At 36.0% G+C, this 288,358-nt stretch overlaps 1 long non-coding RNA gene and 1 pseudogene across 2 annotated transcripts; both read left to right on the forward strand.

Moving 5' to 3' along the window:
* The first annotated feature begins 29,913 nt into the window (after window positions 1-29,913).
* LOC306648030 (6-phosphogluconate dehydrogenase, decarboxylating-like) lies at window positions 29,914-32,238 on the forward strand (annotated as a pseudogene). The gene is made up of 2 exons: window positions 29,914-30,315; window positions 30,877-32,238. The product of its transcript is annotated as a 6-phosphogluconate dehydrogenase, decarboxylating-like (transcript).
* Window positions 32,239-80,501: 48,263 nt separating this feature from the next.
* On the forward strand, window positions 80,502-205,506 carry LOC306648175. The gene is made up of 4 exons (XR_013760325.1): window positions 80,502-80,705; window positions 130,019-130,162; window positions 194,247-194,372; window positions 205,094-205,506. It is a non-coding gene; the product is annotated as an uncharacterized lncRNA (long non-coding RNA).
* The last annotated feature ends 82,852 nt before the right edge of the window (window positions 205,507-288,358 follow it).

Here is a 288,358-nt window from a genome sequence, read left to right on the forward strand (position 1 = left end):
GCAGTAGGATCCAGACGTGAGGAAATGAACTAGTGTGCTTCCAGGTTCCTATTTTATTATAGGGTCCCGAAAGATCATCTCTTTCTTCAAAGAAAAATTGGCATTAAAGATAAAAAGAAATCAAAAATTAATAGGTGCTATTTAAAAAGTATTTTCAAGTCCCCAAGACAGCGGTGACCTTCGGCCCACAATCAGACTCTGGGACCAGGGCAAGGCAGCCAGAGACCTCTCCAGGCGGACCTGCTCCCCGGCCCCCCGGCCGCAGGCTTTTTCCACAGGGCAATCCAAGATGGCGGACTAGAGGGTGACTGCATCTCCAGTCGCTCCAGAACCCAGGATTCAAGAAGGGGAGGCATTGAGAGACTCGGACTAAAATAGAGCCTCGGGGTGAGTCTCCCCCACCCAGTGAAGCGCTGCCCGGGCGGCAGGCCCAGATTTGGGTGGCTTACTAGAGTAGGGCAGGGCAGCTAGAGTCCTCCCCAGGCAGCCCTGCGCACTTCTGCAGTGGGCTCCTCCCACAGGGCCAGATTCTCCAGCATCTCCAAGCAGGATCCCCAGTGAGAGCCTGCCTGCACAAAACCAAGCTTCAATTCCCTGAACCAGGGCGGTGAGTTCCTGCCCACGGGTTGCTTCAGGGACCAGGACAGGGCAGCCAGGGACTTCAGCAAGCAGCCTGCAGCCCAGCCCCCTCCGGCGGGAAGCGCCTTTCCAGGCTAGCTTCTCGGAGCAATCCCCCTGTGAGAGCCTTTCCACACAGAGCCAGATCCAAGTCCTGGAACCAGTAGAGAACTAGGGGCAGCTTTCCTTGGAAGCACTGCATTATCAAGTTACTCCAAGACTTCAGGCTACTGAAGGCAGGAAGGTGATACACTGGAAATCTACAGGGACACTATAAGCCAATAGAAGAATTCTGCAATATCACAAAGTCCCACTGACATCTGACCAATATGAGAAAACAAGGGAAGAAAATGTCCCAAACAAACCGAGATACGATATCAGTAAAACCCAATGACAGCACAGCAGAAGAAATGTCAGAAGGGAGTTCAGAATGTACATAATGAAAACAATCAGGTAAGAAAATGAGGAGATGAAAGAGCAAATACAGGCATTGAAGGAGGAGATGAAAGAGCAAATGCAGGCATTAAGTGATCGCACCAATCAACAGTTAAAGGAGCAAGCACGGGAAGCAAGAGATCATTTCAATAAAGAGTTAGAGATACTGAAAAAAATCAAACAGAAATCCTTGAAATGAAGGAAACAATAAACCAAGTTAAAAACTCCGTAGAAAGCATAACCAATAGAATAGAACACCTGGAAGACAGAACCTCAGACATTGAAGACAAAATATTTAATCTTGAAAACAAAGTGAGCAAACAGAAAAGATGGTAAGAAATCATGAACAGAATCTACAAGAATTATGGGATATCATGAAAAGGCCAAATTTAAGAATTATTGGGATTGAGGAAGGCTTAGAGAAACAAACCAAAGGAATGAACAATCTATTCAATGAAATAATATCAAAAAATTTCCCAAATCTGAAGAATGAAATGGAAAACCAGGTACAAGAGGCTTATAGGACTCTAAATATACAAAATTACAATAGACCCACACCAAGGCACATTATTATGAAAATACCTAACATACAAAATAAAGAAGAATTTTAAAGGCTGCAAGAGAGAAGAATCAAATTACATTCAGGGGGAAACCAATAAGAATATAAGCAGATTTTTCAATCCAGACCATAAAAGTTAGAAGGGCCTGGAACAACATTTACCAAGCCCTGAAAGAAAATGGATGCCAACCAAGAATCTTATACCCAGCAAAACTTACTTTCAGATTTGACGATGAAATAAGATCCTTCCATGATAAACAAAAGCTAACGGAATTTACAAAAAGAAAGCAGGCATTGCAGAACATTCTCAGCAAAATATTCCATGAGGAAGAGATGAAAAACAACGACGCAAATCAGCAACGGGAGGAACTAGCCTAAAGGAATAGCCAAATAAAGGGAAACCAAATCATGTCAACAACAAAAATGAGTCAAATGACTGGGAATACAAATCATATCACAATAATAACCCTGAATGTTAATGCCCGAACAAATCAATGAAAAGACCTAGACTGGCAGATTGGATTAAAAAGAAAAATCCAACAATATGCTGCCTGCAAGAGACTCATCTCATAGAAAGAGATAAAAATAGACTAAAGGTGAAAGGATGGGAAAAAACATACCATGCACACGGACACAGCAAAAGCTGGAGTATTCATCCTCATTTCAGATAATGTGGACTTCAAGCCAAAACTAGTCAGAAGGGATAAAGAAGGACATTACATACTGCTTAAGGGAAGCATAAATCAGCAAGACATAACAATCATAAATATCCATGCTCCGAACATTGGCTCATCCATGTACGTCAAACAAATCCTTCACAATTCCAGAAATCAAATGGACCACAACACAATAATACTAGGTGATTTTAACACACCTCTCTCACTACTGGATAGATCGTCCAAACTAAAATCGAATAAAGAAACCATAGATCTCAATAACACTATCAACAATTTAGACTTAACCGACTTATATAGAATATACCGTCCAACAAAGAACGAATACACTTTCTTCTCAGCAGCACATGGATCCTTCTCTAATATAGACCATGTCTTATGCCACAAAGCTACTGTTAGCAAATACAAGAAGATAGAGATACTACCTTGTACTCTATCAGATCATAATGGATTGAAATTACCAATGAATGACAGAATAAAAAACATAAACTTCTCCAATACCTGAAGATTAAATAATACACTATTATATGATGAATGGATAACAGAAGACATCAGGAGGGAAATAAAAAAATTTTTAGAAGTAAACGAGAACAAAGACACATCATATCAAAATCTCTGGAACACTATGAAAGCAGTACTTAGAGGAAGATTTATTTCATGGGGTGCATTCAACAAAAGAAGTAGAAATCAACAAATAAACAACTTAACACTACAGCTCAAAGCCCTAGAAATAGAAGAATAGACCAAAACCAAAAGAAGTAGAAGACAGGAAATAGTTAAAATCAGAGCCGAAATCAACAAAATTGAAACAAAAGAAACAATCAGAAAAATTAACAAAATAAATAGTTGGTTCTTTGAAAAAATAAACAAAATAGATAAACTCTTAGCCACACTAACAAAGAGAAAGAGGTAGAAAACTCAAATTACTAAAATTCGGAATGAACAAGGAAATATCACAACAGACACGAGTGAAATACAAAACATAATTAGAAACTATTTGGGAAATCTATACTACGACAAAACAGAAAACCTCGAAGACATCAACAAGTTTCTAGAGACATATGAATTACCTAAACTGAACGAGGAGGACATACACAACTTAAATAAACCAATTTCAAGCAATGAAATAGAAGAGGTCATCAAAAGCCTACCAACAAAGAAAAGTCCGGGACCAGATGGGTGTTCAGCCGAGTTCTACAAAACCTTTAAAGAAGAGCTCATTCCCATACTTCTCAAAGTATTCCATAAAATAGAAGAGGAGGGAACCCTCCCAAACTCATTCTATGAAGACAATATCACCCTGATACCTAAACCAGACAGAGACACTTCGAGGAAAGAAAATTTCAGACCAATATCCTTAATGAACATCGATGCAAAAATTCTCAACAAAATTTTAGCAAATTGCATACAAAAATATATTAGAAAGATAGTGCACCATAATCAGGTGGGTTTTATCCCAGGGATGCAAGGTTGATTCAACATCCAGAAATCAATAAATGTCATTCACCATATCAACAGACTAAAAGCTAAGAATCACATGATTATTTCAATAGATGCAGAAAAAACATTCGATAAAATACAGCATCCCTTCATGCTCAAAACACTGGAGAAAATTGGGGTAGTGGGAACATTCCTTAACATTTTAAAGGCCATCTACGCTAAGCCCATGGCCAATATCATTCTAAATGGTGAAAAACTGAAAGCATTCCCCCTAAAAATTGGAACAAGGCAGGGATGCCCTCTTTCACCACTTCTATTCAACATCGTTCTTGAGACTCTAGCCAGAGCAATTAGACAAACCAAAGAAATTAAAGGGATATGAATTGGAAAAGAGGAACTCAAACTATCTGTGTTCACTGATGACATGATTATATATTTAGAGGAACCTGGAAATTCCACCAGAAAACTCTTAGAACTCATAAGTGAATTCAGTAAAGTAGCAGGTTACAATATCAACGCTCATAAATCCAATGCATTTCTATACGTAAGTGATGAATCTTCAGAAAGAGAAATTAGGAAAACTACCCAATTCACAATAGCATCAAAAAAAAAAAAAAATACTTGGGAATCAATCTCACAAAAGAGGTGAAAGACCTCTACAATGAGAACTACAGAACACTAAAAAAAGAAATTAAAGAAAACCTTAGAAGATGGAAATATCTCCCATGTTCATGGATAGGAAGAATTAATATTGTCAAAATGGCCATACTACCAAAAGTGCTAAATAGATTCAATGCAATTCCAATTAAAATCCCAATGATGTACCTTACAGAACTAGAGCAAGCAATTATGAAATTCATCTGGATGAATAAGAAACCCAGAATAGCTAAAGTAATCCTCAGTAGGAAGAGCGAAGCAGGGGGTATCGCAATACCAGATCTTCAACTCTACTACAAAGCAATAGTAACAAAAATGGCATGGTATTGGTACCAAAATAGACAGGTAGATCAAGGGTACAGAATAGAGGACATGGACACAAACCCAAATAAATACAATTTTCTCATCCTAGACAAAGGGGCCAAAAATATGCAATGGACAAAAGATAGTCTCTTCAACAAATGGTGATGGGAAAACTGGAAAACCATATGCAACAGAATGAAACTAAATCCCTATCTCTCACCCTGCACAAAACTCAACTCAAAATGGATCAAGGACCTCGGAATCAGACCAGAGACCCTGCATCTTATAGAAGAAAATGTAGGTCCAACCCTTCAACTTGTTGGCTTAGGATCAGACTTCCTTAACAGGACTCCCATAGCACAAGAAATAAAAGCTAGAATCAACCACTGGGATAGATTCAAACTAAAAAGCTTTCTCTCCGCAAACGAAACTATCAGTGATGTGAAGAGAGAGCCTACAGAGTGGGAGAATATCTTTGCCACTCATCCTTCAGATAGAGCGCTAATTTCCAGTATCTATAAAGAACTCAAAACTCTACACCAAGAATACAAATAATGCAATCAACAAATGGGCTAAGGAAATGAACAGACACTTCACAGAAGAAGATGTACAAGCAATCAACAGATATATGAAAAAATATTCAACATCTCTAGTAATAAGAGAAATGCAAATCAAAACTACCCTAAGATTTCATCTCACCCCAATTAGAATGGCGATTATCAAGAACACAAGCAACAATAGGTGTTGGAGAGGATGTGGGGAAAAAGGTACACTCATACATTGCTGGTGGGGTTGCAAATTAGTGCAGCCACTCTGGAAAGCAGTATAGAGATTCCTCAGAAAACTTGGAGTGGAACCACCATTTGATCCAGCTATCCCACTCCTCAGCCTATACCCAAAGGACTTAAAATCAGCATACTACAGAGATACATCCACATCAATGTTCATAGCTGCTCAATTCACCATAGCCAGATTGTGGAACCAACCTAGACGCCCTTCAGTTAATGAATGGATAAAGAAACTGTGGCATATATATACAATGGAATATTACTCCATCATGAAGAATGATAAAATTATGGCATTTGCAGGCAAATGGATGAAATTGGAGGATATCATGCTAAGTGAGATAATCCAATCTCAAAAAACTAGAGGACGAATGATCTCGCTGATAAGCGGATGAGGACATATGGGGGGGTAAAAGGGGTTAGCGTTAGGGTTAGGGTTAGGTTTAGGGTTAGGGATAAGGAGGGTGGTAAGAATGGAGGAAGGAAGGACTGTATAGAGGGAAAAGAGGGGTGGGAGGGGTGGGGGTGAAGGGAAAAAATAACAGAATGAATCAAACAACATTGCCCTATGTAAATTTATGATTTTTAATTAAAATAAATAAATTTAAAAAAATTAAAAGTATTTTGCAAATCAACACAATGTCCTTTAACAGTACTTTCATATTTATTATTTTATTGTAAGTTTTCCAATAACTTGAGATTGAACAGATTTTTAAAATTTTGGATAAAAGGAACAAGTCAAATATTAAAGACAAGAAGTATGTATGCTATGACTGAAAGTAGCTTGCTGCTCTTTCAGAAGGCTCTTCCTTGGCAGTGGTCCACCTTCCTGCATTGATGGACTCAGGACTCACGTGATTCTTAGAAATGAGTGATGGCCTTCCCAGCACAGGACACCATGGTGGCCCGATGTTGCTAGTGCATGTTCCAGGGAATGTTCCAGGTCTCTGCACCTTTCTTAGTGTCTAAAATCATTTTAATGCAAAGCTTCTCAGGGTCAAAATGTCAGATATGAACTAATGAGTTAGAAGTTGGATTTGATTTTAAGGGTAGATATAGTCAATATGTAATGCTCACATTTAAGAATTTTCAAGTCTTTGTAAGCAAATCTTATAGGCAAAAACTGTTAGATAAAAGAATAAGATTTTTAAAAATTATATATGTATATATAATATATATACATATATATATTTATTGATGATCCAAGCAAAATTCAAGCACAATATTAGCACTGATAGACTGATTCTAGCCCAGTCCCCAGGTACCCAGGACTTCTATTATTCTTTTGGGATTTTTGTTTCTGTTATGAAACCAACCTGGCTATGGCTTACTTCGCTATGCCCTATGTGTGGGCAGAGTGCCAATATGCATCTACAAACACTGCTGCTGGATGTGAAGGAGAACCTGACACAAAGTCAAGTGCAATCAACTGCAAAGCTTAACTGGAGCATAGCTACTTCTCTCTTCCTCCACTCCCTTCCTCAGCAGAAGAAATGGTCATAAATGACTTCAATCAAATGAGTTGGTATTCTGTTTAGATTTCCCCAATGGTCTTCATTAAATTCTTGATCTTTGCCATCAAGAAATAGGACAACAAAATGTCAGTAAATATGACTTTCAGATTGTACATCATATACTTTTATAAATATAGAATTAACTCCATTTTTTCATGATGTTAAATAGTGAAAATACTGATGCCACATTACTAGATATAAAATACACACTAATGATTTTTAAGGCTGACATTTTTAAAATTTTATTAGTAAAGAGGATTTTTAATTTAAAAAATAAATTATGAAAAGTTTTAAATAATCAAAATAAGACTTTTCATTCATGTACCTGACCAAAGGACACCTTTAAAAGAAACATGGGTGCTACTTCTTTATGTTATGGGGTCATAAAAATTCACAAAATTGCACGTGATGATAGTGTCTTGGAGGAAAAATAATAACTCATATTTTGTTCATTTGTTTGTTTTGGGGTTGAGAAACTCGGAACCAGGGAAGGCCTATGATTTGTCTAAGTTAGCAAAGCCTGCAAGTGGCAAATCCAGAGCTACTGTCCAAGTCTCCTTTTCAGAGTACAGTGAATGGGAAAAACATCATTGTCTCAGGAAAGTAGCATTTATGTAAGGAACACCTTCTGTATTCTAGGCTGTATGCTGGGCACTCTCAATGTGTCATGCTAGTGGATAATTGCTGTAAATCTAGAAGCCAGTTTCTTTTTTTTTTTTTTAATTGTATTCACTTTGCAGATAGAAATCTAAAGCTCAGAAAATGCTCAAAGTGCTGGGAGGTGTATATGAAATTGGGCCCTTTGCATTCCAAATTACATTCACTTATGCAAAACACATTTATCAAATGTCTCCTATATTCTCTGAAAAATAGGAAATGAAAAATAAAGCAGTTCTCTGAAGACGTCCAATAATATCCAAACAGGATATAATTCAAAAACATACAAATAGGCATGGGTAAGTGCAGTAATACTTTTTGTTTCCTTCTAGACAGAGTCTGTCCTTAAAGAGACACTAATTTAAATCTATTTGTCTGGAAATTTTCCCAGTTCTGTCACATGGTAGCAAGCTGCTGCAGTTTTCTAAGTCTGTTCCCTTGCCATTAAAACAGACTATTGGGCTAGCGAAGTGACTTTCTAAGTGAAATAGACAAAGATTTAGTGTTCCTGAAAGCTACTTCAGCAGCCCATGTAAGGGAAGGGAGAGGACCAATAATTTGGTTTTTTGGTCTACCTCTGTAGTTTTAGGCACATTATCAACTTTTATATAGTAAAGTTCAATCTAATATACATTTATAAAAGCTTTTATTTCAAAATAGTGTGAAAAACACATGAATAAATGATCACAGTAAATTTAGTTTGAACATATATTTCCAATTGTATTAGATACATAAGCACTTTCCCTAGAGACTGAATTTGTGTGGACCAAAAAATAGAAGCTAAAACTTCAATGTTCTGCTGTGGTGGCCTATTCTTGCTACCCAGTGTCCCGAGAGGGAAAACCTGGAACACCTGTACTTCCTGTGGCCTAAATAAGCCTGGGTGCTGCTTTCCTATTCTTCCTGGATACTCCTTGGATCCATTCTCCAATGTTTGAAACTGGAAAAAGGAATGATATGTTAAGACCTGGCGCTGGTGTTATCTTCCTAAGGAAGAGTGGGGATCTTCAGTCTCTTTGGGGGAGGACAGGACCGGATCCTGCAAACATTCTTGAAGATACATATGCACTCTATTTGGTAATAAGTGACTTTTCTGTGTCTTCTAAGCCATCTTATATCTCTATCATACTGAATAGGTGTAATCCTTTGAACCAGAGGCATACTCTTTTGACTCGTTCCTATGCTTTTAGGGATACACCATATAAATGATTTTCTATAGGAAAAACATGTTAAGAAAACATTAGCTTCCCTATATCTTTTTCAGCACATTCACAATTATAGAATACTAGTAGTATAGAATACTAGTAGTATAGAATACTAGTATTATAGAATACTAGTGTTCTAGTGGGGAAAAAAAACTTTCTTGGAGTGAGATGAAATCTTAGTTTTTATTTGCATTTCTCTAATTGCTAGAGATGTTGAAGTTTTTTTTATATATTTGTTGATAGATTGTATATCTTCTTTTGTGAAGTATCTGTTCAGTTTCTTAGCCCATTAATTGATTGGGTTATTTGTTTTATTGGTGTTAAGTTTTTTGAGTTCTGTATATATCCTAGAGATTAATGCTTTATCTGAGGTGCAGGTGGTAAGGAATTTCTCCCAGTCTGTAGGCTCTCTCTTCACATTATTGATTGTTTCTTTTCCTGAAAAGAAGCTTTTTAGTTTGAGTCCATCCCATTTATTGATTCTTGATTTAACTTCTTGTGCTTTAGGGGTCTTCTTAAGGAAATTAGTTCCTAGGCTGACATGGTGAAGATTTGGGCCTACTTTTTCTTCTAGTAGTCACAGGGTCTCTATGCTAGAGTCTAAGTCTTTGATTCACAGTGAGTTGAGTTTCGTGCAGGGTGAGAGAAAAGGGTTTAATTTCATTTCATTACATGTGGCTTTCCATTTTTTCCACCACAATTTGTTAAATAAGCTATCTTTTCTCCAGTGAATGTTTTTGGCACCTTTGTCTAGTATGAGATATCTGTATTTATGTGGGTTTGTCTCTGTGTCTTCTATTCTGTACCATTGGTCTACATGTCTGCTTTGGTGCCAATACCATGCTGTTTTTGTTACTATAGCTCTGTAGTATAGTTTGAGGTCTGATATTGTGATGCCTCCCGCTTCCCTTTTCTTGCTAAGGATTGCTTTGACTATTTAGGTTCTCTTAGTTTTCCAAATGAATTTCATGATTGCTTTTTGTAGTTCTATGAAGAGTTTCACTGGGATTTTAATAAGAATTGCATTAAATTTGCATAACACTTTTGATAGTATCACCATTTTGGCAATATTCTGTCTATCCAGGAGCATGGGAGATTTTTCCATCTTCTAAGGTCTACTTCAATTTATTTTGTTAGTGTTCTGTACTTTTCATTGTAGAGGATTTTCACCATTTTTGTTAGATTGATTCCGAGTATTTTATTTTTTTGAGGTGATTGTAAATGGCATAATCTTCCTTATTTCTCTTTCAGTGGATTCATTACTGATATATAGGAATGCATTTGATTTATGGGTAATGAAATTCTGGCATTTGCTGGTAAATGGTTGGAGTTAGAGAAAATTACACTAAGTAAAATAAGCCAAACCCAGAAAACCAAAGGCCAGATGTTTTCTCTGATATGCAGATGCTAATTCACAATAAGGAGGTGCCAGAGAGGATAGGGAAGAATAGAGTTACTTTATATTAGGTAGAGGGGAGTAAAGGGAGGAGAAAGGGCATGGGGGAAGGAATGAGTAGTGTGAAACAGACATTATTTCCTCATGTACATGTATGATTGTATGACCAATATGATCCTACAATATGTATAATTAGAAAAATGAGAGATTAAACTCCATTTATGTATGATCTATCAAAATGTGTAAATGCATTCAACTGTCATGTACAACTAATTAGAACAAACGAAATGTGAAATTTTTAGAAAAAGATGTAATTCAATAAAAACTTAATCATCTCAAAAAAAACTTCTTTGGTATCATCTTAGAATTTGAATTGAATCATGATTTCACCTTTACTAGCTATGAATATTTTTGAAAATCATCTAATCTCTCATAACTGCAGTTTCCTCATCTGTAAGATGGGGAAAAGGTGCAAATTATTATATATATAGAATACTACATATAGAAATTATATGAAATAGTTTACATAAAAATCCTTTCAAGGATTTTACAGACAAGAAAAAGTACAGATAGTGTCTCTAGAACAAAGAGTAGCTTGTTTATCATTATAACAAAGTTAATATTTCCTTTTAGAGAAATGTATGAAAAGGTTTCCTTATAGTTCATTTTAAAAGATTTTCACTCTCTCAGCTTGAAGCTCATCAGATAGGATGTAAATCCTTTCAATGCACAGCTGACCTGGGCCCCTCTGGGTGACTTTGTGGAACTTGCAGCACACAAACAACTGTTGAAACATAACACTTTGTCCAATTGTTGTGCTGTGTGTAATAAATTCCTGTGTCTCTAACTAGGAATCTCATATCTTCTGTCAGCATCCCTGAAATTGTGGAAGGCCCAATTGCTAAAGGGTCAGAAAGATAAAATCTCCAACCTGTCACTTGTCTTATGACATTCTGGTCTGATTATATTATTAGAAAACAATCTAAGTAGAAAATGGATAAACAAATGTGGTGAATCCATACAAAGAATGTTATTTGACCATAGAAGGAAATGAAACACTCTTTTATGCTACAACCTGAGTGAAGTCATGAAAACATTGTTAAGTGAAAACAACGAGAAACATATTGCATGATTCCATTTGTATGAAGTTCTTGAATAAGCAAATCTAGAGACTGAAAGGAAATTAGTAATTGTCAGGATGTAGGGAAAGGGAAGAATTGGTTCTGTCTGCTAATTGCTACTGGGTTTCTTTTTTGGGTGATGGGACTGCTCTAGAATTAGATAGGAGTGAGATTTGTTCAACATAGTGAATATACAAAAAAAAAAAAAAAAAAAAAAAACCAGTAAGTTTTATACTTTGAAATGGTAAATTTTATATTTGGAGAACTATATCTCAGGAAAGTTTTCTTTTTTCTTTTTGTAGTACTGGGGATTGAGCACATGGGTGCTCTACCACTGAGCAACATGCTTAGCCCTTATTTATTTTATTTTATTTTATTTTATTTTATTTTATTTTATTTTATTTTATTTTATTTTATTTTATTTTATTTTGAGACGGGGTCTTACTACGTTGCTCAAACTGGCATTGAACTTGTGATCCACCTGCAACAGCCTCCCAAGTAACTGAGATTATAGGATTATATGTGCCACCACACAACTTTAGTAAAGTGTTTAAAAGATAGGCAGAGAAAGAGAGACTTTTTGGTGTTGTTGAAAAAATTATGGATTTAGAGGTAGCAGACAGAATTTCAGCTCTGTCTTTTTATCATTAGCCCTAACTGCATCACCTTTCTGATACAATCAAGGGCTCACCGCACAACATGCATAGAATTCAATATTATGTCATGGGGTTTTTGCACTCTCCATTAAGGAGACCAGGAGCTAAAAGCTCAGATCTTTCTCCCTGATTGATAGGAGGTTAGTTTATAAGAAAAAAGAGGGGAGAACTGGCTTATTGATTGTATGGAGATAAGCAGGAGGTTTAGGGTTCTTTGTACAGGTGAAGGTGGTAACCATGCATCTTCCACAGGTCATGAGTTTCTTTGGGGGAAAGTTATCATGTTTTGAACTGGGGATTTTAAAACTTGGGATGCCAAAATGCCATTGATTGGACAAACTATATTGGAAGGGGGATTTCAATCAATCCTTCAGTGAATTCTGAGGCTTTCCCCTGTCCCCCCAAAATTAAACATTTTGTTATTTACAAAACTGGGGTCTGAGTGAGTCAAAGCCTTAGCTTATTTCATTGCAGTGCCTCATCCATAGACCCACTGGTAGATTAAAGGAAACCTTGAGTGAAAATGCCTTTGTGACTGATTCAGGGGACATTGATTAATTAGTAACTATAAAACCAAAAATGACAACAACTATTTTTCAGGAAAGAAAAATATTTTAATGAAAAAAATTTAAAAAGCAGATGCAACAGGTCTTCAATGCATCACTACACCCTTACAGAGACACACCCAGGGGTACTGTGAGTCTAGTATATTTTGCAGAAATATTTTTATCAATATTCAAATATATACATTAAGATGTTGTTTAGATTCTACACGAGTTTGGAAGTGTCCTTTTTCATGCATAGTTCTATAGTAAGAATAACATACTGTCAACAGAATTTATATACAAATAACTTTTTAGTGTGCTTTAGTGGGGAGACGTTGGATAATTTACTGAGAATACATTTCTAATAGGTTCTCTGGCTCTGGATCATTCTCATTTTAAGGAGTGTTAAATCTTTGTGTCATCAAGATGTTAAGATTAGAAAGCCTTGCTTCATAAAAGTATGTTTCATTATTTTTCCCTAAAACAATGAAATTCTTTCATTGATAAGACTGAGCTATCCTAATAGAATATATTTCATGAAGGTCAAATATGGGGAGAAGTGACCGGAAACCATAGATTGGTGGGTATTATGTGCTGGGATTTTTAATAAAAGATACCTGAAGACATTAAGATGCTGGCACTTCATACAATCTCATCCTAATTGAAGTAAAACCAGCTTTTCTGGCCTTCATTCCAAATAAAGTACATTTTTGCATAGCTATGGAAATCCTATATGGTCTTTAGTACATCAATAACTTTAAAATATCCAGATCTTACTTGCAAGTATCGAAACTGGTAATTCTTGGGCTGGAGTTGTGGCTCAGTGGTAGAGTACTTTCAGAGCATGTATGAGGCACTGGGTTCGATTCTCTGCATTGCATATAAATAGCATTTAAATAAATAAAATACAAGTCCATTGACAACTAAAAAAATATTAAAAAAAAAAAAGGAACTGGTAGTTCTTTGCAGGATTTGGAGAGGAATTTTGGGATCCGCTTCTCTTTCACTAGAGAACTCTAGAGAAAAGAGTAAGGTAGAGGTGGCAGAGACAGAGGTAAGAACAGGGCCTACATTGTTAAGGAAGAGTGGGATACAGGACTATAGAAGGTGAATAAAGGCCAGGAGAGATCAGCATGTGAAAGGAGGCTATGGGAAAAGAATCAACATTTTTAAAAGGTAAAGCATATCTTTCTATTTCCTCTGGCTGTTCTCATTCAAATCCCATTTGTCAAGATCCCTCTTCCTATTCATCCCCTGTCCTTTACCTCTTAAGTATTTTCCTCTCTCCATTCTCCCTGGCAACCATCTGCTTCCCTTGTTTCTCCACATAAGGGTTTTTTCATCATCCAGTCTCTTCTCTATATTCTGTGGTGATGACTTTAAGTCAATTTTCCAAATTGGATCCAGGAACCCAATTTCTCAACACCTCACTTGGGAGTGTCCAGGCAGGGATCCAAGCTGGCAACTGCTAGCACTGAGGGGCTTGGGCAGGGGCTTCCAACCTGATTCCACCTCAGTGCTTTTTGGATGCAAGCAGTCCTCGGAGCTGCAGGAAGGGTCCTTGGAGAGAGTTGCACTGTGCCAGCTATAAATGCTGCCTACGCACTGGTGTTTTAGTCCCTCATACAATGACTGCAGACCCTGACACAGTTCCACATAGAAGGAAGGCAATGTCAGAGGGAGGAGCAGCTGCTCGGGGAAAGACGTCGTGGCCTTGATGCATGACTCCGACTATGAGCACATACTTGTTTTCTTAGATGATCTTCCAAAGCCCAGTTCATATTTAAAAAGCCTGAGATGTGGGACTATATGTTCTAAAGTCCTTCAAGGTACTATTTAAAATTTTACTAGATTCATATTTATTTTTAATAATTTTTATATTGCAAGTAGAAATGATTTTTTGCCAGTAGAGCCAAAGTAACAGACTCGGTAGTTTGAACAACAGCAATTTATTTTGTCTAAGTAAAGGTGTAGGCTAGAAGAGCAAAGGAGATTCCTTCTGAGGTCATGAGGGAAGGATCTGTCTCAGGTCCCTTTTTTTGCTGAGGATGAATTTCTTCTCCCTGTGACTTCCTCCCTCTGTGTGTGTCTATGTCAGCTTTCCTTTCCTTAAAAAGACAGAGAAGCCTTCCTAGTATTCTTATGTAGTTAATTATCTCTATAAAGACCCCACTTCCAAGAAAGGACATATTCTGAGGTACTGGGGGTGAGGACTTCACCTTACCAACTTGGTGATGGACACAATCCAATAATAGCTAGTGATATACATATATATACAGATGTATATATATGTATATACATGTACATATATACACATACATATATGTACATGCATGTACATATATGTATGTGTATATATATGTACATGTATGTATGTATGTACATGTATGTATATATGTACATATGTATACATATGTATATATATATGTATATCTTGTGTAAAGGTGTGCTGTCTCTCCATGAAAGCTTCCCAAACCAGTGGAGGAAAAATAGCTCTGACAGCAGTAACACAGGGCATGAAGTTCATACTTAAGTAAAGATTTCTATCCAATAGAAAAAATAAGACCCAGACTCAGTTCATGGTATAATTTTGCATTTTACACCCATGGTCAATGGTGAGTCACACCAAGGGGCACCTGTACTTAGGGTAGCAGGCTTGCTTTACCTTCTCTGGTTTATTGCCTCCTTACCCACCTTTGTTTCTCAAGCACATCCTGATTTAACTAGAGGTACTACTTCACATCTTCACTTTTATTCCTCCCTAAGACTCTTTATAAATATATTTTTTACCATTCCTATGTAATGTGTGATTATCTCATTTAAATGATACCTACTGATAACATGTTATATATCATATATAATTTTGCATATCATATTTATATCTATATTGTTCACAAACGAGATTTTAAAATTGATTCTCAGTCTTCTACAAGTGTCAGTGAGTTTGTAACAAATCTAGAATCTCATGTAACCTATTTCTTTTTTAAAATTTTTTACTTCATTACCCCATGTACATGTATGATTACACAAATGATATGAATCTACATCATGCACAACCATAGAAACAAAATGATGTACCCCATTTATGTCCAATGAATCAAAATATAGTCTGTAAAAAGTAAAAAAATGCACAATAAATAATTTTTAAAAATAAAGTTGAAATGACAGAGAAAAATTTTTTTTACTTATTTTTTATTTGTTCTAATTTGCTGTACATGGCAGTCGAATAGCTATTTCTAAATTATCTAAATAATCAGCATTTCAGTGAAGGGGAGACTGTAATAATGCAGTAGGTAAATGAATATATGATAAACAGCAGGATTTTCAAATGTCCACTCTAAAGAGAAACTACTGTGTGACTCCATTTTTTTGGACTTCATGTAAGGGCAAAAGTGGTTGACAATAAGTACAGTAACGCTTATGGATTACCACTGCAGTTTGGATTTTAAATTTTCCGAAGACCCATACGTAAAAGATTCAGTCCCAAGCTGATGCTATTGGGAGGTGGTGGAAGCTCTGATAGGTGGGATGTTGTAAAAGATCCTTAGGTCACTGGGGTGTGCTACCAAAGGGGACCATGGAAATCCAGTCCTTTGCTCTTTCTCTTTTCTGGCTCCAGATGTGAGGGGTTTTGTTTTGCCACATGCTTCATAATATGGTGCCTGTCCCTAGGCCTGAAGCAGCAAGGCTAGCTGAACACAGACTGGAACCCACAAATACAGAAGCCAAAGTGAACCCTTCCCTCTGTAAATCTGTCATCCCAGGAATTTGTTATAACAACAACAACAACACAATTGCAAAGGGGCATAGAGAATTTTCCAAATAAAAAACTGTTCTATACTTTAACTGTGATCATGTTCAAAAACTCTGAGTTAGTTAAAACTGACCAACTGGGAAGTAAATAGAGTGAGTATTTGCCTCAAATACCTGACTCGAAATAATTAAAGAACAGAAAATATCTAGAAAGTAAAATATGAACTCTTCACATGTCCAAAGATATAAACAGGGATTTCACAAAAGAATAAACTAAAAGAGTAGTAAGGTTGTTTAACCACATTGGTACCTGAATAAACTCAAAATTCAAAATGATAGTCTGATTTAATTTAACCTAAAATCTGATTTATGTCCCAGAAAGTATATTATTTTCATATACTGACCATGAAATTTTTAAATGCTTAACTGGGATTGTATTACAATATGCATCTTAATTCTAAATTATATAGTTGTTTAAATTTAACAGATTCACTAAGGGAAAATCAGAATTAAATGTTTAAAAATATACTAATAAAGATATTCATTCCAATAGAAAACACATAGACAATTCAAAAATAGGAAATGGAAAAATATTTGAATACCTTTACAAAATAGTATAAAATATGGAAATCAAAGTGAAAGGGCAGATATTTAATTTTGTTGATTTGGAAAGATTTTTTTCAGGACACAAGTAAAACTTCAGGAAAAAAAAAGAATATGCACCTTGTGAGCACTGGCATGAATTTTAAATGTATGAAAAGGTCTATATTTATCTAACTGTCTTGAAGTGGATATATACATAATGACTATTTGTATTTTATGACCACCTCTATTTTCCCATACACTTCCAATGTATACTCCCAGAAGCATTCAAGTATCACCAACTGGGAAGTATATTATTATTAAATACTATGTTATTTTTCTTAATTTTGACTTTCAATGTGCTTCTGAGTAATTTCTTATATTATTTAAACTATATGTAGGGTACAGAATTAGATCTCAACATATAATCATAACTATGTAAACTGAATAAACAAAATATGCCTAAAAAGAGAGCAAGAGATATTTCTTCAATAACTTAGTTCTGAATGATAGAATAAAGAAAACATTGCCTATACCTTATGGACATGTGATAAGTGAACACACACACACACACACACACTCACGCACACTGACATGTTCTATGGAAAGAAATATAACATGATGTAAAGACCATTGCAAACGTTTTATTTTCTTATACAAGATCTGCAATGCAGTTACCAACTTCCAGAAAAAATTCCTTTTAGTTCTACTTAACTCCTGTGACTGCAGGTAAGTTCAAGTTCATCCCAGTTACCTGCGAATTCCATCACTATCAGTTCCTGGTATTTTTATGGTCACTCATGGACATAAACAGGTGGTGAAAATTTTTGTTGCCTGAAGCCTACATTCCCAATTGAGGTTGAACAAAGAGACACTCTGCCTTATTGTATCTGTTTTCAGTTTATAAACCAGCATTCTTCTCTTTCTCTATTTATTGCCAAATTTTCAAAATGTTGTGTCTTTTATTGGTGGTTAAGCTATTTAAAATGTGCTACAGGCTTAGTGTTAAAGTATTCTCTGGTATTTCTAAGTGCTGGAAGGAAATACGGGATGTGTCTTTAAAAGAGAGTATATATATTAGTTAAATACTTTCAGGCATAGGTAACAGTGCTATTGGTCCAATGTTAATGAATAGACAATAATAAAAAATATGCTGACTTTAAACAAGTGAATACATAAAACAAAGTTATGCATTGATTATTTGATTTCAATATTGTTACCAGGGGCTTGAAAGAGCTTAACCTTATATTTTCCCTAGTCATAATGTCTCAATAGTCACACAATCAATGTTCTTGAAAAACTTTGGAGACCATCACTACTGCAAAGAGCATGGATTGACGGTTTTCTCCCTGTAGCACCTCAATTTCCTCGATGATGACCATAGCAATGTCCTCATGAGTAATAGATGATGCATCAGAAGCATAAGATTTAATTATAACTCATATTCTGAGGATGAAGATGCAGGTTGTGATGACTACATGTGATAATTGCTACTTTTTAGCAATTGTGTCATTGCAGTTGTAAATATCCTACAAGGGAAACGGGGAAAAGAGAGAGAAGCTGAAAATGCCCTCTTTAAAGAGGAAGGAAAGAAGCAGAGTGAATCATGTGACTTGGGATAAAATCTCATTAGAGTTTCTAGTACAGTGGTTAAGAAAATGACTAGACTTTTCTTTTTATTTCTTAGGTGAGAGGATGAGGAGAAGGAGGAAGAGAAAGAAGGAGAAGGACAGGGGGAAGGAGAGGAGGAAGGGAGGGGGAGGGGAAGACCACCATCTGGGCAGTGCACTTGTGAAATCAAAAGTACATGTTTGTAGAATAGAGTACTAATCTCCAAAATTTATAAAGAAATCAAAAAACTTAACACCAAAAATACAAAGAACCCAATTAGTAAATGGACTAAGGAACTGGGCAGACACTTTACAGAAGATGGACAGGTAATGAACAAATAAATGAAAAAGTTTTCATCATCTCTAGCAATTAGAGAAATGCAAATTAAAACCACCCTAAGATTTCATCTCACACCAATTAGAATGGCTGCTATCAAGGACACAAGCAATAATTAGTGCTGGCATGGATGTGGAGGAAAAAGGTACATTCGTACATTGCTGGTGTAGTTGCAAATTGGTGCAGACACTCTGGAAAGCAGTGTGGAGAGTCCGCAGAAAATTCAGAATGGACCTACCATTTGACCCAGTTATCCCACTACTCAGTTTATACCCAAAAGACTTAAAATCAGCACACTACAGTAAAGCAGCCACATCAGTGTGTATATTCACAATAGCTAGATTGTGGAACCAACCTGGATGCCCTCCAATAGATGAATGAATAAATAAACTGTGGTATGCATACACAATGGAATATTATTTAGCCACAAAGAAAACTAAAGTCTGGCATTTGCAGGTAAATGGATGGAGTTGGAGTATATCATGCTAAGTGAAATAAGCCAATCCCCAAAAACCAAAGACCAGATGTTTTCTCTGATAAATGGATGATGAGATATAATAGGGGTGAGATTAGAGAAGAATGGAGGAATTTTGGATTGTGTAGAGGGAAATGAGGTGGGGAGAGGTGGAGGAAGGAAAGAAGGTGGAATGAGACAGACATTATTACCCTATGTACACGTATGACTACACAAATGGTGTGAATCCACATCGTGTACAATCATAGAAATTAAAAGTTGTACCCCATTTGTGTACAATGAATCAAAATGCAATCTGTAAAAATAAAGAAATTAAAAAGCACATTTATAGAATGTGAGATTACTTAATCAGTCTTAAAATCATGGCATTGGGTTGCTTTGGCAGGTTTAAGATAACACTTTGATTTTTAAGCAAAGAAAAAATAATACAGTAACAAGAGAAAGAAAATACTGTAATACAAAGAAGACCTTTTAAGTATCTTGCACTTATAGAACCAGTCAATTTAAGGTTAAATCTTTTCCAAGATCTGTGATAGATGCTATTATTCTACTAAGATAGAAATTCTAAATCTGAATTTTGTAAGCTTTTCAAGCTACTTTTAAAGAGCAAAGTTTTAAAACCATGAAAAATGTGGAGATAGATGCAGAAAGTATAATACAATTATTTTAAAATGAGAATTGTGATATGACAAGGTTTCAACATGATTTTGAATGAAGCTTTGTGATAAGGGTATGATAAGAATGATCCTAATAAGCTATAAAAAAAATGGCTGTGGTGTTCAAAAAAAAAAAAAAAAAAAAAAACAGTAAGGAGAAAAAGGCAATAATTCTTGAGTTGACTCTTGAAGAATTAATAATACTTGAATTGATGGGAAAATACTGAAAAATACTCAAATTGATGGGGAAATACCAAGAAATGTCCACAGAGACAGAACACTTTTTCTTGAGGTCTAGATAATGAAGGAATTTGTCATGTTGATGGTAATGAATCATTGACCCACTGGAACATGGGGTGGAACATGGAAGTCTTTGAAAGATGATCCTAGAGAGAAAGAGAGAGTAATGAGATCAGAGAAAGTGCTATGGGAATAAGAACTTGTTTGCATTTATTTATCTTGTAGGTATTAAATACTTAGAACATATTCAATAGAATTCTATAGTATTCTAGCTTAGAGTTCAAGGACAATTACCACCCCTGTCCTCATGAAAAGACACAGATGTCAAAGGTAAAAAGTAAGATACAAATTTTTATAATACTAGGAGTGAAACAATGTTATTTAGAGAAGATATAATGAATCCCGAGCCACACCAACAGTAAAAGTTATTGCATAGGTCTATGGAATAAGGTTTAATATGATGCGGACCTAGAATGGGAACATCAAGCTTGGTACAACCCAGATATCACCTAAACAATGTTCAAGAGATGGAAGGAAAAGGACCACACAGAATATACTCTGGCTACACCTCCTCATGCAACATAGAAATTGTAGAACAGAAGAAAGTTACCTTATAACATCAGAAAAGTATTTGCCTTAGCAAAGGCACATAAGGGAATCATGTTTCCCCTTTCAACACAATATCTGCGTTACTGGGAGGGATACTTTTGGGAGATGTCAGTTCCTAGTCTTTCCTATGGGAAAAACTTCAGGAAAACAAATTGCTATTTTTTTAAGAAACTTGAAACTTAACTCCATTTTTCTCTTCATATCTCTGAAGGGCAATACCTAAGAATGAAAATGCATATTTTGCATTGAATGTGAGAGTAAACTGGTACTTATAGCATCAGCAAGTTTTATGTTATTAGTGTAAGGAAGCATACTTGATCTTTTTTAAAATTATGAATTTGACCCTTACAGTCAGTTACTGTGGTTCTTAGATTTATAATTCTTTTTTCTTCTTATAACTTGTATGCATCAGGTTGTGTGTGTGTGTGTGTGTGTGTGTGTGTGTGTGTGTATCCGTGAACAGATTTCTTTCAGTATCTGACAAGGTGACAAGAAAAGGTTTTGCTGGGCATGGGGGCACACACCTGTATCTCAGTCATTCAGAAGGCTGAGACAAAGAAAGGACACAAGTTCAAAGTCAGCCTCAGAAACTCAGCAAGACCCTGTCTCAAAATAAAACATATATGGCACCTTCCAGCCACATTTTCTTTGGCCACAAATAGTAGTGAACATTTTCTGAATACTACTGTATTGTTCATATTTTGGAAAGAAAGTCTGGAAAAAATCTACACAAAATTTACCACCTCACCACCTGGTTGAGTTATATCCATAATTGGCTCCTTAGTTTAATGTTAATAATCTGTAAGTGACGGTCTTAATACCAAAGAGTCTACATTCAAATTTTGTGTCAGACACTTTGTGTGACACAAGCATGAGCAAATTTTGATCTTTTTGGATGTTGAGCTCCCAAACTCTCTCTCTCTCTTTCTCTCTCTCTCTCTCTCAGTTTCTTTCCTCCATCTCCATCAGTGGAAAAACTATAGGGGTGTAACTAGAATAAGACTCTAGAGAAAGACATTGAGTCATGATACAACATTCTAAGGGTTTGAGGACTTAATAGAAAATGAATTAAGGAAGAGTCTTCAATTACCCAATTCGTTGGTTAAGTGCTAGAATATGCCCATAGTTTTCTAGATTATGTGCACGATATCATCCTTTTCTCATAGAATAAATTTGCTTTAAATTTATATTTGTATGCATGTTTATGTGCACACTATATACACATATATACACAGGAATGAATGAACCTGGAGATCATTATGCTAGGTGAAAAAAGACAAATACTGCATTTATATGTGGAATTTAAAAAGGTTCAACTCATAGAAGCAGAGTGGGTAGAGGGAATGACAGTTATCAGATGTGGTAGTGTAGTGAAGGAAAAAATAGGGAGTTATCAATCAAACAGTACAAAGTTTCAGAAAGGAGAAATAAGTTTTGAAATCTATTGTACAGCAGGATGATTATAGTCAACAATAATGTATTATATATTTTAAAATATCTGAGTAAATTTCAAATGTCTCATCATTAAAAATGAGAGGTAAATGAGGTGATGGTTATCTTAATCAGCTTGATTTAATCATGCCACATTGTATAACATAAATGTAAAGCACCACATCGCATTCCAAATATATACAATTGTAACTTGTTATTTTAAATAATATTAATTAGAAAGAAATGTGAACTTCGCAGGAGTATAATTTGAGGAACTTGGTGATCAAATAAAGTTTTGCTAATTATGCAATTTGATATGAACTTTTAGTAAAAACAGAGACAGAGCATTCTGGGTTGTAGGAAGCTCCTGTTGGTGGTGGTATGGCCAAGATCACGACTTGCAGTTACTGGTAAGGATTCCACTTCTGCCACTGTCTTACAAAATTAATATCACATCTCTGTGTTTCCTCATCTGAAAAAGAAAATAAAAAGTAAAGCAGGTGTCATCACACAAGTTATGAAAATTCTGTTACCTGATTACACTTACTTACCATGAGTTCTCAGCTTAAATATTCTTTACTCAAACAAATCTTCTTTGAACAAGTAAACCTTAGGTGTTCTGTTTTGTATTTGTTTCTTTATGAATATTTTTGCTATGAAATTTCACATGATAGCAATTATGCATTTATTGTCTCCTTTCCTGATTAAACAATGAAGTAATATCAATGATGGCTCATGTCTGTCTTCATAAAGGCTTCTGGGCATGGGTTCAGACCCTGGCACTTTAAATCACTTGTTGCTGACCAGCTGTCCTTTGAGAGCATTTAGTAGGCATGCCACATTTTCAGAAGGGGAACATAACTATGAGCAGAGTTGGCCTAACTTCCAGGATAAATCAGCATAAAATAGGAAGCTAACTGATTTTTTCAGTGGGAAGAGCAATAAAGAATTATCTTATGGAAATTTCTAAGTGACACTAGTAGTTGTGAAATAAATTCTAGTGAGGCATTATGCAAACCTATTAAAAAAAAAAGATCCTCAACTACCTTCTCCAATAGCCTTGGAGAATTACAGATAACAAATCAACAAGTAACACTATTGAAGGAAAAATTTGTGTCCCTACAAAGATAAATATATTGCAAATCACACTGTCTTTCAATTGGACTCTATGAGGAAAATGGCTAACACCCCCGAAACTAGCAAGATTAAATAATGAAAAAGAAAAAGAAATGTGTTATGTATCTTTTTCAGGTAGGCTTTATGATATATAGCACAGAGATAGTCATATCTGTCTAAATATATCAGAGAATGAAGCTTAGTGACATTTTCATATTGGGGGCAATTAATCACTACTCCCCTGCAATACAAGAACACTGTGCCATTGGCAATAGAAATGTTTTAAAGACTTGAGAGATTGATTTATGGTAATAACAACGATTAAATGTATGGTAGGAAAAAGCTAAGGTGCATAACTGTCTAATGTCTGAAGTTACACATAGTAAGAAATAGGAATTTTTTAAATGATCAGGGTGTGAGAAAGAGTAATGGATTAAATTGAAAGGTTAGAGATACTTTTTTTCCTTTTTTAACTTTTTTTTTTTCTTTTTGCCAAGGTTTGAGTCCACAGGCACTTATCCACTGAGCACACCCCCAGTTCTTTTAAAAATATGTATTTTATTTAAAGACAGGTCTTGCTGAGTTGTTAAGGACCTCTCAAATTTCTGAGGCTGACTTTGAACTCACAATCCTCCAGACTCAGTCTCTGGAGCCACTGGGATTACAGGCATACAAAACCATGCCTGGCTTAGAGACACATTTGCCTGGGAACTTAGTCCAGCAGCTGTCTTCCTGGTTGTATTAGCTTCCTAGGATGGCTATAATAAAGTACAACCAGCCCTCCACATCTGTGTGCTCTGCATCTGTGGATTCTATTAACCACAGATCAAAAACATTCTAAAAAAAATATTGAACATGTATAAATTTTGTATTATCATTATTCCTTAAACAATAGAATATAAAAGCTATTTACGTAGTACCTACATTGTATTCTGGAGATGATTTAAGTGGGATTTATAGGAGAAGATGTGCACAGTTCTATGCAGATACTATGCTATTTTATATAGGGGACTGATTTGTGGATTTTGGTATCGGCAGGAGATTCTGGAGCCAATCCCCTATGGACACTGAGAGATAACAGTACAACAAACTGGGTGGTTTAAGACAACATAAATTTATTGTCTCTCAATTCTGGAATCTGGAAATCCAAAGTCAAGTTGTCAGCACAGTCAGGATCTCTAGGGTGGGCCTCTTGGGGGGAATCTGTCCAATACCTTTTCCTTAGATTCTGGTGTCACCAGAAGGGCTTGGCATTCTGAGTGTGCAGCTGCATTATCTTTTTTTCCAACGACATTTTTTTCTCTGTGTGTGTATGCATTCACATTATTCTTTTATAAGAACATTGGTTCTATGGATTAGGGGCCTACCTTATTTCATTGCTGCTTCATCTCAATTAATTTCACCTACAATAGCACTATTTCTATATAAGTTCACATTCTTAGATACTAGAGGTAAGGAATTCAAATAATTTGGGGGAGGTAAAATTCACTCTACAAAAGTAGCATGTGAGTCCTCCTGGTCACCCCATGGCCCATACCCAAAGTCATGGGTATGGATCCAAACGGATAAACGGTGTCTCATAGCTTTTGCTATCTCAAACTACATTATTTTATGTATTCATTCATAAATGCTTTACATATGTCTTGAGTTGTATTGATTACAGACTTAACTGGTAGTAAAAAAAATCACAGGAAGGATGCCAACTTTTTGGAGTGTATCTCCTACTTGGAGACTGAAATGATAAAAAATAATTCAAAAAAATAAACGTAATGGCTCAGTGATGACATGCAACTGTGAAGAATACACCAAGGTCCTGTATTGAGAATGGACACTATTAGAGCTAAGCTCAAGTCTAAAGAAGTAATATTTCAACTGACACTAGAATGATGACCATCACCATGAAGGAAACACTTCTCAGGAGAAGGAAGACAAAACGCAAATGCTAGTTGTATATGTGCAAAAAAAAAAAGGACTAATATTAAAAAAAAATGACCTCATCATGTTTCTCTAGATGGTTTCTCTGTGTCTTACACATGCCAGTATATACCATATGTTCAGTGAGAGTAATATTTTTTAAAAGGAGGTATTTTAGATGCTATTGCAATAAGTTCTGGGATGGAAAATAAACCTGGTTATTTATCTCCAGACCAGACCTGGTTAAATATCTCAACACCAGATATCTGGGTTGAGAGAAAAATGAACATCAGAACATGAAAACTGAATTAGGAGAAACACAGGGTCTAGAGGAATCATTATGAAGAAGGTCACTGAAAGAGTAGACCTGTGTTACAGAAAGGTGCCAGAGTGAGACTTTGTGTTACTTCCACTTTGAGACTCATTCTTTCTCTGTAAATGAAACAGCCAGGAATTGTGGGAAATTAGCATAGACCATGGGGGGAAAGTGAATAAGAAATCTAAAAGACCTCATTAGTTATGACTTCACTGACCAAGGAAAATTGCGACATGTCATGGTGAATGGGAGAGGTCAAATTTTCTACCTTTCTTCTCACAGATGATAATTATATGTCACAATGCATATTGTAATATGGAAGTGCCAAGCTAGATGACCTAGTAGATATTTTCAATTTGTAATTTCTTTGCTGCAAAATTAAAGTATTAATCAAACTAAAAGCCTGCTAGGCTGGTTGAAGGTTGACGCTGCACGGAATGGCCAGAACTCATAGGGCTGCCTTTCTCTTCTATTTACTGATGCCCTCTGCACAGTTCCCCAGAGGGCTTGTGAGACTGTCAGCTCAGCCAACCCTTCCCTTTCCCCCTCTGGTGGTGATAGCGAATCTTGCAGGGACATGAAATCAATGTGCAGTGCAGTGAGAATCTATGAGAAGACAATTGAAAGTAAAGTTTTTGATCAAAACAAGCAAAACCACCGAGGACAAGAAAGAAAAGAGTTGTCACTTCTTTTGAATTTGAATTTATCAGTTTTGGTTATATGTAGTAGGTTTGTTTTGACAAACCATACAGGCATGGAATTGGATTTCAGTCCCCATTCCCTCCACTTTTCCGTCTCTCCTTCCTCTGCCTGTTCTCTTTCCTCTACTCTGCAGATCTTCCTCTTATTTTTATTTATTTATTTATTTTTATTTATTTATTTATTTATTTATTTATTCACTCATTTATTATCAAACGTTGTATATAGACACAGAGATAACATTGCCTGTGGCATATTTATATATGAATAGAACATGGCTTTGTTAAATGTATTCTATTCTCTATTGGTTATTCTTAACAGGAAGTTATTTTGTTTCAATTAATTGTTAAACATCAAAAGACAGCTATCAATATTTTTGTTTCCTCTGTTTTCATTTGCTCTTCATATCAAGCCATAGAGTCTAATTCTCCTCTCCCCCTCTCTCTTTATTTATATATATATATATAGAGAGAGAGAGAGAGAGAGAGGAGAGAGAGAGAGAGAGAAAAGATATATATATCTTTTCCACAGATATTTATATGTATTACAGAATATATATATATATATATGTGTGTGTATATGTATCACTGAATGTGGACCAGTTTTAATAATGCACTTATTCAGTAGAAAGCTGCAAACATGATGTTTGGGAAACCTGAGGTTATGTCTTTAAAACAAATGAGTAGCTTCTGTTTGGGTCAAACTTGTGATTTTTCCCTCTACAAAGCTACCAGCCATGCAATGAGTAACCCAAGACTCAAAGAGGCTAGTTGTGGACACTTAGGTTGACAGCAGGAGCTGATCCCTGAGTTGACAGGAAGCAACCCAGTATATAAGGAAAGATGCCCCTGGTGTTGAAAACCAAGCAACCCTTTAGGTGATTGTGTCTAGGGTGTCAACCAACTCCAATTACAAGGGAGATCCCAAATAAACAATCCCAGTTGAGCACAAAGATTGTTCAGAACTTTTTAGAGTGATAAAAACATTATTGTACTAAGCTACTACATTTTATGATTCTTCAATATAAGCCATATAAAGCAAAACATTAAATAGAACTAACTGTGGCACAGGATCAAAAACTTTCTATGAGATAGCTAATTTAATCCTGTTATAGTGCCATGATTAGATACCATTATTATCTTCATTGTACTGATGAAAAAACAGGGGTTAAAATTAATGCTAAAAGTTACATGGACAGTGTATGAATCTAGACAATGCTCTTGGTGGCCTTGAAATCTCATTTTATATTATAGAGGTCAGATTCTTTCCACTTTCACCCATAATCATTACCCATTTGTCTAGTTCTAAGTTGGAGACCAATTTTTTCCTCATTATCAGGGAAATTTTCCAATTCCTCATCTTTACTGAGAAATCTGTCTAGCATCTTGTAAGGTTGTCCAATGTGGCAAGTAGGTAATGATGTAGACTTGCATCACTGAAAATCCAGTGGGAAATGGATCTCGCTGAGCCATATAATGGAGTTAGGCTTCTTTTCCTGAAATAATGAGCATCAGGATAAACGTAGAAAGAAAAGGAAGAGAGTGGGAGAGATCCAGAAATCTTTAGAACAGTAGGTGAGAAAATGAAACTTCAAAGTCTCCCACAGGTGAATATTTATCAACCTTCAGAAATAAGACTGTTTTTGTCCCAGATGTGATGTGAAACTACATTTAAACAGCCAGGAAAGATAATATCAACTTTAGGAGAGTGGCATCTCTCCTTTTTTAAGATACTGTCCTCTTCAGTTTAAATAAACTCAGATGATTCTCCATAAGGTATTTTCTGGACCTACCATGCTTCTCCTAAAGCACATGCAATATAAATCAAATCTTTATTTTCATTAAGTTGATCTGTTTCCTTTGTGTCAGGAGGAACTTCATGTTTCTGAATTTCCTACAATCTCCCAGAATAAGCTTAGAATTGATTTCACTTCCTCCCAGTATATTTCATCAAGAAGTCCTTGTCCTATCAGACTAGCCTATGATCAGATTTTCAAGCACATCTTCCACCAAGAATTTCTCTCAAACTCACTATCTTATTCTATTGGGATAAGCTAATCAGTGACTAGAAAAGCTTGTAATGAAATAAGGAGATCTCTAAAGAGTAAGAAAAATAGAGATGGGAGGCTGGCCACTTACCTTATCTCCAATCTTTAGAAGAGAATCTAAGCAGGGTGGCCCTGGTTGCAAAGTTAAAGAATGTACTTATAAAACATCTGAGGAAATTCACCTGTGCAAGGTGTGTGCAGCCTATCCTACATATCCCCTCTGCTTATGGTCACAATTCAGCTCTCCACTGTACCCTAGCCTGCCGCCACCCATGTGTGAGTAATAAAATGTCCCACACCTCTCTTGAGTCCTCCAAGATCTTTCTTTGGGATTAATAAACAGTACGGTTGGGGTATGTGTAAACCTGAGACTGAACGACTGTTGCACTTAGCAGGATCAGGAAATCCCCTCTGGCAAGCAGTGCAACGAAAGGCAGATCTAGGGGAGACAGGTAGGTTGTGGCAGAAAGCAGGAGTCCGTGAAACCTAGCCCAACCTGGAAGGACTTCTCCAAGTCTCCCGTAGATAGATGTGGGTATATTTTAATTGCAGCAGGAGTAGATGAAAGGAAAATAGGTAAAAACCTTATGCCACCCTGGGACCGTTATGGAAGCAATGGCTGATAGACAAGAGGCTTTAGCCATTACTTTTCAGTAAGGAAACAAAACACACTCAGAAATGTATAATATCTCCAGAAGGAGACAGAGACAAGCCTCTCCTTTTTCAAGATGGAATAGAAGCAGATCCTGAGGCTCCCCCTAAGGAGTTTTTGAGTCATTGGATGTGGGGGCAACTAGAGTAAAGGTCAAGATTTAGGGTCTGAGTGTGTCTTTGGACCGGAGGCATACTTCAGTCTTCAAAAGAAAGTCAGAATAACAGCACTGGTGGACGCAGGAGCTGAATGAACATTGATGTGTGGTAATCCTGATAAATTCTTAGGCAGATTTTCTGCTGTTGATGAATTTGGGGGGCAGAGGAAACAGTGAGAGTCTGAATCCTAACAGTGACTGTGCGGCTTGGACACCTGCCACTAACATCCTACCTGATGTTCGCAGCCCTCATTCCTGAATATATAATAGGTGTTGATATCCCACAAACCACCTTAGGGCAGCTCTGGTTGTGCTGCTGGGAGATTAACCATGTCTCAGCTGTAAAGCCAATAGTTAGAGGGCTTGCTAAACACCCCCCTGTTGTTCCACTTGAGTCCTGGTAAACCGTTGCCACCAAACAATATCAACACCCCCATGGCCGTCAAAAGATAGCACAGACTATATGTGAATTGTCTAAAGTGAGTATGATTTGTCCAACCCACAATCCTTTTAACTCTGTTGAATCCTCCAAGTTCTTTTTTTAAGGATCCATAAGCAATATGCTTAGGACATTCACAGCCCTGGGACTGAATGCATTCAAGCAGGGATTGGGAGAGACAGGCATAAAATACAAAAATGAAATAAAATAAACTAACAAAAGTAAATTCCTGCCAGTGGGAGCCAGACCTTGCTGCACTTGCCCACCAGCCATGAGCTCTCAGCCTCCCCTCTTTGCTTCTGTCTGTCGCTGGCCATGGTCCAAGCTGACATTGCACTGATTGGATCGGCTGTCATGGGCCAGAACTTAATTTTTTGAACATGAGTGACCATGGCTTTGTGGTCTATGCTTTTAGCAAGACAATCTCCCAAGTTGATGATTTCTTGGCCAACGAGGCCAAGGGAATCAAAGCTGTGGGTGGTCGGTCATTGAAGGAGATAGTCTCCAAAGTGAAGAATCCCCAGCGCGTCATCCTGCTGGTGAAAGTTGGCTAGGCCGTGGACGATTTCACTGAAAAACCGGTACCATTGCTAGATGCTGGTGGCATCATGGCGGAAATTCTGAGTATCAGGATACCACAAGAAGATGTTGAGACCGCAAGGCCCAGGGATTTCTGTTTGTGGGGAGTGGAGTGAGCGGTGGTGAGGAAGAGGCCTGGTATGGCTGTCGCCAGCGGCAGAGGCAAGTGACTAGAATTTGGTTCCAAACAAATTGGCTTTATTTGATACACTCGGGATAACACAAACCTTAATTTTTCTAATATCACACATCAATCAAATCGAATGGCAAATAAACACACCTCAATGAAATAGTTCGAAGTCCTCTTTGCCTTGTGGGTTCCGACGACCCCGAAATGCGACATTATCTTAATCGGAGAGAAGACGACGGCTGGTCTCGGAACTCCCTCCGGCCGATGGTCTGGGAATCGAGGACCACGGGCTCCGCTGGTCGTAAAGCTGTCAGAGCAGCGGAGTCTCGGCGGTCTTGACGGATCGGTGGGGCTCGGGAACCTGGCTGACGGGGATTCGTCAGATCTGGGCTGAGCCGAGGAGCTGTCTGAGCGGGGAGTTTATATACCCTTTTTCTTCTTGTTTCCAATTTTGGTCCAGATGGTGTCTTATCTCCCTGGTGCGGCGCTCTTGTGACACTTATGTCTTTTTGACTTGCTTCCACTAGGGGCTTATCATTTATTCATTAGACATCCAAGTCTGCTCCTTTCAATGGCCCCTCACTTATGCCAGGAGGGAACAAAGAAGCGTAGCAGCACATCAAGACATCTCCCAAGACGGGGCTGCAAAAGTAGGAACTGGAGAACCCTGCTGCGACTGAGTGGGGGAGGAAGGAGCTGGACACTCGTGAAGACGGTGCACAAAGGCATAGAGTATGGGGACACGCAGCTGATCTGCCAGGCCTACCACTTGCTGAAAGATGTCCTGGGCATGGGGCATGAGGAGATGACCCAGGCATTTGAGGAATGGAACAAGACAGAGCTGGACTCATCCCTGATTGAAATCACTGCCAATATTCTCAAGTTCCAAGATACTGATGGCAAAAATCAGGGACAGTGCAGGGCAGAAGGGCACCAGGAAGTGGACGGCTATCTCAGCCCTAGAGTATGGCATTCTAGTCACCTTCATGGGAGAAGCCGTCTTTGCTCGGTGCCTATCTTCTCTGAAGGATGAAAGGATTCAAGAGAGCCAAAAGCTGAAGTGTCCCCTGAAGGCGCAGTTTGCAGGTGATAAGAAGTCATTCCTGGAGGACATTTGAAAGGCCCTGTACACATCCAGGATCATCTCCTATGTGCAAGGCTTTATGCCACTCAGACAGGCAGCCACTGAATTTGTCTGGACCCTCAATTATGGTGGCATTGCCCTGATGTGGACAGGTGGCTGCATCATCAGGAGTGGATTCTTGGGAAAGATGAAAGATGCCTTTGATTGAAACCCAGAGCTTCAGAACTTGCTGCTAGATGACTTCGTTAAGTCGGTTGTTGAAAACTGCCAGGACTCCTGGCAGCGGGGTGGTCAGCACTGAAGTCCAGGTGAGCATTCCCGTGCCCTGTTTCACTGCTGCCCTCTCCTTCTGCGATGTATACAGACACAACATGCTGCCAGCCAACCTCGTCCAGGCTCAGCAGATTACTTTGGGTTTCACACCTATGAACTCTTAGACACACCAGGACCATTTATCCACACCAACTGGACGGGCCACGGTGGCAGTGTGTCCTCATCTTCCTACAATGCCTAACGGGATGTTCAGCTCATCTCCTGATTCTGTGCTCCAGGACATTCCAGGGGCCACCCGGCACTCCTTACCTGGCCCTTCACCCTCTTCTCTGCTCAGACTTTCAGCCCAGTGTTTAAACAACTCCTGAAAAAGTCACAGGGTTTACTTGTAAAGTAGTTCTGAGAGCCACTGTGCCTTCTGTCCTTGCTCTTGGGACTGCCCAGGAGCTGGTCACACGTGTGGTAGTGTGAACCTCTCCTTGAAGTAGCTCTTGCCAGCTGTGCCCTGGGTTGGGTGAGGCGCAGCTCTTGGCACCCGGAGGGAAGGGCCTGTGGGGTTTGCTCTGACCTCTGTGCCCTGCGGTGGACTTTTCTGTTTTCCACTCATTAGGAGCTGCTGGCATTCATGCTTTTTCTCACTCTCAGCCTCACAGTGACCCCCTGAGCCATTACCTATTTGGCAGAAAGCTTTGCAGTGATTTTGTTACATTTGGATCAATTTTTTCCTTATAGCCTTGTTAATTTTTCCTCTTTCTTCTCTTAAAAATAAAAGACTCCAGAATAATACAAGAAACACCAAATCAAGGGTGACGATCAAGTGTAGAGGGAGGAGGGCAGGGCCTTAAGTGCCCCTGTGGCCTTTCCTTCTTGCCTTGAGCAACAGGTACGTGGATGTTATTGAAGAATTCTTTTAGTGCCTTCTTGCCGTCACATGCTTCATAATAAACTTTTTAGAGAATTGCACTTGGAAATAAAAGTAAATACATTAATTAAAAATAACAAAAATATACTTATCCTTAAATTGCTTTCCATCTTTGAAAAACTTTATATCATGTTTAGAGCATAATATCCTATTGTCTGATGCTCACAGTCATGAAGATCAGGGATCAGCAATCTCCAGCCAGCATTTATTCTTCCATCTGTTCTGCATTTTTTAGTAAAACTCTACATGGAATTATCTACCCTGGTGCCCCAATCCTTGAAAATACCTATGAATGGTCCCTATGAGGTTTTTAGAAAACAAAATTATTTTTAATCCTAATTCAGGGATTTATGCATAAATTTACTATATGAGAGTCAACACTTGTAGTTTTTTTTTTTTTTTTTTTTTTTTCTCTTTACATGCTATGAGGACAGTAAAAGCTAATTTCCCTTAAGGATGTATAAATTAAGCAAACTAGTAAGTAAACAAAGAAGGGCAGAGAGAAATGCAAAACCTTCCACAACACAGAGACTATTTATAGTTTCTCTTGCAGATAATATACCTAATCTTTTTCATTGTACTTTGGAATTTCTAATGCAATTGTTTCCAAAATATAATTTTCAAGTTATGGATGTATGACACACAATGTTTTGGGTAAATATAGTCCCCACTGTGATGGCCTATGAAGAAACTCATTCTATTTATTTTCTTCTTTTGTGAATAAGTAAAATGTTCATGCCCGGTAATCTAGACATGACACAAATGCAAATTCTTTAATAATAAATATTCTGACAAAAAAAATGTATTTTATACTTCACTTCAGTGTTCATCCTATACTAACCACTGACAAAAATTGATACTGGAACACTTACTATGTTCACATGATAACAAGAAGCAACTTTTTTCTAAATTTTAAAATTCTATTATTTCTGTTACATTCAAAACCACATGAATTCCTTCTTTATATATTTACAAAGACCTCTTCCTAGAACATCTTTAGCTATCTCTCCCCAATTTCTTATTAAAGTTAGAATTTGAGCATCCTTTTTCTGTTTCACAATTATAAAGATGAGCATGACCCTTTAGGGAATAAGTAGTATCTTTGTTCATAGGAGCAGTAATCTCTAACAAGGTTTCTCTTTTATCAAATATTATTAGAAACCAGAATTAAAGAGTTGTAATTATATACTATGTTGTTATGTAAGTAAAAGAACAGGGGTGGAGGGAGAGAGAGGCAGGGAATCAATTTGTCATTTCATTTTCAATATTATATTTGAACTCACTTGTCATGCAAATCTGGATTTTCATTTTTCATAACCTAGGATCCATTTGGAAACATGACACTTATCCACACATGGAAGGAAAGAGGGTTTTCATTTGTGGCTGTTGGATGAAAGGATATTGAAAAATGGCAAGACCCCTGCCAGCAACCTCATAGTGACATATATATTCAAATATATTATCAGAAATATTACTAAAGCCTTTGAAACAACCTCTCATTTTAACCAAGTAGCTAAGGAGCCTGTCTGGTGGATCACTGATTCTCAGCAATTAATAATGTTTCAAAATTCCTTAACATCACAATAGTATAATCAGTCCCTTTTAGTTTATGCTACTGAACTGAAGGTAAAAATAAGCTCTGAGATTTAGAGTACATTTATGCCCTTTAATTTTCCTTATTGTTCCAATAAAATATTTAGGTGCATAGAATCCTTTTGTACTTAAGTATGTTTGTGTTCTCTAGAGAAACAGAACCATCAGGATGTCCCTATTATGATTATAAAAAAGACATTGATTAGATTGGCACACGTGATCAAAAGCTAACTATCCCTACAATGACTGTCTGCAACAATAGAGAGTGGAGAGCTGGAGGAACCAATAGTTGCTTGGTCAAAAGGAGCCAGAAGCCTCAGAACAAGAAGACCAATGATACATCCTCAGTCCAGGACTGAAGGCCTGGAAGGTCCCTAAAGAATTAGTGGTGAGAGTCCACATTGGAACACTGAAGAATCTGGACTCTGATGTCCACAGTTGATGGCAGCAGCCATAGACTCTACACCCACTCAAGCGTTGAGCTTCCTTCAGCTGCAAAGTTCTTGTTCTGCTTTTGGTTCCACCTCATCCCAATCAAGTTGACAATCCAGACTCACCATCACATGTCCACTGCATTCACAGTACCAATTTTCTTTGTTAGTCAGTTTTCTAATTATATTTAAGGGGAATGAATGTAGCTGTGAGAGTGAAGCCAAATCTACGATGAAAAGTCTAGGAAATTGGAGATGTCAGGAATGTGGAACATCTGCCAAGGAAAGATGAAGGTAGAAAGTAGGAACAGTCCAAGAGAGAAGCCAAGTGGGATGCAACTGGCAAGGCCATCGGGGCAGAGCTGCCTCAGCCCTTTGGGACCCACATCATGCAACCATGTATCCTGGAGCCTGGATATGGACTACAGGATTTCTTGTCTTCCCTGTTGGTTTTCGGTCTTGCTTTGGTCCTCTCTCTCTATGACCCCATTCCTCCCTTTTGGATTAGTAATGTTTGTCTCATGCCTGTCCCATCATTGTATGTTGGAAGTATGTAATTTGTTTTTGGCTTTACTGTTCTTGTTTGTTAATCAGGGCTCATAGCTAAGAGTTTCCATTGAGTCTCAGAGGAGACTTTGAACATAGGTTTTTGATTAATCTTGGAATCAGTAAAGACTATTGTGATACATCGAGATAAATTAAATGCATTTTTCATTATGAGATGGACTCAAAACTTGGGAATCCAGGGGCAGAATATTATAATTTGAATCTATAATGAACCACAGATGCTTATCTGTTAAAGGCTTGGTACCCAAGGCAACAAGTGACTGAGGGGGTCTGATCTCATAAATGGATTAATCCACTAAAAGATTTAAAATTTTATGACATTATTTGGAGGTGGTAAAAACTTGGTGGTGTGACCCAGTTGAGGAGAGTGAGACACTCGGTATTTTCTGAAACGTTATATCAGGTCTCCTGCCGTGACTTTGCTTGTCTCTCTGCTTTCTGGTTTTCATGAAGTTGCTTTGCTCTACCATACCCTCTCAGCTATGAATCTCTGCCTCACTACAGGCCAATAGCAATGGAGCCAGTTGACAATGGACTGGAATCTCTGAAACTATGAGCCAAAATAAACCTTTCCTCCACTAAGTTGTGCTTCTCAGTTATTTTTGTCACAGTGATGAAAAACTAACACACTTTTCAAAATTTAGCATTTCAATTGACAGGAAAATCATTAGTGTGACTTTGTTGTAAAGGTCAAGAAGTAAATGGGAGAAGGAAAAAATGAAACACATAATTGTGTGATAAGTCATGAGTCTTACTATAAAACCAAAATTAAATTAGAAAAATAATTTTATTATGATCCTGCATCTGGGAACTGTAATCTTTTTCTACCATGTATGTATCTAGAGTGGTTATCCTTAATCGTATGGCTCTGGTTCCCAAAATATACTCTAAAAAAGCTTACAAGTTCACAATATGCTTCTGCAAGGAAGTTGATTCACAGTTTTCATTAGACTGTCAAAGGAATCTTTTATAAAGAAGGACAAGAATCCTGGCAAGAAGCCCTGTGGCAGAACCTCTTTGGGTAAAGCCTTTTCAGGGGACTGAAGAATGTAACCTGTGGTTTCAGATTTCATGGACTTATGTCCCATTCATGGTATTCCTAAAACATGACATGACAAGTTACTTCATTGTTCCTTGATCTCCCACTTATCCAATGTAAGGCTACCAATAACACCTTTCATGGTGATGTAGAAGAATAGCATGTTGAAATAGTCAAAGTTCTCAGATCTGTGACAGATAAGTAGAACAAGTAGATATTCATTCTTATTAACAAATACATCTTCTTTTATCTGTTATACCTATTGGACAACTCTGTGTATCTTATCTATATTATTCCCATTCTTTCCCTCTACTTCGGATGGGGAAGCTTTGGCTATCACTTTTAAGAAACTAAAGGGAGCACATCTAATTAGGATGAAAATTTTAAGAGACCTATTTAGGAGGCTATTTGAAATTTAAACAAATTAAGAATATCTTTTGTAGCTACAGGCTTTATATTTAAATAACCTCTGATTGAATTGCTAATTTCTTTCATATAGCTATATGGCCTAAGTCAGTAATTTGCCTGAATGGCATTTTATTTTCTCATCAATAATCAATATATCAACAAATGCTTACAGTAGCTATAGGAAGTCACTGATACTTAGTAAGATTATCAATAAATATCTAACCACTCAACAAATAACTGTCTAGGGTCTCTTATGTAGTGAACCATGAAAATACCCTTGAACTTGCCCCTCTCCGTTCTTCAACAGAGGGTGCTTTTCTCTTAATTCCTTATTAGTGCTAGTTTCCTGTGGCTACTAAAATGGATTATTAAATCCTGGTGGCTTAAAACAACACAAATTTTAATCTTATGGTTCTGTATTTCAGGATCCCAACAGAGTCTTAGGGTATTGGCAGGGCTATGTAGGCTCCTGCAGAAAATGTTTCCGACTTCCCTGCCACTGCCTTTCTTGGCTCCTGTCCTTCAGCTCCAAAGCCAGAAACTCTGTATCTCTCTGACCATTTTTATGTTATAATGTCTCTTTCTGGTCACAGACTTTAAGGATTCTTCTGATTATATTTGGCTCCACCATAAAATGCAAGATAATCTCCCCATCTCAAAGTCTAAAACCTTAATTGCATCTGCCAAGTCCCTCTGACAATGTTCCAGAGATTAGAGTATGGGCATCTTTGGAATAGTCATTTGTCTGCTTTCCACATGTTGTTGCTCAAGTTTAAGAGTTTCTGTAAGTGCATTTTCTGTGAATTCAGGAGACTTCCAGAGTACTTACTGCTTAGTCGCCATTATGGAAAGCACCTTCATTAAGTCAGCTTAAATGCTTTATAGAAATGTCAGCTCTGCCAGGGCAAGGTATATTTTTTTGTTTCAGTTTCTCCTTAACCCCCACTGTGAAAAAATTATCTCTACTGTTGATGTGTTTAATTACCCAAGTTAAAGGGCATTAGGCAATGATACTCTGTAATGCTTGCCATAAGGAAGGCCATCCTTTATCATTAGCAAACTGCTTAGTGGTGGAACTCACCATTGTACATCTTACCTAGCAGATATTAGGAGCCCACTTATCAGTTTTTCTAATGAGATGAATCATGAGGTAGAGATGGGGTTGGGAGGAGGTAGCTGGGTTAATGTTCCAAGGGGACTAATTAGAATCAGGTGAGAGCTAGAGAAAGCAACCAAGGTGATTTCAGTCAGAATCCACATGAAAAGCTCTAATTAACAGGAGTGATGGACTCTGCTTTAAGATCACTGGAGAATACATGATGCCCAATTTAACTTTCCTGACCTGGTGGCCAGATAATGTCAAGTCTCAATGTATTATTTTTTAAGTGAGGGTAGAAAAATACTCTCTTTTTTGTGGTGCCTTAGCCATAAGCCTGTGTGCAAACCAAAAACCTTAAAAAGATATACTGAGCATAGAAACAGAGCAGAATGATGTTTGCCAAGGGAAGGGGTATAGTGACTAGGGATATATTGACCAAAGGGTAAAAACTTTGAGTTATAATTATTTTCTGGGAATATGATATACAGCACACTGAATTTAAATAATAATATGTATTGTTTGCTTGAAATTTGGTGAGAGCAGATTTTAAATACCCTCACCACCACCCCTCCACACACATCCAGTGACTAAGAATGGTAATGAGCGTGGGAATTAATTTGACTGGTTATCAGTATATAATGTAATAGCACAGCAAATCATCACATCAGACACCTTGAATATGTGCTCATAAATATGTTTTAAAAGACAAGAAGTTGAAAGCATATTTTTTAAGAAAAAAGATTTAAAGGAACTTTGATTTTTCTATTTTGCAACAATTGTACATGATGAGACATGTAATTAACATAGACAGTTAAGTCATTAAAAAAAAAAAAAAAGATGCACCAAGTAGAGCAGGAGGTCAGTGATAAGGCAATTTAATTCAGAGTATTAATTTCATTGGAACTGATAACGGGCAGTAAGCTTAACAAAGAAGGGGTTAAGACAGAGAGAGTGGGACTGGTACCTTCTAACATGCATGTCATTCAATACACAATCCAATTCAGGAGTAATTTGGCTGAGGTGCCATCCTAAAACCACACAAGCTTTAAATTTATCACTTCAGCAAAGTTATTGTTCCTTCAAAAAATAAAAAGGTATATAAGGTATTTTAGCTGCAGGGTGCATAACTAGAGAAAGTGTCTCCTGCAGCGATTCTCTGCCTTTCTACTAAATTAACCGCACAAGAACCGACCATGTTACAGTATGACATTTAGTTTTTCTAATCTGTTTAATGCCATGGTTTGCACATGAAGTATTCTGATGTGCTTTTATGTTTTAGATACTAAAAAAGCACATTAGAAGTGCAGTAGGGATTCTTTTACAGACAATATAGCTTGTTACAAATTGCATTTGCAGAAAAATTATACCGAAAAATTCAATCTTATCTTATGATTTTTCCCTTCAAAATTACATTTTACCTCCTGCTTGTCTTCTGTCTCTTGTGTCTAAGCATCTTCACTTTGAGATCTTCCTGATTCATTCTCCTTTCCTCTGTGCCCTGTGGTAAACGAATTCAAATCTATTTTTAAGAGAAAAATCGACAGCATTTGGAGATGCAGTCAGCATTTATACGATGCTAAGATGTTCACAGATACTGTGGGGAACGTTTGAACACATTTTTGACTCCAGTATAGATTTCAACTCTTTAATCTCTTCTTGTTTCTAGCAAAAGTGGACTCTGACCTTTAGCTCTCTGCACTCAGCATGTGTTTATAAAATGTCAAATTAGTAACAAAATAGTTCATGCCCATTCTTCCATATTTTCAACAAGCTTATTTGTGAAATTATGATAAAATAAAATTAAACCTCCCAGAAAAGCTTTGTAATCTGAACTGCATGCTCTAATATGAATATATTGTGTATATCTGCTGTATATACCTGTTTGCATCTTACATTATACATACACACATAAAGATATGTAATTACACTTGTTTTGATTCTCTATATTTCTCCTCTCCTAGAAATCATATCCTGCTGAAGATTCTCATATTTTAAAGATTGTATCCAGTTTGGGGGTTTTAATAATAGTCATTTTGCTTTAATTACAAAATTTTTAATTGTGGAATTTAATTCTATAGAATTCTCTTGTTTTTACTTTCCTTTTTTCTTACTTTTTTGCTTTTTGCAATTGATTTCCAGTCTCTTCTCCTACTTCCGATAATTAGGTTATGTTCAGCTACCATGCAATAACTTGGAGGATGTACAAATAAATAATACAAATGAAACACCTATATGAGTGACTACTTGATATTTTAAAATTAAAGAATAACAGCCTGTGATACAAATATCTCTGTACATCGGCTGACAAGGATACTTAACCAGTCAGAAATCAAGGTCCTGCTTTCAGCTGGAATGGTATTAAGACTATTAAGGAATTACACTCTACACATCTGCAACCTTAAGTAATTCTAAGGCTGTCTACATACCTATATCAAGAGATCAGACTCTTGCCAGCAGCTTTATAAAACCAGATGAATTTATTCTTTAAAGTGACAAATTAAATAGATCACTGTACTTGGCTTTGCCTGATGACTCTGCGACTTAAAAGAGCAGGTCTGCCACATCATTTCCTCAGAAGATCACAGGAATGACACAATTGGGTGGGTTTGCAGGCTTTATTTACAGGTAACAGAAGTCAAGGTCACCCTCCAATTTCTCCTGTTATTTAAAGGCTTTTTAAAATTTTATTTATTTTTTTAATCTGGGTGTGTGAATTGATAAGTATTGTAGGGGCAAGTATTGTAGAATCTTTTCTTCCCCAGCACAGGAAGTGCGACCATCTTTTCTATAACCAAAGACAGGTTAACAGGAGAAAAGAATACAAATTTATTTAGTCAAAATTTTATATGACACAGAGTCTTGAGAACTTAATTTGCAAAGACTCAAGGAAAAATATTTATTTTTATGATTAGGTTAGGCAAAGAAGAGTCAGTCAACTATGTTGAAATGTGGTTGGACAAACTTGTGTTATTTTCTGGAAGGAACTGTGGAAGAAACCCAGCAAGGCATGTCTTCAGATTTCTTTTGGTCTCTGTGTAGCATTTCTTTCTCCCAGGTATGGGGCAGAACCTCTCTGGAATGAGGGTCTTCAAGGGAGAAGAGAGAGAGCTCGACCTTTATAGGTTTGAGGAACTGCTCAGGGACAGAGAAGTTCTGATTTCTGCAACCTGCCTTGGGGAAGAAGAAAACTGACTGCTATGATTTAATTCATGGAAGAAAGAAGGGCAGGAGACAGGAGGGCAGAAGAAAGGCAAGGGCAAGTTGCTTCTGAGGCCCTTCCAGTCTACAAAGTGCACAGCATGCCAAGGTGACATACTTTGGAGTATATGTTCTGTGCCCTGACATTATACATTTTGGAAACATAAACAATAGTACACAAACGAAATCAAGGAATTAACTGAGATCAATGGAACTTTTTAAAATTTTAAATTGATATGAAACAACAGTCCTCAAAGTATAATTAATCCAAATTCAAGATCATTTCTTAGAAAATTATAAACTTAAACCTATGAAAATATAAGGAAGGAAGGAATTTTTTTTTTTTTTTTTTTTTTTTGTCTACAGATGCTAAACCAGTTCTACTGTGCATGTTATAGCACTTGGGGACAAGCATGTAGTTGTGGCATAACCAGGTAAGCATAAATGATGTTTGAAACTAGAAGGTCCCCAGACTTTCTGGATCAAAGTTCCTTCTTAGAGACAGGATTTGTTTGGGATTCATCTTCTTATAGAAATAGGAAGATAGTATCTGTAAACAGAGATGGCCATTAAACTTCTTGTAGAAGCAGGTTTGAGGAAGAATCACCAACTGAACTTGACTGTAGAGTAAAACTTGTTGACAGGAACATCATCAACTAGCTGATCATTTGTCACCAAGAGGCAGAATTACTAGAAGAAATCGTCTGGGGCTTCCATTAGGCCAAAGCGGCTGTCTTGCTCACACTTCAACCTTAAAATCTACCCTAGTACTACTTCTATGAGAGACTTCAGCAACAAATTAGGGATGTTTACTGAAATTTTAGATATTAAAAAAATTAATCAAGACCCTAAATTGCATAATGCAAAGTGATTTTACATATAGACTATATGTATTTCAGGAAAGAAAATGAAAACAACACCGAGTTTCTAAAAAGTGAAATTTCTCTTTCAGATGTCAGAGGAGATGTACATACTTCCACAACCAAAACGAGTTGTGTTGGTGCAAAGTTCATTTTGAATATGATATTCAATTAGCCTGGTATTAAGAATGCTTTAATTTCATCACCAATGCCTGTCACCTGACCATCAAACATTTTCACTAAAGTTAAGACTCAATAAATAACAGGAATATAATTTTTAATTCAGCATCAGCTTATAAGTCCAGGGGATATAAATGCCAGAGGAATTGTATCACTTGTGATTACTCCCTCTAACCAAATACTAAAGCTTTAAAATAATGACATTTCTTCCCTGTGTTGCAAGTATAAATTTTGTAATGCTAATTTTCCTGGTGGTATTTCTTTGAAATGCAGAAAGTATAGCTTGGTGATAAAGGCTCTCTCCTTCCCATGTGTTGGGGTCAGTGAGGAGGGTCCCCTGCTTGGATAAATTATTTTCCTAAGTTGAAAACATTTTAAAGGGAAATGCCTCATTTGCAAGTTGTCATTTGGGGACAAAGCACTAATCATACGAGAGGTTTCTTTGAAAGAAAATGAATATACCGTACAAGGTTCTTTAGAAAAATCATTGAAATTGTTAAAGTAATTGGAAACCATGAGGAATTAATCTTCCTGCTAGTATAAACATGTTACTTATCAGCCCGCTATGAATGATTAGAAATAGGTTTTCATAGCATGAATTTCAGAGGTTGTTGTTTCCTAACAACAACCCAAAGTGCAGTTATTCAGAATAATCCATATTAGTGGAAAAAATATTACCTCCTTGGTCAGCATGTTTACTGACATGTAATAGCTGTGTCACTTGAGAATGTCAGTTGCTCCAAACTGTTGCTTCCTTATAGCCTTAATGGGGACGATTACACCCACTGCATGTTAATATAGGCCATACATATGTATAAGATAATTATGGCTACGAAATTAAAGTATGATTCCAAAGTCCCTTATCTGAGAGGTATTGTGGTGTAGTATGTAATTGCATAGGCTGTGAGGTGAGACTGAGTTTGAACCTTGTTTCTGTCCAGTGTCATGTGACTTGTACAAATTGTATATCCTTTAGTTCCCTCTTCTGTAAAATGGGTATGATACTATAAAAGGAACTTAAGGATAATGTTTCCTGAAAACACCGACTCTTCACTTGGGCCTTCGGATGTCCAATGGGCAACTAAAACAGGACAAAAGACTGGCATCCTTGCCTTCATATTGCATGCATGTCTCTTTTGCAACCTTAAACTTTAGGTCAGATTTCTGCTCAACTTTGTGCATGGACATGCCCATTTTTAAGAGCAACTGTCTAAAATTGGTAATGCAAGTCTTAAATTTACCTAGTGTTCCTCCTCCATCTTCAAGTTAGATTACATAAAGATAACAGTAACTAATGTATCTCCAATATTTACAGAAACATCATAACAGACTATCAATTACTGTATTTTACAATGTTCTGTTCCACACCACCAGAGCAATGTCTAGAAATCGACAGTCATTACACTGCAGGAGGACACAGTCATTGCACCAAATAATGACATTTTGCTACTCTGACCTGCTCTTTCTCTAAATCATTTCTGTCTACCTGCTTATCTCAAATTCCAGTGAACCTTGCAGCAGTCTTGTCCCCTGGAAAGACCCCACAGACCTGAGATAGCAATGAACCAGAATTTAAGGAACATTGGTTGACTATGCATAGTTTCTTCTCCCAGTTCTAGCTCCTCCCACACATAACCTTTGAGTTACCTCAAAGACAGTTTTCTTTGGAGGTCTCAAAACTCATTGTCTTACTTTTATGGCCATCATGAAAGTAAATGCCTTTCCTGTTTCATTTCTACTTGGCTCTCTGATTAGACCATAAAGGCAGTGGGTGGCCCACTCTGGTCCCTTGGGATTACCAAATTCAGGCATCTGGCTCAGGAATCCAGTAACAATGTATGAACTTTTCTCTTAAAAATGTTAAGAAGAAAACATTAGAAAATATATGAATAATATTAAAACAGGACCTTGTGAATATCAATAAAGTTTATCTGGTTTTATTTTATACATTACTTCTTCTCAACAAATTTCCATTATCATTTGCTTGGCTTACATTTGATACCCATAACTCGAGGTAAATATTATGCACTCAATGTCAGAAATACAACTTTGCTACCTTACTTCCAGACTTGCCACAGACATTTTAATTTATAATTTTAAGTGTTGTACTTTTCACGTGTTTTCTCATTTTAAGGAGAAGTGATTTTTGCCTCTGGCTTCCCAACGGGCATTTTCTTAGCCACTGTACAGATTTCCTTTGAAATGGCTAGTGATAAAAACATTGGTAAGCAGAAAAGATAGCTAGAGGCTTTATTTTACCAGTAAAGTTTTCTGTCTACCATGTCTGTGAGGACAAAAAGCTTTGCAAGTGCACAGTTAGTTGAATGGAAGATGATCATTTCTGTCTGAGTAGGGTTAATAGAATAAGAAAATAGCTACGGAATTTTAATTTTTTTCTCCAACTGTTTATTTCAAATTAGCTCTTGGAAACTTTTGGAAAACATGCATATATTACAGTGACTGAAAAATAATAAAGTATTCCCCTTACATATATTATTTGATTAATAGAAAATAGCAGTGTCGCAATTTTTTTTTTTTTAAGAACTCAAGCAAGACATGGTGGTGCAGGTCTTTAAACCCAGTAGCTATGGAGGCTGAGACAGGAAGATTTCAAGTTCAAAGCCAGCCTCAGCAACTTAGCAAGGCTCTAAGCAACTTAATGAGAACTTGTCTCAAAATTAAAAAAAAAAAAAAAAATTAAAAGTGTGTGGTTCAGTGGTTAAGTACTCCTCTGTTCAATCCCTGTGACCAAAATAAATAAATAAATATAAAGAAATAAATAAATAGACTTAATATGCTAGAGACTTTGTGATGCCAAGGTCTATATGATTCCAAAGGTAACTTCTTTTATCATGGTGTTCTTCTGACTTTCTGGTTTGAAGATGCAATAATAAGACAGTAATGACATTTCATAATACCCTGATTTTTCTATTTTTGGACACAATGACCCCACTATTGCTCACTTCTCTCCTTTGAAAGATAAGGAAAATAATGACAGTTACCTTGAAATTTTGATCATGATAGAAATGATAGAAAGATGGTAGGAGTGTATCTACCTCCATTAGAGGAAACTAAGACATGCTGGATATCAAGATATTCTCCAAGGAAAAAAATATAAAAAGAGAAACAGAATTTCTGGTACCTAGCCCTGAGTCATTTATACTATCATTTTGCTATCCTTGATAGCAAGGATCTCAAGTCACTGTCAAGATAGCAAGAGTATCAATGATAGCAAGATTATTAAGACCCTATAGTCACTGCCAAGATTATATTCTCAGGCAGGAAGTTGTGAGTTGAAAACAAATTGATGTATTACAGCTCATTTTCAGGTTCCACATGACTTAGGTTAAACAAATTCATATTTAAATAAGTCACATAGGGAATTTGTTGATATTAAAGATCAGTCAATATCAAATTTTGTTTTACCAAATTATGGTAAATCTTTTTTCCCCCCAAAAAAACAGACACCTGAGAGGGAGTTCTATGTTGATCAGCTTTCTGTTACTATAATGAGTACCTGAGGGAGTCAAATTAAAAATAGAAAGGTTTATTTCAGCTCACAGTTTTATAGGTTTCAATCTAGGATCAGTGGACTTTGTTGCTTTGGGGTCTGTGGCAAGGCAGTATACCATGGGTAGGCATGTGTTGTGGAGCAAAGCCACTCACTCAATGACCCGGATGGGAGAAAGAGAAGAGGCAAGGCACCCACTGTTCCCTTCAAGGTGTGCTGCGAATGACCTGACTAGGTAGAAGGCCTCTGACTAAGGCTCTCTCTTAAAATTTTTCACCACCTCCTCAAAGAACCAAGCTGTGGACCAGGTCTTTGACACATAGGTCTTTGGGGGACATTACAAATCCAAACTATATCAGGGTCTAGACACATAGCCTTCAGAAAGACCTGTGGATACCTTCTTTCATCATTGTTTCTACTCTCCAAAAATTCAGTAAATATTGCTCCCACTCTTTTGATTAATCCATTTCTGTGATATTGTTCCTACTTGCTTCCCCTTGTGCCCCTGAAGCACCATGCCCTGACTAAATGCACAGTCATCTACAACTGAAAGAGGTCCATGACAGTTGAACTCACCTGGAGGTAAGGGTGCAGAGTCCACTATGAAACTTAATTCTTTTTTTGGTCTGTTTTTCTAACCAGGATGTCATTTCTTAAATCTTTCACTTGACTTCATTGTCCTTACTTCTAAGAGGAGCAGGAAGAAGAGCAATGATGGTGACCATTGTGCTCATTAAGCCTCCAGGCCAATGTTAGTGTTGGGGTGGTTCCTGTGTAGGAGCAGAAGGGGGTAATCCCTTTCTTCCCCATCATAAGGATCTTGGATGACATCCTTATGACAAAGTACAGGATAATAAGAACATTGATTCATGTGGCACAGGACTCTCAGAAGGAATATCCAAAGATTCCAGGCGAGCTATCCATTTTTATGTTCAGGTTTGATAAAACATGGATAGCCATGGAAAAATACGATTGGCCAAAATTGGTATGAACAAACATCAACAGACTGGATTGGGCCAGGGGTGTCAGGGGGACCAGTAAGGACTGTCTGTTCAGCCTCTTTATGGTATGGCTATGTAGAACTCCTTTCTCTTAGGTACAGGTAGGGACCTTGTCTGGAATGGGCATCTTATGACCCACAATCAAATAACATAGGTGAGAGAATTCCTTTATGACCAGCTTTTACATAGAAAGTTGGGGGCACTTTAAAGTGATCTTTTTAATGATATTTATGGCTGGCTTTGAGGAATAAAGGGTTCTATTTTCTATGACTTAAGTTGGGGAAGAGAAGTTCTAGTTTTTGAGGTCTATCTAGGAAGAGAACAGGAACAAGAGACAGAAGAAAGGGAAAATTCATAGAAAGGTAGTTTCTGAGGCACTAAATTTGGTGTACCATTTTCTGAGCACCAATACCTACATGCTCATTCATTCCTAATGCTCAGCTATTTACCCTCAATTTAAATGATTCCCCCTTGACAGCCAACAGAAGCCCAATTTGCAAAGCTTTCATTAAACCCACAATATGAACTCATTCCTTGATGCCACTAACGTTGAAGAATATCTTAAATGAGGAAGGAAGAGAAGAAAGAATAAGATGCAGGGATGAAGGACCAAAGAAAGAAATTTGTAACGTATTCTGAAGTAATCTTTACTTTCAAATGCACAGCATGTCACTAGACTCAGCATTAAAATCTCTGTTCTGTCACTTACTTACTTTGTGACCTTCAGTGAATTTTTTTTTTAAATTTTCCTGGACATTAGTTCCTCCATAGGTTGAAATTTTTGAAAAGACCAGAATAAGAATATGCTGTAAAATAAACCTCATACCATAATAGTGGTCACAGGTTTGGTGGTCAATAAATTACAGTTATTTTTATCATTACTATTAATAATAAATAAGGGTAAAAATATCTTTTGCAGTGCTTGGAATTGTCCATATATGCTGTGTTCTATCTTTGAGTGCAGAAATAATTCTTAGCTCATGTGGAAATTTAAAAAAAATGAAGAAGAAACAATGCTAAATCATGCAGCAAGAGAATTGGGAGAACATAAGTGCTTGCACACATGCACTTTAAAAATATTCAATAATTACTCCAGCTTCTCTAGGTGCTTTAGTTTTACTTCTGGGAATAAAACGTTGTGCACCTAAGTCTCTAACTGAACACTTAACATGCACATCGTGCAAATTTCAACCAACAAGCATAAAATGAATAAACCGATAATGATTCAATAATGGTTGTGTTATTTTTATGATTATATTAGTACCACATAAATGTCAAAGCACTGTAGAAGAGAGTGATGATCACTCTTACCATGTGTCTTTTTAAAAATTCCCTGTCTATATTCAGAATGTAAGTACCTGGGACTCTTTATATGAGAGAGAGATACAGAGAGAGAGAGAGAGAAGGTGTTTCAGAGAGAAAGAAAAATATTTGTAAGGGTACTTTTTCAAAATTAGTTGTGGGGGTAGGATAAATTAAAAAAAAACAGAATAAGACATATTTTCTGCCTTAAGGAACTCACAGTAAAGAAGAAAAACATTAAACAAATAATCTTTAAGATATGTGCTCATAATAAGAAATTAAAAATAGTACAAGTAGAGATTGCTAAATAGTTTTGGACTACCACTTGTGATAAAGACATAGGTAATTGTAATAACTATGGTGAGGATGATGATACTGAGCTTTCATTGAAGAGTTATGTGTCAGTAGTATTGCCATCTTTTTAAATTCACTTTTGTTACATATGGGGGAAGCGTCTCTATCTTATATTTTCAATTTGATGAAGTTTTAAAAGCTAGACATCTCTTTCTAACCAGAATGCAGACCAAGAATTGGACAATTACCACACACCATTAGTTTCACATTCTTGACTAATATGAATGAGTAGTTTATGAATATTTTAGTGTATGTCTTATGGTGAATATATTTAATGGATATCTCCTTCAATTCATAATGGTGCTCTCCTGCCTCTTCCTCTGAACTCTTCATGATTCCATCATTCACATGTAGACATGCAATCCATCCAACACTGAATTTTGAATATGGTAACAAGTTATATATTTTTTCTTATAGGAACATCTAGTAGATGCAGTACCATTTATTAAAAATATCAAATAATATGTTTCACAAATTTTAAATATTTAAAGGTAATTCCAAAAAAATAGTTACATGTATATACACCAAAGATTAGTCATGGGTAGTAGACTCTGAGAGAAGCCCAACTTAAAGGAAGTGTCAATCATTGATAACCCAACTATCAGTCAGTCAGACCACACTGTATCACATCCTTGGAAAAGCTGAAAGCATTAACTCAAAAATAAAGATGACTAAATTTTGGATTGAAACTTCATATGTAAAATTATTTGCAGCCATTCGCAGTCTCAATTTCTCTTCTTTATTTTTTCCTGTTATTTACTTGCCTCATTTCTCTCTCTTTTGAGCTTTCTGTCCTTCTGGTTGTTGACCTTATTCTTCATCCCCTCCCCTTTTTTTGTAAAGGTACATCATGTACAAAACTCATGTATTAAAAACCCTATTAAATATTTCAGTCATCCATTTGTATTTTGGTATACATCTCTGCCTGGGGTGGTATTTTGGTATACATCTCTTCCTGGGGTGGTATAAGGGGAAAAGAAATTGGAATAGATTAATAAAATTCTGTTCCAAAATTTATGGGTGTTCATATTTAATCAATTCTGTTATGTTATAAAATGCCATAAGAAACTGCGTCCATTCAAATGGTATAAACGGTGGGTTTGTGCGGATGTAACAGGCCCATAGAAGCAGCACCACATTCAATGCTGACAACATTTGCCTCACCTCCAAATGTATTTTTCACATCTTCCCAGTCAATTCAGCCTCTGTATATTTATTTGGTATAAGAATTACATTCGATATATAAGTCCCTTCTTTCTTCTTCCCTCTCTTTTACCCTTCTTTCCTTCCTTCTTTCCTTTCTCCTTTTTCCTCCACCTGAGGGAACATACAACATGTTGTTAGTTCATTAAACTTGAATACCTTTTTTGCTGACTAGAGTTCTTAGTTATTGAGGATTATGCTATTGTGATCATCAAGTACAAGACTAGTCTGGACATTTTCTTCCATTCCTTATTGGTAAAACAGGTAATATGATGCTTAGATATTTTAAAAAAATCACCGGTTTTCAAAAGTTATTATATTTATATTAAAAGTTATTATAACATCTTATATTTCTACCAACATTTATCTTGCCAATATTCTTTTTACATTTTTAATGAACATATAAAAATTGTGCCCACTTACAGAGTCCAGGTGATCAATCAATACATGTATACAATGGGTAAAATGATCAAATCAGGTAATTTATATTTCCAGGTAATTTATATTTCGTCTAGCGGTTTCAACTTTCTTTTCCAATTGGGTGGCCATTATTTGTTGCCTAAGTGCCCTGGCTGAGGTCCCAATACAATGTCAAATTAGAGTGGCAAATTTGGACCTGCTTGTCTTGTTCTTGATTTTTGAGGAAACACTGGCAGCTTTTCTTCATTAAGTATAACAGTGGCTGTGAGCTTTTCATATATAACTCTCTTGGTGTTAAAATATGTTCCTTCAATACATCTGTTGTTGAGGGTTTTTATCATGAAGGGATGTTGAATCTTATTGAATGCTTTTTCTGCATCTATTGAAATGATCATGGTTTTTGTCCTTTATTCTGTTAATGTGATGTGTTGTTTATTTATCTGTGTAGGTTAAACCATCCTGGAATTTCTGGGACAAATCCCATTTCATCCTGGTGCATAATCTTTTTAATGTTTTGTTGGATTTGATTTGCTAATACTTTGTTAAGAGCACATCTATGTTCATTAGGTTCATTAGTCTATAGTTTCCTTGTTTGAATGTTCTTATTTGGTTTTGGTATCAGAATAATGCTGGCCTAATAAAATGAGTTTCAGAGAGTTCTCTTATTCTCAATCTTTTCCAAATTTTGAAAAGAATTGTAATTAGTTCTTCCTTAAAATTGAACATGGAAGCCATATGTTCCTGGGTGTCTCTTGTTTTCTTGAGGAGCGGTGAACCAGGGACTGAACTCAGGAGCGCTCAACCACTGAGCCACATGCCCAGCTCTATTTTGTATTTTATTTAGACACAGAGTCTTACTGAGCTGCTTAGCACATTGCTTTTAATGAGGCTGATTTGAACTTGTGATCCTCATGCTTCAGCCTTCTGAGTTGTTGGAATTACAGGCCTGTGCCACTGCATCAGCCCTGGGCTTTTTTTTGTTGTGAGATTTTTTGGTACTGATTCACTTGTTGCTTATTTCTGGTCTGCTCATGTTGTTCTTGATTCAAACTTGGTAGGTTATATGCTTTAGAAATTTATCCTTTTTTTTTTTCTGGGTCTTTCAATATTTGTTCATCATAGTCCTTAATGATCCTTTGTTTTCCTGTTGTTTCAATCATAATGTCTCCTTTTTTGTCACTGATTTTATTAATTTGAGTTCTCTTTTTTTTTTCTTTGTTAGTCTAACTATATTTTGTTTGATCTTTTGAAAAACCAATTCCTTACTGCAATATTCTTTTGCAGGTTTTAGTCTCTACATTTTTATGCTATGATATATGATAGTTTTTAAAAATTTTAACTTATTTTTCTCTTTATTTTCTCATTTTTTGAGTAGCATAATCAGGTGGTTTATTTTATACATAAAATAAGTACTGGGGATTTAATTCAGTGGTGCTTAACAACTGAGATACATCCCAGTCCTTTTAATCTTTTTTTTTTTTTTTTTTTCTTATTTTATTTATTTATTTTTTTGAGACAGGGTCTTGTCAAGTTGATTCGTAGGGCCTCCCTAAGTTGCTTATACTGGTTTTGAACCCGCAATCTTCCTGCCTCAGCCTCCCTCCCACTGGGATTACAGGTGTGCACCATTCTACCTGGTGAGATCTTTATATTTTTTATGTAGCTGCTTATCACTATAGATTTCCCTCTTAGTACTACTTTTGCTTTATCTCATAGGTTTTTGAATCTTGTGTTTCCATTTTCATTTGTTCAAAGAATATTTAAAAATTCTCTTTTGATTTATTTGTTAATCCATTGGTCATTTAAGAATATGTTTAATGTATATATTTGTATAATCTCTATTTGTTTAATTGTGGTCAGAAAAGATACATGCTATTAATTTGTTGTTTGTGTTTTTTAATTTAGTTTTTTTTTTTTTTTTAATTATTGTTCTTGGAGCTTCTGCTATGCAGAAAGTAAGACTTTCAAAAGTGGGTTTTGAAAAATAAATGAGAGCATTCCAGCTAGTATTTATTAAATCATATTAGACCTGTATTTAAGAGTCTTACAAATGATATTATTGGAGTAATGTAATTTTGCTGTTTTCTGCGTCCTTACTTTATTAATAAAGGAAAAATGTTAAGAAATAATAAGTTTCCAAGTCAAGTCTGGCACTCTCAAAGCATTATTTGACCATAAATTCTGTATGTTCTTCAGTGAACTATGTGGATTTTTATTTTATAAGTTTATAACCCCAACAGTGGAGGTTCCTAGCAGGAGAATTGAGCTTTTTATAAATAAAAATTAGCATCAGCACTTATAAAATTCAAAATAAAAGTATAGATAATACTCCATGTGATTTTGGAGAAATAAAATATTAGCTATGGACTAGCTATGGACTCTGAAGAAAGACAACAGTTTTTTTTGGGCATTAACATATCTGCTGTAGTACATCTCTATTTATTGTACATCGTACACTGAGCTTTACCAAATGATTAATTGATTTGATGAAACTAACATGAAAATATAAATAATTTTTTAAAAATTAATTATAATTATTTAACATCATGTGTCTTACTATCAAAACTTCTGGGATTACAAGGCAAAATAAATAGGTACAAACTATCATCTTAGTAGAGCTGACTATCTAATAAGTAGGTCAGACTTTTTTAAGCCAAAATAAATCACAAAAATGCAAATTAAATTACAAAGTACATTGCATTCTCTGAAGGAATTATACACAGTATCTCAACACTATGTAAAAGTGGATAATCTGGTTTAGAATGAAGAGTCAATTAAGACCCTGTTTCAAAATAAAATAATAAAAAAGAGGTGAACTCAGTGAAAAAGCACACCTGGGTTAAATCCCCAGTGCCAAAATAAATAAATAAATGATTAACTAATTGATTAATTAATTAATAGTAAAATGAAAACATATTTTGCACTCTAATATGTTGACTCCTCATGACCTCTATCTCCTACTAGAGTTTCATATGCATCAACTTATATGACAAACAAACAAATGTGTTGTTTACTCCTACAGAAAATGTTCAGATTCATAGAAGTCCATTTTCTGTTGGTCTCTTCAAGAAGAAGCAATATTGACAGATGTTGGGTATCTAGGGTCAGGTAAGAGCCCAAGAAACTTAGTAAACTTTATCTGCTAAATGAAAGCAGGTGCACTCAGTTTCCAAAAGTGTGGAAGAGCAAAGATGTGAGCATGTCTAAGAAACTTCTTCTTTGTTTTAATAACAGGCATTTATATATTTGGAGAACAAATCACTGTCATCATCACAAATGTTCATCTGTCTGATATTAAACAGTTTACTTCTATAATAAAAAAATATTCATAAGAATAATTGATAGATATCTTTTTGTTATGTAATTCATCTAGAGAAATTTGTTCAGATTTGTTCAGTGAGCTGGATCTTAAAAGACCTTGGTTACTTCTGTGACATCTGTAGATCCCAGTACACAAGGTCATATGTTATATTTTCTGAGTTAGACTAAGTTTATATCAATAGTAAATCCTCATCATTCCACCGTCACAGCAAAGAATTAATCTGAGTCTATTTGGAGCTTTTTTTTTTTTTTTTTTTTTTTTTTTTTGGCAGGAATGCTGGGTATCTGAGTCTCAGCTCTATAGCTTAGTTTAGGATTGGGAAGACAGATGGCTCTTATCCTCCAGTTTGTGCACATAGTTCCCCATCCAGCTATGCCAGAATCTTTAATCCCTCACCTTTAGTTCTGAATGTTTTCTTCAGTACACAAGTTTTCCACTTGGAGGCACTAGAATACTGACTTGTTTCTGTGTCCTGCTGGGACACCAGCATTTCCATCTGGGTAATCTTGTTCCAATTTGCCCAGCCCAGCCATGCAAGGGTTTCCTTTTTGATGTCTCTGTCATCTCAAGACACTATCCTGGAGGCAATAAGGAAGTTTGTGTGTCTACCTGCAGGACTTATTGATGTCTCCGTTCTAACCTGTTTCTATAAACTACCTTAGCAGAAAAATATTGTTCTTCACCATTCAAGCAAATCAGTGTGGGGCTGGGGTAGGGGTGAAGGCGTTATCTATTAATTTGTTGGTCTATTTATTTTCTTTCAATCATATCTTCTTTTCATCAGTGTTCACAGTTTTCTTGAGCTTTCAAATCAGAAAATCTAGAAACACCACTGTTTTTACATTTTTTGAAACTTTTACTTTTAATATTTTTGTCTAATGAGTATGAATAATAACATTATATCTCCTCTCCAAAGTGAGAGAAGGTGGGGGATACCAGTATTTTATGAGATTCTTCACTTTCATCTCACTTCAGCCATGTTATATCTCTTTCTTGCCTTGTTCCCTTTTTGTACTTTAACTTAAGATGGGGGTAAAGTCAACACTGAGCTTGAAGAAGCAGGAAGAAAATGCAAGTTTTTATAGCAGGAGCAAAGAAAAAAAATTGGGATTCAGTTTGTTCTTGTTCCAGCCTGTTCTTGCCATAAACTACCTTGTGTGACTTTGAATAACTCCTTCTCTATCCCTTTCTTCATATTTTGCACAGATAAAATGAAGGCTTGGTAAAATGGTGTTTTGTAAAGCGTTAGCAAATCTACATTTCTGATAACCTCCAAGGTCTTTGCCAATTACTGGCTCAGATTTACACTTTCATGTCATATTGCCATTTATGTTTTTTTTTTTTTTTTTCCTAACACCACTGTTTTGAGTTTGAATTTGCAGAAAGAAGAGACACTGTCAAGTAAATTTCATATGTAACAGCAACTGCTAAGCCTGCCCAACTTGTTCTTCATCAAAACACAATGTTGTATATAGGAGCACTGAAAGACAAATTTTAGATACTGATATATTTTATTTTGTTCTCTAGCATCAATTTCTCCTTTTCTTGTTCCTGTATCAAAGAGCCATAAGCCTGAGGAACACCTAACCTATAGGTTTTTGGTTACAGGATTTATAAGGGAACATTAGAGTTGATTGAAATGTTCTCTCATTTGCACTGAACAGACTTGCTTGTGCCATTACTTTGCATCCTTTATGGATACCTTCCCTTCCAGCCTGTCCTCTAAGGAAGATATTGGTGATAAGATGGCCCAGATCTTTTGGCCAAGATTAATGAGTGGAATTATTAACTCTGAAAAAGGGAAAACCCTAACCTCCAACTCCAGCCTTTCATGGACTCCCCCTGCCCCATCCTTAAATAAACTGTCACTTTAGGTCTTAAGCCAACAGAGCACCCTGGCCAGTTCTGTTTTCTAGGGTCCAAATGACTCATGTATTTGAATACTGATTCTAAGATGAACCTGTCTCTCCTCCTCCTGTTCCTTTTTGTTTCCTATTCGCCTTCATTTATAGCCAAGCATATTATCCTCAATTATTTAGAATCTGGAGAGGAAAAAAAATTCTATGTAGGTTTTATTTCTAAGCAAAGTTTCTATTTGGTCTTTTTAGTTGGGGTCTGAATGGTGCTATTAGCCATTTAGACATACATAAATAACTTTTATTTTTGTTTACTCTTGTTTATTACATATATTCCTTTTAATGGAAATAAGAACTGAATTCCATGACGGGATTTAGATTTTATTTATCTTACAGTTATAACAGAGCAGAAACTACTTTTAGCTATGACATTGTGAAGGAGATATGAAGTACATATAGCAGTCTTTTAAGATACACAAATTCAGCTTCAATTATTTTTAATGCTGTATGTACACATGCACACAGAAATATACATATGATATTTTTATGCCACACAAAGAGTCTTCATTACAGGTGGCACAGAGGTAGAATAAGAAGCAAAGATTTGACTTTAATCAGATTATATTTTACTGGAAGATAAATAAGTATCTGAAAATTGGTTTCTTATAGTAATACATTCAATTAAGAAGAAGAGCTATTTAATAGCTGCATTAATTTAAACTATTTAACTTCCTTGTACCTCAGCTTTGTCATAAGTTAAAAAATTAACAATTGAAATGACATTTGAGTTACCTTTTTATAAGATAACATTGGGATAAAACTACTTGAGAAACATAAAGTATTGTTTGATAACTATAATAGAATGTTCTGTCGGGAGAGAAAAAAAAAATGTACCTCTTACCACATACACATTGCAAATGTCCAGGAATGTCAGATTGCTTGTTTTTAACCATCTGTTCCATTTCCCTCAATATGGGCTTCCCTTTGTCTCCCCTTTGAATAGGTAGCTTGTAACAAATCCCAACAAATGTTCGCACAGATTTTTAATAATTTTAGCAATTCATTTGGAAAACCTTTGTGTTGCAAGCCCAGACCTCAATACTTGGAGTTGGCAAGTCTGGAAAACCGGAAAGGAAGCGCTGAAAATAGGTACAGGATGCACATATTGGTCACCATGAAAACCCAGGCCCAGGCCATTGGAGCACACTTGAGCAAGTGAGAGTTTCTGGCAAATGCTTAGAGAAGTACATACTCCACAGGCTTTGTACTTTTTGAGACTTTATCAATGAAGATATTTGGAAATCTCAAAGCCAATGATACTTTAAATTGTGCTTTCATTTCTTGAATGTAAAATTCATTTTTTTTTTAATGGTTTACTCTTTTTTGTAAGAAGTGGATGTTTTTATAACAACTTTATTTAATTTTGCATGGGGTGCTAAGGATAGTACCCAGTGTCTCATGAATGCTAGGCAAGCACTATGCCACTGAGTCACAATCCCAGCCCTGTAAAATTATTTTAAAGTTCCTGCATACTAAAAATTTATAGTAGGTATAAACTATGTGCAATCCCTAGTACAAAAAAAAAAAAAAAAGGAAAAGGAAAAACAGAATAATTCTAAACAAATTTCTCACTGGTTTCCACAATGATAGCTATGAAAATTAACTAAAGTAACTAGTCTTGCCTTTCTCAAAGAAAAGTGAATCTTAAGAATATAAATAAGGCTCTTCAGATTTCCTATCAGTACTATCAATGCAATGGTGTATTTTAAAACACCTTTTGAGAAATTTCTTTCAGACTGTAGGAACCCATGCAAACATGAAGTTCTCCAGAAACCATCTAGTTTTTATGGCTATTACTAAATATAGGTAGAAATTTTAAATACCTACTCTTTCTTAGCAATTACACATATAATTTGTGGATGGGGCGATCCAAGATGGCGGACTAGAGGGTGACTGCATCTCCAGTTGCTCCAGAATCCAGGATTCAAGAAGGGGAGGCATTGAGAGACTCGGACTAAAATAGAGCCTCGGGGTGAGTCTCCCTGACCGGGTGAAGCTCAGCCTGGGCAGCAGGCCCGGATAGGGGCAGCTTATCAGAGTAGGGCAGGGCAGCTAGAGTCTTCCCCAGGCAACCCCTCGCACTCTGGCAGTGGGCTCCTCCCATACCACCAGCTTCACCAGCTTCTCAGAGCAGGCCCCCCAGTGAGAGCCTTTGAGCTCCAACCCACAAGCAGCCTCTGGGACCAGGGTAGGGCAGCTAGAGACTTCTCCAGGCGGCCCTGCCCCCTCCGGCCGCAGGTTCTCTCCACGGGGCGATCCAAGATGGCGGACCAGAGAGTGACTGCATCTCCTGTCGCTCCAGAACCCAGGATTCAAGAAGGGGAGGGACTGAGAGACTCAGACTAAAGTAGAGCCACAGGGTGAGTCTCCCCCACTGGGTGAAGCTCCGCCTAGGTGGCAGGCCCAGATAGGGGTGGTTTATCAGAGTAGGCCAGGGCAGCTAGAGTCTTCCCCAGGAAGCCCTGGGCACTCCGGTGGTGGGCCCCTAACACGGGCAGCTTCTCCAAGCAGGCCCCCCAGTGAGAGCCCTTCCACACAGAGCCAGCTCCAAGCCCTGAAACCAGAAGTGGGCAAGGGGCAGCTTTCTTCGGAAGCATTGCATTATCAAGTTACTCCAAGACTTCAGGCTACTGAAGGCTGGGAGGTGATACACTGGAAATCTACAAAGACACTATAAGCCAATAGAGGAAATCTGCAATATCTCAGAGTCCCACTGACATCTGACCAATAAGAGAAAACAAGGGAAGAAAATGTCCCAAACAAACCTAGATACTATATCAATAAAACCCAATGACAGCACAGCAGAAGAAATGTCAGAAAGGGAGTTCAGAATGTACATAATTAAAACAATCAGAGAAGCAAACGAGGAGGTGAAAGAGCAAATGCAGGCATTAAATGATCACACCAATCAACAGTTAAAAGAACAAATACGGGAAGCAGAAGATCATTTCAATAAAGAGTTAGAGATACTGAAAAAAAAAAAAAAAGAACAGAAATCCTTGAAATGAAGGAAACAATAAACCAAGTTAAAAACTCCATAGAAAGCATAACCAATAGGATAGAACACATGGAAGATAGAGCCTCAGACATTGAAGACAAAATATTTAATCTTGAAAACAAGTTGACCAAACAGAGAAGATGGTAAGAAATCATGAACAGAATCTATAAGAATTATGGGATATTGTGAAAAGGCCAAATTTAAGATTATTGGGATTGAGGAAGGCTTAGAGAAACAAACCAAAGGAATGAAAAATCTATTCAATGAAATAATATCAGAAAATTTCCCAAATCTGAAGAATGCAATGGAAAACCAGGTACAAGAGGATTTTAGGACTCCAAATATACAAAATTACAACAGACCCACACCAAGGCACATTATTATGAAAATACCTAACATACAAAATAAAGACAGAATTTTAAAGGCCATGAGAGAAAAGAATCAGATTACATTCAGGGGGAAACCAATAAGAATATCAGCAGATTTTTCAATCCAGACCCTAAAACTACAAGGACCTGGAACAATGTTTACCAAGCCCTGAAAGAAAATGGATGCCAACCAAGAATCTTATACCCAGCAAAATTTACTTTCAAATTTGACGATGAAATAATATCCTTCCATGATAAACAAAAGCTAAAGGAATTTACAAAAAGAAAGCCAGCATTGCAGAACATTCTCAGCAAAATATTCCATGAGGAAGAGATGAAAAACAACGATGCAAATTAGTAATGGGAGGAACTAGCCTAAAGGAATAGCCAAATAAAGGAGAAACCAAATCATGTCAAAAAACAAAAATGAGTCAAATGATTGGGAATACAAATCATATCTCAATAATAACCCTGAATGTTAAAGGCCTGAATTCATCAATCAAAAGACATAGACTGGCAGATTGGATTAAAAAGAAAAATCCAACAATATGCTGCCTGCAAGAGACTCATCTCATAGAAAGAGATATCCATAGACTAAAGGTGAAAGGATGGGAAAAGACATACCATGCACATGGACAAAGCAAAAAAGCTGGAGTACCCATCCTCATTTCAGATAATGTGGACTTCAAGCCAAAACTAGTCAGAAGGGATAAAGAAGGACATTACATACTGCTTAAGGGAAGCATAAATCAGCAAGACATAATAATCATAAATATCTATGCCTCGAACATTGGCTCATACATGTACGTCAAACAAATCCTTCTCAATTCCAGAAATCAAATGGACCACAACATAATAATACTAGGCAATTTTAACACACCTCTCTCACCACTGGATAGATCTTCCAAACAAAAATTGCATAAAGAAACCATAGATCTCAATAACACAATCAACAATTTGGACTTAACTGACATATATAGAATGCACCATCCAACAAAGAATGAATACACTTTCTTCTCAGCAGCACATGGATCCTTCTCTAAAACAGACCATGTTTTATGCCACAAAGCTACTGTTAGCAAATACAAGAAGATAGAGATACTACCTTGTACTCTATCAGATCATAATGGACTGAAATTAGAAATAAATGACAGAATAAAAAACAGAAACTTCTCCAATGCCTGGAGATTAAATAATACACTATTATATGATGAATGGATAACAGAAGACATCAAGAGAGAAATTTAAAAATTCTTAGAAGTAAACGAGAAGAAAGACACATCATATCAAAATCTCTGGGACACTATGAAAGCAGGACTTAGAGGAAGATTTATTTCATGGGGCACATTCAACAAAAGAAGTAGAAATCAACAAATAAATGACTTAACACTACAGCTCAAAGCCCTAGAAAAAGAAGAGCAGACCAACTCCAAAAGAGTAAAAGACAGGAAAGAGTTAAAATCAGAGCCGAAATCAACAAAATTGAAACAAAAGAAACAATCGGAAAAATTAACAAAATAAATAGTTGGTTCTTTGAAAAAATAAACAAAATTGATAAATCCTTAGCCACACTAACAAGAGAAAGAGGGAGAAAATTCAAATGACTAAAATTCGGAATGAACAAGGAAATACCACAACAGACACGAGTGAAATACAAAACATAATTAGAAGCTATTTTGAAAAACTATACTCCAACAAAACAGAAAACCTCGAAGACATCCACAAGTTTCTAGAGACCTATGAATTACCTAAACTGAACGAGGAGGACATACACAACTTAAATAAATCAATGTCAAGCAATGAAATAGAAGAGGTCATCAAAAATCTACCAAAAAAGAAAAGTCCAGGACCAGATGGGTTCTCAGCCGAGTTCTACATTTTATACATAAGTGATGAATCTTCAGAAAGAGAAATTAGGAAAACTACCCAATTACAATAGCATCGAAAAAAATAAAATACTTGGGAATCAATCTCACAAAAGAGGTGAAAGACCTCTACAATGAGAACTACAGAACACTAAAGAAAGAAATTAAAGAAAACCTTAGAAGATGGAAAGATCTCCCATGTTCTTGGATAGGAAGAATTAATATTGTCAAAATGGCCATACTACCAAAAGTGCTCTACAGATTCAATGCAATTCCAATTAAAATCCCAATGACGTACCTTACAGAAATAGAGCAAGCAATTATGAAATTCATCTGGAAGAATAAAAAACCCAGAATAGCTAAAGCAATCCTCAGTAGAAAGAGCAAAGCAGGGGGTATCGCAATACCAGATCTTCAACTCTATTACAAAGCAATAGTAACAAAAATGGCATGGTATTGGTTCCAAAATAGACAGGTAGATCAATGGTACAGAATAGAGGACATGGGCACAAACCCAAATAAATAAAATTTTCTCATACTAGACAAAGGGGCCAAAAATATGCAATGGACAAAAGATAGCCTCTTCAACATATGGTGCTGGGAAAACTGGAAAACTATATGCAACAGAATGAAATTAAACCCCTATCTCTCACCCTGCACAAAACTCAACTCAAAATGCATCAAGGACCTTGGAATCAGACCAGACACCCTGCATCTTATAGAAGAAAAAGTAGGTCCAAACCTTCAACTTGTTGGCTTAGAATCAGACTTCCTTAACAGGACTCCCATAGCACAAGAAATAAAAGCAAGAATCAACAACTGGGATAGATTCAAACTAAAAAGCTTTCTCTCAGCAAAGGAAACTATCAGCAATGCGAAGAGAGAGCCTACAGAGTGGGAGAATATCTTTGCCACTCATACTTCAGATAGAGCGCTAATTTCCAGAATCTATAAAGAACTCAAAAAACTCTACACCAAGAATACAAATAATCCAATCAACAAATGGGCTAAGGAAATGGACAGATACTTCACAGAAGAAGATGTATAAACAATCAACAGATATATGAAAAAATGTTCAACATCTCTAATAATAAGAGAAATGCAAATCAAAACTACCCTAAGATTTCATCTCACCCCAATTAGAATGGTGATTATCAAGAACACAAGCAACAATAGGTGTTGGCGAGGATGTGGGGAAAAAGGTACACTCATACATTGCTGGTGGGGTTGCAAATTAGTGCAGCCACTCTGGAAAGCAGTATGGAGATTCCTCAGAAAGCTTGGAATGGAACCACTATTTGACCCAGCTATCCCACTCCTTGGCCTATATCCAAAGGACTTAAAATCAGCATACTACAGAGATACAGTCACATCATTGTTCATAGCTGCTCAATTCACCATAGCCAGATTGTGGAACCAACCTACATGCCTTTCAGTTGATGAATGGATAAAGAAACTGTGGCATATATATATACAATGGAATATTACTCCGCCATGAAGAATGATAAAATTATGGCATTTGCAGGCAAATGGATGAAATTGGAGAATATCATGCTAAGTGAGATAAACCAATCTCAAAAAACTAAAGGACAAATGATCTCACTGATAATCGGATGAGGACATATAATGGGGGGTAGGAGGGGTTAGCGTTAGGGTTAGGGTTAGGTTTAAGGTTAGGGATAAGGAGGGTGGTAAGAATGGAGGAAGGAAGGACTGTATAGAGGGAAAAGAGGGGTGGGAGGGGTGGGGGTGAAGGGAAACTAATAACGGAATGAAACAACATTGCCCTATGTAAATTTATGATTACACAAATGATATGCCTTGATTCTATGTAAAATAGAGAAACAACATGTATCCCATTTGTTTAAATAAAAAAAAATAAAATATAATTGACAAAGAAAAGAAAAACATATAATTTGTGTTAGTCAGCTCTTTGTCACTGGATAAGACAACCTGGAGGAGGGAAGGATTCGTAGTTTCCTTGGTTGGCCAGCTCCATTCCTTTTTGCCTACGGTGAGACAGAACATGATGGTAAAAGGGTATGGGGGAGGAAAACTGCTCAGCTCATGGCATGTGGGAAGCAAAGAGCAAAGCAGCTGCCAGGGACAGATATAGTCCCCAAGGTTCTGCCCCAGTGACCTACTCTCCAGTCATGCCTCACCTCCCTATAGTCATCACCACCTCCAAGTAAGTTCATTCAAATTTTTAATCTCTCAAATGGATTAATGCACTAATGAGTTCAGAAATATTTTGATTCAATCTCTGCACCTCAGAACATAGCTTCATAGCCGATTCCATTAGCTTTGGGAGGAGATTCCAGATCTGAGGCAATCATTACTGCATGTACATAATTCATGAGTGGCAAGAGAGATCTTCAAGGTAAATCTGTTACTGACAACTAAAGAAATATTGATCTAAATAAGGCATGCATTTATTTTTCTCTGACATAACTAAAAGAATAGAAGTAGACTTTCTAAACCTAATATGGCAGATCTTCAATGTCTATGGGTCCAGTCTTTTACTCTATTATCCTGAAGATGTGACCCTTGTCTTTATGTTGTAATATGGCTTCTAGTATATCAGTTGTCAAATTAATGTTTAGGGCATGAAGGAGAAGTGGAGAAACACATTCAAGAAAGGTCCTACCATTGAGTTTAGAGAGATTATATGAATGTCCCACTTAATGATGTTTTATTATGTATAACAGGCCATACAATTAACTGGCAAGGTTGAAAACTATTGAGATAGTTTTTATTGGGATAAATTACCTCCCATAGCAATACAGGTGATCTTTTATTATTCAAAGAAGAGAGAATATTACCAGTTTCTGTTATGGTACAATGGTCCCCATTTCACAATAAGGAAATGAATGTATCTTGTGTTGATTTAAATGTTTTACACACCATGGATCTAACATATCCAGAAATCTGATAAGGTCACTTTTTTAATTGATCATATCCCTATGGGTGAATTTTATTTTCTCTTGTTGCGGGTGTACACTACTGTACAGAATAGTGGCTTTCATTTAGACATAGTTGTATATGCACATAATGTAATATTTGAAGAGTACCTATTTACTCAGGTTCTTTCTTGATGGATCTTACTAATCCTTCAAATTATACTCAAATGTATTCCATTAAGTATGCACCAATTCTTTATGCTCAACTGGTTAATAACAACTTAAGTTATTACAAAGCCATTGAAATTTATGTATTAGTGCTTATTCTATATTTTAATATTGTTGGATAGACAAATGTTTCCATCTTTTTTTAAGACCTTTATTTTATTTATTTATATGTGATGCTGAGGATCAAACTCAGTGCCTCAAACATACTACGCAAGCACTCTACCACTGAGCTACAACCCCAGTCCCAAATATTTCCTTTTTTATAATACTGAAACTTCTTAAGGTCTAAATCACATTTTATACATTATTGTTATTGTATTTCTATCTGATCCTAATGCCCTCTATTGGTTATTAAATATTTATTTTCTGATCAACATTGAATCTCAAACAAGTTTATAAGCCATGCTAGCAAATATAATTTGCTAAAAATAAATATATGATCCCATAGGAATAAATGAATACTGCCCAATTGGTTGATATTCATGATTATAATCATAAATTTGTTCAGTATTTTCCAACATCTGATTTATTTCTAATGAGTAAATATTTAACTGTAGCTAGTTTAATTCCTAGATAGTACATACAGGAATTATTTCCTTCTCCTCAATGTTTTTGAAAAATGATATGTGGCACTCTTATTTTACTGTAAAAAGTTTGCTAAATTCCAAGAAAAACAGATTTATAATTTTATTTTTTCTGTGCTCAGCTCTCCAGCATCAGAAATGGCAAACCTAATAGCTAGCTTAGCTACTTTTTCCAAGATGGTTTTATTGGTCTTAGAAGCAGTGGTGTATGCAGTTTTGCCTAGTAAAAATTGTTTCATGTCAGCGACACTTCTTATTTATTGTTGTTGAATTAGTGACTGCTAGGAGCTGCTGGACATATGTTCTTAGTCATTGTGTTACTTTCACAATCAACACTGGACATTAAAATCTGGCCCTTGATTTTTTTTTTTCCCCTCCGTATGCTATTATCAATGCCTAAATTTGGCATATCACTTTGACTGATGTCAGAAGTACTTTTCGTCCTTTATATGATCTTAGACTTTAATCAGTTCATGTTTTCTGGCAAGGATAAACACCACCTATAAGGGTAGTATACAATAAATAAATGATTTTTAATGGATTAATTTATCATCACAATAGTATGATAAGAATTAATACTATTTCCAAATAGTACTTTTCACAATAATCTTATTGAAAGTTTAGGATGCTTCAAAGAGACAACTCTAATATAATGACACATTTTCAAATATTTGCTAAGCACTTAATCTTATTATTTTGTAGTCCTGCCCCACTGATACTGGGATAATCACCTTTAGGGGAAATCACTTTCACTTTCATGGCTGGAGTTGGCTAAAGGGGCTGTTCCATGATATAATGCCAATAAACAAACATGTATGAATGTCTGTCCCTTACTAGATACGGATGAGAATCAATAACCATGAACACAGCCTGGTTTCTAATAACTTCTTGATAGTATGCCCAAGGCACCTTTGCTAAAACTATTATGCTTCTTTATAAAGTTGCTGTGCATACATTATGTTAGAAGAGTCAGCAAGACTCTGGTCTCCTTGTAGTATTTAAGCTCTAAAGAGTCCCAGTAGTTAATGTAAACAAGAAAATTCAAACGAGGTAAATTGCATGTAATATTTGACTATAATATGTCCTAGGAGAAGCTTTCTACTGAGACCTGTCAAACAGGATCTATTTACCACCAGTGCTGCTTGCAGATTTTTGCTAGATCTTCAGTTTACAAACTTGATTCTAAAACTTTGTCTTTTCTTGAATATTTGAATAACTAATTTTCCTCTGCCAGACTGCTTCACTATCTTGTTCAACAACAAAAAATGTTAAAACAAACACACCCACATGCCTAGGCATGCATACATACAATGTGTGTCTCTAATGTCTATTGCTTTTCAAACTATGAGTCTGTGAGTATAGTTAAATGGTTTCAGTTTCTGTTTTCTCACTTGGAAATTATATTTTCACTACCCAAACAGAATGAGATTGATTTCCTACACTACCTATCATAGTCATGAAATTTTAGGATTTGTTCTTATATGGTAGAAGAAAACAAACTACTTTCCACTATTGTACTCTCAACACTAAACAGAACACTTCTGTGACCAGATTTGTGGATTTTTCCCACACCAAGCAATTCTCTGACACCAGTTGAGTGTCCTACAATTTAATTCAATTCTGACACTATCTACTGGAAATAGTATCAGGTCCTACAGGTTAAGCGCTCAGTCCCACAAGATCGCTCCCCCTCTGAAATTGTCAATTTCAAGTTGTAGGTTCCCACATAATCCACAATGTCTCTCCAACTTGGTTACAAATTGAAGGAGCATTTGCTGGAGCTCATAGAATTCAGCAGAACAGTTTATATACTGGATCGCTGATTCATAAGAAAGGAAAAGTAGAATAAAACAAAGGATATGAATCAGGGACTGTCAGATGGGAAGAGCTAAATCCAGCCAGATCTGAGGGAAGTAGGGCAGAGCTTCTCTGCTCTCTCTGAACTCCAGAAATCTCTACAGGTTCCTAACTGGGAAAGTCTCCTAAAGTAACCTACTTTTGTTTTTATGGAGGCTTTATTGTGCCAGCATGACTGACTAAATCTTGGACTTGGCCATCAACTAGACCTTCGGCTTCAGAACCACCTTTCACCCTGAGCCTATCCAAGATGCCACAAATTGATTCTTATTCTTGGTACTTCAAGGTTCCAAGGGTGTACGGATGCATCAGTTCCAAGGGCGCCTGCATATATGTTTCAATCTAACTGTAACACAGCATGCCAGCTGCACACTCCTTTCCAACTGGGAATCTTCCTAATTTTTCAAATACTCCTTTAAATCCACTTTTATTCTTAGATTTATTTTTCTATATGATAAGAGCTAATGCTTCTGTATTCCATACAGGATGTTATGAGATATAACATGGCATTGTTTGTAAACAGCCTGGGCCATGTTAGTCACATGGTCAGCTCTCAGTGTTAAGTTTCCAAGGTACCTATATGAGTATGTATGTTTGTTCTTGTAAATGGACGTTTGCATGTGCATGTAAGAATTTGCAAGGGAAAGCTCAATACCTAAACAGGTTTAAAGAAGACCTGGCTTGCCTTGAACAGTTCTGTATTTAGTTACATGATTTCATTGTCCTTTTGAATAATTAAGTACATTAGCTACAAGGGAGTAAAAAAGATTTTATTGGATTTTTTTTTTACCTTAGCTAATGAATAATAGAGTGTGACATGAATTATCTGTAATCCAGAAGAGATGGACGGTATGCTTTCCTTTGACCATACTTCCTGGAGAAACTCTGAAGGAGGTTGGAAGTTGGAAGTAGGCTTAATCACACAGGATGTTACTTACTAAGTTTCTAAACTCTTTAGATGCTTCATCAGGCTAAATTTTCTCAAATATTTCCCATTTAAAAATTTAAATGAGGAATATTTTCTGGTAATCTTGTTCTTTTCAAATAATCACCTAATGACTGTTGATTCATATTTCAATTTTTTGTGTTTTCTTGATTTTAATAGTAAACATGTTCATATAGTATTCATTATATATTTAAATACTCTAGTTCCAGTTTAGTCACCAACTGGCTGTGTATATTTGGGCAACCACTCGAAAGGTTAAATTGCATTAGTTTCTATAGTTCAGCAATGCAGAAGGCTTGGGATAAAAGATATCTAAAATAAATGAATGAATGAATGAATGAATGAATGAATGAATGAATAAATCAATAAATAAATAAATTATACCTAATGATGCTCTACCACTCTCCTTTAAAATCCCATGGTTCCTGCAAACTGGAGGGTGACACTTACATATATTTGCAGTTTGTTTACATGGTCACCTCTGCTTCCTCTCCATTCTCCTGTGCTTCCTTCCCTCACTATCTTCAGACTTCAGCCCCCTCACAGGCAGCCTTCTTTGCTCTTGCTACTTCTTTTGACCATATAAATGTCCTCCAAAGTGCTTTCAAACTGACTTTTAATATTTTGCCTGTGTGTTCTTATTAGTTTGTTGCCCTTCCCTAGAATATAAGCCTCATGAAGTTAGAATTTATTTTACTTAACCTTAGATCTTCAGGGTCACACAAATAAAGGCCAGTCAAAAACTTTAAATAAATGAGTGCATTTAGTAAGCTTTTAGTCTCAATGTATTTTTTAAGGTTATCAAAGTGTGGGGTCAATAAGCCCCTTTGGGTATTACTTAAAAAAAAAAAATAGATTTAGGCAATGAAGAACAGTAACCAAATAGTGTCATCGCAGCAACACCGTTGTGCTGATTGGGTGGATGCTGAAAGGGCAATCCAAAACATCAGCAAAGGTTAAAAATGTAATAACTTCAATTAGAATGGTGATTATCAAGAACACAAGCAACAATAGGTGTTGGCGAGGATGTGGGGAAAAAGGTACACTCATACATTGCTGGTGGGGTTGCAAATTAGTGCAGCCACTCTGGAAAGCAGTATGGAGATTTCTCAGAAAGCTTGGAATGGAACCACCATTTGACCCAGCTATCCCACTCCTCAGCCTATATCCAAAGGATTTAAAATCAGCATACTACAGAGATGCAGCTGCATCAATGTTCATAGCTGCTCAATTCACAATAGCCAGATTGTAGAACCAACCTAGATGCCCTTCAACTGATGAATGGATAATGAAACTGTGGTATATATATACAATGGAATATTACTCAGCCATAAAGAATAATAAAATTATGGCATTTGCAGGCAAATGGATGAAATTGGACAATATCATGCTAAGTGAGATAAGCCAATCTCAAAAAAACCAAAGGAGGAATGATCTCGCTGATAAGCGGATGATGACACATAATGAGGGGTGGGAGGGGGGCAAGAATGGAGGAAGGAGGGACTGTATAGAGGGAAAAGAGGGGTGGGAGGGCTGGGGGGAAGGGAAAAAATAACAGAATGAATCAAACACCATTACCCTATGTAAATTATGATTACACAAATGGTATGCCTTTACTCCATGTACCAACAGAGAAACAACATGTACCCCATTTGTTTACAATGAAGAAAAAAATTTTTTTTTAAATGTAATAACTTTATAGTGGTGTCTGAGGCCAGTTCATACTGGTGATGCCACCAATTACAGGGGATAATGAGTTCGTTTCCCCAGATGTTGAAGATAGAACACAGTAGAAGAGCTGAGATATGCTTAGAAAACAAGAAAACCAGATTTATTTTGTGTGTTTGTTTATTTCATTGTTATTTTTTGCTGTTATTTTTGAACCAGGGATTGGACTCAGGGGCACTTGACCACTGAGTCACATCCCCAGTCCTGTTTTATATTTTCTTTAGAGACAGGGTCTTACTGAGTTGCTTAGCACCTCACTTTTGCTGAGGCTGGTTTTGAACTCATGATCCTCCTGCCTCAACCTCCCGATCCCCTGGGATTACAGGCATAGTCCACTGCACTGCATGGAAAGCAATTTTTATTTAAAGAATAGAAACAGACTTCTCTGCAGAGAAGGGGACCCAGGGTTGGTATCCAAAGAAGTGGAAGTGTCCTCCTCCTTTATAAATTTTAGATTCTCTTTGTTCTCCTGCTTCTCTCCCCTTAGTTCTCCCCATCCTGAGTAGGTGATCAGTGGCCAGGGAAAGGTCAAAATGTGAGAATCACCTGAAAACCAATTGTTAAATTTTCAAGTATTTTGCCAACTGATCGTTAAAACAATGGTAGCTTGAAATCAGCTATGCCAGAAATGTCTATCTCCCAGACATTGGCAAATACCTTGAAGTGAGTTGCCCTCCCTCCTGTTTCCCAGGGACCAGATGTTTAACATTCACAAACACAACACTTCCATCACACAAAATTGGAAGCATCCACCTGAGTAAAGATTAGACGGTCATGAGATTGGGAAGGAGCCAGAGATATCTGGGACAATGGGGTAAGGAAAAGAATATTTTCTAGACATAGCAAATGAACATTAATTGATTATCATACATTGTTTTTCATAAGAAAGATTCATCATAGCCTTTGATATTACCTTTATTGTTCTCACCGTCTCTAAGCATCATAACAAATATGCACTTCAGGACAATTATTACCTGTATTGCATGGATTATTAATCAGAAACACAGCAAAATTAAATCACTGACCCAGGGTCAGGAATCTAGGAGACAGCATAGCTTGGAATTATGCCTAAGAATTCTGCCGTCAAAAATAACCACACCATCAAGGTAAATAGGCTTCTATTGGTACAATTAACCCACCTTCAACTTTGAGGCTTAACCTGCTGAGATATTGTAAAATGTATTTGTCCTTCATCCCCATTTCCTGCTCACAACTCCATCCCCAAGGCAGGTCATGAAAACTAGAATTTCTCGAAGGCAGGTCATAGAAATTCTAAACTTCCCAGGCATTTTGGTCTTGGAGCTGGTAGTAAAGAAATTTCCTAACCTACCTTTGTGTGATAGTAGCTTCACACACCCTCCATTATAGAGCACTCCTTCCCTGAACGCTAGAGGGGAGACTGTCTCAAGAAGAATTCTAAAGCTAGCAGTCTATCTGGGTTTCCCACCCCGTCTATTAGCATTTATTGCCTACACAGGGAACTCTCCATAAAAGCCCCAAATGATTAGATTAGTATACCTTCAGAATAGCTGAATATGCTGAGGTTGCTGGAGAATGGTGTGCCCAGAGAGGGCAAGGAAGCTAATCCCTTCTCCCATACATCACGCTCTGCCTCTCTTCATCTGGATCCTTGGTAATGTCATTTATCATAAACTGATAAATGTTTCCCTGAGGTCCGTGAACCACTCAAGCAAATCAAAGTTAAGGAGGGGGGCTTTGGGAAACCCTATTTGTAGCCAGCAAGTCAAAAGCTCAGGTAAAATGACCTGAGAATTGCAGTTGACATCTGAAGGAGAGCAGGCCATCTTGGGGACTGAACCCTCAACACTGTCCAGGTAGACAGTGTTAGAATTGAATTGGATGAGAGGACACACATCTGATATCCAATGTGTAAAATTAATTGTTACTTGCTTGTGAGGAGAAATCCCCACAATTTTTAGGGTCTTCTGTGTTGGTTGTGTGTGAGTTTAGATGGAAAAATAAAGACATTTTTTACTCTTGGTATGGACTTCCATAGCCAGAGTTAGAGTGCTTCTTTTATGTTATATCTGCCATATATTTCTCAAAAGTATTGGAGTAGAGGGTCTCCCCACCAGGCCATCCAGGCTAAACGTCTATCACATGATATTTTAGTTCATTTGGATTGTCCCAGACCTGAATAAGAAGCAGAATCTTCTAAAGAGTTCTGTGTTATTAAAAAAAATAACAACAATAAAACAGGAGTCCTCCTAGGTATCTTCTGCAAAATCAGACCCACTTAGAACCCAAGTTTCATAAAAGGGTTTTCCCCTTGTTGGAAAAGGATTGTTTTAAAAGTAGGCCTAAATGAAGCTGTTAGGAAAATAAAAGTAAAATAATGGTGGCATCCATCAAGAAGTATCCTGGAAACAAGTTTTCATTATTTTTCCTGTCACTCTGCATGCCACAGGTTTCTCAAAATCTGGATTACAGTCCTAAGGAAACATGACAAATGCCATCAACAGAAATCACATAAGTGGAAAGATCAATTCATTTACCTCAGGAAATTGTATAAGCAAGTAATCTTAATAGCATTTTTGCGACCTACTATCAGTGTATTATGAGCTGAAATGAAAATGGATTACAGAATGTCCAAAATTAAAAATGGATCTGTATACATATTTCCCAAGACAGTTCCCTGTCATGGAGTACCTAATCATTCCTCAACCATCTTTTATTGCTATTGATGTGAAAGAACATTATCTCAAAGCAACTGATCAATATTATCATAATCTCCTAAAATGTTATCTCTGACTATTGGCATTTGGAAACACATCTTCCGTTACCAGGTTTCATAATTGCTTTTTTTTAAATTTTCCTTTTCAGTTTTTTCAGCCCTTAGAATATTTAATAAGTTTCAGGAAAACATTCCATAAATATAATAGTTCCCTGAATATCAATGCTGTTTTAAGTTAACATTAAAAATTGGCAACTAAATTAAAATACTGTAATATCAATTGTATACATATCCATGTTTACCTGAATTCAAATAATCATTACCATGAGCCACATTTGTTTTAACATATGTGTTACATACCTGTAAAGATATTTGCCAGTGTACCATTATGGGCCCACAAACAGAGTCTTCAACCTATCTCATTTATCCTACAGTTACACATTTATATTACTATGATAGGGAAAGTACCACTTGAAAATAATTTAGAGCCGGACACAGAATAATTACTAATATAAATGCAATATTTTATGCAAAGATAGTAAATGTTCATAGGTGTATGACTTCAGAAATATTTTTCCAAAGTCCTTGAAATAGAATTTCTTTAATTATCAGCATCTATATTACAGTGCCTCATAAAAAGGGCAGAAATACAAAATTGCTATCACATATATAAAATAGAGTACCTCTGTATAAATTAGTGTCTATCTATCTACCTATTCCCATAAGAAACAAGACAGCTACAGGAATCGTCTTTCAAACAATACTATTAATAAACATATATTGGGTACCTTGTAAATGCCAAGCACAGTGCTAATCACTTTCCAGATACCATACCTTTTCCTAGTCTACAGAACTTTCGAAGTGGATGACATTCTTCTAAATTGAGAAATGAAGTGGCTTCAATTTTCTGAAGTTGACTTTTGTAGAATAAAATACTGAAAATGAAATTAAACAACATAGATTGAGGACCAGTCATAATTCCTATAAGCTACCTAATGACACAAATATTAACCTGCCACTCTTGTACAGTTATTTTCATTTATAAAATGAACTTCTTGAAAATCATTCTCATTGTTAAATGATATTTTGAATGAAAACTCATATAAAACACTTCCGGCCTTGTTTGTTTATGACCAAAAGTGGATTAACCTGTTGCAAAATATGTTTTGTTCACTATTATTTACATACATATATTTCTATCTATATATTCAATTTCCTCAGTTGCATTCATCTTAAAATCAGAGACACATTTTCATTTGTGTATTATTGGTGAATGCAAGGGCAGGGAAGAGTATGGGTGTTAAGATAGTTCTCTTTAATTTGAAACCATTAAGAAAAGAGAAAAATAATAAAAGAATATTACTTATTAGTAAACAGAATTACATTTTCTCTTTTGACAAGTGGTATAATCCAAAAATTAAAATATTTTTAGGCCCATGGCAGATATTCTAAATCATGTTTAAAAAATAGATGTGTCTTGGTCTAACTTTGGGCTTATTCCTCATGCAATGATTAAAAAGAGAAATAAAACCATGTTTGAATTATTGACAACCAGTTGATTCTAACAGTGTTTTTAATGTAAGGAAGAATGACTAAGAAGGAAATGAAATACTCTTGATACAGATATATGTGATAAATATAATACTTGTGCATCAAATACATACAATGTGCTTCTATATAGACAATACATTGTCTTCAGCAACAATTAACTTTTTCCTTATTATTTTCTTATCACTCATTGATAACTGGGGTGAAGGTGCTGGGAACTGAACCCAAGTTCTTGTATTACTAGACAAGTGCTCTATCTTTAAACTACACCCCAGTCCTAATACCTTGTTAATTGCAAAAATTTCGGAAACAATACATTCATCACATACTATATCATTTGCATGTCATTTTGCATCCTGGGTGAACTTTCACATTTGAGTCGGAAACATTTGTGAACAAATGTAATTTTGTCTTTCTGTGATTAAATTTATAAGCTACTTAATTTGTGAAAACTTTTTTCTTAGAATTTTCTTAATTGTGTATTATTTGCTTTTGATTTGCTATTGTTGTTACTTTAAATAAAACAGAAAAGATTATTCTCCACAAAATGAACTATTGCTTACTCTGTTAATTTGAATCATATAATTTTAATCAGATACTTAGTTTTTATTAGCAGCAGTCATCATTTCAATATATTTTATTCTGTTTTGTTTTAAATTTTCCAACTCACACCATTCATTCTTCTGGTCACTCTTCCACACCATACCCAAGCAAAGGTTAGTCAGTGATAACAACTTAACCCATAGACCTTGATTAAACTAGCACTCTTTCTACCAGAATTGGTAGCTAGAGAGGAAGGAAAGAGATTAAGTATGCCTGGATGTGTGCCCCAGGGACTTCTGAAATTAACAGAGTAAGCAATAGTTCATTTTGTTGAGAATAATCTGAAATGTCAAACCAAGGTAACAAACTAAGCCCTCAACAACACGGTTGGTTCATTTGCTGTGAGTAGAATTTAAAACAAATGTATTATCTTAACCTTTGTCATCTTGTTTAGAAAAATAGAATGTTATGGGAAAAATCTGAAAAAAATATAATTGATAAAATTTTACAACTTAGCCTTCAAAATTGTTGAGATCAGAGCTTCCCAAAATGTCCTTGGGCCAGCAGCTAAGGTTAACATCTGAAAACTTGCTAGAAATGTAAATTATCAAGTCTCACTCCAGACTTATTGAATCAAACTTTTAGGAATAGGGCCTTAGATTCTTTGCTTTACCAAAATCTCCAGGCAGTTCTTGGGCACACTTGAGTTTGAAAAGCATTATGAACCAATGGCTCCCCAACTGTTGCTCTTTGTCTGGAAGCATCAGACTGACTTGATACTAAAAATGGAATTTCTTAAAAATGTTAATCTCTGGACTTAACCCTAGGTAGGATAAGTAAGAAACTGTAGGGTAGGACCAATCATTTGTATTTCAATAAGGCCGTCAGGTAATTCTGGTCTACGGTAAATTTTGAGAACAACTGGTACAGAGGAATATTTTACTTCCTTTGGTGGATAGGAGAATCACAAGGGAAACTAGTGAAAAATGCAAATATCCAGGCCTTTCCAAAAGATTCTGTTATTACCTTTAAGGGTATGGCCTGGGAATCTGCATTTCTAATTATGGATGATTTTTCCACAGGTTGTCCATGAATCACAATCTAAAACCTCCTGATACATGTCTCTAGATCAGACAGAGTCTGCATATTCAATCAAAAAGAAAAAGAAAAAAAAATGGACTTTCTGGGAGAAAATTCTGTAGGAGAAAATTAAAAACAAACAAACAAACAAACAAAAAAAACCCCTGTTACTTAAGTAGTGCTCATTTTACAAAAGTTTTTAGGTGTTTGAATTAGATTAATTATCTCATGTTTTTCTCATTTTCTCAGATTCAATCCTTATAGCTCAGAAGAGATAACCCCCCTGTTGGTCCATTAGTATTCTGGATGCTGGGAATAATGCTGTAGATACAGTTTTTAACCTCATTCATGACACCAGGAATACAATCATAGCATTATGAGTATACTAGTTTCAGTGCCTCCGGGAGAAAATACAATTTCTGCCTCATCAAGTTTTATTGATAAAACACAGATGTAGTTATATTATTCGTATGACTTTCTGAATTTGTTTTTTGTCTTTTCCAACTTTAACATAATCTTTATGTTCTTATGGGATAAGTAATCATTTGAGATACATTTAAATGAGTAAAAATTGGATTTTTAAAAATTTATACTCAGCATTTGAGGAAAAATGGAAAATAACAACAATAAAAAAAAAATACTCTATAGTTTTCTCTGACAGTTACTTGGAGAAGACTCATTTACCTTTTTCCACAGTGGCAGAAGTTGCATCATCCAAGGGTATTGTTGACCCATCCCTTGTTACCCATGTGAAGTGAAGCTTTAAAAATTCAGTCCCTTGAAGATGACCCTAATAATCACCTTGGGAGGTCTATTCTATGGATAGCTCATGAGTGTCTGCCAATGATTAAGGAAACCTGAGCCACTAAAAATCAAATAAACACTATATAGACACAAGTTGATTTTTATGAATATAGGAAATAAAAGTTCAATGCCAATATATGCTTTCATTTCTTTGTTAAGCAACTGCATACTGAAACGATCCAAGTTTTCATGAAGCCAGTCAACTTTTAAACACAAATCTGAAAGCTACATTTGATGTGAGCACTGCTATATACCATATTAATTAACTGAATGCTTACCAAACGTGATGTTTTCAAATGCATTTCTATGCATTGGCTTTCAAACTTCTTTTTGATCATAATTGTTGAGAAGGAAAATTTCATATTAGAAATACTAGAGCTAAAACTGATGTACTGAGTGCTTAAACTAGATTAATTAATTAGTTTCACTGGTAATAGTAATTGACTGCCTATTTGTGGCAAGCATCTTGTTGTTCATGGGAACAAAAGGTTGTAAAATTACTTCTAAAATGAATTTCTGAATGAAATTTTTATTGACCATTAAGATCCACTTCAACTCTTGATTTTTGTTTGATCCAACAGAGTTCTCTACAGCTATCTATATCAACTTTGCATACCCATAGAATCTTCATGAGGCCAAGTTTTTGATAGCATCCAAATTTACTTTCCATGGAAGTTTTCAAAGACATAGTGTTCTTGAAGCTGTAGTCTTTAGCATTAACCTAATTAAAATAAACCATATAAGTAATCATTTCTAGAATTCAAGTAGAATTTCAAAGAAATCAAGTCATTCAATGAAAACCATTATCTAAATTAAGACAAACCAATTTTGCTTATTTTTAACCCAGTAGCTTTTTTAATTCCTTTATAGAATAATACTTATGAAACCTCTATAGATGCCTTTTTTCAAATCACATTGCAATGAGTCGTGAGATTCTTTTGTGTTCTTGTTGTTTGGAATTTATTAAATATACGGTACTATCACTTTCCTATATAGTTCATGTGTGCAAAACCTTATTGTCAATTCCAACTACATTAGGATACTCCAAAATTTCAAGTGTCCATATATGCAAGGCTCTGAATTTGTATTTTCTAGTTTCAAACACCTACACCTCTACACTTGTAGTTATATTTTATTGACATAATAACTATAAATAAATATTATGGCACTTATTTTCTCTATTCTTTCTATTAGCTACTAACATGTTCTCAGCCTTTGCATCACTATATATATAATAGAATAACTATTCAAAAATGTTTATTCAAATTTGATTGAAATTTGGTAATGATTATAATTTTGACACTACTGAAGCTTTACAAGACAGATTCAGAAAGAAGCAGATTTTGTACCTCTCCATTTCTTTAATTTCTTTAAAATTGTGGAGCAGATATACAGAATATAAGATGTATCATTTTACTCATTTCAAGTGTTCAGTGGCTTTAAGTGTTTTATTGTCATGAACGCTTTAACTTCTTCCACACACTTAATTGGTTTTAAAAATATTTTTCTTGTATTTTAATTTTAATGCATGAGACTTTTTTGTAGATAGAGTCTGAGTAGTTAATATTCTGAATGGTATTGCGAAATTTATTTTAAAATTTTATTTTCCAATTGCCAGAAAATTGGAAATAATCTCCAATTAATTGTTTTAGGTTGATATTTATCAATTTTGTCAAACTCATTTATTAATTCTATTAACTGAACTCTGGGTTATTTTGAGCTTCTTCAGTACATAATCATTGTATCACTTCTTTCCACTTTTTAGTTCCACCATTATTTGGACAGTTAAAAGTGAAAATAAATAAAAAATACAAAGAAGAAAAATAAGCTGGGCACAGTGGTGGAGGCTCAGGAGGCTGAGGCAGGAGGATCTCAAATTCAAAGCCAGTCTCAGCAACTTAGAGAGGCCCTAAGACCCTATCTATAAGAAAATGTACAAAAAGGGCTGGAGATGTGGGGCTTAGTGGTTATGCCATTGTGCTCAATCCCTGGTACAAAAAATAATAATAATAATGCAAAGTGCTGACAAGAACACATAACAATCAAGATACTCATAGAATGATAGTTAGAAGTTTAAATATTAATATTGGAAAAGTTTGGCAGTTTTTAATAAAGTTAGACAAAAGTCCCCCATAAAATCAAGCACATACAGTCTTACTTAGCAATATTTCCAATAGAAATGTATAAGAATATATGAGAATTTTGTTTCAAAGATGAAAACACATACATGAAAGCTTTATTAAAACATCTAACTAGCAATGACTGGTGTACATTAGCAGTAGAATAAAATCATTAAGGTATATTCAGACCATTTAATGTGAATGAATGAACTTCAATTGTATAGGAAGCAAAGATGCATTGCACAGTTATAATGTTAAGCAAAATAACCTTCCTTCAAGCATAAAAACATTAATGTGTTGTGTGATTCATTCATATTGAGTTTCTAAAAAGCAGGCAGAAATAATCTGAACCTAAATGACAAGAACAGAGATTATTTGGCTTTGAAGATAGGTCGCACAGAAAACCAGGCACTGGAAATCCATTTTCTCAGGATCCATGTGATCTGATGTCAAGTACTATGCCGGTGAGTAACATTGGCAAGTGGAAGGTTTCTAGATTTTCTTAAAGTAAACAGACAAGAGTCATCGAGAAAACTAAAATTATTTGCAATGCCCAAAACTCAGGCTAACACTTACACAATTAACAAAAATTGGTTTGCTTGTGAGTTTAATCTTCTGGCAGTTGAAGAACTTTTCATGAAGCTTTCCAAACCTTCATTCATGAGGAACAGCACTAGAGTGCATTTGTCCTATTCTGATGGGGTTTGCTTCCTTTGCGTTTTTTTTTTTTTTTTTTTTTCTCTCCATCCCCCGCACGGTCTTGCATGCTGTGTGACTGAGCTGCTTGAGCAGTTACATTACCATCTGTATTAAAACCTAAGCACAGCCTGGTGCACCTTCCTTTGCTTTCTTGGTGACCTTCCGATTGGTGGTAACAAAACTGTAGATACAATAGAGCATCAGCCTGCTTTTCTTCTTATTTTGTTTCTATTTCTTTCTCCTAAATCCGTGTAATAGAATTTCACTTGTTTTATCGACTCTGCTAATTTAACTCCTTTCTCCCACTCTTTTAACCATCATGCCTTCTTTTCCCTCTACAGCAAGTAGTTTTTCTGAAATGAACAGAATAAGGCATCAAGGGGTTGGTTTATTATATTTTTTTTAAAGGACAGCAAAATGATAGCATTCTAAACTGAGAGACTTTGGGGAGGGAAGCTAAAATAAATATTTGTTTTCAAATAATGAGTTAAATCAGTGATGACTTTTAAAAAAGCAGGAGATATTAAATGAGTGTTTCTAAATCAGATGACTCATTGAGCCGGGACAGATTAATACCTGGAAAGCATCATTATCTCATCTCCTTCTTCTGTATTTTCCCTTGGGATATAAGTTATGGGCAATTTTCACAATTATGAATTGACATACTTGTTTGGGCATAGTGAAATAAGTTCATTGGCAGTTATTTTCTTTTATACTTATTAAAAAGTTGTGGAAAATGAAGTTGAAATTAGTAAACTGATGTGTTGTCACTCTGTGGCAGAGAATCTGCTTAGCACGTGTGAGGGCTAGGGTTCCATCTCCAGTACTGAAAAAAAAAAAAAGAAGAAGAAAAGAAAAAAATCATCCATTAATGTGGCGATCAATATCAAAATAGGTGCTACTGTCCTGAAAGTCAGCAATCTTTCTGTAACATTCATTATATTTTCTTTCATTTCCTGAGGAGGAAAATGTTATCTAAAAGACTATCTGACATTTTAAAAGTATTAGCAATTCTAAATATTATCATTATCAATGTTGCCATAATTATACTGCAGATTTTAAGTGTTTTACTTATGTTGTCTCATGGACTATTTAAGCACCTGGGAGGTAATTGTTATTATGATCACTGTTTTGCAGATGGGCACGGTAGAAGTTAAGAAAATTATTAAGTCATTCAGGTAGCAAGAAGTCAATTTGGAATTGGAACCCAAGCACTCTGGCAATTTTAAGAAAAATGAATTCCAAGTTTTACATAAAACGTGTTCTCAAGAATGTAAAACTGCATGGAACCAAGGAACTGAGAATAAATAGCTTCACATTATTAATAATAATTGAATTTGCATTAAGGGGCTACAGTATGTATACTTTGCTTATTCCTCGTTTTCTCTACATTGCCAACTGTATCTAATAAGTCTTGCTAATTTTATTATAATAAAAAACATACTTATTTTTAAATCATGCATAAGCAAAATGAAACTTTCATCTGCAATACAACCTAAGGAAGAGAATCTCAATTATAGCCATCCTGGAGCTGTTTACTATAAAAAACATGTTAAAATATGAGTTTGCCACATTGCACATATTGAAGAGAAAGCTGGTCAGTTTTCAGGGGTGGGGGGAACAAAATTTTGTGACAAGAAAATAGAAGAAAAAATTGTCAAAATCATCTGTACATTTGTCTTGATCATAAGGGGAAAAGAAGGAGCAAAGAAACAAGTAACAGGATTTTATAAAAATTAGAATCAAGAGCTAACTTTCACCAAATGGTGTCCTTCATCCTCAACTAAATTATAGACCTCGAATTACCCCCAGCTAGAAATATCCATGATAATTTAGCAATGAAACTTTCAAAGGAGGACTAAATCAAAAACTTAAATTGACTAAAATCTGCTAAGGACATCTGGTTCCTAAAAGCCGGGATTTTATAATCGGAATATTCATGGGCAATGTCAGAGTCCAATGCAGGTGCTTCTGCCAAGGAGGATGTCGCTGTGTACAGGAAGTATACGGAGATCTGCATACGCACAGGCACACTTTTAGACACTGCATTTGCATGACTGCTTTTTTAGTATACGGAATCTGAATTTTCATTATCAAATGTGAGTCCTTCACTTTTTCTCAGAGTAAATCTTCTGGAGTCAGTGTCCTCTTTCCTCTGCACATTATGATTCACTTGGTGACCATTTCCTCAGTACTGATTGAGAATTTGCAGTGTATGAAGTGCCAGAAAAGAAAAAAAAAAGTTGCTAAACATGAGAAACACTGTGACACAGACAAATAATGACAAGTGATCATAGCAGGATCTTGCAGTGATGGAATGGAGTACCAGGATCTCTAAGAACACCCTGCAGACCACAGAACCTAGCCTTTGCACAGGCCTGGGAATACTACTGGGGAGGGTGGCCAGGTAGTTGCCTTAAGGAGATGTCACTTGAATTAGCTTGTTGGAGGGGTAAACATTATCCAGCTGAAAGCGGGCAGAGGCACTGGGGGCAAAGTTTAGCAGATAGAGGGAGCAACACGTCTATTTCTTAACAATACAGTTCCAAAGTGGAAAGGACAGGATTCCTGATGTTTGCTAAAGTGTTATAACCCATTGGAACATGCTATTTTCCATCCTTGGGAAAGGAAAGCATCGGGGCAAGATTTACAATTGGAGCTGTCAGTTTATCAGGCTGGAGCAGGTGTCAGGAGCAGCAAGAAATCAAGTCCAGAAGGAATAAAATCAGAAATAGAGAGATGAGCAAAAGTGGTAAGTAATGGCGATGGCAAAAGGCCACCAAGATTGCACAACAAAACTCCAGCATGAAAATGAAATCCAGACCTTGTATTAGAGGAAGGGCTGTAAAAAACTCAAGAGCGATTAAAGATCTCTGCAGGTTGGGCACTGCTTCAGTATTGATATAAAAATAGCAATTGATTTCCACAAACAGCAATTGCTAGACTGGTGAGTATAGAATGCACATCCCAGTAAATAACTTTTAATATGATAATAACAACCAAGGCAAAATATTGCTATTTTATACATGATCATGGCAAGTTTAAGAGATCAACATTTTTTTCTCTTTTTTTTTTTTTTGGAATCCCAGTTGAGGAAAATAATCATGAGATTTTTGTCTAAGTTATATTCAATCTGGAGATGGTTTGAGTTTCCATCACTTGAACTTACTTCCATTACTCTGTAATAGAAATGCTTCTCTCTACTTTTAACATGCTATTCTCTCTCAAAAGCTTTCATGTTAAAAAGGAAATTTAATTCAATATGTTAATTGCCAGCCTAAACAATCAGTGTCATTTTTAAAAAGTTATTATTTTATTTATTATAAATAAGTAACATGCCAATTATAGGAAATGGGAAAATGCATATAAAAATTAATATCAACCATAATCCTATCAACTAACCAATTATAATCCTTGTTAACATTATGAAATATGTCCTTTGGTATTTTTTCATATAAAATCAAAATGGCAAATACAGCATAATTGAAGCTACATGAAATTTATATCTTGCTTTTTTCACTTTAGCATTTCAAAAGGTTTTTTCCAAGTCATTAAAATAATATTTCCAAATGCAAATTTGAAAGCTTGCATAATGATTAACTTGAGATCACCCATAAATAACTTAACAATTCTCCAAATGTTGTATATGTATATTGTAGTAGAAGAAATGGATCCAACGAAAGTACATTTACAAATAAAATTTGCAAATACAAGTCTGTGTGCATCTATGATATTTTTCTGTGTAGCAGTTGCTAAATATAGAATTATTGAATTTAAGCATGCAAAGATTCTAAAGCAGAAAATAATCCTAGTTTGCCTAAATCATATACCATACTGGGTTTTATTACTATACAAGACAGATAAAATTTTCAAAAAGTTTGAAAGATAAAAGGAATTGACTAAATAACCTTAACTAAATTAATTACTTATATTTGGAAAGAGATCTAAGAAATTAATAGGTTCCAATATTTTTCCTACTCTGAAATTTTAGAAGAGACGTGGCATAAAAGGCCCTGAAATATTTGCACATTTGGTCATGCATTCTATTTAAAAATTTAAAATTCCTTGAAATGGTACTAAAATTTAAAAGACATTGCCTTCCTATTTCTATTGACTTTAGATCTTATACTTTAGAAGGAATGAATGGTCCTAACAGCAGCAAGGCCACTTGATGCTGAGTTTTATGAGCTTAAGTGAAAGGCATTTGTTAAGCATTTTGATTTTCTCTGAGACCCCTAAAAGGATCATCATTATCAGTGTTGAGTGTTTTATAGCCCAGCCCATTGGTCAGTGAATTTATTTTACAAGTGAGATGCTTTAACATTTAAGAAAGAAAGTCAATGGTTGAATTGCATTTATAAATTTTTTTTAAATGTTATATTGGCTTTAAAATTAAAACTAAAATATAATAGAAATTAATTAAATTGCAAACATTACACTTTGAGTTTTACATGTAGGTTTTAGTCCTCATGACAATATGATAGCAAGAAAAAAAATTTTTTAACATTTTCCTTCATAAGCAAATTAACTGAGGCTTAATGTATTATTATTAGCAAGAGATTTGTGAATAGAATGTTTATGTTTAGTCAGACATTCATGAAATTGCTACATTGTGCCAAAGATTATGTTTAATGCTGTGAGTAAATAATGTGTCTTGTACAAAGCTCAATGTCTTGCTCTGGAGTTAGAAATACAAAGACTTATTTTCCAGCGTAGACACAAATGGCTCCACAGGAAACCAAGAAATGCTTTCTGTGGGTTGTGATGAGAATTTTGAATTTTTCTGTGTTAGTAGAATTTAGCTAGATGAAATTGACTTGAGTGGATGAAGATCTGTGCATGTATGACCCATGGTATGATTCCCAGGAATTTGCTCTTTTCTCTTTTTTAATATAAAATATTTAAATGACAAATAAAGATTGCACATATTTAGTGTGTTAAAAGACAATGATTAGATATACATATGTATTATGCAATAAAGTGTGTAATAAAAACCTAATCTGTGCTCCGAGCAGCATGCTAACTCCTTCACAAGACATATAACTCACGAGATCCCTTGATGGTAGGAAAGGTTTACCACATTTTACAGGTGCAGAAATGGAGCCTCAAACACATTCAATAATTTAACCATCTTCACTGAGATGTGCCATGAATTCAAACTCAGATCTGTTGCATCCAGAAGCCCATGTACTTAGCATTGTAAGAAGCTGCCTGGACCACACAGAATATGTGATAATTGTATAGAGGAACATCCTGCTAAGGGCTCTTCAGCCTCTCCTCAGCACAAAGCCTGAAGAATTGCTCATGCCCACTGAAGAGTCATTACAAGAATGAAAGTCAGAAGTGGTTCAGACAAGGAAAGGAGGTGGAGGGATTGGGGAAATGGTAGGGAATGTGATGTCAGGACTCTGCCAAGGAACAATTCCTTATAAGTTCTAGACATCTTACTCTTTTGTTGCCTGTAATGAATAAATCCCTTATTTTTAAAACTATTGGTGTAGGGTTTCCATTTCTTACTTGTGCCAGATGGGATCCCAACTGAAGCAAACTCAAGGCCATGAGTGATTAGAACAAGGAAGATGTTCTATTCGTCTGGATAAACCAGAGGTGGTATTGATGACAAAAGGATTGAATGGGCTCAATCAGGTAGTGATATGCTATGAATGTGTTTCCAGAGGTTGTTTTTGTAATAGACTTGGTCAGGTGGCAGAATACCCTATCAGAACAAAGGCAAGTATCAGAACCATAATTCAGAAGGACAAATGTCAATTTCAAATGGAGAAATGGATAAGGCAACAGAAAAGCTGAGGGACAAGGCCAATAAAGTGAACCTGCAATGAAGGAACTTTAGGATACTAGAAACTGTCAATAATGTTAGCAGTGACCTACTGGTCCAAGCCTTTTCATCCACTAAATAGAATAAGTCCTTCAAACTCCAATCTTATTTCTGTTCCTTGATCAATATTCAAAGTCTTAAAATAATCCATTCTAAATGCTGAGCCTGGACATGAACCCCCACACTAAATGCACATATGAAGTTTCAGGAAGAGCATGTTTCTTGAGAGTTTCAAATAGAACATTGAAAAATACCTCCATGAAGATTAGATTCAATATAGCAGTTCCCTAAAGGGAGACCGAGGAAGTACAGGAAAAGTAATCTGGAGGCTGAGAAAGGAATTCATGCAATCCTTTTGCAGGTCTGACCCTCTAATTGTTCATAAAGCCCTACTGTTGCAGATTTAAAAATTCCAATTCTCCTCCTACTTCCTCCAAGGAGAATGTAAGTACCACAGGTCTGATAGAAGAGATGAAAAAGAAATAATTAATATTCCAGACTTATGGCTAAGGAACTTGGCTTCTAGACTTCAATTCTGTAACAAATAATCCCCATGCATCCATGCATGCTGACAGATAGTGCAAAGCACTTTAATAGCCATTGGCTATGGGCCTTAATAAAGGCAGAGGGTAGCAATAAAATCAAATTCTGTTGGACTCCATTTTTGCAGGCAATATCAAGCCCTGTGAACTTTAATGCCCACTGTCTATTTAGATAGTCATGGCTCAGAGCTGGTATTAAAAGTAGCTAGAAATACTTGTTCTGAAGTATTGAAATATATTGCAAATTACACTGGAGTATAGGCTTAGTCCAAACTAATCCTATACTGCACTGACCTTTGTGAAATCAGTTCTGTTTTCCTTGGCAGCTTCATTTCCACTCCTTCTCTTTGTCTTATTCCCCTAAAGTTCCATCTTTATTTTATTTTGGTGTCAGGAATCGACATGAAGTGACTGCTAAGTTTTAGGTGTATTTGTGTGAATGTGCATGGTAGGTTTTGCTGCTGGGTGACCAAAACAAACCTATTTCTCATTCCGTTTTTCTTTGCAGCCTTGTTTTCATTCGAGCACTCTGTATTCCTCAGACACCATCAAATACTTTTCCTTTGTAAAACAATGAATGTATTATTCTGGGCTGTGCTTTTTCTAGGAGTGAAAAGAGAGCTTGGGTTTTCTTGTTTCCCTACACATTAAAAAGAAAATACTATATCCTAGACACCCATGCGTTTGTGTCAAATAACAAAACAAAACAAAACAAAAAAAAAAAACAGAATTAATCATAGGAGGGGGATAAAAGCTACATCTGGCACATGTTCACAGGGGTGTTGTTTCTAAATTCTTAAGTGGGAAAGGTGATTTCTGAGTGAAACGATAATGCAGAAGAGAAGCATCCTCTGAAAGAAGAGGGAGAATTGCATTCATTTAAACGGAGAAGTGTTTTTTGACCTTTAGAATTTAGCCAAAAGCTTGAATAACCTCACTTCCGCGTCTTTGTGTGCAGAGAAGGCACTAATCTCAGCTCCACTTTAATAAAATTTTATCAAATATTTTGTGTGGAGTTTTACTGGAGCATCACTCAGACTGCAGACACCCAGCTGTGACTATGGCTTGGCCAAATACCAACCTGACTTCAGATTTTTATAGGCAAGTTCAAAAGAGGATATATTTTGTCATCCAAGTAGAATTATATGTTCACTCAATCTAAGACTAAACATAATATCAATGGATGATACAATGTAGCATATGGCCAAGTTTCCACTCTGCTAAGAGGTCTTGCTTTCATTTTGACTCCAAATATGATCTTTCTACCTTTCATTGTAATTATTATGCTTTGAGGTGGCTAATAATCATCCTAGAAATTTGAAAAATGCATATTCTCAGAAGATATCCTATACCTTCTGAAGCAAATATTTTGTCTTACCACTGGCAATCAGTATTTTTTTCACAGAACACTCTAAAGGATTCTGAGGCAGATTGACCTTGAACTACACTTTGGAAAACACTAATTGGAAAAATTACACTCTTTCATTATTTTGTATGTGTGTGTATTCCAATAACTATACATTCTATTCAGGCTTCCAAACTTGTACTCTTTTTTAAAATTTTTAACTACCTAATTTTCCATTTTATCTTAGCGTTATTTTTTTTTTAATCCTTTTAAATCCTTAACCATGAACTTTTGGCCTGAGGGTTTTGATAAAGAAGAGTTCTTTTCTTTGTGGCTGTCACACTAAGATGGCCTGGCCACTCAGGGGTTAATCACACTGATTGACATGCTGGGTAGCTAGCATGCAATCTTCCCTTTTTTTCCCCCATGCAATCTTAGTGTGTGGGGAATAATTGGTTGTCCTGTCTCATCAGCATCAGTAGAGTAGGGAGGGAGACATAACACCTATGCTGTGAGTTTTTTTTTTTTTTTCTTTTCTGCCTTTGTCCTTTGAATGATAAGGACACAAAGGGAGAGGAGGAAAAGATAGGAGAGAGATGAAAAGAAAATGAGGAGACATGTTGTGTTGCAGCTATAGCCATTATATATGGACAAATTAGATATATTTGACCTCAAATCCCACTCTTGGTGTCCTTGATCATGGAAAGACCTCTATCTCTCTGACTCTAAATATTATTGTTGTTAAAACTGCACAAAACATGTCTATCGGGCAAAGATTTCACATGAAATAAATATATAAAAAATTCCCTAGCCTATTTCTCAATAATAATAGTTCCCTCTCCCCTTCCTAGCAAGACCGTGTTCACATGAATTTTAGAAATTCTCATGTTCACTAATTAACACTGAAAATTGCTTCAGTGTTACCAATTTTTTTCATAAATGTTAATGACTTTAACTTTAGTAGTTTGATTTTCAAAAGATACTCTAACCTCAGATGTTGAATACTCACAGCAACATAAATTTCCAGTTCTAGGATGAAGGAAGGTACGTAGGTAGGTAGACCCCTTCTTTGGGTTTCAGCTTAATTGTGTGGCTCAATATGGTCTGGAAAAATATTTAGTGTGAACTCCACTGCCATAGCTTGGCTCAGTTTATCTGTTGTCTGTTGCTATCAATGAGATCAATTAACAGACCTCTATTTAATGATATGCTAGTTATACATAAGATAAATTAGAATTGTTGGCTTCCTTTGGTATATTGCCCCCACATACATTCATCTTTAGCCACACACATGCATTTATTTAAGGTTGTCATTGTAAATAATAGCCCTTTCACTCTGTGCCATGCTGTCAGTTCCTAAGAACTATACATCTCTGATGAAGAAAAAAAGGTTCATGAGGACACATGGGAATCAGAGTATTGTGGAGCCTGAATTGCTCTCTACTCTTGACTCAGCTCAAGGGTCATACTGTCATTCATCTGGAAGGCTTCTCTGATATTCCTCCCTTTTCTCTACCCAATCCAATCCATTACGGAACATCAGCTTTTAAATAACACAAGAATTCAGATGCCATATAACATAAGGTCTATTTGACTTTACACAATGCCCTGTTTTGTGGGGATTCATAAAAAATAATAATAGATTATAAGTTGGCATCATATATTGTTCATATGAAAATGAGGTATGTTAACTGCTAAAACAATTCATAGCCTGCAGAATGAGCTTCATTCATTCATTTAAAAGAAATAAATTGATATAGGTTAAACAGAAAGTGTGGTTGACTTTAGAGAAGAAATACCTGTTAATGTACATTTTTATTATCTATTTATTGTTCCTACGAAATGGTTTATCAGAAAATCTGCTTGAAAACAGAAAGAAGAAAGATAAACATATTATTGATTTGCAGATTGTAACACATTCCACACATAGGATGGACAAAAACTTTGTGTTATGACCAAGACCTACTTAAGCTATGGATTATCAAATCAAATATAATACAAACCTCTTTAATAGTTGATTTTCTATAGTTTTCTAGATATGAACTAATCATCATCTGTCCCTTACTGTGTATTCTTGCTGACAATGGAAATCATTAGAGTTCAAAAAAGTAGTTAAACTTTTGCAGTTAATGCTGTCTTCTTTGCAAGTTAGCATCATCTCTGTCTTGGCCACTGTGGTTTTAAAATAGTTTGCATACCTAGGGGCTTTCATTTTTTTTTTAGTTCCATGTATTTGGGGGAAAGAGAAAGTTTTGATATTTTGAAGAGTTTGAGGACCATCTTTTTTATTACAAACACAGAAAGGGTGTATTAAGAATGCATAGACAGGTTCAAGGGAGAATGTGGGTCATCCTCAAGGGTGGAGAGAGTAACCTACTGGTGCGGGGTGTAAATATTTATAGAGGGACATTTGCTCCAAGCTGGACTAGGTGGTGCCAGTACAGTTAGATGTTTTGGCACCAGTTTTTCTGTTGCTTGTACTTAGCCCTTAGGTTACTTCTTGCAAAGGCATGGACAAGGGATTTTTCTGCATTTCAGTGGTTTGTGAATTTTTCCTTTGAGACTCAGTTTCTCTCTTCATTTATCCTCAAATTCCTATCTCATTTCTTACCCCAGACATAGATCCCTTATTCTTAAGAGGTACAGAAGGGCAAAGTTCTGTCTTCTGTAACCACTGGAAGCTAATATGAAACATTTTTTGGACCAAACCAGGGGACTAAATTCTCTTCCTGCCTTACCTAATGGGGACACAGAGAGATCATTCTTGGGTTAATGGAATGTGCTGGAATGGGTTGGAATATTTCCACTGTCATCATCTTATCATGGAATTGTTGTAAGCTAGAGGACACAAACTTTATTAGAAGATTAAAAAGGTAAGGACCAAATTATAGGAGCAGATGTATAGTTACCAGAGGTCCTAACAGTGGTGACAGCAAGGTGAGGTCAAGCAAGTAAACTTTTTAAAAATATTTTTTGTTTTTTAGTTGTAGTTGGACACAATATCTTTATTTTATTTTTACCTTTTGCTGAGGATCAAACCCAGGGCCTCACACATGCTAGGGAAGCGCTCTACCACTGAGCCACAACCCTAGCCCCAAACAAGTAAGCTTTCATAGCTTTTATTTGCCTGCACACATCTAAAGATCTATAGTTTTTATTTTGTTTTTGTTTTTCAAAAAATATCTATTAGCCCAGACTTAAGTTAACTCAGGACAAACTTAGGAGTTTAGTCAAGTTTCTTTTGATAGCTATTATCAGACACTCATGCATAAGACCTCTTTCCCTATAACCACTCAGTTTTGCTTTCTTTGTGCAGGGCAGACACAAATGCACATTTCCAGTTACATTTAAAAGGACAAAGTATTTTCTTCAAAAAAATCTATGAATGGCTTTTCTTCCATCCTCATGTTAGTGCATTTTTGTTTAGTTGCACTTCCCTGCTGGGTATTCAAACCCAAGTGGGTGAGCCCTGTGTTGGCTAAAATGAACCTCTTTTCTTCCTACTGTTCAGGTCAGCAAAGTCCCCTCAGGGGTTACTTTTGAGAACTTGTGAGCAACCTCTTGGCTTCTCAGTCTTTTCCTCTTCTAGTTGTACCACCTACCAGGATGGTTCAGTGTCTTTCTGTGCCTTTCTGACCACAGGTAGTCTTTCTAGGAAGGGTTATGGACATTTCCATCTCCAATGACCTTTACTTTCTGCAGACTGTACCCTGGTTGACTACCTGTTCTCTAGAACCAATATTCATATCTACAAGAGAAATAAAAGAAGGAAGGACAGAATTAAGGCCTTAAGAAACAAAAATCAGAGAGAATAAAAATAAATAATGTTGGATTCTTTTACAGATAATCGAAACTTAAACTGGGGTTTGAATTGTATTTGTATCTATGAAAACGTCCATTACCTCATGCATGTTCATGTATTTGCATGTGTGTGTGTGTGTGTGTGTGTGTGTGTGTGTGAATTAAGGAAATGTCTGGATAAAAATCGCAAATTCTTTATAATCAGAGAATAATGAATATATTAAAAATAAGGGGACACGTGTAGTCGCACACCCCATAATTCCAGTGACTGGGGAGGTTGAGGCAGGAGGATCAGAAGTTCAAAGCCAGTGTTAGCAACTTAGTGAGGCTCTGTCTCAAGATAAAAATAAAAAGAACTGGGGATGTAACTGCAAGAGAGACAAAGAGAGACAGACAGACGCACACACAAATAGACAGAAAAAGAGAAGGACAATGGAGTAGAAGACTTTGTTGGGAGATATGATACAGGTCAGATCACAACAGGACACCATTGCCATGCAACAAAATATATTCCTAGAAAACATTATGCTATTTTCCACAAATGAAGAAATATACCCTGCGAGAATACATTGAGAATCCAAAACCATAAGGAAGTGCTATGACCCTACTACTGGACTATCAAGGCCAGTGTGAAGGAAGATATTAGGAAGAAAAGAGGAAGCCTTACTTCACTTCACACTGTGCCTCCTTGTGCTATGAGCATCGAAGCATAGCAATGACAGTTAGGAACACATTCTATAAAATTCAGCTCAATTTATAGACAGGCAATCATAACTACTATCCTTCAGTGTATCTAGTCAGGGGAGAATGTTAACCAAGTTAAATGTTGCCTCTTGGGGCACAAGAAAAAAAATTAATTAATAAAATGAAATTGCATACATACATGTCCACCCGTGTGTGTGTTTGTATGTGTGTGTGTGTGTCAATGAGGAAACAGTATAAGAAAGTTAATATCACTCACAGTCATACAAATCTAAAGTAGTGCAATATGGTTCAAATCAAGGACATTGTGATTCTAAAGCCTATAATATTTTGGTACTCTGCGTTACCTCTCCCATGCCAAGTAAATTATAGTCCTAAAAAACCATCAGCATGTGCCACTTATCCGTTCTAACTCTGCCAGGATTATATTTTCAGCTATGAAGGGCAAAATATAATAATAAAGACTTTCAAAGAATGATTGCTAATACACTAATATGAACTCCCTTTGGGACATATTTGTGCCTTTATTTTGGGATTGAACTTGTTAGACCTTTTACCAAGAGTGTGGAACTAGAAATTTCTTCTAGTATGTGTGTTTGGAATATTAGACACTTGCATTCCCCTTTCTTTGGTTCTTATGGAACTGATAAAACCAAATCATCAAATCAAATTTTCAAGAGACATCTTTCACAAAATGTATCTCTCAGTGTCAAGATCATATGACCAACATCATAGTTCAGGTTGCTGGATCTGGGCTTAATATTAAAAAGAAAATAATTGAAGAAAGATACTTTAAGGCACAATTAAGATAATGTACCCCAGGCATTTTAAATGCCTTGAAAGAGTTAGGGTCCTGCTAAGTAATTTCTATTATTATTTTCCCTTCATATCCTAGAAAAACAGTACCTCTTTTTTCTCCTGTGAGAGATGTGAAAACTGAGTCTGGGGATTAGCTTAGTAGATGATTTGTCTAGAATCTACATCCAAGGTAGGATGCCTCCAAATTCTATGTAATTTCTCCAGTTTAAAAAATACCTACTATTCATACAGTAATAGTATAAAACAGACTAATGTTAATTTTTCCTTTTATTTTAAACAGGGTATTGTATTACTTACCCAGCATAGCAATTATACTAGGTACATAGGAATTGCCCTCCAATTTTATAGATGAAGAAACCCAGAAATAGTTTAGTTAAACCTATCCAAATTCTCAGTCATAAAATGGTAGTACATCATAAACTCACTTATGCCTGCCTGCAAAACCTAATCTGACTTTCTTACTGCTCCAAAATGTGCACTTAATAGCTAGCTGATACTCTTTGGAAATTACAATACATATTAGAAACATCTTGTTGAAGGCAGATTTTTTTCCCCTGTTAATTAAGGTCTAGCCTCAGAACTAGCTGTGAAATTACTTATGTTATTCATGCAAGTGTGTATTTAGCTAAAACAGTGAGGGATTTAGCTTTCCTTTCTAGGGGTCAGTTGAGCCGTGCTAATGTATTTCTGCTCTGGTTTGTCCTTGTGGGTTCACATATTTAAGATCAACTCTAGTGCATGACCTACCCTAAAATTCAGTTGGCTTTGGCTGAGTGCTTAGATGAGAACTTTAGCCAACACAGTTGCTCTGGCTTGCGCATATTCTTCTTTCTATATTAAGGTTTCCCTGTTTTTCCATTTCTTTTTCAACTGAGGATGAGCCCGACAGGCATAATATTAGAGTGGTCAGAGCTCATGCTTGCCAAGGACCATTCGCTTCAGTAAAGAATTCTTTCTGGTAAGGCACTGGATGCTTTCCAAAGATACAAGGGTTGTCCTTAGATTCCGCTACATTTTCTAAATACATTGCCAGACCACCAGAAGGCAGAGTGTAAGTTTAAGCTGAGAATAGCTATGGCTGTTTTTCAAGGCCAAATTGAGGGTTTTTTTTGGCTGGGAGGGCTGGAGCCACTGAGCAGTGTTTGATGGAAGTGTGGGTTCACATCACGTGATTGCAGGCAAATGGTGAACAAGATTATGTTTCCAATACAAGGATGACAACATATTTGTATTTGAATCCTCATACCTGTGAAAATGCCTGACTCACAGTAGGTCCTCAGTAGAGGATGACTTTGATTAAACACACTTGCTTGATATTCTAAAGAGGATACTGGATAGTGAGTTCCAAAGGGTAGGGATCTGGTTATCTTATACCCTTCATTATCTATGCCTTTTAAACATGGTGAATCTCAACAGATGTTTTGGAAGCAGAGGTCATCAGATGCTTCAAAAAGGAAGGATGGTCATTACTTCCCTGAGGAGTACCCCTGGATACTGTAATATTTAAGTTGCATTGGCATTTGACAAGTATGTGGGATTCACTTTTTCCCTTCTTAATAATCACAATGTTTCTTGTGGTCCAGGAAATAATCCATCTATATGAGCTGATAATATATACTTTTAATATCCAGACATGCACATGCTCATGTATACTGCAAGGGAATCCAGCATTCAGACACCCACTTTTTGCCAGGCATGGTTCAGACTATAAAACCAATCTATGCTGATTACTTAAGACCGTTGAATGCCCCAGGGAGTATTTTTTTATCATAAGTAGGTTTTTTGCTCAAACTGCTCAAAATCATTAAAGTCCAAGTCCTGGTTTTAAGGGAGCTAAGGCCTAGGCTTTTCCACAGAGTACAGCAAGAAAGCAAGAAGCAGAGGTGGTTTCCTTTCCACCTGATTTCTTCCATATACTCATTCACTTACCATCAGGTCAGCACAGCCTTTAGGGCATTGACTAAAGGCTGAATTCTCATCACTTTTCATTGATCAAAAGATAGGCACTAACAGGAAAGGAAAATCCAAAATCAGAGAAAATTCTTTAATATCTTGAAAACTATAGGTTTTCAGAGAATGTAATTTTCTTCCATAATCTTTATTGCAAGAAGAGGTAGTATGCATACACAGCTGTACAGACTTGAAAACCATGTTATTTAGGCTTCTCATGTTATGGTTTAGATTAAGACACAAAACTAGCATTCTCTAAGTCTCAGATCACCTCCCTACATGTGAAGTACTAACCTTCAGCAAGAGTATTCCTACCTCTAGGGTTCTGGAGGAATTTAGTAATTTAGCATTCCTCCGAAGAGTCACTTATCTGTGTTAGACCACACAATAGGCATCAGCTTAAGTAGAAGCCTCTGGTAAAATATATTGTTAGACCTTACTCATGACAGGTGAAGATTGTTTACATGACTGTCTGCACCTAGATTGTTTTAGAAGTGTTTTGGGCCACACATCAAATCATGTCCATGTTGTATGATGTGCTGATCTATGAATGACTGAATGGTCAGTGGAATGAATCACAGTGGCTGTTCTAACACCAAATAGTACGGTGTTAGAGATTGTTCGTGAAATAGACATGGCTCCTTCAGAAATCAGTTTTCATTATAAAAATTTCATTGATTTCAAGAAAAAGAAAATTAACTTGCTTTTAGTGATATGAGAGTTCAACTGGAAAGAGAAGTTTGGAAAAGGACTGATTTTAATGACAGTAAATGAAATTACAAGGCTTATTAAAATAATAGGATCATAGTTCTGGACTTCGGGTTCTTATATATTGCTTTCACAAATATTTATAAGTGACTTTCTCACAATCCTCTCATATTGACACATTATATCTTAATATATTTTAAAGTTCATTAAAATAACTATATGAGCTCTTTTATATTTTAAAGAAATGGTGGCAAACTATAAATTCTTGGTGTAATTGTGATTATAAATGTGTGTCATGTTATATAATTGTTTATATAAGGCTAAATTTATAGATTTTCCTCTACCTTCTGGTAAACCCATTTAAAAACAAATATATATATATATATATATATATATGTGTGTGTGTGTGTGTGTGTGTGTGTGTGTGTGTATAATTATACATACAGCAAAGTACATCATTATAAATATACAGCACCATAAATTTTGACTAAATAAGCATACTCATATAATCAACACTAAAATTCAGTAACGAAAAATATTTGTACCCAAGAATATTCTTCATAGTTGTTGATTTCAGAGTCTAAACACTTCCAAGAACTATTGCTCCCCTAATTTGTTTTGTATTCTATAAAAATAAAATCCCCAAAAATATATAGTCTTAGTTTTAGCACATAATTGTGTCTGGATTAAGAAACATTGTGTTTATGAAATTCATAAAGGTTTGTGAAATTCATATTTCTCTATGTGGTTGTGTATTATTGATTCTTAGTGTCACAATTTTTATTTTGACATGTAATATAATCAGGAGTCAATTATTTTATTTGTTTTTATTTTTACAGACTGCATTTTGATTTATTGTATACAAATGGGGTGCAACTTTTCGTTTCTATGGTTGTACATGGTGTAAATGCACACCATTCATGTAATCATACATGTACATAGGGTAATGATGTCTGTCTCATTCCACCATCTTTCATATCCCTGCCCCCTCGCCTCTTTCATTTCCCTCTATGTAATCTAAAGTTCCTCCATTCTTATCTTACTCCCCACACCCCACCCCCATTATGTATCATCATCCACTTATCAGGGAAAACATTCGGCCTTTGGTTTTGGGGGATTGACTTATTATTCTCATTCAATATAAAATATTGGGCAAATTCATAGCTCATACTGTAAAGGTGCTTTTATTTTCACTGAGCTCTTACAGATTTAAAATAGCTGAATTCTGGCTGTACAGTTAACTTAGAACCAGGCTCCCTACTTTCTGCATAAGATATTTCCTGCTAAAATACAGTTTCATACTCAGATATTATTTTCCCTTCTTATCTTGCAGAAATGTTAGGTACAGCAAAAGTTATTATGGATTGTAAAATATTTTCACAATCAAAATGTGTTTCATTCCATTTCACCCAAGTGAACAGAGTCAAAGGAAATATAAGTTGTTTGTGCAAGGATATTCTTTAGATGGTGAAGATGAAGTAAATACCCCCTTTCTCGAAGTAACATTTACCTCATGATGCAAAAATGATTTCATGGTTTGTGTGAAGCTGTAAGATAAAATAGAACGAAGTGGATTTCATTTCATGGAAGGCAAACACACTTTCCTCTCCCATGCCATTCTTGCATTATAGCACAGTGCCAGGCACACAATTGACCACAGTCATTTCAAAACAGAGAAACTGAAATCCAGTGATTTTTTGGACGGGAAAGTATAGTAAGCTGAAGAAGGCCGCTAAAAGATGACCACCTTAACTCCCTAAGCTTGTGCAGATGCTATGTTACATGGCACAGTGAATCAAGGTCACAGAAGTAATTAAGGCTGCTAATTAACTGACCTTGAGATGGGAAGAATATCCTCTATTATCCAAGTAGACTGGATGTAATTATAATGGCTTTTAAAGATGAGAGACAAAGAAAAGGAAACCTGAATTATGACAGCTTTGTCCTACTAGATTTGAAGATGGAAAAAGAGAAGGGAATGGGTCTTCCCCTCAGGTCACCATGAGGAGCATACCCCACCTGGCACCTTGCTTATAGCCCAGTGAGATCCCCTGTGAATTTCTGACTAATATAATTGAAAGACAGTAAGCTTGTGTTGTTTTAAGCAATTAACTTTGTGGTATTTCAATAAAGTGAGAGCAGAATTCTAATATAATAGGGATGGGGAATTGGTTAATGAAAAGTCCTTTTCTTGGATTGAGGAGAAAATAAAAGGGGTGGGCAAGAGATACAGTGAGAAAATAATAGGGGTGGGCAAGAGATAAATTGTTTTCTTACTCAGAATCTGATGACTATTTTACTTTCTTCTACAAGCAAGTAGCAGATGATTCTTTAGCAAATTCTTTGCTTTAATTCCTGAGTAAGATGGCATTTTTATAAATGAATGCAAATCTACTTCTGTTTCAGCCAGGAAAATGTATGCGTTGATTTAAAGTGAAATGTGGACATGGGCAAAATGACAGTCTTTTTTTCCTATGTCTTTGTCCAAAAAATAAGCATTTTTTTTTTTTTTGCTGTTCCATTTACTAAAAATAAATAAATGAATGAAAATTGGATTAATTTGATGGGGGATGGGAGAGGGAACTCTCTGACTCTGAGTCCCCAGGTGTCTGCTAATGTAAGATTCGCCTTCAAGGCCCCTTCTCCAGAATATATCCTACAGAGTGTGTTAAAAATAGTTTTTCTACTTAAGTTTAATTATAACTGTTTTCTCGTGTTCCCATAAGAAACATTTCAGAATGTGAAAATCTGGTGCATATGGAAATAGGAAATTCATAGGGGCTTCTGGGTACCTTGGTTCACAGTAATATAAGGAGCCTGTTTCATTTTGAATGCCAAAATTGCTCCAACAAATCTGGAGTTTTGTCACTGAGCGAGAAATTAGAGATAAATACTCAGAGCTGGGAATGATATTGAGACACAGAGACGGAAATAATCAGAGGAAAGGTGTGCTACTCAATATGCTTCAATCACAATAAATTCCAAAGGACTAGGCTTTTAAGATCCAGATAGTAAAAATGGCTTGGAATTTGGGGACCACTTCATTTACGGACTAGCTTATGGACTTTTCTTATTGGCTATTTTACTTTTGGGGGCATGTTTACAAAATGGCTTAATACCTTTGTCTAATTTCAGCAACTGCCCACTTGTGCCTGAGCATGGTGCTAACATCAGCCCAAAAAAGGAAAAGGGATGTTAATGTTCCTAAGCACAAGGACTCCTGGACTCACCTTTCATTCAGAAAAGCCTCACACACTACTTCCTTGTCTCTACACTTCAGCATTTTGCAAATGAGGCTGATTTTATTAAGGATGTCCTTGCTGGTAAGGAATCTTTGCATTCACCAAGGCATGCAAGGCATGATATGGTGAGAAGCAACAAGCTGGCTTACATGGGTCTCTTTTCCTTCTATAAAACCACTAAGCACGTCTGTGGGGGAGGTGCAAACTTATGGCCCCAAGCTAATCCTAATGACTTCTCAAATGCCCAATCTACAGATATTAACCATATATGTCTTTGAGGATTAAATGTAAACATAGGATTCAAAGGGCACACACTACTATCAACCAGTGCTCTTAATGATCTCACCCAGACCATAGCACCTTTATTATGGTACTCACAGAATTTGTTGCCTCTGTTCAGTCTGTTCCCAAACATAGCAGTTAAGAATACTGGGCCTGAATTAAATTCCTCTTTTTGACAATTACTAGTTGGATGACCATGGTCAACCCTTAACCACATTCGTGTCTCAGTGCCCTCAGGAATTAAATAGTATTAATAACGGTACCTTGCCTAATGAGGTTGTTTTGGAGATTAAATTAGTAAACATATGAAATGTGCTTAGAAAGAGACATAAGGGGAACATCCAATAGCATTAAAGAACATTAGAGATACTGTCTAAAGAGTATTTTTTACATAATTTTAAATTTGCTGGATGATTATCAAAACAATACAAATATATATGTCAAATACATATATATATACACACATACATATATATATACACACACACATATTGTGCAATATAACCACCTAAGTACAAGCAATAGACCTGACCACTATTCTCAATATTGCGATGTCTATCCCTCACAGAAATATTTCCCTAAAATAAAACCACAACCTAGCCTTGGCAATGTAGTAAGTCCCTGAACCACTCAAAGAGACCCTGTTTCTAAATAAAATACAAAAAAAGAACTGAGGATGTGGCTCAGTGGTTAAGTGCCCCAGGTTCAATTCCTGATACCAAAAACAAGCAGAGAAACAATTAGAAATCGATATTCACACATTATTACCACCCAGTACATGTTTCCTTCAAGCCTTATTAATGATATGTCCATATTCTTCATGACACAAAGACTCAGTACAGGATCACGCATGGCACCTAGCTGTCATGCCTTTCCAGTTTGCCTCAATCTAGAAGAGTCCCTCAATATTTCTATGGTTCCTTGGGTTTTGATTTTTGTATCTTGACAAAAAGATTCAGTTTTTGATTATTACAGACCAATTATCCAGCAGAATCAACCCCAATCTGGGTCTGGATATATTTTATCATGATTAGACTCCAGATTTGTTCCTTAAGCCTCAGTATCCTGGGGAGGACTGCCATTGCTTTCCCCATGACATCCAATCAGGTGAAATATTTCCAAATGTCCCATAATTGACCATACTATTCTCAATCACTTGAACTGTGCATCTACAAACACACAGTTGTTATTTTTGCCTTGTATTCAACATGTGCTAAGGAGATAATTTAAGACCACATAAATATCACAATCTTTATACAACATACACCCACTAGTATACATTGACACTGCCTACCTGAATCAATCATTTCTCTGATGGTTGTTAAACTGAGGTCTTCCAAATGATACCATTACTTTGAATTTAGTTAGTTGGAATTCTATTGTAAGGAAAGACTGTTTTCATCAGTGATACATTCATTTATGTATTTATGTAATTACGGACTCATTATTTACTTTAGTGTTCAATTTGGTGTAGATTTGACTAAAGGGACTCTCTAGCACATGCTCCTTTACTGCGCATCTGAACAATGAGAGAAATTATAGAAATTGTTCCTTCTTTTTCCTGAATACAAAAGAGACGATTGGCATAATCCAAAATTTAGAATGAAACATACCTGGGAATTAATTTTTCACTGTAAGCATTTATTCTTCAGGTGATCTTACTCCCCCCATCTGTGTGTGTGTGTGTGTGTGTGTGTGTGTATACATCATAGAGTAAATATATATATATATTTTCATATATATAGTGTATAGTACATATTCTGCCTTCTCAAACTTGAATAAAATGAAATCATTTTTAACCTATATGCTAGGCACTATTATTTGTCAGTTTGAATATGATATTCCTTTAATACTAAATATACTTATTGTAATTATTTGCTGCCATTGAGTATAAGGAAGGGAAATAATAGTTGGTATTGAATGAAATTAATTGACAGGCTTTTCTGTCCTTTCAACAAGGACAACTTGTGAACTGGAAGAAAATTCTGTTGCGTTTCTAAGGAGCCTCCTAAGTGCAGGTACTAAGATATTTGTGATGGTTTAAGACTATATTCTGAAAGAGTTTTTGAAGAGTATAACCTGATGTTAAAATATTCAATTATACAACATGAGGATATAGGGCTTCTTTCACTTGTACTTAGAATATAATATTCAAGTCAGAAACCAAAGTAAAAATAGGAATAATGCTAGCTATAAAACTATCCTATGTCATACAAGAGCCAGATGCATCCAGCCTACCTAACCATCACGTTAGGCTCTAAATGTATGAATTAGATATGATTAAATAATTATAATTAAATTAATCATAATTTCAAGACTTGGCACTAATGAGTAGAACTTGTAATCCTACTCTGTGCATGGAAACTGGATCTCTTTTCTCCTAAGACCAGGGAGAAAGCAATTGATGAAACAAAATGATTTTTAAAAAGGAAGGGAAAAAATTGGATATTCAGCCATATTTTGCTTTGGTATACAATTATAAAATCCTTTCTTCATCTCCAAACGTGTATCTTCTGATATGCCCCCTTTTTGAGGACAGTAAGACATCAGTAAGACAAAAATGCATAATGGGAAAAAAAAAGATATTGCCATGAGAATAAGGAAACTGTAATCCAGATTCCAACTTTGCACCTGCCAGACAGGGTCACTTAGGATTGCCTCTTTGAGCCTTCCAGGTATCAATTACAAGATCTGACAAATGAGGTCAAGAAAAGCCCAAAGGACACATATTGTCTGTCTTTTCTAATAGTTGACAGTGTGCATATAGAAAATCTTGTTATAACCATTTGAGAACACATAGACATCCAGTGAAGAAAATGGCAGGAGTCAATTGGGAATGTCTGCAATGGGCATGGATGGAACAGGGGCATCTTGTTCCTAGAATTCAGCTCTAAATATTCCAAATGTCCTTGGTGAACTTTATCTTCCTCTTGAATTAAACAATTTGCCACAGATGTAGAGAAAATGCTTGGTCAAAGAAAGGGCAATATTTGTGGATCGCCCTTCCCTACATTAGATTATAAATCAGACACAAACAAGACATGCGTTTTTCAGGTTGGCATTGCATTCACAGAGACCAGACAATTTTTAGCACATAGTAGGAATTGAACGAACATACCCTGGAACCACTGAATTACTCCAAATTGCTTCCAAAGGAAACACGTACTAGATTCTATTTCACACTTGCTTTCACAGACAAGAGTCCAAGTAATTTGTAATACTGGAGTGTGTTCTAGGACAAACAGCAACAGGAAAAAGTGCCAATGCAACAGAACATAAAATATGTCTTATAGAATTGGCGCCTCTGCAATGATCATACAGGGTAAATGGTTTATAAACCAATAAGGGGAGAAGGAAAAGAATCCGGTGATGTGATTATATTTCAATATTGTATCTGTTTTTCCTGCCTAGTGTAGAGTTTTCTAAAAAGCTGACAAGTCCATTCATTTGTTTAGCATCCTGGCTTCATAACAGGGAGTCTTTTTCCTCACAGCTCCCAGTTCATTTTAGTCCTCTCCCCATTGCTCAGGGTCACAAAGTTGGCACATCTGACTGATAAGTTTACACAGGTAGAGAAAAAGACATCATAATCATGACAATCTGTCAAATGTCTGGCTCAAAAGAACAAAAGACAACTGGCTAGCAATACCTGACCCAGATCACCCTTAGGGCGAAAAATGTTCCTGGTTGTTGGCCTGCTATTATGAAAGCCACAAAAATAAGCATCTCTCGTTTGCTGAGGACTTGTGATATGCAGGGGCCTTTGCATTTTTACTCTAATCTCATGACAGTTGTTTCTAAAATATCTTCAAACTGAAATCTGTAGGTTCCTAAGTGCCTGTGTCTATATTTTAAAAGGTCCCCTAGTTCTCTATATCATCCGTGGGCTTCTATTACAGAGCATTAGTTTTACATTAAGAGCTAGCAGGATCCTGTGGATGACCACATTATAGTTGGTTTCTGCCACTCACATCAGAACCTGCAGGAGACTGATGTGATCTTAGACAGAGAGTGTCTGTCTTTAACATCCAGTAAAGTATGCTTCATACTGAGTGGCTTCCATAGCCAGGGTGTTTACAGATTTCCTCTTGATAGTCCTCATGTTTTTCTATTTGAAAAATATTACTGTAAAGAAAAATGCTTTTTGGAATCAAATAGGTCACAATTTTTATTTATGTGACCTTGACATATTTTTTTAAACTTTCTTTACCTATGTTTCCTCATCTATAAAATGAGGGTATGAATAATTTAGAAAATTGTTGTGCAACTTAAATATAAAACATAGGATGTACTTAGAATAATACCTATAAGGAGTTATGTCAAGAAATAATGTCTTAAATAATGGCTTAAGGCACTGTATTAATTCTATCCGTACTGAATAGCACAACCTTTATACCACATGGAAAACAAAAAACTGTATATGGATAAAATATCCTGATGATTCTTATACTTATTTGGATGAATGAAATTATGAGTGTATAAAAATAGTATCCATTAAATTTTCATTGGCTTAAATTAACTTAGAGATAAAGAAAGAAATAGGAAAGACTGCAGGAATGACCTCTATCTGCCAATAATTTATATTCAGGAATCCTAATGAAGATGTGAAGATTCCATGCATTTATTCTGATTTTAGTTTGTCAGCTTGTGCAACATCTGCACTTCTTCAAATGACCTTTCCATCTTTTCATTGAGGGTGCCGTACTAATTACAATGCAGGTTTATCACATACTTAAATAGCATCAGTGGTGAAAACACATAAAATATTAAGAAATACACAACTTTGAAAATATTAAAATATTGGCTTGTGACATTGAAATATATTTATGGGAACTTATGGCCAGGATGGTGGCAAAAAAAAAAAATCAAAGTTTCATAGTGGAAAAATTCTCAGGCAGTAATTTTATTGTTAGAAATCACTTAAACTATTATTCGAAATTTTATGATCTTTACATGATCCCATTAATATTTATAGGGTTTGAAAGTTTTATAGAGTAAACTCCACCCTCATTAACAGATGCTGGTAACTGCTGCAATTCCAAAATACCCTTATAGTGATTTAGAAAATATTCTGTAGTCACATTCACTGACAACATTTATGACAATATTTCTCATTACATTTTGATAAAGCATCGTCTCATGAAAACAACATCTACCAAGTGAAGAGGTATTTGAAAGGAAATTTATGTTACAGGAAGGTTTTATGGAAATTTATTGTGAGGATTTTTGTATAGAACCATAGAATGCTGGATTAATTTTTGCCTAATATTGTGTTTTCACCTTTTCTATGAAAGGGTAAAGATAGGAGGACAGCCATTCAATAACAAAGAATTATGTAAAACTATTATTTAAAAGCTTACTATGCCACTTTAACAACTCAGTATGTCAATTTAAAAACTCACTATGCCATTTGCATAGCTTCACCAAAAGAGGAAATTTATTGATTAATATAACTGAGATTCCAAAAGAATTTCTGCCTTGCATCATAGACACAGAAGCTCTGGAAATGTTATAAAGTAATGTGTGACTTATTTTGATATGCATCAGAATTTTCAAAAGCTTGGTAAATGGAGAGAGGGATGGATAGATAGGTGTAGAGTATAATGCTAATTTTAGAATCTATGTGATAAGCAATCAGATGATCACTGTGAAATAGCTCCATCTTTTTGTACATATGAAAATTTCCATAATAATATGTTATAGAAAAATGTCATAAGACATTTTCTCTCCCATGTTTTTTCTTAGTGTGTAAAAAACATATTAGTAGTGGCATAAATGCTTTCAGGTAATTACAGCAGAAACCATAAGGATTGTTTCTATCAATCTCAAAGAAAAACTTTGGGGAATTTCATTGACTATATTTGGATCACATTTCTATATCTAACTGATCATTGTATTTAGCTTGCAATGTTCTTATTGGCTGGGACTGAGTCACATCTTCCACTTCAGACTATAAAGTGGGATCTCTTCTAGAACACATGATGGAGAGTTGACAGGAGGAAGATGTTCATCTACCTCATCACCTGTAATGGTTTAGATATTAGGTGTCCCCCAAACGCTCATGTATAAAACAAGGCAACAAAGTGTAGAGGTGAAAAGATCATGTTTTGGAAGCCTTAATCTAATCAGTGCCTTAATTTCCTGCTGAAGATGGTGGTAACTGTAGGCTATAAGATGAGGCTATAAGAGATGGATCATTAACAGTGAAACTTCAGAATACATATTTTGTCCCTGGAGAGTGGAACAGCCCCTCTCTCTCTCTCTCTCTCTCTCTCTCTCTCTCTCTCTCTCTCTCTAGTTCCTTGTTCCATGTCCTGAGCTCTTTTCTTCAACCACACACCTCCCCCGTGTTGTTCTCCTTCATCTGGGACCAACAGAGTCTGTCACCTATACACTGAGATCTCAAAAAGCCCAAAATCTCCTCCTCTAACACTGTTCTTGTCAGGTATTTTGGCCACAGCAATGGAAAATCTGACTAAAACATCACCAAAATTTCAAGGGACATGGGGACAGTGGTGATTTAAAATTCAATAACTGGAAAATCACTCGGATTTGATATGTACTACATCATACTTATGCTAAAGCAAATCCTAATATTAGAACTTGAAACTACTGTCTAATCATACAGAGTTATCTATCCTTTCAACTGGTTCTGTAATATAATGCAAATTAATGTAGTCTCAGGCATTTTACTTGTTTTTGGAAGGCAGTGGTGCTCCTAGAAAAGCTGCAACAGATGAAATGAAAACAAGAGTATTCCAAGATTTTTGTATATAAACACTGGCTCTTGAAATGGGGCAGGAAACACTGAAACATGATATTCTATATGTCAACTAAGAAAATCATTTTTAAACATCTTTTTACTGGGCTATTTTACAGTGAATACCTACCTTGCAAATTCATTTCATAAGCAAGGCTTGGCTCCCAGGTATCACTCAAGTAGGTAAAGGAGGAGGATTTTTGACAAGGTCCCTAGGGTGAACATTTGTACTAGAAAGTCAGAGGTGTATGATTCCCATGGTATTGGAAAAACAAGTCTCAGTCTTTGACATATGTTACCAAAACAAATTCTAATCTGGGTTTCTGGAAAATAAATGTGATTTATTTTGTATTTTAAGATGTGGATTCAAATCCAAAATTAATCTTGAGCAAATAGCAGAAAGTAAGCATCTTCTAAAAGTAAGCACTGAAATTTTGAACCTCAATTAATGAAGAATTCCTTTGCTTCATTTCCATTGGATAATCCACATATTTTATTTTCGTGTATGATCTTAACATGCCACTGCAAATGTCCTGTGAGTAAGTCAGGATAAATAATGTTAACCTCATTTTGCAAATAATACTGAAACTTTCTAAGTTGAAATGTCTTCTGATATCTATTGCATAGTAAGCAGTAGTGCTAGCCTCCAATTAAAGTCTGAATAGCTTTGGGGATCAAAATGGCCTGAACACAGATTGTAGATATTTTAATTAAGAAAAGTCTCCTAATATTTAATATATGTGTTGTGTCTTCCCTGACTCCCAAAGTGAGATAAAAGTCCCATGAAGCTTTTATTATCTTCCTTTTATAGTTATTCAAAACAAACACTATATGCCATTAGTAGCCTTAAAAATATAGCATCCCTTTATAATAGATTTTTCCAATTTATGATGATCAATTTTTTTCCTGTGGCTGAGAATGTTCAGTGTAATACTTCTTAAGTAAAATGATTCTTCCAGATGACAAAAATGAAATACACAAAGAGGAAAGATACACTGTTTCAGTCACTCCCTTTATTGACTCAATGCAGACATGGGTATCTTCAGAGCCCTTGCTGCCTTGCATGGCTTGGCCTCATCTGCACCAAAGCCCTTGTTTGCTTTTTTCATGCTCAGTGTAGTTCTTGGTTCACTTAGACTATTTTCCCCTAGCAATAGACATTGATGAGTTTGGTTACAGAGTTTTAATTATAGAAGCATACTAACAATACTTCCTCAGCCAGGTCACAAGAAAGACATAGTCACATCAGTTTGTAGATCTGTCCGTATTGTACACATGATCTAGCTGTAATAACATTCTTTTTAGTTAAATTTGGTCATAGGATTCAGGACGCAACCCTCCAGCAACATTCAGAAAAGCAGTCCATGGCTCTGTCCTCCTCAATTTCGCCACACTCTGCAGAGACAAGCCGTCTCAGCTGTTGTTTCAGAGGAGTTTTAACTAAAGTCCCTTTTCTATATGTAGACAATGGGAGAGCAGATGGCACCTTTTCCAGTATATCTTAGCCAAGATTTCACTCTGGAAATGCAGGCAGTTCTTATTTAACAGTCCTGAAAGAACATAATACAGTTCACCTCCCTTGATTTCATGTCAACTGTATTTTTCTGACTTAGAAGATCCTTAATACAAGAGAATATTTTTCATTTCTGCTAATAATGATCATTGGGTTCCAAGTGTATACCAAAGTTTTCACACTTTCTATCTTCTATGCTAACACAAATCTGCTAAATGGATGCTCACTATCTCTGTTTTATTTCCCTCTCATTCTCATTATTTAAGGAAAAAGTCAAGAAAAGAAATAAAAACCTTAAAATTAGAATTCATGGACTTAATGATTATGTAAGCTCAAGCAAATAATTTCATTTATTTAAAATATTTAAAATGAGGTATAAGAAAGTTTTGAGAAGATCCAGTATGTCAAATTAATACTGCTAATTTCCCTTCTTCCACCCATAGTGAACATGGTTAAATTCATTTTGCACTCTTCCTATTTTAGTAGTAGTTAAAGAAACAGGTCTTCAGAAGAACACTCAACATATGGAACATGAAGTGCTGGATACAATATACACAAATCCCCAGGCCTTTAATGTCCCCTCCATCTCTCATGATGTACATTTGAAAATATAGCTGACCCCTATATATTCTGCTTATTAAAATCTGTTATTATGTATTCAATTATTTTATCAAATATTTTTGAGGTATCCATTACTGCATCCCATACTGTGGCATGAGCTTTGTGGTTCACGTGAAAGACATGAAAATCAATGATAGCCTCTTGCCAGTGTGTATTTTTAGTTTTGACTTTCATTGGTTTAAATCACATATTTTCATCACTATAAAAGCATTTTCGAATTTATCCTTTAAATTCCTGTAAGGAGAAAAGTGATTGATGATCTGATTTCCAAGGCACATATCTTTTCACTGAAAGGTTCTTGAAGGCATGTTTAAATACACATCTACTGTCCCAACAGATACTGTTGGCCTCACCTCTAATTTTAGCCAGGCCTGAAGTGGACACTTTCATGTCTGCCATTTTTTTTCCTGATAATAATCTTTCAGTTCAAGTATTATGACTGCATATCTTCACTTTCTCCTGAGTCTTGCCTGATGTAGCTGATCCGTGCAGGTTTCTGAAAAAGTAGTTAATTTCCCTTGGGGCATCTCTTCAACTATAATAAGAAGGAATGGAGGTGGAAGAACACATCACCTGTTGGAAAAATGTCTCTGCATCCCATGATTCAAGTGGAAAATTCCTAGAGTTGTTCTGTATGCTTCTCTGGAAGTCATAGTATTATCAAGCCCCCATTGACCACAGAAATAGCCTCAGTAAAGAATGCACCCTTTCATTGACTTTCTCTTTGGCTCTTACATTCCCTCTTTCTTATTTCTGATGGCTGGGATTTTCTAGCAGTTGAAAATCATGTATCTGAGTTCTTGTCTTGAGCTTTGTGTTCAGAAGAAGCAAGATAATAAAATAAGCATTTTATGTATCCCTCAAAATAATTTGCAAAAAAGGGGCATCAAGCTGGTGCGGTGGCAAACACCTTTAAATCCAGTGACTTGGAAGGCTGAGGTAGGAGGATCATGAGTTTGAAGACACTCTCAGCAACTTAGCAAAAACTTGTCTCAAAATAAAAAAAAATAAAAAGGACTGGGGATTTGGTTCAGAGGTTAAAAGTCCCTGGGTTCAATCCCCAGTATCAAATAAGTAAATAAATAAATGAGTTTCAAGAACACCAATTAATAGGTGGTGCCAAACTGCCTTCCATCATTTCCAGAAACTGCATTGATTGAATAACTTTATTTCCTTCTCATCATGTTGAATAGAATTGTATGTTTCTAATGAATTAATATTTGTAGTTGTACACCTATAAAATCATCTATTATGGTCACTTTTAAACTGGTTTAATTGGTGTTCCATGATACTTTTTTTTATGATACAAATAAAACCATTCATAAACATTTTAAAACAAAGAAAAGCACAGAACAAAGCTACCAAATATTTTAGGGGCATTATTCAGAGTTTTAAGATTTTAGAAGTGATTTTAGCCACAAGTGAATTTCATAATCTTCCCTTTTCCATGACACCAAAGGCAGGGACCATTTTAAACTCTTCCTTAACTTCTATCTTAATTCCTGTTGTGCAAGGATAGAAGAAGAAAAGCTATAAGGAAAGCAGAGGAAGTACACCAGGCAGGTGTTACTCCACTGGGGTTGGTTTTGCAGGGAGTGACATGCCATGGGGGAAGCAACGGAATGAAGAATAAAAAAATCACATTCCTCACATCCTCACTGGGATGTGAGGAAAGAATATAATTGATAAAATAGAATTATTTTAGGTTAAGAGAGTGAAAGACCTTTGGTGGTTTAAGAGTGGCAATGAAAGGGACCTTGTCTTTGAATAGGAGCACCCTACTGTATGAAAGCAGGAAGGGGGTCCCTTACCATGAATCATGTCTGTGTTTCTCTTTAGGACAATGTGTCAGTGTTCTAGACTGGAACTCATACATCATGGCATTCTGTAGGATACAGGTTATATACTTCTGATTAAAAGGAACTCTCTGTGCTAAAAGAGAGATCAGAAACCAACTGTGCAGAACATACCAGTCTTACACCAATTTCTATTCCTATGGACTTTGGACAATCTTAAATAAAATCAGTCAAACTTGAGGACCATCCAAACATAACTTCTGCTTTGCAAAATTGGGGAGGGTAAAATGGATCAATATTTTAATTGAAAGACCATCTAGGAGAAGGAACTCCCCTAAGTTAAACAGACACTTTAAAGTCACTATTTATTTATTTCAACTAAGTTTTTCCCCCTCTTACTCTAGCTTCAACATCTTGAAAAATCTTTAGAAATGTGAATATTTTAAGTTTCCTTAAGAGAGCACAGGTATGGCTCATGGTTTTTATGCATCAATTCCATCTGTGGATTTACTTTCTTGATCAGAGTACTAGTGTGTTTTTACTGCCTCTAGAACATAGGGTTTTTTATTTTTTTTATTTCCTCCAGAGAACCAAGTATTTATCATGATAAATCACATACACACACACACACACACACACACACACACACACACACACACACAAATCAACTTCTTGTATATCAATAGTCAAATTACATTAATTTGCAGAATTAGAGTGTTGGAAGTTAGTAGGGTTTAGCAGAAGTTAGGAGTTTAACTCCTAAGAACTTCACTGTTGTAAAATAGTAGCAGTGCATCACAGGGTTTATGATGAAGTTGGATGAATTTGCTTAAGGCTGAATCAAGATCTGTCTAAAATTTGTGGTGTGGGAAAATGAGACAAAATGTCCTGAAGTTCTGGCAGTTGATGAATTTTAGGAAGTGTCCATTCATCTCTTCCTTCTTCCTCATTCACACCTTCCTTCAATCCTACTACCAAGGTTGGTTAATTTGTAATAGAACTACATAGGATACAAGCTCAAAATAGTCATTGCAGTCAGATAACAAAAGACCAAACGACTTTATCTTCTATCTCTATTTGGCTTAAACTCAAGTGCTCTCTGAGTACTCAGAATCCCAGGAATAAGGCTCTGAAGCTGGAATTCAATCCAATACCAGTTTTTAGCAAAACTGTAAGTGTGCCAAATTTGGGTTCTGGCTCCTGAAAATGCTTTCAAGACAGAGGTCATCGAAAGGGTTGAGAATGAGAGACCCAAAAAAAAAGTCTATTTGGGAATGAGACTGGTAGATCAACCAGTTGGTGACTGGAAGAAATCCAACCAGATATAGAAAATATTAAGTAGATGACAAAAGAATATAGTGCTAAAATCCACCACGGTAAAAACAAAAGAAAAACCTTTGTGATGTCAATTATGATACTTACAAGTGAGCTTGTCAGCTTGTATTAGTCTCCTACTCTGTGATGGATCCTGGAAGTCAAGGGATAGGTCTAATTCACTCCCAAATTTCACTCTTAGGACCTGGAACATAGTAAATGACCCATGCACATTTGATAGGAATATGAAGCATGAATGGAACATAGAATATGAGTGAGTTGGTAGAATTCATTTCCATGATATGATCTTTAAACCCCCACCCGCAGATCTTCTTCCTTGTGCTATCTACGAAGACTTATAAATTTTCAAGATTTTCAGTATTTCCTTTCCATGAAGATCATTTTATTCTTTAAGATTTTATATAAACCATGAAGGAGTTATTTTTCTTCAAATAGCGGTAAAGAAAATTAGTGCAAATTGGTGCAACCCAAATAGGTTTACATGGTCAAAATAATGTTTCAAGATTAAAATTTAAATATTAAAAGGAAATTATGAAAGATGAGGGTGGCAAAGATTTACCGAAATTTATACTCACACATTATCCAGTAATCCTAGATTTGTAACTTATTTCCAAAGTGTAATGTCATCTGTTGCAAAGATGACAAAGCATTTAGAAAACATACAAAAATGACATTATATCTACTTTCTCAGTTACATTTTAGCAGCTGTTTTGAAAGATCCAAAGACCACTAAATTCAATTAACAGAGTATGAAATAAATTTAGTAGTGTATTTAGGAGGCGGTTTGCTGTACTGACTCTGACACTTGAAAGGATGTCTTACTTTGAGAATGACAGCTTTGCTGAACATTAAATCTTAAGGTAATAACTGGAGTTATGTGATATTTTCTTAAAACACATGATGATCCTCAGATAAATCGTTTAGTGACTGGAATGCAGTGGAACCTTGTTATGGTTTCAATATTAAGTATCCCCCAAAAGCTTATGGGTGAGAAAATACAAGAACATTTAGAGGTGAAATTATCAGGTTATGGGACCCTTAATCCAATCAATGCATTAGTCCCCTGAAAGAGATTAATTGAGTGGTAACTATAGGCTGGTAGGGTGTAGCTGGAGGAGGTGGGCATTGGGGGGCATGTCTTCAGGATATATATTTTGTATCTGGTGTGTGGAGCCACCCTCTCTGCCTTCTGATAATCGTGTGAGCTACTTCCCTCCACCACACTATTCCGCCACAAGGTTCAGTCTCATTTGGAGCCCTGAGGAATGGAATCAGCTGTCTATGAACTGAGACTTCTGAACCTCTGAGCCTCAAGTTAACGTTTCCTCCTCTAAAATTGCTCCTTAGGTCTTTTAATGATAGCAGTGTAAGAGCTGACTATAACAATGTCCACTTGTATTCTCGCCTAATCATCTTCTCTGTCCATTCTACCCCACTTGATACTCAAGAATATAGGTAATATCAAGAAATTGATGTCCTAGAAAGCATACTTTTAACTTTTAACAGAAGCACATGATCAGGTCTGGAATTCAAGAGTAAACTGCAACTCTGAGGAAGATGGTCTGGCACACTGACCATGACTGGCACCCTGCCTCAGTAGTTTCCCTCTCAGGAACTGGCGCTGCTCATCTAGGCTCTGAGATGACTTCAGGGATAATGGGAGTACAACTTACATGTGTGGTTGCTGGCACTGGAGAATTGGGTTAGAAAAATGCCCCATAATCAAAGGCATTCTTAGAGATAATTAGGAGCAAAGCTGGTCACTTCAACTAGGGAGTCTATTTGAAGAACCTTTGAGCAAAGACATCTTCAGTCCCATACAGTGGGGGTTGTCACTGCATAAAATGTGTGCTCTATTAATTTTTCTGCAATCTAATCAAGGAGAATACATGTTATAGCTCATTAAATCATCATGGTAATTCTAGGAGTTAAACAAGATGTTCCATTTTACTATTAAAGGAACTGAATCACGGATAATGCCTTTGAAAACGCAAGAGGTGATGAAATGGAATACGGATTCTATCATTCTATCCAGTATTTATGTGGCCATGGTTATATCAGTTCCTCTCTCCAGTTTTCATTATTCCCATCTGTAATTGGAAGAAAAATAAAATTCACATTTCTTAAAGTATTCATCCTGATCTATCACTCAAAGAGACAGCAAAGAGAACCTATTGATTCAGAACTCATAATTTTGTACATTTATTAATTCATTATGTTTATTCCCCATATAATAACAAATATATCAGGGGAATTAAGAGCACCCAACTTCCATTTCCATTTTCTTTTTTCTTAAAGTAAATTCACACACAGACTTTGGAGAGTTAGTAAAGACCACACAGCACCAGTTTTCTTTTGTTCCCTGCTGAAAACTTGCTTCATTCCTGAGCTTGTTCTCAGCCTGCACCATTTATCCTGGTGGCAGCAAAAGAAACCTTGGATTAACCATTAGCCAGAAAAACAGTGCAGTCCCCTTAAGGCTTTTGGCATTGCCAACTGGAAGTACAAATAATCATAGACAGCTCACTCCCTCGGGTAGCAAACACGTCCTTGGTCAATGAGGTGAGAACAGGACAAAGGGTGATGAGCCCAGCATCTAGTCTCTTCCCATTTTATTTCCTCTTCCTTCTAAAGTGAAGCAGGGTTAAGAGATACGATATGTGTTAGAAGGTAGCTTGCAATTCAAGTGGTAACATAAGCACCAATAAGATTTAATATTGAATTATGTTTGTATCATTTACTTATTTATTCAATCCTCCATTCGTTTGAACAAAAAATTTACTGGAACCTTCTTAATGTCAGGTTAGGTGACAGCCCTCAAGGATGCTTGTATAAATATGGTTCATGATCTCAAGGAGCTCATGCCATAGAAGAGGATATAAACAAGCAAATGCTTAATCCATTTTTCCAACAGATATGTTTATGTGCCTAATAATTTGTAGTCAGATAGTGCACTGGCTACTTAAGGATTAGAGGCTCTAAAGATAACAGAGTTTGTGAACTTCTGTATAATGAAAACTACAAGATCTATGCTAGTCCTATATTGTCAAATTCATTCTCATCTCAGACCTTTAGCACTTGCTGAGACTCCACCTGTAACATAGCCCTTCACTTGGCAGGTTCTTTTCTTATATTCAGGTCCTAATGCTGATCTCATCTGCCCACCGAGGAGTTTCCTAGCCACTCACCATACAGCAAACTGCTGCCTCTTCCCTTGGTCATTCTATGTCTTCCATGTATTGCCTTTGAAGCATTTAAAATGAAAACTTTGCCCTGCTGCACACCACTCTCATGTTGATCTTTCTGCCTCACTATAAGCCCACAACAATAGAACCAACAAATTATAGACTGAAATCTCTGAAACAGTGAGCCAAATTAAATCTTTCCCCTTTTAAGTTGTTTTTCTCAGGTATTTACTTGTAGCAAGGAAAACAAATTATCAAGGTATCTGTGTTGTTGGTGGATGTATGGCATTGCTGACAAAGAGCTGATAATAAATTAAAAGAAGTATGCTAAGGCTGAGGAAGAAAAATAATTTTGTAGGAACATGTCATTTAAGTGACCATAGGATATTAAAAATAAACTAACTAGCACCCAACAATAAAACCAGCACTCCAGAGAGTTAGTGGTTGGAACTGACTATTTCAAGAACTTAACATGGATGAAATAATTTACTTATTCAAGAGCAAAATAGTTTCTATAGGTGCCTTAGGTCCCATGCTATTATTAAAGTATAATGACAGAACATTATTGCTAAGGATTCTCTAAAGTAAATTAATCACTATTTCTGGAGAGCTCTTGTGCTGGCTAGTTCAACTTTCCTCTGATTTTGAAGTCAGTAACTCAAAAGAGATTTTATCTCCATGTCAATAACGACCATCTGGAAAATTGATTGGATAGATACTTGTAAGCAGAAACTAGAAAGACTCTGCCAACAGGCAAGACTTGGGTTGAATTGGGCGTCTATGTCTATTACTAGATGTGTCTATTTGGACACGTTTCTTAACTATTCTGAGCATATTTTCTTCAGCCTTGCATAAGAAGAATAATAATGAATTCACAAGATTGCTGTGAGGATCCACAATGAAATGCTGCATGGGGCGGGGGGCCTGATGCAAAGTGAGATAGTCAATACTGGTGCCATAAAGAATAATAATATTATGGCATTTTCAGATAAATGGATGGAATTGGAGAATGTCATGCTATGTGAAATAAGTCAAACTCAAAAAAACCAAAGTTCCATGTTTTCCCTGATTAGTGGATGATGATACCTAATGGGGGTGGGGGGCTGGGCATGAGAGAAGAACGGAGAACTTTAGGGAGGTAGAGGGAAATGAAAGCAGGGAGGGGGCAGGGGTATGAAAGATGGTGGAATGAGACAGACATCATCACCCCACGGACTTATATGATTACATGAATGCTGTGAATCTACATCTTGCGCAACCATAGAAAAGAAAAGTTGAACCCCACATATGTACAAAGAATCAAAATGCAGTCTGTTAAAATAATAAATAAAAAATTATTATACAAATAATAATGGTGCTTAGTTAAATGTCATGGTTATAATGTGTCTAAAGCCAAAATTTTCCTCAGCATAATAAAAGTCTGCTTTTTTGGCTTTTAACAATAATATGGTTGTGAATTTTGACCCTCATTCCTATTCAACACAAGGCAGGCCCTTTGCCTTTTGTAAAGAGAATGCCAGAGAGAAAAGGCTGAAATGGGTTTTATTTTCCTATTTCTGTGCCATAGGAATGGTGTAATGTTATCAGCTGAGATAATACTGCCTGCAAATAGCTCTGAGTGAATTTGGTTGGCAAAATCGCAGGAAAAGATTGACAGGATCTTAAACAGCAGTAGTCAGGGAGGCCGTGGCTGGAGCATTGACAGCGAGTGATTTCGTGAGTAATGAAGAGAGTTATATGATTAAGTTTCCCGAAGCGTGCAGTGCCTGCCGTGTGCACTTGCTGCCGATTGCCACCCTTCTGCGTTGTGGACCAGCCTCACTGCTTTTCAGGCAGGATCAATAGGATTAGAGGATTTGCGCAGAAAGCTTGCCTGTGGCTTCTTGTTAAGGGTGTAGGGTGCCTTACAGCTCTCCTCCGTGGCATTCTGCACCATGCCATGTATTAATCGCATAAAGAGTCATCCCTTTGTTCTATTTTATGACTATTTTTCTCCTAATACATTAGCTTTCTTTTTTTTTTTTTTTTTCCCAAACCTTGGGTTCAGATTTTATTTTTAAACTGAAGATTTACAGAAATAAGAAAAAGCCCAAGATAACATCCAATATAGAAAGCCCTACACATTCTGCAAGGTATAGTTTATATGTGACCTCCACCAGGGAGCCTTCCAGTGGCCCGGGGCTTGATGGGGATGTTCCTCTACATTCCTGACTGCTGGGACAGTTGTATGGTAAATTATCTGCCTGTGGTCGCTCTTCCCACTAAATTGTTAACTTGTCTAGGACAGAAGCAGCATTCTATTAATTTTCAAAAAACCCTAAACCTAGTTTATATATATATATATATATATAATCCCATCATTTATTGAGCATATATATGTATAAATATCCCATCATTTATTGAGCATTTGCTGATTTTTTTTTTTTACCATGTACTAAATAATCTGAATGTAATTATCTTAATGTATTCATTGGAGAAACAGGAATGACCCATGGGGTTGATGTGAAGATTAAGTAAGCTTTAGAGAGTTTTAAGAACACAAGTCAATACAGAGCTAGTAAGTGGTGAGGCTAGTTTTCAAACACACATCTGTCCAAATTCAAAGTCTTTACAATTGACCACTTTCCTCTATTCATTCTGGAAGTAACACATTCCATAGATTAGGTAGATCACATATACAAATAGGTTCATAGATACATATTGCTCTTTTTATATACATAGAAACTTCTTTTTATTATTTAATTAGGTACCCACTGTGCTTCTTTTAAAATGAATTTACTTCTAAATTAGACAAATAGCCATTGTTTTGAATACTCATGAAGTTAAATGACTTATCCAGGGTCAAGTGGACAAAGCTAGGCAAGGCCATTCAAGAGAAGTGGAGTAAAGCTGAATCAATCCAGTCATTCCAACTCACAACTATCCGACCTGGGTAAACCCTTCTTCATGTAAACACAGCACTACTAGCAACCAGGGGTGCCAAAACAAAAATTGCATTCCCCTCTTCCCTGCACATTCCTCACTATTAATATTCCTCCTGTCTAAGTGTCAGAGGCGGGTCTGATTACTTTCACAGCATCACCTCCCCAGATATTCTAACGCTGCAACCCAGCTGACTCCACTTGCTTTGGATGCTTGCTGAGCTTTCTACTGTCTTCCTAAGTGCCTGGTAGGTAATCACAGGTGGAGAGAGAGCAAAATTATTTTTTCAAATTATACACCTGTATTGAGTTATCTTGAAACTTGAGTCTCAAAGGGATAGAAAAATACATTTAAGCATTGATAATCCAGCACACAACTCGTATTACACAGCCTAATTTATTTTACATTTGGGATTTTCCATCCTTTTTCCAAATATAAGGGTTTTTACATTGTTCTGACCAATAATTGAGTTAGAATCATTAGTTATTTAACAATGGCAAACAATTACTCTGAGACAAATGAATTTTGCAAGCGAATCCCCCTTATTAATAGTATGTGTTCATAGTAAATACATAACTGAGTGTATATCCTGTGAAATTATTTTTGCTTAATGAAACAGTGTCTGTCATGATTCTAAAAATTATATAATATGTAAATTAATGCATAAATGAATTTCTGTGTATGTCACAACTGAACTATAGTGCACGTTTAACTTCTATTTTGATTTAGAAAACAAATTTGTCATAATGTAGTATGTATATTCAATTTGCACCTTTTAAGAAAAGTCTATAAAATCCCTAATATTTGTTTTCTTGTAAGATTTTCTTATATATATATATGCATATTTGAATATTTGCATTCTTGTGGAGGTAAGTAATAACATACATAACATAAAAATATCTTCCATTTGTATGGAAGATAATACTGTTTAATAATGTAATAATTAAGCAGATATCTAAGTGAATTGAAGAATGTGGATCATGGAGCTATTTGGAAAAGTAGATTCTGTGCTAAAGAATATAAATGTGACAGTGAATATTTGTGGGAAAATGAGAAAAATGAACAAGACGGACTGATATTATTGCATCTTCTCTAACTTTACAATAATGCAATTGCCATTTAGCATGCATGGAAAAATCTTCTTATTCTGCAGAATACATAGAATTACCCATTCTCTTTTATATATCCTTCGGTCTTCCCATAACATAAAAACAGAACAAGCATTGCTCTGGGCCACTTTAGAGCTGGAAGACTCAAGCCAATAATAAAGTGTTGATTGGTCTCTAATGGAACAGGAATATGACTAGAACTGAATCTGAAACCATTCCTGAAGGATTTCGGTCAAGTAAAATTCTGAAAGTCCTGGACAGAGATCCAATGGTTCTGAAAACTCTTATGTGAGTGTGAATTTTACCACTTCAACTTGTTTTGCAGAGTTCCACATAAAGCATGAGGTCTCTCAATTCAAAATTTAATCATGTTTTATGTTAATGACATAACCTTTAGTTGTTTATCAGGTGAAGTTATTTTCAGGATCTTTGATCATCTACTGCCTTGAGTTAAAAAATGTTCCCCCCAAAAGTCATGTCCTTCCCCAAATATCAGAATATGACCTTACTAATAGGTAAGTTGCAGACATGATTATTGAATACTAGGTCACTGGAGTAGGATGAGCCTTTAATGCAATATGACTAGTGTCCATATAAGAAGAGACACTGAGAATCAGCATACATTGATGTGGAAGAAGGGACTAGAGTTTCACAGCTATAAGCTAAGGATTATCTGTAACCAGCAGAAGATAGGAAACAGATACAGAAGAGTTTCTACCTGAGACACCAAGAAGAGGGAACAACACTTCTGACACTTGAATTTGAATATCTGTGTTAAAGAAGTACAAGAGAACACACTTTTGTTTCTTTAAGTCACTAAAATTGGTAATATTTAGCTGGGTACAGAGATACATGCCTGTCATTCCAGTGACTCAGGAGGATGAGGCAGGGATGATTTAAAGTTTGAAGCCAGTCTCAACAACTTAGCAAGACCCTGACACAAAATAAAAAATAAAAAGGGCTGGGGTATAACACAGTGGTAGATCACACTTGGGTTTAATACCTAGTACCAAGTAAATAAAACTAAAAAATAAAATAAAATTTGTAATACTTTGTTACAGTCACACTAGATAACTAATATGTCTACTATATGCCAGATTTTAGGTTAGCTGATTTCAGTAGGATTATTACCTCCCTTGATTTTTTTCCTCACCAGATTCAAGTAGCATAAATTCATATAAACATATGCTATTTACATAACAAATATTAGATTCCTATTATGATCTGGGCACTAAGCTGAGTGTTAGAGATGTAGGAGTGATTAATAAACTTGATGCACTGCCCTTGCATGAGTTTATATTGTAATATTAACCCATATTATAAGCTGTTTTAACCCTGAAATTTAGAAACATAAACAAAAAAGCAATTACAAGAATTATTAAATTACAGCCATGCTGTAGTATCAGGATTATAATATAATAGTTTTACAATTATTATACAACCTAATCTACTTCATAAATTAGGAGGATTGCCATCAGCTCTTCCCTATTAATAAATAACTTCATATTCTGAAATATTTGTAAGGACATGAATTTTAGGGGAACATTATTTAATTTGTGACAGTAGATGATCAATGATCCCAAAAACAACTTCACTTGGTAATCAATTAAATGTACATCATAACCAAAGTATGGTATAGTTCTCTCCTCTGTAACACAATTAAAAAAAATCCTATTAACTATTACAGCAAAGTAATACTCTATTCTGAGTATGACTTGCAAGATGTGGAAGTATTTTTCTGAATCTTAAGTTGTTCTTATTTCATGTCCTGCATATATCAGTTTTAAAAGTAAAAGGTATATGTGATGTCTATGGTAACATAGAAGTGCATGGAAAAATGGTCTCTTCAGTCTGTCTTTAGCATTACAATACCTAGGAACATACAAAGTTAAGATAAATGTAGATTTGCATCTCTGGTTTATTGCAACTGCCATTATCTGTTGGATGTCATCTGTAATGAATTACCTATATATTGGCCTACAGGTTTGGGCATGCATGATTAAAACATTATAAAAACCAAGTGGACCATATAGATATAGTTTCATGTCATCAGCAAACAGGTAATTTGACTTTTTCCTTTCTAATTTGTATCTTTTAAATTTCCTTTTCTTGCCTTATTGCTCTGGCTAGAATTTCAACGACAATGTTGAAAAAGAATGGTGAGATTGGACAAACTTGTCTTGTTCCTAATTTTAGAGAAAACAATTTTAGTTTTCCTCTGCTGAGCATGATGTGATATAGAGTAGTCTTTATGATGTCAAAGTATATTTTTTTCTGTCCCTAATTCTCATAGTATTTTTAACATGAATGGGTGGTGGGTTTTGACAAACGTTTTTTTCTGCACTTATTAAGATAATCATGTGATTCTCATCCTTAACTCTAATTATGTGGTGAATTATTACATTTATTGACAAGTGTAAGTCAAACTAACCTTCAATATGGGAAGAAACTCCTTTGATCATGGTGTATTATTTTCTTAATATATTTTTGATTGTTGTTTGTCAATATTTTATCAAGAATTTTTGTATCTGTGTTCATCATGGATATTATATTGGTCACATTTTCTTGGTGAATCTGTCTCATTTGGGTATTAGAATTATACTGGCTTCAGAGAATAAATTTGGAACTATTCCCTCTCTTTCTATTTCATGGAGTCACTTGAGGAAGATTGGTGTTAGATCTTCACTAAACTCTGGTAGAACTCAGCTGACAATCCATCTGTTACTGGTCTTTTCTTTTTTGGAAATCTTTTAATTGCTGATTCAATCTCATTATTTGCTATCAGACTACTTAGGTTTTCTATATCCTCATAGTTTAACTTGATTAGGTCATAAACTCCACCAGAAGATTTCTAAAGCTGATAAATTTAGCAAAGTAGTCAGATACAAGATCAAAATACATAAATTAATCACTTTCCTATACTCCAATAATAAATCTGTTGAAAAATAAATCAGAAAAACTATTTATTCACAATAAACTAAAAAAATATGAAATACTTGGGAATAAATCTAACCAAAGAGGTGAAAACTTCTGCAATGAAAACTCTAGAACACTGAAGAAAAAAAAAAAAAAAACTGAACAAGGCCTTCTAAGATGGAAATACCTCCTATATTCACAGATTGACAGAATTAATATTGACAGAATTGCCATACTAAATAGGCAATTAGCAAAAGCAATACACAAATTTAATACAATCTCAATCAAGATATCAGTAATATTCTTCAAAGCACTGGAAAAAAAAATTTCAAATTTATTTGAAATAATAAAAGATCCAGAGTAGCCAAAGCAATAATGAACTAGAAAAGTGATTCTGGAGGCATCACAATACCTGATCTCAAATTATACTTTGGAGGTACAGTAACTAAAACAGCATGATAATTGGCATCAAAAGACGACTGCAAATTAGTAGAATCATTTTGAAAAGCAATATGGAGATTCTTCAAAAGACCATGAGTAGAATTACCATATGACCCAACTATTTCACTCCTTGCTCTTTATCCAAAAGAATTAAAATCAGCATATTACACAGTTTATAGCAGCACAATGCACAAGAGCTGAGTTATGGATCCAGCAAAGATGCCCCTCAAGAGATGAATGGATTAAGAAAATGTGGTATATATACACAATGGAGTTTTATTCAACCATAAAGAAGAATGAACTTGTGGCATTTGCTGGTAAACTGATGGAGCTGGAGAAAGTCATGTTAAGTGAAATAAGCCAGACACAGAAAATCAAGAGTCAAATGTTTTCTCTCATGTGTGCAAACTAGAGAAAATAAACCAAAAAAGGAGGTCACATGAAAACTGATTAGTTGAGTAGAGGAAAGGGATTTAGGGGAAGTGAAAAGAGAGGAACTAAGAAATGAAATTGATCAAATTATGCTGAGTATAATTATAAATATATATATATAATGTATAATTATATACATAGTCATATATATCACAGTGAATTTACCTTTATGTTTATCTACTAACTACCAGTAAAAAAGAAATACATAGAAGGAAGGCCAGTAAAGTAAAGGGGATAAGAAGGGAGGAGGGAAGGGAAAGAAAAAGTAGAACTAAAAGAAAGTTACATTCTATGAATGCTTACTTATGTGTAAATAAACTCCAAATCATGTATAACTATAATTCACTAATAAAAACATCAAAGTGTCCTCTATTCTGTACCATTGATCTACCTTTCTATTTTGGTACCAATACCATGCTGTTTTTGTTACTATTGCTTTGTAGTAGAGTTGAAGATCTGGTATTGCGATACCCCTGTTTCACTCTTCCTGCTAAGGATTGCTTTAGCTATTCTGGGTTTCTTATTCTTCCAGATGAATTTCATAATTGCTTGCTCTATTTCTGTAAGGTACGTCATTGGGATTTTAATTGGAATTGCATTGAATTTGTATAGCACTTCAGGTAGTATAGCCATTTTGACAATATTAATTCTTCCTATCCAAGAACATGGAAGATCTTTCCATCTTCTAAGGTGTTCTTTAATTTCTTTCTTTAGTGTTGTATAGTTCTCATTGTAGAGGTCTTTCACCTCTTTTGTGAGATTGATTCCCAAGTATTTTATTTTTTTCGAGGCTATTGTGAATGGGGTAGTTTTCCTAATTTCTCTTTCTGAAGATTCATCACTTATGTATAAAAATGCGTTGGATTTATGAGCATTGATCTTGTAACCTGCTACTTTACTGAATTCACTTATGAGTTCTAAGAGTTTTCTGGTGGAATTTCCAGGTTCCTCTAAATATATAATCATGTCATCAGCGAACAGGGATAGTTTGAGTTCTTCTTTCCCAATTCATATCCCTTTAGTCTCTTTGGTTTGTCTAATTGCTCTGGCCAGAGTCTCAAGAACGATGTTGAATAGAAGTGGTGAAAGAGGGCATCCCTGCCTTGTTCCAGTTTTTAGGGGGAATGCTTTCAGTTTTTCACCATTTAGAATGATATTAGCCATGGGCTTAGAATAAATGGCCTTTACAATGTTAAGGAATGTTCCCACTATCCCTATTTTTTCTAGTGTTTTGAGCATGAAGGGGTGCTGTATTTTATCAAGTGCTTTTTCTGCATCTATTGAAATAATCATGTGATTCTTGACTTTAAGTCTATTAATATGGTGAATTACGTTTATTGATTTCCTGATGTTGAACCAACCTTGCATCCCTGGGATGAAACCCACTTGATCATGGTGCACTATCTTTTTAATATGTTTTTGTATGCGACTTGCTAAAATTTTGTTGAGAATTTTTGCGTCGATGTTCATTAAGCATATTGGTCTGAAATTTTCTTTCCTTGATGAGTCTCTGTCTGGTTTAGGTATCAGTGTGATATTGGCTTCATAGAATGAGTTTGGGAGGGTTCCCTCCTCTTCTATTTTATGGAATACTTTGAGAAGTATTGGAATGAGCTCTTCTTTAAAGGTTTTGTAGAACTCGGCTGAGAACCCATCTGGTCCCGGACTTTTCTTTGTTGATAGGCTTTTGATGACTTCTTCTATTTCAGTACTTGAAATTGGTCTATTTAAATTGTTTAACTTTCTCATACTAGACAAAGGTGCCAAAAATATGCAATGGAGAAAAGATAGCCTCTTCAACAAATGGTGCTGGGAGAATTGGAAATCCATATGCAACAGAATGAAACTAAACCCATATCTCTCACCATGCACGAAACTAAACTCAAAATGGATTAAGGACCTCGGAATCAGACCAGAGACCCTGCAGATTATAGAAGATAAAGTAGGTCCAAATCTTCACCTTGTTGTTCTAGGATCAGACTTCCTTAACAGGACTCCCATAGCACAAGAAATAAAAGCTAGAATCAACCACTGGGATAGATTCAAACTAAAAAGCTTTCTCTCAGCAAAGGAAACTATCAGCAATGCGAAGAAAGAGCCTACAGAATACGAGAATATCTTTGCCAATCATACTTCAGATAGAGCACTAATCTCCAGAATCTATAAAGAACTCAAAAAACTCTACTCCAAGAATTCAAATAATCCAGTCGACAAATGGGCTATGGAAATGAATAGACACTGCACAGAAGAAGATCTACAAGCAATCAACAAACATATGGAAAAATGTTCAACATCTCTAGTAATAAGAGAAATGCAAATCAAAACCACCCTAAGATTCCATCTCACCCCAATTAGAATGGCGATTATCAAGAATACGAGCAACAACAGGTGTTGGCGAGGATGTGGGGAGAAAGGTACACTCATACACTGCTGGTGGGGCTGCAAATTAGTGCAGCCACTCTGGAAAGCAGTGTGGAGATTCCTTAGAAAACTTGGAATGGACCCTCCATTTGACCCAGCTGTCCCACTCCTTGGCCTATACCCAAAGGACTTAAAATCAGCATACTACAGAGATACAGCCACATCAATGTTCATAGCTGCTCAATTCACAATAGCCAGACTGTGGAACCAACCTAGATGCCCTTCAATTGATGAGTAGATAAAGAAACTGTGGTATATATATACAATGGAATATTACTCAGCCATAAAGAATGATAAAATTATGGCATTTGTAGGCAAATGGATGAAATTGGAGAATATCATGCTAAGTGAGATAAGCCAATCTCAAAAAGCCAAAGGACGAATGATATCGCTAATAAGTGGAGGATGACACATAATGGGGGGGGAGGGAAGGGTTAGTGTTAGGGTTAGAGTTAGGGTTAGGGAGGGGGGCAAGTATGGAGGAAGGAAGTACTGTATAGAGGGTAAAGAGGGGTGGGAGGTGTGGGGGGAAGGGAAAAAATAACAGAATGAATCAAACAACATTACTCTATATAAATTTATGATTACACAAATAGTATGCCTTTACGCCATGTACAGAGAAAGAACATGTATCCCATTTGTTTACAATAAAAAAAAAAAAAAAAAAAACATCAAAGTGGCTAGGAGGATACTAAGACCATGATATTTTGGTGTGGGAAAAGGAATCAGAGTTGTATACATAGGTATCGCTTCATTTCTCAATGGAATTATCATGCATCGCTGGCTTTACTTTCTGTCCTACATCATCCCAATACTTAACCTATAAGATTAAGTATCTCAAACTAGTCACCCACCAAGTCCAGTTTCCACATCTTTCCTCCAGACTTCTAGTTTAGTATGCTTTCCTTTTCTTGACATACCTGCTTCTCATCCTCTAGTAACATCTATAAAGACTTCTCATATTAGTGCTCCAAGTCATGAGTTCCTTAGAATCTCCCTTTCTTTCCTATTCTAGCCTTTCTTTTCTTTCTTTTTCTTTTTGGTACTAGGGATTGAACCCATGGGTGCTTAATCTCTGGGCCACATCCCCAGTCCTTTTTTATATTTTATTAGAGACAGGGTCTCTCTGAGTTGCTAAGTGCCTCTGTAAGTCGCTAAGGCTGACTTTGAACTGGAGATCCTCTTGCCTCAGCCTCCTGAGCCACTGGGAAAACAGGCATGTTCCCCCACACCTAGCAGCATCTCCCTTTCTGACCTCATTATTATTGCAGTGGGATTGGTTTACAGAATGAGTTTTCAGTGAATTGAATATCAAGATTATCTTTGTTCCAAATTTAGTTCAGGAAAAATATTACAAGTTCAAGTTCTGATTCCTTAAGCTAACATTGTTCTGAATATCTTTTAGTTGCATTCCTTTGCTTTATTTCTCACATATAGTACCAAGCGTTCCTCTTAGAGTTGCCTCCTGTGACATACTTCATTTTCCATTTGGGACAATATTGCATGGGATAATTTTTGACTGGTGCTTTAGGAATACAAACTTTTTGTCTGTTTGGGGGATGCTAAAAAGAATGTTAATACTCAGTTAAAAACTAGAATATGGAAACACAAAATCAGAAATGATATCATTATTGTCACCATGAAGTCATATTGTAAATGAAATCAAGGAAATAATTTCAAAAGAAAAAAATGAAGAACTAAAATTTTAACTCAGTAATATGAACCAATGAATCTAGCTGCTTTTGTTTCTTTAATCCAGATTGGGTTACAAATCTTTTGGTTGAAAATGGCATAAACTCTGCACATTTATGAGTAAAAACATTAGTTAATCTTTCAGAGTGTGGTTTTACCAGACCAGCCAACTAGATCTCATGTTCAAATATCATTAAGCACTTGCTGTGATTTTGTTTGAAAAAATAAAAATCCCTGAAAAAACTCTTTATATTCTCAGGCTTTTGTCAAAGCCTGTTCCATAAAGCTTCACAAGTATGATTGTGTTTGCATTTTATTTCATTGCCTCTAAACGTCCCTTTATATCTGTTGGTTTTTGTTACATGTGTTGGTTAATATTTGAAATCCCATCTCCACATAGTCTAATCAAACAGATCTAATATACCTAGGATTTACGGATGGGGTTCATGTTTTTATCAGGTGAATATGCATTTAGAACATAATTTATTATTAATATCTAGAAAATATCTGGATGAGAAGAAAGCTCATAGTTTTGTACTTACATAAAGAACTTACAAAACCTTACACCAAAAATACAAAGAACCAAATCAATAAATGGGCAAAAGAACTGGACAAAAAATTTACAGAAGAAGATATACAGGTGATTAATAAATATATGAAAAAGTGTTCAACATCTCTAGTAATTAGAGAAATGCAAAAAAAAAAAAAAGAACTCTAAGATTTCATCTTACTCCAATTAGAATGGCTATTATCAAGAACACAAACAATAATAGATGTTGGCATGGATGTGGGGAAAAAAGGCACACTTTTACATTGCTGGTGGAGTTGCAAACTGGTGCAGCCACTCTGGAAAGCAGTGTGGAGAATCCTCAGAAAACTTGAAACAGACCCACTTTTGACCCTTGGTTTATACCCAAAGGACTTAAAATTAGCATTCTTTAAAAAGAAATAAGTATGAAGACTCAATTTCCATGCATGTAGAAGTTTGTCAGGAAGAGCCCAACTACTACACATAACATCTCTAATAAAAAAAACAGAAAGAAAAACTTTAAAAAGTGTGAAATGAAAGTAATCTCTCACCCAAGTACCTATAAACAAATAAGACAGATAACATGTTATTTTTATGAGATTTTATTGTTTCTTGAATCCCAATTCAGATTTCTGAATTTTCTTTCCATTCTTCAAGTAACTCCTTCACCAATTGTTTCAATAAATATGTATGAATGTTAAGCTTTTTTCATTGCTTTAAAAAATATTTCCTTTTACTTTCACTCCAGCATACTAGTTTACAAGTTTGTAAAACTCCAGGCAGGTGGTTAGTTTTGCTGTTAACTTGAATATAACAATCTATTGTCTGCTTTCTTTATGTGGAAAACAAGTGTTGTTCTTTTTTTTTGTTTCAATAGATCATTCAAATACAAGGATTTTATTTCAGGGGGAAAATATACCATAATGGAGGTAATTCTCTCTCTCTCTCTCTCTCTCTCTCTCTCTCTCTCTCTCTCTCTGTCCTGTCCCTTTTGACAACTGTTACTTCTCAAGTCTGATCATTTTCTTATGTAATCTTCAAAGCAAGCAGAGAGAAAAGTTATATGTGGTCCATGTCTCTAATACCTTGCAATTTTGCTGTGGTATGCACCGTGATTTTCTTTTAATTCTTGATTGGGATCTGTGGTATTTCTACATTTGAAGTTATGTATTTCATTAGTGCAGGGAAATGATGAGCCATTATATTTGTAATAATTCTTTTAATACTGTCCTTTCTATTCACCCATCCTAGAATTCCATTTTAGGTATACGTTAGCACCTTTCATTCTCTCCTCCACTTCTTTTAATGATAGCTTTTATCTTTCCTTCCCTTCATTTCACCGTGCTCTATTGTGTATGATTTACTCAAATACATATCCTATTTCACTAATTTTCTCTTCAGATGGGTCTCTTCTGTAGTTTATTTTTAGTGCATTTAATATTTACTTTTTCACAAAGAATTGTTTTTTTTTATGGCTTTTATTCCTATATTTTAAACACTTAGGTTACATATGATATTTTATTCTTTTTTTAATCATAGTTCTGTTAAGTGTAATCTCAGGATTCTATACCTCCAGTATGTCACATCTATTTATTCTCACTGACAGTAGATGGTTCTTTCTTCTATTTTGTAATGAAATATCATGGACTCAAATATCCAAGGCTTGTTCTGTGAGAGCAACCTCTCTGTGTGCAGGAATGAACTTCAAGTGAGGTTTACATTTGCTTTATCAGGCATTGTAAAGTTGTCACAGATCCAGGACCAAGTTTTATATTAATTTCTTAACTTTTGTCTCCTGGATTATACGGGTAGTGTACATTTGGCCTATATAAAGAATGAACCCACTTAGTTTCTCAAATGAGGTTGATGGGTGTGTTTATATATGTATTCACATGTATGGGTGTTTTCCTATGTAGAAACACATGAACCATCTTGCCATCTCCCTATATGTTAAACGGAAATTTACACTTCATTAAGTGAAGCAATTTAAAGTGCTCAAAGGTATGTATGAAGACTTAGATATAATTTCTTTCAAACTCTTGGCCCAAGACATTGTAGTCTTTCTCTTCTCCTCCTTCTCTTTCTCTTCCTCTTATTTTCCTGTTCTGAGGTCAGTCACAATGCTAATTCATAGGATTTCTGTTTTAACATCTAGATCCATCTTTACTTCTTACCTAGGGGGATTTAATTTGCTTTTAAACTCAGCTAGGATTCACATTTTTGATTGTTGCTACATATCATCCAACATGTCTAAAGATTTATTTCTGGAGGGATTTAGGTTAACTTAGTCTGCCATCCTGCCAGATTCCTGTGCTATTCATTTGACATTATTTTTCTTTAATGCTTTCAACAGTCTTATGAGATGGATAAATTGTCCCCACTTATAGCTTCAACTTTTAAATTTGCAAATACATGTGGCAATGTAGTCTAAGTTTTACAACTAGAAAGTGGCAAATTTTGGATTGAGACTCTAATCCTCTAGACTACAACATTCAGGTTTTCACTCATAAATCAACATGTCTCCCACTGGAATGAACCAGAATCCGAAGTGCAGATTATTGGGCTATAAACCTGTCAATCTCGATGGGCCTTTTCAGTATTTTATTATGCAAATAAAGACATTGATACCCAATGAAGAAAAAATTATCTGCCCCATGTCCAAAACCTATTAATTTTACAGCCCTGAATTGAACAGATTTTTAAAATTTCAAGCACTACAGTTTTCCCCTGCCTCGTCTTGTTTGCAATTGACAAAGTATGGATTGCTATGAAACACAATTTAGACACTAGAGATTTATGCCATCTGCCTCTGCAGTCTCATGAGCGGGATTGAAAGGCATCGTCACAAACCTCCCTAAGTGCATGTTTCAGCTCTCAGATGTCAACACTTGAAGCTCCCAACAGACAACAAAGGGGAAATTGTAGGCGAGAGATGCCTTTTCTTGGAAGGCACCCATTTGTGTCACTCCTGAAGGCCTTAAAATCCATATCTATGGGTGTGGCTAGAAATATCAGTGAAAGAGATAGGCAGTGTAGAAATTGAAAATAATAGTGTATGCACAACACACAACCTTAAAGTGTGTTACTCAGACTTTGCTGAGAAACAAATATATTTCCATTTCTTCATGGGTGGGCCCATTATTCATAGTGGACATAAAAGTCTTAAAACTTATGAATGAAGAGCAAATGGGTTCTGAACAAGAATTCTAAAGCTTTGGGAAAATGATGCAGTCAATCAAATATTGTTTTAAATAAGAGTTATGTTGTTGGGCATGCTGGCATAGGCTTATAATCCCAGCTACTCCAAGACTGAGGCAGCAGAATCACAAGTTCAAGTCCAGCCTGGGCAACTTAATGAGACACTGTCTCAAAATAAAAAATCAAAAGGGCTCAATGGTAGAGTGAAATAATAATAATAATAATAATAATAATAATAATAATAATTTATTTAATTTTATTAAGATGTTATTGGTATTAAAATTAGGATAATTACAGCCACCTTTGTTGATTCAATCAGGTACAGAGCATGGATCAACTTCTTTGTTACTCAGCTGAGAGAACTAACATTCATAGAATTTAGTATAATCTAATATAGATAGTAATCTTGTCGGCTTGGAATCCAGAACTTTAAGCTACCTTATATCAGAGTGCACAGTTTCCAACTGCTACATTTCAGATCCACTCTCACATCTCCTAGACTCTACACTTATCCCCGCACCCCCCACACATAAACTATTCATTTATTAATTTATTCATTATTTTATCCACTCACTAAATTATTGTTGAATGTCTACTTCTTGGCAGATTACTAGGCAATTTGCATATATTTAACATATATTCATTTATTCAATCTTTACCACCACTCTGAAAGTCACTGTTAATATTCAGTTTTCTCCAAAAACTGAACTCAAAAGTGTTTCTGCATTTGTAACACAGAGCCCTAAACAGGCAGTGAGGATTTAATACCAGGCTCTGGAAGATTTTAATTTCTGAAGTATACTTGGAGGAAGAGGTGTGGACCAAATGGCAGGATGCCTGCTTAACTGTGTTGTTAGCACAACATGATGTGCCTCATGTGGCTCTCAGGGCTCATGTCCCCCCAACAGAACATTTATATAGTCACCGTTTTCCATATTCAACTAGCAGCCTGACAGAAAAGTGCCACGCTTAACCTAAAACAGATTATATAAATGCTTCTCATCTAACAAGCTTTCACACTTTGGTGGCTTCTAGATAGGGGCAGAGTGCGACTCAGTGCTTATCTGCACACTGATGCTATCAGGATAAGGGCTCATTCAGCAGCTTCATTTCTTTCTTATTCTACATATCCTCAACCACGGTACCCTAATCTGCTGAACAGCAGACAGTAAATATTTTATAACTGATTGAAGAGAGAAATCCATTGTATGTAGATCAAATTGAGATTTTTTTTTTTGTTTACATCTTGGTTATTTGTAAAATTCTACTATTAATGGGTGCCATGGTCTTAAGAAAATCATATTTTATCTTCATTCCAAACATGAGATTTTGAAATTAATGTTTTCTAATATCATTTCCAGTTTTAACTTATTTTAAATTTCCCATTGAACTTAGATTGTTGTGCTTCAGCAACAATCAGTTTTCTTTCAGTTCTTCAAATATGCAAAGCTCTAACTCATCACAGTTCTCTTTGCCTAAATACTCTTCCACCATTTTGGAACATATCAGCATTAACTTCTTGATGTTACTATAACAAATTACTACAAATCTAATGACTTAAAGCAGGAAAAAAAATTTTATCTTATAGTTCTGAAAGTACTTAAAATCAATGTATCTGCAGAACTGCCTTTCCTCGGGACACTATGGAAAAGAATTCTTATCCTTGTCTTCCGTGCTGCCTGCATTGCATTCTTTGGCTCAGTTTCTTCCCTCTTCAAAGCCAGTGACCTCATCAGTGTGCTTCCTTCATTGTGTTGCTTTATCTGCCTTTGTTTTATGGTGACAGCACCTTGTTTCCCTTTGTTGTCATTGTCACATTCTCTGATTTTGACCCTCTTGCCTCTTCATGTTAGAATCTCCATGATTACATTGGACCTATCCTGATAATTCAGAAAAATCTCATCACAAAATCTTTAACTTAACTCATAGGCTGTTCCCCTTTGGCTAAGTCTCACAACATATTCATAGGTTCCTGGGACTCATACTTAGGGAGACCTGCTAATCAGTGAATCATGTGGTCCTGAGCCTCCTCCCTTCTTCATGTTCAGCTCACCTCATCTTGAAGATCTCAGCCAAACGGCGACCCCTAATGATATCTTGTGGACTGTAAGTGTCAACCAGATGTTACTGTCATCTGTTCTTACAGGACTCCTTTCTCTCATTCATAGTTCTGTTCTTAGTTTTTTCATACTTCAATTGTGCGGATGCTTGACCTAAATGTCTTTCGAACACTGGCGTGTACGCTTCCTGAGATCAGGGACTATATATTCAATCTGTAGTCACTCTAAATCCAAAATTCCATTCACAATGCCTGCCACATGGCAGGCACTCAATCATCTTTCTTCTGTGAAAGAGTGAACTGTAAGCAACTGTATTTTATATGTCTCAGGAAATGTTTGTAATTTTTGAGAGAGATCTCCAAATCAGATTTAGTTCTGGTTTCAATAGCACCAAAGAACATTTTGTAGATCTTTAACAAATCATGTATCAAGAACTTACTGAGGTTACACATGATGTAGAGTTACACTGGTTGTGTATTCATATATAAGAATAGGAAAGTTCTGTTTGATTCATTCTGTCTTTCCTATTCTTGTTGCCCTCCCTTCCCTTCATTCCCCTTTTGTTTAATCCAATGAACTTCTATTCTTCCCCTCCCTCCCCTCCCTTGTTGTGAGTTAGTTTCCACATATCAACATATCAACAAGAACATCTGACCTTTGGTTTTTGGGGATTGGCTTATTTCATTTAGCATGATAGTCCCAGCTCCATCCATTTACTGGCAAATACCATAATTTCATTCTTCATGACAGTAATATTCCATTGTGTATATATACCATATTTTCTTAATCCATTCATCCGTTGAAGGGAACCTGGTTGGTTCCATAGCTATTGTGAATTGTGCTGCTATAAACATCGATGTGGCTGTGTCACTGTAGTATGCTTTTTTTTTGACTGTCAACCTTTCTTTAGAATTAGAAACCTGTTTCTCCAAGGCAGAATTAAGGCAACTTGATTATTAAAATTAATTCCAAATCTTGCCTTCTTACAGCTTCCACCACCCCTGATACAGGCCTTTTCTTTGCAGAACAGCTGGGAGCAGGCAGCCTGTAGTATTTTAGTCAGTGATGCCCTGGGCAGAGTCAGCTTCTGGATTGGAGACCATTTTGGGGCCCTGGAGAGATGGAGAAGATGACAGCAGAAGATTATTCCTGTCTTTTGAGAAGGCTGAGCTCATGGGAAGATCCAATCTGAGTGTTTCCAAGGAGAAGGAGAGAGGGGCTTTCAGGCAGCTCACTCTACATCATGTGTAACCACAAGAATGGGACCCTGATTAGAGTAAGTTATACCCCATGTATGTATAAGATCTCAAAATACACTGTACTGTCATGTATATCTAAAAAGAACAAATTAAAAAAGAATCAAATAACAACTGTTTGATTGCTCTTAGGTAGTGTTTGTTTAGGAAAGGCAGGATAATTACTTGATTCTTTTCTCTATTTGTATGTTTTCAGAATAATGGATTGGTGCTCTAGCAACTTCTGCAGGTGACTAAGGAAGTTTTACCAACTGTGCAGGGGGGGGGGGAGAAGGGGGGGATATGAGGTATTGTCATAACTCAGGGCTGTTTGTGTGTTTGATATGTTTCAATCAATTGCAGTAATTTTTTAAATGTTTGAAGTGTCTCATCTTTGGCCAATGGGGGCCCCTTCAAGTTGACTACCACATTATTTTATGATTGAAGCAATCTTTGACAGTCCTCTTGTTTTTAGGCCTGACAAGATGTTCCAGTTCAAGGAGTCCTTGTTCCTTTTAGTGGAAAATGGCATCTATACTACAGCCCAGGAACTAGGGGTGTTTGTTGTTATTAAATTATTGTTGCTTATAAATCTTTTCAGTAGACGTAACTAGGAAAAATTTAGTTTTTAGAAAAATAAAAATAAGTCATGAGTTAATACGGATATTTTCAATTTAAAGCATGAATTACAGGATTTTATTTAAACTTTCTACTTTTGTAATTTACATTTCTATGTTTTATCTCTTTACCCTGGAAGTCTTGGTTCTTTTCTAACAATATTGGACAAATACATTTGTTCTATCTTATTTTCTGTTTTTATAATAATAGTGTCAACATTACCACCTGCAATTAGACCACTGAATACAGAGTAAGATTTCTTGGTATCTCTGAGGTTCTTTTTTGTCCTTGGGATAGATTCCTAAGGGAATGTGTACTGAAAATACTGTGATTTAAAGTTATTTGCAATGAAAAAAAAAAAAAAAAAGAACTTACTGAGGGCTGGAGATGCAGCTCATGATACAGCCCTAGCCTAACATGCTTGAGACTCCAGGTTCGATGCCCATTGATGCACACACATGCACACACACACTCATCCCGATCCACACATTTCATTAACATATGTTGTTGTTCCACTTCATGCATTCATAGAAAGCATACATATCAAGAACCCATTAAGCTGATTATTCTTCTTCTAAAACTTGTTGTCCTCCATATAGATGTGAAATGATTTAAATAAAGCACATATAGATTCTAGTTCCAGTATAAAAGTCTGCAGCATTACATTGCACATGATTCTACCTTAACTTCTAAAAAACCTGCAGCTGCTTCCTCCTTCCAGCTGCCCCACTCTTTTTCTCCTAGTATGTGATGATGGCTGCAACAAGTTGGGAAACAGATTCCTGTAAGCATTATGCATTATTTAGTGTGAATTTACATACTGTTCTGTTTTAAGTGCTTTGCAAGTGTCCTATAAATACAGGGAATTATTTGACTGTAGAGGCAGAAGAAAAGCAAGTTTGGAAAAGTAATTTACAGGAAGATACAAATGGTCCTTCACATAATTTCACATCCTATTTTTTCTGCATTGATTTGAAGATCCTAAATGGATAGAAGCTGTCCATCATATAGCAGTTTTATAAATATTCAGTACTTTATGTTGCTATCATATTTATGTTGAAATATTCCATATGTTTATAGTCAAACCTCCCTCTGGGCTTTATCGTTAGTATTTTGCAATTAGGTTAAATAACATAACAAATAATCTACATGGAAATTATCTTCCAAAGGAACCCACAGGAAGGGATAAAGAAGTAAATATTAGACATATTTTCATATGGGATAAATGCAGTAAAGCAGAATGATGGAGAATTATAGAATTATAGAAGGCTTTCAATATCACCAGAAAAGTGATCAACTATATTCTAGAAGAAATAGTGTTATATTGACAGGTTTTTAGGTAGGAAATGAACAAAGAAGAGTTGAGATTTGTAGAGACAAACAGCATTGGCAATATAGTAAGGGGAAGGAGTATAATAAAAGAGAAAAGCATTTAGAAATTCATTATAAGCACCCAAGCCAGATATAGAAAGGCCTGGAATTATTGTCAAGTGGATGGAGAGGAAAAAGTGGTATTGGAGATACTTCCGATATAACGCTTTTGATTTCATGTGAAAATCACTACTACGTTAGGCCCATGGGAACAATTTTAAGAATTTACTAAATTAGTTTTTTTATTTTTTCTCTTGTGGAGGGGTAGATTTAATAAATTGTTGTAGGCCAATTAATTCTCAAAATGATGAAGATACTTCTGAAAAACCAGTGTTCAGTATGATGTCAGTTTTTAAAAAGAACATAACAAACATGGAAAGTGAAACATTTCTTGTATTTGGCCATGAAGACATTTTGCCACCATATTCAAGTTACAATATGGGCATGAGATTACCCTCATCCCAAACCCTTTTCTTTGCCTCATGCCCTAAAAGGGTCACTGTTCTGTCCATGACTGATGCCAGCTTTATACAATGGCATTGAAGTTGGTTTCTCATAATACGCCAGGATAAGATGACCAGTTGTGTGTGCAATTCTTTAAGTGATTATCTTATGAATTTAACCTAGAAGCCTAATCACAAATTCAAATTTCGCTCTTGCAAACGCTTAAAAGAAAAAAAAAAGAATATATTCCCATTTCTCCCTTATCCCTATAGTTAACCAGGATTGCTCATTTTAGGGTGACTTTCTATGTGCTATATTTGTTTTTAATTCTTTAATTAAAAAATCCTTGTTGGAATTGCTATGATTGTAGATGCAATAAAGACAGGAAAACAGTGATTGCAAATATACTACGGGTCCAAATGTCCATGTTTTTGTTATACTAGGTAGCAATTGCCGAGTTCTCCAAGCACATCAGGATGGCCAATAGTGAATATCCTGTATGGGGTAATCTACTGGGCTCACATGAAGGAAGAGAGTTGACTTGAAAAGGAATAGTCAAGGAGACTGTGCCCATCTGCACACAGAAGTAAAATTCTTGTCCTACCAATATAGCTTATTAGTCTCTGAGTATTTATTTTGGCTCCTGGGTGCCCAAGACCCACATTTCCAACAACATGTTACAAATTTTGAGGGACTGACCAGACCTTACGAAGCACCTTATTACTATTTATGCAACCTTATTAGATGCTTTATGTTCCTATCATTAAAGAAAATTATAACTATATTTATGCAACATTATTAGATTCTCTGGGTTCTTATCATTAAATAAAACTGCAACTATATTTCTTAGATATAATTCACCTTCCATGTTTATACATACGAACTAATCAAAGAAAAAGGGCTACCATAGAATTTTAGATGAAAATCCATTCCATGAACTATAAATAGCTCTCTTTGAGTTCATTAGTTATATATTTCATCCAACTCTGAAGATCCAAAACTTAGCTCAACCCTTGTAAAAAAAAAAAAAAAATTTCCATTTAAGATGAAACCAGACCCACAAGTACAGGCACTGACCATCTGACAATGAAGTATGTTGGAAAGATGAGGATTAATTCCTCATTTGACTTTGTTTCTATGTCATTGGAACCAATTGGATTCTTAAAGGAACCAATAAGATTCCTTGGAAGAATCCAATCCCTCCATCATTTCAACACAAAGCTTCCCAATCTGCTTGCCTCAGAGTGTGCACCTACTGTTTAGAAAATCTGTAATTATTCATTAATGCATTCAATGAACAAATGGAGGCATTATATGGCCTTGAATATTAAGTTGGATTCTTTTGATTATACAGTACTTAGAATTTAACCAGATAAATGCTGCAGGAAAATATAAATGCCTGAAAAGACAGAGGCTATGACAAGCCTCTTTGGTTCTCTTTCACTCTCTCATGCAATGCGTGATAGGCAGTGGTGACCCAAATGATCGCTGAAAGGAATCACGCAGAGATAAATCAAATGGTATAGTTAGTATATTGTAGGAACAATCTGAACTCTTGATAGCAGTCTTGCTGATGTGTATTACTGGGGTTGCTGGGTGTATAAAATTTAGATAGCCATAAAAATAGTTTAAGAGGCCCTAAAGAGATGTGTGCTTTGGTTTAAAGCCCTCTGGGTTTCTAAGTGAATAGATTTGTTTGGGTAATTGTGAGTGAGGATTTTCTTGTAAACACGAGGGACTGTTCAGTTTAATTGTGTTGCATCTGGTGCTGACTCTTGTTTTTTTCCAAAATATTTTCCTCTTCTGTATTGTGTGCCTTGGGTAAGACCAAAAGATTCATTGCTTCTTCTCATATTTTGCTATGTAATTTGTATTCTCCATAATTCTTATTGAGAATAAGAATTATGTATTTCTTTTCAACTATATATGACTGTTGCTCAGGTTCATTAGCCTCTGGCCTTGTTCACTTATTTATTTTTTAAATATTTTAAATAGTTGTCAATGGACCTTTATTTTATTTACTTACTTATATGCAGTGCTGAGAATCAAACCCATGCTAAGCAAGCACTCTACCACTGAGCCACAACCCCAGCTCTAGAGCCTGGCCTTGTTTAATCCTCAAATTAAACTCATGCAGGCGGAATCATTATAATTCCTATAATACAGAAGTGGTAACTGAGACTCAGAACAGGTAAGTAACTTACTAGCATTAAAGAATAAGGAAAAAGATTAATTTTTATAACTCCAAAGGGCATACTTTTCCTGTTAAAACACAATTTTCTTAATCCTTTTTCATGCCTGTATTTCATCATTATATTTGTTTCATTTACTGACCATATGTAATTTTTTGATATTATTTAGTAAATTGATTTTGCTTTAAATTTATTTAATTTTGAATACTATGTTACTACCATACAAATAAAATGTTCACATAAGTCAGAAATTGAGACACCAAAACCATTAAAACCATGAAGAAAAACTATGTGATTACATTCTGATAGGATATTGTTTTCTGAAGGAAATCTCTAAACTTGACATTTGTTATCAAGATACAGCTGTAGATAAAGGTACTTTAGAAAATGTTAGATGTGCAGGTTAGGGATATAGCTCAGTGAGTATAGCACAGGGCCCTGGGTTCTAATCCCTAGCACCGCAAAAAAAAAAAAAAGAAAATGTTAGGTGTTAGAGACATGTTACCATCATTAACAAGATCTCCTAATCAAGAGTAAAATATCATTGAAATATGAGTAATTCAATATATAATTTAATGTTACTTAATGTTATGTCTGTGAACCAAAATATTCTTCCATTTAAAAAATGATTTAACACAATATAAAACTTTCAGAAAATCTCATTAGGGGAGCCAGTGGTTTGTCGGTTCAAATGATTCCCCCTCTAGTGTGGAAAATAGTTACTTATTCTGCCATCCCAAATGCTGAGAGATTAATCTCTCACTCTGTGGTGCACATGGATATTTTTATATACCCAACCAGTTTTTAGACACAGCATGCACATAAACCAAGTGCAAATCAAATATGCAAGGTGATGTATGAACACCGATGAAGAGAGTTCAACCAATTCATGAAAAAGTTGCAGGTACCATGAACTTTCTTCTTCTACTCAGTTCTTGTGTTCCAGATATGATATCTTCCTACATAAAAGCTTCTTTCATTTCTAGTGTCTTTGATTCCCTTGAGTATTACTTTACAGTCTACAATTCAACTTGCTAAATTGTCTGATAAATATAAAAATATTTCCTCAAATAATGACCTGCAGTGTAACATTTTACAAAAAAATTCCAAAGCTCTTTCATTTACTGTGAACATTTCGTTTATACCAGCAAGTCAGTAGGTTCACATACAGGTTAGTAAGAATCTACCTTCTCTGTCCTCCCTCAAACTCAAACACACACACACACACACACACACACACTTGGATTAGTGTTTTCCTTTCTCCAATGTACACATGCTTAGATTGTAAATATTGTAGATTTAAGTTTGCTTGATCTAACTTCTATCCTTTACATGTCCTGTGCTAATAAATTTCCATGAGCATATTCCCATTGTGTGCCTAGAACTGAATTTTGGTCCACCCTACTAATGATGCTTAAAGCAAAGTTTCCCAATCTGTAATGGGTTTAAATCCTGTAGAAAACATTTCCCTGACTCTAAAAATCTTTCAATACCCAAATTCTGATAGAGCCTTTGGGTCAACCACTCTGAATTCTTTTTCTATAACAAATGATAGGAATCCTCTCTTTTCTATTCAGAAGCCTTCTCTGAAACTGAAAAGACAATCTTGCTTAAAATATCTTATGATATTTGAAAATAATTCAGATGTCAATTCATTAACAGGAATATTAGCACCCCTTCACTTCCCACGCTCATAAAAGCATTATGATCTGCTGCTGTGAATTCAAGCCACACAAGCCTTCCTTTGTGTTTTTCTTTTTTCTTTCTTTCTTTTTTTTTTTTTTTTTTTTTTTTCTTTGCTATGGAACATTTCTTCTATCTGGAATCTGTGCTACTTCCCTTTTCCAATTTCATGTATCCAGGTCATCTCAGCTCTTACTAACTTAGGAAAGCATTTTGGAAGGGCATTAAGTAGCTCAATCTCTTTGCTTATGTGTTTTTACATGACCTTAACCTTTCTTCCCTTGGAGACATTAAAACTGCAATCACCTAATTAGGTGATTGCCTCAATTATAATTTAATTCATGTATTTCTCTTTAAATAGACTGTAAACCTATAAAAGCAAGACATATATATATATATATAAAAGAATATATAAATAGAAAGAATATATATATATATATATATATATATATATATATATATATATATTCTTTCTATTCTACTACCATATCCCTAAAGCCAGGTACAGAATCTGGTGTATGGTGCATTAGATAGCTGGTGTATAAAAGCAGATGCTCACATGGATGTGCAAGCAAGTGGATGGATGGATAGATGATTGTTCAGGTCTTTATAGTTACAGAGGAAAGAATATTTTCCAGGTAACCATGATGAATTTTATAACTAATCCATTAGACGTTAAATAAAGATCAATGCAGATTGACATATTTGGCGGCTATGAGGTGAAATGCAGGCAGCTCTATTGAAGCTGCATTTTACTTATTTACTTATTTATTTATTTATTTCAATTTCCCTTGCAGGGTAACACCTGTGAACTATCCAGGCTAATTAGCATCACCTGGTGGTGATTGCTTAAGGAGAGCCTATGAATTAAGTTCTTGATTGGATGACTGTTCAAGATCTTTTTTCAAACATTTTATTTTTTTCTTTGTAAATAATCTGTGATTTTTTTTATTCTTTATGCGTACTCATTCTCTCACTTATGGAACTTGATGTTCTGCTTTATGTTTTCCCTTTGATGGGCACTAAGCACGCTGTCGGTCAAAATCATTTGGCAAAGCACAGCGCTGGCCATGGAACGACAAGGAAGGTTTCAAGGTGAAGGGAGGCAGTGGCAGGGTTTCTAGGCCTAGGTGTGTGTTGCTTCTGTGCCCTTCACCCTCTCTCCTGCTCCCACACTGCTCCCTTCCTCTTACCAATTTGCAACTTGCTCACTGGCTTATCTCACATACCCATGTGTTTTGGACATGAGGTGAGGAGGTGGAGGAGGGGGAATGGGAATGTAATAGTAGGTTTGGGAATGCAGGGGAATTGCAGAGCAAGAAAATAGATGAGAGCAGCAGGAGGCAGTGGGAAGGCCTGCTGAGAGCAGAGACAGGCAGCATTTATATCCCAACCTTATGTCTCCCAGGCCAGTTTTGGCTCTGTGTTCTTCCTTACCATGCTGGTGCTCCCTCTGTCTGGAACGTCCTTGTCACTTGGAATGTTCATATTGTCCTCTAAGGTTCAGCTTAAAAATCACCTTACATTCCCATGCGAATCAGTCCTGCCTCTACATTCCGTTTTATTTTTACATCAATTTTAAAATGTGTTTCAGGACTCATTCCTAGTCTATGGGGAGTACTTAAGAAGAAAAGGGTTTAGGTTTATTCAGACACGGATTCTAGGAAGAAGACTAGCTATCGTAGATGCTGTATAAATATTTAGGAATGAAATGAATGCCACTTAAATCTTTTTTTTTTTTAAGTTAGCTTTTACAACCAGGAACAGTAGAAAGTGCATGGGTTTTGGAGTCAACCTCAATTCTTCCCTTGTTACTAGTTTTTAATGAAATTCCTATAAATATGTGAGTCTTAGATTCTTCATCTGTAGAAATCAAATAGGTTACATATGTGGGTATATATATACATACTTGTGCATACATGTGTCTATATATGTATATATAACAACACACATATGTAGTAACACATGTAGTACACAGGGTATATTTAGGATACATCACCTCCTATTTCTGTTCTTTCTTCCATAAGCACATGGACCTGAAATCACATATTTAGTTATGCTGATGACTCAGATGCACACATCTGTTTAATGCTTTTATATTATTTCATTTTTTTACAAATAACACTCTGTACCAAATGGTTGCATGAATTACTACTGAAAGAAAAGCAATCTGTGCATATAGGCATTCCAATGGGTAGTCTATGTTGAGGATGTGGAAGTCCTTCCATATGTCCTCCTGTTTAGAGGCTTTCAGAAGTCTCCAAAACTCTTGAATGAATTTCACATGAGGTTCTTCACCCACTCATCAATGGGTTCTGCCTTCTTCACCAAGTACATTCTGGTTTCTTCCACTGGTAGAGTCCCACTAACAGTCTTTAGCTTCCTCAATGACCCTGATACACAGAAATGGGAGCGTGGAAGCTTGTCATTGTGCCAGTATGAAGAAGAAGCTCTCTATACAGTCTCTGACTTCCACTTCTTTGTTTTCTACCTGTGATTATTACCTACTTCCTAAGACTCACTTTCCTCATCACTTACATTGGGATAATGGTAATCGCTTGACTATTTAACATAATGAACACTCACAACATAGGACACAGGTCCGACCTAGTGAGTGTCCAGTAATTTTAAGATTTGTTTTTTTCTGACCTGGACTTTGATAACTACTTCTCTGAGCCTCAACACTATCATTCGATCATAACCTATACCTTCTTATCCTTTAATCCTCCAAAATTCATTTCCCCATACACATTTAAAGAGCCTGATTGATTTTTTTAAGCATTAGGCAGAAACACATATGCTTGTTAAGGGTAAAAAGAGATTGAGAATGATTATAACTTAGCAATTTATTCATAGATTTCATAAAGAACTCAAAGTGATTCCTTCTCTGAAGGCCACCAATGGAAAAGCTACAGGAAAATGTTTATTTTTTTTTCTACAAAAGTGAAATAAAAACCAAGAGAACAAAATACAATTGCAGCACTCCTCAAAGATGTTGAGGACGATTTTTCCAATGTTCAAACAAGTATCACTTGTTGAATAATACTAGTGAAATCGAATATTTCAGTCTCAAAGGGAAATGTTCTCTCCAAGTATTGTGAAACACAAAGGAATTACGATTTTTTCATGGCATCTATTCTAGGCATGCAATTGTTTAAGGTACACAAACTCACTTAGTTCTTGGAAAACCCTAAAAGACAGATACGATTTTCCAGGGTTTAGTGGCTGGTCAACAGACTTAGATAAGTGAAACGTATGCCCAAATACAGAATGATAGAACATAGCATCACCAGCATGCAAACACATGTTTATGTTACTGTATAACAGGCAGATAAATCAAATATTCAAATGTTAATAGAGCTCCAAGTCTATACATCTACATAATACAGATGATTTGCATGTTTCGAAGAATACATTTAATTGACTGTGGAAACAGTTTAATGTACTTTTAGATAAATGAATACCAGACAATTGCCCCTTCTTGACAATTTCTTACATGATACTCCTCCTTCCCTTCCTTCTTCACTCTCTTTCTCTTTACTCCCACCACCTGAAGAACACAATGCCAAAATGAAAGTCCTTTTATATCACACTTTCCAAATTCAGTCTCTTCCCAGAGGGATATAATTTATTCTATCTCTATATTCCCATTGCACAGTTTACTCTGTTTTATTCCATTTATTAGCATCTGGGTAGTAATAATCTATTAATAAATAGTACTCTCCATCTCATTAGATTTTTAACTCTTTGAGGGTAGATTTCAGGTTGAACTACATAAATATAATTTTCTAGGTCAAAATTATGAAATATCAATGATTTTAATTTTGATTCTTTGTTTTTGTTGTCATTTCTTTCTTTTCGCTAGCAGGAATTGAACCCTCTAGGTCACATTCCCAGCCTGTTTTTATTATTATTTTTATTATTATTATTATTATTATCATCATTTATTTTGAGACAAAGTCTCACTAAGTTGCTTAGACTGACTTTGAACTCGTGATCTTTCGACCTCAGCCTCCCCTGAGCTGCTGGGATTACAAGCATGCACTACCTCGCCCAACAGAATCTCAGTGGTTTCTTAACACAGGCCTTTTTGATCAAATTCTAACCTGAATGAGTCATGTAACTCTGCTATCTAGAGCCACGATGAAAAAAGTTTGCTTACCGTGCAAGGGACATGGCCATGACTCTCACCCATCTATTGCAACTCTATAAACTTGTTTCTTGAAAGGCTCTTGCAGGGGCTAAAGGTTTTGAGATGAAGATGTCCTACTCTTTTTCCCTATCAGCGCAGCTCATACAAAGTGCCAGCTTCTTAGAAGATCTTGGTAGATCCTTTGCTTTTCTCATTTCTACTTAAAAATGTATGTGCTGAATAGAGACAGTTGTGGGGAAGAGAGGAGGAAGGGAGAGAGAGAAGGTGAGAGAGATTTTGACTGCCTTTTGAGGATGAGCAGTCCAACACTGATGAACCAGCTGATTGCATGACCCTCTAGATTCCTCATCCAAACCCAGTGTTCACTGCTCCAAGTACAAGATAGTAACCAGCGATGTAAAATCATATGTGACAAAAGAACTATCAAAATATATGAATACTAAAAACTTGCAGTTAGAACAGCTTCGGCTGTAATTATTCGGGTATACACATCAGCAAAAGCTGCTGTTTAGGGGACCGCATTTCATTGACTTCAGATTAGCCAAGATTTGAAAAGGTATTCATTGACTGTGACATTGCGCCTGTCTTTTTCATCCCTGAAAGACTGTTCCGTGAGACACTGTTATGATTCAAATGTCATTCACACTGGAGTAGCAGGAACAAAGCAGAATTTCCAAGAGAAGAAGATCTAATTAAGAGAATAATATTTGCTTATTGTCAGCGCCTAATTAGTTTCCCCTGTATTCATGTTTATAAAGGTAGCTCTGTTATAATTACAGTTCAACAAGAAGAAGTTATGTAATATGTCCCATTGCAGAAAATATAGCAAAGATACTTGAAGGTCTTCTCCTGTCTCCCTTTATACACACCAACACACACACAATAAAGATATCAAATAGTTACATTTCACTCTCTTTTCTTCACAATGTGAGACACACACTAATAAGTTCAGTGAAGGGAGAGGGAAAAAAAAAAAAGTACTATTATTTTACCACTCAATGAATCTGACTTCCATGGCATATAAGCTTGTGAATACAGGGGTTATTAGAAGTTCACTGTATGTTTTATTGCATTTTTAAAATGATATTTCTCTATCTTGCTCATCTTCTCTTGCACACATGCTCACTGAAAAGGGATGATAGAAATAGAGCAAGATAAAATTGACACAGACATGGATTGCAAATGTATGCAGAAAGACTCAAATTATAATGATATTCTGTGTTAATGGGGCAGGTTAGCTGGGATCAAAGACAATCAAGTGATTTTTAGTGCTTGTATCTCAAAAGAGAATTTTGAACATGCCAATTCACTAGCACCTCTTTAAGAACTTTTGATAATTTAGATCAGGACCAGACAGAAGTGCCCTTTATATTGCATCTCTCCAAATTCTCAATCCTTCTATCCCACATTTCTTTAATGTCCTAACTTAAAAACATTTTAGTACAGCAGCAGAAGATGGTAATACTAGGTGCTCTTTCAAATACATCTTAACATTTCAGGGTCTTAACCAAATTGAATTTTACTTTTTATTCATGAGTATGTAAAATGAGGATGTTCCTGGTTAGCTCATGACTTGTCTCCACATGGTGATTTAGGCCCCAGGCTGATCTCAAATCCCAGGCTTTCAGATTTTGTTTCTAAACAAAATAGAGACAATGGACAAGAAAACACACTGCTTAAAATTCTGGCCCAGAAGTGACATGTGTCATTTAAGTTTGCTTTCCATTGATAAGGACTGAATCATAAGAGATGTGTCTGGGAACCACAGTTAGTTGCTGTGCAACGTTTTCCCAGTGGCAATTCCAGGATAGGAAAGAGGGAACTGCTGTGACTCCAACCATCCTTTCCACATCATTCCAGAGGAGCATCCTGGTGCACTACTTTATTCCACTTCATGTGGCGAATTCTTGTTCATCCTTCAAATTACGTTCAAGCATTCCTGCTTTCTACAGTCATCTGAGATCTTCCAAAACAAGACAGGAAATTGCCTCTTCCTTATAGTTATAACATCTCTAAACCATTCCAACACAGCAGCAGAAAGTTTACATGTAACTATTTGTCTCTTTCTTATGGTCATGTCTAGTTTTATTTCTACTTCTTTTTCAACTCACACACCATGAGCTGCTTCATCTGCCTCCAATGCTTCAATGATTATTTAACACATATTGACTTTCACATGGACACCTCTAGCATGATAATCTCTTTAGATCTTTAGGTTCATTACGGCACCTTTCTGGGGATATTTGAGGGATATTCCCAGGATATTTACTTTGTTATTGCATATTTATTTGCATGTTATTTGCATGTTATTGCATATCCCAGGATATTTACTTTTTTATCACTCCCAAACTTACAGCAAGCAAAAAGTAACCATCTTAGTGTCCTCAGGACTTTGTGGGTTGAAACCTATGCCACCCAGGGGAAGGGTATAGTCTGTGCTGCAGAGTGAATGGGGCCCTCAACCAGGCTAAGTTGGATTTCTGGAGAAATTTTTGATTAACTGAGCCCATCTGTTTGTGCTCTCAATCCTGACTATCAGTTGGATTACTTTACTTTTCTTTTTACTGTTTTTACTAGGCTTGTTTACACATATACCCAATTCATGCACAGAGAGACACCTGGATTTATGTCTGTGTGTGTGTGTGTGTGTGTGTGTGTGTGTTTCTGTTTGTCTCTTTCTCTGACTCTCTGTGGGACATGACCACAACCATCTTGGTTTTAACTACTGTCTTGCCTGCACCTAACCCTGGCACACATTCAACACCCTTAGGATAAGCAAAATCATCAAGATGGTGCAAAGTTTGGTGCCAGACACTAATGAAAGGACTGTCTTTCTTAACTGACTCTTGGCATGTTAATAGATTTTTAAGAAATCTTAGTTACATTCTCATTGACCACAGGCCACCTTTGTCTATGTTAGAATATAAACCTCTTCCTCTTGCTTTGGGATGTGGGAATCCTCCTGTTTTACAGCCGACCAAAATATGATTCTATCTATAAATTCCTAATAAATTATATTTTGTTCAATCCTGGATTTTTCTGCCTCATTCTTTAGTTGCTCTGTACTTCCAAACCTTTGGCAGCGAATCCTCATACATCTGGTTTTCCTGCCTCTCTCAAATTTGCCAGAGATTCTCAGTATACTTGGATTTCCTACTGCTTCTGTACCCAGGGTGATTTTCCAGATGACCCAAAATGTCATTCTGCTATATTATATGTGTTGAATAAGACAAGAAGACAAATGAAAATTCAAAAGAAAGGAAATTATATTTCTCTTTTCACTGGGAGGATTCCCAAAGAATTTGGAGCCACATTTTGTCAGTACAGTCCACCGCTGGTGGTAAATTATTTATTTTTCAATGTAAATTAGAATTAGACCTTCCAAAACCTTCACAAATTTCATCTTCTTATGACATTAGCCAAAGTTTAAGAAATCAAGTTCAGGTATAAAAAAAAGTCTTCACAGGTGATTCATCAGGATGATTCCTCTTCCTATGGAGATCTGTGAACTAAAGGAAGTTTCATATCCCAGATGCTGAACAAACAAATGGTGATTCAGGAGCAGTGATTTTCCATGGACCTTCACTCTGTCCTGTGTAAGCTTGATTTCCAAATAAGAAATAGCTCAAATTTACATTTTCATCTTATTTCCTACCCTCAGAATGTTTGGGGTTCCAAAATTCTATTCTCTATTTTATCATTTACTCTTTTTTGTCTTTTTTTCCAAAAATGACACCTCCACTAAGTTTTATTCTCTCCATTCTCTTAATCCTGTTAGCATTATTGTGGTTCACTTTTTTAGATAACAGGTACAACCACACATTCAGGATTGCCTCTGTCTTGGGTCTACGTAAAACAGCTGTGGGGCAGTGAGATTGAGATTCTTAGAAACCCAAAATAGAAACCATCTAACTGTTATCTCCATGAAATGCTTACTTAGAAAGTGTTTTGAAGAGCTTACATTTTCTGGCATATACTACATTGCTTGAAGTCTTAACAAAGTTAAAGCCTATATGGATGTCATTTTGCACGAAAACTATGTTTTGCTTAGTGAATATTTTGATATAAATTAGGGATAAAAAATACTTTAGAATCAAATGAGTTCTTATTCATTTGTATTTCCACAAATTATTCTGAACAACTAAATAGTTCCCTCTTTAATTGAATGGTTTATTATAATTTAATGTATTAAGTTTGAAGAAGATAATTGCCATTTTGTAATACTCTGTCTACAAATCTCCCAGTCAGATCCAGGAGATAGTCATTTACCCTTTCAATTTTCCACGTTTCCTTATGCAATAGTATAATCAAATTTTCGGCCACAACATGACAATCTCTCTTTCTCCAGTGTCCATAACATTTCATTGTTCTTCAGTCTCTCCTCGGTGGTCTTTTTAAGAAATGTCTGACTTCTATTCATCGTTTCAAAGTCAACATCTCAGGCTTAAAATTTTTATTATGGTGGCATAGTATTTCCAGGTAACAAATGCTATTATGTTATGCTATGTTACAGATACCTCCGAATGAATTCCTCTTTTGTTTATGAATATGTTTTGATTGGGTTTCTGGACAGTGTACAGTAGGGATGGTTGTTTTCTATTTTATTGTTACTTAGACTCTTATCTGGGGTTGCCCAGTTAGCTGGAGTAGGGAGAGACTACTTAAAAAGAGTCCTGATGCTTCAACATTACAATTTCAGCTCATCCTTTGGTCTCTAATGATATTCTAACTGGGTAAAGAGCCCCTCTCATTCCCCTACATATGCCCTAATTTTTCCCTAGTAACCTGGACTTGCATCTCATAACATGATTCATTTTACTAAAGAAATCATGTTAACTTGTTCTTTTATCTAATGAAACTGCAATCTCTGTATTGGGAGAAGCCATATTCTTGTTCACCATTATATCTCCACCAATAATACATAGCCTGCTATATGGCAGGCAGTTTAATGAATTTTGAAGCTATCAATTACTTTTAAGTTCCCACTTTGACACAGGGCATGATTTTAGTGGCAGTTAATCTCAGTGTGTAGATGTGTATTTGTCCAGATCTAAACATACATAATACTAAATATATTAATATTTAATATAAATATTAAATATTAAAGATATATTAAGACAAGACTAGCAGAAGGAAACCAGAGTCATGATGGAGAGGGAGAAGATAAAGACTTTAACCCGAAGACAGTACTTGGAATATAATCTGAAAGACTCTGCAAGGCCAGAGGGAAAGGAATCACAATGTCAAAAGAGGAAATGAAAATGATATTTTAAAAAATAAAAGAAAAAAAAAAACACTACCACTGAGGCATTATGGTTAAGTAATAAGGCCATGAATAGGTAGATACATGGTCCCATCTATTTTTGCTTGGAAAGAGGAAATTCCTAGATATGAAATCTTAAAGGAGCCGTAGACTGTTTTCAGTTAAGAAGAGACTGTAGTGAGCAACCTAGCATTTCTAATGCTAACATCTCTGTAAATAAGTATCCAGGAAGTCATTTGCTTATTCATGGTGAGTTCACTGGAACTCCTCTGGGCTTTAGTCTAGTAGGAGGATGTGGTTGAAAATGTGGAGGAGTTAAATCCATAAACTCTTTCTTTTTTTACTTTTTTTAAATTTGGAGGTAGGCGGGGATGCAGAGAATTAAAAGAAGTTAAAGAAAACTGTCAGGAAGAGAAAAATAGCAGATAATAGCATGAGGAACCTAAACCTTTGCTATTTTTTTTCTAAACCCATTGAAATATATCTTTCTTTATAAATTCAGTAATAAATTTGAAAAAAAGGTGTGCCTGGTAATTACAGAAATGGGCATATTTTTATTGGACACTGAGAAAATTCCCTTATCGACTGAAATAAAAAGTGATCTGAAAGTCATATTGCAAATAGTTTCTAATTTTGTGTCTTTTGAACATGAACAGGTGTTCTAATACATTAGATATGTGTAAGCCAGAGTCCTTATCTGTAAATACTTCACTGATTCAGCCACTGCTTGTCTGCTCATTAAAGCCTGTGTTAATGAACTCTTAGTATTAAATCCACATTTATTATTCCATTATTGTATGCTGATGTGCACACACATATGCACATATGCGCGCGCACACACACACACACACACACATGCATGTGCACACACACATGCACACACACACACAGTTCTTGCTCCATCTATGGACTTTCTGTGGTGAAAATTAAAAGAAAAGGGGATTTCTTAGAAACTGTAGGATAACAGAGGCTTGCTAAATTGGAATATCTCTATCCTTTCTCCAAAATCCCTACCAATCAATGAGGAGAGTAAATAAAATAACCCACCACCCACAGTTACCATGTAATTGTGGTACAGAAAATTCTACAACTTTTAAGTTACTGGAAGTAGGCGAATGTGTACAGAAACCTGGAGATCCTGCTTCAGAAGTGAAACAGTCAAGAAGCAAATGTACATGTAGAAGAAGGCCCAACACCATAAAACACAGATGAAAGTTACCTTAACAAAAAAGTTTCCACAGTAATTTGGAAAGAATGAGAACAAATTTTAGATCTATCAGATCATGGCACTTAATATTATGAAATTAAGAGAAAATAGTTAGAAAATACATGAGGTCAGAAGAAATAGGAAGACAGAGCTTTTAGGTAAGGAGTGGAGTTGGAAGCGGTAGCATATTCACAGACTTGGCAGAGTGAGAGAGAATGAGCCCTGTCATTTCATAAAGGATCTGCATCTCACTGTGCCAATAGACAGAGGTGCTCTTAACCTAGGAAACCTAGTAAGCCACCCAAATTCCTTACTCTGTCAATATACAATCATTAGATATTACTTATCCCAGATAAGTAAAAATTTTAAAATGTAATAAAAGATGTCTAATCACACATGTCATTTAAGTATAAGAAGAATATCAAACATGAGAAAATATTTTAGTTGAAAATTTTCTCTTCCCAAAGACTCAACCTCAAAGCAGGAGTCAACTTTATCAAAATATCTCAACTCGAACTAAATACTTTCAATAAATTTTTAAATGCTTTTATTCATGCACTATTAGTTATACGTAACAGTGGGGTTCATTTGGAAAATCAAACATGCGTGGAACATAATTTTCTCCATTTCAGTCCCCAGTGCTTCCTCTTTCCCTCTCCTCCTACCTCACCCTCTTCCCCTTCCTCGACTCCACTTGTTCTTTCTATTTATTTGTTTTTTTTTTAATTGGTGCTTTATAGACGTACATAAAGATGGATGGAATTCACTTTGGTATATTCAAACATGTACATAGTGTAATTCTGTCAAATTCTTTCCACATTTCCTCTCTTTTTCTGTCTCTTCTCTTTCCCCGGACCTCATTCCATTCTTCTCCTCCACTGATCTTACCTTTATTTTGCTGTACCCCCTGCATTATCCCCTTATTTTATTCAAGCTTCCACATGAGAGAAAACGTTCCATCCTCGACTTTCTGATTTTGGCTTATTTCAGTTAGCATAATATTTCCAACCATTTACCAGAAAATGCCACAAGTTCATTCTTACGGTTGAGTGAAACTCCATTGTGCATATAAACCACATTTTCTTAATCCATTCATCTGTTGAAGGGCACCTGGGTTGGTTCCATAACTTGGTAATTGTGATTGCACTGTTACAAACATTGATGATATATCCCTATAATTACATTGGTTTTCATTCTTTTGGATAAATACCAAGAGGTGGGATATCTGGGTCATGTGGTGGTTCCATTCCTAGTTTTATAAGGCAACTTCATAATGATTTCCAAAGTGGCTGTATTAATTCGAAGTCCCACCAAAAATGTATGAATGTACCTTTTCCCTCACATCCTTGCTTGACTTTATTATTTGTATCATTAATGATTGTCATTCTAACTGGAGTGAGAGGAAATTTCAATGTGGTTTTGATTTTCATTTCCCTGATTGACACAGATGTTGATTTTTTTTTTATATATTTGTTGGCTATTGGTATTTATTCTTTTGAAAAATGTCTATTTAGTTCTTTCAGCATTTGGTGATTGGGTTATTTGTTTTGGGGTGTTAAGTTTTTAATTCGTTTTATACCCTGGATATTAATCACCCATCAGAGGAGCAATTGACAAGGATTCTATAGATTCTATAGTCCCATTCTGTAGACTTTCTCTTCAGGCTGCTAATCATTCCCTTTGTTGAACAGAAGATTTTAAATTTGATATCCCACTTACTGATTCACAATTTTACTTCTTAAGCTTTAGGGGTCTTGTTAAAGAAGTGGTGCCTGTGCCATTATGTTGAAATGTTGACCCTAGGAGCTCCAAAGTTTCTGGTCTATTTCCTAAGTCTTTGAATCACTTTTGAGTTCATTTTTGTTCAGGACGTGAGATAAGGATCTAGTTTCATTATTCTACATGTGGATATCCAGTTTTTCCTGCACCATTTCTTAAAAAGGTTATCATGTTTCCAACATATATTTTTGGCACCTTTGTCAAGTATCACATTGCTGTAAGTATATGGGTTCATCTCTGTGTCTTCTGTTCTATTTCTTCATCCTCATGTCGGTTTTGATGCCAATACTATGCTGCTTTAGTTACTATAGCTCTGTAGTATGATGTCAGATCAGCTTTTTTGATGCCTCCAGTATCACTCTTCTTGCTCTGGATTGCTTTTGCTATTTTGGGTATTTTATTCTTCCAACTGAATTTTAGGACTATTTTTTTTCTAGTGTGTGAAGAATGTCATTGGTATTTTGTCTTATTACTCCTTCCTCACTTTCTCCCCCCTCTAATAAACAAATTTTATTTATTTATTTTTTCTCTTCCTTTCTGTCTTAGGTTATTTTATTCCATTTGGTTATTTTTGACTCCTGTTCCTTGATAACCATCACCTACTGTCTTTCTCCTGCTTCCCTTCTGTTCACTTTTCAATTGTTTCAAACTTTCCTTTGCCTATCTGCTGCATTTTCTCTTCCCTTCCACTCTCTGATAGAACTCTTTGATTTATGTAATTTCTACCCCATTCATGTCATTGAACTTATTAATGCTGTGGGTGATGTCGTTGACACCTGTTGTATAATGTCTGATCTAGTTCATGGCTATTTATTATTGGTGCTGAAGGTAAATGTTGACCCCACCATTCCTGTTTAGGTGGCAATTAGTGTCAGAGATATCGAAGTAAGCTCCAGACATTTATTTTAAAGCTGTAAAATAAATTTATTTTCCCCCTTTCTCTAGCCATGCTGAGAAGCGATTGGGTTACTTTCAGGGTAGAGAGAGGACCTGCTGAGCTCTACTCACAACTCAGCAAGTGACAGTGATCTTCACCCAATACAACCTAGCCCCACTAGAATCCAATAATACTTCAACATATAGAATAGGGGAGACAGAAACCCCAAGTCAACAACCCGGTCCCAACTAGGAACAGCTTGATGGGGACCTGAGTTCCCATTCCTGGACATATATTCACACAGCAAAAACAGAGAGAAGTCCATGGAAGGCTGTCAAATAGAAAATAAAGCCTGGAGATAGAGATCTGTCAATGCAGATAAGAAATGACCAAAAGGAGAAAAATTCAAAGTAAAACTTAGGAAATAAATCAAAGACAATGGGAAAATTTTTTAAAAATATTAATAAATATTGTAAACATATGCAACATTGAATGGATTCAACTGAAAAATCATAAAAGGAATGGAATTAAGGGAGGAAATTGTCAAAAAAAAACAAGGAGCCAGTATTGGACATAGAAGATAACTAAAGATTATTCACCTCTGAAGAAAAAAACTGTGGATAACTGATGCTTAAAATTATAACTCACGTATATTTGAGGGTTACATAAACATCTAAACATGCATCTTTAGAAGTATAATATGTACATATAAAAACTGATCTGGAATTGTCAACTTATTGAAATCTTGAACAGTTTGACATAGAGAAATAAGAGTACTTGGGGCTGGAGTATGGCTCAGTGACAGTGTTGACCTAACATTCTCAAGTTCCTGGGTTCAACCCCCAGCACCACATAAACATAAACAGCAGTACTGGATTATACATAGTCATATTTGATATTAACTATCAGAGATAAGAAAAGGAGGTAGAAATGAGAAATGTCTTTCGGGAAAATGAACACCAGCTACTAATTGTATAAGGAATGATTTTTTAAAAAGTCATCAGTTTACAGCTACCTGTGTAATAATTATTCTAGTCCAGGGTCATCGATGACAGTTAAATCTTTAAATAAAATCATTTGGTACAAATAGAATATCCACATGCTCTCCATTTATAATTTCACACGAAATTCTCTTAGCTGCAAACTTCTCAAGAAATAATTAAAAAACATAGTATAATAAGTACGTGGAAAAAACAATAAAATCACAGGATGGAAAAATCTGATAGACATTACCTTAACATGTGCTTTTGTAAAACCAATAATGGGAAAATTTAATATCTCTATGTCGTGGACGGTTAAAGCTCTTGCCAAACTTTTGAGTTCTGCTATTAAAACACTCTTTATCAATGATAAAACCAACTCAGGAATTTAAAGAAATAAGAAGAAAATGAAAGTCTCAGATGAGGTGCAGGAAATACACTTGAGCCTGTCTACTTCCGAAACTAGCCTGCGTAGGTCAGGCTAATCTAAAGACTGTGTCAAGGCCTCCAGTGAGTGAGCTCTCTGTTACTAACCCTCAAGTGATCTCCCGGGGGCCATAACTCACATACTTGAAAATCTCGGAGAACATTTTTCCTAATTAGTCTAAGTAGCACAAACTTCTATATAGGCTAGAGCTTCCAAGAATATATTGCTCAACTCATAATTACCACTCCTGGATTTGCCTTGTCTCCTCTCTGAGATTCTGAGCTCTAAGAGCACAGTGGTGGTGGTTTTAGCTACACATTGTCATCACTGAGTAGAGTCCCAGTCTTCATATATTTGCTATTATCACAGGTGGTTATCAATTGTATTATACTAACAGCACCCCCCACCCCTGCAGATTTGGAAGATACTAAGCAATCAATCTTCCACTGACTTTCTTTTTGTACTTTATTGTCTGTAGACTACTTCAACATCAGTTTTTTTAGGGTTCTAATTCAAAACATAACTGATTTATGAAGCTCACTTACATCCCAACAACTTTTATTATAACTGAGGAAATTCTTTTTTTTCCCTATGGAAGCAAGACTAATTACAATTTAAGAGTTTCTTTTATACCCTTAACAAAATTTATTTGAGTATCTAGCAATAATATACACAAATGGAATCTCTAGATTTTTTTTGTTTAACCCAGACTTAAAACTGTAACTGTTAATGATCAAATGATACAAGTATTTAGTTTCTGATTATAGTAGCCAGGAACAAAATTCAGGGGAGAAAAACATAGCACACTTGAAGCCTATGTTTTGCAAATGTTTTACCTAATTATAACACCTCAATGAAGTAGGCATCGTGAGTCTAATTTTCTAGATGAATACACAGTGATTGTGAAAGTTTTGGTGGTTCACTCTTGATCACATGATAGTAACTGAAAATTTAAGTTCAAGTGTTAGCCAGTGCCTGCCTGTAATCCCAGCAAGTGGTGAGACTGAGGCAGGAGGATAGCAAGTTCAAGGCCAGCCTCAGCAATTTACTGAGAACCTAAGCAACTTAGTGAGACCCTGTCTCAAAAAATAAGTGCTGGGAGTGTGTTGCTCAGTGGTTAAGCATCCCTGAGTTCAATTCCAGGTAGCAAAAATAAATAAATAACTCCTGGCATATTCTCTGATCTTTCTACCACACCTGAAAGTGTTGAAGAGGTCATGATTGTGAACTTGGGATTGTACTGTAGTTCTGGTGGAATGGTCTTATCTTACACATGCATTTACACAGTCACAAATGCACTTCAAAGTACTTGAGCTCCTAAGATGCATGTACATACACTGCTATTTTTTTTTTTTTTGTAAAAATTAAATGCCTCTACTGTTTTGGACTTGAATATCATGTGTTGTATTAGAAGATGTGTTAGGTATCTTTGTTCTACTTCTACTGTAGAAAGTTCTTGGCCACATTCTGCAACAAATGGCTTCCTCATCCTCAGCTCAGAGGACAATTATGTTCCTTTGTTAATCACTCTCCTCCAAAATTTGTTGTAATCACACATTTGCTACTACATCTCTAAATGTCTGGGTCACAGTGAGAAGCAGCTGATACAGATAAATTACCAAGATAACCTTTTGCTGAGATTATTAATATGATTGATAGGAGTCATTATGTAAGTTAGAGATCATTATTTTTTATTGTTAAAATGGGATTTTCCCAGCAAGCCACACCAAGCCGGCTCTGACTAAGATGGAAAGAAGTCTCCTCAGAGACAGTTATTAGTCTCATGTCTGGACATTGGACAGCTTCAGTATCTAGTCCTAAAGCAGTGGAATAATAGGAAAGAGTCGAGCTATAATGCTGTAGAACATTTAGAACATTGGGTTTTAGACTTGAGCAAGTCTTAGACTATCACAGGGAGACTTCTTAAACCAGATTGTTGGGCCTTACCTCTCATATATGACAAATAGCTTGAGAATTTGCATGTCCAGGAAATTCCCAGATAATGTTAATGTTGCTGGTGCAGAGACTGTGCTTTGAGAAGCACTTGTTTAAACCCATGTTTGATTTAGAGTACAAGCTCTATAGTCATAGCACTGGGGCTAAAATCCTTCCCTTACCCTGAGGGCTTCAGGCAAGTTTATGAAACACTTTAAGACATAGTTTCTTCATCTACTAAATAGAAAAACAAAAATAAAAATAATGATAATAGCACAATGGCAGACCCATATGAAGAATTTAATAAGTAATAACTATTGCTTTTACCTCCTCTGGGAACCCTTGATATCTCATGTCTTTCCCTCTCGGGCATGAAGTAAGAGCTCCCCCAAAATATATATAGTCCCATACCAGTGACCTTGGTCACAAATACAACTACAGGAAGTTCCTACAAATAAACTCACCAAATACTAGGACTCATCAGTTTAGTCGGCTTTTTTGCTGCTGTGACCAAAAGACTTGACAAGAACGATTTTGGAAGAGGAAAGTTTACTTGGAGGCTCATGGTTTCAGAGGTCTCAGTCCATAGATGGCTAGCTCCATTCCTTGGGCTCAAGATGAGGCTGAACATCATGGCAGAAGTGTGTGGTGGGGAGAGCAACTCAGGACATTATCAGAAAAAAAGAGAGAGACTCCACTCACCCCCAAAACAAAACACCCCCAAAGGCACAGCCCCAATGCCCATCTCCTCTATCCACACCCTACCTGCCTTCAGTTACCACTCAGTTAATTCCCATCAGGGGATAACTTCATTAATTGGGGTAGGGCTGTAATAACCCAATCATTTCATCTGGCCTTTTTGTATTATCTCACACAATGAGTTTTGGGTGGACACCTCACATCCAAACCATAATACACATATATACTTTATTTTCTAGTCTAATTTCAGCAATGGGGAAATGGAAACCCAGATAACCAAGACTCATGAACACCATGAGTTAATGGGTAAACAGACACATCCCTTACACAAAGACTAGTTGCTGGCTTTGGTCATTCAGCAGGACATGTGTGAATTTGGTAGATTAGCTATGGGTCAAGAAAATTGATGTTTTCCTTCTGTGTGATTAAATTTCTGAAGAATTTTCCCTCATCAATCTGGCTATAGTGGAGATGAACACTTAAACTCACATTATCTTGATATCCACAGAAATTAGCCATGGTCCTTTCTTCTTAAGAAATGCACACCTCATCCCTAGGGAAAAGTAAGTGATAAAACACCACAAATGCAAAGAATGGATGAAGGGCCTAAGACATTCCCAGCATCTTCAAAGTCATTTCCTTTAAACTTTTTAAATCTCTGTACATAAACCCTGACACTTGCATTTGATGTCTCTTGCCCCAGTGGGTGAGGTCTTCTTTCCCTGTGAAGGATATCCATCCATCTACATGCCTTTGTAAAACACCAGGTAAGACATTTAAGAAGCCAGGCACAGTGGCATATGCCTATAATCCCAGTGGTTCTGGAGGCTGAGACAGGAAGATCGTAAGTTCAAGACCAGCCTCAGCAACTTAGCAAGGCCCTAAGCAACATATCAAGCCATTGTCTCAAAATAAAAAATAAATAAAAAATAGAAAGGTCTGGGAATGTAGCTCAGTGGTCAAACACCCGTAGGTTCAATCCTCAGTATCAAAAAAGAAAAACAAATTAAGAGATAAGATTATGGAAAATGTTTTAAAGTCAAAATTGTTAGGATCTAGAGGTGTTCTCAAGGTAGTGGTAGAAGGACATCATTTTAAGAAACTCTTGTGGGAATGAAGGGTAGTGAATGGGAAGGAAAGAGATGGGGAGACAGATGAGAGTTTTGACATGGTGAATGATCTGATCCCACTTCAGAATTAAAATGATTTTTAAAGTGAAAACAATGGTTGAAAATGAAAAGATTAGCACTGTCTTTTCTAAATTTATACTGAATAAGCCAACAGCTAGTGTATTTGTTACATCCTTAAACAAGTTAATAAGAAATTTTTTTTTAATGCCTCTCTTGCTTGGCTGCACATGGATACTGAAATCAGTGTGTCCCATTACAGTAAAAGTTACTTCAAAAAATACTATTTATTTGTCAGTTAGTTCATTTTAGAATTTTCTTCATTGTTAGTACAACATTTTTCTCTCAATTAATCAAACTGCAACATTATCAAAATTTTCACATACAGAATGGGAAATTTCCACACATCTCAATAACTATTTTGGACACTTGCATTTAAGCACATTAAGATGCTTATTAGTGGAGAGTTGTGGAATGAGCCTCAATTAGTGAATTAGACTGTATTCATTACACTTCACCAAATGCTCATTAACAGATTGTTCGATATTTTTTTCCTGCCCATGCTAGGGGGAAAAAAATAAAAGAAAAGGGTACTAGGGAGCTAGCCTGCCTTTGCAGCAATATGGAAATGAAGTCACATGGTGGTCTTTTGACTTAAAGCTGCCTGCAGTAAAGATTGCTTGTAGCTTTCATCAGTAAGACTTTGGAACTAGGTATTAAAAGGATGTGCTAATTCTTCCCTGCCACTAGGGGGACCATTTGGCATATGTAAATACATACACACGCACACACACACACACACACACACACATACATATATATGTATTATTTTATATATATCTATTTTAATAGAGGTTTTCTATTTAAAAACAAAAAGACAAAATCTAAAATAAAGCAGGTCAATTTATGTGAAAAACAGAACTCATTTCCATTCATTTTAGCTCAAGGACACCCAGGTGGCCTTGACAAATCTTTGTCTTAGCATGCACAGTAATCTAGTGTGCTTCCATCTAAACTCCCCTAGCTTGCTCCTCCACTCAGGGTCAGAATTTTGAAAGCTCTCTGAATCTTTCTTCTCCCTCCTCATCTTGTCTGCCACAGGTATTTCCTCTAGTGGAATCTTTGCATATGTAATCTCATCTTGGTGACTGCTTCTCGGAAAATCCAGAGTCACACAACAAAGAAGCTTATAACAAAAGAACCCTCCACAGTCTCTGGAATAAAAACCATGCATTACCTCTGAAGATGAAAGTGAAAGATGAAGCTGAAACAGGAAGAAGTTTTGCAAGTCTGTGATGGAACCATTAGATCTTGAGGGCCCCTCTGTTCACTCACACAGTCAGGCAATCACAGCTCCCCAGTCACAGCAGACACTTGAAAGATACCAGGGCATCAGAGCACAGAGAAGGGTAGGAGTATATTAAATGGTAAAGTACAGAGATCAAGTAAAAGACTACCTAAGATTCAGAACTCTCTTCCGCTTGACTCCCCATTAGAACTTCCTTCTCTGGACTAAATAACTAATACAGAGAAGAAATCTTAGATTCTAAGAGTTACAATTTCTGCCTTTAAAAGTCCAATCAAATTTTTAAACACTTTAATATGAGACCTACCAGCTATAAAATTTTATCGTTCTACCAACTTTCCTGGAGCCTCCAAGAGAACTGAATGGCAAATTGCCCTTAGACATTTAAAGAAGCCCTTCAAATTGAAAGTCACCATTGTAAACCATCAAATACAAAAAGGAGATGTGAAGACTATGCAAACCAGATAATAATGGAAATAGAAGAAAACATTTAAAAAGTTACAACAGATATCCTCAAAATGGTATGAGAATTAGAATATAACCATATTCTATATATAAGTCATTGTTTCAAAAAGCATAATGGCTTGGATATCCAGTGTGCTCCAAATGTCCCTGTGTTAAAGGATCCCTCACCACCTTCTATCACTATGGGGAAGTAGTTGAGCTTTTGGGAGGTGGGGCCTAATAGAAGAAAGTAAGGCCACTGTGTTAGTATCCTTGGAGGGACTATTGGGAACCTGGTCCCTTCCTCTCTCCCTTTGTGCCTCGTGGTCTCTATGAAGTGATCAGGCCCCCGAAGCCACAGCTCCTGTACTATCATATAGTGTGCCAACCACAGGCCCAAAGCAAAGGGCCCAGTGACCATAGAAGGAAACGTCTGGAGCCATGAAACAAAATTAAGTTCCCTCCCTTTATATAGATGTTCTTGGGTATTTTTTCAGAGCAGTGAAAGCTGACTAATACAGTAAGCCAATTTAAAAAGCAGCATTATAACCTATAGATTGGTCGTTTTTTCCAAATAACATAAAAATATTGACCATAATTTAAGAATGAGAATTTCTATAGAAAAGAGAGCTCTGAGTGTTCAAATTAATGAAAAAAGGACATACATTAATATTACCAATTCTGAGTAAGTTCCCAAAAGAAACATGTCACATGCAATCACCCACGTTTCAGTTAGCATCAGACTTCCCAGGTGCAGTGGGATATTGCCTCCAAACTGCTGCAGAGAAGTGATTTCCAAATGAATGTCCACACCCAGCAAAGTTATTGCTGTATTGGAAAATGGAATTAGGATTATTTTCCTTGTTTATTTCAGAACAATTTTTCTCCAAAAGTTTTCTTAAATTCTGGCATTAGCTAAAAATAAAATTCTACAAAGGGATTTTATATTCTATAAAAGAATATAATAAATACTTGGTAGGACCCTGTAGACTGCGTGAATTGAGTTCAACCCTTAGAATAGAATTTTCCAGGTTCTCAATTATGCACATTCTGTAGTTTGGTGATGAGAGTGGATGAGGGTGGTAAGAAGAATCAGGCAACCTGCACCTTCCCCTTTCAGGGAGCCTTAGATGGTAAACTTGTACTTGCAAGGAAGAAGATCAGAAAGTATCTGAGCAAACGGTGGACACTAAAAAGGCACAGGTCTGTCAACTGTTCCTGCCACCTTGGTGAGGGGTTATGGGAAATAGCATTCCTATAAGACAGTTCCCTAGCAAAAACAGAAGGACAGTGTGACTGGGAGGAGGGAGGAGAAATTAGCCAAACATTAAACCTCTCCCAGTACCATCCTTTCCTAGAACAATGGGCTCTGAGGGGAAAAGCAAACTTTCCTCCCTTCCTGGGTCCATCCTCAGCATCTCCACCAAAAGCAAACACTTACCCCTTCCCAACCCTAATCGGTCCTGAAGGAAGGAGGCGAATACTGAAACAGTGTGTCCTGGACTCTTACCTTTCCCTATTGCAGATGAGTCCTGGAAGGAGAAAAGCAAATAGTGAAGCTCTAGGTAACAATGGTCTCAGCAGAAGGAAGATAAGCAGTGAACTCTGAGTTGTGAGCTTTCCCCAGTGACAATGAGTTACCAGGTTTTTACAACTGCCTTCCTCAGTTAAAACTCTAACCTGCACAACTAAGTCCCTGACTGTACAAACTGCACGTCCTCAGTCTCCAATGACTAATTCACCCTAACTGTAAGCTATAAAACCCAGACTCCTTCTATAACCTGGTGGCCATCTCCATACCCAGAAAATGAGCCCTCCCATGCCTGATCAATTGACTTGGCTGCAGAATAAAGGAAAACTTGCTGATCCAAGGTTTGCTTCCTGTCTCCTGCCTCCATCATTTGTGAGCCATGAGCTTATACTTGGTAATACATTTCTTTCTTTCTAAGAACAAACAACAAACTCACTGACTGAATAAATTCAAAGCAACTTAATCATTTGAATAAATATGCATATTTTATTTATTAACTATAAAGTTTGAAAAGTTATGACTTGTTTAATTTATATTAGTTTGAAAAGTGCAAATCAGCCTTAATATTTGACATTAAATAAAAACTTGATCATATTTTCTATTATATATTAAACATATAGTAACTTTTATATGAATTTAATATAGAATGTAGAAAAAAGGGATTGTGGGAAATAAAATATGTAACAATAATATAATAATGTGTAAAATAAATAATGCTATATAAAAACTACATAAAGTATACATAATTATCCATCCCCCAATATGATTATAATTATTAAAGCTTTTAAAACTATTTTTATAACAAAAGGAAAAAAACAGTTGACCTCCAGATCCATGTAGGGATAACTGATGTCAACCCTGCTATTTATATGAACTTCTATATTTACCATTTTAAACATAATGCACATAAAATTTGAAGTCCTACTTCTATCATTAAATAAATAATATTAAAAGTATCTTATTGGAAATAATTTTAAATCATTATAACATCCTTTAACATAAAAGTATTAGCCTTTGTTTACCAAAACATCTGGAGTTGTTTCTGATGAATAGCCACCCACATTTCCTTTGGTGTCTCAGGACCCTCACCCAGGCCTCAACTAACTGACCTTTTGGGTGTGGGGGGAGACATGTTTATGGTCTAATAAGAAGCCTGAAGTATAATATGTTGTTACATATTTGAACCAGAAATAAACCCATCTGACCACATTGTTTCTCCTGGAAACTTGAATTAAGAGACACATAAAGAAGTTGACAGCTGTAGAATGTGCATGTGAAGAATCATGTTACATAGGCAGAGAGGGCATTGTGTTCCCTGGCCAGGTGAACTGATGGAAATCTAAACAAAGAATCACACCAGCAACAGCAATGATAGCAGCAGCAACAGCAGTGGTAACAAGAGCAACAATACAAATCATGGCAGAGAACAGTAGACATCAACCAATGCTCACTTCCAAACAGGAATGCCCCACTTTCAGCAAGATTCTAATTTCAGTTTCCTTAGACACCCTGGATTCCAGACCATTCCACAGCACTCTCCCAGTGGTACATCTCCAAGGCCACACACAACAGTCTTGTCAATAAGAAATGACTTTTATGTGAAATCCTTATCACTTGAGTATATTTATGGGTCAGGAAACAAGAATATTCCTGAATGGAATACTAGAGATCCAACTTAAACAAGTTGTTTACACTGCTTAATCATTTATAAAAATAGACTGTAAAAGTCACCTCACATCTTTGTGATAGGATATCTGATGTGGTAAAATATGAAATTATCTCAGTATAATGCAATACTGATTCCCCTCTCCCTTCTCTGTACCACAGAAGTCCTGAAGGAAAACCTTTCTAATTCTAGTTTCAGTTATTTCTTGTCTTTCTGAAAGGATTCTAAAAAGTAAAGTTGAAATTTTGGTTTCTATACTCTTTTTTTTCCTCAGAATTGTTGGAGTCACATGTCCTAAGTAAAACCTGAAAATAGGAAGACATCAACTCATCAAAGTCCTACTGTTTTAGTTACCTTTTGCATCTCTGTAACCACAGTACCCAGTGAAAACAACATAGAGGAGGAAAAATTTATTTGGAATTCATGATTTCAGATCAGTTAATTCATAGATGCTCAGCTCTACTGCTCTGGGCTCACAATGAACCAGCTCATCATGGCAAAGGGGTGTCATGGAGGAAAGCTCATGTCTGCTCATGGAGGGATCAGGAAGTAGAGTCAGAAGGGAAGAAGTCACTTCCAGGGAATTCCCCTAGTGACCACCTTCTCCAGCTTTGCTCCACCTTACTACAGTTATCACCCAGTTAGTCCAGTCAAACTAGGATGGACTGATTAGCTTATAGCTCTTACAATCTCATCATTTCACCTTGGAATATTCCTGCATTAACAAGAGCACAACTCAACTATAATACCTACTCTAGTGGTTCATCTATTAATCTGTGGAACATGTCAGGTATTGCACAGTTGGGATTTTCTCCCTTTTTTTTTCCCCAAGAAGCAGAGTTTTTAAAACATTCAACACCACTCTCACCATGTTCTTCATAAGAACAAGAGAAAAAATGTTATTAATATTTTAATGTGTAATTAATGATTGTTGCTTCTTTTAAAGAGCTGTGATTTTCATCGAACTACCCCTCGAGTGCCATCATAATTCAATGTGCTTTTTCCCATTTTCTTTGACTTGGGTGTCATAATTTCAACTTTCTTGCTGTTGTAATCATTTTATTTTTAAATAATCATTTCCCCTAATGCCCTTATAAAAGAAAAAGTAGAGATATATTATTACAGTAGAGTGACAGTTCTAAGATTTAGGGAGAGTTCATTCTTGTATTATGAGATCCACAGCAAAGAAATAAAGTCTAAATGAAATGATAGAAAATCAGAGAACATACGTTTCATTATATGCTTGTACTTTCAGATTGATGATGATGATTTGATGATGATGATGATGAATTTTGTCTTCTATATACTGAGATCAGTTAGAGAATTCTTACTTATCTCTAACACATACAGCTATTTTACAAGAATAAAATAAAAATCAATCCTCATTACAAAGTTCAAGAGATTAAGATGTAGAGTGATCAGGGAATTCATAGTGGAGCTAGAATTCAGTGCAGTTCCTTCAATTTAATAAATACTTACATAAAATCTTCTGTATCCTAGGCATTCTAGAGAATTAAAGAAAGAACAGAATGTTTTTCTGGTCTCCACATTTTTATCATTCTTATCATTCAATTTGTCCTCAAGAAATTGAACATTGGGCAGTGCAAGGCATGTAAGAGAAATTCACTGAGTGAAAATAGGGGTTTTCTTAATGTGGTGGTATCTGGAGCATGCTTTAAAGATGGAAAAGACTTACACTGGACCATGCTTGATGTCAGGGTGAGAAGCCAGCATGAACAAAGAGCCATCATTGTGAGATTTTTGGCGTCTGAAAAATAAAATTGAAAACAGAAAAGGAAAAAAGCAAATGAAGCAGCACCTCATAAATTTAGAGTATGATCAAGAAGATAAAGCGCTTAAAACCACGTACGTACCCAACACAGAACATAGAAAGACATGAAGCAAATACAACAAAGGAACGAAACATTGACAGAGGAGAAATGGACAAATTCACAATCATGATGGGGGATCTGAATAGGCCTAGAGAATTATATACCTGTAGCTTGAAAGGAAATATTAATAAGCTTCTTTTTGAGTGGTTGTGTTGTATAGGACTTAAAGGGCTAAAACAAAAATAAAGATAAGTAAAATTCAGTGCTATGCTAATAACTTCCTAGACTTACTTCTCATACCATCAAGAGGAGTGATATAATCAGATCTCTTTTCAAAAGATCCCAGAGACAATAGTGGGAGAAAAGAAAAGCTAATAAATAAATCTAGGTAAAAGATGATGGGGAAATTAAACAGAGAAGCGGAGAGGGAGGAGAGACAAAATGTATGATATATGAGTTATACCAATAGTACTAAAGAGGGGAGGGAAAGAGAAAATTAAATATGACTCTGAAATTTCTAGACTTGATGGCATATAACTGTGTTTTGCAAAATTTATTAATGCTAAGAATTTCCTGTGGTAATTACCAAAAACTCAGTTTTCTGGGCTTCTAAACATAAATCTTGGGAATCCAAAAGTCTAGGGGAGTTTCAGGTAATTTAATTATTAAATAAGCATCCAAGCTCATTCTTTTCAATGGATAACTGAGAAAAATTGCATAAAGACTGGTGACATCATAACCAATGAGAAACCAGGAAGATGAACAATTCTGATACTATTTTAGACAGATTTAGTTAAGATGACTTCAAGATATTCATAGAAAAATATCTGGGGTATATATAAGAAGGCATGTTTGGGACCTGAGATAGTGTTCAAAATGAGAAATATATACACTTATATGGAAGTTATCTGCATGAAGCTAAAAGTTATGTTGTACAGTTAGAGGTTTCTAACAGAAAGAATACACAGTTTCTAAAATTAAATCTTAGTAAGAAAAAACATAAATCAGAGAGAAAGAATTAAAATAATGTTATGGATGTAGGTAGAAGCCAGTCACCCAGCCATGCAGTATTATAGAACAAAGAAAGAAAGAGAGAAGAAAGAGAAAGAGAGAGAGAGAGAGAGACTTTTAAAATAATACAACACTCAATGGTAACAATGCAAATGATAGGATAAAAAATAACAGGTGAGTACTGGAGGGTTGAGGTGACTGAAATATGCAGTCGGGATGCCTTTGGGATCTTGGAGAGGGCAGACTGAGGTACAAACTTAGATCATTCTGCGTTCAGGGGACTATGGTTCTACAAAGCAAAGACAAAATATGAGACAATTTTTTAACAAAGTCTGGCTGTGAAGAGAGAGTTTTGGAGGCATCATGAAGGGAGGATATGTTCAAGTGACATTATTTTATTAGAATTTCCATTCATTGTTCAATATAGGAGATGGTGCAATACAAGAATCATGTGCCCTTCTGAACTGATGAACTTAGGCCCTGTTGTGGTTTGAAATGTGAGGTGTCCCCCAAAAGCTCACACGTGAGACAATGCAAGAAGGTTCAGAGGAGAAATGATTGGGCTGTGAGAGTCTTAATCAGTGAATTAATCCCCTGATAGGGATTAACTAACTGGTAACTGAAGGCTGGTAGAGTGTGGCGGTAGGAAGTGGAGACCTTTCTCTCTCTCTGCTTCTTGATCACCATGTGAGCTGCTTCCCTCTACCATAGTCTTCCACCATTATGTTCAACCTCACCTGGAGTCCTGAGGAATGGACCTGACTGTCTATGGACTGAGACCTCTGAAACCGGAAGCCTCCCAATATACTTTTCCTCCTCTACAATTGTCTGGTCAGGTCTTTTAGTCACAACAGCTGACTAAAACAGGCCTTCCGCTGCTGGAAGTGCAGGCAGCAGAGAGCACTCTGCTCTCAGGCCATTCCAAAATCACCTTAGCTGAAAAAAGCGGCCTCCCTTGTGGTTATGTTCCATCCATTGATAAGCCACATATAATACGTGGTCAACATGTATGCATAATGACCCAGGCAGCGTCCCCACTGCTCTGAAGAGCCATTTGCATTTTCAAACTCTTTATTATGATAGTTGAGAACAGATGCTTTGCCTGAGGTCATCCCTCTTCCTAGGGCAATCTGCCCCCAGTGACCAGGAAGACACATGTAAGGAAGGCCCTCTCCCCTCATGCCAACATTGGGATTCCACCAACTGTCCTACATGCTCTGGATCTCCATACGTGCTGGTGGATCTTCACGGTGATTTCATCACAACCAATCCCCAAATCCAAATCACTTCTTTCCTTCTACAGCTGGTCATTCCAAGGTCACTGCTGAAGACACTCCCTTCATGCCAATTTGGTCTTAAGTTCTACATTTTGGGTCATCCAGCATGTGACAGTGGAACATTAACAGGTTTATTAGGCCAAAATGGAAGAGACAAAGCTATATCAAATGGCTGGCACAGTTCAAAGTATGAACGATGTGAATGCAGGATTAATTCCAGGGATAAAGTGGAAAATATCCTATGGCGTTTTATTTTATTTTTTCATCTCATGAACCTGTGAGAGATACTAACAGAGACATTTCCTTATTTCAGCACTTGAACTACAGATAAAAGAGGACAAACTGGTGCATAGGCTAAGGGTTGGATGGCAGTTTTATCCCCATAATTTCTGTCTGCTCCTCATAAAATTCTAAGGCAGGAAACTCGTCTGTGTGGGTGCTGATCCCACTCTTAGTTCTCAACATTATACAGGACCCCAGAAATGGTGTCGATGACTAGAGAATGTAAGACTAAATATGGAATATTAATAGATGCACCACTGAAACCTCCAATAAACTGTTGATTTTGGATGTCCACATTTTTAACACAAACATCATGCCTTCCTTATGAACTCCATCTTTCATAGTCTCTGCTTCAGGAAGAATACCTCCATTTATCAAGAAGTTACCTTCTGATGGCCCCTTTTAGTTTTACTCTTTTTCACTGTTTTGAAGATAAAACACAGTTAAGTCTACTTTAAATGTTTCCATGGATTTTTTTTCTTTATTTCTAGGAGAAATGGCAGATTCCATTTAAAATTGCTCTCTGCCCACTCTTTGTCCACCTCCTAGCAAAAGATGGTCTTTCACACATCACATACCAATAATACCAAAAAACATATACCATTGAAACCCACATTTGAGAAAAATATTATTATTGCAGTAGACATTGATCACATGTTTACCAACATTAGTCAATAATTTTATACATATTCTCATATCATTTTCACAATTCTGCTACATAGCCTGTATTTCATAAACAAGGTAAATAGCAAAAAAGAATATAAGTAATTTGTCAATCCAGCTCAGGAGTTTATTCTCTGATCAACCTCTATAGTGGTCTGACCCATACTACCTTCATTTACTACTAAAAATAATAATAATTATTATTATTTATTATTTTTTAAACTCAAAACTCATCTCAACTGAGAATGTCTCTAGGAAATAGTCCCTGAAACTCCAAGAAAAACTTAAATTCTGTTTTGCCCATGTTCCATTTCTTCCTGTAGAACTTTAGTAGTCACATTTTCATTTTCTGTGTGGTTGTCGACCAATAGATCAGCTTCATCCAACATAGGCTTCATCATTGATTGGTTGCAAAGAATCTATGAAAATAAATATATTAAATAAAACAATTACCTGAATCTCCAATGAGGAAGGAACTCTTCACTACCTTAATCAGAACCATGAGCAGTTAGAGTGTCCACTTTCAATGAATTAATGGTCTGGTACACATTTTCCAAAATGCTTGTTTCCTTCCCCATCACTTAACTTTATACTTGTTATGTCAAAGATGCTCTATTAATCATTCAACATTCAAAAACACTCTGCAATAAAGTTGTGTTGATTGGAATTGATTTCCAGAGATTTGCAATCTTTAAGAATATCTTGAAGAACTCTCTTGTCTTCTCATCATTTCACCTGTGAATAAACTAGATATTTGAAGGGAGAATTTCATTAAGGAAAGTCACATGGGTCTGAAAATTCTGTTTCAAACTACTACTAATTAAATTGCTTTAATCCTACTGAAACTCTCAGCTGTGCAGTGTAGCTATAGCATATGAAATCCATAAGCTTGCTATTTAAATGTCATGCTATTTTATTGTTATTTATTTATATGTAATTTATTAATCGAAGGCATCTCTATAGCCTCAGGGCATGACTATATGTAATTTTAATTAAGAAACCCATTTTGAGTATTATCACTCCCAATCAAACATAGAAGACAAGAACATAAACATGAAAGATATACACAAACATAAACATGGACATCCTCAAATGATCCAGCCACCAGCCAGTTAGCAAACTCACAGGAACTAGGAAAGACACATGACAGAAACCATCTAATTAGAAGACTGAAATTTTAATCTTTTAATTTATTTCAAATTATAAAGTAGAAACATATGGAAGAAAAACTTCACTGTACAATGTGATGCATGCCTGTGCATACAGATTTCTTTTGCAGGCCACCCTGGAATCTCCACAGCAACAAAAGCATTATTCTGATGCCCCCTGAGATTTATTTCCTTATATAGTAATCAGCATTGTCATTAAGCCAAATGCCCTCCTTCAAGTATTAAAAAAGACCAACTCATCTCTCATATATGTATGAAATAAATTAATACTTGTGAATGATCATCATGGAGGAAAGTAAAATACAGGCTGTTTTCTTCAAAGTCTGTCTAATTTGTTCTTTTGGAAAACAGTAATAATAATCCCAAGTCGTCATCATCATCATCATTACCATTTTCACCATCAACTCCATTGATTTATACTGCTTGTTAGAATTTAGAGAACTTGACTGTCTGTTATCTCACCAGATAATAATTGAAATTTTATGTTGAAATGGATTTTAAAATGTGAAATACAGGAAAATATGGGTATTGAGACTACAGCCACATCAAATGCATAAGATAATGCTTAGAATACTTATATTTTTTAAAATTATCTTTAACTTCTGTTTCCCAGTCCTTTTAATATCATGATTCTAAATTGCCAGCATGCTAAGTTTTATTTAAATAGCATTAATAAAATAGATCTGAGATGAGCCCAGGGCTAATCAGATACTTGACAATGGTTTTATTTCATCTTTCCATATTTGATATTCTTGAACAGTTTCTATATTTATTTATTGCTCAATTCCGACCCACTGTGACCCTCTACTGCTCTCTCTTTTTGAAGAAAGTGGAGGAGAGATGGAATTGAAACATGTTGTTTTACATTTTATTCATTGTTCATCTCTGGTTTTCTTTTTATAAGGAAGGATCACAACAAAGTACCGATAGGCTAAAAACAAATCTGTTTCATGCGTTTTCCATCATGAGGCCACTGGAAATGTGAGATTCTTTTTTTGAAAGATCAACTTTAGAAATCCTTCAGATGACAAACTGTGCCTACTTCCAGATCAAGTGAAGTAAAACACCATCTCATAGCTCATCACACCCAGGACGAAGTGTTGACTGCAAAACATCATGATTTATCTGTGTATTCAATATATGTTTTTGGAGCTACTAAAATGATCTCTACTGAATACTCTGTGATTATTAACTCTTAATTCCATCTCATAACACAGTTTTACCCAAAGCATTTGCCGCACCATGTTTTTCTGCAAAAATCTCCATCAGTGTCCTTAATTACCTGGGACATGGCTGTATTGAGGCTATGGACTCTCACACATTCCTATGTACAGCATGGCTCATAAAGCCTAATGAGAATAAGTTCATTAAATTAATCCCAATAATGAACAAACTTGCTGCCTGCTTCTCAGATGTCTAATATGAGATACAAATTTGGCAAATGTTTTCAACTGCGGTAACAGAATGGAATGCAAAAAGGCTTTGTAAGAAATGAAAACTTGTCTTTTTAGACATTCTTCATATAATATATAATTTTTCAATAACATCTTAAGAAAGAGAAACATGAGCAGTGAAAAAACATAAAATAATATAAAATGTTGACCAAATAAGATAAGGTTCCTGATGGTCATTTACTCCTTAAGAAAAAAAAAAAAAAATCTAAAGAAAAGAAATAATCTTATTTTCATATATTACTAATTTCATTTTTTTGTAGGACTTACCCTGTTAATTCTAAATGACTACCTTCTCTGTCCCTGGTTCAATTATTTTCCTAAAATGGTCCATTAACTCAAGGTCTTTGTGTTATGAGCAAAGGATATGCTAAATAAGCCTTTAGCACTCCACTTATTCATTACCTGAGTGTAAAATTTATCCCCACATGACTAAATTCTTGTGATGTGTCATGTCCAAATCCCAATGTAAATCTAAAGCACGGGTTAAAGGGGAGAACAAAATGTATTTCTTTGCATTCTTATCACTTGAAACTCATTTCCATTCCTTGTTACATAGAAAAGATTTGGCATATAGTAGGAGCCCAACCAAGTTGGTCTTGGTTGAGTAAATTAGAAGGTAAATCAATACTGTGTGTAAAGGTGAATTAATGCTGTATTCACTTTTTAAAAGGTTTTTTTTTTTCTTATGTTCCTTACATGCTTTACCATTTGGTTGGCAATATGTTATCTAAATACTTATTAAACTGAAAGGAAAAATATGTAATTCTTTTTATTTAATTTTCTCTCCAAAATTCTCTAACCCACTGCTCTTGTGGATCATAATTGTAACTATGTGTGTTGGCGATTTTCGCCAGAGTCTCTTTCTTCCCATTTTGTTATTGTTGCTGTCATTTCCCCCAGCAGGGATATGTACCAGAGTTGCTTACATCAGGGAATACTCAGTGGGACTTTGACTCAAGGAAGAGTCCTCTAATACATATAAGTAAGAACATCAAATGATGGAGGAAAATTGAGATTTTGATGAAAATGTCATATTTATTTTGACCCCCATGTAAAGATATTATCTTTGTTTACTTATTAGCATTTTGAAGTCTGGTTTTGCATGATTAATAGATTTGAAATTTCCCCCTAAGAACTTTATTTGTATCTTTGCTGGTTAACTTCATATAAAACTTAATATGGGATGGAATTTAAAAAGATACGTTTTATTATAAAAGAGATCTAAGTTTGAATCCTGGCTCCTAGGTGCAAGCTACACTCAACATCTCAGATTTTTCAGAAATAAAATGAAAATACTAAGAGTGCACTGGGCTGGTTTGGAAGTTATCACAACAATATTTACATGAAACCTGTCCAATAAATTGCAACAATTTTTAATGTGAGAGTGATTGCTTCATGAATCGTGGTCAGTCTTAAAGGAAGACAGATGACATACAAGAGTGCACAGGAACTTAATCCTATGATTTACCCCTGTTTGAAGGTGGGGAGGGAAGTGATATATAGATAAACACACACACATACACACACACGTAATGATGCCTGAATCTTAGAAATCCTAAATTACATCCACAATGCCCCAGCGATTTATTAGACATGATGTAGAAAAAATGTAGAAACTTGTTGAGTCAAAAGATTTAAGAAGGCTGGTTTTAAAAAAAAATTATAAATTCATGGACTACACTTAAAACAGAAGGATATAATGTAGCTGGATTAGGCATGGTCTTTGAGATCCCTATACCCGGATTATTCTTCCAGATCATCTCTTGAAAGTTCATAAGCTTGGGCAAGTTATCTGACTTCTCAGATCTCCAGATGTCACTTCTAGGGCACTGAAGTAGAATATACCTATTTTCACTGAAATATTTGAAAGCAGTCAAAATGTCCTTAAATAGAAGGAAAACACTTATTTGGTAAACCAGATTTATAGCTTATTTCTCTTTGAAAATGAAATCACAACTAATCCTCAAAGTTCTGAAAACCATAAAGTTGTGAGCAAAGGGTTCCAAATACCTTATCTGATTTTATTATCACAAAATTCTTAAAACTAGCATAGCAGTTCTCAACTGAGGGAAATTTTATCCTGCCAAGGACATTTGAACAATGTTACATTAAGTGTGCTACTGGTATCTAGTGAGTAGAAGCCATGGATGCTTCTAAATATCCTACAATAAACAGGACAGCTTCACTCACAAAATTTATCCTGCCAATGTTAATATGCTAAGGCTGAAAATCCCTGATCCACAAGAACAAGAATTCTCTGAAAACTGGCATATTTGCAGTGAAATTATGTTGTCATGTCTCTACTTTTCAACTTATGTCTTTGCTGTAGTGTTAAACTTCTAGTGAAACAGAAACAGTACTTATTTATATTTTTTTCCATATTTTGTTGGTGCATTAGAGTTGTGCATAAATTTGTTGTCACATATTCATACAAGCACACCATATAACAATCTAATGCGGCTGCCTGTCCGAAATGATTTCGTCATTGATGTAGGAATATTCTGCTGATAGAAAACTATGTATCTGTGATGCCTAAATTTATGTGTTGGAAAGACAGAATCAGGGGTTCCAAAGTTAAGCAGTACTTCTGGGTATGTCTATGAGAATGTTTCTGGATAAAATTAGCCTTTGAATCAGTGGACTCAGAAAGTGGATTGCTATCCCCAAAGAGGATGGGCACCATCCAATTCATTTTCAGGGATGACTAGAAAAAAAAAAAAAAAAATCAGGGGAAGGAAGAACACACCTTTTTTGTTTCCCATGACCTCTAAACTGGGACATAGGTCCTCTCCTGTCCTCCTGTCTTTACACTGGAATTTACCCTGTCAGTTCTCCTGGTTCTCAGGCCTTCAGACTCTACTTGGAACCGTGCTGACAGCTTTCCTGGGGTTTCACTTTATAGACAGCAGATTGTGGGACTTTTGAGTTGTTGTAATTCTATGAGCCGATATAATGCACATATATATATATATGTATATTATGTATATATATATGTGTATATATATTCACGTATATACATGTATATATATGAATGTGTTTCTCTGAAGAACAGTGACAAATACAATATCCATAAATAACTAAAATACTAGCACTGATCTACATTCTAATTTCCATCTATATTCTAATTTCTATCTATATTCCATCGTTATAGAATATTCTTAATGAAGTTCCTGTTTTTATATCCTTCAGAATGTTAATGAATAGGTTAATTAAAATAAAGTGTATTAGGTATCTCCTAAGTTCCTTCTTCATAAATTTCTGTCCCAGCACCTATGTTGAAAGTAGTCACGGACAAATAATGGGGTAGAAAGAAGATAAGAATTTCAAAGCCTGTGAGATACAAAAGACTGAATATCCTGGGCATGCCAGGGTCCTACCAACTGGGGCACTGCCTTATAAAAGGCAATTCTCCCCTTTGGAACATCTGTTGGGTACTCTTGTCCCTTTTCTGGGTTTCTGTTGCTGTCTATCTATTTGACCATGCCATTGCTAGCTTGACCCAAGGTATCTTTCTCAGCTCTCTGTGTCCAACAGAAAGTACCTTCTAACCTTTACTAAAACTGGGGTTCACACTTCACTTCTACATTTCAGTGACCTACTGCAAGTCAGGAGGTGACCCTGAACCTGCTGGACTCAAGGCTGCAACTCCTGGGGCTAGATTGTGACCACCTTTTAACATGTGCAACTGCGTGCCATGCTGCTCCCTCTGCAAATTGAATCTGTAAGCTAAATGGTGACACACAGGATTATCATAAGATTGACACACTTTCTCCCTCTCCCTGAAGTTTATTCAGTGAAGAAATGTTGAAATGTTATAGAAACATGGCATGCAGTGTTTATGATTTGTGAGCATAATCGTATCCAGTGAGTGAATGAGAGTATGAAAACTGTCACTCATTTTCAAGTCCAGCTTTGCAAGGCTGTAAAGGAAGGCATTATAAACTCTTTCTTAGAAAGCCTAGAAAGGCAACAGGTAACTAGCAAGCTAGGATGAGAAGGCAATAATTCGATCTCCAGGTAGATGGGAGGAAGAGCCTTCTGGGTAGAAGAAGGAGCATTTATTCAAATGCATATTGTTAAACAAGAACAGAAAGCACAAACAGATTGGCAAGAGGTTCAGTATTGTTAGAAGACAGCAAGTGCATCAGTCAGTTAAGAAACAGTATCAGAGATAGAGGGAGGAGAACACATTTTGAATGACCTCAGGAATTTTTTTTCTGCATGGCAGAAAGCATGGTAAGCATGGCAGGAAGTTTAAAGCAGAGTTTATTGCATAAAATTGCATTGGAAAAAAATGGCATTTCCATGAAAGATGGACCAAACGAAGATAAAACTTAAAGCCAGAGCAGTAAAGAGGAAGGGAATTAAAACAAACAAAACCCCCATGAAGTCTTAACCCAGGATTCTTAGCAGGAAAAAGAGAGAAATTTAAAGTAAATATGAGACATGTTTAAATGGTTGGATACTTTTATTTTCTTAGTGGACCTGAAGAATTGAATTTGAACATGACTGCAAAAATGTTTTAGTAATATTTATTTTTATTAGTGTCAAGTCTCTAATACTAACTATGACAGTTTCTCCATACCCAACAGACCTTTCTCACAAAGACAGTTGAGGCTCACCAGACTTTTCCTTGAAAGGTGATCAGTGATACCAGGTGCAACCATAGAAAGGAGAAAATAGGATGATATATCTGTATTTCGGAAAAGAAACACAACATCAATTAAATTCTTGCCATTGAACATAATATTAGCAAATATTCTCTGGCTCATTTGGAGAGGATAAAACTAATTGATGAAGGAGAAGGTAGCTATCGGCAAGTTTCCATGGACAAAGTAAAAGACAAAATGCAGATTGTGGTTTAAAAAAAATTAACTAGTGAATGGGATGTTAACCTCCAACTGGGGAAGTAATTGTATTATAATGGTGATGGAAAAAACTATCAACCAAAGAAATGAACCTGAACTGAAATGTTTCTAAATGGCAGTAACTTTGGTTACCTTTTTGGTTCCTATATATGCTTCATTTTATAAGCCACTACTCTTTGCCCTATGATCTCAGTCTTTCTACCTTATAAAGCTTTGTCCACAAACAAAGTACTTACAGATGCTCAAGTGAGGATTCTCCCACAGCAAAATTCCACAGTAGTTTCTAGTCTAAGTATCAGCCATGGTCAGTTCAAGGATCAAAGGTGAAAACTGATCTATCTTGTGTTTTGCCCAGTGCATTGCAGGCATTTTCAAAGTCTGATTCCTTTTCTATCATCCTGAGCTAATGACCTCTGATAATGAAACAGAGAGCCAAGGAAGCTTTTGACACTAAGCAAGTTGAGGAAACTTGTGTGCACTGCAGTTCAGCAACTCCACAGAAATAGTAATAAGAAATAGGTAATAGCATTCTACCACAGTTTTCCATCACTATTAAGCTACAGAGAAAGTTGGGAGCCAGAGGCCTCACTAACACATGCCCATGAGCATCGCTACTTAGGGCAGTTTCCCATGCCCTGAGATGCAGGATGGTACACTGAGATTATAAAATGTATTTTTTCATATTGAATATATTTATATTTACTTTCACTATACATGAATCTACTAACTGGATTTGTGTTTCAGGGTTTAATGGAGAAGAAACTTGCAAACAGAACTGTATTTTTCCTTTATTTATCTATTTACTTTTGAGAAAAATATTTTGTGTAACCCACACAACAAGGTAAAAGAGGTACATTCATTCATTCATTCTTTTTTTAATAGACTATTCTTTAGTTCACCATTAGGTTATGTTCACATAAAAAAAAAAAAAACTGACCAGAAAACAGCATTCCCATATGGCCCTTGAATCCCACCCCAGACTCCAGACTCCCCACGCTCAATATCCCACAACAGAATGGTGTATGTGTTAAAAATCAATGAACATATTTTGAAACACCATTTAAAAAGCACGTGGGAAGGAATAAAAAAAGAAAAATTTAAAAAAAAAATTTTTTACAGACTGCATTTTGATTCATTGTACGGAAATGGGGTACATCATTTTGTTTCCATGGTTGTGCATAATGTAGATTCATACCATTCATGTAATCATACATGTACATAGGGTACTGATGTCTGTCTCAGTCCACCATTTTTCATAACCCCCTCCCTCTCATCCCTCTACGTAATCTAAAGTTCCTCCAGTCTTCTTTCACCCGCCACCCCCATTATATATCATCATCCACCAGCGATGGTTTATTCAGCACCAGAGGGGCACAGCTTTGGGAACAAAATGATCACCGACCACCAGGAGGTCTAGGTTTTATATGCAGCTTCAGCAGAGCCAGGCCATGGAACGAGTTAGTTACTCAGCAGACCCTTTTGGTGTGTGTGTGTGGGGGGGGGGAGGGGGGGGCAAGGTAAGAGAGGAATTTTGGTGGCAGGATCATTTAGGGCGGAGTGGAAGAACAGGTAGGTAATCATATCCTTCAAAAAGTTTATGAATTTTTTTCTTTTAGTGTGCAGTTCTAAGAATTTTAATCCACATACAGTTTCATGTAACCACCATCAAAACCTAAATACAGGAAGATTGCTAAATCCTGCTATCTCTAAACAAACACATTGTCCTTTTGCCCCTAACCCTTGATAACCACTGGTTTGCTCTGCATCACAATAGTTTTGCTTTCCCAAGACTGTCACATAAATGGATTCATAAAAAAAAAAAAAATTTAAAAAAAAACTCTTAAGTCTAGCCTCTTACACTCATCTTAATGCCTTTGAGATTCACACAAGTTTTGTGTGTATTCATAGATTGTTCCAAAAGAGTCAGATCAAAAGCAGCTGAACAAAGCTTTATTGGGATTGGCCCTCGGGAGATTCACCACTTCTCCAGGGTAAAAGCCAGGGTGGAGGGCCGGGAAATCTGCGCATGGATCCTGCAGATCCCGGTCTTTATAGTGCAGAATTGGCTGGGGGTCCCATTGAGTGACAAATGGGTGCGAGGAGCCCTTAGGTTTCATCTGCCAGCGTCTGATTGGTGCTTCTTCAGCGCACGCGCGCTGCCTGATGCCCCCCCCCCCCCCAATCCAGCTGCTCAGACTGCCCTAACAGTTCCTTATTATTGCTACATAGTATTCTACTTTATGGATGAATGGTTTGTTTATTTATCTATGGAAAACCATTTGAGTTACTTCCAGATTGGGGCAGTGATGAATAGAGCTGCTATTGTATAATTTTCTGTACGGACCAGTTTTCATTTTTCTATAGTAAATACTTAAGAACATGACCACTAGGTCTTATGGTCAATGTCGATAGATTTTTATAGGAAAGAGAAAATCTGTTTTCCAATAGGCAGTATTATTTGCCTTCCCAAGAGCTATAAGGGGAGAGAGAGATGAGATTTGTGAGAACTTGAGGTTAAGAGAATAGTTCTATAAAATGGGCCAACTGTGCTGACCCCCCCCCCCCCCCCACACACACACACACACGCACATACACACAAACACACAGGCTTTATTTGACAGAAAGCAATCTGCCTACAGCTCTGCCAGGCCTAGCCGGGGACGAAGGTTCGGCAGTCTGTGTAGGTGATGAATGATCGGAGTCCAGAGAGGGTGAAGACTGGTTATGAAACAGAGAACAAAGGGTTATCAGCCTCTGCGATCCGCTCCTGAACATTCTGGTTGCTAACAATTAACCCCCATGTCCCTATTCCCAGGCACATGCACAGAGAGGAAAGAGAAGGGCACAATAAAATGGGGGCACTGGGGTCTATATACAAGCAAGATATACCCCTCCTGCAGGCTCTCAGCTCCAAGGCTTCACTTCTCTTCAGAGAAGTCTGTCGCTATCGCTTTCTTAAATAAAACTTGGTTTCTACACTTGCCTTGGCATATCTTGGGGCTTTAGCCTTCAACACCAGGGAACACCATTCCTGAACTCCAAGACCGGTATTAGGGCCACCCATGAGAATTCCTGTTGGCCTCCATCCTCATCAGCACTTGGTCCATAAGATTTTGGTTGCTTTTCTTGTTTATTTGTGCTTAGTCAGTCTGACAGAAGCGTGGTCGTACCAATCATGTTTATAACTTGTACTTCTTTGGGAGATAATGATGTAAATCTTGTGTACTTATTTTTCGCCCATCTATGCTCTTTACTGCAGTGTTAACTCAAGGTTTGTTTTTCTTTTTTTTTTTTTAACCCATTTTTATTTTGTCTTCTTGGAGGATTAGCTTTGTAGGATGAATAATATCCCTCTCTCTTCAGTCATCCTTTGACTTTTGATTACGGCGTCAGACCTTTTGCATTTGACTATTCATTTGTTCAGATTTAGTTCACCAGTTTATGAATTGTTTTCAGATTTTTGCCTCTGTTTTCCTTCTCCTGCCTTCCTTTGGATGCCTCCTTTTGGATTTCTCCATGTTCATATTAGGGTTAGTGGTAGGAGGTTCTGCAGAAGCTGAGGACTTAGGGCCCTTTCCCACCTGTCACCTCTGTGAAGATGAGAGCTTGAGGAGGAATGCCTTTTGGTGCATAATTAGAGGTTAAAGTTTGGGTCACTGATCTCTCATAATTAGGATTCCTATTATTTGAGTTAGAAAAATCTAAATAAAACTCCCATGTCAGAAAATGTTATCTTAAATTACATATTTTATATGTTATATATTTAAATTATGTATTTTAAATTATGAACATATATCAGTGGCAGGGACAGGAGACTTGAGATGGTCCCTGAGTATTGTTTGTAAGACCCATTAGCCCTTCAGATGACCTGAGAGAGAGAAAACGATGACTAGAACTCAATGTCCTGTCAATCAGATACATTTATTACACAATGTAGTATAAATTAAATATATATCCACCACCATTGACAAGTAAAAACAGACTGCTGACCAAAATGTCTAAAGAGAATGTGACTCTTTTGCCTCTATCTGTCTGGAAACTGATGGTGTGGGGAATTCACACTATTGCTGGGATATTACCATTTGCTGTGGAAAATTATTGTAATTTCAATACAGTAGGCAAGTTCTTCACATTTTCTTTTCTTGTTTGGTTATACCTACTCTTAAATTTAATTGTTTAGTTCAGTTAAAAAAAAAAAAAAACATCTATCAATTTTCTACTTTACATAAGGGACTTTATCAAACGTTAGAAGATAAAAATGAATATGATATTTCCATGCTCTTATAGTACTTATACAGAAATATATATATCCACTCACCGTATTTTTTTTTTACTACCTTTTGCAATAAAAAAGTGAAAATCATCTCAAATGAATTTAGTCATAAGTAGAATCCATGGTTCATATGCCACAACCAGCACAACCAAACTTGTGGTACTGGTGAGGGGTGATGGGGATTAGAAAAGAAAGACACATGCAGCTATGAAGATATATAGCTGGGATCAGGTGGAGTGCTGCTTTTTTCTTTTTTAAAATTTTTCTTTTTTTTTCTTGTTTTAATTTTTTTTTAAATTTTTTACAGACTGCATTTTGATTCGCTGTACACAAATGGGGTACATCATTTTGTTTCTATGGTTGTACACGATGTAGATCTTGTACATGTACATAGGGTAATGATATCTGTCTCATTCCACCATCTTTCATACCTCTTCCCTCTCATTTCCCTCTACATAATGTAAGGTTCCTCCATTCTTTTCTCACTTCCCACCCCAACTCCAATTTTATATCATCATCCACTTATCGGGGAAAACATTCGGCCTTTGGTTTCTTGGGATTGGCTTATCTCACTTAGCATGATATTCTCCATCTCCATCCATTTACTTGCAAATACCATAATATTATTCTTCTTTATGGCTGAATAGTGTTCCATTGTGTATATATACCACAGTTTCTTTATCTTTCAGGTTGGTTCCACAATCTAGCTACTGTGAATTGAGCTACTATAAACATTGATGTATCTGCATTATTGTAGTATGCTAATTTTAAGTCCTTTGGGTATAAATGGAGAAGTGGGATAACTGGGTCAAAAGGTGAATCCTGAATCCATTCCAAGTTTTCTGAGGATTCTCCACACTGCTTTCCAGAGTGGCTGCACCAATTTGCAACTCTACTAGCAATGTAAAAGTGTGTCTTTTTCCTCACATCCATGCCAACATCTATTATTGTTTATGTTACTATTAATAATAGCCATTCTAATTGGAGTAAGATGAAAATTTAGAGTTGCTTTAATTTGCATTTCTCTAATTACTAGAGTTGTTGAACACTTTTTCATATATTTATTAATTGCCTGTGTGTCTTCTGTAAAGTGTCTGTCCAGTTCTTTGGTCCATTTATTCATTGCGTTCTTTGATTTTTGGTGTAAAGTTTTGTAAGTTTTTTATAAATTTTGGAGATAATTGCTCTATCTGAAGTGAGTGTGAAAAAAATTTTCTCCCACTCTGTAGGCTCACTCTTCACATTATTGATTGTATCCTTTGCTGAGAAAAAGCTTTTTAGTTTGAATCCATCCCATTTATTGATTCTTGTTTTGATTTCTTGTATTTTGGAAGTCTTGTTAGGGAAGTCTGATTCTAAGCCAACATGATGAAGATTGGGTCTACTTTGTCTTCTATTTAGTGCAGGGTCTCTGGTCTAATTCCTAAGTCCTTGATCCATTTTGAGTTGAGTTTTGTGCAGGGTGAGAAATAGAATTTTAATTTCATTTTATTGCATATGGATTTCCAGTTTTGCCAGTACCATTTGTTAAACAGGCTATCTTTTCTCCAATGTATGTGTTTAGCTCCTTTGTTTAGTATGAGGTAACTGTATTTATGTGGGTTCATCTCTGTGTCTTCTATTCTGCACCATTTGTCTGCCTATTTTGGTGCCAATACCATGCTGTTTTTGTTACTGTGGCTCTGTAGTGTAGTTTAAGTTCTGGAATTGTGATTCCTCCAGCTTCGCTTTTCCTGCTCAGGATTGTTTTGACTATTTGAGATCTCTTATTCTTCCAGATGAAATTCATGATTACTTTCTCTATTTCTATGAGGAATGTCATTGGGATTTTAATTGGAATTGCATTGAATCTATACAACACCTTTTGTAGAATGGCCATTTTGACAATATCAATTCTGCCTATCCAAGAAGATGGGAGACTTTCCATCTTCTAAGGTTTTCTTCAATTTCTTTCTTTAGCGTTCTGTAGCTTTCATTGTAGAGGTCTTTCACCTCTTTTGTTAGATTGATTACCCTGAGTTTGGAAGGGTTCCCTCCTTTTCTATTTCCTGGAATACTTTGAGGAGTATTGGTATTATTTCTTCTTTAAATGTCTTGTAGAATTCAGCTGAGAATCCATCTGGTCCTGGACCTTTCTTGGTTGGTAGACTTTTGATGGCTTCTGCTATTTTGGTGCTTGAAATTGATTGGTTTAAATTGTGTACGTCTTCCTGATTCAGTTTGGGAGGATCATATGTCTATAAAAATTTGTCAACGTCTTCAATATTTTCTATTTCATTGGATTCTCAGCCAAATTCTTCAAGACCTTTAAAGAAGAAATAATACCAATACAAAAAGAGGGAATCCTTTCAAGCTCATTCTGTGAGGCTAGTATCACTCTGATATCAAAACTAGACAAAGACTCATCAAGTAAAGAAAACTTTAGACCAATATCCCTGATGCAAAGTTCCTTAACAAAATACAAATCACATACAAAAATATATTAAAAAGATAGTGCACCATGATCAATTGGAGTTTATCCCAGGGATGCAAGGTTGGTCCAACATATGGAAATCAATAAATGTAATTCATCACACCAATAGACTTAAAGTTCAGAATCATATGATTATTTCAATAGATACTGAGAAAGTGTTTGATAAAATACAGCAACCTCTCATGCTCAAAACACTAGAAAAAATAGGAATAGTGGAAATATACCTCAATATTGTAAAGGCTATCTATACTAAACCCATGGCCAACATCATTCTTAATGGAGAAAAACTGAAAGCATTCCCTCTAAAAACTGGAACAAGGTAGGGATGCCCTCTTTCAACACTTCTGTTGAACATCATACTAGCCAGAGCAATTAGACAGACCAAAGAAATTAACGGGATACAAATAGGAAAAGAAGAACTCAAGCTGTCACTATTTGCTAATGACATGATTCTATATTTAGAGGAACCAAAAAACTTCACTAAAAAAACTTGTAGAACTAATAAATTAATTCAGCAAAGTAGCAGGATATAAAATCAATACGCATAAATCTAAGGCAGTTCTATTCATAAGTGATGAATCCTCTGAAAGAGAAATTAGGAAAACCACTCCATTTACACTAGCCTCAAAAAAAAAAAAAAAAAAAAAAAAAAAACTTAGCGTGCTGCCTTCTGATGGAGAAACAGATCTAAAGACTTATGCCAGCAATCTTTATTTATATATGTCTCATTATCAAGACTATGCAAGCATTCGTCTTTGTATTCAGGAAAGGTACAGAACTAGAAACTTCTATGTAGTTTTTCCACAGTTGCAATGTACAATGTTAGGAGTTTTATGTAGCACTCAAGGAGGTCCATTGTTTAAAGTTTCTGTTAGGTGGGCAGGCTCACGAGTAGCAGAACTGGTAAAACATTGTGATAGTCTAGCGTAAGAGTTGCTTTGTCCCTGGGAGCTATGTGTCTGAGATCAAGGTGGAAGCTGATAAGATTCTTGCACAGAGCCTCTTCGGGCAGAGCATTACCATAGCAGCTAGGCATCCTGTGCCCTTGTACTGAAACATTCCCGAGCAACAGGCCAGCCACAGATATAAAGTCATCAGACACACAGTCTCGGACACTGCTCTCCCATTCTCTGTCACTGCTCTTCACACTCATAGTTAAAGAGACATTTAAGACTAGACCTTGCTCAAAGCATGAGTTTGGAAAAGTGATCATGGTGCTTTGTGTCCCATTTTCTTGATGTTTCTTTGCTCTGCAGTTCCTCATTCTCAAGTCCATTTCTTTTTTGCGGGAAGAAATTACAGCCAATGGAGGTTTAGAATCACATGATAGTTAAAGTGGCACCTGAATTAAAAGGAGGCCCTGAGAAGACACAACTAACCTAAATAAAGTCAAATAGCTCTCCCTGAAACTAGAGGAAGAAAGCATGCTTAGCCAGGTGCAGTGGCACACATCTTTAATCCCAACTGCTTGGGAGGTTGAGGCAGGAGGATGAAAAGCAACCAGGGCAACATAATGAGACTCCATCTCAAAATAAAAGGAAAGGTCAGGCACGGTGGTGCATACCTGTAATCCCACCAGGTCCTCAGCTAGAGAGACTGAGGCAGGAAGATCATGAGTTCAAAGCCAGCTTCAGCATCTTAGCAAGACCTTAAGCAACTCATCTAGACCCTGTCTCTAAATAAAAATGTAAAAAAAGGGCTGGAGGATGTGGCTCAGAGGTTAAGTGCCCCTGGGTTCAACCCCCAGTACCAAAATATTAAAAAATTTAAAATAAAAATAAAAGTAAAAAAGGGCTGGGGATATAGCATAGTGGTAGAGTGCTTGCCTAGCATGTGTGAGGAACCGGAACTGTGTTCAATGCCCAATACTATTAAGAAAAGAAGGTATGGTCCAAAGGATTTAAAATCAGCATACTATAGAGATGCAGACACATCAATGTTCATAGCTGCTCAATTCACAATAGTCAGATTGTGGAACCAACCTAGATGCCCTTTAATTGATGAATGGATAAAGAAACTGTGATATATATATATATATATATATATATATAATGGAATATTACTCAGCCATAAAGAATAATAAAATTATGGCATTTGCAGGCAAATGGATGAAATTGGAGAATATCATGCTTAGTGAGATAAGTCAATCTCAAAAAACCAAAGGATGAATGATCTCACTGATAAGCGGATGATGACACATAATCAGGAGTGGGAGGGGGTCAAGAATGGAGGAAGGAGGGACTGTGTAGAGGGAAAAGAGGGGTGGGAGGGGTTGGGGGAAGGAAAAAAAATAACAGGATGAATCAAACACCATTACCCTTTATAAATGTATGATTACACAAATGGTATACCTCTAGTTCATGTACAGAGAAACAAGATGTATCCCATTTGTTTAAAAAAAAAAAAGAAGAAGAAGGTATGTGTCTTCAGTGGAAGAAGTTCATCACATATCATGAAAAACAAAATGAACTACCAATTTAAAGATTTCAGTGAATTTTGGCCATGATAATTCTATACAAAAGTTCAAAATGTTCCCACCTACATCAAGTAATATCTCCAGAGAAAAGAGAACAATCATTATTTTTTTTCAATAACATGTCCAAATAACTGAAACTTCAAAGAATTGCAATTTTATTATTTTCCCCCCTTTTCATAATAGGACCAAATGTATCCTGAAACATGTAGGCGCCATAAGTTCTATTCCAGCATGGTAAATTCTAAGAAACATCTGCACCTAGCAATTAATATCAATACTTACTTTTATGTTTTGGACACTTATCACTTTTGCCTTGTTTATCTGACTTTTAAAAATAATGATAAATCCAAGAACTTCATTTAGGAACATGGATTTACTGAGTTACCAACCAAGTGTAAATTGGTATTATGAGGAGAAATAGTGAATTGTTTGACTGTCAAGGGGAAGTGATTCTTTAGTGTTAGGAGGGGGATTGGATAAATGCAGTGTGTTATGCACAGGCAGATGGAAAACTGTTTATGAGACTAATGGTGTCGTCTTGTGAGGATGTTTGTTTAAGATGGTTAATACATGAATTTTAAAATGAAATATATAAAACTTTCAGAGGCTCTGAGCTCTTTATATGATATGAATGGGATAAATGGAAAAAACTACTTAACTCCTTCATGCAAATGTTTATGGAACACAGAAAATACACAACACACACACACACACACACACACACACACACACACACATTCTATACTGAAAAGAAAGAGCATAGGAACCAACCTTGAAATACTTTAATAAACAAATGCTTTAAAATCTAAAAAGTAAAGAGGAAAAAAGGAGAGAAATTATATTACTGTGAGACATAAGCATAAAGGTGATTGTTATTTATCAGTTATTATCTATCAGCACATTTTGAGATAAATAGGTTTATGGATTGACAAAGAAACCTGTTTTTTCCCAAAAGAATGGTTGATGGATAAGGAGGTGAAGGCGATATAAATAAAAAACTGATACTAGTTCAACATAACACAAAGGTCTATTTTTACTTGCATTATTTATACTTTCAAAGCTTTTTTTGGAGTATTTAACTCAAATACATAGAAAGCCAGGCATTGTTTTTGTTGCTTGCAAATATTTAAGCATCTGCCACACACTGTGCTGATTATTGAAGATTAATAGAAACAAAAGATTTGCCCTCCTAGGACTTACTACACATTTATCTTTGCAAAGATTAAAAGAACACTTGGTGTTTTATTTTCTAGCAAAAGGATGTGAAGGATTCTGAATGACCTATCTTTATCTTTAATATATTTTTTTTCATCCAATACCTAAAATGAGTAAAAAATGAGATCTTCTTATTAGTCATTATTAATTACCTGATGAAAATCAGTGAGTTTTGACATATTCTTCTAAGGGAGCATTTAAAAAGTCTCCCAAGAGCATCTCATCATACTTAAACCTCTTGTGAAAAGACAGCTCCTCCATATACTTGTGCAGTGCTGAAAATTTCCAAGGCTTCTCCATCCTAAACCTCGCACTGCACAATTATAAGACTGTCCCTGTTTTGCTTGCATGAATGTTTCAGTGTGTTTCCAAACATCATGTGCTTTGTTAAAATTCCAAGACAATGCAACAAGTTCATCCTAAAAAGTAGAATGCTGTGATATCTTTGGAATATTTATACCAGTATTAATATTGACATATTCATCTTCTGTCTCTTTTTCCTATTTATACATGTATATACAGAAGAGGAAGAGAGTTTTGCTGTCTTTTCACTAGGTATATGCATTACTTAATTTTCACCTACTACAAACCATGATTTCAATAAGATTTTTGCACTAGTCCTTTGGGTATGGAATATCATTCAAAATGACACTACTTAACTGGCATGGGTGGAGCAGAGCTTGGACTGTATCTCTGACTAGTCAGACTGTTCTGCTCTCTCATTCTAAGACAGGCTGAATAAAGCAATTAGAAGAGCATGTTACTTTTCTTCACTTCTAACCTTAGACTCGACTGTTATTTAAGATTATTCTGAAGTTTAATATGTATATAAAAAATTGTGTCTGTCACACATCTACAGATGGACCAATCTTCAAAAACTTAGCACACCTGTGCACCCGACAACTAGATCAAGGAACAAAACATTAATAGCTCTCCACACGACTCCTTTGTGTTCTTTTCCATTATTTTTCAGATCCTTAGAACAGGTATTATCTAACTTCTAACAGCATAGTTTAATTTTTCCAGTTTTTGTAGTTCATGTAGTTAAAATCACCTTAGACTTGACTTCTTTCTGCTAGCATTATGTTTCCAAGAATCATCTGTATGGTGTAACTATGATATACATACTTATTTCTATGTCACATTCAAATGGAGATGTGTGTGTATACATTTATATATATGTATACATTTTTATATACATATATACATTTTTTATATGTAAATGTGCACATCAGTTTATTCAGTCTATAGGTGATAGGCGTTTTGGTAATTTCCAACTTTTCAAAACTATAATATATTGCTGTGAACATTCCAATGCATATTTTTAATTAATATATTTATACATTTCTATTGTGTATATACCAGGGAGTGAAATTTCTATAAATGAGTCAATAAATTTGCTTTTGTCGTATAAAATCCAAACGTCTTCCTGCCCTTCCTTCCTGTCTTGAATGTAATGCCTTTTTCTAACATCCTGCTTTTCAGTTGTGTGCAATTAATTTCCTGGTCAGGCAAGGTCATTGTTCTAAACTTTCAAAAGTTGCATCCCATTGAGTGTTTTGCTGATACCGCTTTGATTTCATGTATACAAAAAATATACTCTTTCCAAATAATATTGTGTGTTTGTGTTTTAGTCACATACTATTGTTGTGACAAGAACAAACAGAGAAGAAACAGTTTATTAGGGTTCATGGTTTCAGAAGTCTCAGTGCATAAATAGCCAGCTCCATTCCCAGGGCTAGAGGTAAGGTGGAACATCATTGCTGAAAGGTGTGTTGGAGGAGATTGGCTCAAGATACCACAACAGGAACAGAGAGAGATTCCACTTGCCAGATATTTATAATCTATATGCCAAAGGTATACCTCCAGGGTCCTAGGTCCTCCAGCCACACCCTACCTTCTTACAGTTACCATTCAGTTAATCCCTCTCAGGGGATTAATTCACTGATTGGCTTGAAGCTCTCATCTCACCTCTAAGCCTTCTTCCATTGTCCTTCTTTTGGGGGACACTTCACATCTAAATCATAGCAGTATAGAAGGTATTGTTCGCCTGAACAATAGCAATAAGACTAGAAAAGGTCTATATTTTGAAATACATACACTTGTTTGATTTTAAAATAATATCCATTTATTTCCCAGAATCCCTTGCACCTTTATTTTTTGCTAATAGGCAGCAACTAAGCTGCAGAGGGAGTACACCTTGCTAGGCAAACCACAAAATTGCATGCTGGTTTGTGTCCCTACAGACTAGGAAAAACTCTGTAAATATCAGCTACTTGACTCTCCCTGCAATTGAACTTGAAAAAAAAATTGTGCTTGAAAACATGCAGTGAGGGACAGCTAGCTGGAAGTCACCTTTCATCATGTTCTAGGAAAGGTTATATCCTGGCTGGCAGGTGAAAGCACTACCAAGTAAATTTTAAAACAGCAAACTGAAAATATAACAAATTAAGCTTACATCCTTTTTAATTCCACTCCCTTCCATTGTATCTTCGGAAGCAAAAATGAATACAATTGCATAACAACAGCGATTACAAATTATATAGAACTGTACAACAACTTGACTTATAACTTTATCCTAGAAAGACATCGGCTAGAGTTGTTTACTATACATTTTTTGAGGAAGATGGAGGTTAGTAAAATTCATTCTGTGCCCTCAGATAACTTAAAGTTTAGTTTTGATAAGTCAAAATTCTGGTGTCTATATAATAAGGATTATTTGAATCAAGAGTGTAGATAGATGTTAGAAAGGTCACAAGTGAGATATTCTTTTCACCTAATTTCCAAAACTTTATATATTGAAGTGTTAAAAATATTTGTATTTAGGTAACGTGACCATTTAGGTCAGTAGGCAGTGTGTTTATAACAGAGTTCTGATGTCAATCACCTGGGATCATTTCCACTAATCCTTTAACCTCTCTGATCTCAAGTTCCTCATCTACAAATCTTGATAGATTGCTATAAGTTCTAAATAAGATAATATATGGGAGCAGTTTACCATAGTGCCTCACACATAAATACCAACAGCAACTATGATAACCGCTACCATCAAAATATGGAGCTGTTCAACTGAGGGACTAAAAAAACCAAAACAAAAAACAAAAAGAACAGCTGTAAGTAAGTGGTATATAAGAGTGTGTTGTATAGTTCACATTATTTATGTTGATTTTTGTCATTATTATTACTATTGTTATAATTTTTGAAGTACAGCAGCCATAGCTGATAAAAGGAGACTGTCCTGGGATATGGCGATACTCTTCTCTCCATTTGAAAGAAGCCAGAAAAATAGCATTTACAACTTGAAATCTTACAGGATCCTTTCTCTCTATAACCATGATTCTGGCAAATATACTATAGAGATTTTTTTTTTGGTAGTTATATAACTGTTTCTACCACTGTGGTCTGGTATATCCCATTAGAAAAGAACTCTATAGTCAAATGCAAAAAAATTTTGTGCAGCTTCTATAAACTAAAAACAATACAAGGTGTTTGGAAGCTGAGATTGAAAGATGGCAAGTTCAAGGCCAGCCTTAGCAATTTAGCGATACCCCAAGCAATTTAGTGAGACCCTGTTTCAACATAAAATATTTTTTAAAAGGCTGGGGATATAAGCCAGCCTTTGGGTTCAATAACTGGTACCAAACCACTCTCACCCCCACCAAAAAAAAGAATTATGTTATACATTTGCCAGTTGTCATTGAGTTGTTTCCAGTTTGGGCCAATTATGAATAACAGTCTTCTAAAAAAATTCAAATATGGGTTTTTGTATGAACATGAATTCTCATTTTTCTTGAGTATACATTTTACAAAAATAAAAGTCAAAAGACTGCATATGATTTCACTTAAATGACATTTTGGAAAAGCAAAACTAGTGAAGGAAAACAGATCAGTGGTTGCCAGGGAATGGGAGAAGCACTACGAAGGGACAACGTAGAGACTGTTTTGGGTGACAGATCTTGACTGGATTTTGGTGGTCAGAACACATTATGTATGTACTAATTAAAACCATGGAACTGAACATCACATCTTTTTTTTAAATTTTACTGTATAAAATTTTAAAAATCAATGAATAGATAAATACAAACCTTGCCCAAGAATACATCAGAAGGAACTGCAAAGCCAGCAAGCCAAACTCAGGAAGATCTGCCTTGGTAGTCCTTGTTCCTTCCATTGGGAATATAGTCCCTCTGTCAAATCTTATTACCTTATCAAGAATTATTGTCAAATGTACATCACAAATAGAAGTTTCTTCTATTTGAATTATAATGTCCAAAAGGAAAGACTTAATCTCATATACCTTCAGATAGATCCTATCTCAATAAGGACACTGTGTCTCCATTTCCATTGTGGAAACCCCTCTAAGGGGTATCTGGAGTGCTGCTTCTTTTCAACAGGGAATTGAATAAATTAATGCTTTAGGTTTGTTAAATTGTTTTTAGAATCCAAACTTTTTTAACATTTAAAAATATTAATCAAATCTATTCTAGTATTCCCATCTGTTCCTCAAGTCAGAGTCTCTTTAAGATAGCAATTATGGTTCTAATTCTATAATCCTTTTTTCTCTAAGAATACAGGTTGATGCATGTAGCATCTCTTCTTCTAGTCAATTAATCAATAAGCATGCACAGGCAGTATAGTAGTAGTGATGGGGAGTCCCGCTAATACTAAAAAAGTTAATGGTCCTTTTCATCAAACGCTGGTTAATCAGGAAATTATTCCTCCCTATAATTGATACCTATTATCATAATTCCTTAGAGACTTACTGAAATTAGCAGGTTGAAATTCCTCTTTTATGTTGTATAGCAATTTAGAAACCTCAGTGATAAAGTAAAAACATGGGATCAGAATGTAGCAATGTTTTCTATCATAAGTTGTTTAGCAAATGAACATGCAGATTATTCTAGGCTCACATTGCTTACTTGGATATTTAAAACCACTTAAAAATTCAGTACTTACAAATTATCTATAAATACATTAAACTTTCAAAGAACCTGCAATATTAATTGTTGACTGGGGATTTCATTGGACAAACAAATTATTCAGACAGAATAATGTGTTTCCTTGTTTGTTGCATTTCCCCGGGAGGCAAAACAATAAATTCTGAACTTTAAAGTCACCAAATTTATTATCTCTGCAATAAGTACCCCCTCCCTTTATTTTTCTGTTCCACACTGAACCCAAATGAACTCCGCAAAAATAAAGTGCTTTTGGAGTATGTTGTTTTAAACAAGAGAAAAGTCTTTCCTAAGTAGAAATTGAATATTATGGTACAAGGATTTTTTTTTTTTTTTTTTTTTTTTTTTTTTTTTGGTACCAGGATATTACAGGGATTTTTTTCTTAATGGTTTATGTTTGGAAGTCAAAATATCTGACCATATACACACTGCCGTGAAAAAAAATGTTGTCATATTTTGAAGGTCTGTTGTGGAAAATATCATGGGTTTATTACAATCAAGTCTGTTATTCATCCTTTCTAGAAAAATTAGTTGAGCTCACACTGTATACAAGGTACATTCAAGAGCATCAAGCTTCACTGAGGCAATTCAGGATGTAAGATGTCAGAAGAGACAGAGAACTTCAGTAGGTTGTCTCCAAATCTTTGTGAGTCAGATTGTTTAATGTCCAATCCAAGACCTGAACCTACATTGTTAGCCCCTTTTCTGCAATTTTTCACTGTATCTTGCTGCCATGAAGAGAGTCAAACTATGTCATACCAACAAATGTAAGATTCTACTACATTTAACATATTTTCCCATATTTATTAACCACTGCATTTTTCAATGAGTTTAAACAAACAAGTAGGTATTGGCCAGTCTTGACCAGACTAAAAGGACTTTACTGGAAATGAGACGTTGAAATTAGAAAGAAACCACAATTACAGATAATATGTATAAGGTCATTAACATGCAATTTAGCAATTTAGATAGCATTGTGTTCTACAAAGTGATGAGTGCTTTGAATCAATTAGGCCTGTATTTCAATCCAAACTGATAGATTTTAGCTCTGTCAGTTGGGGCGAGTTACTTAACACACAGGCACTGCTATTACTTAAAATTTACAATCCATCTGTGAGGTAGATTCTATTATTACCCCTCTCCTTATTGTTATTGTGGTTAAAACTGGGACTTAGTAACATGCTCAAGATTATGTAGTTGTAAAGGGAGGGAAGAAGATTGGAATCCACACAGCCTGAGGAAGCAGCCTATGCTATTGGACCAATGCAGTACCCTGCAGGGCATAGGAGATTAAATGACATAATAGATAATAACCCTAGTAACTCCTGGCATGGAGTAGACATCCTGTCAATTACATAATATAATTAACAATGAAGGCAATAATCTCTATGCATGATGTAAAATAAAGTATAGAATTGGTTTTAGGAAGAATCATTATGCTATAAATCTGGCCTTGAATGCTTGGGGCTGCGTGGATTTCCCCCACCCCCTTTTTGTTAATCTATGTTAGTAGCGATTTTGTCCTCACCCACGGGGGACATTTGGCAATGGACACAGATATTCTGATTGTCATGACTAGAGAGATGCTATTAATCTGTAATGTGCAGAGGCCCAGGGATACTGTAAATTATTCTATGATGCACATCAGAGTCATTATCCCTTGTGGCAAAAGTTGTACAGCCCAAAAAAAAATCAGTAATTTTGCTTTTGAGAAACTCTAATTTGTACCATGCCACAGTTTTAATCCATCATCTGGGTTAGAAGCAGGTCCTGTTTAAAGAAAATCTTGTCAATACTTATGTGTATCACCATTGTCTCAAAATTTTGTCGATACCTAATTCTATCAGGGATTCTCCTTTTGAAGACATGAGTTCACCCTAGAAATGTAAATTTTAACAACTCTTACCCACAGCTAATTCTGATGCAGTGGTGAGATCATCTCATATACATGCTCTAGCTAGAAAATCTCCAGCTATAACTCTGCTTTATCTGATACTGTGGGCTGGGGAACTAGAGGTTCAAAAAGCCAGCTTAATAATAGCGAGCGCCTTAAACATTTAACCACGTTTATGTTTTGCGACTTCTTCTTGTTCTCAGCCAGCTTCCGCATTAGACTAGCACTCTGTGGTCGAGGAGCAGAGACATATTATAGGCAAGGAAGTGTGAGATATGGTCTGACAAGGAGGTGCTAATAACTCTGCTGAAACAGAATTATTCCCTTCTCCTTGTGCCCAAAGGGGAGGGGAGGGAGTGGGAACAGGTGTTAAAAGAATTCAGTGTGAAGCCAAAGTCTGTAGTAAAGCCAAGACAATATGTGCTTGGGAAAGAAGGGACAGCAACTGGCACAGTGAAAGGAATATGGAGTTAGAATTTTACAGAGTCTGAGAGTAAGAGTTTTCGAGTGGCAAGTCTAGAGGAGGATCACAGCTCTGTGAATATGAGTAATTTCAACAGGTGACTTACACTCTTAAGGGCAGTAGCCTTCTATTTGGTTGCAAGGTAGAATTGCCCTGGGGTTATATAATAGAAATAACTGGGCCCTACAATAGCTAATTAAACAAAAGCATTGGGATGGGTGCAGAGTATCCGTGTATTTTAAATGCGCTGGCATTCTAATGTGTAGCTGGTGTTGAGAACCACTACTCTAAATATTAATTTTGTTCTTATAGGGAAATAACCAAACGATTAGACAATATGGATGTTTCAGCAAGAGATCTGAGCCTTACTAAGCTTTCCAAACATGTCAATTTTTGTTGTTACTACTATGATTACCATTATGATTGCAGATGTTATTGCTCTTAATCCTGTCGCTTGTTTTATGACCTTGAGTATCTCCCTCATATCCATTTCCTTATCTGTAAAATGGAAATTGTGAGAGTTATGACCAAAAGTTTCTGTAATAGATAATAAGGTGATTTGTTGTTGCTGGTTTGTACTACAATGATCTCAGCAAAATTTCTTTTTTTTCCCTCTAGAAATTTTTGCATTCATTTTCATTAAAAGGGAATTCGACAGTATCCCTCAGGAAGATGACATTCTAATGCGCCAACAACTAAATAATATTGTTAAAGTACTATAAAATATCTTATAAAATAAGCTAATATTATTAATGTTGCTATTATTTTCTCTACAAAGAATTGTGTTCGTTTTTATCTTATTTTATCTTCCAATCACCTGATGCTGTTTCCACTTTGTAAATGTTGATAATTCTTTGCTGAGGCAGAGTAGAGTTTTGAACAGAGAAATTTCACGTGGAATCATTTCTCATCACCACTATCATTGTACTAGGGAAAATGATGGTGTATGAGATAGATTTGAGTGGGAGTGGGCAGCTATGTGTACTTTCTGTCTTTGGATGCCTTTGTTGGGGGCAAATAGTCCCCATTTCTTGGGTTGGAGGTCTGGGGAATGCTGGGAGAAGCATCCCTTCTCTGGTTGTATGCATGGTTGTCAGAAAATGGCTGGAAACAATGCACTAAGTGAACATAAGATCTGAAATTGGAAGCAAAATGCCTAAAGAAATTCCCCAATGCGCAGGTTCACTTGTCAATCTTATTTTGCTGACTGGGCTTTAGAGAAAAAATGTAATTGATGGTGGAAACCCCCTCCAAAAAAAAAAAAATGATAGAATTTAAACCTGTTCCTTGTTCTCAAACATGACATCTCTGGTTTTCATAAATCATAGATGTTTTCATGAGTTGTATCAGGAATCTCTGGTTCAATGAAATTTGGGATCTTACTATCTTATGCAAGAACTCTCCTTGATCTGGCAAAATTTGTAAGGCTAGTATGACTGTTCTTCACTATACCATGAGTAAGTCTCTGCTCTTCTTTTTTTTCTTTTTTTGGTTGGGGGGGCGGGTATTGGGGATTGAACTCACCATCCTTCTGCCTCCCTCTCCTAAGCCACTGGAATTGCAGGCATGTGCCACTGTGCCCAGCAAAATCTCTGCTCTTCTATGCTCAGCTTTGCCCTTAACTTTAAAATGTTATTTATGACAGTAGGACAATAGGCTATACATTGTCACCACTTCTAATCTAAACTTTACCTTAACTTGATTCGGGTGGGAGAGGGTATGCTTACAGCTCTTTCAAAAGGAAATTCACATCTCAATGTCAAGTATTCAAATGATGGTCACCCAGATCCTCCAAGATTGAAAGAATTGGAAAATAGATATTACTCTTCTACACTTTAATATTTCTGAAGCCTAGAATATTACAATCCATATATGTAATACATCTTTCATCAAAAAGTTCCTTGATCCTTGAAATTACTCTTGGAGGAAGGACAAGACCATAATCTCCATTTTGCAGATAAAGGAAATTGAGGTTCCAAGAGGCTAAGTGAATGGCTGAGGTTATTGAACTTAATTAGAAGCAAAAGGTCCATGAAAACACAACAGTGTTTACTCCATGTGTGAAAGCTTCATTTTAAAAAGTGCTATAGCAATGCTTTTTTAGTCACATGCCAAACATTTTAAAGTTACTTCAATAAAATGGGATGTACTGGTAACCTGCCCACCCCATTTAAAAGGAAAATTCAGTAGGTCGCTTTGTTGTATGCGCATCGATTTCCATCTATTCCTGTTTTCTCTTCATAAAGAAGGCTGGCACATTAGCCCAAATAAATAACGGCTTGGAACCAGAGGTGAAGAAAAGATATTAAGCTATATTCCCTGCTGTTTTGGAATTTTCCTGTCTGGTTTCAAGTTTTACCTGCCCTTCATTAGTACACAGACTTGGCATTTTTAATCTTTCGTCTTTTGTAAATGTTAGAATGGAACAGTGATTCTAAACTGTCATAAGCGGCCTTTTAAAAACATCTACCAAAACTGATCAAAACTGATTCTTTCAATCTTCACACTAGACTGGAGGAATAGTTATGCTCTCCATGGTGTCTATCTGCAAGGTTGATACGTGGGCCCATTTGCCAAATCATTTGGCTCACAAAATTAAGGTAGGGAGTAGGGGAAAATACCAAGTAAATTCAGAAGGCAACTATATCTACCCTTTGAACTTGGCAGAGATTTTCATGAGGGTTTCCACAGTGTATGACAAACATTATTTACTTTGTGTGTTTTACAGCCCTAGTCCCAGAATGTCAGTGAGTTTTCTAAGTACTTTTTATGTTTAAACTCTTTTAACTCTGGCAATAAACTGAGATTCTGGGTATTTGTGATGGTTAATCGGGATTGTCAATTTGATTGAACTGAGACATGCCTAGGAAATTCCTGGATTTTTTTCAGAAAAGTGTTTCCAGAGACAGTTAGCACATGGGACATCATACTGGTGAGGGGGACCTGCACTGAATGTGGGCAGCACTGACCAGAAGAGTGTGGACCCTGATGGAAAAAAAGTGGAAGATAAGAAAGCCCAGGTAGGTGCAAACTCTAGTCTTCTTTTTTTTTTTTTTTTTTTTATTGTAAACAAATGGGATACATGTTGTTTCTCTGTTTGTACATGGCGTAAAGGCATACCATTTGTGTAATCATAAATTTACATAGAGCAATGTTGTTTGATTCATTCTGTTATTTTTTCCCTTCCCCCTACCCCTCCCACCCCTCTTCACCCTCTATACAGTAGTTCCTTCCTCCATACTTGCCCCACTCCCTAACCCTAACTCTAACCCTTCCCTCCCCCCCATTACGTGTCATCCTCCACTTATCAGCGATATCATTCGTCCTTTGGCTTTTTGAGATCGGCCTATCTCACTTAGCATGATATTCTCCAATTTCATCCATTTGCCTGCAAATGTCATAATTTTATCATTCTTTATGGCTGAGTAATATTCCATTGTATATATATACCACAGTTTCTTTATCCACTCATCAATTGAAGGGCATCTAGGTTGGTTCCACAGTCTGGCTATTGTGAATTGAGCAGCTATGAACATTGATGTGGCTGTATTTCTGTAGTATGTAGATTTTAAGTCCTTTGGGTATACGCCAAGGAGTGGGATAGCTGGGTCAAATGGTGGTTCCATTCCAAGTTTTCTAAGGAATCTCCACACTGCTTTCCATAGTGGCTGCACTACTTTGCAGCCCCACCAGCAGTGTATGAGTGTACCTTTCTCCCCACATCCTCGCCAACACCTGTTGTTGCTCGTATTCTTGATAATCACCATTCTAATTGGGGTGAGATGGAATCTTAGGGTGGTTTTGATTTGCATTTCTCTTATTACTAGAGATGTTGAACATTTTTCCATATGTTTGTTGATTGCTTGTAGATCTTCTTCTGTGAAGTGTCTATTCATTTCCTTAGCCCATTTGTTGACTGGACTATTTGAATTCTTGGAGTAGAGTTTTTTGAGTTCTTTATAATTCTGGAGATTAGTGCTCTATCTGAAGTATGATTGGCAAAGATATTCTCCCACCCTGTAGGCTCTTTCTTCGCATTGCTGATAGTTTCCTTTGCTGAGAGAAAGCTTTTTAGTTTGAATCTATCCCAGTGGTTGATTCTAGCTTTTATTTCTTGTGCTATGGGAGTCCTGTTAAGGAAGTCTGGTCCTAGACCAACAAGGTGAAGATTTGGACCTACTTTTTCTTCTATAATCTGCAGGGTCTCTGGTCTGATTCCGAGGTCCTTAATCCATTTTGAGTTTAGTTTCGTGCATGGTGAGAGATATGGGTTTAGTTTCATTCTGTTGCATATGGATTTCCAATTCTCCCAGCACCATTTGTTGAAGAGGCTATCTTTTCTCCATTGCATATTTTTGGCCCCTTTGTCTAGTATGAGAAAATTGTATTTATTTGGGTTTGTGTCCGTGTCCTCTATTCTGTACCATTGATCTACCTTTCTATTTTGGTACCAATACCATGCCGTTTTTGTTACTATTGCTTTGTAGTAGAGTTGAAGATCTGGTATTGCAATACCCCCTGTTTCACTCTTCCTGCTGAGGATTGCTTTACCTATTCTGGGTTTCTTATTCTTCCAGATGAATTTCATAATTGCTTGCTCTATTTCTGTAAGGTACACAATTGGGATTTTAATTGGAATTGCATTGAATTTGTATAGCACTTTAGGTAGTATGGCCATTTTGACAATATTAATTCTTCCTATCCAAGAACATGGAAGATCTTTCCATCTTCTAAGGTGTTCTTTAATTTCTTTCTTTAGTGTTGTATAGTTCTCATTGTAGAGGTCTTTCACCTCTTTTGTGAGATTGATTCCCAAGTATTTTATTTTTTTCGAGGCTATTGTGAATGGGGTAGTTTTCCTAATTTCTCTTTCTGAAGATTCATCACTTATGTATAAAAATGCGTTGGATTTATGGGCATTGATCTTGTAACCTGCTACTTTACTGAAATCACTTATGAGTTCTAAGAGTTTTCTGGTGGAATTTCCTGGTTCCTCTAAATATATAATCATGTCATCAGCGAACAGGGATAGTTTGAGTTCTTCTTTTCCAATTCGTATCCCTTTAATTTCTTTGGTTTGTCTAATTGCTCTGGCCAGAGTCTCAAGAACGATGTTGAATAGAAGTGGTGAAAGAGGGCATCCCTGTCTTGTTCCAGTTTTTAGGGGGAATGCTTTCAGTTTTTCACCATTTAGAATGATATTAGCCATGGGCTTAGCATAAATGGCCTTTACAATGTTAAGGAATGTTCCCACTATCCCTATTTTTTCTAGTGTTTTGAGCATGAAGGGGTGCTGTATTTTATCAAATGCTTTTTCTGCATCTATTGAAACAATCATGTGATTCTTGACTTTAAGTCTATTAATATGGTGAATTACGTTTATTGATTTCCTGATGTTGAACCAACCTTGCATCCCTGGGATGAAACCCACTTGATCATGGTGCACTATCTTTTTAATATGTTTTTGTATGCGATTTGCTAAAATTTTGTTGAGAATTTTTGCGTCGATGTTCATTAAGGATATTGGTCTAAAATTTTCTTTCCTTGATGAGTCTCTGTCTGGTTTAGGTATCAGTGTGATATTGGCTTCATAGAATGAGTTTGGGAGGGTTCCCTCCTCTTCTATTTTATGGAATACTTTGAGAAGTATTGGAATGAGCTCTTCCTTAAAGGTTTTGTAGAACTCGGCTGAGAACCCATCTGGTCCCGGACTTTTCTTTGTTGGTAGGCTTTTGATGACTTCTTCTATTTCAGTACTTGAAATTGGTCTATTTAAATTGTTTATGTCCTCCTCATTCACTTTAGGCAATTCATATGTCTCTAGAAACCTGTTGATGTCTTCGAAATTTTCTATTTTGTTGGAGTATAGATTTTCAAAATAGCTTCTAATTATGTTTTGTATTTCCATCCTGTCTGTTGTGATATTTCCTTGTTCATTCCGAATTTTAGTGATTTGGGTTTTCTCTCGTCTTCTCTTTGTTAGTGTGGCTAAAGGTTTATCAATTTTGTTTATTTTTTCAAAGAACCAACTATTTATTTTGTCAATTTTTTGTATTGTTTCTTTTGTTTCAATTTCATTGATTTCAGCTCTGAGTTTAACTATTTCCTGTCTTCTACTACTTTTGGTGCTGTTCTGTTCTTCTTTTTCTAGGGCTTTGAGCTGTAGTGTTAGGTTGTTTATTTGTTGAGTTTTACTTCTTTTATTAAATGCGCTCCATGAAATAAATTTCCCTCTAAGTACTGCTTTCATAGTGTCCCAGAGATTTTGATATGATGTTTCAAAGAATTTTTTAATTTCCTTCCTAATATCTTCTGTTATCCATTCATCATATAATAGCATATTGTTTAATCTCCAGATGTTGGAATAGTTTCTGTGTTTTACTCTTTCATTTATTTCTAACTTCAATCCATTATGATCTGATAGAATACATGCTAGTGTCTCTATCTTCTTGTATTTGCTAACATTAGCTTTGTGGCATAATATATGGTCTATTTTAGAGAAGGATCCATGTGCTGCTGAGAAGAAAGTGTATTCACTCTTGGTTGGATGGTATATTCTATAAATGTCCGTTAAGTCTAAATTATTGATTGTGTTGTTGAGATCTATGGTTTCTTTGTTCAATTTTTGTCTGGAAGATCTGTCCAGTGGTGAGAGTGGCGTGTTAAAATCACCTAGTATTATTGTGTTGTGGTCTATTTGGTTTCTGAAATTGAGAAGGATTTGTTTGACATACATAGATAAGCCACTGTTTGGGGCATAGATGTTTATGATTGTTATATCTTGCTGATTTATGCTTCCCTTAAGCAGTATGAAATGACCTTCTTTATCCCTTCTGACTAACTTTGGCTTGAAGTCCACATTATCGGAAATGAGGATGGATACTCCAGCTTTTTTGCTGAGTCCATGTGCATGGTATGTTTTTCCCCATCCTTTCACCTTTAATCTATGGGTATCTTTTTCTATGAGGTGAGTCTCTTGCAGGCAACATATTGTTGGATCTTTCTTTTTAATCCAGTCTGCCAGTCTATGTCTTTTGATTGATGAATTCAGGCCATTAACATTCAGGGTTATTATAGAGAAATGATTTGGTTTCCCGATCATTTGGTTCATTTTTAAAATTTTGTTTATTTATTTGTTTGACACAACTTGTTTCCTCCTTTATTTGACAATTCCTTTAGGATAATTCCTCCCTTTGCTGATTTGCTTCTTTGTTTTTCATCTCTTCCTCATGGAATATTTTGTTGAGAATGTTCTCTAATGCTGGCTTTCTTTTTGTAAATTCTTTTAGCTTTTGTTTATCATGGAAGGATTTTATTTCATCGTCAAATTTGAAGGTAAGTTTTGCTGGGTATAAGATTCTTGGTTGGCATCCATTTTCTTTCAGGGCTTGAAAAATGTTGTTCCAGGCCCTTCTAGCTTTTAGGGTCTGGATTGAAAAATCTGCTGATATGCGTATTGGTTTCCCCCTGAATGTAATTTGGTTCTTTTCTCTCACAGCCTTTAAAATTCTGTCTTTATTTTGTATGTTAGGTATTTTCATTATAATGTGCCTTGGTGTGGGTCTGTTGTAATTTTGTGTATTTGGAGTCCTGTAAGCCTCTTGAACTTGATTTTCCATTTCATTCTTCAGATTTGGGAAATTTTCTGATATTATTTCATTGAATAGGTTGTTCATTCCTTTGGCTTGTTTCTCTAGACCTTCCTCAATCCCAATAATTCTTAAATTTGGCCTTTTCATGATATCCCATAGTTCTTGTAGATTCTGTTCATGATTTCTTACCATCTTCTCTGTTTGTTCAACTTTGTTTTCAAGGTTAAATATTTTGTCTTCAATGTCTGAGGTTCTGTCTTCCAGGTGTTCTATCCTATTGGATATGCTTTCTATGGAGTTCTTAATTTGGTTTATTGTTTCCTTCATGTCAAGGATTTCTGTTTGTTTTTTTTTCAATATCTCTAACTCTTTATTGAAATGATCTTTTGCTTCCTGTATTTGCTCTTTTAACTGTCGATTGGTGCGATCATTCAATGCTTGCATTTGCTCTTTCATCTCATCGTTTGCTTCTCTGATCATTTTAATTATGTACATTCTGAACTCCTTTTCTGTCATTTCTTCTGCCATGCTGTCATTGGGTTTTATTGATGTAACATCTAGATTTGTTTGCAGCATTTTCTTTCCTTGTTTTCTCATATTGTTCAGATATCAGTGGACCGCTGAGATATTGCAGATTTCCTCTGTTGATTTACAATGTCCCTGAAGATTTCTATATATATCCCCTCTTAGCCTTCAGTAGGCTGAAGTCTTGGAGGAGGTTGATAATGCGGTGCTCCACAAGGAAGCTGCCTCTCTAGGAGTGGTGGCCTTCAGGTGGGGTATATTCCCTGCTAGTGGGCAGAGGTGCCTCCACTTGTTGACCAATGGTCATCCAAAGGGGACCTAGGCTGTGGGCTGAGGCAAGGCCTGTTTGGGCCTGTGTCTCTGGTTTTACCGTCCTTGTGGGGAAACCTCACCAGGCAGGGAAGACTCACCCAGTGGGGAGGTCTCGCTGGTCAGTTTCCTCCTAGAGGTTCCCCTCAATTTACAGCTACTGCCTGGGTTGGGCTGCCTTCCTCTGCAAAGTTTCCAGGGGCCCGGCCCTACCTCCTGGGCCTGGGAGCCTCACCCTTCGCAGATGAATCTCCTTAGGCTGCCCCTCCTCAGAGAATTTGCCCACAGGCCTGGAACCTTCGCTCCTCCCTAAGCCTGTCTCTGTGCGGCTCTTCCACCCAGAAGCCTCCTAGATCCTGGGACCCTGTTCTGCACCTAATCGCCTGGCTGCGTGGCCCCTCCTCTGAGCAGCCACCTGTGGCCCCGAACAATCGCTCTGAGTCCCAGAGACCCGCCACAGGCCTCTTCCTCCAGACAGCCGCCCAGTATGCCGGTGCGGTCACTAGGAGTCCAAGAAACTCACTTCGTGCCTCCTCCTCCCACCAACCACCCGTAGCCCGGGGCAATCAATCACTCCGAGTCGAAGTGACCCTCCCCGTTCCTCCTCCTTCTCCAGATAACCCCCCGGGTGTTCAGGAGCGGTCGCTCTGAGTGTCTCTGAATCCACGTGACCCGCTGCACGGGTCCTCTGGGCACCGCCCGGAGCTCAGGTGCGGCCACTCAAGACCAAGCGTCCCACCACGCTTCTCCTCCAGGCAGCCCCCCTGTGTTCAGGAGCTGTCACTTTAAGACCAAACAACTCACCACTCGCCTTCTCCTCTGAGCAGCCGCCTGGAGCGCTAATGCAGTCACTGCGAGTCCAAAGGACCCGCCGTGCTCCTTCTCCTCCTTCTCCTACTCCTCCGGGCAGGCCCCAAGGTTCAGAAGTGGTCAGAGTCCAAACAGCTCGCCACGCAGCCCCTTCTCTGGCAACCGCCTGTAGCTCTGGTGTAGTCACCCGAATCCAAGCGGCCGCGCTCCTCCTCCTCGTCCTCAGGGCAGGCCCCGGTGTTCAGAAGCGTCGTTCTGATTCCAAACAGCTCGCCACGCAGCTTCTCCTCTGGCAACCGCCTGTAGCTCTGGTGCAGTCTCTCCGAATCCAAGTGGCCACGCTCCTCTCCTCCTCCTCAGGGCAGGCCCCGGTGTCCTGAGTCCACACAGTTCTCCTCGCCACTCTTCCCCTGGGCAGCCGCCGGAGCCCCAGTGGCTGCTCCGAGTCCCAGCGCTGTGCCGAGCGGCCTCCTTTAGGACGCTCCCAGCTGTCCGAGTTCACTGCTCCAGCGGGGGAAGGGGCGTCTCGCCGGCAGTTCTACTTCACAAAGTTTCCTGCGTTCCGGGACCCCCGTCCCATCCGGGATGCCCCCCCAGGGGGTGAGAGTCACCCGGCTGCTTTGAGTTGGTCCCAAGCGTCTCAATATCTCCTCTTTTGAATCCTGAGTCCTGGAGCAACATGAAATGCAGCCACCCTCTAGGCCGCCATCTTGAAAACCTCTCCAACTCTAGTCTTCTTTATCCCACCACCCAAGTTTGATTTTAGATTTTATTGATCATATTGTTAATCAAATGATGGGAACTAAGATAATAATAAAGACTGTTCTCAAAATGATATTGTGTCTATTACCATTACATTATGCTGAACCCCAACATATTAAAGGCGTATTATTCAGATTTTCAAAAATTATTATGACAATAAGAAAAGGGGCTGTTTGTGTCATTGGTAAACAAGCAAATGTCAAATTTGTCTTTTTGTCTCTTAAAGCTCTACAGTGAAACTTAGATAGTAGTTGGGTTCATTTTGACAAAATCATACCTGCATGGAGTTTGATTTCAATCCCTGCTTCCTGCTTTCCTTCCCCTTTTCCTCCCCATATTGTCTTTCCTTTACTCGATTTATCTCCCTTTCTCTCATTTGTTCATTTATTTTCGCATGGGACTTTCTCCATGTATGCAAAGGTGAAATTTCCTGTGGTATATTCATGTATGCATACAATGTGATCTTGTCAAATTGATTCCATCTTTCCTCCCTTTCCTCTCCCTCCTCCTTTCTCACCTTCATCTCCTTCTACTCCACTGATCTTCCCTATGTATTTATGACATCCAGCACCTTCACACAGTGCCTTCTTTTCCTTATTTTGCTCTAGTTTCCACATGAGAGAAAATATTTGACTGTGGATTTAGTCTGGCTTATTTACTTAGCATGTTGTTCTCCAGTTCCATCCATTTATCAGCAAATGCCATAATATTATTCTTTCTTATGGCTGAGTAAAACTCTACTCTGTGTGTATATATATATACACCATTTTCTTAACTCATTCATCTATTGATAGACATTTGGGTTGATTACATAATTTGCCTTTTGTGAATGGTTCTGCTGTAAACAATGAAGTGGTTTTATCACTAGAGTATGTGGATTTTAGTTCTTTTGGATAAATATAAGGAGTGGGATTGCTGGGTCTTGTGGTGGTTCTATTCCTAATGTTTTAAGGAATCTCCATACATTTTTCCATACTTAGCTGTGCTAATTTTCAGTTCTACCAACAATGTATGCATGCACCATTTCCCCTACATCCTCACAACATTTATTATTATTTGTGTTCTTGGATCATTTCCATTCTGACTGAAGTCAGAGGAATCTTAGTGTAGATTAGATTTGCATTCCCATAATTGCTAAAAATTTGTTGGGGATTTGTTTTTCTTCTTTTGAGAAGTGTCTGTCTAGTTCTTTTGGTCATTTGTTGTTGGGGTTATTGGTTTTATTTGCTTTTTTGGTGCTGGGTTTTTTGAATTTATATATTTTGCATATTACTCTTCTGTTAGAGGAGCTGCTGGCAAAGATATTTTTCCCATTCTGTAGACTCTCTCTTTACACTCTTAATCATTTTCTTTGATGTACAGAAGTGTTTTAATTTGATGGCATCCCACTTATTGATTCTTGGTTTTATTTCTTGAGTTTTAGGGATCTTTTCAAGGAAGTCAGTGCCTGCATATATATGATGGAAGTGTTCACCCTATGTTTTCTTCTAGCAGTTGCAAAATGTCTTCTCTAATTTCTAAGTCTTTGAAACACGTTGATGTGACTTTTGTACCTAGTAAGAGATAGAAACCTAGCTTCATTCTTTACGTATGCATATACAGCTTTCTAGCACCACTAGAAATGTTATCTCTTCGCCAACATGTATTTCTGGCACCTTTGTGGAGTATCAGATGGCTGTAGGTATATGGTGTTTGTCTCTGTCTTTTATTCCATTTGCCTTCATGTCTATTTTTATGCCAATGCTGTGCTGTTTTTGTTACTATTGCTATGTAGTATAATTTGAGATTGTGTATTGTGATGCCTCCTGGGCTGCTTGCTCATTTTGCTCAGAATTGCTTTGTCAATTCTGGGTCTTTAATTCTTCCATGTGAATTTTAGAATTTTTTTCTTCCAGTTCTATAAAGAATGTCATTGATATTTTTGTTGGAGATTATATTGAATCTGTATATTGCTTTTGGTAATATGACCATTTTGACCATGTTGATTCTGCCTATCCAAGAACATGGTAGGTCTTTCCAGTTTCTAAGGGTCTTCTTCAATTTCTTTCTTCAGTGCTCTATAATTTTCTTTGTGAAGAATGTTCACCTCCTTGGTTATATTAATTCCCAATTTGTTGATGTTATTGTGAAAGGGATGGTTTTCCTGATTGCTTTCTTATCAGAATTGCTCTTAAACTCCATTTCTCTGGAGCAGGTACATAGATTGCAATTTCCATTTCTTGAGTACATGAGCCTCCTGCTCCTTCACTTGGACTCTCACCATGTGGACTCTCACCATGTGGACTCTCACCAGCAACTCCCAGAGAGTTTACAGACCTCAGTCTCAGAGTGGGGCTGTAACACTGGTTCTTCTTGTTCTAGGGCTCCAGCTTCCTCGTATGAGCAGCTACCAATTCCTCTGGTTCTAGCATGCAGTCACCCACTGTGGGACTATCAAACTTCTGAGCATGGAAGACAATCTAGTACCCTTTTAAAATCACACCTATGCATACCTTGTTAGTTTTGTTCCTCTAGGGAACCCTGATAGAGTATCATATTCCTAATTTTCTGCCAAAGGTGATATTTGCAATCCATACTTGTTGAAGCACTATTTGTAGGGTTTTTTTTTTTTTTCCCAGTTTTAGCCTCTCTGACACAAACTGATCCTCAGGAAAAAAACAGGAGCTTCTATGCTGCATGTTGTTAATATTTTCCACATAGTTCACTTTTTGAGTTACTTTTTTACATTCTCTCACCCTCCCTGAGATATGAATCCGAGATGTGGTACCCTGTTTCAAAGAATAGAAAGTAATTGAAGATTAGTCCTGACAGTCTTTCTTGTGTCTCTGCCATAAGATAGCCACTGAATGTTCTTTGTATGCCAGTTACTATACTGAGTCATGGTAAAAACTAGCCAGATTAGATTTGAATTCCCCAATAATTGCAATCATATACAATATAAACATGGAAATTTAAGAAAGTTGTTTATTTGTTTAATCCCTGAACTTTATAGATAAAAGTTCTGTGAGTAGTTTCATTGGTCATACCATATCATTAAGATTCAAGTGTCTTTCCTTCCCTGTGGAGAGCTAGAATTATATTTTGTAGTGTGTGGGTGTGGGGAGGGGGGATTGAGATGGTCATAGCTAAATATATTGTACTATAAAATTCTGTTTCTTAAAAGGTAATTCAAAACCATGAGAGGGGCATTTCAGATCAGTCAAACAGCAAGGGGGTGGGAAAAAAGATGCAAAGATATTGACAAACACAGAAGACCTTGGAGGAGTAAAATACCTTCTGAGCAAAGTATTGAAGTTCAGGTGCTGTGGTTCTCAAAATGTGGCAAAATGTGGTTGCTGATCCAGAAGTGTCAGCATCAACTGAGAATTCAGTAGAAAGAACAAGTCTGACATTTCAACCCAAATCTATTGATTCAGAAAGTTCTGGAAGTAAAGATCAGTGATTTTCACTTTAACATGCTATGATGGTAAATGTTGTGTCAACTTCACTAGATTAGGGAGACCTGGATATTTGAGTGAACATTATTTCTGGTTGTACCTGTTAGAGAGTGTATCGGTGTGATCATCATTAGAACAAATTAATTCTAAAATCAAATTACACTCCCCAATGTAGGTGTTCTTTATTCAATACACTAAAGTCCTGAATAGCAAAAAAAAAAAAAAAAAAAAAAAAAAAAAAAAAGGAAAGCTAAATTCATCCCTTTTCCTTGACTGACCTTTGAGTGTTCTCTGGTTCTTGAATAGATGACTATGCCATTGGATCTCCTAGTCCTTTGACCTTCAACTCAAAGTGAATTCTTTCCCTGGCTTTCTGAACTTCCAGCTTTCAGATGGCAGTGTGGGATTTCTCAGTCTCCATAATCATGTGAGTCGATTCCTTATACTCTCTCTCTTTCTGAGGAGAGCTCAGACACAGCACATTCTCTACAGTTGATGTTGAAATGACTATAAATCGTGTGATTTCTCAGTTTCCTCATCTACAAAATAATACCATCTGGTTTGACTCTTGTTAGAATCAAAGCCAATACCTAAATCAGAATTCCTTTGTTCAGTCCCCTCTAAATGAGAATTCCATGGGTGCCATGTTAATTAATGTATTTTTGTGTATCATAATATAAAGCATACATCATTTTATTATATATAAAAATTATAATTACTTAATTTGTTGTCTCTGGGTTATGACTATTTTTTGTTCATTCATTATTTCTGTTTATTGGTTGATTTTCATAATGCAGTCTTAGAGTGCAAAAGGTCTATTGGTTTTTTCTTTTGAAGCTATCTGCAGAGCATTTTTGAATGATATCAAAATCAAAGTCACTTTTACATTTCTAAATTTTTTGTCTTCCTCCATACTAGTTATGAAATGTTTTTAATTGTTTTTCAAGTAGGGAAATATCCTCAGACGTCTAACATCCCAAATACATGAGAAATTCAAGGGATACATTAATTTCTAATAATGCAGTGATTTTTAGGCTTGATTTGACATTAGATCATTAGTATCAGAAGTTACCAATACCCAAATCTCACACAGAGAGAATCTAACACATTCTGCATGGTGTGAGACACCCCCCGCAACCCTTTAACCTTCTCCAGATTATTCCAAACTATACACAGTGTCATTTGACATGAATCTAAACACTGAGTCCAGTAGCTAATAAAGTATTAAGCAATGGAATGCCTCAGTGAAATAATGCCTTAAGATAGATACCTCAGGGGCTGGGGTTGTGGCTCAGTAGCAAGCGCACTTAACTAGCACGTGTGAGGCACTGGGTTAGGTTCTCAGCACTGCAAAGAAATAAAAAAATAAATAAATAAATGTCCATTGACAACTAAAAGAATTATTTAAAAAAAAAAAGATAATATTGCAAAGTGAGAGTGAAGATTGTCCTTAGGAACGGGGTGAAATCAGCCAAGTGGGAAATGAAGAGGAGGCAATTCACTCACCAAATATATGTTGAATTTAAAACAATGGCCACCTCTTGTTATAATTCCTCCCTTTTTATTTAAAACGTTCAGTAATATATGAGTTTGTTGGGATGAACCCAACTGTCGGGGTCTTAGGCCCCCTTGCTCTTCTCGACCAGCGACAAGGGAAGGGGACACTCCCCAACAAGGTCAGACCAGGATAGGTAGGGCCGACTGACCGCCCGCTCCCAGCCCTCCAGGCGGAGGACAATCAGACCCGTCAGGGAGACCGGTCACAGCAGGAACTCGTTTATTGAGGAAATCACACAGCTTTTATGTAGGGTGGGGGCTAGGCGGGAACCAATCAGCTTAAAGGTCAGCAAGGCAGGGGGTTCACGCAGGCGAGAGTCCCACTGGACTATATGGCAAGCAGGAGCTGATCACGTTTGCAGAACTATTGTTAACCAATCCCTGACGGTGGTCCGGTTTATCGTCATGAACCTTTGAAACTGCCTTTGAGCCTTGATTTTGCTCACTCACCAGGGAGTAAGGAGTCAGCCTGAGTTAGTGAACGTGTCATTAGTCCCAACACCCAACCACTATGTGTAATTATAAGCTCTAGTTTAAAAAATAGTCACCAAAAGAAGTGGTTATATGATAAGTACAAGAAGCTTCCTCAGGTTTTCTTTATCTAGTTGTCACCAGAGCGTTCCTGGAGAGGGCAATCTTGATTCAGGACAGATGGGGTCCTTGATATATAAGATGGAAAGGGTTTCAGCACATTCCATTCAGAAACACAGACAGATTTATGTAGGAAAGCAGATACACATTCAAGTAAAATGCTGGAGGGTGTGCCTTTGGGGTATACACTTTGTACACGCTAAGCAGAGCTCGCTCTCTCTGCTTCCAGTTTGCTGTGTCCTGAGCTGCTTTCTCTTCCATACCTTTCCACCATGATGTTCTGTCTACCTCAGGCCCAGAGCAATGGAGTCAGCTCTCTATGGACTGAGAACTCTAAAACTCTAAACCCCAAATAAACTTTTTCTCCTCTACAATTGTTCTTTTAAAGACTTTGGTCCCAGCAGGCTAAATAAATAAATAAATTAGTTAATTAATTAAACAAATCCTGTTTAAAATGTAACATTAGCTACCGCTTTAATAAAATGGAGTTACTTGGGGTTAGGTATAGCCTAAAAACTACTGTTTATGCATCATGGAGTAAATCAGAACAGGGCATGAAGAGAAACTAAATTATGGCATTTACAGGTAAATAGATGGAAGTGCAGACTATCAGGCCAAGTGAAATAAGCCAATCACAAACGCTGCTGTTCTAATTGCCAGGGCTTTAAAAAGGAGAGTATAAGGGCTGTTTTCCAAGTGTCATAACCAAAAGATCAAATTGATGCTTAACTTATATCCTTAAAAGAGTTATTGTTCTAGTTTCCAGGTCCAGAGTTTCATTACTCTTGTCAATAGTGAACTGAAGAACAGAAAACTCAGTTTACGATGTGAAGAATGTCACTCTTATTTTTTTTCTTTTTTTGTTCTTATTTCCCTTGCATTTGAAGATTCTGAACAATATGTAACTGAACCATACTTTAGTACTTGTAGTGACCTATTTTACAAAATTATTAATACTTCACTAAGGATTAATAGAAAGACACTAGGGATGGTGTTATACCCGATATTCATACATTCTGCTTTACTATCACTTTCTTAGAAGTTCAGATGATACTAAAGACACCCAGGCATGTTCAATTACTTCCTGCATATGAAAAAAACATAAATTTTTATAAGAGCAGAAAACTAAGTTCTGGAAATATGACTGTAGGGAACAGTTTTGAGCAATGCTTTCAGCTATTTTTGGATACACATAATTTGGAAAATTAGTACAGGGGAGGGGAGAGTAGATTTAGATAAAAAGAGGAGGATGCTGTTATTTTAAGAGGTGACAGAAAAATATCATCCTTTTACTCATTAGTTTGTTCAAGCACCATTTTCTCCTACACACTAAAATAAGTGGTCTTTAAAAGGTTGCCAAAACCAGGAGATTGATGTCAGTCACGGGACACATTCTTTCCATAAATATCTTCTGAGTACCTACTACATATTAGACATGAGAATGTAGAAAGTATCAAATCTACACACCATGTGTTAGAAACTGAACTTCTATAAGGTAGATCCTGAAAAACCTCCAATTCAAAAAAAGCCATAAAGCAATGGAACACACAGTTTTGAAAATTGACATTTTTCCAAACAGTTCAGGAAGGACTAGATATGTCAAAAATAACTATAGAGAAGTATTAATTAGTTATGGCACAAAGTATTCCTAGGAAAGAAATATCTTAAGTATTTCAATTATCCTTCTGATTGTCCCAGGAATAGTTCATTTACTTTCCTGTTCTGCTCCTATTCCAGTATCTTTGTGTTATTTCCTGCATAAAGCATCTATTTTTAATCTCAGCATTTAGAAGATTAAGTGATGAAAAGAAATATGAGACTATATCTAGGCTGATTGTGCCTGGTAGAAGAATTTTAACACTAAATATTCAATCTTGATTCACTGAACAAATATTTCATTGTAATAACAGTTAACATTTAATATGTAGCTACTCAGCGTCATCCAGTTTACATGCTATATTAGCTTTCTATTTCTGTGTAAAATATTACCATTTACTTAGTGCCTTAAAAGACACCCAGGTGTCAATCAGCTCACAATTCTACAGGTTACAAGTCTAGGCAAGCCCAGCTGGATTCTCAGCTCTAAGTTCTCACAAGTCTAGGTAGCAGATAGACATGAGTGAAGGGAATATGAGATTTGGAGGATGGTTCTTTTCACTGGACCTACTGTGCTGACCTCCATGTTTTCTTTTGAAGGCAATCTGCCCGAGGTAACTCTGGCCCTGATTGACTGAAGTCAATAAAATATGCTACATTCTCAGCAAACAACCTGTTAAATTCTGGAGAAATTCAGACCTAAAAGGCGATTCCCGGCCAATAAGAAAAACAAGAGTTACATAAGGGTGGGTAGTTTTGTCATCTTTACACAGATTAAATTCCAGGACTCAGGGAGATAAAATAATTAGAAGCAAATCCCCCCAATCAAAAAAACTATAAGAACAAAAAAACTGTAAGAGCTATTAAGTCTGTGGTCAGCATGAGCCAGGGTGACCCAGAACTGCCTTGGATCTTTAGGCATGTCATTATAATAGAAAAATCTCCCCTCCACGGAGTTAGTCCATGTGCAGTGGGACTTGAAAGCTATATTCTGCTCGGAGGGACATCCTGAATTTCTTCTCATAGAACCTCCTCCATCTTGAAGGCCAACTATAGGCCTTCAAGTCTTTCTCATCCTTCACGTCTCTCTGACTTCTGCCACTGGCAGGAGAAAACTCATACCTTTAAAGAGCTCATGTGAATCAATTAGACAACTCCAAGCCTCTTAATTTTTCTACTTTGAAATCAATATAATTACACCTGCAAAATCCATTTACCCTGGAACGTAACTTAACCAAAGGAGTAATACCAGAGGATCAAGTCCATAACGGCCATAAGTTCTACTGCTTTTCATACATGTTTTAACTTTAATTTTCATTACCACTCTACCACATTGGGGATTACTATTTCCAATTCCAAAATAATCTAGTGTCCAAGGTCATACAAGTATTAAGTACTATAACAATAGCCTGAGTTTAAGTCTTTCCAGTTTTGAGTTGTAGCTCTCCCCAGAATTCACCATTATACAAGTTTTCTGAGCAACTGTTCTATGTTATAATCTAGAGATAAAGAGATGAGTATCATTTCTCTTTGTCTCTCAGGAGTAAAAATTTTAGTAGCTCCTTTTTCATCCATTCCATTCTAATTACCTAATTTTGTAACACTTAGTGTGTGTTCTCTGAAGGGTTACGCATGTGTTGAGGTTGTCCCTGAGGTTAAACAACTTGCCCCAGAAAAGTTCAAATTCCATCCAGCCACCTGGACTACAGATTTCACACTGTAGTGAAATTTTGCACCATGATGTATATTGCCTGGGAACAATTCATATTTAAATTCCATATTCAAGTGTCAAATCAGAGAACGTAAATAGATGTTCCACATCTCATGCTACATGTCATTTAATGCTATAAAAATTCACTCTTAGGTTACATTTTAGTGCTAAACTTCCTTTTTCTCAATGTTCACAGAGGATTTCTTGAAATATCTGGAGCTCTGACAATGTTGAGCTTATGGATTTTTCGTAGCAACAATTTACTTTAACTGAGTAGGAATCCCCCCACCTTCTCTTAGTTAAAAAGCTTCTCTAAGTTTCCATGATCCTCACCACTCCTTATTGTGCCCATATATTAAGAAAGATAGTTACAGACTATTAAAGACTGGATGAATATTATCATGTTTTCTTATAATGAGAGTCTTTATTCAGGACTAATCAGAAATGGGACACTGGAAGATAAACTAGGAATTGAAGACAGCATTAAGTCATCCTGGTTTTGTTTTGTAAACTGCCTGCACATCCTAGGCATTTACACTGAGTGGCAACTGTTGCTTCACCTAGACTCTATTCTCTAACTGCATTGAGGAAATATGTACCAGTTCCAAATAAAAGAATACAGGGACCTACTGTGTACCTAGCACTCTCTAGGTACTTGAGATTAGAGAGATAAAGACAGAGATATCTGAGATCAAAGTAAAGGGACTTTTATCCTCGTGGAGCTAAACGTTCTTATGGGTAGAAAATAAGTAAGATGAGCTAAAATTAAATTGTAGCATATCATGTATTGGCATGCTATATACAAAGAAACAAATTACACGTATACACACACACACACACACACATAAAGAATACAAGTAAGAACTCTAAAATTGGAGGATTTAAATGAGACAAAGGAAATTTTTTTCTCAGTATTGTATCTAACCACTAGGAGGAGGAAACGTGCTTTCCAAATGTCATTATGTCTTATGCCCTCTAATTTTAAACATAACTTTACATTTTCAATGTTAATTTTGAATCAATGAGTACTTACCTTATTTGAGTCTATGATGATATTTACCATTTGTCTCTGCAATGATGTATGAGTGTGAATTAGTCAAGTCCCCTAAGTATCTGCCTTTATTTCTAACACTTACATTTTATAATCTTTGCTTTGCTTTCTAGAAAGCATTTTGTTCATGAAATTTGAGCCATATTCAGGGAAAACGGAACTAGTAACCCAGTGGAAAATCAGTAGGCATTGTGCCTGAGGAGCCCACGCGTTTGTGTTAGATAAATGTCTCCCTACCTGGTTTTTGTTCAGTCCATCCGCCCATATAAAACCTCACAGCAGCCACATCTGTATTCAGCCACAACTCTTTGTGAAAGGGACAGCTTGAGAACTTATTAAAAATACATTGTTACTATGAGTATTTTGTTCCTCTTTGCTATATAATAAGCTGAAAACTACAGTAGGTGAGCATTCTATGGGGAAGACTGCTGTTTCTTTTATTGACTTTTTGGCCACACAAACTAATAGAAATGCATTTTATATCACACAGGTGAACTCAATCACACTGAACCCAACAGGATGGAATATTTTCCCTACATTTAAGTTGTAAATGGCAGATTGGTTTACAATAAATATCTGTGACAATAAAATGTCACTTCTTTATAGAGTTTTATTATTTAAAAAAATACCCCTGCTGTAAATAATATTCTAAATTTCTGACTACAAAGCTAATGTGTTCATTATAGGAATTTTCAAAGTTCATAAGATGTATGTGGAAAAAATAAATAATACCCACAATTTTACAACCAAAGATGATTGTAAGTAGAAAATATATTTTTTCATGGCAAATTTGCAGAGGCAAAGATGTTTTGCTTATTATTATTTTCCTATAAAAATTCATTATACATAAACATGAAATTTAATGGTTTATTATACATTTTTTCAGTATGTCTATTTTGAGACATTTAAAGTTCTTTCCATCTTAAAGACCCTGTTCTCTCTGTCTCTGTCTCTTTCTTTCCCTTTCCATTTACATCTTTCACTTGGTCCTTTAAGAAAACATTTACTGTGGTTTGCATTATTACCCCAGAAAACTCTTAGTGCAATACTTTCTTACTTTTCTTTATATGAAATTCTGCATAGTTGCTAATCACAGGTTGTAATTTTTGTTGTAGTAGTATTTGTAAACAATGTTTCGAAATGAAAATATTTTGTTCTAGAAAGATTTACAACTATACTCTTTCATTACAAGTAATGTCTGTAGCAAGCAATGTAAACTTCAGTTCTCTACTATGACATCATGAGAATCTTCCTAGTACAGCCCAGAGATCACTAATAGTCTAGTAACAAAGAAGTGGTACCTTCCAGGGTGAATTTTCCCTGGATATTAGCACCCTGAGTCCTGATCATGAAGCCCTCATGGTAGCCTAGTCTGAATCCAGATGTTTTGGTACACTCCATGCTGGTCTTTGCTGCATGTTTTTCACACTGCGACATAGCTGATTGATTCAGGGAAATGTGCCTTATAATAATTATGAGAAGGATGTGCAATTTGTATCACATGTCAAATAATTAAAAGCAATCATCCCAAAATCAAGTAGTAAACTGAGGAGAATAACTTTAAAACACAAATTCCTTCCTGAATTGGGTTTCTATATATACTTTCATATATTTTAATATTCTTATTTGGGGCTTTAAAATTTATTTAAATATTCATGTATGTGAAATTTTTGCATGATATTATAATCTATATCAAAATATCCTGAAAAAAATATTAAAACAGGTTCTGCTAAATTGACAATACATTTGTAATCCGGAACATTTTCAGAGTTAAAAGAGCCAAGCTTATTAATAACACCAGGAAAACAGACATAAAACAAAACTATCCTAGGCAATCTTAGTAGATGCTCCTAATTCTCTCCTAAAGATTTATAGCATGGCTTTGCTTTCCAAAGTTTCTATTTTTCAATCTGAGAACACAAGCAATTGAAGTCTTTACTTGAATTAAAGAATCATTTTGGCAATTCACTTAATTATTATATTTCAAATAACACAGCTAGCCTTTTGTTCCTAAAAAGGATTATTTTTAAGAAGATGATTTATAACGATTTTACATTGATCACAACAGCAATTATTTTATTATTACCTGTGTTAGTTTATTTTATTTATCACTGTGACCCAAATAACTAACAAAACAACTGAGAAGAGTTAAGTTTTATTTTGGCTCAGATTGTTAGACCATGTTCAGCCAGTTCCATGGCTGTCAGTCTGAGATGAGGCAGAATATCATGGTAGAAAGGTATGGTAGAGGAAAGCCGCTCAGCTTATAGGAGCCAGGAAGCAGAGAGAGAGAGAGAGAGAGAGAGAGAGAGAGTGGGTGGGCATGGGGGTCGGCAGGGGAGAAGATAAAGCCTTCTAGGACATGCCCCCAGTGACCTACCTCCTCTGTTAGGTTGGAAGTGATTAGATTATGAGGGTTCTAATTTCATCAATGGATAAAACCATTGAAAGCTGAATAGACTACTGGGACATAGTGGAAACTCTAGGCAGGTGAGGCATAGTAGGTCACTGGAGCATGTTCTTGGGGACTATTTCTTGTCCCTGGCACTTTCATTGTTCTCCTTCTGGTTTCCTAGATACCAGGAACTGAGCAGCTTTCTCTGCTGCACCCTTTTACTGTGATAGGGAAGCCCAAAGTTATGGATCTGGTTCACCATAGACTCAAACCTCTGAAACCATGGAAGGAAATAAATCTTTACTTCTCCAAATAGTTCTTTTTGGCTATATTGGTCACAGTGATGAAAAGCTGGCTAACACACTATCTAATATGTCACAGTGAGTTGGAGAGGGAAAAGAGAGTTAAAGATAATAAATAATAAAGTGAATAACCTATTATGATATTTGTGTCATTTTAAAATACACAATGTCAATAGAAAGAAGTTGAACATGGAAATTTATATATTCAGATGTGTTGCCAGGGTTGGAAAAGATGTTGTTTAGAAACATTATCTTAAAATTGATAACCCAAGTGCTGACATGTAATACCCTTAAAATTCCAGCCTTGTCTACTTTCCCAAATTTGCCTCTCATTTCCCACAAGCATAAGCCTTAAACTCTGGCCACAGTTATGTAGGAATTTCCGTGCTTTTTTCCCTTCTTCTTTTTATTTTTTACTTGCCAAATTCACGTTTTGGATGAAGATCACTTTCTCAGTGAAATTTTATCCAATGCGTTTGATTTCTTTTTACAGCACAACTCTCATAGATATACACACAAGGTAACATAAGGTATCCAAGATCCATTGTTCAGACCCAGCTGTAATTTCTAGGAGAGATAAGTAATGTCTTATGCATGTAATAAATTCATGTAAAACTATTTAGCCTGCTGTTGGAAGCTGGTTATTACATTTTGTTCCTATCATAAAAAGTATCTTAATAAATAGGATGGGGTGATGCCTAGGTAACAAAACCTGAAAAACGAATTTCTCTCCTCTGTAAAAACTGAGATATTAGGTACTATATTCTAGTTAGAATTGTTTAAAAGTCCTGACATCAGGTTTAAGTTCATGTCTTTCATTTACTTAAAGTAATCCTTTATGTCTTTTCGGCTTTTAGCTATGAACATACTCTGGTATGGACATAGAATCAGATACATAATTCGTAACATTTTAAACTCCACGTGAACATCTTGATTTCTAAGACAATAACTTGCCTGAAATGGTGTTTACAGTCTCCTGTTTCACATTTGTGTAGTTAAGAAGATGTGAACCTGGAAAAGATGAAATTTATAGCTCATCTTTTGCTTTTATAGTTCATTTATTGATTCCCGCATACTTCTCCATTCTCACTGATGTGTCCATTTTATTTTTACTCTGAGAAAGATGAATTAAAAATAAGTGGCAACTATTATTTATCTTATTATAATTTTGAACCAAGGATTTCAAAACTTAAGACATTTTAATGTTTTTTATAATAATGTTTAAGGGCACAATTAAATAGCCATTGTTACAACCTCATTCTGGATGGTCACTTTTTATATATACGTTCCCTGCCACTCATTCTTGGAGACTTGAATTTGATTCATCAGTCAACTAGCTGAATTACATTTTACTAATGATCATCATCATCATTATTATTTTGGTACTGGCGTTTGAACTTAGGGATGCTTTACCACTGAGCTATATTCTAGCCCTATTTATTATTTATTTATTTATCTATTTATTTATTTTGAGACAGCATCTCACTAAGTTGCTGAGGCTGACTTTGAACTTGTGATCTTTCTGCCTGAGTCTCCTCAGTCTCTGGAATTACAGGTGTGTGCCATTGTGCCCATTACTAATGCTCTATTAAAATGTTACCATGCCTGGCAATTTTTCTACTTACTGTTGGTTTGTCAGTTTTTCTGTTCTGTAAAGTGTATATTGTTCAGATTTTCCAATAGATTAAAGAACTTAGACATTGCCATTACATATAAATAAAAAAAATGGTTTTGAATAAAATCTGGAGCCTATAATTTTATACCAAAATAATAAAAAATATTACTTCTTCATTTTCTGGTTTATGAGTCTACAAATGAGAAATTTGAAGGGAGATTCTTTTCTTCTCCCTTGAATTGACATTCTCATTAAGAGATATGCACTTGATTTTTTGTTTCAATACTGTTGCCAGATGTCCTGTATAGTCTTTCAGTCTGTAGTTGTAAGCTTTCCAGTTGCCAAAGAACTATACCCTGTGTAAATATTAAGTGGCCAGTAACTTCTTTTCCAATCATTTGATTTTCCTGAATAAGTGAAATAAACTAATGATAGTCTTTAAAATTTTGTTCCTGATTACTTTCACTCTGTAATATCTCCTTAAAATTGTGATCTAAATTGCTAAGTCAATTATGTATAAAACTTCTCCTATCTGTAAAGCACTCAGAGATTTAGCAAATTTAATATTCACTTTCTCGGTGTCTTTTTGTTTCTGCAAATCTCTCATCTCATTTTTCTTTTGTCTCTAATATAATTTACCATACATTGTCTCTGAATTCATTCAAATCATTTTTTTTATTTTATAGAGAAAACAAAACAGATGTAGATGAATATATTTCTTTTCTCACTGCCTATTCTTGTTTGTTTGTTTGGTTCGGTTTTTTTTTTTTTTTTTTTTTTTTTTTTTTTAAGCGCTGAAGATTGAACCTGGGGACTCACACATGTTAGGCAAGCACTCTACCACCAAGCTACATTCCTAGCTCCTGTAGATTTTTTGATGATTATGTTCTTCCTTCATTTATGGAACTCTACATTCATTTTATGCTACTTCCCCTTCTTTCCATGCCCTTCATTCGTTCTTAGTGATTTAGAAGGATTACAGAAATAAAGATATTTGACGTAATTTTAATCATTTAAACCCCTCCCCCGCATACTATTGGAGTGTAATGAAAAATTACTTATATAACCAACCCAGGCATTATGCATAAAGCTCAGCATGGCTTATGTGTTTTGTGTTTTTGTTTGTTGTTTACCTGTTAATCATCATTAGCATTATTATTATATTATCTGTGGATGGCTGAACCAAAGCTACAAACATCTATCTAGCTTGCAAATACGATAAGATCATGCTCATAAAGTTCCATCAAGCATTATCTTCGTTTCCCTTTGCTTTCACTGTTTTCTTACCTGATTTCTGTGAATTCTGTCCTAAGTCAACTATAAGCATTGTAAGTCATCTTTGCTGCTCAATTATATTTATAATATTTGAATTTTTAAAAGTAGTTGCATTATTTTCAAATTGTTTCATCTAAAATAAGAAGTCATCACTCAGCCTCCATGCCAATCACATCACTCTGAGAAATCACTTTATAGGATCTCTTACCACCAGTGACCTCCTGAATTAATTGGCAACACACACCTCAGCATTTCCTGGCTCAGTACCATCAGGCGACCACTGTCCAAACAGATGAATGACATTTTTCCACAAGCCAGGCAGAGCGCCTGGTGCAATGTTCCAGTTCATTGTGGCCATCAGAGAGTCCAATTATCCACAAGACTAAAGGAAATTTAAATCGAAAGAGTTAATTTTAAATTCTACCCCCACTTCTAGTCCTTACTTTCCCATGGCTGGGAGTTCAGAGGGTTCAGGAATTCTTTCATTCTTTAACCTATGCAAGACTCTCCTTTGAAGAGAGTAACTTAAGTTGTTCTTTCTAAGTTGGTCTTCACAGGACTCATTTAATCTGAATGCGACTGAACTGTTTATGGTCAGAGCAATAAACCACATATATTAGAACTAATAACTAGGTGAGATAGCATGCTGAATCTTTCATTTCTTAAATAAAATTTTTAGATTCTTGTACTATTTGTGTGGGGGTACTTGTGTTCAGCTGTGATTATTTGTATTTTCCTTCTGTAACTTTGAAAATTTCTCAGAATACTATAATTTTATGGAAAAATTCTTGTGCTGATTATGATTTTTGATGTTCAGCATTCCAAGAAACTAAACATCAAAGTCATGTCTCAGTGCTATATACGGTGACATGCATTCTTAAAATCTGATTGTTCAGGCTGGGGTTGTAGCTCAGTGGTAGAGAACTTGCCTAGCATGTGTGAGGCAGTGGGTTTGATCCTCAGCACCACATAAAATTATAAATAAAATAAAGTTAAATATTTTTTTAAAAATCTAATTTTCCTTAAGCTTTGTTTTCCATATTAAGTCTTATACTCCTTATTTACAACTTTTTAATCTACCACATATATTTGACTTTGCATATATTTTTATGTCCTCAAATTGCTTATTTTTAATGTGCATAATTAATAAATGCATATGAAGACAAGTATGAAACATATCTTTATTAAAAGAATGTTGTGATCATTAAATGCATAGATTGTCTCAATTAGTGGACCCATAAATTATATTTTCCAATTCCAACCTAATATAACAAATAAATCAGAATTCTAAAACCCAAATAAAAGACATATTTTCTCCATCTCTTAACTTCTAAAGTAAAATCCATTAATCTTCACCACTGATTTATTATTAATTTTCATACCAGACATTAAAATGACTATAGAAACCTCTGCAGGCAAATAAACATGGAGTATAAATTACTGAAATGTATATGGTCATCAATAGGAGACTCAATAAGCTCATACATCAATCAAAGAGAGTGCTATGGAGATAAAAACAGTGCTATCGAAATCTTTATTCTTATAATTTAATTTCAATCTATATCATCTAATCTACATATGGAGTAAAAAATGTTATATTAATGTGACCCCCACTTATGAGAAATCATATGTATTTGCACCTAAATCACACAATATATAATCCAAATATAAATTTTGAGGTTTTTTTTAACCATTATTACTGGTTACTCTTTTTGGTACCATTAAAAACAAAATAATTTAAAATCACAGTTTTGATAGAATTTTACTTTTTAACAAATAACCATCAGAACATTTATAAAAAATTCCTTCTAATCAAATGTTAGAGAAAAATGGTACATAACTTTTAAAGACCAAAATTTTTAAAATGTGTTAAATTTTCTGAAAATCTTTTGACTTTTATGGTAATTATATATAAACAACTTAAATTTGAATCCTACAGAGGTTTTATGGACATCTTCATCCAATTCATCATTAGAAAACCAAGCTACACTGACAATTCTCTTTTGTATAATAAGGCACCATATATTGAATTGTTTTATTATTGGTTTTTATAGTTTCCTACCTTTCTAGAACATCCCAGTGACTGTGTCTTAGTTATCTATCAATCATCAGTATTTGCATATGATATTATTTCAATATTTTTGCATTGAATTGATGTGTAACAAGTGAAAATAGAAGGCATATTTTGTACATTCTATCATACTATCTCTCAGTTGCAGGTAGGAGTTTATAATGAACTCATTTTGAGAGCAAGCATTGGGTTTTGAATAAAAAAAGTAATGTATCATTTTGGTGGAGATGATTTATATGGGAGTTGTGCATATCTCCATACCTTTGTAGTGCTTCAAAAAGGAAGAAGAAAAAAGAAGCAGGTGATCTGAATTAGTTTAAGTTTTATTTCATAAGCCAGGCATTGGATATACCCTGGAGATTAGAATTTGCCAAATAGCCATCAGTTAAAATAAATGAATCCATAGAATGACTGGCTTTGTATGTAGCAGGAGAAAACTCCATTCCCCCTGGGTTGTGGCATCTTGTACTGTCGCTGACAATTGAAAATCATGGAAAGGACCAATTCTGCTTCCTCAGTTAGCATGTGCATACACACATCCATCTTATCCTTACTTCAGTTGTGTTTTGATACCTGAACTGAGCTCATCAAAATAGATAATGAAAAGAAAGTTTCTCAATTATAACACTGGAACCAAATTGTTTGTTTTTCATGGATCTCAGATCAAGTGGTTATTAAATATAAGCAATAAATTCTACTATCTTAATATACCATGATAATCCTTTTGCTTAATTTCGACGGGCAAGCATGTTTCCCCCATATTTTATGCCAATTTTTTTTATCTGTCAGATATCACTGACCTTATCAGAAAACATTGACAGTTATATACAACATTTATTGAAATATCAGGTGATGAATTCACTATCTCTTCTTTTTTTTTAATGCTTGTGTTAGATATGTATTGATCTTTGTACTAAATATATCTCAGTGTAATATTTTCCCTTTTTTAATAGAGTTTTACAGATTAAAAAGCGTTTTATTATATGGTAACAACTTTACTTCTCAAAAATTCTGTAAACTTAATAAATTATTGTTGAATTTAAAAGGTTGTAAGATGAAGGTCATTCAATTCATTCACTGGCAACATGAGGGCCAGACTCTGTTTTCCAGTCATTAATAACAATCAATATTTATGGACTACTTATACTGCATAAAGCCTTTGGCAAGTTTATTCATTTAGTTCCAAACTTCCCTATGAGGAAGGATTTATTAATGCTCCGATTTTACAGTAACTGAGGCTGAGGAAGGTTAAGTACTTTGCCTGTAGTCACAAATATAATAGTTGAAGGTGTTAATGTTCCAACCCAGGCAACCCGCATTCAGAACCCGGTTCTCATAAGGGCTCATCTCTAAGTTTACTCAAGCACTTTCATGGTGACTATTAGTTTAAGAAAATAAGACACCATTCACATCATATTATAACTTAAAAGCTAAATCAGTTACTAAAGTCAAGCATAAATACAGAAAGGTGAAAAAATTACAGGTGCACACCATGGGGAATTTTCACCTGTGTATCTCTCTCCAGACCCCAATCAGCACATTATTAGCCCTCATCTGGATCTTCAATCCCACCTCCATGTCATTTCACCTTCCTTCAAAGGTAACTATCTTTCATCTTCTTGTTCGTCTTCTGTTTCAGTAGTGGAGATTGAACTCAGAAGGGTTTTACCACTGAGCCACATCCCTGGCCCTATTTATTTTATTTAATCTTGAAATAGGGTCACACTGAGTTGCTTGGACCTCATTAAGTTGCTGAGGCTGGCCTCAAACTTGCAATCCTCCTGCCTTAGCCTCCAGAATTGCCGGGTTCACAAGCTTATGCCACCAAGCCTAGCTAGATAACTACTTTTCTGAATCCTTACACCATGGATTATTTTTGGCTTGACTTTTAACTTTGTATCTAAGGATGTGTACAGTTAATAATCATTTGGTTTGGGCTTATTCTTCCTTCTTTTTGCTAATGAGATTCATCCATATTATTGCAAACAAGCAGTGTGTTTATTGCCCTTTTTGTATAGTATTCTTGTATGTAAATATTTTTCAATTTACACATTCATCCTATGGCTGATGAGCATTCTTAGAAGTTTCAAATATGGGGGTATCATGAATGATACCATTATATAAATTTTGTGATAATTCTTTAGTGCTCATAAATACATAGTTCTGTTTGTGATCTCCCTAAGAGAAGAATAACTGGGCTATAGGGAATACACATGATCAACTTCAGTCAATATTATAGAAGAGTTTTCTAAAAAGATTGCAACAACCTGTATTTCTACCTGCATCACTCAAGAGTTCTGCTTTTGCAAATCTTCACCAACACTTGGTGGCTTCCTGTTTATATACTTATTTTTAATAATTTATCCATTCTTGTTGACAGGTACTATTACATCACTGATGTTAATGAGTCATTTTTGTTTATTCAGATAGTCTTTTTAGGAGACTGACTACTGATGTCATATTAACTTTTTACTTGAATTTTATCTTCTTTTAGTTCTTTACTATGAATGTAAGTAGTGTGTGTGTATATGTGTGTGTGTGTGTGTGTGTGTGTGTGCTGTCTTCATCTTTAGATTCAGCTTGCTAATATTTTATTAAGATCATTTTCTATTCCCATATACTTGTGATTTCTATTTCTTATAATGTTGTTCCTTTGATAACAAATATACATTGACTTCTTAGATCTTATCAAAAGTCTTACCTGAATTCTTTTCTCTGGAAAAGTCTATGTAAGATTGTCACTAATTTTTTCTAAATATTGGGTAAATCAGTAAAGTCACTTGGACTGAGGTTTTCATTTTTGAAAGATATTTAGTTATTTAACTACCATAGGATTATATTTTTAAATTACTACTATATAGTAAGTAATTTATAAAATTTAATACATATCCATTTGTTTTCTTCATAGTTTTGATCAATTATATTTTTCAGGAAATTTATCAATTGTCACTAATTTAGTATGATACTGTGAAATTTCTTAAAGCTTTGAGTGTAATACACTTTTCTTTGATCAATATCTATGGAGTTTTAAATGATTTCCTTTTTTTTCCTGCAATTGACTTTTTGGTGTTCTGTATTATACAAGTATTTCTCATTCCACAGAATTCTGTAATCCTTTTTCTTCTTCTTTTAAGTTTCATTCTCTGTTTTTCTTAGTTTAAATGGAAGCTTAAATCAAGGAAAATCAGCCCCTCTTCTTTTTACACATATACACTTAAGCTATATATCTTTCTTTAAGATCTTTTCATTTGTACCACAAATGAACTTTGTAACTTTGTAACTTTCGATACACCCCCTTACATTATTGTTAAACTTCAATGAATTTTCTAATTTCCACTTTGAATTCTCTCTGGACCCAGTAGTGTCTCATGTGCTCTTTGATCCTTATTCTCTCCTTTCTTACCCTCTGTTCAATAGATCAATTATTTTTTTACTTATTCCATGAATTTTAGTCAGCTTTTCCACTGCCATGATCAGAAAACCTAACAAGAACAATTAGAAGAGGAAAGGTTTATCTGGGGGCTCATGGCTTCAGAGGTCTCGGATCATAAATGGCTGACTCCATTGCTCTGGGCTCAAGGTGAGTCAGAACATCATGGTGGAAGAGTGTGGTAGAGGAAAGTGACTCAGGCCATCACACCAGGAAGTGGAGAGAAAGACCTCTACTCAACAAGGACAAAACATAAACCCCAAAAGCATGCCCCTGGGACCCACCTCCTCTAGCCACACCCTGCCTGCCTACAGTTACCAACAAGTTTATCCCTCTCAAGGGATCAATGCACTGATTAGGTTAGAAGTTTTATAATGCATTCATTTCATCCTTTAACTTTCTTGCATTATCTCAGACATGAGCTTTTGGGGAATCCTAAATATCCAAACCCCAACACCATTTCTCACTTACTAACTTTGTAGTTTTAAAATTTTTATATTTTTTGTACTGTTTTTCCCATATGTACCTTGACTTATATGAGGCTAAAATAAATGCTTTTATCATTTCCAGTGTAATGCTAGGTCTTCCTAACATTTTACCTCAATAGAGTTACTTCTTAGATTTGTTACTCTTATCATACAATTAAATTTTAAATTTCCCCAAATTATCATTTTATAGCTCATATTCATATATATTTTGCTATATGTTTACCTTTTCTGCCATCCTTCTCTCTTTGCTGCATTTTCCTGTTCTAACTAAAAAAATAAATAAATAAAACAACTTCTCTTAGTAATTCTTTGGGTGTTTGCTTTCTGAAAAAAGAAAAATTATATGTTGTGAATGTTGGGAAATGTTTTTATTTTTCCTTTATATTTGAAAGACATTTCCTCTGTGTACTCGGTTCTTGTTTGCCAGTAATTTTCCTTCTGCACTTAAATGTGTCATGCCTTTGTACTGTGGTACAAAGGTCAGATGCCAGTTTTACTGTAGCTGTATAGATCTCTCTTCTCCCCTACCTTGATTGCTTTTAAGATTTCCTTTTTGTCTTTGGTGCTTAGCAATTTGACTACAATGTGTCAAGGAGTGGTTCTCCTCCTGGTTATCTCACTTAGATATGCTGAATTTCTGACATCTGTAAGGTGATATTATTAGCCAGTTGTTGATAGTATCTTGGACTTTAGTTCTTTGAAAAAAAGTTATGTCCTATTTCTTTTTAATCCTCCCCGGAAGGGTCTCAGAAGACACCTATATTAGGTCTTTAACCATGTGTCCTGTGTTACACATTCCTAGATTTTTGTTGTTCCCACTCTTGTCCTTTTTTTAAATCTTCTCTGTGACCTTTGTCTATGTAAATTTTGCAGGTTTTCTTTTTTGTTCATTTTCCCCATTTCGTTTGGACACAATATGCTGTTGAATATATGCTTTGTTTGTGGTGGTGATGGCAATTCTTAATTTCGTTGATCATTTGTTTTTGTTCTAGAATTTTAAGTTGTCTTTATTATTTAAAGATTCCAATTCTGTAAAATTGTTCATCCTTTTCTTCTCTTTATTAATTAATATTAATTGATCTTATGCACAATTCATGTGACAAATGCATTACCTGGATTGCATAAGGATCCTTCTGGTTCCTACCCCCCTTTATCCTGGTCCTGTTTTTGTTAAGCCTCATAAGTTTTGATTGAATGCCAGACATTACGTTTAAAATATTGCAGAGCCTTTGAATGATGTTGTCTTTCTCCAAGAGGATTCGATTAGCCTCTGACTATCCTCTGGCAAGTAGGGGCAAATCAATACCGTCTAATGAGGGACTGAGCTGACTTGAGGCACAATTTCAGACCTGAAAAGAAAACATGTTTGTTAACCACCAAGCTGCTCCAACTCTTAGGGTATTTATCTGGACTTCTCTTCACTGACAGATACTAAACTTCAATGATTACCTTTCCAGTACCTGAAGACCACCACAAGCACCACTATAGTTTCAGCTACCGTTGGCTTGGTTTCTTATCCCTACAGCTAATGAATAAGCAAATGTGTCCAAGTAACACCTTTGTAAGAGTGGTAGCATAAATGCAAATATGATCTTTGTCAATCTTCCTTCTCTCCTAGATCGTTACCTTCCCAATCCAATGTCTTCAGAATTTTGTTTTAGTTTAAATCTGGAATATTTTTCTCTAATAAAAATATTGATCAGCTACTAGATGCTCTGCCACAGCCAAACAAAAGAAGTCTATGGTAAAGCTTTTAATGCAAATATTATGCAATTAATGCATTTTAGTCCTTAAAATAAATGAGATGTCAACTCATATGCAACAGAGACTGGCATTGCCTACCTGTTTGTATTTAGCATTTTTCATACAAAAGTAAATTTTATGAAAAGGTGCATTCTCTACAAGAGCCTATTATCTGTGATTTTTCTTAATGGCCTATCAGGTTCTTAAAAAAGTGCTAAATTGGGGAATTTGAATGCAACTGCTAACTTTAGTTAAGTTCTAAAACACTGCCACTCTGTGGTAACTCTGAGACATAGCAGCTTCGTCTGCATTTCTAGAGACAAGGATGCCCCAAGCCAGTTGCAGACACTGTTATTCAGGAAGCTGACGTATCTCTGCTCAGGGTGGGAGTCCAGCCACTTAAAACTTAGGTTTCCACACTCTCCTTCTTGTCCAGTTCTCCAGATTCTGAAGTCTATCCCTGGGGTTTTCCTCATTGAGAGAAGTTGAAACAATAGGAAAGTGCTAAGGTTCCCAAGCCACATGAGTCTGGGGTGCTGACCCTTGTGAGTGGTGAGATCCTATACTCATTATTCATTCACTATGTCTTTACACCAGTTTAACCATCATCTAAAAACAAAAGGAATTTTAGCAGCACTTTGCGGTTTGAAAATGCATTAAACTATACATATTGTGTGTGTGTTTCATTTTAATAGAATTAATTTTAAAAGGAGAGTAATAAATATATATTTAAAAGTATCCTTAAAGGGAAGGCATGGTAGCCAATGCATGTAATCCCAGCGGCTCTGGAAGCTGAGGCCAGAGGATTACAAGTTCAAGAACAGCCTGGGCAATTAGTGAGGTCCTAAGCAACTTATTAAGAAACTGACTTATTAAGAAATGAAGATAAACATTTAAAGTGAGGCTGAAACTCCGTAGTAAAGTGTCCCTGGGTTCAATTCCCAGTACCCACCCCCCCCCCAAAAAAAAGTATCCTTAAGGGATTGTTCTGATCATTTAAGTAACCAATGCCCTCAACTCTAAACTTCCCTCCTAATCCTCTTTCATATCCCCTTTCATATCTACATGTCCCCTTTCTTTGATTTGTTGCTTTTCCCCCCTAAATCACTGAGCATCTTCTAAAATGTTGTATAATTGACATACTGTGTGTTTTCCTCCCTTCCTTTGGTGGAATACAGATTTGCAAAGGCAAGGATCTTTGTTTGGCTCACTAGTTTACAAAAAGTGCCTTGAATAGTGCCTGGCATATAGCAGAGCTCAAAAGTATTTTCTGAATGCATGAACAGGAACTAACTTAGCATTGTTACTGGCACACAGCAATAGCTTGCACTAAAAGAATATCATTGCTCTTTCCCATCTGGTAAGATGGAAGGTGAGAAAGCTAAAGAGCCAGGCTCTCAGCACAAGAATCCTGAAGCCAAGAGAGCTGATGTCAGTGTCACGGTTAAAAGGGGTAACTGCAAGGCTATAAAGGCCAGGAACTGAGAGCCACTGCAGCCTAACCCTGTCCTCTTCAAAGGAGCTGGCAGGCACTCCTGATCTGCTAAGTATCCCAGAAAGTCCAGATAGAGGAGGAAACACTTTCCTGCTAATACAAAATTGAAAATAAAAGGAAGAGAGTCCTTGCCCCCGTCACAAAACCAAATGGTGGTGATAAGAATGGAAGTATCCAGGTAGGTAAACTTCTCAAAATGCCTAGACATGATCCTACTGATAACATGCCCTGAAAGTTGTTGAGCCACAGCAAAAACCTTCAGTCGGCAAGTGAGGAAACTAGGCACTAACATCACTCCCAGACCATCTGGGTCTTTCTCACTGGGCCCCACAGAGGCAAGAGAGTGCTTTCCCTGAAGCCACTGAATAGTGGCTTGCTACCCGTCACTAGGCTTCCTATCCTCAATTGAGTTTCTTGGTATAGAACACACACCAAAACTTTACCATCACCAGTTCCATGAGAATTAATATCAACAATGTGAAACTCCCAAAGCATCTTGCTGATACTTCAAGAAGAGGAAGACGCAGAAGCCCAGATGCCAGGAAGTTGAGATCTCAGACAACATGGAGAAAGAGAAATGTAGACCAGATTGTGAAGCAGCCCAGGATTGGTCAGAAAGCTCTGGACTTGACCAAAACTCAAAACTATTTCTCAGCTGCCGGGTGATGTGTGATAGTTTTGCTTTAACAAAATGGAATTAATCCTCACAAATTTATTATCTAAATTTCCTACCAAGAACCTAATTAAATAACTGAGACATTTAAATAAAATAAAGGACACCTTCATCTTATTAACAAGAGGGCTTCCGCTGGAGGATTTATTCTCAGATCTTCAGTATGACCAGTGGAAGAGAAGAGAGCTGGTGAGTGGGTGCAGAGTCTTGGATGTTAGTAGAACTGTACAGTGAAAATTATCTAATTGGACATTAGCATTCACCAGTGAACTGTGTACTTCAAAAGGATGAAGTTTGGGTATGTCAATCATATCTCAATAAAGCTGTTATTTTTAAAAACTCCCCCCTCTTCAGGGGGAGAAAGAGTTCCTGACAGGAGCTCACTTTTGGTTTTCCATAGACCATTCATTTTCCTCTTGTTCTTGGTCTTCCCTTATGCAAATTAACATGTGGTGGTCAGCTAAGTTTTTTTTTTTTTTTTTTTTTTTTTTTTTTTTTTTTTTTTGTGGTACTGAGGACAGAACCCAGAGGCACTTTATCACCCCTGAGACATATCCCCAGCCCTTTTCATTCTTTTTATTTTGTGACAGGGTCTCACTAAGTTTCTTAGAGCCTCACTATGCTGCTGAGGCTGGCCTCCAACTTGCAAACCTTCCTCCTCAGTCTCACAAGTTGCTGAGATTACAGGCATGTGTCACTGTACCCAATGCCAGTCAACTGAATTTTAAGTCCATTCTAGCTCTCACATTCCACCTCTTAAAAAATAAAAAAAAATAAAAAAGGACTTCAAAAAAGATGGGGAAAAAGAAGGTAAATGGCATCATGCCACCACGCTGTTCAACAGCAACTGAGTTTTGACGCTGAGCCTGTATCACACGTATAAATGTGCATTCAGACCTATAAAACCATGTGGACCCTCATGTGTGTACAAATGTCTAAGTATTTAACTTTATTAAAGAGGAGAGAGAAAATGAACGTGGGTTTCTTGCCTTCTATCAGACGTTTTCCCACAAAATTGTTTTTTAGCCCCCCAAAGTAGATCACAGATCAGGAACACACTTGATTCCTTTGCCTGCATGCAAGAGTATACCTTAGGGGCCATCTGGAGTCTCAACACTTAGCAAAATTAGCTTGTTTTAATTTGACTGAGTTAGGAAACTCTGTTGTCACAATGAGAGAATGTTCCTACTACCTAATTAACTGGGCTTATTAGGAGAGCGAGAACTACTGAAGTCCATTGAACACCCAGCCATATGTGCATATGAAGCATAGATCAAACAGGTCTCTTTGTAATTATGTTAATACTCACTCTTTTTGCTTGCATTTTCATCTAAGCCCGATGTAAAGTACTTTCCCTGGACTTTGAACAAATATCACATATGAGACACTGTAAATGGATGTGAGGAATCAGGGCCACCGTCAGCAGGACTCTTGTTTGCTTCCCAGTAGCTCACCCCTTTGCGACTTCCCCAAGTGCCTTTCTGTGTGACTTGTCTGTGGCACCACAGGTCATCTTCTTGATGGCTGTGGCATTTTCTCTGCCATATGGCCGTGCTGCACCCAACTCTTGGTGGCAATGTGCTCCTTTGATACACTTTCAGTGGGAAACCTTTGCTAAATAGGAAAGTACAGCATATATAATTTCCTCATTAAATCAATAGACAAGGTCACTCAGTGTTAAATAGCATAAGAAACCCATTCCCTCATGCTACATACTGGCATAAAATGTCATGCAGTGACATTTCAAAATCATCCAAAAGGCACTTCCTTAACCATTCTGACTGAAGGAGTAAATAGGTAAATTTTGAATTTTATTCTGAGATTTACTAAGACCTTTCTACTCCCCCATGATTGGAGGACAAAGTGAGTCTAGATAAGGCCAAGACTCTTGATTTTACAGACAAAAGATAATCCCTTTCTAACTCAAAACCCCCAAACACCCATTGTAGATAGCAATTATTTAGTCCACATAATCACATTTTTACTTTTTGCTCCGCAGTATTCAAAATGATATGGATGCTCTCAAAGCATGGGCACGAGGTGATACTCTCGTTTTTCCCATTTTCAAAGAGAAAACTGAGTTTTAGAGTAGGAAATCTCCCAAGTCACACTCACTTCAGTGCCATTTTAAGCTGGTCAGCATCTTGCAATCCAAGGCTCAGCACTGTCACCAGTACGCAGTAGAGGTTATGGATGTTTTTATCAATGAATGTCTGTTTAACTCTTTGACATAGGTTAGTCATTTATTCCGAGTATTGACTTAAATTCCTGATGAAGTCTAAGGGCAAAACATAACAGCTGAAGGTAAGATGAGTTCATAATATGGATTATGATTAGAAAACAAATCTTACTGCCCAACGAATACATGCAGTCAGGAAGCTGAAAAGAAGAATATAGGGCAAGTATTGCCTAGTCCCCTGGGGACATTGCTGAGCACAAAAGGAGACACACACACACAGAGAGACAGAGAGAGACACTGAGAGACTGTTGATTGATTCTTATCTGTGTAATTAAGATGTGAATTCTTTTTCTCCAGAAAGATCCAAAAATTGAAGAGAGAGGGAGGAGAGAAGTTCTAATTTTACTTGCACTATAAATACATGTTCAAATCCCCAGAAAATAGAATCCAAAAAGGATATTCAAAAAAAAATTAAAGTTGGTATTTTCAATTTTAAAATCACAGTGTTAAATACCAAATCTATATGTATGAGTCTATCTTGATCTGGGGAATCCTCTCATATCTTCCTCCATCCCAATTCCCAACTGGGGTCAAGAAAACAGTCTATAGCTATCTGAACGTGAAACTGCTTAGGTTTGGACAAGTGTAAGCAGACCTTCTTATGAGATAGTTAAATCACCGTCAGCCTTCATCTTAACTTGAGTCAAGCTGTGTATGTAACCAAAGTCTTCTTTTCCCATTTGTTGTCAGCACATATTCAATTATAGGAGGTGCTTATTATAGGAAAATATTTTGGACTACATTTATAATTTGATTCATTTAGTACCATGATTATGGGAAACAGCATTACTTATTATTCTACTTGAGTAGAAAAAAGTCTACATTTTTGCAAATGAAATAACCTGACTTATCTATTAATACTTCTGTTTATTTGTTTCTGTATAGAAAGACTCTGATAATCAAAGAAGAGCCCTGATGATTATTAAATTATTAAATTAAGACGGGTCCTAGGGGGCAAATGTTACTACCTCTTGCATCTCCCAGTGCCTTGAGTGCTCCTCACTAATCCAGGGGTCACTGCTCCTTTGTAGTTATTAGAGAATTATATATTTATTATTTATTAGCACATGAGTGTAAAGGATCTTGAAGAAGAATCTCTGTATATTGTAACTAATTTTTATGAGGAATTTTCTTGATTACTAGAAGAAATATTCAAAGCTATCATGTTTTTTCTTTCAACCTGGTGCTTCTGAATACTACCTCTGTGATTCCACTTTATTCCTCTATGGTATTTTTTTTAATACTTTGCTGTAATTATTTCCCTAAGAATGTGCATCTTGAGGACTTTCACATGAAATCCAATATCAGGTTCATCTCTGAATTCCCAGTTCCTAGCACCAATGGACTTTGATAAATGATGAATGACTGGATAAATGCTATTGAATTAACTCACCTTGACATTTACTTGAGAGAAATAGAAAATCACCAAGAAGTTGCTGTGGACAAAGAAATGATTCATAATGAAATACAAATAAAAACACCAAAGTAACCCTTGTTTACTCATAACCTATAACTGAGCAAAACTCCCAGCCTCTGATTGGCCAGAAATCTATTATGTGTCCCACAAAAATATTACAAAGTAAAAATAGAATGACTTAGCACATAAATTTGATGTGAGTCTTATTCTCCATCATACAGAAAGGAAAGAGGATGCATTCTATTTATTTTGAATTATTGATCCTTATCTTTGGAATAGTTTATGTATTTCAAATCTGAAAGGTACAGAAACATATCATGTAAAATCACTTACCCACATCTGCTTCTTGCCATTCAATACTTGTTTCATGGAAATAAATGTTCCCTATATATTTTGTATAGGTATAGAGGTAGTCTGTGCAAACAAAAGCAAATACATACCTATGTATATTTATACAATATATTAATTTTCTTTTGCTTCTATAACAAATAATCTCAAAGAATAGACAGCACATGTTTAGTATCTTAGAGTTCTTTAGATCAAAATCTGACATGGGCCATATTGGGACAAAATAAAAGTATGCACAGGACTGTATTCTTTTCCAGATTCTCTGGGGAAGAGTTCCTTTCCCTGTTATTTTCATCTTTTAGGTTATGCACATGACCCTGAGTTCATGTCCTCCTTCTGTCTTCAAAGCCATCAATGAGGAATGAGTTTTCTCCAGCTGCTTGAGTTTTTCTCCAGTGGCTGTGTCTCTGAATCTGTGACTATAGCCAGGAAATGTCCTCCATTTTAGTATTTATATAATTTGATTGCACAGATTGGGATAATCCAGAATAATATCCCCATCTCAAATTCCTTAATGCTTAAGGAAAGCTTAAGTTTCAAGAAACAATAGGGCATTGAAATTTTGGGAGCCCATTATTTTCATTACTGCAATGATTCTCTCTCTCTCTCTCTCTCTCTCTCTCTCTCTCTCTCTCTCTCTCTCTCTTTTTCACACACACACACACACACACACACACACACACACACACATACGTGTGTGTATGTCCCCCTCAGTAGCCCAAAAGGATTCGTTCCAGAAACCTCTGCTGATAGAATCTATAGATGTTCCTATCCCTTATATAAAATGGAGTAGTATTTGCATATGACCTTTGAACATCCTCCTATCTGCTTTAAATCATCTCTCAATGACTTAAAATACCTAATACATTATAAATGCTAGGTAAATAGTTGTTTGACTATACTGTTTAGGAATAATGAAAAGACAAAAATTGCCTACATCTTCAGTACAGGCACATATATTTTATTTTTCATGAGTATATTTGATCCATAGTTGGTTGATTTGCAGGTGTGGAATCCATGGACATGGAGGGTTGACTGTTTTGTTGGTTGTTTTCGGACATTTTCATACGCGATTATACACTGAAGTTAAAATCATATCCAAAGTGTGCATAGTTTTTATTTTAAATTGCATTTCAAAAACATATTGGATGTTGAACAGATACCACAAATCAAAAAAGACACACATAGGCTCTGAAAACAAAACTAGAATTCAACCCAAATATTAACTGCTCCTTAGGACGCTGAGGTAAAACTGAAATAATGGAATTTGTTTAAAACCCAACAACTCAATAAATAGCCACAGTAACTCTCAGTCATAGATACAGAGCTCATATTGCTTTCTTCTAACAGTGTTTGTTTTCAAGCGGCATGAGGTCTGAAGAGGACCAGTCTTCGAATCCAAAACACGTATTTCTTTAAACATTGCTTCAGGTTGATCGTATTTTGTTACCAGCAGGAAAAAAGCTTCCATTTCCATGTGCAACAAAATTGTGCCACAGGGGACGTCGGAATACAATTAAGGAAGCTTGTGTCAGTAGAAACCAAAAGCTGAGATGTCTGAATGGCACAATAGCTGGACAGCGATAAACATAGTATGCAGGAAGTCGCAGGATCCATGCTTAGCTGTTAGCCCTATTCACAATTCTGTGTCCACACATTTTCATAAGCTCACTATGGCAAGGAATGCAAGAAGGTTTTTTTGGAATGAGAAGATAACATCTTTCTGTCCCTCGAAACAATCAGCCCTGTTTGCAAATATTCTCCAAGTTTGGTTCAACTAAGTAGAAAACAGCCCAAATTAAAGAGATTGTCTGTGGGTTGTGAGCACTTGCTGTTTTCAACATTTGAAAGCCGTTTTCAACTAAAAGTCTGACTACTTAGAATGCAAGCCCTATGCAACGAAGAAACTCCAAAAGAGGTAATGAACCATAAATTATTGCCGTTAGATATTTAATACTCAATCAGTATGTGCTCTCTCAAGCATATCCCACTGGCATTGCATTCATTCTGACAGTGTGGTACTGCTTCAATTACTTTGCTCATTTACAATAAAAGATTAATGAAAAGAGGTATATTTTAGTTCACAGAGATTAATTGCATCCCTTACTTTCCCTACACTAGAAATATTCAACCCATAATCCTGATAGCTTTTGCATCAACAAGTACAAGGAAAATTAATAGACTTTCTTCTGCTAGAACTCTCAGAGGATTTTCAGATAGAAATATCCAGGGAAAACAAGATTGAAAGTTGGCTTTGGGCTGGAAATGAATTAATTTACCTGCTTCTTTAAATTTACTCTTATGACATTTTGAATTAGCCAGTATAAAGATGTGTATACTATAAGGTTTTTTTTTTTTTAATCTGCACATTTTCTGTTGAGTATTTGCAAAGCAAATTCCCTTTAGAGATCTAGTCATACTAGATAGACCTAGGTATGTCTATTTGGTAGATGTTTGAGATGTTGACTGCCAACATTTCGCAGTATTTTTCTTCAGAGAATATGGATGCCAAGTGTACTAGCACATTTATTTTGAATTTTTTTTCAGCATAAACTTATTTACTGCTGGGAAATCTAGGTTTAAAATTTCAAAGTGCCTTCCTGGTAAATAATTCTTGAGTTTGCACAAGCTTTGTGAGTGTGGTACTTTGTTCTCCAGTTCATTGAAGAAAACAAGCAAACATCTCTGGTGTAGAGTTGTAATGAAAAGGAGATTTAAATACTTTGAGACTTGTCTGCTTCATATATAGCTTTTGTCAGACCTTAGTTTACACAGTTCTTACAGCAATTTGTTTATATGATTTCCACAGTTTTCAAAGAAGAAACTAGGGTCCAGGAAAGTGCGCCCCTGACCACATGATTGTAGGTGTCCAAACCTGGAGTCAAACCGTTGTATTTCCCTCTCAAAAGTCCTTTATATATGGCACAAACTAAGAAAGAAAGTCTTTGTGGCCAGGAGTAGATTTTTCTTCAAGCCTGCCTTTGTCATTCAAATGGTGATCACAATTTGACTTAATGATATATATCTTATAATAGGGTCATTCAATAATGAATGAACTAGGGAAGCAGAACTGTTCTGTGTACAGATGGAAATAAAAATATGAGTAGATTGGAGCCCAATAGAGCAAACTTGATCCTTTGGTCCCATTGAAATCAGTCCCTTGGGCATTGCCAAATGGACCCTGCCTAAGAAGCTTTCCTGAGTCCAATTAGACAGTTTAATGGATACTCTCTTCCTCTTTTCAATAAATCTATTAATCTATTTCTCAATCAGAGCTATTTGCAAACATGTCCATAGCAAAAATGGCTAGTCTCTACTTTCTACAGATTGTTGTCCCATGGCTATAAGAGAGATGAGTTCCCCTCCATTTGCACTTAGGTAAAAAGAAAGTGAAGGAGGCAACCTAATTTCCATTCTCTTCTCTTATGTACTATCTACCACCCTAGTTCCTAATGATATCAGCACTCAGGAAACAAAAAACTGTTTAGTAGGAACAGCTATTTCTTGGTGTTCTTCAAGGAGGAACCCAGTGGATTAAAGACAAATTCACAAATTCTGAAAACATATAGCCATCATAAAAATCAAAGATGAGCAGAGATGAATCAACTCAGACCCAAATCCAACTTTTTTTTTGTCACAAAGAGAATAAATAGTTGCCTTCCCAGCATCAGCCAACTCATTTTTGTGATTTATTTCACAAAGTTGATTATATTTGGGGACATTGATTGTATTGAGCCAAAAAAAAATAGAACTCCTCATTGTATTTTGATAAAGCAGCATATTTTGCAGCAATTTTAAACTGGATTTGTTTGTGATTACCTAGTGAGCTCATTGGGAAAGATATATATTATTTTAAGAAACCAATCTAGAAACAATGACCACAGACTAGGTGTTTTTTTGTTTGTTTTCATACTTATGCCCAATGATTTTGTTGTTTGCTTCACAAATTATAATTACACTTGAATTTCACATAGAATTCATTTGGAATTTCTTACATGTTTTGCACCTATACACAGAGTCTGTCTTAATACAGAACTTCTAAAACTTGTGTCTTTCAGAATATTTTTAGCCATTTTAGCCCTGGTAGATTTTTTTTCTTCATTTATGAAACAATGGAATTTGGACAAAATAGGATCCAACAAACATTCTATATCTATGTATATATTAGGAGGTATTACCAAGGGCATGGACCTTGGTAATTCATAAAATATAGAGCGAGTCTTCAATTAAGTCACCATAAAAAGGGACATGAAGAGCAAGTAGAAAGGACGATCACACTATGGTGGAGAGGTCCACAAGGTCCTACTGAAATAGGTTGGTCAATGTGGTCAACATGAAGAATAGGGTAGATGTGATAATCAGGAAATGTGTCCCCAAAAGGGGTAATCCTTAATCTGTGCCTTGAACATGAGTAGTAGTCTGAGGGCAGATGGGAGGAGATGGATAGTCTAGAAAACAAAGGAAGCAATAATGGTCAAAATGAGAAACACAAAAGTTGCCTAAAAAAATTAAAAAATTTAAAACAATTAAAATTGGGTCAGATGTGGTGGCACATGCCTGTAATACAGCAGCTCAGGAGGCCGAAGCCGGAGGATTGCAAGTTCAAAGCCAGCCTCAGCAACTGTCAATGAGACCCTGACTCTAAATAAAATACAAAAATAGGGAAGGGAATGTGGCTCAATGGACATGTGCCCTGAGATTAATCTCCAGTATCCTCCCCTCAAAACTGGAAATTCCTGATCAGCAGGAGGATCCATAGGAGATGTTAAAGATTCCAACATGAGCTGGGAAGTCTCACCACATTTCATCTATAAATTCAACCCAGGAAAGTCAGTCCACTTCCCAAGGTCTAAGACCTAGAGTAGTCAGTGGTATAAATCCCAGTACAAGGGCAAGAAAAGACTGAATCTCAGCTCCAGAAAGAAAGACTGAATCTCAGCAAGAGAGGTTGCCCCTTTCTCTGCCTATTCATTCTATTCCAACCTTGCATGGATTAGAAATGGCCTGCTCACACCAGAGAGGGCGATTTACAGAGTCCACAGATTCAAATGTTCACCTTATCCAGAAATATCCTCAGAGACACACCCAGAAGTAAATTTTAATCTGTGCATCTCATAATGCAAACAAATTAACATATAAAACTGATTCATTCCATGTCTTCAATTTCACTTTCATCTATAGTGACCATAAGCTTTCTGAAATCTGCATTAGATAATTTTGTAACCCAATGCACGTTACTTCAAGTTTTAACATTGTAACAAAACTCTTATAGGATAATTGATGAATATATTAAGAAATAACTTGTATTGGGTTTAAATCCTCTATTAATTCCTTGTTATAATACACATATTAGATTTATATAAACTTGACTTCTCACTGTAACCTCTGGACTGTAGATTTGGATTCTTACGAATTAACTAAATTGTACCAAGTCATCTCAGATCTCCAGATTGTTGGGTTGAGTAATCAGTTTTACCTTCTGAAAAACATAGTTTAGCTTCTTCCTTTTTTCAAAAATGCAGTGTTCTTCAGATTCAGATTAGCTGAACATCCAGCAGACATGAAAGGATTCTCCACAGTGGCAGGAACATCTATCTCAGGTTCACAGGGTAATCTCCATGGCTTACATTTGCTGTCTTGATCATCTTCTTAATATTCCAACTCACTTTGATGCCTCAAAATCCAACAAGTCTTTCCCTTTAGTGGACATCATTATTTCATTTCTGTGATCCTCACAGGCCTAGCTATGCTTTTAATTTACCCAATCTGATACCTAAAAGGATCTGCTAAACACAGACTTACACATTGTAGACAGATTCTTCTTTTTCCCTTTATTTTCTTAGAAGAAAAATCTACTATGAATAAGGGCTCCCCAGCCTCATTTCAGGAAGCCCATTATGAATTTCTTTCAAAAGGGAACCCAGGACTCCCTGTTTATTGTAAATGCATTAGGAAAATTGATTTTTAAATCAATACAATTCCAGAGGTAAACTGAATGGGATGCCCTTTAAATTAGGACTAAGTCTTAACATCAAGAATTGTAAATTTATTAGAGGAAAACTATGAAATAATCTTTTATTTCTACTGGCTCTGTGACCTTAAGAGATTCACATATGCTTCTAATTTAAGTATCACTAAGTTTATTTTACAGAAAAGGAATGAAATTTTAGAGAGAAGTTCTAATTTTAAAAGAAACAATGCAATATTATTTAAATAGCACCCAGTACCATGTACCTCACATATACTAGGGACTTGATAATTTCCAGCTATTATTTATTATGTCTTCACTCATCATTGAATATATATGGACAGTCTTCTCTCTGTAAAAGGGATAATCTTACCTGTTCTCATCTTCAAGTGGAAAAATAAAAAGCAGGCATAGAATTGAGAATTAGAATCAGAGAAATACTCTTTTTTAAAAAGTTTAATGGTTCTCTGTCTCATAAAAGAACAGTTCATGCAGACTTCAATTGGCTAAGCTCTTTTAAATACTCTCCTGAACTTTGCTAACATCAATGGGAAGAAAGAAAACTCAAAAGTTTGATAACTTGAAAAGATTAATGCCTGTCCACCCCAATGTTACTCTCGTGATAAGTTCAAATACCCCACTCAGTGCTCATTAAGCTTAACTCTGACATTTGTCCTCCAATTCTCCTCTGATTGTCCATACATATTTTAAAAGTGAATCCAAGTCTGAGTTATGGTTAATATCAATATTTTAATATCACCCAGTATTTTAGTATGCTATGGTCTCTAGAAGAAAATGAACCTTCATTATAATATAAATGCTTTTTATATACAGCCTCAACCAGATTCTTGACTACTATTTCAATACACTTATTTCAAGCATAATCAAATTCTGAGAAAATTGGTTGGTATAGTGAGCAATGGCTGAGTTATCCATCCTGTTGAATATTAATTCATTGTCCTAAGTAAACCTGAAATTGGCAATATGATTAGAGTGCAAAGTCAACCACTGAGATGAACATGTATAACTTGGAATTATTTCTATCACAGTGTCTTCCTAAGAACCTTGACAAAGCAGATACTAAGAGATTTTAATTTTTGAAACTCAGCTCTTTTAATAGGACTATTGCATGTAGTTAATCTGTGTTTCTATGTCAGGAGATTGATCTGTTTATTCATTTTTACCACATATGGAAATCAATAAATATTGAAAAAATAATTATTATTGTATTACTAATATTGATAGGACAATAAATTTTTGTGCCTAACTATTCACAATATACCTAAACATACATTTTACTATTATAAAAATCCATAAGGTGAGCTAAGTAATCTCACTTATCTCCATTTCTCAGACCAGGAAAGAGAGATGATAACTTACTTAACTTCTCTAAATGAATTATTAAACTGGGTGAAGCATGAATTCAGAAGGGTGGCAAATCCTAGCATTCTTGTAGGGAACACCTGGGTCAAATTACTCTGATTGGACTGAGACACTACTTGCAAATAATTACACTTGACTTAGAATCATGACTATAAATAAAATATAGTCAACATATCAATGAGTAAGATTTTAATTTAAATTGCACAGTATTCCATCTCCAGAAAATTAAAATCAGAGCAATAAAAGTGAATTGGTAATATTCCTAGGAAAAACATGTACAGGTTGAGTATCCCTCATCTACAATACTTGAGATGTTTTGGGAATGGGACCCAATTCTAAACATAAATCCATTTATGTTTCTTGTGTCTCTAATACACCTATCCCAATGGTAATGGTAATTCTATACAAAATTTTGAATAATTTTGTGCATGAAATAATGCCTGTTTGCTCTGAATCATCAGAAAACCCTATTTCAGTTATCCCTACAAACAATTTGTGGTAGTCATCACTATTTTTCCTGACTAAACTTCTATACTATTGCTAAATGATCATTTTATTTCACTTATTCTCACATAAGTACTTAACACTAAAAAATAATGACATTCTGCTACAGTTTGCTTGTGGGATGTCTCCTGAAGGTTCATGTGCTAAAGGCTGGTCCGGTGCTGCTGGGAGGTGGAAGAATCTTTAAGAGGTAGAGGTGGGTTGTCTTTGGGTCACTGGGAGAATGACCTTAATAGTGAAACTGGAACTTCAGTCTCTTTTTCTTTCTTTTATTTTACAGCTATGAGTTGAGTGTGGTTTTGTTCTGCCACACACCTCCACCATAATGTGCTCATCATAAACCTAAAGCAATGGAAGTCAATCAATCACAGACTAAAACCTCTAAAACTGTGAGAAAAAAAAAATATACCTTTTGTTTTCAAAAATTGATTATCATTAGTATTTGTTATAGTAACAGAAGACTGACTAACACATATACGGCTAATATTGTGGAAAAAAAAATGTGTGTTCAAAGTAATCAAGTAGCATGGTTGCATGACCAGAACACCTGTGTATTTGCTGCTAAACAACAGTAACAGGCCAACACCAAGCATTTCGTCTCCACCTGTGATGCCGTGTTTTGGATAAAAGATTATTGTGCACTGCATTATTTTTTACAGGTAAGAAGAAATATCAGAAAGAGTTGAGGGACCAGGAAGTATACCCTTTAGGGATGAGGAAGCATTATTCTGCTGGATGGATGTTTCAAATATTTCTTCCAGACTCATCTGTTTTATGAATGGATGTTGTCATGGAAGTCTCCCTTTGATTTCATAAACTGACATGCTTTTTTGTTTGGGTGTGAATGCAAGATGCTCAAGTCCTTCAAAAAGCCCATCACGCATTTTCAGGCACTTTTCCTGTGGTGTTATCAATGTCATCTTCAACATCACTATTCTCCCTATTGCATTAATTCAGGACCATATCAGTTCTCTCACCATCAGTCAATGAGTGAACAACTGGAGCCTTGTTATTTATGTTAAAATTTCCACTTCTTGAATGACTTGCACTGCTTCTTCATGATCAGCATATGCTTTATCACCACAGATCTTTAAAACTTTAATGCTGTATCTTTTCTTATATTTCTGCAACAGGCCTGTTGAATATTCACAGTTTCCTTCAATTTTCAGTTCATCATGATAGATCTTTGCTTATTTCATGCTCAGCATACCATTAACTGGCATGTGTTCCTGCAGGGCTGACAGATCCAGTCTTTCAATACATGATTGAAATTTTCATTTTTAGCTTTATGTAATGTTCTTCTGTGTTTTCATTAACTTATGTTCATCATTTGCAGCACAGAATTACTATAGTTTATCTTTCTCTCTCTTCAGGTCATACATGGTGGCCACTCTAATACCATGCTCTTCTATAAGATGTTTCACACTTATATTGTTTTCTCAGTTCTCCAGTAGCTGGACTTTCTAAGCTACAGATAAACAAATGTTTCCTGGTTTTCTGATTGGTATTTCCATAGGGTTATCTGCAAACTTTTTTGACATTTTTAGCAATATCTTTATACCACCCATCAGAGAATAAACAGACAAACAAAGGAAAAACAGTGAGTAATGAATGCATGGAGGTCTTGGGTCCCATGTAGCAAAACATAGGGAAGCTGTGTTTGGAGCATCTGCACTGAACACATGGCACTTATTACTCTTTGGGAATATGCTTTCATGAGGGAATTTCAGTATGCCTGGAAAAGATGAAGCTGAAGGGGGCTGGGAGGGTCTTTTTCCATTAGGGATAGATAATAAATGTATTGTGTTCTATCTTCCTACATTTTTACTGAAAACTTTTCAGGAGGTCAGATATGGAATTGTCCATCTGTAGCATCATGATGATGCTTAAAAACTTTTGGATTTTGGAACATTTCAGATTCTGGATTTTCAGATTAGGGATGTTCAACCTGTAGTAACGAATTGTTGCTATGACAGTAACAAGAATAATATAGATTAGAAAATATAACTTGGCCTATTACATACCACACAATTCTCACCTTATTGACTTAGACATGAACTGTGCCTGATAAAGACATTTTCATATTTGATGAGTACTTCTCAACTCTTCATAAGCTGCTGGCCTGTAACAATCCAATGGCAGGTCTATCAATGTCTTGGTATTGATAAACTAAGCTAAATGATTCAGTTCAGAACACTGAGAATAAGAACCTACTTCCTCCTCAGGAGGGTGAGAGAGGACGGAAAGTCAAAGCAACCTTGCATATCACAGGATTCTGAGGAAAAGGAGAGATTGTGAGATGAGATCAGAAGATTGAACCAAATTATTTGAAAATGTTTTCAGCAGTTTTAACAGGTTGTATATTCTCATGGTCTTTCCTATTTCATCTAATTTAGAACAATAGAGGAATAAATAATAATTCTGAAACCACAGAAAATTATGAAGAAGGAAAGAGGCACTTCTCCCTTCATTACTATTAGAATGCACTGCCTCTCTGACTACCTCTGTGTGGAAACTGGAACCTGAAGCTGGAAGTTTGGTTACTTGCAAACGTACTGACCTCGGGTAACTTTACTTAAACTCACTCTGTCAGAATTTTTCTCTGGGGATGATGATAGTAGCTACCTCAGAGTACTGGTATGACCACCACATGAGTGCATTTCTGAAGGTACTGAGACTAGTGTCAAACGTATTATAAAGATAACGCCGGTGATAGGTATAATAATGAAAATAATTGTAAACGTGGTAGATTGGAGTATCATTTCCAACTAAGTATTCAGTCCTGGTTTCTGTAATTGCATTAGGAACCCTCTCTTGTCATAACAGGTTTTCAGGATCCCCTGTGTGGGGACCGTGATACCTCTCCCATCTGAACTATTTTTGGCCAATGAAGAGTGACGTGAAGGGCACCATTCCTGAACTATATTTTAAAAGCTGTTGTATATTTATGGATGTCCTTTTGTACATTTCCCTCTGCCATGATAATGACATGTCTGAAATGGAGACTTCTTCTTTGACTTATCTCCACTGAAAGCAAAGACAAGGATATAAAATAATTTTTTTTTTTAATAAACCACCAGGGTTTCCAAGCCTTCCATTACTCCAGCAAATTTGACTAATATAATGGCTAAGCAAATAAACAAATGAACAAATAAATAAACTCAATTTGCATTTAGGAAATTTTTTTAAAAAATCACTCGATTATTTACAAATTTAATTTCTCTAATAATTGTAAATTTCACCGATGTGTACAATTTTAATTTCTCGAATAATCTCAAATTTCATAGATGTGTCATTTTCTAACATAATTTCTTCTCACTTAGCTTATGAGCACAATTTTTCTATATGGCTAGGTTGCTTTTGAAAACGTTAGAACTTATAGAGAAATTGAAATAGCAAGAGTCCATAAATAACAATAATAATTCAAATTTGTAGTTGTAAGGTTGTTTTCTAATAATGAAACTGTAAAATATACACATGATTTCTTTAAACACAGTCATGATAACCATGTAATTGTGTTTCTGAGGGATTAGTAATTATCAGTTTAACATGATTGAACTATAATAAAACCAAATGCATTAAATAAAGTAGAATGAGGAGTGACACAGAGGTTGAAGTTATCAGTGTCCTTTCAGGAAGTTTCCAGTGATTATTCAGTAGATTTTAGTAAAAGAATTCCTTTAGCAACACCATCCACATTAAGATTCACTTAAGTACAATGTGTCAACTATCCATATACATATATCAGTGAACATGAGTGTCAAAACAAGTAATTTGATCATTAAAAAGTTAGTAATTCAAGATGTAATGTTCAGCAATTCATCAGACTTCTTTATTTTCATTCTCCCTATGTGCAGTTGGAACACATCACCATAGAGTGTGTCTGTGTTCTACCTGCCAAACACTGAGGGTAAACATAGCATCCAGGATACTCACTGCAACAGAGCTAGTGTTTTGAAGTTCTTGATTCATATCATGCCAATAATAATAAAAACAAAAGCAAAAATTTCAGGAAATGTCTTAGTAAATGAATTTTGAAATCTCTTGATAAAATAAAGTTGGATAAAGTTCATTACTTTAGAACTTTAAGATGATTTGAGAAGTCAATGTGTTCCAGGAATTGGTAGGAAAATGTGTTCAATAAGGAATAGTTTTTGGTTTTTGTTGTTTTTTGTATCACCAGAGGGTCTTTTAATGCAAGCAACATTTCATAATCCTGTACTTTTTAAATTAATGCAAATAGGAACTTGTCTATTGTCCATTTAACTTGTCGATCTTTTTATTGTTATGCTTGTCAAACAAACTTCACATCACTGAGTCCCAGTTACCATACTGTGAAAGTGATAATAATAGAACCTACTTCAAAAACTAGTTATGAAGACTAACTGAGGCTATTCAAACACAATTCTTAGCATAGAATTTGGAAATATGGTTTGGATATCAGACATCTCCAAGAACTCCTCTTAAGCAGCAATATTCAGAGGCAAAATGATTAGATTATGAAAACTGTAACTTGATCAGTCCATCCTACTTTGAATGGACTGACTGAGTGGCAACTGTAGGTAGGTAGGGCATCACTGAAAGAGGTGAATGACTGGGGGCATGCCCTGGAGGGGTGCATTTTCTCTGCATCTCCTCCCCTTCTCTTTCTCTGCTCCCTGACCCTGACAAGAGTTGAGCAGCTTTTCCTCTCATGCTACCTAGCTTGGGCCCAGAGCAATGGAGTTGGCCATCTACAGTCTGAGACCTCTGAAACCATGAACCCAAAATAAACTTTTCTTCCTCTAAATTGTTTTGGTGGAATATTTCAGTAACAGCAACACAATTATAAAATGTAGGTCATCCTAATATTCACATCTGAACTGAAATACTGCTTGTATGTACAAGAACTCCAAGAACAGAGAAAGGACTCAATGAAAGTTATCTTTTATTTCCATTAACTACGTAACCATGTTTAAAAATGCATTTCTCCCAAATAATTATTACATCCTTTCACAACACTGCTAATTTAACACTTTTCTGATTACAACAACAATATGTTGTATATAGTATAGGATTATATATCATACAAAATGTTGGTCAGAAAGTGAATTCCTACAGTACGATAGGCATTGGACATAAATCTATTTGTTCTCTGAAGCAGTCCTGGAAGTCAACTTTATCACCTCCATTGACAATATGAATTGAGGCTCAGGAAGATTAGAAATCTTGACCAAACCTCAAGCAATTACTGTGGTACTACCCAGGTTTGGACCTTTTATATCAGAACACCCATAGTTTTTCCGATACACTTATAAATATGACTTTCGCTCATAATGGCAACTTGACAGACATGTCTTTTCAAATTATCAAATGTAGTACTTTAGTGTAGAATCACTTTATTTTAGAAAAGAAGGTGAGGTGGTGTGATCAGAGAGTGCACAAATTCATCACAAGTCACTGTCACCTGTTTCTCTTAGGTTAACTACTCTGTCACAGTAAGCCCCAATTCTCAGAACATCTGTTTCCATCATTGAAGGCAGGTAAAGAAATAATAAGTTGTGATGACCTAAGAACAGATAAGAAATAAAAATAAACTGATAAAATCATGGGGAACATGAATGTATGCTTCTCTTTTAATAGAATTCACTTGTTTTTCTAAGAAATATTCCAATTACTAGCTTTCACAAAAAAAAAAAAAAAACATGGCTTTTCCTCATGCAGAAAATGCATTTGTATATGTGTATTTTTAATCACAATATGTTTTTAATAGGAAGAATACTTCTAACTTTCTTTTGAGCTAGAAAGAGAAGAAAAGAAGGAAAAGAGGTATTGATGGACTAAAAGAGGGGAAAGAAAAGAATGAGAAAGAAACATAATTATCTGATACAAAAGAATTTAAAAATTTTTTAATTATTTCTAATTCCTAGACCCCAGGAGACACAAATGCTTCTTTCTCTCTTTGACAGCTCTTAAAAATTTGCTTAAGATCTCTACATATTTTGTATCTGGAAAATGACAAGCAACTTGCTTATTATACAATATACTATCAATGGGTTTGTGCTTTCTGAGTCAATTTGAGAGCTTAACCTTGATTATTCTACATAAAACACAGCTTTGAAAAACTAAACGAGCATTCAGAGAAATTCTGTTTTTCTTGGAACTGTTAGCGAACCCCTTACAAGCACTGCTAATCTTTTTGTGAATAATTCCAAGTCATAAGGTCACTAACCTCATTTTCATCTTGTAATATTTTAGGAAGTTTTCAAACATACATGAAAAGTAGAGAGAATAGTATAATTTACTTCCAATACTTATCACTTAGATTTATTATCAGCATAATGCAATAACTTTTCATCTATATTTTTAACCCTAGACCTTGCAAATTGTTTTTATCCACTATATGAATGTACAATTTAAATACCATGAAATTAATTGTGAATGTGCAATATATTAAAATTGAGCATATTTATATAGCTGAGCAATTCTAATGAGCCCATTTTAGAATATTCCTGTTACCTGAAATTTCCTATGCCCTTTCCATTCTCTTTCCATTCCCTGCCCACAGGCTCAGACAAACACCTTTGTGCTTTCCGGACATTCCCCATAATTAAATCATAAAATATGTAATCTTTTGTGTCTGGTATTTTTACTTAGCATTATTTAAAATTTATCCATGTGGTAGCAGGTTAGCATTCATTTCTACTGCCAGTTAAATTGCACTGCATGAATAAACCACATTCTGTCCAACTGGTCCTGGGTTGGTGGATGTTTGACTTGTTTGTACTTTAGGTTTTACATGAATCTTGCTGCTATGAAAGCAAGGACACAGACTTCATATGAATATATCTTTGTTTCTGTTAGTTGTATCCTGACAGTGGAATTGTAAAATCACACGATAAATCCATGTTTAACTGTCTAGGACACTTTGAGTTATTTTTCAAAGTTACCTTCATCATTTAACATCTCCAAAAACCATGAATGAAAGTTTGTTTCTTCACATCCGTATCAGCAGCAGCTGTTGTTTGTATTTATGTAAAGGATTGTTATTATTTATTATTTAGATGTTCTGAAGAATTCACCAGTGAAAGCTATCTGACCTGGGGCTTTTCTCTGTGGGAAGATATTTAATTGCCAATTCAGTTTCTTTACTTGTTATAGAACTTCTTAGAAGTTGGAGAGTAGACATTTTTAATGGGGGGAACAAGAAGAAGAGGAGCTTTCAAAATAGATGAAAAAGAATGCACACGTACATTGAGAAAATTACTTGATCTGGATTTAGCACTCTAAGTGTATCATTGGCCCAGAAAAGGGAGAAAAAGTCAACTATGAGAGTCAGACTAAAGTAAACTCATTTTTTTCGCATCTGAACTAAATTAAATGCATCAAAAAGGTGTATAATTAACTTCAAAAAGTAAAATATGTTACTTAGTTATAAAAATTTTAAAAGCAAATAATGCTATGTGGAAGATTCAAGCAAGAAATAAGATTATAAATTAATAACTAACCATGTTTTTGATTATTTTTTAATAATGAGAATATTTAAATATGAAAATCCAAATGGTAGAATGGTTCAGCAATAGGGATAAATAGACAGTCCAAGTCTTCATCTTTCCATATAACCCTCAAGTTAATAATCATATACCCACAAAAATACCTTCACAAGAAGCCCAGGATCCAGGGAAGAGATTGCAATACCTCCAGTAAGCACTAAGTCCAGAAGAACAGCAGTGAATCAGTAAGAGTAACTTCATGGGAATCAGCCCCTCTCCAAGCCAGCACAGCTCAGTGCAAAATGAATGGTCTTAATCTGTGACTTCTCCCTTTCTCTCTTGGCCGGGGCTGAAAGTGGCAGGGAGAGTCTGTGTGCAGCATCTGTTGGTCCTCTGGTTTACTGCCTGAGGGACCAGTTTCTGTCGTCCCTCACCTGAAGAGCTGATGGAACTGGAGAGCAGGAGTACACTTCAAAAATGCAATGCTTCTTGTCATAGAATTACGGCAGTCATTTATAAAGATTAAAAGACAAAAGTCCAAAAACTACTTTTAACTACAATAACCTGTTAATGGATGTACTACATGCAAAGATGTAAACTGTGACATTAAAAACATAAAATGTGGAAGGAGAAGTAAAAGTGTACAGCTTTTGTATGCCATGGAGATTATCAGCAGAAAATAGATCTTTATAAAAATTAGTTGTGTTATATAAACCTCATTGAAACCAAAAAGGAAATACTTAAAAAGATATCCAAAGGAAAACAAATACAACAACAACAAAGAAATGAAAGTCAACATACAAAGGACAAAAGTAAGAGAAAAAATAGGGGAAAAGGGTTAAAATGAGAGGTAGTAAAAAGTAATCAAGCAGAAATACTAAGTTTTTCTCTTTAATGATTATCTTAAACAAAAATGGATATGTTTTCCATTCAAAAGACAGTGTGATCAATCAGGTAAAAAGACAGGTTCCAACTGGAGGTGGTCTAGAAGAGAATTATTTTAGAATTAAGGATATTACATAGACTGAAAGTGAAGGGAAAAATATATTTTGTACAAATGATAGCCAAAAGAAAGCAGGAACAGCTATACATATATTTTAAGTCAATGAAAGGACATTATGTAATAATAAACATGTCAATCTATAAGGAAAATCTAACAATTACAAATTATAAAATTATAAGTTATAAAAGTCATCGTCTGCCTGTGGTGGAAGGAATGGTTTCAGGACCCCCATAGACACCCTAATCCAAGGATGTTAAGTTCTCTTATATAAAGCATTATAATATTTGCATATAACCTACTTACACACTCTTGTATATTTTGTATCATCTCTAGATTACTTAAAATATCAAGTACAATATAAATGTCATGTAGGTAAATAATTGTTATACCAGATTATTTAGGACATTATGGCAAGTTTAAAAACAAGTCTCTCTAAGTGTTCAGTATAGTCACAATGCTGGTTTTTTTTTTTTTTTCAGATATATTTGATTCACCATTGGTTGAATCTGCAGATTCAAAACCTGTGGATTATGAAGGGCAGACTATATGCATTCACTGTCAGCACACCTGAATATATAAAGCAAACATTGATAGAAATGAAGGGAGAAACTGAGAACTGTACAATAGAGGTAAAAGACATCAATACCCCATTTTCAATAATGAGTAAGAAATAGAACAACCAGACAGAAAATCAATAAGATAATGGCAGACTTGAACTGTATTATAGACCAAGTGGGCTTAACAGACATATACAGAACGTTTCACTAAACAGCTGCAGAAAATTCCTCATCTCAAGTGCACACCAAACAGTCTTCAGGATAGATCACGTGTTAGGTCACAAAATACATGTTAAACTTAAGAAGACTGAAATCATACCATGATTTTTTTCACAATGAAATGAAACTAATAGCAGAAGGAGAACTGAAAAATTCACGAATATGAGGGAATTAGAAAATACACTCTTGAATAACCAATATGACAAAGGCAAAATAGGAAAGAAGTTGGAAAATATCTTTAGAAACATGACAATGAACATAGAATACACCAAAACTTATAATGTTCAAGAAAAACAATACTAATTGAAAGTTATAGAAATATTAAAAAAAGGAAAAATCTCAGAGAAACAGCATAACTTTGTATATCAAAGAATCAGAAAACACTAACAAACTAAACCCAACATTAGCAGAAAGAAGGAAATAATAAAGACTAGAAAAGTAAGTGAAATAGATGATAAAAAAACCAAACAATCCTTGAAATTAAAAGTAGGATTTTAAATCAACTGAACTGGCAAAGCTGTAACTGGAGTAATAAAAAGAGAGAAAATTTAAATAAATAAAATCAGAAGTCAATGAGTAGATGATACAATGATGTCACTGAAATAGAAGGAATCCTAAGAAGTTAGTATGAACAAGTACATCCTTTTAATTAAATAGCCAAAAAGAAATGTATAAATCCCTGAAAACATACTACGTGCCAAGATTGAATCATGAAGAACTAGAAAATCTGAACAGATCTATAATTGCTAAGGAGATTCAATCACTAATCAAAAATCTCACAAGGGAAGCCTAGGATCAGATGGATTGATTGAATAATTGTACCAAACAGTTAAGGAATTAACACTGGTCCTCCCAAATGCTCCCAAGACATTAAAGAGTAGGGAACACTCCTGAACTCATTTAAGGAGGCTAACATTACTCTGATGCCGAAGGTAGACAAAAACACAAGCAGAAGGCAGGGGGTAAGGGAAACCCTAAAGCTGACATTCTGAATGAGCATCAAACACAGAAGTATAAAAATCACATGATCACTTTATAAGAGACAGAGGAAGTTTTTGACAAAACTCAAAATGATTTCATTGTAAATTAAGTCCTCAACAAACAAAATACAGAAGGAATTTGCTTTTGCTTTGATACAATAAAGAATAAAGATCACATGGGAAGAGAGCACAGTTAACACACAATGTTTTTCCTCTAAGATCAGGAGCATGACAAGTCTGCTCATTATTACCCTTCTTTTCAACATAGTACTGGTTGGAAATCTTAACCAGAAAAATGTGGTGTAGAATAGAAAGAAGTCTATTCTTTCTTTTCTTTCCAGAAAGAAAAGAAGTAAAATCATCTGTTTGCAGATGATCCAAACTTATATGGAGAAAACTTAAAAGAACAACAACAAAATGGTAGAACTAAAAAACTAACTTGGCAAAGTCGCGGTGTATAAAATCGACATACAAAAATCAGTTGTATTTCTATACATTATCAACAAAGTATCCAAAAAACAAATGAGGAAAATAAACACATGTATACCATCTCAACAAACAAAATGAGGTGGAAAACGTGCATTGAATTAATATTATAAAATGTAGATTTAAAAATTTAAAGAAAAATAGATATTTCATGTTCATAATCTGGAAAATTGATTATTGTTAAAATGTCTGTAAGCCCAAAGTTATCCACAAATTCAATGTAATCTCCAGAATACTGCTGGTTCATAAAAGATGTCCACAACCTAATCCTTGGAACTTGTATATATGTTATATGGCAAGAGACTTTATAGATATGATTAAAGTTAAGATACTGAGATAGGAAATTTATTATAGATGATCTAATTGGGCATAAGCTATAATCAAAAGATTCATTAAAATTTGTCTGCAAACTTTTCCTGATGCTGATGAGAGGGCAAATTGACTGCAGAGAGAAGCAATTGTTCTGGCTTTGAAGATAGAGAAAGGGGTTCAGTAGACAGGAATGTAGGAGCCAACAGAAGTGCTAAGCAATGAAGCACATTTTCTTCTAAGGTCTCCAGAAAGAAATATGGCCTTGTATACACCTTCATTTAAACCACAGAAACCCATGTTAAATTTCTGACTTCCCCAAATCTATAATTTTTAAAATTTTATTTATTTTATTTTTTTAAATTATTTATCTTGTAATTTTTTTACAGACTGCATTTGGATTCATTGTACACAAAAGGGGTACGTCATTTCGTTTCTATGGTTGTACACCATGTAGATTCATACCATTTGTGTAATCATACATGTACAAAGGGTAATGATGTCTGTCTCTTTCCACCATTTTTCATACCCCACTGCCTCTCATTTCTAAAACCTATAATTTTAAGCCATGTAGTATGTGATAATTTGTTGCAGTGGAAACAGAAAACTAAAACAGCAACTATTTTTAAAATATATAAAAATCAGTGGAGATGCTTCTAGGCTTATTGTTGAAAGTGGCAGGAAATATAAGGAAAGTTTGTGGTTATCCAAAATATTAAAAGTTAAGAGCACAATTTGCATGACTGAGTCATACAAAGTAATGTCTTAGTCTGCCAATCTCTGCCTAGAAGATCCAGAAATAAAATTATGAGCACAAACATTTCTATATCTATATTCATTCTCTTCTCTTTGGGAAATATTTTAAATCATTAATTTCAAAGATTTCTCTCCCAGGACTTTGATTTTCAACAGATGTATTATATTCTCCAGTCCTAGTTTGGTTTCCAGAGTAAATTGTGTATCTGTGGCCTGACTGGAAATATCTCTTAAAGGGTTGCTCACTCCAATGTGTTTTCATTTTTATTTTAAGTTAAAATTTATTTTGCCAAATTGTGAGGTATTGACAAATCTTTCAGTTATTTTTGTGCCTACGTCAGCACAGATTTCAGACTCTTCCATTTCCTTCATCTGGTATCTCTTTCTTAATTTTCTCTTGTTCCATCTCAATCCTACTATAGTTCTTCTTTCCTGCAGTTATTTATCTCTGTAACCTAACTATATATAACCCCCCCAAAAGCTTCTTTCCTCTTATATTTGTGTTTTTAGGATGAGAGTTGGGATATACCACTGCAGTAGCATGACAGACTTCTTATTTGTAATTCACATGTTAAATGCAAATCTCAAAACCATCCAATATGCTTTGAACTCCTGTCAAATAGCAAGTGCAGGGTATACCTGAGGCCACCACATCCCTACTCTGACATGGCCATGTTAGATATTGCTATCAGATCAATACTTCCTTGTTTTCATTTCCTCAGGTTGCTATCACAAGTTACCACTCATTGTTCTGCAAACAACAGAAAAGTATTCCATTGTAGGTCTGGAGACCAAAAGTCTGAAAGCACAGTGCCAGCAGGACATACTCCCTCTGGTAAATTTGGGCTTTGGCTTCTGGTGTTTGCCAATAATTCTTGACACTCGTTGGCATGCAGCTTCCTCAGCCCAGTCTCTGTCATCACCTGGCCTTCTTCCCAAGGCTTCCTTGGTGTCTTAAAGTCTATCTCTTCTTACAAGGGCACCAGTATTTGGATTTATCACCCACCATCAATCCACTGTGACTTTATCCTAAATTAATTGCATCTTCAAAGACCCTATTTCCAAATCAGATCTCATTTGTAGGTACCAAAGATTAGGTTTTCAATACATCATTTGGAGGGACACAGTTCAAGCTACAACATCCCTGTAAAGAGCTTCAGAATGCTCAATAAACTGTTCTCAAAAACAGCTTGCAATCAATACTGAATGTAATGTAGAGTAAAATGAATTGGAAAGGCAATAATTAAGAACTGTTGACAGCATGCATTCTGAAGCAAGACTGTGTTGGTATGAAGGCTGACTGGACTTAATAGCTGTGTGACATTGTTCAGATTGCTTAGCTTTTCTGTTCTTTGGGTGTCTCGTATGTAAAATGGGAATCACAGTAGGACCCATCTCATAAGGGGGGGTCATGGGAATTGAATCAGATTATGTATGAAAAAGCAGAATGCATGACATATGAAATGATCAATAGATCTTGACTATTAAATGTATCAGTTTTTCTGAAAACACATGTAATTGCTTGGTATTATGAATACTGTGTATTGAATTTGCTTTTGTGTAAAATATCAGGTTAGTGAAAGCAGCTTTGCCTTTATTCCTAAGACATATTTAATGAATACCACCCACAAGCTTGAAGTCTACAAAATATGAAATTTAGTAATTTTTATTATTAAAGTAATAATTGCTCCATAATGTCAAGCATAAGAAGGTTGAATAAACTTCTCTTTGGTATATTTGTCCATATGCTGTTTTTTAAAATTTTTCTCTCTCCCTCCTCCCCTTAATATAAATTCATATACTAGATATATATTTCATAAATTGGCATGAATACATTATTTTTAATTATTTTGAGATATATTATACATATAACATTATACATAGCATTTCTCAGGTTTTTACCAAGCTGTGGAAATATAATTGATAGGTTTTTATAATATACTTATAATATACTTTTAATAAGTGTACTTATTAAAACTCATTTAACCTTTATACTATTTAGCACTGTATTTTGTTTCAAACAGATTCTTATTTGAACATGAAAATGTCTGACATTATAAGGAAAAGATAAAGGGTATGTTTTTAAAAATTAAGTTGAAAGTCTTATGTAAAATTAAGTGAATAGGCAGGGGGAAAAGTATTACTTCAGTACAGCACAGAAAACAGAAGCAATGGCCAATTCCAGAAGTTCTACACAGCAGATAAAGTTCACCTTTCATGTGTAATAAGCAGTTAGGCTAAAGTCAAACTCATAAGAATTTCTTTACATAGGTTTTAAAAACTGTGAATCCACACATTTTTTTCTATGAGGTACTGGTTATGGTATAAAATAACAATATCAATTTTATTTGCTGTTACATTTAATAAACTTGCATTCAGGCTTCAGGATTATTTAAGTAGTTTCTGATTGTGTGGAAGCCCAATGTTTCGGAACAGGCAAGAAACGGAAACGACTGCAAATTACCTGTTTTATCCTAGTTTTAAATTACTTAAATTTTTTCAAACATAAGGGGAAAGCATTAACATTTATTAATTATCACTAAATCACTTGGGATGACAAAACGAACTTGATGAATAGACAGGACCCATCCTCCCTCAGCTCTCTTGTGTTAGATAATATTTCTCCCCTGCACCAGAGAGCCAGATTTGGACCTTAAAGGACATCAATATAGGGAAGAAATATGTTATATTTAGACGCAAATTATTAATCATGCAGGAGAAAAATCCAAACTCTTGTATTATGACAGACATATGTCAGGGGATACGTGACAAATTCCGCAGTTTCTTGAGCTGTCAATGACACCTGACATGCTAAAATTTTACATTTTTCTCCCTGCACCGAAATTCATTGTTCAAGACCATTCTAAAAGAATGTTGAAGCAACTCTCACGCTTGTATATATTTAGGTAATACTTTATGCGTAATTTTTCGAGCATAATGACAACTGATAAGAAAGAAATACATTCATCTACTGAGTTGAATCTCTGTTGAGATAGACTCTGTTTTCAAGAGTCAGTGGAACTTTTTTCCCCAGGGTGGGGGTAGGAAGTTATTTTTATGTTTCTCCTTAACAGAAGCATAATATTTGAAAGCAGCTGAACAACTTTGTCACCTGTTCCAGGTATTTAAATTTATGTTTCTCATTTTTCCCCATGCATAATATATATTTATCTACCTCGGGTAAAAACAACATCAGAAGAAGGAGGAAAAAAACCCACCAAACCAAATTAAACCAGCAAGATTAAGCCAAAATTTAGTTGCAGCCAGCTTGATCAGTGATGTTTTATTCATCAATCACCTGCTCTTAACATTGAATTGTTTACGCACAGATTTCAAGCATAAATAGCAAATGTACCTCGTCATCTTACTCGGGTAATACTACAGATTAATGTGGTACCCATTAGTCTGTTAGATACCCTTTGGTGTTTAGGTGCTTTATAAAATGACTTCTTATTAATTTTATTAAACTTATTTTTTCATCAAATGAAATTAAAACAATTTTCAAGTGTTTTAAAATATAATGAGACAGACTTTGAGTATCTAAGCTATTTTATGTAAGTTAAGCATAACTAGAAGAAGTATTAATGCATTTGTGACAGAGCAAATTATGGATGAAATTTATAAATTTATCCAAAGCTTATGGGTTATACAACTGAAAATATTTGTCAGTATTTCTTCCATTTTCTGTTATGAAAGTGATGAGAATTTACAAGGTTTAATATATGTGAGAAGTGTATTTTTCAAAGAGGTGGCTCACTAAGATCTCCATGCAGAAGGAATATTGAAACAGAAATCTCCATAGGAAGGAGTCCAGAGAGCGAAGAGCGTAGGGAAATATTCCAAAGAAAGCCACTATGAAGTGCAAAGGTCCTAAGGCAGGAACAAACTCGACATGTTCCTGGAACAGAAAGAATGCAAAAATGTCATTTAACATTCTCAAGTCTACCTAATTCTAAAACCAAACCTTTTTTCTTTATTCTTTCCTTTTTTTTTTTGTTTGTTTTGTTTTGTTTTTTGTTTTTGTTTTTGTTTTTTTTTTCAGTGAAGAGGACTTTCATTTTTGTCCAGACTAAGGGAAGTGAGAAATAATCTGGCAAATCAACTTTCTGCCCCTCAGAGTTGGGAAGGCTGTATATATAAGTGTAAAGGAAATGAGAGAGAGAAATAATAATAGGGACTAATAAAGGGAAGGAATGTTTATTTCTTTTTTAATTTTTTATTTGTTCTAATTTGTTATACATGATAGTACAATGTATTTTGACATACATATATGGAGTATAACTTCTCATTCTTCTGGTTGTACATGATATAGAATTACAATGGCTGTGTAAAATCATATATATAACTATCATATATATATATATATATATATATGCATATAGGATAATAATGTCTGATTCATTCTATTATCTATCCTGTTGCCATTCCCCCCCCTTCTCTTCATTCCCCTTTGTCTAACCCAGAGTACTTCTATTCATCTCAACCAACCCCCTTATTGTGAATTAGCATTTGCATATTAGAGAAAACATTTGACCTTTGGGGAATAGGCTTATTTCACTTAGCATGATATTCTCCAATCCCATACATTTACCAGCAAATGCCATAATTTCATTCTTCTTAATGACTGAGTAATATTCCATTGTGTATATATACCACGTTTTCTTTATCCATTTATCTGTTGAAGGGCACCTAGGTTGGTTCTATGGTTTAACTTTTGTTAGTTGAACAGCTGTAAACATTGATGTGGATGCATCTATATAGTAGGCTGATTTTAAGTCCTTTTCGTATAAACTGAGGAGTGGGATAACTGAGTCAAATGATAGTTCCATGCCAAGTTTTCTGAGTAATCTCCATTCTGCTTTTCATAGTGGTTTCACCAAATTGCAGTCCCACCAGCAATATATGAGTGCACCTTTTTCCCCACATCCTCACCAATATTTATTGTTACTTGTATTCTTGAAAATTACCATTCTGACTGGAGGAGGTGAAATCTGTGTTGTTTTAATTTGCAATTCTCTAATTGCTAAAGATGTTGAAGAGTTTTCATATATTTATTGACAGATTGTATTTATTCTACTGTGAAGTGTCTGTTCATTACTTTTGCCTATTTATTGATTGGGTTATTTGGGTTTTTTTATGTTAAGTTTTTTAAGTTCTTCAAATATCCTAGAGATTAATGGTGAGATGCAGGTGGCAAAGATTTTCTCCCATTCTATCGGCTCTCTTTTCATGTTTTTGATTGTTTCCTTTGCTGAGAAGCTTTTTAGTTTGGATCCATTCCCTTTACTGATTCTTGATTTTACTTCTTGCACTTTAGGGGTCTTGTTAAGGAAGTCAGTTCCTAAGCTGACATAATGTAGATGTGAGCCTACTTTTTTTTCTATTAGTTACAGGGACTCTGTTCTAATGCCTAAATACTTGATCCACTTTGAGTTAATTTTGTGCAGGGTGAATGATATGGGTTCAATTTCATTTTCTACATATGGATGTCCAGTTTTCCCAGTACTAGTTGTTGAAGAGGCTATCTTTCCTCCAATGTATGTTGCAAAACTTATGAATAAAAGCATAGTGAGTCAACTCTATTGTTATAAAATTTCTATCACCATTTTTTTATTGTAAACAAACAGGATACATGTTGTTTCACTGTTCATGGAGTCAAGGCATACCATTTGTGTAATCATAAATTTACATAGGGTAATGTTGTTTGGTTCATTGTTATTTTTTCCCCTTCCCCCCGACTCCTCCCACCCCTCTTTTCCCTCTATACAGTCCTTCTTTCCTCCATTCTTGCCCCCTCCCTAATCCTAACCCTAATCCTAACCCCAAAATACTTTCTCTCAGCAAAGGAAACTATCAGTAATGCGAAGAGAGAGCCTACAGAGTGGGAGAAAATCTTTGCCACTCATACTTCAGATAGAGCACTAATTTCCAGAATATATAAAGAACTCAAAAAACTCTACACCAAGAATACAAATAACCCAATTAACAAATGGGCTAAGGATATGAACAGACGCTTCACAGAAGAAGATCTACAACCAATCAACAAACATATGAAAAAATGTTCACCATCTTTAGTAATAAGAGAAATGCAAATCAAAAGTACCCTAAGGTTCCATCTCACCCCAATTAGAATAGCGATTATCAAAAATACAAGCAACAATAGGTGTTGGCGAGGATGTGGGGAAAAATGTACACTCATACATTGCTGGTGGGGTTGCAAATTAGTGCAACCACTCTGGAAAGCAGTGTGGAGATTCCTTAGAAACCTTGGAATGGACTCATCATTTGACCCAGCTATCCCACTCCTCGGCCTATACCCAAAGGACTTAAAATCAGCATACTATAGAGATACAGCCGCATCAATGTTCATAGCTGCTCAATTCACAATAGCCAGACTGTGGAACCAACCTAGATGTCATTCAGTTGATGAATGGATAAAGAAACTGTGGAATATATATACAATGGAATATTACTCAGCTATAAAGAATAACAAAATTATGGCATTTGCAGGCAAATGGATGAAATTGGATTGGAGAATATCATGCTAATTGAGATAAGCCAATCTCAAAAATCCAAAAGATGAATGATCTCACTGATAAGTGGATGATGACACATTATGAGGGATGGGAAGGGGGAAAGAATGGAGGAAGGAGGGACTGTATAGAGGGAAAAGAGGGGTGGGAGGGGTGGGGGGAAGAAAAAAATAACAGAATGAATCAAACCTCATTATCCTATGTGAATGTATGATTATGCAAATGGTATGCTGTTACTCCATGTACAAACAGAAACAACATGTATCCCATTTGTTTACAATAAAAATAAACTTAAAAAAAAAAAGAATTACAAAAAGTGCAATCACAGGTTATTTTACTACTTTTTCCCTACTCTCGACATCATTTTCTAATTTAGGAAATTGAGCAATGAAAGTAGGCAAATATCTATCCTTTCAGTTTTGACATCCCCATATTCTATATCAAGTCAGACTCTCAAAGAAATCTCCAGGAAGAAAGGTAACAGTTTTTCTTTTGAACAGCCTGTGGCTCTTTATTCTTATAATATGACCTTCCAAAGTGTGGCATAGTACAAAGCCCTTGTATTAGGTGTTAGGACAGGTGCTGCTCATCTCAGTTCTGCCACTGACAAGTTTATGACAGTGGATAGCTCACTTCATCCCACCAATCCTTGTTTATGAACTGGGATGACTTCAAATATTCTTTCTCATTATGAATTATAAATTTCATTGAAAGAACGGGAAGTTGCTTGTAAAATGAATCTTCACAATAATTATAGCCAACACAATGAAAACCTTCTCGGTAAACAAAAGTCTGTGCAAAGTCTTCAACTCTTGATTTGTTTTTTCCCTTTTGAAATGTGAAGTGAGTTATGATGGCCACTTGGCATACTTGAAGCCCTTCAAATTGTCAATTTCTTGCTCTTTCCAAAGCTCCGGAGGTCTGTTTTCTCTGAAATGTTTGTTTCTCTCAATTTGTAGCTCTCTGTAGGTTCCTGCACTCAAAGCATAAAATGAAAAATACAACGAAAAGTGAATAATCTTATCCCAAATTTATTACAAATAGCAATTTACAAGACTCATTATCACAGTATGAAACATAAAAAAAGAAGGATCATAATCAAAGAATGTGAGAAAAATGTAGAAAATGTGTGGGTGCATATCTATCTAACTATTTCAACATCTGAATGCATGGTGCTGTGCTGTTCATGCATGAATCAATAAATACATTTCTGCACTCATTTAATACTGTGTCATTGGAATTAAACCATACTTATAAATACTAATTAGAATTAAATCATTAGAAAATGAAATGTGCTCAGCTTCTTCTACCAGCCTGCTGTAAAGGAAGAAACTCAAATTGGTTGGAATTCATCAAGTTCTGTTTTCTACTTTTATCATGGTTTTATAATAAGAAGAATAATGGGAGGGGGGCCTCCCCAGGCTTCAAGAGAGTATAAAATCTTATTGAAGTTACTTTCCTACAAGTCAAATAAAAAGAAAAAAATCCCCTTGGTACTCATGCACTGCTGAGTTGGTCAAATTGAGCCCATTGTAATTTTTCAGGTTGTTGAACTCAACAGGAAGGACATGAGCAGAAAGATGAAGTACAGAGGACACTCTATGTACCAGTTTCAGCAGAACCCAAGGGATTTCTCAGCCTGCACTTTCCAACCCCTGCATCCTGGATATGAGAGTTCTTTAACACTCTTTAGTTACAGGCTATGATAACTCACTCAGGCATTTGACTTGCTTCATAATACGTATGATTTGTAACCTCAACCCTCTTTGACTCTTAGCTACAGTCTCCTCCCAAACATGACTGACCTTGACCTGCAGGGTTTCCAAGGAAGATGGGAAGCTTTGGGATACATCATGGAAGACATCAATGTGTCCCAGAGTAGAAGTGATCACACAAGGAAACTAGAGAGAGTTGGGAACAACAGGGGGGAAAAAAGACTGAGAAGAAAAAGTGTAGAAGACTGGGGGTGAGTGAATAGGGCTTTGCTGAGGAAGGTTCACCATCTATACCAGAGTTTTTCAACTCTGGCCATTTTGGGGTCATTTAATTTTTTATTGTAGATGGTTGCTCTGATTATTGTAGAATATTTAGCAGCATGTGTGGCTTGTATCTGCAGATGCCAATAACACTCTTCCCAAGTTGTGAAAATCAAAACTGTCCCTTGGCTTTGCAAATGTTGCATCATGTGAAGTGGGGGAAAGGCAGCAATGTACCCTGGTTCAGAACCAGTGGTCTGTGCAGTCTTGTTTGCATAGTTTGGATTCCGACTTCACAAGGTATCATAAGGTTAAGGAATAATAAACTTAAAATATTGGAAACATTATCAAGAGACTCCAAACCTTTCAATAAAAATGCTCTATTGCAGACTGAATTTTGTCTGCTTTCCCCCAAATTTCATACCTGGAAGCCCAAACCTCCAATGTGATACTAATTAGAGATGGGGACATTGGGGAATATTAGGTTTAGATGAGGCTCTGAAACTAGCATTCCCTTGGTGGGATTAGTGCCATTGTGAGAAGGAATACCAGAGGGAGGTCTGCTTCTCTCACCGCATCAAGTGAGGGCACAGTGATGAGGTCATCTGGAAGGGAAGAGGGGAGTCCTTCCCCAAATCTGCTTATACCAGCCTCCAGAATAGTAATAAATAAATTCCTTGTTAAGTTACCCAGTTCATATTATTTTGTTATAATAATCTATTGTAGTTTGGCTAAATCGGCACACCCTAAAAGGTTATGTGTTGAAAACATGATATCAAATGTCCAAAGTTCAGAGGTGGAATGATTATCTGTAACACAATTAGTGGATTAAGCCATTTGATGGATTAATAATTTGAATGGATTACTGGGAGGTAACTGTAGGTTGGGTCATAGCTGGAGGAAATAAATAAGTTGGGTTTGCTCTTGCAAATTAAATTCTCTCTCTCTCTCTCTCTCTCTCTCTCTCTCTCTCTCTCTCTTTCTCTCTCTGTCTGTCTCTCTCTCTCTCTCTCTCTCCTTCGCAACTGCCATGAGCTCATGAGCTCATCAGCTTTCCTTTTCCATACCCTTCCACAACAATGTTCTGCCTCTAGTTGGGCCCAGAGTAATGGAGCCAACAGCTCATGGACTAGACCTCTGAAACCATGAACCCCAAACAAATGTTGACTCCTCTAAGTTGTTCTTGTTAGGTAGAAAGTTTTCCTTCACTCCTTGTAAGATGTGGATGACATTCCCATTTTCTTTGACACCTTCCTTTGCTCATTCAAGGAAAATGCATTAGACATCTGCTATGTACTTTTTATTGTCCCAGGATATTGTAATAAATAAAACTGACAAGGTTCCTGCCCTGAAAGAACTTTTGTGTTTAAAGAGGAAACAGATCATAAAATGCATATCCATAAATGAATGAGATATTTGTGGTTGAGGTAAAGGAAATTAAATAGAATGATGTGATAGAAACACTACTTTGAAATTAAGGAAATAATTTAACTTGAGTGGTCATGGAAACTGGTAATTGAGCAGACACAAAAGAAAGAAAGGAGCTGTAACAACCAGGTTAAAGAAGCAGCAAGGGCAGGACCCTGATGTGGGAAGGCCAGTGAGTATTTTGCTGTAAACTGGAGGGAAAACAGGTCTGAGAACATCTAGATGAGGTGGAACAGGTGACACAGAATCTGTTATCAATCACAGTAAGGTTTTGGATTTTGTTTCAGTGACCCATCGTACCATCTCTAATGGTCATGATCATTGGTCTCTTTCCCTTGTTACCACATAGACTTCATCCTTCATCAATAATTCAGTGCCTTTTTTTGAAAAAAAAAAAAAAAGTCTATAAAGTGATAACAACTTATGGCTTAAATAATGTCACAAGAATTGAATGTGTTGACGCTAATAAAAAGTGCTATTTAAGGAAAGTGTTGTCAGACCATTATATGAGTTTATATCTCTTAATCATCACAACAGGCTTTATTCCTATTATGAGGATAGGGAAGATGCTTGAACACAGCATTGAAGGCAGAAAGAGATAGGGGAGCAAACAAGGAAAGAGTACTGGGGATTGAAATGGAAAAAAGCATGTCGAATGCATTTATGAATATGTCAAAATGAATCACACTATTATGTAAAATTACCATACATAAAAAAAAGTCATGATGAAGGGGACAAGGGTCCCCAGGAAATGGGAATTGTGTGTGCAAAACAGAGTTATTTAAAACTCCATGAGTGGAGGTAATGTCAGTAACTACATGTTGCTAGAGTGTAGGGTGCAAGGAGCAAGAGGAGAAACCTGGGGACATAGATTCAAAAGTTACTTAGTGGAGATGATCTTGCTGAACCTGATTTTACTTCATTGAGTCTCAGATTCCTCGTCAAAAAGAGAGGACACCACTTTCATAGTACTATCATGAATTAATTTATTACAGAGTTCTGTACAAAGTAGGCATTAAAAATACTATGAGGTATATGGCTGAATATCTCAAGAATGCTCATTAGTGCACCAAGGTGCCTTTTAGCTTATTTCTAGTAATAAACAACATCACTGTTCTCAGAAACCATCCCATTTTACATTTTGATGAATTACTTGAATGGGAAGACAGATCTGATTGTTTAGATTAGCAAAGTTGGAGGGGATAGTTAATATACCAAGTGAGAGAAATAAGCTCTTGACAGGTTGAAGTGATTAATCTTAATGTATACTCCTAAACTCACATTCAGAAAAAAAAAAAAATGTATCTAATTGAAATGAGCCAGATGTGGGTGAACAGCCATTCACAAGAAATATCAAAGGGCATTTCTGGATAAATGCAAGCTCAATATCAGATCAGAATGGGATAGATTTGCCAAAAATGCAGATGTAATGGTATTTCAGTAGCATTCAATGAGGTATGTGTCCCATATAAGGAAGTAATTACCTCATTTCAATACAACCAAAGAAATTTGCAGTAGCAGAAAATGAGTGATGTTTATAGATATTTTTTGAATGAGTGCATCTTTGAAATCAAAGACTGAAGTGGTCAGTCTATTAATTCTGGAAATCTGTATCTCGTTAGTTTCTATTTAGTATGGAAGGTGTAAAAGAAAGATTCCCTGAAAGATGTGAAGAGCAATGCTCTGAAAGGAAATGGAGCCCAGGATATTGACCTCCATTCCCTCTTTTGATTCCTGTAATTCCACTTGTGCTAAGGAGGCCAGTAGACCAGTTGGCAGATCCTTTCAAGGAAGTTGACCCTGAATAGCTTGCTTTTGACATATGGCCAATGGAAAGTCAGACTGCAATTCATCTGGGGAGTCTGGTTGAAATGTGTAATGATGGGCATGACATGTACTCAGCAAGAGTGGCACTAACCCATCCAAGGGAATTGGAATGCTTACAAAGAGGACGCTCCAAAAGAGGGTGCAGAGAAAAGCGCAGCCTTCATTTGAAATATACCCTTGGTGAATTTCAAGAGACTGGAACATGTTTTAAGGAAATCTGGGCTGGCTTTCAAAAACAGGATCCATTTATAGTCTATGGGGGAAAGTCACAGGAGGCAAAGGAATGCTGGCTGAGATTCACTTTGAATTCCTTGATTTTCCAAATCTGAAGCTCAAAGTCAAATTCAAGCCCTGCCAACTACTTGAACCATGACAGGAGTTAAAAGGTTTTTATAAGTCCTTGAAAAATTATACTGCTGGTGGTAACGACAGCTTGACGACTTTAATTCTACAACATCAATAATGGTGTCTGGGTTGGATAATCCTTATGGTACTCCCCAATTTCACTCCCTCAAGTTCTGCATGCATTTCTTGTTTTGGAAAGGTATGATTCATTCAGGAATAACTCTTAAGTGTTTTATGTACTATGGTTTTCTTGAAGCCATGACAATTATCACTTGCTTTGCATTTTGGAGCCGGATTTGGCCCTCTGCAGCCATGAAATTTTGTAAGAGCATATCAAACCTCTTTTAAGAAACAGACACAGAGAATTAGACAGGAAGATGGTGAACACAGAATAAGGACAGAGACACCATTAGCTGTATCATGTCCAGGTTCAAGTGACAGATAATAGATGACAATAAATCAACAAATAGAATGATACTTCCAAGTGATTTTATCTAGCAGGACCTTTTCTTCTTTTTTCTGTAGATGTCCCTCTTCTGTCACCCATTCTGTGTGTATGTGCTTTTTTTTTCAGCAAATATGTCTCTTGCTCACAATTTCAGAAAGCCAGCTTCAAGTTAAGCTGGTCTTACCAAAATATTACTTTTTTAGCCTTTTCCACATGCTAATGCTCCTTGTCCACACTCGTTTTTAACCTATTTCATAACACTCCTTATAATAAACTGGGTGAGCTGGATATGCTTCTAACGACTCCCAAATTTCATTTGCACAGCACAATAGAATCTTTTTCTCACTCACTCTAAATGTTTCATGCATGCCAGCATGGGGCTGTGCTCAACATTGTCACCCAGGGACTAGGGCTGTCAGAGGCTATGCCACGTTATAGCTGCACCATCTGTGACTCTAACCCCTTCACAGTAACTGAAGTGGGAGAAGAGAATGAGTAGAGACTTGTGCAAAGAATGATCAGAACCTCTCTTCAAAATGGATATAAAATGGTTGAATTGAAGATGGTCAAGCAGAAAAAGACTAGTGTTTTCTAACAGAGAAACAAGACACAAGCCCAAGTGAGAAAGAGAATCTTCTCACAAGCACTCTAAGTTATTACTTATGAACTGCTGGAGAGTAAGGGAAATAGAGACCTGTAAAATAGCTAGACCCCTTGATGGTCATCTAGGACAGGGGTTTAGACCCCACAGGAAAGGGGAAACAGAACCACGACATGGTATTAAGTTACAACGTAGCATTACCAAAACCCCACTTTAGAAAGACCTCAGTGGAAGAAACAGGAAACCCAATGGAGAACTGAAGTACAATGACAAGGCCTAAAATGAGATGAAAGGAAACTATCACCTGATTCAAGTTTCAAATCAAGAAGGGGGCAGTATACTGAGGAATTTATAATGAATGAAGATAATGAAATCTGGTCACCAGAAGCAGAGTAAGAGACCACAAGTAGAGCTTTTACAGATCAACCAATGGTAAAAACCCTCAATGTACAGAGCAGAAGAATATCTGTGATAGCCTTACCTCCACTATGGATAGAATTTTCAAGGTCTGAACATATGTGTCATAAAGATACAATGAAAAATCATAATGGTTTACTTGGGACTCTGCCAGTTCAGGCAGTGAGTGTCCCACATCCCAGGAAAATCATCAGTCCCAAGCATATGGTCACACCAAGAGGTGGGTTTCCCCATGGACAAGTCACTGAGATCAGGTTTCACAGAACATAGATTGAGAAAGATATTTTCATGCAGGAAACATACTTATATATTTGGGAAAGAAGACCAGTGGTAGAGTGAAGGCAGCAAAATCCAGCAGGGGGCAGGTTGAACTCTGATGGAGTCACAACAGAGACTGCAACTGGTGTAAACAGAGTTAGGGAATTGGGATAACCCTTCAGAGTGGTCCCAAATTGAGGCATGGAGTCCAAGTTTCCAGACTTCTGCATAGAACACTATCTGGATTTCAATTTATCTCCAGACATGGAGCATACTCTTGGACATGGTTAAGATGAATTCCTAGTAAGGACTCAGCTCTGAGGCATCCGCAGCCCACGCTCTGGCTTTCAGTTACAGAGAGAAAGAGGGCCTTGGCTGTCAATCAGGAACTGGGACATGCACTGCAGCTTCTACTAGAGAAAACAATTCTACAAATAATCTCTGGGAAACTCCCTGTGCTCTGCATGGGTTCTTGTTGCAACTTGGCTCTCAGTGAGGGCTTATAAACCTTTCAGTGAGTCAGCTTCCTCTCCTCTATCCCTTCTGGTTTATTTGGGAGCCTGAAACTCAGTTGCTTATGTACAGCACTATAATAAACACATCCCCAACTCCTCAAAAGAGAAACCAGTATTAAATATTAGATGGATGTGCTTTACTTACTCCTGGTAGCTAAAGTCATCTTTTTATTCCCCTGCCCTCTTCCCTTGGCCTCTCCCACTAGGGAAACTTTTGCCAGCATCAAAGAATAACCTAACTGTGGAGAGCTGACTTCGCCACAATGATTTCTCATTCCTGTGATATGTGTGATCTTTTCCTGTTGCTGTCACTTAATTCAGGCCCCTGTACGTGCCTCTAAGGTGCCAAGAGAGAACCACCTCTCTGAACTTCAAGGAAAATGTCTTTTCTTCTCAGATTATCACTTAACAGGCAAGATGATCTTTTTTAGACCCCTGCAAGTTACCCAAAGGGCTTTCAAATACAAGAGCAGGCACAAGCTGTCTTCCTATGTTGCTGGCACCCACATACACCAATGATCAGAAGGAAAATGTAAATAATTATTGCAAATTAAATGCATCTAAGAAATGAGTAGAAATGAATTATTGATATTGATATAAACTCAAAAATTATTGTTATTTTTTTTAAATTTGGCACTGGAGATTGAATGCAGTGGTGTTATATCACTGAATGGTATCACCAACACTTTTTAATTTTTATTTTGAAAGGGATCTTGCTAATTTGTTTAGGGCCCTCTGAGTTGCAGAGGATAGCCATAAAATTGTGACCCTCCTGCCTCAGACTTGGGAGACACTAGTATTATAGTTGGGCACCACCGTATCCTGCTAAGTTTATATGTAATTTAAAGCCAAGTTTCTATATTGATTAAAAGCTTCAATTGTGGTGTCAAACAGTTGTGTCTTCCAGTTGTACATAATTCAATTCTACTTGCATTATTTTTAGTAGGTTGAAAACAATGAGTCTGGAATATACCATTTATGAAAGGGGAGTTTATAAAAAGTAATCATGTTTTGGTGTTCTGCCTAGTCTCCTATGAGAGTACCTTACCTCCCTGGTGCAGAAGTGAAGCCCACTTCCTGGCACACATCTGCACATTTCACAAAGGGACTTACCTTAACTGAGGAGGGCCACCTGAGGTGCCTGGGAGGTTATTCCTTCTCAACTCAGACCTGCAATTGATTTTAGATGACCAGATGCTTCAATTTTAACCAATGAATCATGAAAACTATTCTTCCTGACAAAGAGATGAGGTTTCCATCCTATGTCAATGTGTTTCCTGGTCTTTCATGCAACCTGCAGTAATCAGAAAGTCATATTGAATGTGAAACATCATGAAGTTTTTAGAGACTACCTAAAGCAAAACAAAACACAAAAGATTCTTGCTTACGTATGTGCAGTTGCATACGTAAAGCATTTCTGGAGTCCTCAGTACCAGTAGAATTTTGTTAGTTAACACGTATCTTTCTTATTTAGTGATTTGGTTCAAGAGTTTTCTTACTTGTAGCTGGAAGCAGGCTTACAGGAAAACTGTGTGTGTGTGCGTGTATGTGTGTGTATGTGTGTGTGTGTGTATGCATGTGTGTATATGTATGCGTAGGAAAGAGCGGGGGATAGAGAAGTAGGACGGTGAGGAGGAGGAGGAGGGGCAGACAAGGGAGAGGAGAAGGGGAAGGTAAAGGAGGATACTGGGAGTGCAGAAAGAGAATATATATCCTGGCTCCTACCTTGACTCCCAAATTCTGGTTCCTGAAGTGGCCATACATTATTTTCCCAATACGCTGCTTAGCTTTCTATTTTACTTGAACTAGATTGAATTAGGTTCCACTGAAGGGAACCTGAAAGACTAATATTGATTAATTCATCTTTCAAATTTCTTTGAACAGTTACAGTACAATGAACACTCAATGGCTATTAGCTATATATAGCATTCTTAATTATCACGATAATCATTGTGTTCTTTCATCCTATCATTTCTTATAAAACCAAAGTTGAGGTTCTTAAATTTAGCTTCACATGAGTGTCGCCTATAATATAGCTTTTAAAAATTCACAAAGCCAAAATTTTCCACTTATACCATAATGAGGTAACCAATTGAGGTCTTTAATGTCAACAACTAGGAAACTAGACAAAAACATACAAGCCAGGTTTAGTCAGATAAAGTATAGCAGGCATTGAACTATGATACCTGAAATACAGGAAATAAATTAAGTGAAACTCACAATATTTGCCACTTTCTGCCTAGAGAGCTTTCCTAAACCTGATACAGGAGGAAGAACCCTAACAAGACTAGGCAATATTGTTAAGATTAAGAAGCTGATATCAGAGTTAAAGGAGGTTAATGTAGACTCTAAGTAGACGATACTGGAAAAGATGATGATACAAGAAGAAAGAATACAAAAGGAATACAAAGGTACATATGTCTGGGGAATAAATCCAAGAACCCAGACAAAAGTATCCTACCAGGAAGCTTCAAAATCAATATTTCTCAGAGCTCAAGTAAGACTGGGCAACTTCTAAGTTCTGACCCAGCTGAGCAGTGATTGCTCACTGAATACCCAGGGTGTTCAGGAGGCACCAACTGACTCACACCTTGGAAGCTGGGCAGGACTATTTCTAGAATAATAAATACTATAGACTAATACTAATTGCATTTGAAAGCAAGCTAGTCCAAGAAGTCTAAAAGTGATCCTCAAGTAATTTAAATGTTAAACAAATGAAAATTTGCCATTTTTCAAAGAAAACATCAAAATCTAGACACTCATACGTGTGGTATTCACAATGTGAAATGCTTACTAAAAAAACATTAGACAGATCTGGGTAGCAGTTCTAAACTGAATGTTCATGTGTCAGTCCCCAAAATGTATATGTTGAAATTTAACCCTGATGTATATGTGGAGTAAGGCTCTCATGTTGGAGATGAATGCCCTTATAAGAAGACACCAAAGAGCTAGCCTGCTCTTTGTGGGGAGGAGAAGTCAGCTGTCTGCAACCTGGAAGGGGCCCTCACGAGAGTCCAGCATGCTGCTGTCCTGATCCCAAACCACTGTGAAAGAGAAATGTTTATTGTTTAGGTCACCCGGTCCATAGCCACTTGTTTTAGCAGCCCAGACAAAGACAGTATCCAATGCAATATTAAACTTGTTAAACTAATATTCCCATTATCCCAACAAAATAAACTATAAAGAACAAGAATAAGTAAATACAACTAGAAATTCAAGCTGTCCACATAACACAAAGATGGTGAACAACTAAAATTAAATTGCCTGCAAGTAGAAAACAAGACCAAATTCCTTCCAGCTCTTTCTGTGCCTCCTGCCACAAGAGCTTGGCAATACAAATACAGTGTAGGGAAGACTATTGAAGAGAAAGGAAAGATGCCACCTTTGGAATTATTTTTGCCCTAAAACCATCCTGTGTGTAAAAATGATGGAAAAGCATACAGATAGCTCAAAGCACTGAAAATGGAAAAAATACTAAAATACATGTGCGGGCAGAAGTCAGGGAGAAGAAAAGCAGATGTTCCCTATGAAAAGTACATGGGAAGGGGGAAGGGGGAGGAAGAGAAAATTCAGCATCTTGCATGAAAAAATAGAGTAAAAGACAGCAAGAAACACAGGATGCCTTTCCCAGTTTCCCCCTCAACTTCCACCAAGAGAAAAAAAAAAAAAAAAATGGAAACAAATTTTGCTACTCTCACAGAAGATGCACATGAGAAGGTTACTGGTGAACTAAGAATCTTACAAATCATTCCAAATCATCAGTCTGACCATTGAATTGCAAAGGTGAACAGTCTTCATCTCCAAAAAACTAAATATTTATATATGTATACATATATATATTTAAATGTTTGAATAAAACATTCAAAATTGAGTTAAATATACTCACCCAGAATTTGAAGATATGAGAAAACAATTTGAATTTGAAATTTGAAATTTACAAAATAAAATAGAAATATTAAAAAACATATGAAGTAAAATATGAATTTTTTGTTCTCTAGAAAGAAATAGAAGAAAAAGACAAAGTCATGGGGATTCAAGATGGCGGACTAGAGGGTGGCTGCGTTTCGTGTTGCTCCAGGACTCAGGACTCAAGAAGAGGAGATATAGAGAGACTTGGGACCAACTCAAAGCAGCCGGGTGAGTGTCTCCCATTGGGGAGGCGTCCCGGACGGGGCGGTAGCCCCGAAAGCAGGGAACTTTGTGAAGTAGAGCTGCCGGCAAGACGCCCCTCCCCCCCCTGGAGCAGTGAATGCGGACAACTGGGAGCATTGGAGAGGTGGCTGTTTACCACAGCGCTTGGACTCGGCGCAACCCACCCGGGCTCTGGGAGGCTGCCCAAAGGAGAAGGTGCTTGGTGAGCTGTTTGGACTGAAAGCGACCTCCCCTGAACACAGGGGGCTGCCCAGAGGAGAAGGAGAAGCACGGGCTCGGCACATCGCTTGGACTTGGAGCAGCTGCGCCAGGGCTCTGGGCGGCTATCCAGTGGAGCAGCGTGGTGAGTGGTTTGGACCCAGAGCATCCGCTCCTGAACACAGGGGGGTGTCTGGAGAAGGAGGAGGAGCGCGGCGGAGTGCTTGGGCTCGAAGTGACTGCACCAGGGCTACGGGTGGCAGTCGGGACGAGAAGGTGCACAGTGAGTTCCTGGGACTCGTGACGCACCAGATCTCTGGGTGACTGCCTGGTGGAGAAGGAGGTGCGTGGTGGGTCACTTGGACTTAGAGTGACCGCACGGAACACCAGGTGGCTGCCGGAGGAAAAGGCGTGTGGCGGGTCACTGGGACTCGAAGCAATTGTAAGGGGCTCCAGGTGGCTGCTCAGAGGAGGGGCCGCATAGCCAGGCGAAAAGTGCAGAGCAGGGTCCTAGACGGCTTCTTGGTGGAAGGGCCCCACAGACAAACTGAGGGGTGGAGCGAAGGCTCCAGGACTGCAGGCAGCTTCTCTGAGGAGAGGCAGCCTAGGGAGATTCGTCTGCGAAGGGTGAGGCTTCCAGGCCCAGGAGGTAGGTCCGGGTCCCTGGGAACATTGCAGAAGAAGGGTGCCCAGCCCAGGCGGTAGTTGTGAATTGAACGGAACCTCTGGGAGGGAAACTAACTAGCGAGACCTCCCCACTAGGTGAGTCCTCCCTGTCGGGTGAGGTTCTCCCAAAAGGACTGTAAAATCAGAGACACAGACCCAAACTGGCCTTGCATCAGCCCACATCCTACTTCCCCTTTGGATGACCATTCATCAGCAAGTGAAGGTACCTCTGCCCACTAGCAGGGAATATACCCCACCGGAAGGCCACCTCCCCTAGGGAGTCAGCTTCCTTGTGGAGCACCGCATTATCAACTTCCTCCAAGACTTCAGGCTACTGAAGGCTAAGAGGGGATATACTAGAAATCTTCAGGGATATTATAAGACAATAGAGGAAATCTGCAATATCACAGCAGTCAACTGATACCTGAACAATATGAGAAAACAAGGAAAGAAAATGCTGCAAACAAATCTAGATGTTACATCAATGAAACCCAACGAGAGCATGGCAGAAGAAATGACAGAAAGGGAGTTCAGAATGTACATAATTAAAATGATCAGGGAAGCAAATGACGAGATGCAAGAGCAAATGCAGGCACTTAATGATCGCACCAATCGACAGTTAAAAGAGCAAATACAGGAAGCAAAAGATCATTTCAATAAAGAGTTAGAGATATTGAAAAAAAACCAAACAGAAAACCTTGAAATGAAGGAAACAATAAACCAAATTAAGAACTCCATAGAAAGCATAACCAATAGAATAGAACACCTGGAAGACAGAACATCAGACATTGAAGATAAAATATTTAACCTTGAAAACAAAGTTGAACAAACAGAGAAGTTGGTAAGAAATCATGAACAGAATCTCCAAGAACTATGGGATATCATGAAAAGGCCAAATTTAAGAATTATTGGGATTGAGGAAGGCTTAGAGAAACAGACCAAAGGAATGAACAATCTATTCAATGAAATACTACCAGAAAATTTCCCAAATCTGAAGAATGAAATGGAAGATCAAGTACAAGAGGCTTATAGGACTCCAAATATACAAAATTACAACAGACCCACACCAAGGCACATTATAATGAAAATACCTAACATACAAAATAAAGACAGAATTTTAAAGGCCGCAAGAGAGAGGAATCAAATTACATTCAGGGGGAAACCAATACGGATATCAGCAGATTTTTCAATCCAGACCCTAAAAGCTAGAAGGGCCTGGAACAACATTTTTCAAGCCCTGAAAGAAAATGGATGCCAACCAAGAATCTTATACCCAGCAAAACTTACCTTCAAATTTGATGATGAAATAAAATCCTTCCATGATAAACAAAAGCTAAAAGAATTTACAAAAAGAAAGCCAGCATTACAGAACATTCTCAGCAAAATATTCCATGAGGAAGAGATGAAAAACAAAGAAACAAATCAGCAATGGGAGGAACTATCCTAAAGGAATTGTCAAATAAAGGAAGAACCAAGTCGTCTCAAAATAAATAAATAAATAAATAAAAAGAACCAAATGACCGGGAATACTAATCATATCTCAATAATAACCCTGAATATTAATGGCCTGAACTCATCAATCAAAAGACATAGACTGGCAGATTGGATCAAAAAGAAAGATCCAACAATATGTTGCCTGCAAGAGACTCACCTCGTAGAAAGAGATACCCATAGACTAAAGGTGAAAGGATGGGGAAAAACATACCATGCACATGGACTCAGCAAAAAAGCTGGAGTATCCATCCTCATTTCAGATAATGTGGACTTCAAGTCAAAACTAGTCAGAAGGGATAAAGAAGGACATTACATACTGCTTAAGGGAACCATAAATCAGCAAGACATAACAATCATAAACATCTATGCCCCAAACAGTGGCTCATCCATGTATGTCAAACAAATCCTTCTCAATTTCAGAAACCAAATAGACCATAACACAATAATACTAGGTGATTTTAACACACCTCTCTCACCACTGGACAGATCTTCCAAACAAAAATTGAACAAAGAAACCATAGATCTCAATAACACAATCAATAATTTAGACTTAACGGACATTTATAGAATATACCATCCAACCAAGAGTGAATACACTTTCTTCTCAGCAGCACATGGATCCTTCTCTACAACAGACCATATATTATGCCACAAAGCTAATGTAAGCAAATACAAGAAGATAGAGACACTACCTTGTATTCTATCAGATCATAATGGATTGAAGTTAGAAATAAATGAAAGAGTAAAAAACAGAAGTTACTCCAACACCTGGAGATTAAACAATATGCTATTACATGATGAATGAATAACAGAAGATATTAGGAAGGAAATTAAAAAATTCTTAGAGGTAAATGAGAACAAAGAAACATCATATCAAAATCTTTGGGACACTATGAAAGCAGTACTTAGAGGAAAATTTATTTCATGGAGTGCATTCAATAAAAGAAGTAAAAATCAACAAATAAACAACCTAACACTACAGCTCAAAGTCCTAGAAAAAGAAGAACAGACCAACACCAAAAGTAGTAGAAGACAGGAAATAGTTAAACTCAGAGCTGAAATCAATGAAAATGAAACAAAAGAAACAATACAAAAAATTGACAAAATAAATAGTTGGTTCTTTGAAAAAATAAACAAAATTGATAAACCCTTAGCCACTCTAACAAAGAGAAGACGAGAGAAAACCCAAATCACTAAAATTCAGAATGAACAAGGAAGTATCACAACAGACACGATTGAAATACAAAACATAATTAGAAGTTATTTTGAAAATCTATATGCCAACAAAATAGAAAATTTCGAAGACATCAACAGGTTTCTAGAGACATATGAATTGCCTAAATTGAACGAGGAGGACATACACAATTTAAATAGAACAATTTCAAGTAATGAAGTAGAAGAGGTCATCAAAAGCCTACCAACAAAGAAAAGTCCAGGACCAGATGGGTTCTCAGCCGAGTTCTACAAAATCTTTAAAGAAGAGCTCATTCCAATACTTCTCAAAGTATTCCATGAAATAGAAGAGGAGGGTACCCTCCCAAACTCATTCTATGAAACCAATATTACCCTGATACCCAAGCCAGACAGAGACAAATTGAGGAAAGAAAATTTCAGACCGATATCATTAATGAACCTTGACGCAAAAATTCTCAATAAAATTTTAGCAAATCGCATACAAAAATATATTAAAAAGATAGTGCACCACGATCAAGTGGGTTTTATCCCAGGGATGCAAGGTTGGTTCAACATTCGGAAATCAATAAATGTAATTCACCATATCAATAGACTTAAAGTCAAGAATCACATGATTATTTCAATAGATGCAGAAAAAGCATTTGATAAAATACAACACCCCTTCATGCTCAGAACACTAGAAAAAATAGGGATAGTGGGAACATTCCTTAACATTGTAAAGGCCATCTATGCTAAGCCCATGGCTAATATCATTCTAAGCGGTGAAAAACTGAAAGCATTCCCCCTAAAAATTGGAACAAGGCAGGCATGCCCTCTTTCACCACTCCTATTCAATATCGTTCTTGAGACTCTAGCCAGAGCAATTAGACAGACCAAGGAAATTAAAGGAAAACGAATAGGAAAAGAAGAACTCAAACTATCCCTATTTGCGGATGATATGATTATATACTTAGAGGAACCAGGAAATTCCACCAGAAAACTGTTAGAACTCATAAGTGAATTCAGTAAAGTAGCAGGTTACAAGATCAATGCTCATAAATCCAATGCATTTTTATACATAAGTGATGAATCCTCAGAAAGAGAAATTATGAAAACTACCCCATTCACGATAGCATCGAAAAAAATAAAATACTTGGGAATCAATCTCACAAAAGAGGTGAAAGACCTCTACAATGAGAACTACAGAACACTAAAGAAAGATATTAAAGAAAACCTTAGAAGATGGAAAGATCTCCCATGTTCTTGGATAGGCCGAATTAATATTGTCAAAATGGCCATACTACCAAAAGTGCTATACAGATTCAATGCAATCCCAATTAAAATCCCAATGACGTACCTTACAGAACTAGAGCAAGCAATTATGAAATTCATCTGGAAGAATAAGAAACCCAGAATAGCTAAAGCAATCCTCAGTAGAAAGAGTGAAGCAGGGGGTATCGCAATACCAGATCTTCAACTCTATTACAAAGCAATAGTAACAAAAACAGCATGGTATTGGTACCAAAATAGACAGGTAGATCAATGGTACAGAATAGAGGACATGGACACAAACCCAACTAAATGCAATTTTCTCATACTAGACAAAGGTGCCAAAAATATGCAATGGAGAAAAGATAGCCTCTTCAACAAATGGTGCTGAGAGAATTGGAAATCCATATGCAACAGAATGAAACTAAACCCATATCTCTCACCCTGCACAAAACTCAACTCAAAATGGATTAAGGACCTTGGAATCAGACCAGAGACTCTGCAGATTATAGAATAAAAAGTAGGTCCCGATCTTCAGTATGTCGGCCTAGGACCAGACTTCCTCAACAGGACTCCCATAGCACAAGAAATAAAAGCAAGAATCAATAACTGGGATAGATTCAAGCTAAAAAGCTTTCTCTCAGCAAAGGAAACTATCAGTAATGTGAAGAAAGAGCCTACAGAGTGGGAGAAAATCTTTGCCACTCAAACTTCAGATAGAGCACTAATCTCCAGAATCTATAAAGAACTCAAAAAACTCTACACCAACAATACAAATAATCCAATCGACAAATGGGCTAAGGAAATGAACAGACACTTCACAGAAGAAGATCTACAAGCAATCAACAAACATATGAAAAAATGTTCAACATCTCTAGTAATAAGAGAAATGCAAATCAAAACCACCCTAAGATTCCATCTCACCCCAATTAGAATGACGATTATCAAGAATACAAGCAACAATAGGTGTTGGCGAGGATGTGGGGAGAAAGGTACACTCATACATTGCTGGTGGGGCTGTAAATTAGTGCAGCCACTCTGGAAAGCAGTGTGGAGATTCCTTAGAAAACTTGGAATGGAACCACCATTTGACCCAGCTATCCCACTCCTTGGTCTATACCCAAAGGACCTAAAATTAGCACACTACAGAGATACAGCCACATCAATGTTCATAGCTGCTCAATTCACAATAGCCAGATTGTGGAACCAACCTAGATGTCCTTCAATTGATGAGTGGATAAAGAAACTGTGATATATATATACAATGGAATATTACTCTGCCATAAAGAATGATAAAATTATGGCATTTACAGGCAAATGGATGAAATTGGAGACCATCATGCTAAGTGAGATAAGCCAATCTCAAAAAATTAAAGGACAAATGATCTCGCTGATAAGTGAATGATGACACATAAGGGGGAGGGTGGGGGGAGTTAGTGATAGGGTTAGGGTTAGGGTTAGAGTTAGGGAGGGGGACAAGAATGGAGGAAGAAAGGACTGTTTAGAGGGAAAAGAAGGGTGGGGGGAAGGGAAAAAATAATAGAATGAATCAAACAACATTATCATATGTAAATTTATGATTATACAAATGGTATGCCTTTAACCCACGTACAAACAGACAAACAACATGTATCCCATTTGTTTACAATAAATAAAAAAAGAAAAAAAATAAAATAAAAAAAAGACAAAGTCATATTAGAAATTGAGAATTATGTAGTGCTCAAGGTAAAAGATATGAATGAAAACCAAAAAAAAAGCATTGAAGTAAACTGGAAAATAACCAATGCAGTAAAAATGATTTAAATAAATAAAGATGGTGTAAGAAAAATGACTGAAACTGAAGACAAAACAACCAGTAATTTCCATAGAGTAGAAGTATTATAAATATCACTCAGATCAATATTAATAAAACTAGAAATTATTGAGGGGGGAAACAAACCTGCAAACAAGTTATTTATGTTTATATTTTCAAAAGATCCTAGGGACTACTTAACATTGTCTACAACTCTTTACAATCACTCTTTGAATCCAGTGTATCAGGGACCAACTTCAGCCCTAAATTTTTGGTCAAGTAATAGGTTAAGAGAAAGACACAAATCTAGTTACTTTCTTAGATAATTGTGTTGTCCAAATTCAAATGATTCCAACTTTGCTTCCTTTATACTCATAATATGCATTGCAAGCCTCAGCCCAATCTTTGTTTTTCCAACCTTTCCTTGAAAGTCAAACTCCCTAATGGTAAAAATGCAAAATAAATGATATCTCAGAGCATGTAATTTGTAAAGGAAGGGTGTTTGACTCCACTCTGTTTGGGGAAAAACATAAATTTCTTTAGAAATGTAAGATGGAATTTTAAAGGATATCTCCATTTGCCAATTACTACCCAGGTTTGAATAGATTAGATGTTTTCAACTTCCTTCCATCTAAGCACCTTGCAAAAACAGTATACAGGAGATTGAATACCCAGATGTCATGTGACATCAAAGGAGTGGAAAAGACATTACTCCATCTAGTTTCCATCATTCAGAAAGATATATTTAACCCCCAGCTGCAAGTGAAACATCTGATATCTAGTAGCTCTAATGATATATTGTATAGTTAGACATAGTGGTACATACCTTTAATCCCAGCAACTTGGCGGGGAGAGGCTGAGGCAAGAGGATCACAGTTTAAAAGCCAGCCTCAGCAACTTAGCAAAGCCCTTAGCAAAGCATCAATATCCTGTCTCTAAATAAAAAAATAAAGAGGACGGGTGTATAGCTCAGTGGTTAAATGCCCCTGGGTTCAATCCCTGCTACAGCCTCCCACTCCCCTGATCCCCTCAAAAATTTTTGCTTACATGTACAAATGAGAAAGAGTATTTATAGCTGTTAGTTCTTTCTGCAAGATTATTACATACTAAAAAACCACAAGATCTCCTTGGCACATAACACTAAGCCTTTATTATTTCACATGTGTCTTCATAGGCTGGGCTAATTCTGATGTTTCCAGCAGGCCTCATCTGTCTTCAAGTTGGTGGTGGGATGTTCTGATACTGGCCAAGCCTGACTGGATGACTGTCCTTCAGGCAGGGGAACAAACTGGGCTTGGTTCATCACTGTGTGCAGAGTTTAAATCTAATCCATGTACTCATTCTGGAACTCATGCTGAGGGGAAGCAGCTACATAGAGGCAGTGTTTCTCTTAACAGGAGCAGAAGGGCAAGAAAATGAACAGAATCCTATGGTGTCTCTTGGGTCCTGAATCCTGAATCCAGGAAGTGCCACTTCCTCCTACATTTCATGGTCAACAGAAAATAATTCTGAATAACTGAATTCAATATCAAGAGTTGGTAAAAATAAATTCCTCCTTTTCTGCTGGATAATATTGAAAAGTCCATGGAAAGAGATAGGGTGTAATTTGAACACAGGGAAGAAATAAAGAATTGAGAATTAATGATTCAACCTACCAGTGGGTTTGTACTCAAAGTAATACCATGATCTAGAATTATTAAAATAAATATAATATGTACCCTTTAAAATATATTATATAAAATACATTAAAATATTTCACACAAAGTTTTATATAAAAATAAAATTACATATATAATTTAGGGAATATAGATTAATTATTTTAGGTTGGTTAGGAACTGGAGACATTTATAAAAATGATAGAGTCTGAGCTCTTTTTTCCCTACGACAATATTTAACTGCCTTTTGAATTAATGTTTATTTAATGATCAAATACTTTGTCTTTATTGTCTGTTCTCTTTTACTCACAATTACAAATAGATCTTATTCATCAATGCAGCAGGCAGTAAGAAGAGAGTATTGTGACTTTTCATTTCAGGGTGAGTCTTTGCCACATTCAAGTTAGCATCAAAATTATTATTAATAAAAAATGCTGCATATCAATTTGTACCTTGTGAGATGCCACAGGGAATGCATGGACATAAATTGGAAACGGAATGAAAGAGCGTATTTATACTTTAAAAAACTAACAATTTCCAGTGTAGCAAACAGTGCATGCTGTTTTGTGAAATGAAAAATTCTGACATCTTTACCTTTCATCAGTTGGTTAAAAATGACACAGGATGAATGTTGAAATGTTTAAGACCAGTGAAAATATCTTGTTTCATTCCATTTCCAATTTACACCAATAGCTCTGCCTCGGTATCTTTCAAAATGCAAATTCTAGTATACCAACCCATGGAGAAAATTTTATTAAAAGTACTATTAACATAAAAGAGAAAAAATTGTAACTGTTCAGGTTTGTGGTTTGGGAAGTAAAGAGAATCCTGAAGGGTTTCATTTTAATTGTTTTCATTCAAAATATTTGTTCACAAATGGAATTAATGTTCAAAGTATGATCATACATTGAAAAGGCTCTTTTTTCCTAAAAATGTAAAATTTTTTTATTTAGAAGACTTGCAATATGGAAAGTTTGGAAACTATTAGCACATGTTTTAGTCACATGACTAACATTCAATGTCTTCAGAAGAGTTAGCTAGTGGAGACAGGTGGGTCCAGTGAAGAACTCGGCTTCCGTCTCCTTGGTTTTCAGAAACCAGTAAAAGCAGGCCAGCTCTTGGTCCTGCCTGAAACTCTCCTCTCTCCCCTTTTGCCTCATGTCTTCTACCTTCGTATTTTGCTTTTAAGTGTTTATGTGATTATAATGAATCCACCCAGGTAATCCAAGATAATCTATTTTAAAGTCAGTCAATAAGTAACCTTAATTGCATCTACAGTGAGTAATCTTAATTCCTTGCCTAAATGCCTTCACAGTAGTAACTGGATTAATATATAATAATGCATTTTTTTAGGGAGACAAAAATGATTTCACCACACTGCCTCACAGGGTTCTTTTGGAAAAGAAATGAGAAAATTCATATAAAGTCCTTAGTATAGTGGTTGACATACAGAAAAACCTCCCAAAGTGATAGCTGATAACATTCTGACTAATCCATAGAATGTCTGGTTGGGGGCATTTTGCCTCATTTTATAAAGATAAAAAAAATGGGAATTCAATATTTGAAAGCAAGGGTGAGGATCAGAACCATTGATCTTGATTGGAGCTGTCAAAACAAGTCAAAAATTTTAGACTTCTAAGTTCAGATGTGTCATTTTTAAAGAACAATTCCTCGATAATTAAGGAAAGCTGCAAATGTAGGCTCCACCACTTATCAACTATGGGACCCTGGGTGATTTCAGCTATGAAATGGGATAGTAATATCTAACACCATTTAAGTAGAAGGACAGGAAAAGTACTATGAGAATTTCTAAATTATAAGTTCTAAGAAAATGTAAGTTTCTACCTCCTTTCTTTATTTAATTTTTTTTTTTTTTTTTTTACAGTCTGCATTTTGATTCATCTACCTCCTTTCAAACACAAGCTTTGGAATCCAGATAAAGAAACTACAACTTTTCATTCAATTGTGGGCCTTTGTTTACTCAAACTATAAAATGATGATGGTATTCTGACTTCACAAGGGTATTGTTAAAGTAAATTAGAATGACCATGAATTCGTGCTCACAAACTCTCCTTTTTGAAACATTGAAGAATTTTGAAGCATTTCAAAGTCTTATGACTGACACATTTCTATATCGCAGGTCACCCGTTAAGTAATATTACTGATTAACCCTTGCAATAAGAATATTTGTAAAGTATGATTCTGTCTGCAAAATATGTAGCTACATGTGGGCCCAGTTCATGCCCCTGGGGATTCACCTCCAGTGGTTTCATGAGAACACAATCACTCTTAAGATTTTGCTGGCAACATCTGAAAAGACTGTGCTTTGCTCCATGTTTATTAATATGTTATCTTTATTTTAAAATGAATATTCCATATCCGTGTACTCTCTGCTCACTAACAACATGATAGGCAAGGTCATAGGAGATTAGCAAGATTTAAAGCAACTTGATATTTGAAAATGATAATAAAATGTGTACTGTATCAAAACTTTCCTTGTTAGGCCGGGATAGTTTTTATTCTGTAAAGGTTCATTAAAAAACAATTACAATGCTGAACCCCAAAACTAGCACACTGAAAGAAGAAACCACAAACTTGGTTATCTGGTTGTATCTGTTGAAAAACTTTTCAAAGTTGGATATGTGTTATTACAATATATCAGTAGATCTAACAGTGTGTTTCTGTGTTTGTGATTTGTGAGTACAATGACTTATATATGAATTATTTAGTAAAGGGAAAATATGTTTTGACAGTATGAGTCATGTATAGAGAATATAAATATATATACAATCATTCATGATATAATTAAGATATATACATAAAAATTATGTATGTATGCGCTTAATAAGTGGCTCCTACCTTATTGTGATTATTTCAATCCATATATCATCGTGACAAATATTGGTAAATGCTGTAAGACAGTGACTTCTTTATATACTATTTCTTAAACTACATATTTCTTCATATTTCTTGAGGGAGAAAAAGCTCTTTAAGAAGACAAAATGCAGAAATTCATATAAGTTCCTAATATGTACTACATTTGCTTTCATATGGAATAATGTCTTTTCTAACTTAATGATCCTGTCCAAACTATGAAACAGATACCATACTCATTTGTATAATTACTGATTTTTTTTTTTTTTTTTTTTTTTGTACTAGGCTTACTGAGTCAGGATAGGATTATCTCTTGTTTTGTGGGGAACAGTGTCAGGTGCCATGTCAGAGCTGACATTCAAGGATTCACAAAAAAGTCAGATATTAAATGAGCTGATTTTTTTTTTTCTTTAATAAGTGTATGTTTCCTAGGCACATCTAGTAAGCAAGATGATTTCTTCCTGATTTCAGGAAGAAGTTTAAGCATATGCCCAGATGGAGAAATCTCAGAAATCATGGCTTGAAGAGATGCGGAGAAGCTTACAGGACTGGACATGAACTGCAAAAGGAGCAAATAACCTTATATGACTCTGGGAGGATAGTGACACCTCTAAGCCTTTCAGATTATAAATTGTCATTGGGTACTATTGGGAGAAGCTCAAGAAATAGAGTCGCATAGCTGATTTAGGATTCGGAAAGATCACTCTTCATTCAGAGTGATGGAGAGATCAAAGGGACAGAACCTGAAAATGACCATCCCAAGAAAAAAGGCTATTGAAAACACCCAGAAAAGAATGATGAGTTAAAGCAGAGAAAATGGAATGGAAGGCCCAGGTAAGAATAAAGAAAACCTGATTGGAGGACAGGACTCAAAAGTGATTGGGAGCAAGGGAGGTGCCAGTGTTGGTACAGCTTATTAGAAGAGCAGGAAGAAGCAGAAAGGTAGCTTCATTTTTATGATGTCTTATAATTATTTCAAATTATAGTGCTACCCCACTGGAATGAAAATTAGGCTGTTTAATAGATTTCATTCTCAAAATACAATGAGTTGCTTTATCAGCATTATTATTGACGCACTACAAACTTTTGAAATACACCTCTTAAGGCATAATTTCTAAGTCCTGCCTTCTATTCCATAGGTTGAGGGGTCATATCCAAATCTATATGGCTATCTGTTGGAGTGTGGATACTCAGAGAAAACAAAAGGCAAACAACAATGAATACCCCAGGAGCACATTTTTGCCTTCTCTTAGCACCTAACTGGACCTTCTAGGTGAATGGTTTAGTTTTCTCACGTGACCTCCTTTACTGAATGAATTCACTTCTCATCACCAGTATTCGTCTGTTAGCTACTGTAGTTCTATTCTGGGCTCCTGTGTATGTTAATTTGCCTGGTGGCATTCTCCCTGCTAGTAAAGTCTTCATACACAGCAATTTTCTATAGCTTTATTAGGCATTACTCTCTACATGGACAGATATTCTGGTTCTTGGTAGATGGGTTAGCTATTTGCAATGTATTTTATTTATTTATTTTTTAACCCAAAGAAACTTTGTTGAGAATCTTTGAAAGAAAACCTGAGATTCATTTGGGTTTGATGAGGAAAGTCAAGGATATGAGTCATGGAGAATCAACTCTATGCCAGGTACTGTTTCCATAACGGATTATTCTCCTGATTCACAATCTGAGGTTAGCTGGTATTACACCCCATTTTATCAAGAAAGTTACCATGTTTGAAGAAGTTAAACAACTGCTCAACATGCCAGGACTAGCTGGTTCAGTTTTGTCAGGAGATAAAATCCTGTTACCTGCGATTGCTTTACTCTGGGAAGACACTGAAAACTCACTGCCAGTCTCCACTTCCTGCTTTTAGTTACTGCATGACTTCATACAGGTATTAGATCTCAATGAACTAGAAAAGTGCCATGATGAAACAGTCACTTTGGGACATGCATTCAGTGTCCTGAACTGTTTTACTACCTGAAATGAACATTTCTCTTGCTATGAAAAATAGGATGGATATATTCACACTATTTTCATGACTCCTCAGTGAAAGTCCAAATATTTCCAGAACAGATTTAAAGAAGTCTATGTGTGCAGTATCTCCCTCTGTATGTCTAAGGAAGAATGATCCCTCCATCCTTTATCAACTGCCTTGCACTTTTTGATCGTAAAGAATTCATTTATTAATGTATATACAGGGACAATAAATGACATAGGCATGGTCATTAATGTAATTCACATTTTAAAAGTGCTGGGTCAAAGAGGGAAAAAAGAGTTGAGAGCTCTGGGTTGGATATTGTAATGTTCTAGATGTTTTGAATACGGGAAGGAAAAAGTTTCAGTGTGGGGAAATATTATGAGATGGGAGAAACATTCTCAATAAGTCTTTATAATCAGAAATTACTGCATATTATTTAATCTTATCTTAAATATCTTTCATGGCAGACTAATATTACATTGACCGACACCTAATGAAAAGGGATCCACATATTTAGTAGGTTGTATTAATTGTATCCATGAAAGAATAAAGAAGTGAATAAATTCTTAGACCTAAAGGCAAAAGCTTGAATTTTAATTTGTCATATCATGTTTTCTTTATGTTATGACAGAGGAAATAGCTTAACCTAAAGACCTTTAATGTAAAAAAGAAGAAGTAGAAAATAGTCATAAGACTTCTTTCTGTATCTCAAAAACTATTAAAGTAAGAAAGTCAGGCAAGGGGGAGTCATGGTGACCGCCACTGATTCTGCAGAGTAATGCACAAAGTTGTCTACCTCATCAAAAGGCTTTTCTAAAGGGCATCCAAAATTCAAAAGTACCCATTGAAAATATTAGACTTACCATTTATTATGGTAATTCTATTTCCAGAGAGCAAAAACACAACATACATTCACTGACTTTCATATTTGTTCTAAAAGCAAACTTCAGTAACATGGTTGTAGCTTTTCTTATAATTTCCCTAATAGTGTACCTTTGCTTCACAAGAAACATGTCTACATGATGGGCTTAGGGTCAATGAGTGTCCAGTGACACCTGGCCATGTCCTACTGATGATATGCATTTTAATGATCTTATTATTTTTTATTAGTTTATTATTTTTTATTATTTCTTATTAGTTTTTATTTCATTGTACTTTTATAACCCTCTGTGTACTCTTACTTGCTGTAGGTACTCTTCCCTTTGGTGTACTGCTTTTATAAATCAATGAGGCAAACTCAATAAGAAAATTCCAGTACATACACAAACTGGCATGCTATTGCTGTAGATGGTGCCCACAGATAGTAATGCCATGTGAGAAACTGAAACACCGGTTAATCAGCTGATGAGCAAAAGCCATAATGGCCCCAGAAAAGAAGTTCAGAGTTCCCACACACCTTGCCATAACCATGTTCCCAAAGCAAAATCTATAAATATTAAATATTAGGCTCTACTTGTTTATGCAGAGAAATTATTCTATAGAAGAGACAAGAACTAGTAAGACAAGCTTTCCAGGAGAAGATACAAGTAGGGTCAGAGGAACTTTCCAGAACAAAGAGATTCTACAAAATAATTACAGAGTTTTACAAGCTTTCAGAAAGAGCAATTTCATTTTGAGGAAAATTATTAAGCGACAAATGCAGGAGAAATTTTTGATATATATTTCAAGAACTTTTGATATGCAGCTGGATAAAATTTCATTTGAGAGAAATAAAGATATCAATGGGGATAGTAGATATGGAAGTGTGGCAAGATAGAAAGATAGCTTGGGGCCAGACAAGTAGAATTTCTGCTCCCCTTAGGACTGTCTTGCTTCCTTTTTATTTAATTCTTTATAATCCATAAGTTTCTTAAAGTGGAAACTTTGAATTACTTTTCACTATATGAATACTCTGGTATCTCTGGAATCAAAAAGCAATATGAGTTGATTCTATGGTAAAACCAGGGGAAAAAAGCTACCATTTTTTTTCATATAGACTTCAGATAGTAGCCGCATATATTTTCATAACACCTGTAGGCTTTCACCCTCAAATTTCACTCTCTCTCTCTCCCACACCACCCTGTCAGTTTGGCTAAAGTTTGTAATTTGTTTCTTTGTTTTGTTTTTGCAGAGCTGACTGAACCCAGGGCCTCACTCATGATAGGCAAGTGCTCTACCACTGAGCTACACCACCAGCCCTTGTGTTGGTACTGGGGATTAAACCCAGTGGTGTTTTATTACTGAGTTACATTGTCAGTTTTTTGTTTGTTTGTTTGTTTTGTTTTTTTAATTTAGAAGTGGGGGGCAGTGTCTAACTAAATTCCTCAACAGCTTAGCAAGACTAAACTTGTTTCAAAATAAAATTAAAAAGTGTTGAAGGTGTAAGTGGTAAAGTATGCCTGGGCTCAATCTCCAGCACCAAAGTTTTAATGATAGACTCAGTCTTCCCAGAGGTTCATTTCTGCTTTCCCAAAGTACTTATGTAGTATTGAAATATCAAGTCTCCTGTTGCCTACATGGAAAAGAATGATATAGCCTGTTCCAACCTTGAAAATATCAAGATATTATTGCCACAGAGGGAATAAAAAAAAAATAGAGACACAAAAATGAAATTTTTTATGTGTTCAATTTTGAAACATCAGAATGTTGTACACAGTGGGAAATGTAATAAAAATATATATAAACTGTTTTGAGTCTTGATAAATTAAATTTTTCAATAGACCATCAATTGGACATGTTTAGATTATTGTCTGTAAACTCTCTGTTGTATTTTTTCCACATTGGCAGTTTGATATCTCTTTGTTTGAATTTTCATTTTAATTTTTGGGTGATGTACCTAATGGAAAAAGCAGCGGAAAGGAAAATCAATAAAATTTAGTTTTAGAATTGAACTATCCAAACTAATTCTGGGATTTTAGACAAAACACCCAACTCTCCCCCTAGGATCAGCTTTCTCACCTGTAACAAAAAGAATGAAACAAAAGAGTCATATGTAATTTTACAGTGGGAATGTACCTTTTCTACATTTATTTAATTAAACTTTAGAACTCCCACAGGTAGAACTGGCTGGTATACTAAGGAGTCTCAACCTCTCCAATACAAAAATGAGCCTACATTTGTTATGGAATTTCCTATGTCAGCACACTGATTGCATGCAGCAAGTGACTAATGAACATCCTCACCTGATGGCAGTTCTTTGCCCTTGCCTTTCTTTCTAGTGTGCAGTAATGATGCTTTTTTTTTTTTTTTTTTTTTCTGTTTTTCCTGCTTCAACCCAGAAGCTTAGGCTTCTGTTCAATTATCTTGAGTCAACATTGCCCATGTGCATCTCTTACCTATACTCATTTCTATCCATTGGCATTATTTCTTCTTCACTCTGCAATTCAAGGACAACAACATTCTCTCCTGACAGGAATGAGCCTCTTTTTAAAATTTATATTTAATTGACACCTAATAATTGCACCTATTGATAGATTCGAGTGTGAAAATTAAAAACATATATACAATGAATAATGATCAAATCAGGGTGATTAGCATTTCCATCCTATTGAGCATTTCTCTGTGTTGGAAATTTTCAAACTCCTCTCACCTAGTGCTTTATAAAATATATAATAAGTTGTTGTAAGTTGTAGTAACCCTCCATGCTATACAGAGCAGTAGAAGTTACTCCTTCTAACTATCTCTAGCCTCTCTCTGCCCTCTGTCCACCCTACCCTTCTTAGCCTCTAATAACTACCATTCTATGCCCTGCTTCCATGAGACTTTTTTTAATCTTCTACATATAAGTGAGAACATACAGTATTTGTCTTTCTGACTCTAGTATATTTCACTGAATTTAATGTCCTCCAGGTCTCGAATGGACCTCTTAATGGAGCCCTCTCGTAGTTTGAAAAGGTGAAACTACAAGGTAGAATGAAATGTCGATAATGATGTAAATACCTGCTGAAAGGAAATATGAGTGAGAAGTCTGGGAGTTGAAGGATTTCATCACAACCAGAAGTCTAGCAGTTATTTTATCTGTTTAATCAAGTATTTGCTGACTAATAAGCACACAAGGAAATCATCTGGCTATTTAAAGTCTAAAATTGTGTAGCAGAAGCTCCATTATCCATTGTCCATGCCTTGCTAAAACTTACTTTCACTGATAAGCTGAATAATATTTGATCTGAATAGCTTAACATTTCCCACTTAAAACGGTTAATAAAGCCATTTTTTTAGAGAAATTTTCAAATGGCAAGATTGAACATGAACATCAGATTCCAGAATTTTTTCATAACTTTATGACTCCCTAAAATACTCTAATAGGCTATGATCTTCAGAAGTGGAGGCCTATTTCTCTAAAACAGGCAAAATATCATAAAAGACAATGATGTCATTTGCTATTTTGGAAAATTAACACATGTCTGAGACTGTAACTCCTTTTCTCCATGACTTCTTGGAATTTAATAAACTGGGAAAAGCTTGCAAACATTTGTTTTTGGTAGGGGAAGTCTGGCCCCTTTCCATTCTGCTTTGAAATGGTCCTAAGATGTCCCAAAAAACTCCTGATCTTCTTGGTACTCCTTCTGTTTACATTATCATAGCTGACAGGACCAAGGAGACTACATGTGGACAAATATTAAAAAAAAAAAATTCAAAAGGAGAAAAAAAAAAGAAAAAAATCTACACTATAATAGTCATACAATATTCAAACCTCCCAGTTTTCAGTAGCCTGATGCATGAGAGGCACCTGACAATGAGCTTCCAGTCTCCAGCAGGGGTCTCAGAATAGGATTTGCCCCACCTAAAGATGGGAACTACACTTCCAGGATAATCCATGGTGGCCGCTCTGGCTTCCAAATGTGTTGGCAAATGGGAAGCTGCAGTTCAGGTGTGGGCGTGGTCACCCAGGTGTTCTGGAGGTAGAGTGCAGTGAGTCAGTCTGGGGGTCCTGGAGGCAGACTGTGGTCCATCAGACTGAGGTATACACAATGAAATGTTACTCAGTTATAAATAAGAATAAAATTATGGCATTTGCTGGTAAATGGATGAAGTTGGAAAATATCATGCTAAGTGAAATAGGCCACGCCCTAAAAACCAAAGGCTGGATGTTTTCTCTGATAACAAGGGTGAGAGTGGCAGGGGGAAGAGAAGGTACTTTGAATGGTGTAGAGGAAAATGGGGTGGGAGTGGGTGGTGAATGGAAAGATAGTAGAATGAAACAGATAGTATTACCTGATGTATATGTATATGTATGATTATGTATATGTATGATTACATGAATGGTGTGAATCTACATTGTGTACAACCATAGAAAGTTGTACCTGGTTTGTGTACAATAAGTCAAAATGTAAAAATAAAAAGAATTAATAAAAATAAATTTATTTCTCTTAGTATACTTTTTTTTTCATTAGAGGTGAGATTCATTCCAGGAATAAAAAATGATCCTTAGGAAACATATTTTATATTTTTAAATAAAAACAACACATACTGATGAAAGAAATCAAAGTTCTAAATACTTGAAGAGTGATTCTGCATTATTCAACTGAAAGAAACAACATAGTAAAGCTGTCAATTCTCCCCAGATATGCAGATTTTATAAAATTCATATAAAATCTGTTTTTTAATAGATACAGACAAAATTATATTCTAAAATATATATGAAAAGGTAAGGGATCCAGAATACCTATAACAATTTTGAAAAGGAAGAGTAATGTGAGAGGAAATCAGTCTATTCAATTTCAAAAATTATTACATGTACACATCAGTCAACACTAGGGAACTGATGGAGAGAAAGACACAAAAATCAGTGCAATAGAACAGTGGACCCAGAAACAGACTGCTCTGCCTTAGTAATTTGAATTAAAGAAGAGAACTCCTAGGTCAATCAGAAGACAGTGGCCACTTGAAGGAGGACACCAGGCGTGGAACATTCATGTTGCTTCTCTACAGCCAAAGGAAGCCTGAGTCACTGAAGGACAGACTGTGGGTCCTTAGGGGAGAAAGGACTCATTCTTTTCAACTAACCATTTTTATCCTTAAACTAGATGGAAAGCTGCTGGTAGTGGTATCCAGGCTACCAGAAATTGCCTACAAAGACAAATGTACAACTTAGAAACAATTTTGCAAATTCAAGAGTTCAGATATAAAAATAAACATAAATTTGTTTTTTCCACACACACAAAAAAAAAATCTTCACATTTCCATGTAGAGAATAATGGAAAAGCAAGATCAGGATGTAAAGGAACACAACCTTCAGATTGATGATACAATTTAGAACTCTGAGATGACACTTATTGGGTATTAGACACCCGAGCTTTATGAGATGCATTGCATGAGAGTCTTAGGGGCCCGGGTGATGCACAAGTTCTAAGTCTAC

The sequence above is a fragment of the Sciurus vulgaris genome (genome assembly GCF_902686455.1).
Source record: "Sciurus vulgaris genome assembly, chromosome: 17".
Classification (NCBI taxonomy): Eukaryota; Metazoa; Chordata; class Mammalia; order Rodentia; family Sciuridae; genus Sciurus; species Sciurus vulgaris.